The sequence below is a fragment of the Clavelina lepadiformis genome, chromosome 1 (assembly GCF_947623445.1).
Source record: "Clavelina lepadiformis chromosome 1, kaClaLepa1.1, whole genome shotgun sequence".
Lineage (NCBI taxonomy): Eukaryota > Metazoa > Chordata > Ascidiacea > Aplousobranchia > Clavelinidae > Clavelina > Clavelina lepadiformis.
The window spans coordinates 25,921,228-26,194,306 of record NC_135240.1 but is presented as its reverse complement, the minus strand read 5'-3'; the positions used below and the strand labels follow the sequence as shown (position 1 = coordinate 26,194,306).

General features: G+C 37.8%; 38 protein-coding genes, 2 long non-coding RNA genes and 5 other non-coding genes across 69 annotated transcripts; 16 read left to right on the top strand and 29 right to left on the bottom strand.

The window, feature by feature from the left end:
* Positions 1-392: 392 nt before the first annotated feature.
* LOC143467902 (uncharacterized) lies at positions 393-3,601 on the bottom strand. Its single transcript, XM_076965074.1, has 6 exons — positions 3,392-3,601; positions 3,147-3,263; positions 2,733-3,069; positions 2,430-2,628; positions 2,160-2,298; positions 393-2,052 (listed from the first exon to the last, which is right to left on the bottom strand). Exons 1-6 carry the CDS (start codon positions 3,504-3,506, stop codon positions 635-637), a joined length of 2,325 nt encoding a protein of 774 aa, XP_076821189.1. The 5' UTR covers positions 3,507-3,601; the 3' UTR covers positions 393-634.
* Positions 3,602-7,042: 3,441 nt separating this feature from the next.
* On the bottom strand, positions 7,043-11,276 carry LOC143467886 (uncharacterized). Its single transcript, XM_076965073.1, has 7 exons — positions 10,626-11,276; positions 10,406-10,519; positions 10,188-10,295; positions 9,743-9,848; positions 9,233-9,431; positions 8,981-9,119; positions 7,043-8,773 (listed from the first exon to the last, which is right to left on the bottom strand). The coding sequence occupies exons 1-7, from the start codon at positions 10,768-10,770 to the stop codon at positions 7,215-7,217; spliced, it is 2,370 nt and encodes a 789-aa protein (XP_076821188.1). The 5' UTR covers positions 10,771-11,276; the 3' UTR covers positions 7,043-7,214.
* Positions 11,277-11,653: 377 nt separating this feature from the next.
* LOC143467983 (uncharacterized) lies at positions 11,654-15,463 on the bottom strand. Its single transcript, XM_076965079.1, has 6 exons — positions 15,303-15,463; positions 14,946-15,068; positions 14,452-14,722; positions 14,118-14,316; positions 13,614-13,752; positions 11,654-13,450 (listed from the first exon to the last, which is right to left on the bottom strand). The coding sequence occupies exons 1-6, from the start codon at positions 15,418-15,420 to the stop codon at positions 11,979-11,981; spliced, it is 2,322 nt and encodes a 773-aa protein (XP_076821194.1). The 5' UTR covers positions 15,421-15,463; the 3' UTR covers positions 11,654-11,978.
* Positions 15,464-19,002: 3,539 nt separating this feature from the next.
* Positions 19,003-22,437, top strand: LOC143467999 (uncharacterized). The gene is made up of 8 exons (XM_076965080.1): positions 19,003-19,239; positions 19,392-19,516; positions 19,617-19,739; positions 19,868-19,963; positions 20,091-20,214; positions 20,398-20,596; positions 20,702-20,843; positions 20,936-22,437. The coding sequence occupies exons 2-8, from the start codon at positions 19,399-19,401 to the stop codon at positions 22,435-22,437; spliced, it is 2,304 nt and encodes a 767-aa protein (XP_076821195.1). The 5' UTR covers positions 19,003-19,239; positions 19,392-19,398.
* An 82-nt stretch (positions 22,438-22,519) lies between these two features.
* LOC143467606 (enteropeptidase-like) lies at positions 22,520-30,492 on the bottom strand. Its single transcript, XM_076965051.1, has 28 exons — positions 30,310-30,492; positions 29,872-30,177; positions 29,534-29,704; positions 29,243-29,464; positions 28,974-29,105; positions 28,744-28,848; positions 28,312-28,542; positions 28,017-28,148; positions 27,780-27,884; positions 27,457-27,583; positions 27,280-27,374; positions 26,938-27,034; positions 26,723-26,862; positions 26,237-26,418; positions 25,966-26,143; positions 25,725-25,893; positions 25,476-25,644; positions 25,203-25,374; positions 24,926-25,036; positions 24,764-24,861; positions 24,548-24,671; positions 24,200-24,325; positions 23,970-24,062; positions 23,758-23,887; positions 23,448-23,565; positions 23,168-23,318; positions 22,875-23,017; positions 22,520-22,719 (listed from the first exon to the last, which is right to left on the bottom strand). The coding sequence occupies exons 1-28, from the start codon at positions 30,380-30,382 to the stop codon at positions 22,546-22,548; spliced, it is 4,074 nt and encodes a 1,357-aa protein (XP_076821166.1). The 5' UTR covers positions 30,383-30,492; the 3' UTR covers positions 22,520-22,545.
* A 135-nt stretch (positions 30,493-30,627) lies between these two features.
* Positions 30,628-33,525, bottom strand: LOC143449748 (uncharacterized). The gene is made up of 4 exons (XM_076950067.1): positions 31,944-33,525; positions 31,005-31,632; positions 30,873-30,902; positions 30,628-30,758 (listed from the first exon to the last, which is right to left on the bottom strand). Exons 1-4 carry the CDS (start codon positions 32,991-32,993, stop codon positions 30,628-30,630), a joined length of 1,839 nt encoding a protein of 612 aa, XP_076806182.1. The 5' UTR covers positions 32,994-33,525.
* Positions 33,526-34,059: 534 nt separating this feature from the next.
* LOC143460442 (large ribosomal subunit protein uL6-like) lies at positions 34,060-38,210 on the bottom strand. The gene is made up of 4 exons (XM_076957942.1): positions 38,036-38,210; positions 35,019-35,144; positions 34,387-34,600; positions 34,060-34,200 (listed from the first exon to the last, which is right to left on the bottom strand). The coding sequence occupies exons 1-4, from the start codon at positions 38,159-38,161 to the stop codon at positions 34,088-34,090; spliced, it is 579 nt and encodes a 192-aa protein (XP_076814057.1). The 5' UTR covers positions 38,162-38,210; the 3' UTR covers positions 34,060-34,087.
* A 1,559-nt stretch (positions 38,211-39,769) lies between these two features.
* On the bottom strand, positions 39,770-45,943 carry LOC143470428 (inverted formin-2-like). 3 transcript variants are annotated; one of them, XM_076968564.1, is made up of 16 exons: positions 45,640-45,943; positions 45,378-45,493; positions 44,645-44,727; positions 44,345-44,466; positions 44,056-44,215; positions 43,949-43,982; positions 43,721-43,883; positions 42,992-43,608; positions 42,661-42,796; positions 42,471-42,585; positions 42,002-42,238; positions 41,655-41,776; positions 41,300-41,497; positions 40,865-41,062; positions 40,654-40,785; positions 39,770-40,509 (listed from the first exon to the last, which is right to left on the bottom strand). In XM_076968564.1, exons 1-16 carry the CDS (start codon positions 45,841-45,843, stop codon positions 40,435-40,437), a joined length of 2,712 nt encoding a protein of 903 aa, XP_076824679.1. In that variant the 5' UTR covers positions 45,844-45,943; the 3' UTR covers positions 39,770-40,434. The 3 variants fall into 3 exon arrangements, 2 of the variants coding, with proteins under 2 accessions (XP_076824679.1, XP_076824687.1); XM_076968572.1 differs by having other exon boundaries at positions 43,721-43,868; XR_013119367.1 differs by lacking the exons at positions 39,770-40,509; positions 40,654-40,785 and having other exon boundaries at positions 40,923-41,062; positions 41,300-41,433.
* Positions 45,944-49,130: 3,187 nt separating this feature from the next.
* Positions 49,131-63,427, bottom strand: LOC143461808 (inverted formin-2-like). Of its 6 annotated transcripts, none has more exons than XM_076960128.1 (21): positions 63,268-63,427; positions 61,356-61,548; positions 60,902-61,020; positions 60,342-60,424; positions 59,976-60,091; positions 59,327-59,486; positions 59,034-59,067; positions 58,706-58,738; positions 57,180-57,327; positions 56,393-57,090; positions 56,087-56,222; positions 55,858-55,972; positions 55,498-55,734; positions 55,276-55,397; positions 54,911-55,108; positions 54,522-54,719; positions 54,288-54,434; positions 54,015-54,136; positions 52,682-53,772; positions 51,214-51,285; positions 50,214-50,352 (listed from the first exon to the last, which is right to left on the bottom strand). In XM_076960128.1, the coding sequence occupies exons 2-20, from the start codon at positions 61,545-61,547 to the stop codon at positions 51,245-51,247; spliced, it is 3,990 nt and encodes a 1,329-aa protein (XP_076816243.1). In that variant the 5' UTR covers position 61,548; positions 63,268-63,427; the 3' UTR covers positions 50,214-50,352; positions 51,214-51,244. The 6 variants fall into 6 exon arrangements, with proteins under 6 accessions (XP_076815845.1, XP_076815922.1, XP_076816003.1 ...); XM_076960048.1 differs by lacking the exon at positions 51,214-51,285 and adding an exon at positions 52,263-52,343 and having other exon boundaries at positions 50,217-50,352; XM_076959730.1 differs by lacking the exon at positions 51,214-51,285 and having other exon boundaries at positions 49,131-50,352.
* A 9,191-nt stretch (positions 63,428-72,618) lies between these two features.
* Positions 72,619-80,155, top strand: LOC143465721 (chromosome-associated kinesin KIF4A-like). Its single transcript, XM_076964175.1, has 24 exons — positions 72,619-72,779; positions 72,885-72,999; positions 73,091-73,287; positions 73,490-73,583; positions 73,739-73,898; positions 73,990-74,201; positions 74,375-74,550; positions 74,690-74,854; positions 74,989-75,174; positions 75,327-75,423; positions 75,493-75,605; positions 75,726-75,895; positions 76,013-76,147; positions 76,288-76,408; positions 76,585-76,782; positions 76,874-77,014; positions 77,126-77,335; positions 77,520-77,690; positions 77,769-77,870; positions 78,008-78,181; positions 78,381-78,539; positions 78,751-78,867; positions 78,956-79,088; positions 79,499-80,155. The coding sequence occupies exons 1-24, from the start codon at positions 72,657-72,659 to the stop codon at positions 79,735-79,737; spliced, it is 3,708 nt and encodes a 1,235-aa protein (XP_076820290.1). The 5' UTR covers positions 72,619-72,656; the 3' UTR covers positions 79,738-80,155.
* A 303-nt stretch (positions 80,156-80,458) lies between these two features.
* Positions 80,459-82,682, top strand: LOC143465081 (uncharacterized). Of its 4 annotated transcripts, none has more exons than XM_076963244.1 (5): positions 80,459-80,576; positions 80,713-81,038; positions 81,164-81,588; positions 81,700-81,899; positions 82,147-82,682. In XM_076963244.1, exons 2-5 carry the CDS (start codon positions 80,750-80,752, stop codon positions 82,409-82,411), a joined length of 1,179 nt encoding a protein of 392 aa, XP_076819359.1. In that variant the 5' UTR covers positions 80,459-80,576; positions 80,713-80,749; the 3' UTR covers positions 82,412-82,682. The 4 variants fall into 4 exon arrangements, with proteins under 4 accessions (XP_076819359.1, XP_076819376.1, XP_076819367.1 ...); XM_076963261.1 differs by having other exon boundaries at positions 80,460-80,576; positions 80,838-81,038; XM_076963252.1 differs by having other exon boundaries at positions 80,465-81,038; positions 82,168-82,682.
* A 3-nt stretch (positions 82,683-82,685) lies between these two features.
* Positions 82,686-88,502, bottom strand: LOC143465074 (uncharacterized). Its single transcript, XM_076963221.1, has 11 exons — positions 88,235-88,502; positions 87,860-88,026; positions 87,465-87,631; positions 87,253-87,375; positions 85,857-85,916; positions 85,600-85,680; positions 85,372-85,482; positions 85,025-85,141; positions 84,662-84,802; positions 83,951-84,061; positions 82,686-83,738 (listed from the first exon to the last, which is right to left on the bottom strand). Exons 1-11 carry the CDS (start codon positions 88,391-88,393, stop codon positions 83,512-83,514), a joined length of 1,464 nt encoding a protein of 487 aa, XP_076819336.1. The 5' UTR covers positions 88,394-88,502; the 3' UTR covers positions 82,686-83,511.
* LOC143465104 (uncharacterized) lies at positions 83,753-85,157 on the top strand. Its single transcript, XR_013118582.1, has 3 exons — positions 83,753-84,283; positions 84,365-84,484; positions 84,650-85,157. It is a non-coding gene; the product is annotated as an uncharacterized LOC143465104 (long non-coding RNA).
* A 3,716-nt stretch (positions 88,503-92,218) lies between the features above and the next one.
* On the bottom strand, positions 92,219-93,318 carry LOC143464369 (colipase-like). The gene is made up of 3 exons (XM_076962161.1): positions 93,161-93,318; positions 92,908-93,030; positions 92,219-92,406 (listed from the first exon to the last, which is right to left on the bottom strand). Exons 1-3 carry the CDS (start codon positions 93,236-93,238, stop codon positions 92,305-92,307), a joined length of 303 nt encoding a protein of 100 aa, XP_076818276.1. The 5' UTR covers positions 93,239-93,318; the 3' UTR covers positions 92,219-92,304.
* Positions 93,319-94,498: 1,180 nt separating this feature from the next.
* On the bottom strand, positions 94,499-101,750 carry LOC143453170 (bile acid-sensitive ion channel-like). Of its 6 annotated transcripts, XM_076954356.1 has the most exons (12): positions 101,394-101,745; positions 101,214-101,313; positions 101,066-101,156; positions 98,628-100,868; positions 98,326-98,461; positions 97,932-98,144; positions 97,447-97,657; positions 97,009-97,198; positions 96,470-96,606; positions 96,053-96,160; positions 95,557-95,695; positions 94,499-95,173 (listed from the first exon to the last, which is right to left on the bottom strand). In XM_076954356.1, exons 4-12 carry the CDS (start codon positions 98,845-98,847, stop codon positions 94,926-94,928), a joined length of 1,602 nt encoding a protein of 533 aa, XP_076810471.1. In that variant the 5' UTR covers positions 98,848-100,868; positions 101,066-101,156; positions 101,214-101,313; positions 101,394-101,745; the 3' UTR covers positions 94,499-94,925. The 6 variants fall into 6 exon arrangements, with proteins under 6 accessions (XP_076810471.1, XP_076810463.1, XP_076810480.1 ...); XM_076954348.1 differs by having other exon boundaries at positions 101,066-101,313; XM_076954365.1 differs by lacking the exon at positions 101,066-101,156.
* A 330-nt stretch (positions 101,751-102,080) lies between these two features.
* On the top strand, positions 102,081-106,200 carry LOC143453207 (lysocardiolipin acyltransferase 1-like). Its single transcript, XM_076954400.1, has 7 exons — positions 102,081-102,996; positions 103,139-103,148; positions 103,239-103,427; positions 103,562-103,693; positions 103,985-104,116; positions 104,374-104,507; positions 104,661-106,200. Exons 1-7 carry the CDS (start codon positions 102,802-102,804, stop codon positions 105,090-105,092), a joined length of 1,224 nt encoding a protein of 407 aa, XP_076810515.1. The 5' UTR covers positions 102,081-102,801; the 3' UTR covers positions 105,093-106,200.
* Positions 106,201-106,744: 544 nt separating this feature from the next.
* On the top strand, positions 106,745-111,601 carry LOC143459422 (uncharacterized). 2 transcript variants are annotated; one of them, XM_076956579.1, is made up of 11 exons: positions 106,745-107,017; positions 107,089-107,176; positions 107,455-107,633; positions 107,818-107,925; positions 108,066-108,227; positions 108,321-108,440; positions 108,655-108,823; positions 109,014-109,165; positions 109,355-109,528; positions 109,612-109,802; positions 110,608-111,601. In XM_076956579.1, the coding sequence occupies exons 1-11, from the start codon at positions 106,928-106,930 to the stop codon at positions 111,167-111,169; spliced, it is 1,995 nt and encodes a 664-aa protein (XP_076812694.1). In that variant the 5' UTR covers positions 106,745-106,927; the 3' UTR covers positions 111,170-111,601. The 2 variants fall into 2 exon arrangements, with proteins under 2 accessions (XP_076812694.1, XP_076812703.1); XM_076956588.1 differs by lacking the exon at positions 110,608-111,601 and adding an exon at positions 110,070-110,564.
* Positions 111,303-114,908, bottom strand: LOC143459434 (amino acid transporter heavy chain SLC3A2-like). Its single transcript, XM_076956600.1, has 11 exons — positions 114,635-114,908; positions 114,282-114,482; positions 113,969-114,118; positions 113,592-113,743; positions 113,378-113,497; positions 113,129-113,265; positions 112,723-112,924; positions 112,418-112,585; positions 112,203-112,344; positions 111,979-112,127; positions 111,303-111,861 (listed from the first exon to the last, which is right to left on the bottom strand). The coding sequence occupies exons 1-11, from the start codon at positions 114,783-114,785 to the stop codon at positions 111,763-111,765; spliced, it is 1,671 nt and encodes a 556-aa protein (XP_076812715.1). The 5' UTR covers positions 114,786-114,908; the 3' UTR covers positions 111,303-111,762.
* Positions 114,909-116,251: 1,343 nt separating this feature from the next.
* Positions 116,252-120,043, top strand: LOC143457422 (ADP-ribosylation factor-like protein 2). Its single transcript, XM_076955240.1, has 5 exons — positions 116,252-116,495; positions 116,857-116,967; positions 118,568-118,730; positions 118,917-118,997; positions 119,110-120,043. Exons 1-5 carry the CDS (start codon positions 116,431-116,433, stop codon positions 119,242-119,244), a joined length of 555 nt encoding a protein of 184 aa, XP_076811355.1. The 5' UTR covers positions 116,252-116,430; the 3' UTR covers positions 119,245-120,043.
* A 126-nt stretch (positions 120,044-120,169) lies between these two features.
* LOC143457390 (kelch-like protein 38) lies at positions 120,170-128,625 on the top strand. Its single transcript, XM_076955237.1, has 12 exons — positions 120,170-121,568; positions 122,068-122,191; positions 122,364-122,517; positions 122,593-122,810; positions 122,998-123,144; positions 123,552-123,645; positions 123,851-123,966; positions 125,250-125,439; positions 126,448-126,579; positions 126,820-126,981; positions 127,279-127,429; positions 127,902-128,625. The coding sequence occupies exons 1-12, from the start codon at positions 121,471-121,473 to the stop codon at positions 128,005-128,007; spliced, it is 1,692 nt and encodes a 563-aa protein (XP_076811352.1). The 5' UTR covers positions 120,170-121,470; the 3' UTR covers positions 128,008-128,625.
* A 211-nt stretch (positions 128,626-128,836) lies between these two features.
* Positions 128,837-131,153, top strand: LOC143457406 (BTB/POZ domain-containing protein KCTD12-like). The gene is made up of 4 exons (XM_076955239.1): positions 128,837-129,398; positions 129,547-129,614; positions 129,779-129,956; positions 130,732-131,153. The coding sequence occupies exons 1-4, from the start codon at positions 129,048-129,050 to the stop codon at positions 130,966-130,968; spliced, it is 834 nt and encodes a 277-aa protein (XP_076811354.1). The 5' UTR covers positions 128,837-129,047; the 3' UTR covers positions 130,969-131,153.
* Positions 131,154-131,309: 156 nt separating this feature from the next.
* Positions 131,310-135,426, bottom strand: LOC143471233 (asparaginyl-tRNA synthetase-like). Of its 3 annotated transcripts, XM_076969654.1 has the most exons (9): positions 135,259-135,426; positions 134,956-135,181; positions 134,590-134,699; positions 134,316-134,433; positions 134,020-134,160; positions 132,910-133,350; positions 132,419-132,576; positions 132,108-132,309; positions 131,310-131,724 (listed from the first exon to the last, which is right to left on the bottom strand). In XM_076969654.1, exons 3-9 carry the CDS (start codon positions 134,610-134,612, stop codon positions 131,455-131,457), a joined length of 1,353 nt encoding a protein of 450 aa, XP_076825769.1. In that variant the 5' UTR covers positions 134,613-134,699; positions 134,956-135,181; positions 135,259-135,426; the 3' UTR covers positions 131,310-131,454. The 3 variants fall into 3 exon arrangements, with proteins under 3 accessions (XP_076825769.1, XP_076825760.1, XP_076825765.1); XM_076969645.1 differs by lacking the exon at positions 134,956-135,181; XM_076969650.1 differs by lacking the exon at positions 134,956-135,181 and having other exon boundaries at positions 134,364-134,433.
* Positions 135,427-137,012: 1,586 nt separating this feature from the next.
* On the bottom strand, positions 137,013-137,094 carry Trnas-uga (transfer RNA serine (anticodon UGA)). Its single transcript has one exon. It is a non-coding gene; the product is annotated as a tRNA-Ser (tRNA).
* A 76-nt stretch (positions 137,095-137,170) lies between these two features.
* Positions 137,171-137,252, bottom strand: Trnas-uga (transfer RNA serine (anticodon UGA)). The gene has a single exon. It is a non-coding gene; the product is annotated as a tRNA-Ser (tRNA).
* Positions 137,253-137,486: 234 nt separating this feature from the next.
* On the bottom strand, positions 137,487-137,568 carry Trnas-uga (transfer RNA serine (anticodon UGA)). The gene has a single exon. It is a non-coding gene; the product is annotated as a tRNA-Ser (tRNA).
* A 5,045-nt stretch (positions 137,569-142,613) lies between these two features.
* Trnas-uga (transfer RNA serine (anticodon UGA)) lies at positions 142,614-142,695 on the bottom strand. Its single transcript has one exon. It is a non-coding gene; the product is annotated as a tRNA-Ser (tRNA).
* Positions 142,696-146,328: 3,633 nt separating this feature from the next.
* On the bottom strand, positions 146,329-146,410 carry Trnas-uga (transfer RNA serine (anticodon UGA)). The gene has a single exon. It is a non-coding gene; the product is annotated as a tRNA-Ser (tRNA).
* Positions 146,411-151,809: 5,399 nt separating this feature from the next.
* LOC143470961 (uncharacterized) lies at positions 151,810-158,002 on the bottom strand. Its single transcript, XM_076969260.1, has 6 exons — positions 155,997-158,002; positions 155,815-155,882; positions 155,277-155,490; positions 154,222-155,142; positions 153,371-153,498; positions 151,810-152,876 (listed from the first exon to the last, which is right to left on the bottom strand). Exons 1-6 carry the CDS (start codon positions 156,857-156,859, stop codon positions 152,377-152,379), a joined length of 2,694 nt encoding a protein of 897 aa, XP_076825375.1. The 5' UTR covers positions 156,860-158,002; the 3' UTR covers positions 151,810-152,376.
* A 128-nt stretch (positions 158,003-158,130) lies between these two features.
* Positions 158,131-163,324, bottom strand: LOC143470977 (pre-mRNA-splicing factor RBM22-like). The gene is made up of 10 exons (XM_076969284.1): positions 163,175-163,324; positions 163,044-163,097; positions 162,730-162,892; positions 162,508-162,611; positions 162,253-162,425; positions 161,542-161,751; positions 160,785-160,928; positions 160,598-160,707; positions 159,131-159,307; positions 158,131-158,444 (listed from the first exon to the last, which is right to left on the bottom strand). Exons 1-10 carry the CDS (start codon positions 163,226-163,228, stop codon positions 158,374-158,376), a joined length of 1,260 nt encoding a protein of 419 aa, XP_076825399.1. The 5' UTR covers positions 163,229-163,324; the 3' UTR covers positions 158,131-158,373.
* A 3,125-nt stretch (positions 163,325-166,449) lies between these two features.
* On the bottom strand, positions 166,450-168,844 carry LOC143470969 (leucine-rich repeat-containing protein 40-like). Its single transcript, XM_076969270.1, has one exon. The coding sequence runs from the start codon at positions 168,835-168,837 to the stop codon at positions 167,101-167,103; it is 1,737 nt and encodes a 578-aa protein (XP_076825385.1). The 5' UTR covers positions 168,838-168,844; the 3' UTR covers positions 166,450-167,100.
* A 40-nt stretch (positions 168,845-168,884) lies between these two features.
* Positions 168,885-170,129, bottom strand: LOC143470984 (acyltransferase PGAP2-like). Its single transcript, XM_076969295.1, has one exon. It carries the CDS (start codon positions 170,073-170,075, stop codon positions 169,320-169,322), a length of 756 nt encoding a protein of 251 aa, XP_076825410.1. The 5' UTR covers positions 170,076-170,129; the 3' UTR covers positions 168,885-169,319.
* A 232-nt stretch (positions 170,130-170,361) lies between these two features.
* On the top strand, positions 170,362-172,892 carry LOC143471002 (small ribosomal subunit protein eS24-like). Its single transcript, XM_076969319.1, has 2 exons — positions 170,362-170,522; positions 172,480-172,892. The coding sequence occupies exons 1-2, from the start codon at positions 170,466-170,468 to the stop codon at positions 172,819-172,821; spliced, it is 399 nt and encodes a 132-aa protein (XP_076825434.1). The 5' UTR covers positions 170,362-170,465; the 3' UTR covers positions 172,822-172,892.
* On the bottom strand, positions 172,635-174,277 carry LOC143470994 (uncharacterized). Its single transcript, XM_076969307.1, has 4 exons — positions 174,055-174,277; positions 173,794-173,915; positions 173,356-173,714; positions 172,635-173,240 (listed from the first exon to the last, which is right to left on the bottom strand). The coding sequence occupies exons 1-4, from the start codon at positions 174,142-174,144 to the stop codon at positions 173,077-173,079; spliced, it is 735 nt and encodes a 244-aa protein (XP_076825422.1). The 5' UTR covers positions 174,145-174,277; the 3' UTR covers positions 172,635-173,076.
* Positions 174,278-174,978: 701 nt separating this feature from the next.
* Positions 174,979-184,257, top strand: LOC143468860 (protein FAM149B1-like). Of its 3 annotated transcripts, none has more exons than XM_076966331.1 (18): positions 174,979-175,219; positions 176,464-176,590; positions 176,855-176,963; positions 177,661-177,746; positions 177,839-177,994; positions 178,205-178,317; positions 178,585-178,767; positions 178,963-179,143; positions 179,441-179,609; positions 180,223-180,410; positions 180,615-180,727; positions 181,085-181,357; positions 181,650-181,884; positions 182,183-182,290; positions 182,552-182,762; positions 182,980-183,054; positions 183,159-183,242; positions 183,473-184,257. In XM_076966331.1, the coding sequence occupies exons 1-17, from the start codon at positions 175,179-175,181 to the stop codon at positions 183,218-183,220; spliced, it is 2,430 nt and encodes an 809-aa protein (XP_076822446.1). In that variant the 5' UTR covers positions 174,979-175,178; the 3' UTR covers positions 183,221-183,242; positions 183,473-184,257. The 3 variants fall into 3 exon arrangements, with proteins under 3 accessions (XP_076822446.1, XP_076822437.1, XP_076822428.1); XM_076966322.1 differs by having other exon boundaries at positions 180,612-180,727; positions 183,503-184,257; XM_076966313.1 differs by having other exon boundaries at positions 180,612-180,727.
* An 835-nt stretch (positions 184,258-185,092) lies between these two features.
* LOC143464259 (small COPII coat GTPase SAR1B-like) lies at positions 185,093-187,579 on the bottom strand. Its single transcript, XM_076962153.1, has 5 exons — positions 187,205-187,579; positions 186,981-187,046; positions 186,222-186,325; positions 185,975-186,100; positions 185,093-185,864 (listed from the first exon to the last, which is right to left on the bottom strand). Exons 1-5 carry the CDS (start codon positions 187,365-187,367, stop codon positions 185,748-185,750), a joined length of 576 nt encoding a protein of 191 aa, XP_076818268.1. The 5' UTR covers positions 187,368-187,579; the 3' UTR covers positions 185,093-185,747.
* A 1,750-nt stretch (positions 187,580-189,329) lies between these two features.
* Positions 189,330-190,289, bottom strand: LOC143449740 (uncharacterized). Its single transcript, XM_076950055.1, has 4 exons — positions 190,285-190,289; positions 190,087-190,222; positions 189,924-190,026; positions 189,330-189,452 (listed from the first exon to the last, which is right to left on the bottom strand). The coding sequence occupies exons 1-4, from the start codon at positions 190,287-190,289 to the stop codon at positions 189,367-189,369; spliced, it is 330 nt and encodes a 109-aa protein (XP_076806170.1). The 3' UTR covers positions 189,330-189,366.
* Positions 190,290-190,295: 6 nt separating this feature from the next.
* Positions 190,296-203,855, top strand: LOC143444208 (protein transport protein Sec24A-like). 2 transcript variants are annotated; one of them, XM_076943363.1, is made up of 21 exons: positions 190,296-190,470; positions 190,674-191,129; positions 191,302-191,441; positions 191,931-192,522; positions 193,018-193,169; positions 193,528-193,637; positions 193,896-194,020; positions 194,564-194,761; positions 195,037-195,143; positions 195,350-195,491; positions 195,747-195,916; positions 196,238-196,411; positions 197,696-197,750; positions 197,884-198,042; positions 199,528-199,700; positions 200,063-200,174; positions 200,282-200,460; positions 200,760-200,912; positions 201,339-201,536; positions 201,739-201,842; positions 202,043-203,855. In XM_076943363.1, exons 1-21 carry the CDS (start codon positions 190,380-190,382, stop codon positions 202,152-202,154), a joined length of 3,702 nt encoding a protein of 1,233 aa, XP_076799478.1. In that variant the 5' UTR covers positions 190,296-190,379; the 3' UTR covers positions 202,155-203,855. The 2 variants fall into 2 exon arrangements, with proteins under 2 accessions (XP_076799478.1, XP_076799480.1); XM_076943365.1 differs by having other exon boundaries at positions 190,297-190,470; positions 200,760-200,897.
* Positions 196,925-197,668, bottom strand: LOC143444211 (uncharacterized). Its single transcript, XR_013113691.1, has 3 exons — positions 197,466-197,668; positions 197,167-197,350; positions 196,925-197,062 (listed from the first exon to the last, which is right to left on the bottom strand). It is a non-coding gene; the product is annotated as an uncharacterized LOC143444211 (long non-coding RNA).
* A 201-nt stretch (positions 203,856-204,056) lies between the features above and the next one.
* On the top strand, positions 204,057-208,350 carry LOC143444209 (N-lysine methyltransferase setd6-like). Its single transcript, XM_076943366.1, has 7 exons — positions 204,057-204,549; positions 205,363-205,586; positions 205,962-206,104; positions 206,662-206,730; positions 206,971-207,126; positions 207,234-207,375; positions 207,773-208,350. Exons 1-7 carry the CDS (start codon positions 204,314-204,316, stop codon positions 208,171-208,173), a joined length of 1,371 nt encoding a protein of 456 aa, XP_076799481.1. The 5' UTR covers positions 204,057-204,313; the 3' UTR covers positions 208,174-208,350.
* Positions 208,351-209,799: 1,449 nt separating this feature from the next.
* On the bottom strand, positions 209,800-211,920 carry LOC143444210 (histone H2A.V). The gene is made up of 5 exons (XM_076943367.1): positions 211,782-211,920; positions 211,366-211,443; positions 210,767-210,880; positions 210,516-210,645; positions 209,800-210,328 (listed from the first exon to the last, which is right to left on the bottom strand). The coding sequence occupies exons 1-5, from the start codon at positions 211,782-211,784 to the stop codon at positions 210,267-210,269; spliced, it is 387 nt and encodes a 128-aa protein (XP_076799482.1). The 5' UTR covers positions 211,785-211,920; the 3' UTR covers positions 209,800-210,266.
* A 585-nt stretch (positions 211,921-212,505) lies between these two features.
* Positions 212,506-221,620, bottom strand: LOC143468811 (protein maelstrom homolog). Of its 4 annotated transcripts, none has more exons than XM_076966221.1 (16): positions 221,335-221,620; positions 220,800-220,913; positions 220,523-220,607; positions 218,919-219,068; positions 218,588-218,763; positions 218,321-218,375; positions 216,911-217,055; positions 216,614-216,676; positions 215,362-215,488; positions 214,781-214,927; positions 214,421-214,556; positions 214,227-214,285; positions 214,053-214,113; positions 213,584-213,649; positions 213,196-213,290; positions 212,506-212,984 (listed from the first exon to the last, which is right to left on the bottom strand). In XM_076966221.1, exons 1-16 carry the CDS (start codon positions 221,515-221,517, stop codon positions 212,874-212,876), a joined length of 1,773 nt encoding a protein of 590 aa, XP_076822336.1. In that variant the 5' UTR covers positions 221,518-221,620; the 3' UTR covers positions 212,506-212,873. The 4 variants fall into 4 exon arrangements, with proteins under 4 accessions (XP_076822336.1, XP_076822355.1, XP_076822345.1 ...); XM_076966240.1 differs by having other exon boundaries at positions 212,506-212,983; positions 213,210-213,290; XM_076966230.1 differs by having other exon boundaries at positions 213,196-213,281.
* Positions 221,621-225,337: 3,717 nt separating this feature from the next.
* Positions 225,338-227,007, top strand: LOC143453880 (uncharacterized). The gene is made up of 2 exons (XM_076954967.1): positions 225,338-225,958; positions 226,235-227,007. Exons 1-2 carry the CDS (start codon positions 225,469-225,471, stop codon positions 226,453-226,455), a joined length of 711 nt encoding a protein of 236 aa, XP_076811082.1. The 5' UTR covers positions 225,338-225,468; the 3' UTR covers positions 226,456-227,007.
* Positions 227,008-231,836: 4,829 nt separating this feature from the next.
* Positions 231,837-235,116, top strand: LOC143473136 (uncharacterized). The gene is made up of 2 exons (XM_076970049.1): positions 231,837-232,696; positions 234,674-235,116. Exons 1-2 carry the CDS (start codon positions 232,438-232,440, stop codon positions 234,898-234,900), a joined length of 486 nt encoding a protein of 161 aa, XP_076826164.1. The 5' UTR covers positions 231,837-232,437; the 3' UTR covers positions 234,901-235,116.
* Positions 235,117-237,591: 2,475 nt separating this feature from the next.
* Positions 237,592-242,911, top strand: LOC143444122 (uncharacterized). Its single transcript, XM_076943247.1, has 8 exons — positions 237,592-237,720; positions 237,893-238,018; positions 238,462-238,628; positions 238,733-238,894; positions 239,119-239,970; positions 240,548-240,612; positions 240,920-241,076; positions 241,523-242,911. Exons 2-8 carry the CDS (start codon positions 237,954-237,956, stop codon positions 241,780-241,782), a joined length of 1,728 nt encoding a protein of 575 aa, XP_076799362.1. The 5' UTR covers positions 237,592-237,720; positions 237,893-237,953; the 3' UTR covers positions 241,783-242,911.
* Positions 242,912-248,754: 5,843 nt separating this feature from the next.
* LOC143457753 (zinc finger MIZ domain-containing protein 1-like) lies at positions 248,755-268,442 on the bottom strand. Its single transcript, XM_076955264.1, has 21 exons — positions 267,950-268,442; positions 267,304-267,417; positions 260,483-260,588; positions 259,365-259,503; positions 258,929-259,271; positions 258,700-258,840; positions 255,301-255,588; positions 254,850-255,137; positions 254,382-254,514; positions 253,835-253,909; positions 253,357-253,492; positions 253,198-253,276; positions 252,925-253,056; positions 252,678-252,783; positions 252,371-252,537; positions 252,060-252,127; positions 251,226-251,590; positions 251,019-251,123; positions 250,600-250,871; positions 250,084-250,443; positions 248,755-249,899 (listed from the first exon to the last, which is right to left on the bottom strand). Exons 1-21 carry the CDS (start codon positions 268,094-268,096, stop codon positions 249,768-249,770), a joined length of 3,696 nt encoding a protein of 1,231 aa, XP_076811379.1. The 5' UTR covers positions 268,097-268,442; the 3' UTR covers positions 248,755-249,767.
* Between the last annotated feature and the right edge of the window lie 4,637 nt (positions 268,443-273,079).

Here is a 273,079-nt window from a genome sequence, read left to right as displayed (position 1 = left end):
GAAAGTGATCAGATCATTTGCGGTATCGGTGGCTTAAGTTCCGAGGAACCTGCTTGCAGCCGATGAAATAAATAACTTCACTTCAATCTTCATTGATAAATTCATTCATTGATTCATTGGTGGTCACAAAGCTCAAAGTAATCAAGGCACTGCTCTAATGAGGACAGCTTACAGCTTCTGTAGCAAAATTTGACTTTAAGTTCATCTAATAAACTTAAACAATTAAAACTATTATCTTTAAAAACATTGAGAAGCCTAGATGTATGCATTTGAGTAAAATATCATACGTCGATATAAAATAAGGCTTTTTATTGGTATTTAAAGATTTAGCCAAATATTCTAATGCTAACTAACCGCCATCTTGACGAAAGTTTCTTCAAAATTTCAACATATACATAAAACAATGATTTATTCGTGTATGTTGTAAAGGCATTTCGTACAAAAACTTTAAGCCATCTATTAAAAAGTTTCAACCAAACCAAAATAAAGATAATGAAACACAACCACACATTCTCAAAACAATTTATTCAGATAAAAGACGATCGGTATGCAAACAAACTTGAAATTCTTGTTGACATAAACTATTTCAGACAAAGAGGAAAACAGTAAATGCAATATGAGACGAGTTTTTACTTCAAGGAAGATTAAGTGATCTGTTGCAACCAAACGCTGTTGGATAAGCTTTGCAATAACACACCAAGTTGTCGATGCAAGGTACAGATCGAGGCCTCATCTGGGATGGTTCACAGTAGCCTGGAGAACCATTATCTGTAACGCATTGAGGACGCGATGTCTTCATGCAAGTGTTTGGATTGCAAACTCCTGTTTGATGAACAACATTGCCATAGTAAACAGCGCATTCTTCGTATTCGATTCTGTCACCTGGGCATCCGTAAGCTCCTCCGTTGAGACAACTGACGGTTCTTTGCTTTTGACCTTCTCCATATTCAGCGCTGCACGGAGTCCACTCGCCGTAGTTGTAAGTTGGACAAGCACCAGGTTTGCAAGGTGTTGTCTCCGTGGATATACCTTGACACTGACCTGTGACAGAGCAAACACGTGATCTTGTACGGACTCCGCCTCCACATGACACACTGCAGGAGCTAAAGTCGGTCCACTCATGGTAATAAGGACAAGGGTTCTCGTTGCAGTATTTCGTTTGTTCAGTTTGGTGACCTTTGGGACATTTGCCACCAACGCAGGTTCTGGTTCTGGTTTGTTTTCCACCACCGCAGGAGACGGAGCATTGCGACCAAGCGGACCAATATGTGAGATATGACGACACACCAGAAAACGGATGATAAATCTGTGGCCGTGGAATGTAACAGAGAGGCTTTTCACAGCATCCTTCAAAGCTACCACTGAGTGGAGGAAGATTGATATACTTCACTGGTTTGTATGGGCAAGCAGGTTGGTGATGTCCTGGGTAGAAACCATGTGGGAACTGACCTCCGAGATTACCAAAGCCTGGTATCGAACCCTGGCCACCGAGACCACCAAGTAGACTTGAATGGAGATTGGGATTTTGAGCTCCGACGTTTGGAAATTGCAAATGACGGGGTTGAGATGAAGTGAGGTTAAGCGAATAAGCAATCAACGGATCAATACTGCCAACCGGAAATGTGTGTGTTGAGAAGACATTACCGAAACCTGCACTGGCCTTCAGTTGTTCCAAAATTTCTTTAAAGTTGTCGGCTCTAACTTGACCAGAGTAGATCATGTTGAGATATGTTTGCTGAAGATGTAGAGGAAGATCGGTTCCAAGCGAGTAAAGTTGTTGCCAATAAGTGTTCCTGTCGACGTTAATTGCGCACCCAGTGGCCAAACAGGTGTGATAACTTGAAAGAAACTCAGCTCCAGTCGCTGCAGAATTAAACGGCATGCATGACGGAACACCATAAAGTCCTCTCGGATCGGGAAGTTGACTGTCTTCCTCATCATTTCCTGATCTGACAGTAACGTGATTGAGCTCAAGTGGATACACGCAAGTTCCTCCAGTGTTGGTGATCTTCCAACATCCATCAATGAGATAACATTCACTTTCAGTGATTGCTGAGAAAGATCATTGGTAAATTTTAGAGGAAGCAAAAGTGATAAAATTTAGAGATAAGTTTAATGAAAGTGACAAATTTATTAAAGTTAGTCCTGGCATCACTTACTTGACCATCCAGCTCTCTTCGGATAATGACCAAAGTGTTCCAATACATTAATCATGTAGCATCCCGGTGACCCACCAAATATCTCGGATTGATATTCCTTGATGAGGCACTTTGTCAGGAGAGGGTTCCATGATCCATACTAAATGAAACATAACATAAACTTAGTAACAACAATCATTTGGGAATGTAAATGTTCAACATTTAACAGTTTGTTAGGTTACATGTAATAAAAACTAAACGTTTTATCCAAAAACTTGTTCATATTGATACCTGTTGGACGAATTCATTTGCTTTCTGTTGGAAAACGCGATTCCTGACGGCCAGATGACATACTGGGACTCCTGGAAGTACCGCTTGTCTTAAAATGCTCCTGTACTGGAAAAGTTCGTAGTCGAAGGCACATCCAGGTTGACGAATGCACTGATGAAGATCTTGATCCAAAAGTGGGTTGGATTGTGAACAGGGAATTCTAAATTTGCATCATAGCAATGTCAAATAGGTATAAATATTATTTACGTAGCATACGTCATGTAAGTGTAGTAATTTTGTTGATTTCGAGATGACACGGCTTACCTTTGACAATAAGGAACATTGACTGGAGGTCTAAGATCAATTTGAGGGCCATGGTTTACTGGACAGTTGTCGGGGAACTTTGCACAGTGAGACGGAAGACGTGGTGGGTAGAATCCTGGAAATCCTCCTGGTCCGGTTGGTGGAAATCCCCCCGGTCCGGTTGGTGGAAATCCCCCTGGTCCTGATGGCGGTAGGAAGGGTGGCAAAATTGAAAGTCCTCTTTCGGTTACTTTATCGTCTTCAACTGTTTCAATTTTGGCTTGCTGCAATTCTTTCAATAATTGCGCTTGGACATCTGGAAGATCGACTGTGGCCACGGTGACCGCTCTCGGATTCACTGCGAATAGAAAAAATCAATTTACAATTTAAATGTCCTTATGTATGAATATGTAACTTTTAATTTTCTTTACTTACCAATTGTCTTCAGTTTACATTGGTTGTTGATAAAGCAACAATGAGATGCAAGAGTACAATTGACTTCATCTACAATAGGTGTTCCCGTGCATGTGTGAGTGCAGTCCAATGCATCGGCTGCAAAGTCATAATAAAGTAGTTTGTTTGATAGTCATACTCTATGGCAACGAGCTGAAACGTTAGAATATAACTATTTATAAGAGTTATAGTTGCACAATTTTCTTAAATTTTATAGACCCACTAACCTTCCACGCATTGTCCGTAAGTTGCAATGGCAACCTCGTTGTTTCGGTCGCAATCTTCCTGCTGCGCTCTGGTCAAACTCAGCACCAAACACAAAACTACAACGATTCTCTTCATTGTTGTAGGAAACTTGTTTAACTCTTCAGTAGGTTCTTTGACTTGGTTTTGGTTGTTTCTTGGCTGTTCGCTTTCGAAACTGATGCAGATCGAACCATACGCTGTGCTTATATACAGCGGCCAAACAACCGGTACCAAGCGCAGAGGTAACGCGGTACTTTCCCTGCTTTCGAGTGATGACGTTTCAAATTATACGAGGCCAAAAAAGAATTGACATTCGCCGAGGTATACCGACCGAACACGTGCGTTTAAAAATAAACCGAACTAAAAATTAATTAATCCTCCGCTAATACATGAGTCATTTTGACAAGACTGGGATCACGTTTGCCTAAGGTCACTACAACAGCAAACAGATGAAAACTTCCATTGAAAAGTATCCATAATATTAGTTTACTTTTGAACAAGATGAACTCTGTTTAAATTTAGACGCTTAAAATATCGAAACTTTGTTACAGGCAATTTGACGCTAACCGGAGACAAATCTGCCGGCGTCCGCAGTGTTTAAAATTGATATCCTTGGGCAAGTGTGACGTGACGTTTTTAAAAAATACGAATGTTAACGGTGGTTAATTAGATGAGTAATTAATATTTAGAAACGTGATTCCAAACTCAAGGCAGTTACATTTCATAAAAACTATTTTTTATTTGAAAGGAAAATCAAAGATACCCTGGAGTATTATTTTGAAAGTGGTGGATCATTGCCGCGCAAGCTACTCGTGACGTCAAAGTGACGTTTCCAAAAAAGTCTCCTAATTAATTTCTTGTAATTTTTGTTTTACGCAAATAAAAAATTTGTTTGATGTTGCTGGCAAACAATTAAAGAAGTAAATTAAGCGGTAATATTATATATCTTTAACTTTTTGTAACTCAGGTTTTGGCTGGAATATACTGTATCTTACTCTGGAAATTAGAGAAAAAAATTAAAGCATAACAAGGCAACGAATTAACGTATATTACAGAGTGCTTGTGTTATTTTTTTTATGAATGACTGTCGTTCCCAGGGGAATCCGCCATCGATGCTTAATTAAATAATTTCTCATTTGAATACGATAAAGTGAACCTCGGTTCGCATTAGCTTTGAATTTCATATTCAAAACGCCTTTTTTCCTTTAATGTAAACATCTATTCTACTGCTTGACTTTAATGTAATTAAAAATGTCTTATTCTTCTACACAATTGATAAGTTTTCACCAAGATTTTTAAGATTATTTTGTTTTGATTGTTGTGGACAGTAAAAATTGTAGCTTTTTGTTAAAACTTGTGAAAGTAATAATGAAAAAAACTTGTCTAAAGTTAAAGATGAAAAGATGTATTTTTTGTTTGTTTTTGCCTAATAATCAAGTTGTTGAAGTTATAATTTTATGTTGTTTTTCTAGAATAGATTTGAAATAAAACGTCTTCAGGTCAACGTTTTTAATTTGTCCAATCAACTCTAAACTGGTACCGCCGTGAATTATACAGAGTAGTGTCTTACAACATGTGCTTTAGCGACCAACCTATAGGAATAAAAATAGAATGTTTTAAAACGTAACGGTAACGACGTGTGCTTCTACGTAAAACATGACGTATGAAAACGAAATGCTTAAGACGAAGTGCTTGAGACAAAGCGTCGGTATTTGGGGAAATTCCGATACCAGCGATCCAAGTGGAACTGTTTAAAACTGCGTCAAAAACACCTTTAAATATTCCATTCGAACCAGACACTACAACTCGATGCTATTAAATTTAAAAGAGTTTATGTGAAGCCGCGGCCGGTACCTGACATGATTAAGCGGCGCGCATTTGCCCCGAAGCAGTAACATATCGAAATACGATGATGGGAATTTTCTGCAAAATGGAGTTCAACGACCAAAAAACTGAAAAGTGGCTATTCGTAAGAAAGGCATTTCTTCAAACGTTGAAAAATATTGCTTATACATATACCAATACACTAACTAAGATCAAACTACAATGTACCTAGATTCGTTTTTTGTTTTTACGTAACATCGCAATACCTTAATAAACTAATTAGAAATATAAACCTATTACAACAGTATTTGATTTTTAATCTCAATTTACACAGCAACCAAAAAAGTAACACAAAACTACAAGCATAATACCAAAAGCTACTTATATATAGTTTAAAAAAAAATCAATATAAGTTTTGATGTTGGTAAAATTGAATACAACATTTCAAATGACTCATAATTTTCTTTATAAAACAAGTTATTAAGACATATACGTGTGTAAAAAAATCTACCAGGCAAAGCAAGAACGACTAAATAAATGACTAAATAAATGTAAAATAAATGTCCTAAGTTCTTATGATGCTGTTTTGCTGGCTCAAACTTTGTCTTTGTACCTAGGTTAGTTACAGTATTTTTTTAACAGAAACTACTTAGACCAGGTTTTCTTTCATAGAGACTTTAGCAATGGTTACTTTCTCATAATATGCTTTTTCTAAGTTCAGGTTAAGTAAACTGGATTAGTGGTTTTTTGTCAACAAATTTGTAATTGCTTATTTTGCGCCACAATTTGTTCAAGTTTTATGCAGACAATTTATGAGCTTACAATGCTTTAGTTCCGTTTTTAAGCAATAAAAAGTTTTAAAACTAAGCTTTGCTTTGCAAAGACATACCAATCAATAGAAAGACTTTGTACAAATGCTTTAAAAAGTTCCAAGTCATACATTAAATGATTAATGGCTGATTTCGTTTAAAAAATATCAACGAAAGCTTTTTTGATATTGCAACCATGACAAAAATGGAAAACCAATTGCCGTTGGAAGACCCAAGAAACTGTTTCTTCATTTTCTACCCTTCATTTCACTTTACCAGCAATGACTGTGTTTTGCATTGCATTTAAGGCATCTCACTTGACTGACGATTTGACTTTTTTTGCCCCGCGGTACAATGCTTTCAGTTCTAAACCGATCATCAGCATTAACTGTTGAATGATTTTTCTTCAAACTTGGTAGGTGGACAACGATATACGTTTCCGGTTAAACACAAGTTAAAACTCTTATTGCAAGCCAACTACACACCTTGTACTGCCTGGACCAAAAGTTACAGGCTGTTCGATGACGCAGGTCAACGTCTCTGCAAGAGTATAAGCTACCATCTGTAGTAAGTTTTGCCATGATCAAAGTGAAAGTGTTCTCACATGCAAATGTTTTAAAGGTTGGCGACCGCTAAGATATTTTAAGAGACCGCTGAATGAATTAAAAGGCTGGAACTAACTAATTAACTGCTAATTAAAGCTAATCAATTAAGCAAACTGTTAATATTCTGTTGTAGTCGCAGAAGTATATATTTTCAGAGACCAGTTGAGATGTTTAAGAGATCGTTTCGATCCCTAAAACTTCTACAAAACCACTGCTTACAAGCACTTACTTTCATAGTTATCTTCTGATGTTTGCTTTTTTGATAAAATTTTTGTGTATATTCAACATGCGAAACAATTGTTATTGAACTTTATGCTTTCAGTTTGACTTACTAAAAGAATTTCATACTTTTAGGTGCAATATAATTGACATAAAATTCCAAATAAGTGATTACAAGCGTCTAAACAAGTTTTATTTTTCTTGCCGTCTCACCAGAAGCATTTTCCGGTAAACATCAGTTCAGAAACGAAAATTAAAATTATAAACAAAACTAACTTATAGGTATAAGTTTGTTTGACAATTATAAGGTTTTTGAACGAATAAACGATAATAATATAATTAATCGGTCACTGCAAATCAAACAAAGAATTGCGATTCCCCGATCCGGTATTTGGTCGTCGGGGACAAAAGAGAGGGAACCGACGACAGATACAAGAACCTTCAAAACAGTTAGCTCCCGTCTTAACCTTCATATCATCCGGCGGACAATGGCCTGGTCTTCGATTCCGTTGAACGCATCTCGGTGTTTGAGTGTATTTGCACGTCGATGGGTCGCATGTTCTTGGGTTATAAACAACTCTGCCGCAGTATTTGTTGCATTCTTTCTCTTCAAACTTGACAGGTGGACAACCGTATGCACCCGGGTCTACGCACCTAAGGTTTCTTCTCTGCACACCAACCCCGCACGTCGTGCTGCAGCTTGACCAAGAGTTACCTGGACGGGCTCGAAACGTTGGACACCTTCCAGGCTTGCAAGGGCTCTCGTCGTTAAGTTTTCCACTACAAGGACCGTCACCTACACAGGATCTAGTTCTGTTTTTTGTTCCTCCGCCGCAACTAACGCTACAGGGACCATATTGGCTCCATGGAGTGAACGTTGGACAAGGCGTCCCCCTGCAATACTTTATTTGTTCTTCATAACCTCCCCCACAGCCTTCGCCTACGCAGTGACGGTTTCTCTTTGTCTTTCCTTCGCCACATGTTGCGCTGCAAGGGCCCCATGATGACCACATGGTGTCGTACTTTGCCAGGCCCGAATAGGTCTTCCGAATTGCCTGTTTGGGTAAATAGCACAATGGTCTCTTGCAACATCCTTGAAAACTGCCTTCTAACGACGGAAAATTGGGCCAGTGAATCGGTTGGTAAGGGCAGCCGAAGTAATTCCTTCTCTGTATTGTTGACGGAATAGGCGCCCCAAATCCACTAAGTGAGTTATGAAGATTTGGGTCATTGGGATTGACGCTCCCAAAGTTTCCAATACTTACACTGCTGGAAGGAGCTTCCGGACTCTCGCCAAGATTCAACGATCTGCCGGTAATAGTTCCATCACTACTTAAAGGAGAACCGATACCAAACTCACCAAACGAACCATAGTTAACAAACGGCTGACGAATAGACGACTGAGCTGTTATATTCAGAGCGAGCGTGAACGGTAAGGCGCTCATTCCATCTGTACCTACTGAACCTCCGATAATGTTTGAAGGAAGCAGTGAATCAAAGATGCCGGCCAAAGAGTTCTGGTTATCTTTGATAAGCTTATCCGCCACTTGCCTCCAATTGTCAGGTCTAACTTCTCCCAAAAGGACCATGCTCCAGTATTGATGTTGTAGAGCGTATGGAAGGTAGGATTTTGTCACACCGTGCAAGTGCTGCAGCAGTGTTTCCCTGTCCACACTGGAAGCGCATCCCGAGGTCAGACAAGCATGGTAGGCATCCAGGAAGCTTTCGTTCTCCAATGAATCGTCCATTGGTTGACACATTGGTAGTCCTTCTTCTATCAAACTAAACGAAGACGTCGGTATGTGCTCGGAAGGAACAGTTACGTCGCTCTCTGAAAGCGGGTAAATGCAGATGTTGTCGTCCCTCCAACAGCAGTTTATTAAATAGCAATCCGTGGGCGACATGCCTGCATTACCAAGAATTTAAAATATTTCATGCATAAGACTGTAATGACATAAGGTTTTCAAAATCAAGCACAATGCAGGGCAGAGCAAGTTGCCTCAAAGTGATTTGTACCGAAGCGGGTTAATGTTATTTTTTCAGAATATAAAATTAAGTTCTCAACACTTTTGTTTACATTTTGGTTTTAGTTTTAACTTTCACTTTTACTCGCCTTCCCATCCGCATCTCTTTGCTTTATGTCCGAGTTTCTCAAAGGTTTTAATCATATAGCATCCGGGACTTCCTCCGTAGATTTCCTTTTCGTGCTCTTTGATGAGACAATTGCTCAAGATCGGATTCCAAAGTCCCGACTGTTAACATAAACATTTAGTAGTGCAGGTATCTTTGTTTGAAAAGGCTTTCACAGAATTAAAGTGTTGTTCTTTAAATGTTGTCTTCTTTGGTGCACGGTCGGTTGGCTTACCTGCGAGACGTATTCTTTAGCTCGCGTTTGAAAGATTTCATTTCTAACCGCTAGATGGCAAGTGGGAACAGCAGGATAAATTCCTTGGCCAATGGCGTTTCGATAAAGATACAAAGCAAAGTCAAACGCACAGCCTGGAATGGCAAGGCATATGTTGGGATTCAAATCAAGAAATCCATTGTTTTCGGCACAAGAAATCCTACACAAGCACCAAAAAACTATCCTGATGTACGGATAAAAACATAACCCTCCGAACGAAACCGCGTTTTATCCGTTTCGATTCTATAATGTTCTATAACACAATACAGATTATATAACATAACTTAAAACTTGTAACATCTTGTTATATGAGCTTTGAAAAACGAAGTATACCACACATTATGCACGTTGGTGCGGCCTAAAACATGTCAACTTTGAAGCCCTGTGATCGTGCGTCATAGCAGACGTCAATTATTTATCATGGTATTATTTATACGCTAATACAACTGCTATGTTTAGCTTAATTATCACCTCTGGCAGTAAGGAATGTTCACAGGCGGTAGGATTGTGCCAGACGAACCAAGCGATGATAAGCAGGATTGCGGAAACTTAAGGCAAGATCCTTCATACAATCCAGCTGAAGAAAAGAGCGTACCTTTGGCCTATTCTGAACTATTTCTTGGCCACATTGGACCAAAACATTCAAAGGTGTCTACAAATTGTGCGAACCGCAATACTGCAGCTCTTTTGTTACAGAATATACCGATATTGAATTGAATTTCGGAGTCGTTTTTTTATGCATCAAATTCAAAAACTCAATACAAAATGACGACTGCAAAGCTCCAAGCAAACATAGTATATTGGAATTACGTAAATCTTATACGTGTTTCAGCTACTGGTTATATAGTGTCCATGCAAAAAAATGAAGTTACAAACACGGTTAAAGCGGTTATTAAAGTATTTGAACGTTGCTCACGTTGTAAAACCAAAGCCCGTGGCCCCGTGCTTTGTTCTGAAGTAAAAGTCCTCAAAAAGCTATTTGCCAAATCCTCAGCACGGTTTTCTGGTTTTGGCTTGCTAAGAGCTATTAAAATACTGTGCATTAAAACACAATGCTTTATACACGTTCATTAATATCCTGTTGCTGAAATCTGTTTCACTTACATAAAGTCGCCACAGTAGCCTACACCTCACCTGGAAAAACTTTTAACACACAGCGGTCACTTTGCAGACAACAATGATCAGCATTGGTGCAATTTGTCAAAGCACCTGTGCAAGGGTTTGCACAAGGGGCGATTTCCTTTGAGGCTGAAATTAAAAGCTTGAATTAGTTGAGGAACAACACTTTTGTCTTAGAAAACAATGCTAGTGATATTTGCCTCCCATTTTAAAGCACAACAGCTTTACTCCGTACCTTGGGGATCTGGGCATTTTCCTTGCGCGACAAGCATACGCAATTGCTGATTGCACACTGGCTCATCCTCACAGTTTCCTAGCGTTACCAACATAATAACAAATATGAGGCCTAACATCATGTCACGAATGAAACGCTTCGGCATCTACAGCAATGGCAAGTTTGAGATCTTAAGTTTAACAGTCAGCACTCAGCAAATATACGTTAATACTCAAGGCAACAAACACTTGAAGCTGTATACGAAAAATACTCAACCAAAGTTGAAACCTTGTACTTTTGCTGCTATACCTATGTTTTAGTTCCGAGAAAATTTGACTTAGCTTTGCAACATATCAGTAAATATACGTCTCTGCACACTCTATGTAATCTGCAGCAGCCCAACAACTGTACGAAAGACAAGACAGTAACAAACTTACTGGTAAACTTTGTAAGTAAACTTTTACTTCGAAAGGTTTTAAGTGGCGGGAAATCTTATTTTCGTACGAGCGCGTGAATTTAATCAAGTTCCGAAGAACTAAAACATGACTTGACGCCTTCGCAGCTACGAAAGACATCTTCTTTGCCTTCGGCAGTCCGACGCATACACCAACTTAAAATAGAACTGTCAGTGGAGCAGAAAACATTCGTATGTATGGCCTTGCCGCCCATAGTTGATGTAATTGTGGAAAGTAGGGAAATATGTTTACAAACAGTTTGATATATGTGTGACACAGCATTAAGCTGTGTAAAACGTCAGTAATACTGCTTTTTGATCTTTCAGCTTGCAGTATATACACAGTTTATGTCGTATTTGTTAAAAATATGTCTTAAAAAAGCTTTTCAGTTGAAACTAATTACTCTAAATTCTAAAACATCTGGTAATCAATGCCTCAGGTTCCGAAACTTGTTTTGTTCGCTATTCATGCGCACGGCCAACCTTTGAAGACGTTAACGTTGGGCGATTAAGAATGAAATAAGAATAGACCTTTCCATCGCCCCAGGATAACGTTATATTGCTACAGCGCACGTTTCAAGGACCTTTCCAGATATTTCACGTCCGCGTGAGTTGTATTTGAACAGAAATACGTGCAGCTAAGCGCTATAAATATACACACAAACATAGAAAAAAAAGAAATAGCTTACGCAACGTGTATACTGCGTATGAGTGAAACGTAATTTTTCTCTGCTTAACCGTAGCAAGTTAAGAGCTTTCAAATTAAAAGTCAACGTAACTGAACAGTGAGTTCATTGTATACAATCTCTACAAATACTTTTAAGTTAAAATCGGTCTTCGGTGAGATTGACATCACGATAATACAGACAAAAACTTCTGATATATATAACATCGGTGATTTGAAGATAAATTTTGCAAAATTAACAACAACGAACGGTTCTGTCTTGTATAGGCTTACGCCGGCAATAACCTGGTGTACCGTCACCTTTCAGGCAAGCAGACGTTACGTTTCTGGTGCACGTTGTTTTATCACATTCACCGAATTGCGGTCTCATGCCGCCGCAGTAGCGCAGGCATTTCCTTTCTTCGTCCGGATTATCCGGACAACCGCTGGCTCCTCCACTCACACAGATGCGTCTTCTGGTCTGCTTTCCTTCGCCACAATTTACGTTACAGCGGGACCAAGGACTGATTGTTCTAAAGATCGGGCATGCACCGGTCATGCACGACTCCACCTGCCGGGTGGGGCCGACGCACGGTTGTTTGGTGATACAGAAGCGAGATCTGTATCGAGTTCCACCACCACAGGACGCGGTGCAGTTGCTGAACGTGCCCCAAGGGGAAAACACAGCGCATGGGGCCTGATTGCAAATGTGAGTTTGTTCTTCAAATGGACCGCATTTGTCCCCTACACAATGACGTCGCCTGTTACTTTGACCCCAACCGCATGTTGTCGAGCACGGACTCCAGGATGACCAAAGAGTACGGTAGGACGCTATCCCGGAGAACCCGTCCCGAATGGCTTCTTTCGGAAGATAACAGGTTGGTTTCTCGCAGCATCCTTCAAAACTTCCTTTAAGGGGAGGAAAATTGAACCACTGAACTTTCTTGTAGGGACATGGAATTTCAAATCGAGGTTCTACTGGGATCGGGGGTGGGATTCCGATTCCGCTAAGAAGGTTTTGCAAGGTATTGAGACTTTGTGAAGTCTGGTGTCCGCTGCTTAATGCCAGACGGGTATTTCCAAGATTAAAACTGTTCGATGTGGGTTGGGTGTCTGGAACGCCCAATGATCTCGGACTGATATCAGGATTAGAACCAAATGTACCAAATTGTCCGAAGGAACCGAAAGTTGTAAAAGCATTCTGCAAACTTGAGTGACCAGATATGTTAAGCGCGATTGAGAAAGGTAAGCCAGAAAAGTTTGTAGATGATGTGCCTAAGATATTAGACGGCAAAACCTGGTTGAGAATGTGTGCATTCGCGCCTTGCGCCTGGCTACTCTCTATCAAATTGTCTGCCACCTCCTTCCAATTATCCGCTCTGACCTCTCCCAGAAGCGCCATTGCCCAGTACTGGTGCTGCATTGTCAGTGGCAGGTAGGAAAACGATACGCCTCGAAGATGCTTCAAGATTGTTTCACTGTCCACGTCGGCTGCGCAACCGGCTCGTAAGCACGAATGGTAGCTGTCGAGAAATTCGCTATCTTTGGCTGAGTCGTCAAACGGCAGGCAAATCGGTCTTCCGTGGTCTTGACCGAAGAAGATGTTTTGATGAACTGGGACGTCATGACTCGATCTGACTTTGATGTTGGTGAGTGGTAGTGAATAAACGCAGACCCCGTTCCCTCTCCAACACCCGTTAATCAGGCTGCAATCTCGCGACGTAATATCTGCATGAAGAATTTGAAGATTGAAATAAAATAATTAATAGAACTGATTTTGGTGAGAGATAATTATCTGTGCCCTTGACATTCTACAAGGAATATTATTGTATTCAGTGTACTGTAGAATACTGGCTTGACAACCTCACACACGTCTCAAGTTAACACCAACCTTTCCATCCCACTCTCTTTGCCTTAAATCCAACTTCCTCCAAAACATTCACCATGGAGCAACCAGCAGTATCTCCGTAGATTTCGCCTTCGTATTCCCGTATCAAGCAATTGGTCAACAATGGATTCCAGGATCCAGTCTGAAAACGTATTTTGTAAAAGTAAGAGTGGTAAAGCTTTAATCTTGACTTCAGGGGGTTTATTCTAAAATATTGTCATTTGCGATTAATAATGTATAGTAATTGGTGACGGAGAAACGTTCTGCATTTGGTGAGATATTCCTAATATACTGTCGCACTTAACATCCCAGAATGTCTCAATTTAACCTTAATTATACTTTTCAGGAAGACTTTTTTATATGTCTTAAATATAATGTGCAAAATCACATTTAACTATTTATAGGTTATAGTAGGTGTATTTACTTTATATTAACATGTTGTTAGATATATCAGGTGAGACGCTTATCTTAACTAGGTACTTTCATCAGCTCCAGTTTGGTACAAACCTGCTGAACATACTCTGCTGCACGTGTTTGGAAAGCGCGGTTTCTGATTGCAAGATGGCAGACAGGAACTCCGGGCAATATTGCCTGGCTTAAAACACTTCTGTAGAGATACAGCTCGTAATCAAACGCGCAACCTGGAGTCCCGAGACAGCCTGCAAAGTCGAATTCTAAAAGTGGATTTTCTGCCTGGCAGGCAATCCTACACACGGAAATATTGTTTCGATGAAAGCGTAAGGTAATAGTTGTCAGCGAGCAGAAAAAATCCTCATTAAAATACCGCAAGTGGGAGCTGTTAATCTTTCTGTTTGAACTAAAAACATATTTATACGAATACCTTTGGCAGTACGGTACGTTAAGAGTCGGCTGAATGTCGTTCGGGTTATTGTAAAATAGCGGACCACAAGTTGCCGGAAATTTAGGGCACAACACGGCGGGATTTCCTCCACTCGACAAATAAGCCAAAACGTTTTCGTTTAATCCTGATTGGACAAAACCAGTTCTCGAACTAACAGAATCATCGTCTTGGCTACCGCCTAAGTCATCCTGAAAGCCTTTACCAAGTGCGTCAATGTCAAACGTTCTTTTGGGAGCTGAGAGATCTTCAACTGAAAACAGAATTTAACGTTTATTGCAACAAGTGACTGGAGCTTTACGTCACAAATTACAAGGCGCAAAGTTTCTGGCAACAGTTTCGAAATCTACAACTTCCCATAGACAGAATGAAACCTCTTATAACGGTTTAAGACGTTGTCAATTGAAAGAACAAAGAAACAATGACTGCCACAGTTATAAATCACTGTTCTACTGAGCTCTTTATTTCTCGCTCACCCAGTTGCTTTAGGTAACAAAATCCATCTTCGAAGCAGCAGTGGATGTTGGAAGAACAATTTTGTTCTCCGACCACGATAATACCAGTGCAGAGATCGCAGCACGGGAGTCGATTCGCGGGATCTAAAAGACACAAAATTTCTGAAAATTGATATCTCTAAGTTTTTAGATAATGTTAGATCTTGATAATCACCAGTATAGGATGACATCTAAAGTCTCCTAAATATCAGTATATTTTACTTTCTTTAGATACACTTTATATCACACCATCACTACTAGAAATATACTTTAGGTGTGTTATGATATTTATAGCAGAGAACTCTACAAAAAGCACTAAACTCGTAGAAGTCTGTTTACCTGAAACGCAAGTGCCATTCACGATCAAATCTATTTTCTGTTCAAAACATTCGTCGTCTGCATTGCAAAGTTTTGTCGACAAAATTGCGATAAACAAACAGAAGGAAAGCAACTTCATGTTAAGATGTTTATGCTAAACCTGAATTAAAGACAAAAAGATTTCAAATTAAGTACTTCTTGTTTTCACTTATATACAAAGTCGTCCGATTCAATTCAACTCTCTCGGTACACTTAGCCGGCCTGACCAGGATAGATCGCAACTAACACTGAGCAATATCTTTTGCTTTAGTTTAAAATAAACCTCAAAGTATAGTCTTTCTCGGATTATTATGCAGTGGTTTCCTTTTTTCCATTCCTCCATCTTCCGTTAAAAATGCAGACCCCAAAAGGATGACGTAGTGTCAAACTTGAGTGCACAAAAATAGTTCTTTGCATAGAGACAGTGGTACCACGATGACCAACAACAAGATTAAATTTAAATTTTACTTGAACAAGCCTTGAGCGAGAAAACGTCCCTCGAACTCAGAATACCGGCGAGTGGAAAAAGTGCTGAGTTTGATAAACACCTGTTTGACTTTGTATGTGAAATCGCGGTCGTCGCGCTGTTATTCGTGAATAGTTCATCGGTAACGACTGCATCTTGTCACGCAGCAGACGAAAGCGTATACTTTAAGTGCCAACAGCGACTTCCTGCTATAAAAGGTAACTTACCGGCGTTTTTTATGAAAACGTGCTAACAGGTACCTGCTGTACCGGGTGCTAGAGTAAACAGTTGCAACTAGTAAAAGAAAATTAAGATCTTACTCAGCCATTCTAAACAGCAAAAGAGTTCGTTTTTCTCTTCCTTAATTGATGTCCTTTGTTTTGTTCTACCTAAAATCACTGAACTTTCGCCTCCAGTTTGATTGATTTTATTGGGATAAAACGAAAGAAAAATTTTTTCTTTCGATAACAAATAAAACGTTTTCCGAACAAAATTTTTCTTTCCAGCTACGCAGTAAACGATCGTTTATGGACCTAAGTGTAATTTATGACGTATAATCTACAGAATATTGCAATTTCTATGCCAATGTCTGTTTGATGTTTGCATAAGTTACAACTCAATGAGATGTTGTATCTAAAAACAGAATATCATACTTACAATAATACCAAAACGCCAATAATAAAATGTTCATGCGTACTTGGGGGTAAAATGACCAAAATGTGAAAGCTGAACTCATTAGATTTCGCTCATGGAATCATTGATTTCACGATTGAAGTATCTTCAACCGCTCCACATGAATTTTCCTTCATTTTCTTGCTTTCACTTTAAGCTGAAATGTTCCCACGATTTAGCAATTAACTTCCGGTAAGGGAGGAAGTGGCCAAATCACGTGACCAGACATCAATGTACTATACTTTCCCTTCAGTGGAAATCACGTTACTGTGTTTTTGTCACGGCAAAGCTTCACTAAAAGCCAATTGCCTTAATCATATAATCGAAATTAGAAGCAATTTGTTCAGCCCATAAGTGGACGAATTAGTCACAGCAAAACCTGACAAAACGGATCTAAAACCTTCAAAAATTTAATAATATTTTTCAACCAAAGTTTCTACATCTATTCGCTCACACAAACTCTCCTAAAAATTAAATTTGTCGCCTGTGGAAGATTATTACAAAATCTTGAAGATAATCATCAGAAATACTTGTTTTTCTTTTTAATAGTAAGTCCTGATGACGTCATAAGCAATGTGTTTTGCCGCTATTCGCTCCGGGGTTTGTTTTTGTTAGATCATATCAAGTTGAATGGGGAATTCTCTTTAACTACATTAGACAGAAAATGATCACAGAGGAAATCCTTCTTTAAAATAATTTGTTTTTAAACGTTTTCGAGGTGCTAAAAAATAAAACTTATGTTTGTCGAAAAATTCAAGTATGCTTTCAAAAGTATAGGCTATTGTTAGTGTCACGTGCTCAATGTAACAATTATCATCAGGACAACATATCCTCCTACGTATACCTTCATAACAGCTATGTCACAGTGCAAAAGCAACACTTGTTGGAAATCAGATATTCTTGTCACGTTATTTATCGTTACATGAAGCATAAGCCATAGATTGTGTTATTGTGGTATTTGGTGATGTTAACGGCTGGGTTCATCAGTTCAACGTAGCATAAACACTTAATTATCGTCAACAGAACAGTTTATTCTTAAAAATGTAACTCGAGTTATAGTTGAGCAATGCATGTTGTGTTTCCCGCAGTGTGCATCCATTTATTTACGGAAAATTTATCGCAAAACCGTGAATCAGACATGCAATTGCCGAAATTGGTTTCACGCATCAGTTATTACAGAAATGAGGCTTCTGGTGTCCTGTAAAAATGCTTATAACAGGGGCTAATTTTTGCTGTAGGAGAGTCACGCAAACAATTGAGCTTTTCTCAAATGATCTTGAGAAATTGACTTGCCATTGCGTCAATTTGAAATCTTCTCTGTCGAACACAAACAATCTTGTGCATAGGAAACTTTTTCCATCCGATTTCTGTCTCATTATGGTAGTTTGTGAGCCTTTCAATCAATTCCCATGTACTACCAATGGACAAATATGCTGTCGTTTGTTGCGTCCAAATGTGTGTGCATTTATTCATGTTTTTTTTCATTTTTGCTTCCATTCCAGCGTGTCCTTATGATGTAATTTTACCTACATGGTTTGATTATAAGTCAACTTTTCTAAACTCTTTCCGCCCATGTTTGGTTGCATTACATCACTCCTTTAAACGCTATTTCATGCTTTTCGATTTTGTTCATCTAGTTTGCTGATTGAATAAACAAAATCATACGAGGGGGCGATTGCAGCAAAGAATTTCCCGTGGCAGCAGTTACTGCATGATATGACGTCGCAAATATTTGTGAGATATGACATGAGCATTGGCTGCTGCTTCCAGCAGACCGTCTTCTCACATCACGCTTTTAAGTAGTCAGCAACCGAATAGATATCACGACCGAAAACAGTTTCCCAAATATTGCGCGTCAAAACTTACAGCGCTTGGTACAAAATTTTGGTACGATTAGAAAAATTCTCTCTTTTTTCAGAAAAATTCTTCCTTCGAATCCTTCCGTCCATTACAGCTCCGTCACACACGTAACCATTAAGCCCAACTGAAACACTTGAAGTTTGTCTAAAACTCATTGTGACGTATTCATCCATGCACCATGATCCAACACGTGACGTCATATTCAAAAACATGAAAAAGTCAAGCAGCGAAGCACGATTTTGCTTCAGATATTGAAACAAGTTTTAATTGATCAATTGACACGTTTAGAAAATAATGTTTGTGAGACGTCGGCGTCTTTCACGAACATAATTACTAACAACGTTACATAATTAAGTTATGGGAAACTCGGTGACCGGATATTATTTATCATATTCATTAACAGACAATAAAAGTTTAAATACATATCGTCCGATGCTTAGAAATATAAATAAAACACACACACTTTCCATCACAACTTCGAAAACTTATAAGTTTTGTCCCGTGCAAAAGTACAGAACCTACCAAAGTAGGTGCAAACCAGATCTACAATCACGTAGGAACGTAAAGGTCAGGGTGTTTATACGTGACGTCATAAAGATAATAATTATGGTGACGTTGTCTGATGTTTGCTGAACACGTTTTCATCAGTCACGAAAACACGTAGTGCGATTGGATGTTCATTGCGTTTAAGATTAATTTCCTAAACCAGGGTCCCACCACACCCAGCCTGCTGTATATAAAGGTTTTGAGAATTTGGATTGATATCATAGAAATATTATTGAAGTTGTAAGAAAATTGGGTTCATATCGACGGAAAACGACGATTTTTGGATAAAAACGCCAGTGATTTTGTCAAGTAGAACAATTGTTGTATAAGGTGTTATCCTTTCACATGACTGAAAAGTTTTGTGAGGTTCTACAGGTAATGTTTATATTAGTGCATACAGCATACAGGAACTTTATAAAGTACTGTATGTATGAAATTTAATACTATTCAGAATTAAAAAGGAAAATATAAAAATTTGATTGCTATAACCAAACGGTTGCTTAGTAAATAAATTTGTGTTTAAACAGAGCAAACATGCAAATCTTAATCAAATATCTGTGCCTGGCATTGGTACTTGCCACGGCATCGGCTTTGACGTGTAAAGACGCCAGAGAAAGGCTGAGCCGCGCCAGATATCGAGACTACGACAGAAGTAAGTAATCTTTTAGGTTTTAACAAGTATATCGTTCGTTTGGAACTTTTTGCTGAAAAGTGCTTAATTGAAATAATTTATTTGCTTTATATAAACGCAGCTGGCGAACAGTTAGAGTGCGTCGACCCATGCGACGCGAGAGGTTACGTTTATCAGAACCGTTCCGAATGCATCTACCAGAGATATTGTTACTGGAACGGCACTATGTGCTTTCTGAAAAAAGGTGAGGCCAGACCGTATTTGTGGCTGTATCGATCTGTATACTTTTTATCCAGAGCTAGCTCAAAAGCGATTCGTGCGCTACAGATAATAAGAGCTCTGAGTGACAATGGAACATAATTTATTTAACAGTCAGAAGCATAGGAAACCTGCAGCCTTCTTACGCCGTTGCCAGCGCTATAATGGAAAATTCTGGAAGGACCTCTGCTAGAAACTTTAACTTATTCGGTAAATTTTTTATTGTTTACCGCATACCATCAAAAGTGTTTAGTACTTCTTTTTTTGCAAAGACATTAAAAATTTATAATTTCAGCCTCGTCGCTGCGTTGCTATGGTAACAAAACTATTTTTTCAGGAGGAAACCCCAACTTTCCTTTCCCAATTTGTCGGTCTTTTCCCGATAATTGCGACATTGATCCTTTTTCACCAGAACTGCACTTGCTTCTTGAACCTCCAGTCAATATCCCGTACTGCCAAAGGTGATGATTTTCATTCTTTATCACTAATAATAAGCTCATTTACAAATTGCTGTTAACGTTGCGCAACCGGTAAGACAAACAAATAAAAATGTTTGCTTTAAAATGTCCGCTTAAAAATGTTCGCTTAAAAAAAATTGGAAGACGATCGTGACATTAGAAATGCAATTAACAACCATTATTTAGAATCGCTTGCTCAGCTTATAACCCAGCGCTTGAAGATGATAACTTCGCCTGCCTTGCTATTCCCGGCTGCTACTTTGACTCAGAGCTAGCTTACATTCGTGACGTGTACGGCCACTCCATACTGCCGGGTGTTCCTGTGTGCCATCTAGCGGTTCGCAATTCTAAGTTTCAGGATATCGCAAAGAAATACACAGAGAAGGTAATTTGATTTATTGCATTTTCGGTGTTATTTTAATGCTTGAAGATTTTGCAAGACTGCAACACCATTTTGCGCACGTTTTTGCAATAGTTACGTAATATTTAGAACGGAAATACATGGAACGCTTTGTTGACGAAGTGCTTAATCGAACAAAACAGAGACGTCATTCTGACGTCATCACCGGGCTGTTACATGCTTGATGTTCTTGAATACATGGGGATAAAACCGAAAAGAGCTGGATGGACAGGTAATGATTAATGATCTTTTCTAACGATTAATTTATGCATTAAACTCAATCCATATAAAAGATTGCTAATCTATATTTGACTTTAAATGTAGGTATCACAGCCAATGATTGTTACTTGATTGGCGGTTGTTTCAAGTCTCCGAACTTTTGCTATCGTCCTGTTAAACTAAACCATGTGCAAGTTCGGTCCGAAAATGACGAGTATAGAAGCACCTTGCCCACAGGGACAAGCTACTATGGGCAGCCGGAATGCATTGTTTTTAACGCCAGTGCGGATGCAACAGATTACCTGCATAGTTATCATCAGTGTATGCAGTCAGGATGCGTCCCTGACCTATCTGTGACTGATTCAATAAAACAAAAATTATACGAAGTCACAATGTCCAAAGTGCCGGAGCGACTTCGTCCCTTTTTCTGGCAGCTTGTGAACCAAAACGTCGTGGGCGCTGACAATTGGGAAGAAGAAGTTGAGAAACTGGTAAAGAACCAAAAAGACTATGCGAGCAACTATTTTTACGGCTTAGGGAACTCCAATTTCCCGCGTTTTTCTATCCAGAATATAGCCATCATTCTGTCTCAAAATAACCCTAATTCCGCCAACCGAAACCTGGCTCCGTTTGAGCAAGTACAAAATAACGGAGGCATTCCTCCCTTTCCCCTCCCAAGCTCTGGGGAGCTATCAAATGCGGTCCCAATACGACCTTGGCTAAACAAACCTGAACACACGTCATCAGGTGCAACATATTTTCCAGGAGGGGTTCCGCCCTTCCAAAATCCGGTCTACTCATGGCAGGTTCCTACCTGTCCTTTCCGCCAGCATAACTTACCCGGCTTTCCTCTTTTACGTGGTTCTTTCACGGACTGCTGTCGACACAATCCTTGCTACCAGCCAAGGTTTGCTGCTGCTGAGCAATATTCAGGGGTCGCAAATTATTATGCCGGGTGGGAAGACTGGGGCGAATGTTCGACCACTTGTGGTGGGGGAACCAAAACGAGAAAAAGGAGATGCGTGGCTCACAAGAAAAGCAACCGTTGTGACGGCACAGACACGCAGTCGCGACCATGCAACACCGGTAAGTGTCCGACCTGGTTGGACTGGGACGATTGGAGTGAGTGCAGCGCATCGTGCGGCGGTGGAGTGGAGAAAAGAACGAGATTATGTGACGGCGTCGGGTGCGAAGGGGATAAGGAGCAAGCCCGATCTTGCAACTCGGAGCCGTGCCCTGTTTTAGGAGCTTGGAGGATCTTAGCTCCGTGTTCTTCCACCTGTGGCACTGGCGTACAACTCAAAGCGCGAGACTGTAACGATACCAATACAAAACTCTCTTGCCCTGAAGCAAACAGTACTGCTTTGCGAAAAGTGGAACAGTGCACGAGCTATTGCGGTGACGTGGTGATGACGTCAGAAAGCGCTTGTTCGGCGTATCCTGGATGTGCAATCACGCGCAAATACAGGTGCATATACAAAGACGACGATGGCAGGGAATCTGAAGGGCATTGCGAGAAGTTTAAAGCGGAAGAAAAATCGAGGTGTCTGGGAGAACACTTCAGTTGCAGATTCTGCAATCTCTTTCTCCCTTGTGAAACTTTATGAAGATTGTTTCGCAATGTTCTTGACAAAGCAGTTTTGTAACGTCGTTTTCATACTTTTGTACACATTTATAGTTGCCCTTTCAATAAAATTCAGCGCTCTTTAAAAACTTTAAGTGGAATCTTCGGACATAATTTCTTTGAGCCAATGGGACACTTCGGTAACTTTAGTATATACGCCCGGCTTAAAAAGGTTTCCGCACCCGCTGCCCCAGCTGACTATTCCTGCCAAAAACCATCGCCCATTTCCTCGTTCCTGGCACGCCAGTGGTCCACCGCTATCACCCTAAAAAAATAAACCAACGCAATTAACCTGTAAACTTTGAATTCATTCCAGATAATTTTCAGAAACGGCTCGAAAGCTTTAAATAGGCTTATTACGCACAAACGTTATTATCAGAGACTGTTAATGTCATCAAGATGCAAATTTTGCATATATACCTGGCAAGAATCTGCTTTTCCCGTAATGTGCCCGGCGCAAAACATTCTAGGAGTTATTTTTCCGGCGTACCACATGGGTCTGTTGCATATCGATGACGTCATAATGGTAACTTCTACCTCTTGTAGTAAATCAGAACCAGGTCCTGGAATATAAATCAGGGAGCAATATCAAAGGCTATCAAGCACAATAACTTTCCCATTTAATCGAATAGTCGGGCAGTGATTACAAAATATAAAAGCTGACCATTTCTCTATGGTAAAATATCGTTTGGTTTTGAGAGTGCCCCACGTACCGTCTTTGTAGCTGGAACCCCATCCAGTTATCCAACACTTCTGATCGGGGTGAAACATGTGGGTGAAAGGCGGAACGCAAATGGGGCTAATTTCGTCAGAAAAGGTAACGGGGGTTTTCAAGCGTAAAAGGGCAACATCGAAATCATAAGTCTATGCAAAAAATATTACAAGTGTTAAAAAAAGATTAAAGTTAAGAGATTAAAAAAAATTAAAATATAATTGGCAGGAAAAAGCTTAAAGCAATTGTTTTAATCAAGAACAACCCACACATTCCCTTACCTGGTCGTCATAGCGAGGATGCATATAAATCTCCTTCACATCCATGTCCCGCGTAGGTTGGGAATCAGAAACCCTGTAGTGAAGACCAACCTTCGCTTTCACATTTTCTCTCGTTACTCTGCATCATTCAAGGTGAGAAGAAATCAACAAGCCAAGCTTAGGGATTTTAGATGAGTCGGAATTTTTAGTGTTTTTACACGGCGATTGAAATAACGACATCACAACAAAAGAATGATGACAAATAGCAGGAAAGTTTGCTTTACTTCAAGCATAATACAAGTATTTTCAAGTATGATATTTCTATGCGTACCCAACCAAGCAGTGAGCCGCAGTTACCAGCCATTCCCTGCCCACTAACGTAGCCCCACAGAAGTGGGCACCGCCCACTGATCTACGTAACGAGACTTGCCAGGGCCACGAATGAGGTTCTGAAGCAGTTCCTTAAAAGAGAAAGATAGCGGATGTCAATCAAACATTGTTTATCTGTGTTTCATTCATGTAACCACTTAATGTTCATCTCACCACCGACGATCCTTGGTACACGGTGAACCAGTTCCTGGTTTAAACGAGTATTGTTTGATTTTGCTTCATCGCGAGGATCTTTTATTCCACAATCTGTTCCGAAAAAAAAACATTCGCTTGTTAAACAAACTAAAAATTGTTAGACTTTTCCGGCCTTGAGTTAGCTTGGTCTGAAAATAGTTGTGGTCAAAATGTTTGGTTTCTATTAATTAGCAAAGCACTTTCGTTACCGCACAAAGCCTCGTCGGAATGGTCCTGACATTCAGCTACATCATTGCACATGACGTTAATTCCTGACACGCAGCCACCATCGTTACATCGAAAGTTTGAGCTGACATTACACAACCAGCCATGGCCTTGAAACAAAAGATGAAATAAATGTGTTCATTATACGTTACAGGTAAGTGTTAAATATAGATTAATGTAAATCTTTTTTTTAACGTATAGGAATAAATTGGATGAAATGAAATAACACTAAATGGAGGCGTAATGTTAGCTACTTAAAACATTATGCAAAGGCAATGACGGAAATATTTCACACAAATATATAGAATGAGATTAAAAGCATGACGTCTTACCACAGCCTTGCTCATCGGACATGTCAAGACAATCTTTAAACCCATCGCATCTCCACTTCCTGCTGATGCAAGCGCTCTCATCTGCACATAGGAAGTCGTCCTCGCCGCAGGAGGAGCATTGGAACTGAAACAAAGCTAAAAAATTAGGAAATCTAAAATCGCCACTTTACAAGAGCATCTTCAACGATTTTACTGGAGCATCGGTAGTATGGTTACCTCGTCACTACCATCGCGACAGTCGCGGTTGCCATCGCAACGAGCTGCCGAAGGAACGCATTCTCCGGAGAAACATTCGATCTCATTCCATCGACATCCTGGGAAGTAAACTTACGAATTATCGGCAAGAACAATAAACTAGAATCACGACAAGTTCTGAACCTGAACATCTTCTTTCGTCACTTCCGTCGTCACAATCGATGACGCCATCGCAGTAGGCTTCGCGAAGGATGCAAGAGCCATCACTACACTCGAAATTATTTTCAGAGCAGCCTGCAAAGATGTACTCAAATGAAGGTCAGATATGGTTTATTGCTGCTTGGTAGATTTAAAGAAACTACACTACAGCATTACCCTCACTGTATTGCAATAAAAGCCACGGGCTTAACGTTTGTCATCACAGTGTGCCAACGTACAAATCAAACGCAACGAGTTTTACCTTGTTGGGATGGTTTTAGTTGGCCTAGGTCCTCACAGCCGTAGACCTCTGTTCTTAGGACGGTGCAAGAGCCAACCCAAGTCCTTGGTATTATTCGTAGAAACCTCGTAACAAACGGGTGGTCAAAATCGTGATGTTTTATAGAGAATGAACCGTTATTACCAGAGAACACCTGCAAGCGATTTACGAAACGTCAAGTTTATACAAAGAAACAAGCAAGGCAAAGAACCGAAAACCTAAGTTTGAAAACATTTAACAATGTATCTGGCATACCTTTGCGTTCAGGCACAACCGAGATGTGTATTTAACCCAATTCTTTCCATCAACACTGTAGTGAATTACAAACGACGTGACATAAAAATCTCTGCCCGCGCGGAATCCTTGCACTGCAACACCGGTAAGTAAACTGGCCTTTTCAAAATCAATTTGCAGCCACTGCAACCTGCAAAATGGATTTAGTAAGTCAATCTTAGCAATAAAAATCAGTTTTTTTGTGGGTTGTAGGTTCACTATCTGCCATACCTCTTTGGTTGAGTCACGCTACTTGCCCAAGCACTCCTGCTGTTTCTTAAACGAGCGTTGTGCGCCGCCCAGTGGCCGGTTAATACGGACGAGGAGGTGATTTGTCGATTCCTGATTTTTCCAGATTCCATTCCCAAGGGAACTGGAATTGTCTGGTTTCCACCACACGCTGCATGAATACAAAAACATTTTATCGTTTGAGAACTAACAACCCAGCACGCAAACAACGATGAAAATACACCTGGGAGATTTTTTGGGAGAGCCATTTTATAAGAGATGTTAAATCCGGGTCGATTCACCGACTGGTCACTGGTAAATTGAAGAGTAATTTGATGATATCGACTTCTGAACACTGTTGGTGTTCGAGTCCCACTAAACCAACCTGACAAACGCTTCTCGCGTCCAAAACCATTGAAAACCTTTATATTACAAAATCGAGTGAATTGCAAAATTTCCCTGAATGGGAAATTTCCAAAATATGGTTTATTCGAAAGGTTGTTGAATACAATGACCTTCAACAGATCCACGTTTTCCTCTGTATTGAAAAAGTTGAATTTGAGTTGTATAAGCTGATTACTTTCCGCCTTTATTCTCCATAGACATCTTAAGTTATCCGGGTAATACCTGGGATGATACAGGGAGCTTAACTGGCCTTCTGCCACCTTGCGGTCGCGTAAACTTTCGCATCCCGAAGCTTAAAACAAAAATCATAGTTATACAATACATAAAGGTTCATAGCTACCGGTAGTTATCAACAGTTATACTTTTGGTATATTAAATTTATTGAGTTGAGTGATCATGAGCAAGCCATCACAATACACATGTAGAGAAAATCGTTTATCAGCATTGATTTAATAAATAGAATACTGGCTGACTTGCTGGCTGGTTAAAGGCAAAACGAGCAAACCAGGCTAGTTATTTCATGTTGTACGCTTTCCCACTTTTGCACCAACGAACTAGCTAAATGCTGCAAAGAAGCTTTAAATTATTTCACTTACGACAGGAAATCTCGTCTTCACCACCAGGACAATCGTCCGTTTCGTCACAAACCTTCGACCAATCTAGGCAAGATGACTCAGCACAATGGAAGCGTCCTGGGCATGGACCGCCGTCAATCCAAGTCACAGAAAAGTTAAAGCTATTCAGAGACATAACAATAGGTGATTTTTACAATTAAGGCAAAAATGAGTTTTGGAAACAATCAAACGTTTACCCCGGACCGGTAACAGAACCGTCACTTGTGAAGATGATGGTGACATCACTGGTGGTACTGACGTAATCCGGTGGCTTTATAACGCCGCTATATGAGACTATAAAGAAAAAGGGAAACGCAGACAAGTCAAATCAACAAAAACAAGTTGAGAATGGCAGCAGGAGACCTATCGTATTGTATTAATATGCTATGGCTTAAAAGAACTACGGCAAAACTTCTTGAAACTGAATATTAGGTTAAATTACATTAATTGTAGTCTATTTCATGACCATTTACCAATAAGGGACACATAATAATTTTTAATGAAGGATAATAGGATACACTGATGGCAAATCTGGACACCTTTTAAAGTTTTATTCCTTCCCACCCCATCGTAAATTTTCAAGATATCAAATTTTTCTTCTGTTGCGAATCGGTTGAAGGAAATTGACACTAACCTATAGACGAAAGAAAAATTAGATGCTCTTTTTAATATGCTTACATTGCAGTAAATTTGTGAGGATTGGATTTTTTACAAACTTATCGGGATCGGGAGATCGTATCCTCCACACACAATTGCTGTTGTCTTCGTACTTTTCCATAACATCCATGTAACTGGTGACGTAACTTTCATCAACGACCTCTGCAAGTCCGCCACATCCGGAATCTGTAACAAGTCATAACGATGGATGTAAAAATATCATTTTTAAACTATTTCTAACTAATTAATTTTTGAACAATACGTTTCACGGGTAGCATAAAAGGTAACGATCAAATAATTTTGTTACATACTGTATAGTAGTGCTATGGAAATGGATTAAAACGCTCTGGAAAGCTTTCATGTGAAGTAAACTGACGCTTACCACAACTTCTTTCATCGCTTCCGTCTTTACAATCAACGGTACCGTCGCACACCCAGTCCTTCAGGGCGCACTCGCCGCCATCACACGTAAAACGACCGGGACATACTGATGAGGAAACACAAGATCTTGCTCGTTGACAATTATTACAAAAGGTTAGCTAAAGAAAACACTTTTGCCCTATTATAATGAATAAATCTTTGGCAACTCTTGTCCTGGTTAAGGCTGTGGCCTACTTACATCCGGGCCCGCTTGCCGTAATACTGATGTAAAATCCACGTGACTGAACTGTGTCGTCACTTGCAAAGGAGATGGTCAAACGGTTGGATGAAGTCATAATTACTTCTGATGTCCTTTTTCCGTCGAGGGAAGCTAAATAGAAAGTAAGAATATTAAGTATTTTAAAGATCAATTTAGGCACCAGGTTTTACAAACCTTAACGGCTGTGCAAGCAAAAAACACAACCAGTTTTTGAGAGTGACAAAACTGTTGTCGGTAAACAAAACTTTGCAGCCGATAGGTCTACCGTGTATACCTAATAAGGTTTTGTTCCTGCCAATACCATTGTACACCAACAACACGTCATAAAGGGTTTCCGTAGAAAAATCGGTGACGTTAAGTTGAAGAACGAGGTTTGTTGGATACGCACTGATCATCCATCCGCAATTACTTGAAGGCTCGTAGTTGTTGGGATAATTCATAGACGTCAGGACGACTTCAGAATCCGAGCTCACATTTCGTTTTGCAGGTCCAGAGCAATTTGAATCTGAAAAGAAGATCCACGATTAAGAGAAGAGGGCTATGCTTAATCATTGCGAGTTAGGACAACTTTACCATATATAGTCAAGTCGACAACAGGCTCTTATGTCATATAAGCCCAAATACCATCTTTTTGAATGCGTCAATCGCTTAATTTTTATACATCTACTGAAGAAAGATGGTTCGATACTGGCAAATTTATTCTCACCGCATTCCATCTCGTCTGAGCCTTCCGCACAATCGATTGTTCCGTCACAAACATACTGACTCGGAATGCACTTCCCACTTCCGCATTCGTGCTGTTCCCAGCAACCTAGGTTGGAAATAAGATCAAAAAAATAAGAATAAATAATAAAAATAAAATATAATAAGAATAAAATAAGATCAAAATGAAGACATTTTGTAATAAAAGTGATGTTGCGAAGTTGTTATGCTCACGAATTGGTTCTTCGGATGAGTACGTGACGTGAAATCCACGATCACGAAGCTGAGAGTCGCTCACGAAAAGGATAGTCACGCGGTTAGAGTCGGTTATTACGTCACGTCCACTTTGTTCCCCATAGAAAGAGTCTGCCAGAAAAGTGACCGATATTAAGACGGGAATCGAAAAAATAAGTATTTTAGCATTCCAACACCAAACTAAACACCATTTCATTAGAAGCATGATGACCTCCGAAGTGAGAGATTAAAAGATACAACAAACTCACCGAATAAAGTCGTCGTGTTATCCTTGTCTACGAAAATGCGCAGGAAGTCTCTCGAATCTCGTGTTTTGAAGTCAACAAAATGGATTTTTACAACCTTATCTGGGTCAACCATAATCTTCCACTGACAGCGAAGGTTGTTCGGATAAAGCCGAGGATAACCCGATGATGTAAAAGCTCCAGATGGCGAAGAAAAAACCACATTTTCATTATCGCAACCAGTTGCTGCAAGGGAGGTTGACAACCATGAAACTCAGTTGGTGGTTTTCAAGAATATTTTAATAAGCAACTCACATGGGGGAAAATTATTGTTCATGAAATCGTAGGCAAAGACAAAACCCGGTTTTTGCACGACTCCGTCACTGACGAAAGTTATGCTGACGGAACTTGATGGAATCAGGAGAAATTGATCTCGTGGGTATTGTCCGCTTAAACGTGATGTTAGTGAACGATCTGTTTCGACGCCTGTTGGCGGAATATTGAAGTTTATATCACAGCAGACTATGTGCAAGACTGAGTTGATATTCAAGTGTAGTTTAAAGCTAGATCTAGCCTTAAAATGACCAATTGGCCTAGGCCCTAGATCTACAATTTTCACAAATAGTCTTTACAATAATATTAGTCAATAATACCTTCAAAAATCGAAACGGTGTCGAAATCTTTTTCAGTGTTAAACGCGACGACCTTCAACCTTGCTATGGTCCCTTCTTTTCCCAACAGATACCATTCGCAGCGCTGGTGGGGCAAATAGTAACCCACGCCCCAGTTTGCAGACGCTACAACCCCATAAGGGGACGCCAAAGTTGTAGTTTTACCGCAACCGTCGTCGTTTACGTATCGGAGGTTGTTTTGGTCTACCCTGTGGGCACCAATCATATGAACCGAGCAACGAGGCTGGGCTTCGTTGCTTTTTTCGCCACCGCCATGTTCGTCACGATCTGCATAAATTGAATTTGAAATGTAAAATAAAAATCATACCGCAAATTTATGGAGCAAACACATATCGTAACCTCTATACTCTTGGAACTGTTGAATTTACAAAGATAGAAATAAAGTCGAAAGTTATTTACCAGTTACGCAGGTTCCCCGCAACAGCGCTGTTGCAACTTCTTCTTTTGCTGGTAAATGCAGAGTTGAACCCATACGAACTTGAAAAGACAGTCTAAGATTAGCAATTAGGCTTCCATTGGCAAAATTTAACAAGGTGGCGGAACGAAAAGTGGAATTCAATTTGCTACGACTAAAAATTGATGTAATCTGCAGAAAAATGCACGTCTCAACAAGAAATATCGGTATAAGCTCATAAAGAAACTAATCGTCAGAATCGTCATCCACGCTTTGTATGTAATTTAACCTCAACTTTCTGATGTTGTAATAAACCGACTAGCCTAAGGCAAAAAGATACAGACCTGACTTTCAAGCCGTCTCGCTAAAATTTTATGAGAAGGTGCTTCAGGAATGGAGTATTCTTGCAAGTAGTCGATGTCAGTGAAACGAATGGTACTTGTAAAACTGATTGCTGTTTGCGTTGTGTATAACATTACGTATATGTTAAAATATTATCCAAGACTTAGCTATAGTTAAGGGCACAACTCTTACTATTATAAACAAATTAAACACTGACATAATTTACCTTGGTCATAAGTTGGCTTCAAGTTCGTGCCTGTTGAAATGGAAGATTTGCCTTGAAGTTACCCAAAAACAGTATAAAATACTAGCAGAAATTCTTGAATAGCTCACGGTAAAATATGTCAATAACTATAACCTGTTTCAGTGACGAATGTCGTGTTCTTTTCGTCTGATGCAAAGCCGAGAAGTTTTGCAAGATTATATGGATCTCCCAAGACTTGGAAGTAAATCAGAAGCAAAACGGCAAGCAAAAGCAAGATTGTAAACAAAGTGGAAAATACGTTGCACGCACATCTTTTACAGGAGGTGCCAGTTGGCTCCGACCTTTGCTCACGAGTTCTTGTTTTCAAACTCACCCCATCTTTAGTCGGTGACGTGGAGTCTTTACCTGTTTCACAATTCTGTGACTGACGTTGTCTCGTGTAGGTGAAGTGCAACCAATCTTCATCCAAGTCTTCAAAACTTGAGGAAGGAATTTGTGAGATTTCTTCACCTCGCTGTTGGCTTTTCATCGTTGGATCAGTAAGAGATGACACTGCATATGCTTTGTTGATATATGACGTGACGTCTCCCAATTCATTCTCATCGTGTTGCGGGCCACTGCCTTCAGACTTCCTTTTTCCCTTTATGGTAATCTTATCATCACTTACATCAACGTCTGCACGTAGTTTTAACTTGTCACACACAAGTTCAGCAGGGGAAGTTTCACTGCTGAAAAGGGTTGAATCTTTGGGTATAGAATCTTTGCCTTCATTGAATTCAGTCTAAAAAGGTTGCATTTAAATGATATTTAGCTATTTTGCTGTCCATTTCACACAGCTGCATAAACGTTCCACCAGTAAGTTCACCTACTTCAACCGTACCTTGACCGAATGTATACAAAATGCTAAGTTTTAATACAAACGATTCAAGAACTTACAGTACAGCAATCATTTTCACTTTTATAAACATATTTCGTATAGGAGACTAAGGGTTATCCGTCAATCACCTCAAGACAACTTATAAAAAGTTCAATCGGTCAACATTACTGATAACTGGTAAACTATTAATTATAACAATGGTAGTGTTCACAAACCTCTTCAGATGTCCCGGACAAGTCATCAGAAAGATCAGACACTTCAAAATACGGGAAACTTTTCATCTCACGTTTGCCGACAAATTTCTCCTTGCATTCAAGTGTAGGCCTATTTTCGTTCGAAAATTTTGAGTGCGTTGCAGTCGTCAATGAGAAGTGATTGCTCGGTTCCCTTCTGTCTTTGCCTTCTGGAAGTTCCACGTGGTCTTCTGTCAATGACTTTGAACAGTTTTCGTCAGTGTCGACTCTTTTCAGGACTTCACAAATAATTTTGCGTTTGCATATCGCGGCAACCTGAGGTAGTTCGATTTCTGAACTGTCTTTTCGACTGGGGCATGATACACTGGTGGTCCTTTCAGTTGCTACTATGTTTTTATTTCCTCTTTGCTCAGCATCAAAACTATTTTTAGCAGCTACGTCGGGTGGATCAGAAATTGACTGTTGCGAGCTGGTAGTCTTTGTCTGTTTGACAGTTTTGCGAAGTTCTTCATGAACCTTTCGTTTAGTCGTCGCTATTTTGTTCAAATGTTGAAATGAAATCCTGTCGGAATCTTTACATTGTTTATAAACTTTAGTAAACGTTTGTCTATAATTCACATCTTTTTCTGCGCTTTCTCGACGGAAGTTCATGATACCGGTTTGTGTTGCCATGCCTGTGTTTATCTTTGACTTTTCCTTCAACGCAATTTGAGAATCGGAATGAAGCACCCAGGCTTTAGCCCTTACCAAAGACCTCTTTGTTTTAAGCAGCAATGCTGGATCAGAAGGTGGCGTCTTGGGTCGGACTGAGACTAGGTTTTCTCCTCCTGAAAAGGTATCATGTTTGGGACTTGCCCTAAATTTTGCAGATGTGCTTTGAATACTGCACTGGGTAAAAGACGGCTCTTTGCTACTAGAAATTTGGCCGCAAATGTTCTCCCTCGTAAACCTAGATTTTCGCGTCGACGCTTCTGAATTTCTTCCACCGGTATTTGACATCGGCAAAAACTTAAGGGGATACCGTCCGGCGTCTTCAACGTCACTGTCTCCGAAAACACCGTAATTTTGCATAACAGCCACCTATACAGAACGAAGTCACTTTCACGTTAATGACAGTCATGTGGAGGTGACGCACAGTCGTCAGATCGATCAAGTACTTTCTAAACCCAGTGAAGTCCCTCAAAAACTTTCGAGTGAAAATCAATAGCTCAACATGTTGCTATTAGCTTTGAAAGTAAGCTTGAGGTGCAACAACGTGCTGTGTTGTTAAGACAAACGCCGCTGCCGGAATTTCTTTAGCCAAAGCACGCTCTTAAAGCGCCGCATATGCTTGTAAAATGGCCTGATTCATTTGTTTACTTTATTATAAAGTGACATTACAAAAAATCCCGTGTGAGGCTCCCCGCCTCCCTGAAATTTCGTATTTTATTTGAATATGCTTTAGGCCAGGGATGTCCAACCTACGGCCTGCCTGAGATTTTTGTGCGGCCCGCTAGTCATTTTCACTCCAAAAGTATGTACTTTATGTACCCATTTTTCTTGAAATTTAATAGGTTTTGCGGCCTACTATAATAAAAGGTTGGACATCTCTGCTTTAGGCTATTATTTCATGAAATTCTGATAAAATCATACATCTCTTAACTCTTGCAGTAGATTGTTATACTTTAGACCGCAAGTTTGGGCCAAAAAAGTCAAATTTCACATACAATTTAAGCTAAACCTACCTAAACATGTAACCTGCAAGTTTTTAACGCGCCATTTGCTGGGGTAATCGTCGCAGTGATGAACAACACCGCCAGGCTGGCTTCTGATTGGTCTAACACACTTTTTTAACACTACCTAGAGTCAAACAAAATAATGGATATCGCAAAATTTCAGCTTCTTAAACAGGTGAATCTATTTTCGAAGGTTGGCAGAAGACAAGCGGCCACTGTGGTCGGCATTCCTGCATTCTCTAAAAGTAAAACGATAGAAAGGTAGCATCCACCAAGGAAGAAATTCCTTACCCTCGAATTTGGTTACCGTTGATACTTACTGAGTTAATCTGATAATTCCAGCTTTTAATACATCAAAAGCTGATCTTGCTTTTCTAACGTTTAAAAAAATTCCTGCGTAAAAGAAAGTCATACAACCAAGATATGATGAGATTCGTTTATTATAGCGATTTAACTTCCTTCAGTATCTTGCACGATGGTAGTTTTCTGTGACACATAGATACCATCCAAGAACTTACGGATGTCCTTGTTTTTCACAGTTGTAGACTGTTGAATGAGGGCGGCTGTAAAAACAAACTTCATGTGAGCGGGGGTTAAAACGTTGAGTAACTTTACTTGGTAGTTCAAATTTTTAGTAATGGTCTCAGTGTTAGAGATATCTTACTCATTTTTAAATCAGAGTGAGCTGAGAAATATCATCATTGACCAACTAAGATACTTATCATTCTACGACAGCGAAACCTATTTACCTGAAAGAGACACAAGTTCGATGTCGTTGCCATCAATGATGAGCTCGTCCTTCTGTTTGGGAGAAGCAGTGACAGTGACTCCACCTCTCATGTCGACCTTGCGCACAAATTTTTCACCCAAAAAGTTACGAATTTCAATTTTCCTCCCCTCGTCTGTGATGTTGCAGTTGATGGGGAAGTGGGCGTATACAGATCTCATCTTGTAGCGGTAGCCCTGTATGAGAGCATACTTGGTTACTTTAGCTTTGAGTCCATTGGTTCCCAACCTTTCATGATTCGTCGCCCTCCCAATATCGAAAATCTCAACACCCGTGACCCCTGCCCTTCAACAAAAACCATGTTATATTTGGGGTCTAATGTACAGCCACTGGTGCTGCCCTCTGCATGGAGTTTAAGTTACAAGTCTCCCAGGAAAGCCACGAGTCCACTACTCGGCAACTTGTTACGTTCAACCTAGGTTACAATGCAGCTATGCTATTTATTTTATTTTTCGTCTTTAAAGTTGGGAACGAAAAATTGTGCTGGCGCAGGTGGTGGCAAACATATTAGTAGTTAATGACAATAATTTCCACAAATTCAACAGTGATTTGATTTCCTAATTAGCCAGCGCAATAAGACACTAACAAGCTTACCTTTGTTACTCCAGTGGCCATGTTGGTGATATGACTGCAAACAGTTCTTACACAGGCCAAATCTTTGCGAGATCCAAACCACTTTTCAACCTTCAACGAGTTAGGTCCAACTTTGGAGAGTTCGATCTAAAATTTAGAAGCTGATCAGTGAATAGCCTTAGCTAAAACTTCTGCTCCATCACATGTAATCAATGTGGTTAAATAATCAATTTATGAAGCTTAAGTGAATTATGACAATTGCATCGTTTGACACTAGCGGCAAATTTGGTAGCACATGTTAGCACTCACAAAATCACTAATATTGATCAGAATGAGATTTATGTTACTCTAGTTTATGGATTTATGACGTGTAATAAACTTTGCTTTAAAATTAAAGAAAAATTCTGAACATACTATTGATGCAGATTAACCATACACAGCCTACACAAAAAAATCGGCAACTCTGACAATTTTGTCTTATATAGCAATAATAATTAACTAGCTATCACTTCAAGTTTAAACACAGTAGTACATTAGGGAGATAGAATGACAATCATGCAACTTATTTGCAAGATATCTTTTTGTAAGCACATTTGTCAGACTGCAATCCACTTGGATCAGCGCATACAATAATTTTAAGTGAAAAAATACTGGTCAGTGTAAATTTTCCTGTCTGGCACAAAGCCTGTATTACAAACCACCCTGGTTTTGTACCAGTGTGACAGTCAATAATCACTTACACATTAAAAGGAATAAACACAAGAACAAATTTCAAACATTACTTCATAACTTATAATAACCTAACTTGCTCCCTGGATTATTTGAAACGACACCAGAATTGTTACATATCTAAATGCAGATGGAATGCAAAGTTGACAGAACTTTACAACAAAGAACTGTGGCTTTAGTGCCAGCTATAAAGCCAAAATTTCTGTGACATGATTTCTTGTCAAAAGCAATTAGTATTGTAATAGCATCCACAAATGCAAAAATATGAAAAAGCCAAATAGCAAACAACGCGCATGGAAAAATAATGGTAACAACCCATAGTGCCAAGTGTGGCACCTGCATGTAAGGATGGGCCGATACGAACCCAAAACCGAATAGATTCGCCGAATATCGCCTTTATGGAAGATTCGGGCGAACCCGAATACAATATTACTTATCAATTTACTGACTTTCGTAAAAAAAATGTGATCCAGTTTCCCGACAATGCTAAACTAGAGTCAGCAGTACTTACAATGAAGGTCGTTTTCCTAACGATTTTGCTTTTTCGTTCGTTTTTTAAACACTATTTTTCAAAAGAAAGCGATTTGTTTATCGATTACGTCATTTTAGAAGCAAGACTTGACAACTTTTGGAGGAAATTTTATTGTTTGGTTCAAATACGAATAGATTCGGGATTCGTTCGTGTCGACCTTCATGATATTCGGGTTCGCACGAACCCGAATAATCTTCCTCGCGGCACATCCCTACCTACATGCATGAGGTTCATCTATATGTGCGCTGTATTTTTATATTTTCACCCCGATTAATAATGAAGAGCTGGTTGCTTGAATGCCAATTTAGGATAAATAAATGAAGAATTGACGCTTCAGTGTATGCCATCAAGCCAAAATTTTCATCTTTGCACACACAATTACTCGTCAAAAACTGCTGTATTTTTAAGTCTAGCACAGCCACCAACAGTATTCAAAATTTCTCAGGATATGGCAGGCTTTAGCATGACAATCAGTATGTGGATTATACATTAACATTAAATAACAGTCTATCTGCTAGCAAAAATATAACACTAAAACCAATGGAGGTACCTTGTGCATTTTAAAAGTCCACAAACAAGCCAACACAATCACAAAAAAACAACTGGATGTTGAAATATAACGGCAGGTAGTGGAAATAAATTCCAAGATAAAACGTATGAAACTAAATAAGTTAAACCTAGACTTAGCAGCAAATTAGTGAAAGACTTTTTGTTTTTAATTAAACCAAGTGCATTTCATAAACATGTTCAAAACGGCTGAAAGTGTCGATACACCCTACAAGGAAATCTAAGCAACAGTATTATACCATTGCAATGGAAGCACAGAAGTCAACAGTACTCGCAAAAGGTCTACCACACGCACCACAAACTTAGCAGCCTAACCATTTCACTCTGTCTGCTTGCTTGCCTGCCTGTATGAAAAACTTGCATTTTAGCATATATGGAGATTTACACCAAAAAATGTAGTCTATGCTTCATGCCATGCCGACTCTAATTAATTTCTGCCACAACTAATTCTTTACTAAATGAAGCCAATTCTAAGGCTAAGCTAAGCCCTTTGTGTTAGTGCTTTTTTAATTAGTGCCTCTCACACTGTCAAAATACTAAAATGAAAGGGAATTTTAATAAATTTGAATCTTTGTATGCCAGGTTGGAATATTGTGTAATAAATAGATATATAATATATGTAATTATATGATATATGTCATTTGCCAAATATATACTGCAAAATAAGAAACACAATTTTCATGCTGGCAGATTTTGGTGTACGTAGGCCTGCATTTTCTACTAACATATATATTTTTTAGTCAGCGAATATTCTAAATAAAATTACTTTGATGCAATTTGAACTATTTCGAATGCTGTCATAATTCTTTGCCAGCTCTTACTCTGATTTTTATGCGTGTTTTTGTGACACGATTTTATGATGCCACACCACAATGGGGGAAATTGATAAGCTATTTATGCCAGTGGAGTAATAATGTTGGCTCCTTCACCACACCGAATATCTTCAGCATATCATACAAACTTTTCATACATAGGAATGTCTGGAGATCAGAGCAATATTTTAAAATGAACTTTGGGTCTAGTATTCAAGTGCACAACTACAGAATGCCTTTGTATACTATACACCAGCTACTCAAATTGTGATGTCATTTGCTTGTGCACTTCCATACTAGACTCAACTTTTCTCGAAGAACCCAACAAGTTCTCATTTAATGTTTGCGTCACGTCATTGGGTTTATTACATACTTGTCTTACAAACAATGGTACGAACCTTTAAATGACCGAAATTCTTCTTAAGAGCACCCCTGGGTCCACGAACAGTGACGATGCGACCCTTGACCCAAACATTTACATCATCCGGCAAAGTTACCACCTGATCGGAGTGGATAGTCTTCATGCTGTTGCATTAACTTAAAGCATAAAGGTAACTATGATTTTAAAACTAGAAATCAGCTTGAGTTTGGCCAGGTTGGCCTTCAACCTTATTGTAATTTATAGGCAACAATTTCATCATAGGCAATTTTATAGCCAATGAATCGATATACTAATAAACAGGTAGGTAAAGTTTCAACAAAACTAAGGCCAAACATGCAAGAAAAACGGCCGAAAACAACTCTCAAAGTAGGATTTAATCAGATAATTATCCATTCACATACCTGCCCCACACCACAACAGAAAAGGACGGCTAGGATTTTTCTCGCGATGTGGTAACTTGGAACATAGACATCTTATAAACATTTATTGTTTGGTTTGCTGAAGAACATTTACAAATAAATTATAAAATCATATAAGCCTTAATAGTTTACGATCGGGAATTTACTTTGAATTTGAAAGGATTCTAAAACCATCATTTTTCTAATCTATCAAAGTTATCAACTTATTTCAATACTTTTGTTTCTGAATAAAAGAACAATAAGCTGATAATGTAATTATTGTAACAGATAATATGAAAAAATGGGATCTCTGCGCGTAAAGTATTAACGCTCAACTGACAAATTCTGATTTCTAAACGACAAAACAGAAAAGCGCAAACAATAAGAAATAAACGAACTTGATACAGTGAACTCAAACAAAGAGAGAACAAGCTGAATGATTAACATCAAGATTCTGCGAACCCGGTTAATTTCAAACCACAAATTTTAAAAATTGGAACGATTGCTTCATATGTTACCTATTCATGAAATTATTCTTCATGAAAATCCCAAGCAATAAAAACAAGAAATTTACATTCTTGAAACATGCTTAACTTTTTTAAAAGAATTTACGAAACGGAAAAACTTTGGTATATCTGTTTTGGTGAATTCGTTTTGTGTAATTTCGCTTTAGTAAATCCCAGTCTGCTGCGACCGATTCTATTTTGATAGTCTGCAGATAAGAACCCAGTGAACTGTGGATGCTAGCGAAGTGAGCGACGCAAAATTTCTACTTTCGTTTATTAACTATTTGGATTACTCTAGAGTTGACCTATTCTGCATTAGAACTTTTATCCACCTATACTGAACTGCTAACTAAGACCAATTCGATTTGTTCACTTTTCTACAGTACAGTACAGTAGATTATATTTATAAAGAATATTTTCTGGGTGGACATTTTTTGTTTCTAGTTTTCCGACTTCTTTTATCCTGTGATCTACAGTAAGTTAGTGTAACTCTCATAAGAAAGCACTCTATATCTTGTAATGGAAAGTGGGTATATGGCACCTGAACTTGAGAGATTGACCACTTCACTACAATAAGTATACTTGTTGAAATGTTTATTGCGAGTGATAACATATGAGTCTCATGAGGTCGTTGTCTGCTTTTTCACCCACAGATTTAATTGCTAACCTTGACGGCTAATTGTCTGATGACTAGCTTCAATTGGCAGTGATCAATATTATAATGTCTTGTTTTCCACTGCTATATTATAGGACCAAAGTCCTTGTCACCTTGTGAAGATGACAATAAAGTTGTCTATCTTTACATCGAACTTATTAAAATTGAATTCAACAATGGTCACATAGGAATGACAACTGTATGTACTGATTATATTGAAGTTTCTTTGAACAATTACATTTAGACAAAACTTTGGCACAGCAACAGCATAAAAACGTCCATGTTACAGCGTTGATCTTAGTAGAATGAATGCATTGAACAGCTGTGCATAATTCACGCAAAATAGGCATGCGCGATATTTATGTAACGAATTAAAACGGAACACAGAAAGTTATCGGTACGCAATGTTAACTATCATTGAGGTCATGTTTCGTAAAGCAGACGTCTGAAAATAAGAATTCTATATTCTATTCGTTTTGTATATTATAATGTCCTTTTATTATCACAATCTTATAAGATGTTTATAAATCTACTTTTTTTTTCAGGGAAATGAAAAGATTTAAAAGAGGTGAATTTTAGAAACGAATGAAAACAACATGACAATTAAATATTTCAGAAGTAAGTACAGTGCACAGATTTAGTATTTATATAATCAGGCACTAATGAGTCATAATAAAAAAATGTAGCATGAAATGGCATGTTCAAGCTGGAGAAGGTAAAATAATAAAACGAGCAAATACATGAGAACATTTGGTTCATTTGATGAACACCGGCGGTGTAGGCTAATGAAAACACCAAGCAAGTTAATTTTGCTTGAATTGCAACGTCCTTGACGTGTTAAGATCCGATCTTTCATTCATTTCGGCTTCTTCAATCTTCGAAGTCTGAAGCCACTACGGATCTCGCCCAAAAGATTTTCAATAAGATTTTCCTATAAAGAAATCAACAAATTAAAATGCCTACAGCTTTATGCTTTCAAAGTTATAATAAATTATAAGCTAATCTAAATTTTTAAGTCTAAGCTAATTTATTTTTTAACCCAATTTTAAAGTAATCCAAATGTTTGAGTCTTTACTTTAGGCTGAACTGGTTGTGCGGGAGTTGTTCTTATTCCATCAACTTCTGTTATCCCTCTCATCATTTCTCTCTTCTTTCTTTTCTCTTCGAGTTTCGCTCTTTCCTTGTTCTCTTCGCGCGCTTCATCCAACTGAGATAAATATTAGCGTCCTTAGTACTGCAGCCAACAGTTTGTTATTACAAAGTTCAAATTTTTTATAACAATGCACCTGTTCAATGAATTTTGTAAATAGAAAAAAGGTGGCGTCCAGTTGAAATTTATTAACATCCTCGACCAAAAATTCGGCCAGTTTGACTCGAAGTTTCTCTATTTCTTTAAGATCATTCTTAAAGGGACTGATACGAAGCTCAGCGTCTTTCAAAAAGGGCTTGAATTGTTTTTTAACGTCATCAGAAGCTTTCTTTACCTAGAAAGCACATCACAATTAAGATGCAGTTTTCACATAATACGAAGCTTTGTTCACACCACAGTAAAAAGCTTATGTAGTAAAACTTTGGATCTGTCATGAAGAATGCTGCTCAGGAAATCAAAAATCGTTTTACCGGTTTCCTTGAATAACTAAAGTGGCCTAACTAAATTAGCTTTAGCCTAATAGCAAAACTAACTTAGCCTAGCGTGCCTTAAGTTTGAAACAACGGCCCACCTGCTTCTTTAGTTTCGAAATGGTGTCTGTGACGCGATCTGCGTCTTCTTTCACTTGTTGTGCCGAAATAGACTTACATTTCACCACAGACTCCAACTCTTTCGAAAGACCGAGCAAGGCTGGGTACTTTGTCTCTGCTTCCAACACAACGAAATGCATGAGAGTCATCCGTGGCTTATTTGCTTTAGTATCTCCCAGCTTTAACACAAAGATCAATCAAAGTTATAGTGGAAAATACCCTACGTTGCTTCGCGATTACCCTCACAAATCACACAGTCATGGATAGATTACATAATTCGAAAGGTTTAGAGTTTAGACGAAAGAGTTATGTATGCAACGTATTTTTATTTTGTACCTTCGTAAGTGTAGAAATTCGAAAGCCATAAGCATTTCCTGCATAGCTACCATAATTTAAATAATTTCCTGCCTTTAGCATTAAAGAGAAAAATTCTTGTAATTTGGTGCTTGTAAGTAGTTCTGGAAAAAGTAGAAAATACATCAACACAAGCAACTTGCTTCATTAAAGAAAAAATTAAAATATCTACCAAGCATAGATGATTTTCCTATAGTTCAACAATAAAATCCCAACTAAAGCGACAGATACCTTTACCAATAAAACTGCAACTGCACTGCAATAAACTGTAAGATTTGAAATTGTAATGAACAGAAAATCAAGTTTTCCATAAAAATTGACCCGCTCACCTTTGCAAGCTTTCTTTATGCAAGAGATTGCCGGTACCAGACTGCTCATGTCTTCTTCAAATGACTCACGTGACAGCATTGCCTCAATACGGAGCTGGTAATATTGTACGTTGCTGAGGAGGAGGAAAAATCGCTCGGCGTTTCCGAGAGCAGCGCGATCGCCAGAGAAATCCCGAATGAGCTGAATTTCGTTTTTTGTAGGAAGATATTTTTGCAGGTTTCTCAATCTAGTCTCCGCTGAAAGTTGTTTGTTTTTGTTACATAATTTATAGTTATTGTCAGTTTTAAACAATGACTAGAAATACAACGTAGCTTACGGTATAGGCCCATGAGATATACAAAAAGCCAATAAAAACAGCTGTCAAATCATGTCTACGATAAAACGTTTTAGCGATACATCATATAAAATCAAATTAACTAATGTCATTAAATAATACAACAGACAAACAGCAATATTTTATCATCATACTCAGCATAATGCGATCTCCTTCTTTCAAAGCGTTTATAATTTCCTCGTTCGGCTTTCTAAGCTGACGCAGGAAAATGCTGATGTTCATGCTTCGGCGGGAGTCAAGCAAAGAAATCTGGGAAAAATTCAACATTGTTTATTGTTTTGTTTTCTTTTCATTTTGGTAGCTCTTCATTTAACTCGGGATTACTTCTTTTGGTTGTTTTGGTTTCTTTTCTTTGTTCTTCTTTTTTTGTTTCTCTTGCTTTGCAAAGAGATCTTGCATGAGCAAGTAGTCAGGCTTGATGTCGCTGTGTTCTTCCTCTATTGAGTCCCAAACATCGAGCCTGTCAAAACAAGAAGACGTAATAGGATTTTACTTATTCGGTCTAATTAGTAACATTTGATTGTAAAATGTTTAACTTGTGCAAGACTACTTTTGTTTTAGCTCCTGCTACAGTAGCATCTTGCGCATGAAGTTGATCACCTTCCTCGCATCTATAATAAATGATTCATAATAGAGTCTTTAACAAGGACTTTACCTTTTCTTAAGTTTTGATTTGTCCAGTTTCTTCCAGTTCAATTTACGCATTTTTGCTGAAGGTTTCGGAACTTCAGCTGAACGCCTGCGAACAGTTGTTGAAGGATTGGTGCCACCTCGGGGAGGTGCTCCTGGTACAGGAGGAGGTGGAGGGACTCCTCCGATTGGTGGCGGCGGAGGTGGAGGAGGTGGGATTCCTCCAACCGGAGGTGGAGGGGGCGGAGGAGGAGGGGGTGGTGGAGGTGGAGGTGGGGGTGGAGGAGGAGGTTCTTTTCGCACAGGAAGAGAAGAAACAGGAGTTGTTATAAATCCAGTAGATGAAGTCACAGCTTTAGAAGAATCTTTTTCCACCTCACGCATGACAAAATCATCATCATCATCATCAATATCAGTCTGCACGGAACAATCTTTCACGTCATCCAATTTGGACCAGAACTTTGCATCCGATGTGTGATGCTTCAAGTTGATTCCGCCATCTTCTTGAATTTGTTTGAGCAAGTTCTGTGTGAAGGCGTTAAGCATTTCCCATGCTATGTCGGATACCGGATCTTGGGGATCAAGATGAAGCAGACATTGTAGAATGGTGAGAAGTTCATTAGCTTGAGGCGTATTGCTCACCTATATAACAAGGAAATAACCACTAAGTAAAGCATTTTGCAATCACGTGTGAGAATCTGTGGCCCTGCTTCAAAATTGGGGAGTTTATTACACATTTTCCAGTTATTCCAACCTTATTGAAAAGAGCCGAGAAAACCTCCTCGTGGTCTTTAAGATTCACTCCGTTAATCCCGGAAGCTTTTATAAGTTCTTCTTCGTCTTCCAACCGCTCCATTTTGAAGACGTCGATTTGCGTCTTTAGGTCTCTAGACTTGACACGTCTATGAAAACATTTTCTGCTCCAAATTATTTTGAGATTTAGAATACATTCATTTTTGTGAAAGTTACTACACCTACTAACCTTAATTTTGCAAGGACTTCCAATAAACCAAGCCCTGTAAACAAATAAAAACAAGCCATAACTTGAAAATATTTTAAACCAGTTTATAGTTAAGCTTTGATTTTTACCTATAAATTCGTTTCTTATTCGAATCCTTTCCATCAGTGGTTCAGTGGCTAGCACGAGTGCGTTGATAAAGGTCAGCACAGCTGCTTTGTAGGGGAGGTTCACAGAGTTTTCAAGTTCACTTATTACAACACTAAATCGGTACCGTTGAGACTTTTCTCTCTGTAGTATAATAAAAACTGACAATTTAATAATTAACACTTAAAGCGGCTCTTTGCATAAAAGAATTACGATGATCAGAAACCGAAGACTAATTTGAGCAAGATTTTGCAAAACATCATGAATTTAAACCTTGTAGTATTCCATCGCGTCAATCGCTCTTTCTCTGCCTTCTGCTGAGTGGATGCTCATTGCTGCTAGTAGCTCGAAAACCTCTTTTTTGACGATGAGGTTGACGTCGTCCAAAACAAGAACTGAAAATTGCAAACATATTGGTGTTAGGTATCAGTTGTTGTCTTGAACTTTGACGTGGTTTACGTTTGATTAATTTTGAATAATTTGTAATTGTATAACGTTTCTGTACATTTGTTAAAAGTTTAATTACAAAGCTATATTTAGATCATGTCAGCAGTTACAACCGTGAATACTTACTTGCAGAAAGCATCCTGGTGCAGTTCTGCTGTGATATGACGTAATTCAAACCACGACGGCAATTCATAATTGCTCGAATACACCTGAAATGTCATAAATTCATTGGTTTAAATTTTAACATTATAGGTACATAAACCGGTTTGAATCAACAGAAACACGCATTTCATTATTTTCCACGTTTTGCCTGGTGCTATCTTAGCGCTGACGTTGCGTCAAATCAACTTTTCACGCGAAGCTGAATTCAATCCCAAAGATAGAATTCAAATTATTTGGCGTTGACTATTGTTGACTTTTTACGGTCGCCTCAACAATCAACATTAGTTACGCGTTTAGACATATATGAAGCAGCGGACAAACCAACCAATGCTTTCATTTTGCACAAAGTGAAAGCATTTTCTGCGTTAATAACCATACCGTAGTTCCCGATTGATTGACCTTAACGTTTGCTGTTCTAGCTGTTTCATTTTTCAAGGCGCTCACGCATGCTTATGCAAAAGATTAAATAAAATTGTTGGCGGTTTTACCAGGCATATTTTTTCAATTTTAGAAGCTATAAATTGTTTTAGTTTGGCTTTGACCACCTCGAAACCGTACAATCCTGTACTTACAGGCCTACTGTATGATAAGCTGTACGAATGATTTTTCAAATCAAATTAGCGTGAAAATGATAATAAATAATGCTATTTTAGTAAATCATTTTATTGTTTCAAATACAATTCCTATAACTCGTTACCCAACGCAGTGCATTAATTCGAGAGAAGCCACCAGCGCGTTTTTTGTTTCTTTTTCTTCTGATAACCTCTCCAGAGATGCAAACAAAAGTCTGAGTCCATCTTTTTCCAAAAATTCCTAAACATAATTTTTATAATGATTTTAACGCACAACTCCGAAAACTTAACGGAAAATTTAAACTGTTGTACTGTAAAATTGCGCTAGAAAAAGGTCTTATCATAGATTTCTTTTATTCATTAAAGTCAAAAAATTTCGATTTTTACCTCAATCCATTCTGGGGAACCACATTTTATTTTATTTTTCAATCCAGAAAAGTTTTTTACACTCGGAAAGTAGAGCAGCTTTATGCAGAGTTCAGGTTCTGCGTTTTCGAGATTGGACCAGGCGTCAGTGTGACCATTTCTTTCTTCTCGCAGGTTTTCGATGACCCGCACGATGGCGCTGCGCCACCGATCTTTGGTCATCATGGCCAGTGACTAACGACGTCACGATTATACAAACAATAGTAAAGTATCGTATTTCACCGTGTACTAAGTTAGAGTAGTAAGACTCTATTCTTTTGGCTTTGCTACTGAAATAGAATGTACAGCAAACGACAGAGGTTAAGAAGATTCTACGTAGAAAAGGAAACAATCATGTAATCCAACTCATAGCTCTGAGTTTGCGTCAGACATTGTTATGCGTCGTTAATCTTATCAAAACCTGCTCCTTGTTTATCGGTCTATGATAAAGTTTCCTGAATAAAATTTTTAAATTGATTCTTTTACTTTAGTCTAATCTTGTCATTTCTAACGACCCTCGGAAAACCCTAAGACAATCTAACAACTGAGAAACTTGCCTTCGTTCGCAACAAAGTGCGATTTTTTCCAGGAAAATTATACAAAGATGGTAAAGGATTCATATACCTGACCTATATCAAACGTTAAATTCAAATTGATCCTAAATTCAAGTTAAACTGCGATACTCCGACTTGTTCTTATTCAGAAATTATTTACGACCACAAACTCGGTTTGCACAGCGTTTGCCCTCAGGACCAGAATAGGTTGTGCGGAAACAAAACATTCATTGACTGCCGCCGAATCGCAATAAGTGAAGCATGACTAAAGAACCGGTCGCAAATTCTTTCAGTTCTGTGATAGTCACTGCTAGAGCGTAGCGGACGCAGTACTGCGTTACAAAACCGTCGTTAACGTCTTATAATAGCTATAATGTTGTATATCAGGAAGCTTTTTAAAGAGGAAATAAGGGCTACCTTCAATAGGCTATTTTGTGAGTACGCAGGATCAACTTTAGTTTAGAAAGCGACGTAACGGATCATTGTAAGCTTTTCCTATTGCTGACAAAACAAATTCATCAGAAAGCGGTGAAAAATATCTCTATTATCTCGTCTTTAAGTCGTCTACAAGATCTTTGTTCAATAGCATTCCTTTTGTTTATGGCATACTTTCTTCTGGTATGAGCAAACAAAAGTAACAACGCCTTAGTTTAGAAAAGTTAGATCTGTAATAGCCAAGATAATGGCGCCTACGTTGTCGTTCAGCGGTAATGAATATTTTTCGGTCTCTCGATTGTATAGTTACTTTGACATCAGCTTAGTTGGCCTGCAGCTGCATTTCCAAAGATTTTAAAGTATAATGCAGCATATTTTGAAACGAATTTGCGCTTTGTCATTACAAATACTTTATTACCAATATTTATACCACAAGCAACGCATTTCAGGAAGTGCTAGTAGCGAGTTATTATTATGGAAATTTTCTCACAAGGTCTTAGTTGAAATTTTAAAAATGCGCAACAAGAATCTTGCAGCGTAGTTCTACTTTCACATATTCCCTGTTATCAAGTGAAGTCTCGACCTTAGTCAAAAATCTTATGATCGAAACTGTCCCAAGCGCTTGATACCAGAAGGGGAATTTAAACTGTTTTGAGCGTGAAAGTTTCTCGTTTCCTCAAACGTATGTCGTCGCACGGATTGTTGTGAATTCAATCTCTTCCCAAATTGTTTCCTTTATTAGCTTCTACAGCAGTGGTTCTTAAACTGGGGGGCGTGTAACATTCGTAAGGGGGGCGCGAGAGATGACAAACTGTCTATTATATGAGCTATGTCTAAACATGCTTTCTTGACTTTCACTATAGGTTCATTTTTACTAAAATTTTAAAGTGTGTCACCATGGCAATTGTATTTTTGAAATTTGGATTCTGAAATACGTCAATTGTTACGTCATAATATTTGGTGTTTCTCCGCATTGAAGCGTATTGTTTTCGTTTACTCATTCATGCACTCCTAGCTCGACTAACTGTTCTCTTGTGTTCTCTTTTTGCAGTGACCTGTTTTTTCTCACAACGGGGGGGGGGCGGCGTAACAAGAAAAACTTTTACAAATGTATCACTTGTAGAAATACTTAATTTACACTAAATGCATTTTCTTTAGTTTTACAATTATGATGTATACAGAAAGCCAGATGTTTTTGCTACTAACCTGTAAATATCCGATCAGTTTACGACGTATAATTTTCGAGTCATTAACGATTGAAAATTTGTGTGCAGTGTCGGCCACACATAATAAAAATAGTAATGTCGCGCACCCGGTTTAAATAGGGTAAAACCAACGTCAGCCAATATTAAAACCGTAAAATGAAGTAAAATTTAATTTTAGTATTGATTTAATAACCAGGTATTTTAGTAATTAAACTAATTGTATTGACACAAAATGAGTGGAAAAAAGAGAAAGTATGACCAAAATTATCTGAAGTATGGCTTTATAGATACCACAGTGAACGGAAAAGTCGTACCACAATGCGTGATGTGCTTAGAAAAGCTAAGCAACGACGTTTTGAGACCAAGTCGTTTGCAGCGTCATCTTCATGAATATAAAGACAAAACCTAGGAACAAACTTGACTGTGAAGCCGACCTAAGATGGGCATTATCTTCTACAAAGCCTCGAATTAAACGTTTGGTTTCCAAAAAACAACTACATCCTTCACATCAGTTAAAGTTAATTGAAAATAAATTGCTTTTTTGTTTAATGCTTTTTTATTTTGCAATGAGGGGGGGCGCGAAATTTTTAGGTACCGTTAAGGGGGGCGTGTGCCAAAAAGTTTAAGAACCCCTGTTCTACAGCATTGCGCAAAAGTAATGTAACTTCACATGGAACATCAAAAACTGCGTCATATTGCAGAGTTATTTCCCTCACAGGTGATGTCGTGGTTGGTGCCATGCATGTGTATTTTATGCATCTTAAACTTTTGCAACTGTGATTTCCCTGAACAACGTCGAAAAGGGGGAATTCTGATAAAACTACAGTTTGGACATAAACGTTCAAGAGAAGAGGGGAGTAAACCATTACAAGTCGTACGGGTTCATGTTGATACGATCTGGGGTGTACTCAGAAAGAAATAATAGTAACATTCACAAGTTTAAACATCGCTATCTTTACAATGGTTTGTGATGATATTGGGTGTAAAAAGAACATAAGCTTATATTAAAGACATATTTCAGCTTTAGCTGCATAACTTGCTTTAATCATAATTGTATTGGGCGCTCTTAACCGTTAACTTTGAAACACATACACGAGAGGAACAAAGCTATCCATTGCTTCGTTCAAACTTCCCGTCTATTGAAATTAAATGAACATATTTTGAAATTATATATATAGGATATGAATGGTAACTGTCAGCGTTGTTCAGAGGTAAAATTCCATTTAGATTTCGCTTCCTTTGCAAAACGTGTGAGAGTCAAAAGTCCTGCTACTGTTGCTGCAAATGATCGCATTTTGTATTTCAATTAATTTATATCAGGTGAGCTTAAACACAAAAGCACAGGTAAAAGGATGAAAACCTTGGAACTTTAAAAGCACACAGCAAACGAGGGAAGAAATAAACGCGCACAAACAGAAAAAGGAACGTGACACTAAGATTACATTTTAGTCGATGCAAAATTTAAAGCACGTCTATTGAAAAGTTAAAAAAAATATGATTTGAACCAAGCCGCACTGCATTTTCGATTTGCAGCAGCAACAACAATAAAAACAATCCCACTCGCTAAACGACACGACCTCGCTTCATGCATACAACTTAATAAAATTGGCCGGGTAAACACCGAGCCAATTGCCCGACCTACTCATATTATTAAGAACTACTTCCTGGTATCAAATTAGGTGATTCCCGGTGACATCAGTTCCTATTAAAAAGTTTTCTAAAAGAGCTCGACCGTGAACTTTTGCTCTTAGGAGCGAGAGAAGTCTCTTCTTTAACACAATTTTTATAAGAACTTGTACCGCTAGCTTTAGCTACACCAGCGCCTCCCGAAGCGGGTTTCTTAGTTCCGCTTTTGCTTCTCACTACCGACGACAGTGACTTGCGCAAGGATTTTCGATTGCTGTTAGGTGTCTCTGTGGAGTCGTCGATATTGCGTTGGTATTTGGACCCTTTTGTCGAATCAAGTAGAGGTTCTTTGATTGGCTTCACTCTTCCTGTTGAGTTGGATTTATTCAAGTCACTGAAAGGTTTGCTCGAAACCTCGCCGAGTTTCTGCCGCTTTTTGACGGCGTATGATCGGCCGGTCGAAGAAGTTTTCCCGATATCCGAAGTGGGAGGACGGTTCGAGTTTTTCTGTTTGGTAGAAAAGCTAGAATCGGCGTTAGTGAGTCTTGAAGTTTTCTTAGTAGTTGCAGCTGCAGGCTTCGTGAACGAAGGACGGGACAGTGCTGGGTTTGATTTCTTTTCAGAGATCGGTTTCACTTTGGTCGGAAGCTGATGTTTAACCAATGGTTTTGTTCGTTGTCTTGGGATTGTCATGACTACGTCGGGTGGCGTTCTTTTAGAAATAGAAGCACTCTTATTTCCTGATGCACTCGGTTTCTGGGATTTTTTTGTGCGTTGGGCGTTTTTCTTGGTCTTTTGTGATGTGTCTTTTGCATCGTTGGTGAAATTGCCACCAGTCTGACTTCCTTCTGGTGTTATGAGGTCATTCGTTTTCACTACAAATCACAAAACCGAAGTTAGCTCAAAACGTACTCATTTAATCAACTTTGTGCTTATACTTTCTAAAAATATCAAATAAATTTTAAATATCATATTTTTTACGAAACCAAAATGAAAGTGACACATAACAAACATATTTCTTATATTACTCATTGGCTTGACATGCATAGCTAATCTAACATTAATAACTAGCATTGGCAACGACAAAAACAAGCTGGTTTAGTGAGCATATAAGTAATGCAGTGAGTAAGCGGTTGCTACGGAACAAAGCTTTAAGCGTTGAAAAATGAATAACTAGCCGACAGGCCTACAGAGCTATTTGGCTAAAGTGAGCAAATGGTATCCATAACAAGATGATATTACCATGCAACTATGGAGATCAATGTTCTCGAACTAGACGTTGAACTACCGTTCGACACGGTTACATAACAGCTAAGCAATCATTGATAAATCATAGTAATTAATCGATGAAGTTTAAGTAATTTTCGTCGAAATTTGATTTTAACAAGATTTGAATTGATTTATCCTGGAATTATCATGTCTTCTCTGAATTTTTGATATTTAACATGGCGATACTTTTATAATTTTGCTGCAAAATTTGGCAAAGAGAATTTCTCCGCAATTGCGGAATGGGGCAATCCATTCATTTAAAACGATTGCGGGGACAGCATAAGAAAAGTTAAGGTAGAGTACAGAAAAAAAATTGCAGAGAGTAAAAAAAATCTACTCAAATACAGCAATAGTAATTTACTACAAAAAGACCATACAGATGGAGAAAAGTTTTATTTGAAAAGAAACAAAAAGGTGATGAAAGAAAAAATTACAAACATTGCGTGGGATAACACTCTTTTGCAAACCTTAAAAATAACTCTTTTCATACTATCGGAGTTAGAAAACTCGAAAGAACTTCTTCAGCTTTGTCCAGGTTTCTGCGGAAAAAACTTCATTTTTTATCGATTTGATGTGTAAATTATCTTACAAAAGGTCATCCGCGTTTTGTGTGATCAGGTGAGAAAGTGGTAAAGACAGGCCAACGTCGGACAAGTGGGGTTAAGCCATAGATATCTTATATATCAAAGATATCTATGGGGTTAAGTTTCCATAACAGATGTCAAGGTTATCATTGACGTTCCTTACAGTGAAGTCATGCATTGTCTGTGGCGCCGCCACAATCAGACAAAGGTAACCAAAAAACTTGCATAACAATGACCGGTATAAGTAATGGATTCATATAAACATGCAAAACCAAAAAGCGCGTGTACGTGTAATTCACTACTCAGACACCATAATAGGTGTTAACGGCCATGCTTAGGGTAGAGGGCATTATCGTCATCGATAATGGACAAGCAATGAGATTTGATTACGATTCGAACCGTGGTTGAAGACTATTACTGCATGGAGCACAGGGAAGGTTTTCTTTTTCGTTTTCGTAAACTAGTTAACACTTCAGCTGGTGACCCCTCGGACTCTGAATCATCCTGTTCCGGATGGGACTCAGTTTTGCTGTCAGCTTAAGGAAAATGTGGATTAGACAAACAGTTTAACCAGGATTTATCACACAAAACAGTACCAATAAATAATTTCATGTAGTGGACAATCTGGTTTGAGTACATTCTGAGCGTTTGTGGAAACATTCACAGCAGGTGTCGACCGTTAAACAAAACACTGCACATCAGAGCAACAAAAAATGGTGTAAATGAGCTTCGACCAAAAAAAAACCAAACCACTTCAAACATCAAAGCCAGGGAAAGTGAACCAAAGATTTAAAAGTGGAGAAACTTCAAGCGTGAGAAAAGGTTAGTTCCGTGATTGACATTCAGAAACATTGCGACTATGACGTGCTCAATTCTACGAGGTTATTTCCATTCACTATACAAAACTAACTCCCGGAACACACACACTCAACGTTAAATATATTCAAGGGCATCTTCAAATTCATCGTCAGAGCTACAGTCGGATGAATAATTCAAGCTTAGGACAGTTAAATCTGAAGAACAAGAGCTAAACACTGAAGTTAGTATTCCAAGCAAAGTTAATACGTTGAGGAATCATCTTTCATACTTGTGGGGATCTTTCGTATGTTAAAAAGGAGATTTTTCCATTGTTTAGCACAATTACTACACACGTATGCTTAGAATGTAACACACTAAGCACACAAAACATTCGTAAGACTTTGTTATCTGTGTCTAAATCTACAAATAGCAAAACGTTTCCGAATTCTACAAGTCTTAGAAAATCTGAGAAGAAACTTCAAACAAAAAGTATAGCACGACACGCGAAACTGGAATCAAGAAACTTTAGGCACAGTCACATGCTCTCACTTACCAGTTTCCTTAAGTTCTTGATTGTCTTTTGTTTCGAAAACCTCGTCAGTTTCAGAGGCGTGTCCGTTCATCTGCTCGGAAGAAATGGGAGCATCCACACTTGAAGAAGCCTTTCCGTTCTTCAAATTGTACGACTGGGAAGTTCCTTTAAAAACGTTCATGATCTTTTCCAAGACGGGACTGGCAGGTGTACTTCTTGGTTGGTCTGATTTCTTCTCTGCATCCTCTTCATTGTCAACTTCCTGGATCGTTGCGAGATCTGGCAATTCAGGAGCAACATCTACCCCAGCGTCGTGATCAGAGCCTTTTTCTAACTCCACTTCCACATTTTTAGGTGAAAGAGTTTTACCATCTCTGACAGAGTCACGTTTTTCTTCACTTTCATCTGGTTTGGAAGAATCCGCTCCTTTATTATTGGGAAGAGGAGCTGTGGGCGGGTTATCAACAGAGGAGTCATCAAGAGCAGAAAGATGATCAGAAGTAAAATCACTTTCTTCAACCTGACCTTCGTTTGTCACATCTTCCTCACCTTTGCTCTGATCTTCCTTCAGTGGATCTTCCGTGGAGTCTACCGTCGGCGGCTCTTCTTCCTTTGGATCATCTTTTGCAACTACAACATCTTTGGTAGGTTCAGTTAAAGTGACTTCTGTCAGATGCGTGGAGTCTTCTACGTGACAGTTCACCAGTGCATCATCTTTATCATCTTGCACAAGATTAACTTCCTTCGCTATTTCTACATTGCCTAGTACATTTTTTGAGTTGTCGTTTTCTACAAACTCAGACGCATTGTCAGATGCATTGTTGTTATGCTGCTCATTTATTTCTAATTCGTCTGACTTATTGTGTTCTTCGACCACTCCGTTACAAACTGATAGTGTAGTGTCTTCTTTTTGGCTGTTTGAAGTAACTTCTGCAGAATTCTCTTCCTGACTCGTAGAACTTCCTACAGCAAGTTGGGATGATTTACTGTCGGAGTCAGCGTTTGCGGCATCATCATTTTTTGCTGCTTTTTCCTCATCTTTAGATTCTGTTATTTCATCAAGCACTGCCTTTTTATCATCTGCACCGCCGTCAACAACCTCCTGGGATTTCCTAACAAACCAAAAACAAGTGACGTTGCCGCTTCCACTGGCATCAGAAAAATAATTAATCATATACCTACTGCCTTGTCAATGGCAGGCTTAATTAATGTTTCCACACATACTGTACATCGATAACAAGAGCAGAGCGTAACATGTACAACTTCACGAACAGCAGCTCCACGACAAACAGGATCGCCAAAAGATCGTTGTGAGTTTAGAAAAATAACAAGGATGATAGGGATACTCGCTTACGGTTTTGCTCGTTTCACACTGCCCGACTTGGATAGGGTTCTGGGGTGCGAACTGGGAACGCTCGTCCGCCGCAACTTGAATCCTTTCTTGATGTCACTGAGCAGGTTGTCGATGATGCATTCCTGTATTTATTTGGGGTTATTTTCAATTGAAACCTACGTAAGCATCGCATCTTGGACACAAAGCCATTACATCAACATAAACATACTGTACACATATTAGTAATCAGAGCAAGAATGGAAGATTCAATGGCTGGAGGATTCAATTACTCACTCCTTGAGGTGGAGGTATGAATTTTTTCTTTCCCGTTCCTCCTCCGGCAGCAGCCTGCTTTTTCCTCTCGGCCTCCATTGCCGCTCTTTTGCGTTGTTTTTCCTCTAGGATCGCTCTGTCTTTATTGTCTTTAATCGCGGCGATAATCTGAGGATAACGGAACAAGATAAAAAAAAATATCAAGATTGTTTTGAACAAAAGAATTCGGAGATTAATTTATTCAAATGTTTTCACTTGTTCGCAGAACTTGGCGAAGGTGGAAAAACATTCCTCCAATTTAAACTTCCCTTCTTCCTCCACCAGATAGTTGGCGAGATTTTTCTTCAGCTCTTCCACTTCCACAAGCTCCTCCTTGACTGCTTCGACGCGACTCGCAGCATCTTTAAGGAATGGAGCGTATTGTTCCTGAACATCTGACGACGCCTTGCCAACCTGATAAAGGATTTTAGTAATGCTTTCTGTTTTGTCTAAACTCCCAAAGGTTCAAACAACCTACAAGACGGAACAAGGGTTACTTTTAAAGATAAACGTCCCAAAAGTGGTATGTCCCATTACGTAACAGAAGTAACATCAGTAAGCATACAAAGGGTTAGTGACATTGACAAAACATTATCTACTCTTACTTGTTTCTGCAGCTTGTCTACAGCGCCTGAAAGACGACTGACTTCCGAATACAGCTGATCGACCGACACCATCTTGCATTTCACAACAGTCTCCATTTCTTGGGGAAGATCAAGAAGTTGTTTGTGATTTTCTGATGCTTCCATGACGACATAATGTAACAGCGTCATCCTTGGCTTATTGGCTTTTGTTTCAGCTAACTATAGACATGCAAAATATTGTCAATCAAAACAAAAATATAAGCACTAGGTAAATTAGCGGTATAGCGAGTACAGAGTAAAATTAAACGTTTGCTGCTGCCTAAAGTGATTGTTTTATTTTCAAAACATTTATAGGCCTAAAAACATGTCTAACCCGGCAGTTTTACCCTTAATAAAGACGTAATCTTAAATGCGTGAGCATCACCAGAATGTGCTCCGAAATTCATGTAGTTTCCTGTCTTTAAGATTAGAACAAGAAAATCTTCCAGTTTCTTGCAATTTCTAATCTCTAAACACAAAATAAAAATATTTGAAGGTTGTCAAACTCAGAATATGCAGAGAAATAAGAGCTATCCCGACTACTATCTTAGAGGTTCGATATTGCCTACCGCTGCAAGCTTTCTTTACTTTCTTCACCGTTGGAGCAATGTCTTCCATGTCTTCTTCAAACGACTCGCGTGCAACCGCTGCTTCGATGCGGAGCTGAAAATGGGAGAGATTGGAAAGAAGGAGGAAGTATTTCTCGACGTTGGCGAGAGTCGCGGGATCCCCCTGGAAACTTCGGATCATCTCGATCTCGGATTGCTCTGGGAGAAACTTGAGCATACTCTTTAGTTTTTCCTCAGCTGAAAGAAGAAAAAACGTCAATATTTTACAACAGATTGTCACTCCAGGATCTCAACAAATCACATCGTAATTCAAATGCATTGACGTCACTTAGAAATACTGACAAAGGAAGTTTTACTTACTCAGGATTTCGCGGTTTCCTGCTTCCAACGCCTGGATGATTTCTTCATTGGGTTTCTTAAACTGACGCAGGAAGATATGTATGTTCATACTCCGTCTTGAATCGATAAGGGTCACCTGAAAAAATGCAAAATATACCACACAATTCAAGCCCAATACAAAAATTTTATCTATGTATAAAACTTCTAGCTCCTATTTCCACAAACTCCTAAGGTAGTAAGTTGTGTTTACTTCAGTTGAAACAGCTTTCTTTTTTTCTTTTTCTTTCTTCTCAATTACTTTTTGCGAAAATAACTCTTGAATAATTTTATAGTCTGGTTCAACTTCAGGACACGCGTTTTCCAAGGAATCCCAGACACTGTTACTCCTGTAAATTTAAATTAATGTTTTAATCGTTACAATAATTAATGCAGAGCGAGCTATTTGCCAAACCATAGAGCCCAGAATGGTAACGCTACGGTATACGCCCAGTCTAATGTACAATAAATACACGTCTGTTACACACTTGACAATAGAATCCCATGAGAACTTACTGACCTTTTCGTTAAGGTTCCCGCCGGAATTTTCTGCCAATTAAATTTGCGCAGCTTCGCCGTGGGCTTCGGAACTGAAGCCGATCTCCTCGTTAAAAGTCTAGGCGCACCACCAAGACCTCCTGGAGGTGGAGGAACACCAGGTGGTGGCGGAGGAGCACCAGGAGGTGGTGGGATTCCTCCAAGGAGTGGGGGAGGCGGAGGTGGCGGTGGGATTCCCCCTAAGGGAGGAGGTGGTGGTGGTGGAGGAGGAGCGCCTCCCATCACAGGAGGAGGAGGCGGTGGAGGAGGTGGTGGTGGTGGTGGTGGTGGTGCACTTCCTACTGTTGAAGCAGAATTGATTCCATTAAATGGAGGAGGTGGCGGAGGAGGCGGGGGTGGTGGAGGAGGAGGAGGGGCTCCTCCAACTGGAGGTGCTGAAGAGGGCATTGAAGGAACAGTTCTAGGAGAGATGGACTCTGCATCTGAAGTTAGATCCTCAGTCTGAACGCAAGTGTCTTTCGTTTTGCGTTTCGTTGATTCTTTATTGTCTTTGGCCTTCAACATCTTTCTCCCTTCCTCTTCTGTTTCTATGACAACGGCACGCTGCACCAAGGTGTCCAGAACCTCCCACGCTACATCCGAAACTCGATCCTCAGGATTTAATTGCAGCAGACATTGCAGGATTGTAAGGAAGTGGTTAGCTTGCGGACTGTTGCATACCTGCAGAATCACGGTTGAACATCTGATTAGTGTAGGTTATTAAACGAGTGTTAGAATATAGGACATAGGAACCAATTACAATGCAAAACCTTGTTAAAAATGGCAAGGAAAAGATCCTTGTGATCGTTGATGTTGATTCCTTCGACTCCGGTGTAGAGTAAAATCTCTTCCTCATCTTCAAGCTTCTTCTCGTCAAAAACTTCGATCTGTATGAGGAGATCCTCGGATTCAACGTGACTACAAAGAATTACAGAGTCACGTTAACATCTTCTTCCAGCACGTCAAACAACATCAACTGCGCATGCACTAAAGCCACTTTAATCATTAAGCCCAGCATGCCACAATGACGCAGTTTTAGTTGAAAGCTAATTGCAACAAATCGAAGAACTGCCATGAAATGAAAAGTAACCACCAGTTTGGTTCTGGTTGTAAGTGGCCTAACAGCTAACATTTAAGATGAGTGTTGTGAAAATGAATGATATATATACCGTTATATGCGTTTCTAGATGTCATGTATGTAATTTTGTAACGGTTGAGTGATATTATTTGAGTTTTGTTAATAATGGTAAGAAAAATTTTTGCAAAAATTGACAAAAACTTAACAAAACAATACAGACAAAAATTTTTGAGTTTTGATTGCAACTTTAAAATAAGCTTAAAAGTAAAGTCGGATGAAGAATGAGGAAATCAAGGAATAAAATTTACAGCTATTAGCCCCATGAAAACATTACAAGCAACAACTAAGTCATTTGATTCATCATCAGATTTGTACACTTAAAAGAAGGTTGTTTTGATTTTACAATCCAACGTCAATCAGCCTCAAATGACGGATAACAATAATTACATAGCAATATGATAACTATTGCAATTCTAGGTACATACAAGGAAAGCAAATTGGACAAAAAACGCTGCTGCTGTTGATTGCCGACTAAAAGCAATAAAGTTTGCATAGATGCTGCAGTCATTACAGTAAAGACGCTAAATTACCCTTTTCCTAAGTCAACTTTTTCGTCACAGGTTGAACTGTAAAGACAAGTATTTTAGTGACGAAATGGTGCTTTTATATTTTCCCGATGTACTTCTATCACGCGCGACTACAGCGCTATTCTAGGTGCCATACTGCTTCTATGCGGCTAGATTTTATTGCTGTTGTAGATGACATTGTAATATACCGGTAACTACTTTTACACTTTCAACAAACACAAAACATGCATAGATGTAAAAAAAAATTTTGCAAAGTGAAAGCCGACAAGAGTCAAACATATTTTTGGTTGAATTCAGGCGCTTTTTTCAGCAATATGCTCATTTGAAATTTAAAAAGGAAAGTTAAGCATTTGCTGTTATCAGACAATATTTTTGTGGTGACCACAAAAACATAGAAAATCACAACCCAATAGTTAAACGCAAGCAATCAGCAACAGCATCTCATGTTCAAAAAACACTCAAAAAACAAAAATCATACACCAATCTGACAACCACAGCAATGAATTAACAACAAAAATCTGCCCATCACAATACACTCAAAATCAACACAAAGCCAATGATGACTGTCATTTTTGCAAGCATGAAAAATGGCTGCATGTTTGGCAAAAGCAGAACAGTCTTACCAACTTACTAATCAGTATTATCTGCGTTATTGACGCGCACCCTGTTACAAAAGTATCAAAATCTTGAGAAGTTATTTGAGTTAAAAAACCAACATAGCTGTTTGATGAAAGTTAGAAAATCACAGCTCTGCGTTAAAACACATACGTTAATTTTGCTAAATTAGTAACGTGGCGTTCCAGCCACATCGCAATAAAACAGTTATCGTACACATCAGTAAGTAGCCATAAAGGCTGTAAGATTTTAACTACACAACGGAATCGTTTAAGCTTTAAGGCATCAACAAGCATAAAATTCGCTCGCTAGTGGGAGCTCGTGCAACGCATTAGCAAACTCACCCAAGCTCAGAAAGCACATCCAACAACTGCAACCCTGAAATGTTGAAACATATCTTCTATTACACATTTACATTGCTACACTTTTAATAAATTGTCTTTTAACGATAATTAGTTTTGTAAACATATCAAAAAAGTATAACATCAAATATTCCTAAAACAATTGGAACCAACAAAATGAAACGCAGGCAACAAAACTTATCATTTTTTCAATTGCAATGTAATACAGAACACCTTTCGAACATATTAACATTATCCACAATCTATTAACCCACTCATCGATACAATAATATTACCGATAAATTCGTTTCTTAATTGAATCCGTTCGTGAATCGAATCAACGGAGAGGATTGCGGCGTTTATAAACGAGAGGATTGCGGTTTGATACGGAATATTTTCCGCCGCACGGAGCTCATTAACCACAACACTGAAACGGTACCGTTGTGACTTCGCTTGCTGCAAAAATGAAAACAATGAATTCCGGTAACCTCGGTACAGCATGAAAACATTTGTTTGCGTTACTCATCATGGTCAGTTATCAAACGCTTCACTGTGTAATTTTCCTCAAGTATATTTTAACTTGATCTTCCGGGATAGTGGAAACTAATATCTGATTATGATTGATCTCACCATTACAGGATTTAACTTAAGTTGTTTGTAGTGTGAAGGTATAACTGGAAGTTGATGTAGGTTGAAGGAATATTCATGGTGAATAAGAACAAAACATAGGCTAATTCAGAAAGGGGCAAATCCAAATTAACTACACACATGGATCGAATTAACATTTACAAATACTTATACCATGTTTGATTTGTTGGATTATTGACAAAATTTCATCAAGGAATGTCACTGTTTGCACGAATCTAATTAAACAACTGTCAACAAAGACGTTTTAACAATGCCCGTCGTTACGTCACGAATTAATATTATTCTCTCATATTGAACCTTATAATGCTCCATGGCATCAATCGCTCTTGCTTTCCCATCCAGAGTGTAGATGGACATTGCTGCCAATAGCTCGAAGACTTGTTTCTTCACCATCACGTTACTGCTGCCAAGCGCTGTAATGACAAATGTTAATAAAAAGAAAAACTGAAGAAGCGGTGGAACGTACTTGATAAAATTTAAGATTTATTTGGGAGGCTGCAATCGTTGCAAACATTCGTGTAATATTGAAACACCAATAAAGATGGTTCAAATACCACTGAGACACTTTCCATGGCAAAGGGACTCATATATATTAATCGCTTGCAATCAAATTTCTTCAATTTTCTTCAAAGACAAATACAAAAAATAATTTTGACAACTCACTTGTTGACAACATCCGAGTGTATTCGTCACGTGAGATGACGTAATCCAGCCCGGTACGTGAGTTCATGACGGCTTTGACGCAGCTGAAATAAAATGCAAATATGATTTGAGCACATAAGTACCTGTGTCTCAAACGACAATTCTCAACGCTGCTGCGGTTGTCTGATAAAAGACGTACAAGTAAACAAGAACAATCACAATCTCTAGATGCGCGAATGCTTGTACCGTACGACGACCACCAGAAAAATGCCTCAAACCAAGGCGCTTATTTTGACTCAACGGCTTGAAACCATTATCAGCTTTATACGGCAGGTTTAGCTTGCGGTGACGTATTAAGAGGATACGCCACGTTGTGAACCGAGGCATTGCTTGTGGTTAGTTTTATACAAAAAGCGTTTTTTTTTAATGTACACGTGTCAAAATGTAATCATACAATCCACCTTCACGCTTTTATTTACAGTAAAATAAAACATGTCGGACTCTAATATTCCGCGTCTACGGTATTTTTCAGTATTTTTGCAATTTTGAAACTCGATGTACGCTGACAGCATTCAACTCACCCAACACAATGTATCATCTCCATTGACGTAATAATGGCCGCCTTCGACGACCTCGAAGAATCAGAAAGCCTCTCCAGGGTCGTGAGCAAAATGGCGAGGCCGTCTTGCTCTAAAAAGCCCTGTTAAGGATGCACTTGTATGTAAATTATTGTCGTGCAATGTTCTTTGCGCGTCAATTGAAACGAAAACACATTATATGACATGTAAGTGAAAACACAGATGACGCGCATGGCTTAAGTCGAATCTGAAGACAGCAGTTGACGCTAAGGCGTTCTTGCTATGCGATACGAATGTAAACTTACATGAGTTGAATTATTATATTAATCTGACAAATTACAGCTGAAACGCGGTGTTTTCTTTCTTCCAAAGTCACTAACACCTAGCACCCTAGCACCTAGCAACATAACACCCACAACACCTTCTTTAAGAAAACAACTTCCTCATCATCTCTTACCAGCATCCACTCCTCGCTACAGCTCTCAATCTTCTTCTTCAACCCAGAGAAGTTTTGCACGGACGGGAAGTGGAGGAGCTTGATACAGAGTTCCGGTTCCGCGTTTTCCAGGTTTGAGAGCGTCTCCTCCATCTCGTCCTTCTCCTTCTTCTTCGCTACCATCGCCACCTTGCTCCATCTTTTCTTCAACATCCTGGTGAAGACACGATCTTGATGAGAAGAGATAAAAACGAGAGAACGAGAAGCGAAAAAAGCGATTGTTGACTAAGATCGCCTTAGATTAGTGTTTAGAGAAAAAAGAAAGTTCTTGCACATAAAGCAACGAAAAATAATTGACAATTTTTGCATAAAAACTTGTTTTTCGTGTTTTTGAAATCATTATGAATTATATTGATCAACGCTTGCTACAATACATAGAAATCACACGAAAGTTTCGTACCAAAATCTAGGATTTGGTACGGCAAGAATTACGTGGAGTGCCACTTAACATTCTATTCTACAGAGCTTCAGAATTAGCAACGAAAAGAGAAACAATCTCACTAATTGCTTGACCAAGCAAACTGGTTTACTGACAATCAACTCAAGAAGTCTAATTTAATTATCTAAGTTGCTAATTAATCATAATTTAAGCTACGGACAGACAAGTTTCAAAAGCTCACGCGGAAAATCACATGGATGGTAAAAAACAAAGTAAAACTTTGGAACTTCAATTCGGTAATATGCGAAGAATTCAAAGCTCGCAGTTAGAGATGACTGAAACTCAGGACGATGTTAACTGCAAGGTGGTGTAATGTGAAAACCATCTTATCGATGTTCAGAGTTTTTTAAGGTATGGCGACCGCGAAGAGATTTTAAGAGACTGCGACTTTTAAAAACTAACTGCAAATTTCCTGCTGTGGTTGCTAAGGTATAAAACCTTGAGAGACCGTTTTTGTCTCTAAAAGCACCTCAAAAAACACTGTCGATGTTTTGCGAATAACACCCCCGATAGTGCATGGCTTATGATTTGTCAAACAACTGGTATTTGTTTAAAATGTTTGGTTTGAGAAATGCGCGGGAATAGAGCTCAAACCACCGATAAACTGAAAGGTATTTTAACCATTGATCTCAAAACCTTGAAGACAATTGAGAAATGTGTTTTTTACGTACGCTCTGATATCATGCTAGCACACAATAAACAAGGATAAATATTATCGGTCCAGCTTAAAGTTATATGGCGTTAAAATATGTAGAATGCTGTCATTGAACAATGATAGCGCAGCTTCAACCATGCGATTACTTTGCTGAGATACAGATCCCACCATAAATACCGCAATACAAAGCCCTGTTTGCCAATAACTTCCGCTGGGCTTGTCAGACTACTCTTTAAACCGCTTCTAAACTTAAAGGTGTTTTTTTGTTACTTGCAACGTTATATCCTACATTTGTGTTGTTTTCAGTGGTTGGTATCACTGAAAAGTGTCCTTGTTGTCCTTGTCCTTGTTCCTATTCAATAATTATCTCTATCAGTGGTTTTGAGGTTATGTTCGAATATGATCAAAAGCAAGTGTTCTATCTGTGGTGTTTGTTTTTCCATGATGGTTATCTACTTATCGTTGTCCGCGGATGACCTTGCAGCTATTCACGTTTATGCCAAAAAATCTCCCCCATCATTTTATCCAAGCTATAAAAAATCAATTAAGGAATAATTAAGCTCGTAGATAAACAAGAAAATGCCGATTCACGTAACACATTTTAAATATTCCAGGAAGATTGTATGTAAAGCTGGTAATGTAAACAACATTGCAAGCTATACCGGTTGCGAAATTCGTCTTATACCGTAAACAACATAGCCTAAACATATTCCAGGAATAGGACAAAGCGCCAGGAAAAGTTTCCATCAATTGCATTTCATTACAACGAGTATCCTTACCTTTTTCTTGCAACGTTTAATTCTTTCTGTTATCCTTCAGATGTTTAGTTTCAAAAAGAGACTTAAATCTCAGCAAGTCAGTTCGCCAACATTTTCAGCAGATTTCGTAACTCAACACCTATATGATGAACCAAGTTTAAAACGAAGTGCAACCAATGTAAATTGCACAAGTACAATGGAGTCAAAACATGTTAAACAATTCACAGCTGTAACAATTAAATTTAACGGTTTGACAGCGGCACTGGCTTGCTTGTAGTGATACAGGTATTAATCACTCGATTACGCAATTGTTCATATTTGTGACGTCACATCCTCGTTTGCAGAACCTGACCAGGACTGTTCCATTTGGATATAACTGATTGTCTAGAATTGCAAACCACATAATTGTGAAACGCAAACGCTAACGATGTAGTACACATGGTTAGGAGCGAGATTATTCACAGTTTAAGCAGATTGCTTGCAATGTTTTCGATGCTGATGAAATAACAAAAAAATGGTCCTAAGAGCCGAGTAAACTTCTGGCAGAGACCAGCGAGGATACCGCTTTGATGTATTTCAAATCAGTGAATCATGAATGATTAAAAAGGTTATTTCTGACGAAAACCTTTGTCATCTTTTCACAAACTGAACCTTCTTTGCGATAACCTTTGCATCGTGAGGAAGAATCGATTAAATGATTTCATGCTAAAAATTTTAGCCGAATTTAAAAGCGGTAATAAGGAGTTGGCTTTGAGGTCATATGACTGCTAAGCCTGTACACTGGCATGGTACTGATGGTAGTTCTAAAACGTCAAAGATGAAATTTACTACAGCTTGCTTAGGTGTTCGTTAGTATTTATAACAGGCTTAATCTATAAACAAACGTCACCTGGAAAAATTTAAAAACTCACAGACAATGCTTACTCAACTTTTTTCGCCCCTGTAGTTGATTTCTCTGGCGCGTTGTTGTAAGCTCGTCTTCTGTTATAGATCTCACTGTAAACTACCTACATCATGTGTCATGTGTGCCAAAACAACAACGCGCGATCCAGTTATTTAACCAACCATGCATAGCGTCTGTCTGTACTTTGGACGTTCACGGAAGGATACTTTTGAGCTAACTGATGCAAGCAGTGTGGCCAGTACGACGCATGATTTTCAAGAAATCAAGATGACATCACGACATTTACTACGGCGTGCGATCAAGGGAACGTAACGTTGATAAGAAAATCTTATCGCCGACATATGCTACCTAGTAGCAAGGTAAGGTACAACACTGGTAAGCAATAATGACGCCTCATTTGCCCTAAACCCAACTTCATCCTGGTGGTGACATTCAGCCTTTAAACTGACAACGCACAGATTGCGCAATATTGGTCGAAGCCAAGATTAAAAAGAAACGATAAAATGTTGCCTAAATATTAAACGTTTCGAAAATAGCAAACAAACGGATATTTATAAGGAAATATTTGGAAAACATCCTGGAGTTTATATTTGTTTGTGTTCCGCCTCCTGTTCCAATCGATTCATTTTTTTCACTCACAATGCAGTCTGATTTGTTTCCGCAAATTTCTATGTGATCGCTTGACTTCCTAAACCATTTACATTTTTTCGTCTTGCACTAAGTCGTCTACAACACGCTTCAATGAATATAGCACTAAAGTTTTCGCTTGAACCGGTCATTCACTTTTGCAGACATTCACTTTCATTTCTCAAATTATCTAACTGAACTGGCAAAGACATTTCGGTTCACAGAGCGAAATGCTTTGTTCAGGAGCGGATACAATGGGACTAAGTATTGACACTGATTGTTGCTGGTGTCAAGGCCGTGTCTTTCTCAGTAGGACGTGTCATGTCTGCATTTATGATCGGTGGTTATTGGTTAAGTCATGGTGTTCAATACAAGTTTTCAGTCAAGTTTCAAACGGGATAACACCAGTAATGACTGTCACGTCAAAGTAATTACAATGTTTACGCCAACGCAGTAAGTTATTTTAGGTTAATTTAGCTCAACTATAGCCGCTACTTGTGACTCACAGAGAAATTTCAACCTGTGTTTTAAACATAAACTTCCTGTTGCTGATTATTTTAGGTCTATACTTCGCTGATAGTTCATTGACCTGGTCAGATTGCCCGGGATCGCGTGGACGTGATAATAAGCTACTAACTGTTATCAAAGACAGCAAAAGTTACAAAGCGAGTTCGACAATTTATAGTTAAAACTATCATCTCAACTAAAAACCTGTGACACTAGTAATGTATATTATTCGTTAGCAAATACAAGTGAGTGTAACAAGGCTTTCACGACCAAGAAGTCAAACAAAGTATCACCACATCTAAACCTGCATAGTCACAAAACACCTACTTGGTAAACAATAACCATAAAGTTACGAGGTCGCTATACTTTCGTTGGCATTCCTGTAGTAATGTCTGAATCCTTAATTCCCTCATCCAACCACATTAAGCTAAGGTTCTCGCCAGTTTTAGAATGTCGACATGTAATAACAACCTACGTCTGATCAAGCGAGTTGGTATAACTTACAGTTTGACGTAACTTGAAACTCGAATGCCTGTATAGTTTGCTCAGCTCACGTAAAGAGCAAGTTCGTTTGGTCAACAAAAGCGTCCTTTGCCCTGAATAGCGGCCACGCTATATTTTCATTGCAATTACAAGCCTTCAGGCGTGACAATGTGACCGGTACCGCACCTCCTTTTACAAAGAATGAAGTTTTTTATTTACGCTTGGTTACTTTGGAATATAAAACTGAACCAAACCAAATACCAGCACGAGACCAAATAAAATTGACGCACCAAATAAAATTGCAAAATATGTTGCCAATGCGTCAGCCACGCAGAATAATCTAGCTTACGTTGTTTCGATGCGTTGCGGTACTTATACGTCACTCTGAAATCTGACGTTCAATATGAAATGAATTATTCAAGTCCAAATCGCTCCCGTTACAATAATAATTCATCGCTTGCGTACCGATAAAGCCTTGCCGATGTTAACCAAACCACCCTGCAGTATATTCCATCTCTAAATAAATGTGATATCTATAACAATATCAAAAATACTTTAAAGGTGGAGGGCAAAGTACAGCAACTGTGTCACAAACAATCTAATCTTATTGCTTGTGCACTGCGCAGAGAGTGTGGAAACCTTCGATACTGTCCTACTCGATCTCTCTATTTGCAAAATGGTGAAAACCACGCGATCCGCAGCTTTCTGGAACGATACGCGACAAGAATAGCGTGACTCCAAATAAAAACTTTTCGTCAGTGAGACTTGTCATTTGGAAATGATAAATACCCCGTCTGTGGTTATTGAAAGAAATATTGAGCTACAAAAGCTGAGCGTCTCCTTCGAAGGCAATAAATCATTTTAAACACACTATTTTCAAGCTTTTCGTTTGGATAGGCTGTGTAGGTAGCCTAGCTCAAAACTTCTCAAAAGCTTTTGAATATGACATTTTCTTTCTGGCAAAATCTGCATTTTAGCGGTACATGTCATAATAGCCTATCCGTGCGCACCAATAAACATAAAGCAATAAAACCATTAACAGTTGTATACCAACGTGACTTCACCTACTTAACAGAGCAAACAAACTGCGCTAATAGTGCAGCGACTGCGCTGGAAAGCATGCAAGGACACCTAGCTTACTTTTCCCAACTATTAAAAAGACAGTGGCAATTAATCTTGAGCTCGATAGCGTTTAGCGCAAGAAGACTTAATCGATAATATAATTGTCGATCGATTTGTAAATTACTGTTTTTTTGCCTGCACTTTAACCTTTCAGTTGTAGAGTGTTATTTTGTTGTGGTCTTTCACACGCACCTTGCATAGATTGCTGGGAAACATAATGCTAGTGACACCCAGCAGCTACAAACCATTATTTAGGCTGATGATATAACAGAATGTGTCGTGTGTTGCGATAGAAGTTATCATTAGTTAACGATTAACATTTATAACACAAATACCTTTGAAGAAGAGATTGGGCTCCGGTGGTCTCAGTAATTCTTTACTCGATATGATTAATTGGTAGTAAAATAAGCAGAGAGTTTTTCAACATGTTTATCGTTATTTATTTAATCACTGTTTTTGCGATCCTGAGCCAGGCTATACGAAGCCATAATGTTTTAATTTGTTTGTTTTTAGTAGTAACGTACTGATGGGTTACGAGTGGTAGCATAAATATCGAATAACCAATGAAAGCAAAAACTTAACCAACTAAGTATTCACGATCATCGATTAACAATAACCGCTGAATTAACTAACTTATAATGTATATCTTAAATTAACAAGTTTGTAACAATTACGGTAAGTACCACGCAATTAGACAAAGACATTTCTTAGTAAGATAAATGTATATTTTTTCAAAAAAAATTTGAAATTCAAAAGCTGTAAGAATTGTGTACTACTTGAGAATTTACATTGTGCGGTATCAAGAGATAAGAATCGGTATCAATCAAGAGAAATGCAACATGTAAAATTTACTGAACTTTAGCGTCACCACGTGATTATATAGATAGTTCATTAATAAGAGCAATCACTCAAAGTTGTTATAAAATCATGAAAGAAATCAGATCAACTGCCGTAGGGTTAATTTCTAAATCCGTTGATATTTGAAACAAATTGGTATATAATTGATTTCAATCTATTTTTGCAAAAAGCCTGGATATGCTAACTTTATTTTAATTGTACACTATTTCTCCCGTGACTTCTGGACGGCGTAAGGTTGTAGCGGCCTGGGTGGCATTTTTAATACCATTACATCATTCTTGGAAAAGATTTTTCCAGTTATTGATTGGAGTTTTGTTTTTTGATAACACTGCAATTATCGTTGGATATTTGAAAACTTACTCTGAATAACTTCGTGTGAAAACTCCTTTTAGTAACGTTATCAGGTCGTTTCAAAACGCGCCAGTTTTAACTGAATGTAACCTCCATTGCCAACGCATTGTTTTTCTCGTTCACACGTTTTGAAATGTTCGTGCTTTTTTTGTCGAATATTTCCCCTCACATCGCTCCACGTTTTATAAGCTCGAACTTCTACGCGAGAAATCGCCAAAGGGAGAGATACAGAGAGTTGTACGAAAGTACTACGTTAGTCATGGTGATTGCAATTCAATAGACATCTTATTAGCAGTGGTATTACTATGTTTTTGGTTATGCGTAATATTGAGAAAGTGTACAGCACCTACAATAAAAACCTTTTCTGGTAAACTGTATCTGTTATAATATAAAAACTTTCGGCTGACAAGAGGTTAGAGAATTCTAACCGCACGCAACAATAGAGTCAGACAATTAATTCAGCAGGTAAATTAAGTCAAAATAACATAAGTTAAGACCGATAAACTCTGCAGCTGCATAAACCTTGCATTTTGGTGACCCCGACGTGATTTGAACACGCAACCTTCTGATTGTCTGTGTTTCCTGATTCTTCGGCTGACATTCAAATTGACGATATTACTTCTGATACTCCGGCTGTGTCATCGCCATTGGTTGCCTTTATCGATCTCACGGGACCCGATTCACCGTTTCCACAGTCGTCTCTCCCTCCACAACTACCAATTATCAGACCGGGTGAACAAGGCTCTAATTACTTCATGCCCCGGCGCGCTGATCTGGCGGATTGGCAAAGAACGGTGCTTCGGCCAGTACACAAACAATTTCAACTGTATGGAAAAGACATTTCAGTGCCGATTCTTGCATTTCCTGCGCCACCAACCACTTCGGCTGAGGATCTACTACTTTGGTTCCAGCGACTGGAGGAAACGTTCCAGCTGGTCCCACAATTTCATTTAGTGGGAAAAATCTTTACCATGATAGCAGCCACATCTGCTGTCCATTTGGCCCACTTGCTGCAGTTTTTTGATGAAATGGCAGGCGGTATTCCCGATGAAACTCTGCAATATGAACAGTTCAAACAATATTTGCAAAACCTGTTGCTCTTGGAGTTATCCACCAACATGTATTTATTCTGTCATCTGTAAATATTCAGTTTGTTGTTTGTGCATGCTCACCATTGTTATCATCAGTGTGTTCACCATTTTAATCATCAGTGTGTTCACCATCACCATTTTAATTGTCAAATGTTTTCCTTCCGTAGCGGGGGAGGAATGTAGCGGCCTGGGTGGCATTTTTAATACCATTACATCATTCTTGGAAAAGAGTTTTCCAGTTATTGATTGGAGTTTTGTTTTTTGATAACACTGCAATTATCGTTGGATATTTGAAAACTTACTCTGAATAACTTCGTGTGAAAACTCCTTTTAGTACGTTATCAGGTCGTTTCAAAACGCGTCAGTTTTAACTGAATGTAACCTCCATTGCCAACGCATTGTTTTTCTCGTTCACACGTTTTGAAATGTTCGTGCTTTTTTTGTCGAATATTTCCTCTCACATCGCTCCACGTTTTATAAGCTCGAACTTCTACACGAGAAATCGCCAAAGGGAGAGATACAGAGAGTTTTACGATCGTACTACGTTAATCATGGTGATTGCAATTCAATAGACATCTTATTAGCAGTGGTATTACTATGTTTTTGGTTATGCGTAATATTGAAAAAGTGTACAGCACCTACAATAAAAACCTTTTCTGGTAAACTGTATCTGTTATAATATAAACCTAGGTAAATTAAGTCAAAATAACATAAGTTAAGACCGATAAACTCTGCAGCTGCATAAACCCTGCAAGGTTAATACAAATAAATACAATTATGTTTATGCAATAACGACAGTTAAACAAAATGAAAAAACGTACCAAACACTAATCTTGTAATACTTTAACTAGTAATACCAACCTACTCTAGTATTGTAATGCTTATGCAATTTTCACTTGACACATACATTATTATTTTATGAGATGTTAATATCCTTTCATGGTTGACCGGCGTGCGCAGTCATCCAGTTACGCACCATTTTTGAAGAAAATGTTGCGGCTTGAGGTGCTTCACTGCTTTGCCCTAAGCTGAAAACGAAGTTGATTGTTGGGCTATTTTGGTTGTTGTTGGACAGCGTTCTGTAGTTAGGTCAGCAGGAATGCGGAAGATTTTTAGAGTCGGATTTTTCAGGCTTTTTATTGCGTGTAGTGTAGCAGTGTACCTACATTTACACTAGGCCTAGGCTATATTGTACCGTACCAATCTGCTGACCTTTGTACTGGTGCGGCATCATACTTAAACATTGAGAACCTATAGCTTGATAACCAAAACCACAGAAATATGAACTAAAAAATAAACTAGGCCATCCACACAGTTGTCCAGTAGCTTAGGTGCACGCCATCACACGCAAATTTCCATCTTTGCACGCACAATCAGGATTTTTTGTCGAAAACTGCTGTAGTTTCCAGTTGGGCTGGTTGGTTAACTCCAATTTATAATAAATAGACAAAGATTGAAGGCTTTAGTTCACACCATCACACCAAAAATGGTATCTTTTCCCACACAGGTTCTCATCGAAAACTACTCTAGCCTATACTTTCCAGTTAGACTCGCATTCAAAGGTTAACCGTAGTGTTGTTAATTTCATACATTAGTTTAAGCTTAGTTCCAAAGTTTGGCATAGTGGCAAGCACTGAAGCTTCAATGCTTTGTTGGCAAAAACCAGCTTTGCCTTGTTTGCTTAGCTTTTCGTAAACCTGAGAGTTTGTGGTGTGCAAGATAATGAGTGTTGATCTATACGTTTTCCTCACTTCGCCTAACTACTGCTGATAACAGAACTGAGGAGTTTATGGAGAGCCTTAAGTAATTGTAACTACTTTGCAGTGTGTTCAGATTTTCTTCGAATGGAGACAGTCAATGAGATTTCCGCCAGCGTACAACAAAAAAAATTTGTCTGTTTCACATTTAGTCATGTAGCCTACTCGTTCACCGTTTTCTGATTAGTGGTTTTTTAAACATAGATAGGCCTATCAGATCTTTTCAGTATTTAATGTTTGGACGATTTTTTATTAGTAAATTCAGCCTTAATCTGCAAAAACTTACTTCAAACATCACCAGAAAATGTCAGGTAAACTTAACAAATTGTTTCTGTCATGCAGTGGTTGAAGATTGTACGATGTATAACAAACACGAAAACGATTGGTATGACGGGAAGTTGCGAGATACTTTAAATTAGCGAAACAAAATAATTGCGTGTAGCCTAGGCAAAATTCAATTGGAAACAATTTATAACCAACGGTACGAGCATGCTTTTTCTGTCAGCTTCTGTACCGAAAATTAAGATTTATTCTAAATAAAATAGATCATCAATCTGACATCTGGATATGGGAATATCGTCTCAATTATTTCTCAAATGTTTATTTCTTATTTCTTAAATGCAAAGGCAAATAAAAGCAGGGAGGTAAATGTGCTTGTTAAATATTATATTTTAATATATACATATGTGGTTTAAATCGGTATATAAATATCTTTTTTAATGTTAATTTAGTATCGATAACAATGCATTTTGCCATAGTCAATCTTTTTGTACACTGGCTCCGCCACAAAATGCAGGCACAAGCAGAGAAAAGTAGTTAAAATAAAAAACCTACAGAAAAGATAGCTCAACAAAAATTTAAATAAACATAAAGGAGGAATTAACGCCCAAGAGTGCGAGAAAAGAGCTCTCTAACTCATTTTGAAATATCACAGTTTATGCGCAGGACATCAAAATTTCATTTCAGACTTGAAAATCAGGTTTTTCCGATGTGATTGAGTTTGACGCGATGGAACTTAAAAAGACTTGAAATTTGGTGTGCAGTTAGAAGAAGAATCTTTCCTACTACCTGCAAGAACTCCATTAAATTGGACCAAAAGTGAATACTAAAGTAGCAATTTTTTGGTAAAACTTGTGGACATTGGGTACTTTCTCAGACTGACTACCCGATCCTACCTTTTTCATCAAAACTGGAGCACAACTATTGTTTGCTCCACTAAAACCAGTCACCGGTTGCACAGTTATGGATGTGCAGTTTGTGCACATCAATTATTAATATTAACAATTTTACTGTTTGATGCACAGAAATATTACATTCCACACTAGTCAACAGGTCAGGATTTGCTATCTCTGTACGCTGGGTTACTAATAATTTTGCTTAATGCACTAACAATGATCTAGCCCAAGGTTCACCAAACTACGGACAGGATCTGGCCCGAGAGATTCGTTTGTCTGGCCCGCGATAGTCAGTTTTCATGCTTGTTCTGCACTTTGTGAAAAAAGTTTGGTGATGCCTGATCTAGACCGAAAAGAATGTTACTTTTAAATGCAAGCAGCCAAATTTTTCATGTTTAGAAATAGCACATGCAAAAGCAAGTATGATATACATTACATTGATCTGAATCGTTCATGACCTGCACAGTTGACCTTTCATTTGCATTTTGTCTAGTTATTAGTTATGCTGTATATAAGATAAGTGTCACAATTAAAGATGGGACATCCTGGAGAAAAAGTTATTCCTGTTCGTGTGGCTGTAAGGTCACGCCCATTGCTTCAATGGGAATTATCTGAAGGTGCAAAGGAATGCGTTAATTTCATCAATGAGGCACAGCAGGTGTGGATCTTTGTTTGCCTTTTACTTTTTACTTCTGCATACTTTTATAATCTGACATATATATGTAGTTGTTGCTTTCTAAACATTTAAAATGTGTCCTTTTAGGTCATTGTCAATAGCAACAGAGCCTTCACATTCGACTATGTTTTCAACCCACATTCAGAGCAAGAAAAAGTTTATCAGAAGGCCGTCTTACCTCTAATCGATGGAATTTTTAAAGGTCTTTAAGCATAATGTTTTTGGCTAACTTTGAATGTCAAACATTGTATAAACTTTACTATGAATTTTTGGTACGCTGCGTTGTTTAACAGGTTATAATGGAACGGTACTCGCATATGGTCAGACAGGCAGTGGAAAAACATATTCAATGGGTTCGGCCCACTGTGTGTCGCAATGTGAGGTCACTGATCTATCTAGTGGGATTATCCCTAGAGTTATAAAAGACATATTTGACGGCATTGAAAAACGAACGACACATGAATTTCTTGTTAAAGTGTCATATGTAGAAGTAAGAGACTTATAAATAACATAAATGGAAAATAACATTTCCGTTATGTTTGAAAAAAACATAATTAAAAAACTATATATTATATAATGTTTGTTGGAAAGAAAGCTTTGTAGTTTGTAATTTCGTTAAATTACGGTATGTGTGTGTGGTGTATGTGAGTATTGTGCATATAAACACTTACAACACTTCAAATGTTGTGCAGATTTATAAGGAGGAGCTCAAAGATCTTTTAAGCAATTCACGCAAGCAGACTTTAACGATACGAGAAAATATTGATGGCTCAATAAGAATAGCTGGTACCACAGATTTTTATACTGGAGTAAAAAGATATATATACATTGCACATAAAAGATATAAACTGCCAACATGCCCACCTAGCAATCCTATACTTGTAGATGTAGCCATAGGAGTTTATGATGCTGTGAAGTATACTTACTGTTCATAATTGTAGGATTGACCGAGGCATTGGTGGCAAGTGCAGTGGACACGCTTGATTACATGGAGAGAGGAAACGCGCATCGGTCGACCGGATCAACCGCAATGAATGCCACTTCATCCCGATCCCATGCCATATTCACCATTATCCTTGAATCCAGATCCATCAATGACCCGTGAGAATGGGATGAAATCCATCGCAGTTCTGTGTCTTGTAGCAAATGTTTTATAACATGGTATATTCACTGCAATGTCCATAATTTGTAGAGATGAATTGACGTGTTCCAAGTTTCATCTCGTCGATCTGGCCGGTTCTGAACGTGCAAAACGGACCAGAGCAGAAGGAGAACGTTTGCAGGAAGGGATAAAAATTAACGCCGGTTTACTCGCTCTCGGCAATGTCATCAGTGCTCTCGGTGAAGGGCAGCATGGCCAGCACATACCCTACAGAGTATCAAAACTGACTCGCTTGCTTCAAGGTAAAAACATGTGATATAACTATGTACATAAAGTTTGCCGCATTAAATCAATTGAAGTTGGTGTTTGGTTGACTTGTTCAGTTAATGTAGTGCAGTATACTTATCTGTTTTACAATTATGTATTATTCTACTCTGCGTATAAATTAGATATATTACATTTGCCTTAATCTCAGATTCTCTGGGTGGGAACAGCCTTACCGTCATGATTGCATGCATAAGCCCAGCAGACAGTAACGCCGAGGAGACAATAAACACGCTGCGTTACGCTGATCGCGCACGGAAAATCAAAAATAAAGCAGTGGTCAACCGAGATCCTGTTACGGCTGAGCTTGTCTCTCTGCGGAAAGAGGTTTGTGCCCAAGCTCCCACATCAGCTAGATCCGCACTTTGATAGCAGTTGTATAATACATCTTGAATTTCCAATAAACATGTCCACTTTCTATTGCTCTGTCATAAATTTTTTATATAGTGTGCGTGATATTTATCAGGTGCAGCAGTTGCGCCTGAAATTACTTGAAACCAGTGGCACAACTTCGGTGGAAAGGGATTCGCCAAAGACACATGAACAACTGACAAGATTGGAAGGGGAAAATCAACAACTCATGGAAGAAATGCAAAAGCTGTTGGACAGCAACACTGAATTGTGTGAAAAAGTAAGTAAACAATATGGTGACTCTGTGGAAATGTACACACTGTCAGTCATGGCTCGACTGTAGCAAATTAGTGTATTGGTAATTTCCTATCTCATTCTGCTGGTACTTTATGGCACAATTCATTGTTTTTCCAGGCCATCAACAATGACATGGCTTTGGATAACCTCCAGTCATGGATCTCAGATCTGCAGACTGAGGCACGGGATGTTGCTACGAACCCTCACGACCTCTCGCTGGCCGAGGAAGCTGTCGAAGAAACAATTCAACGGGAATGCGTCCAAAAACTTCGTAATTTGAGAACAAAGTTGCTAGAAAAGCAGGTCATGCTCAAAATAACCTAAATTCTGAAAACAATTTCTGTCATGCTGTTACGTTAGTAAAGGAGTAAAAAGAAGGGCTTAAGTTGTAGATCATTTTCATCTGATGATGATGTGTCCATTCATATGATTCACTATTCTACCTGTCGTTATAGATGAATGAACAAACTGATACAACAGAGGACATGGTGACAACCCTGACAAGAACTTTGGAAGCTGAATGCGATGACACCCCAAATACATCAGCAGATGGTACGATAAGACCAGAGTATGTTGTGATTGTAAGCCAGCTCAAACAAGTAGAATATATTTTTTTTTCAGGCACTCTAGCTGCAGAAGGTAAAGACCACAATGCTGTCAAGACAGAACACCTTCTGAAAACAGCGAAACTCACCAATCAGCTGCAAGAACTAACCAAAGCTCTTTCAATGAAGGTGAGCTGCTTATTTTCATTCTTGGAAAATAATTTTGCACTTTTCCAAATTTTTTAGATCGATTTTTATGTTACTGCAATTTCTTATCGGTGGTGCTTCCTCTTAATTTCATGTTTTCAGGAAGAGCTAGCTAAGAAGATGAGCGCAAATGAGGAGAACATTGGAGCGTGGAGGAACCAGTATGAGGAGAGACTGACAAAATTGGACAAGGAGTTATTAGACCTCCAGAACGAAAGGGACAACCTCGCTGTTGCTCTGGAAGCAGCCACTAAAACTAATGAAAGTAAAAAGTCAGTAACAGATAATAAATCTTGTAACTTTCAGTTAAACAGTGCAATATTTATAACTGTTTAAAAGCAATGTAGCTGCTTCAAAACTTAAAAGCTAACCAGACTGTTTATTTTTAGATTGAGTGAACGCCGCAGAGTGAGGCTGACGGAACTGGAAAATCAAATCAAGGAACTCAAACTCGAAAAGAAAGAAAAAGAAAAAATGTCTAAATTAAAAGCGCAAAGTGATCAAAAAATTACTCAACTTAACAGGTGAGTGTTTAGTTCAGCTCTTTCCAAAAATTTTTATACAAACTTTTACTTTACTTTTACAAGCCGACTTTTACCGAGTGTGACAAGGTAAGGTTTTGGACCGTTTTGTGCCTGAAGTTGAAGTTATTTGTGTATTTCAGCGACATCCAGAGCATGAAATCATACCGAGTCAAGCTGATGCGGCAGATCAAAGAAGAAAGCAGCAAATTCCAAACATGGAGAAAGGAAAAGGAAAGGGAGGTGAAACAGCTGAAGGAAAAGGTAAACACAGCACCATGATCATAATGTACCATGCTGTGACGTTCTAGGTCCTTACCCCCACACCTAAGATTTGTGTGTTATGTTTAAAATTTAATCTCTGGGATGTTTCTCATGGTCATTTACACACAATTTTGTAACCAACATGTGTCACGGTAATTTTACTCCTATGAATCTAGAACCGCAAGCGTCAGTTTGAAATCGTGAAACTGGAAAGAGATTTTCAAAAGCAGAAGAATGTTCTTCGTCGCAAAACAGAAGAGGCGGCAGCGTCCAACAGAAGATTGAAAGATGCACTCAGCAAGCAGAAAGCAGCAGCTGCCAAACGACAACAGTCTCAAACAAAAACCCTTGACAGTGCCAATACTCGCATGAAGGTTAGATTAGCAACCAGAAAATAGACCATCTTTTTCCCATAGTAAGTCGTACTTGCAAAATGCATGCATTATAAATATATTTACTTATTAGGTATGGTTGGAAGAGGACATCGAAATAGCGTTAAGGTCTAAAGAAGCAAAAAAGCATTTGGACACTCTCGAAGAAGACTTACGCTCAGTGCAAGGGCAACTGGATGAACTCGCTCGTGAAACGGCTTCACAAAGCAAACGGGTTCGTTTGTGTCGCCTCTGAGTGTAAATGTAAAAACATACGTTATTTGGATTATTCTTGAACTCGTACCCGTAAAATACCGAAAACTACAACACTTCTATCCATTTTTAGAGACGAACTTACGCCATGAGTGATTTGGAAGAAGCACAGAGAAGAAAACGTGAGCTTGGTGACGAATGTGAGCTCAAGGTAGCCCAGATAAAAGATCTTCGAAGTAAACTGGCCGATGCTAGAGACACAAGAACCCGACAACAGGCCAGGTTCATCCAAATAACGAGCATCGCAGAAGCAAGATCAATAATGAAACATCTCTTTTGCCTTGTATGTGATGGCTCCAGAAAACTCAATATGACTAAATTGATTGCTAATTTCACGTTTATTAATTAATAGGTTCTTTTGGAGCATGTAACTACAGCATTGTGATAACCTTTCGGCTTCTAAAGCCACCAGTTAACAAACATTAACGTCATTTCTGTGCATTTGTGTTTTCCCACGTCACGTTTAGATGGTCTCAACCCGTATGTCAGAAGAGGAAATTAAAACTGAAGTAAAGTCACTCAACGACGATTTAAGATGTGCTCAATCACAACTTAAACAACTTGAATCGGAGCTAGCAACAGTGAAACGTGACCGAGATACAGACATAAACACCATTGAGGACCAGCACCAAGAGCAGGTAACCCATGGCTTTGGTAGTTTCCTTTTTTATCAATTTTAACTTTGGAAATTTTTGATAAGGTTTTTGTATTTTCAGCTCGTTTTCCTCGCCCAGCAATTGAACAAATCGGCGTCGGACAATTTACAAAAAAGTATGTCGGAGCGCGAAGCAGACCTTTCAATGCAGATCAAACTCCAGGTCACTGTCATTACTTGGAGGTTTACATTCAATCACAACGCGTTTCAATGAAATTTGTGTAGAAAGTTTTCCAATCATGCCATAAAATTATACTTTGCTTCGTTTAGTTTGTTTCTGATTCCTCTCCTTTTTTGCAGGGAACTGTCATCGAGCAGCTTTTAAGAAAAGGTGACGAATATGAAGCCATGAGGAGGGAACTAGAGGAGAAATTTAAAGACCCCCCTCTCACCAAGCTTCCAGCTCGTCCCAGCCTCTTCCAACCTATAGTTGAGGAGGCTGATACCAAACTGAAGAATCCAAAATCGAAACAGGTAATGAAGTTTTTTTTTAATAGTAATGTAATGGCAGCAATCGGCATATATTTGATCCTTATTAAAATCCAAGTTTTGGCAATGATATGACACGTTTGAAAATGTATTCCAATGCGTAACGCTCCAAAATTTAAATTTTTAAATTTAATTCCAATTCACTGACCATTTAATTCATTGGTCACTGAATTGTACTTTGCAGAAAAAACACAAAAGTGCAGCGTCTGCGCCCATTGAGATGTCTTCCGAGAGTGAAGATGAGGATGAAATTTCAGATTATTATGACTCTGACTACGTTCCAACTCCCATCCTCCGAAAACGTCAAAGGGCAACACTCAAAGCCATAGCCGACAAGTGTAGGGTAAGTGCCTGATGGCAACTGTTGTTTTTTGCTGTGACCTCTGACAATTGTGCAAAGATTTTTTGTAATACAGTAATTGTTAGTTATTTTAACTTTATCCGATAAGACATTCATTTACTGCTGCTAAATGCGAGTTCTTGAATTCACTAAGTAAAACTGTAAGGCCTCGCTTGCTCAATTTTTACCTAATCTTAAAACTGGCATATTTCAGCGAAAGTACTGCTCCTGTGCAAAAACTCACTGCGCAGGGAGATGCGCTTGTAGAAAAGCCGGACTCATTTGCACCGAGCAATGCAAATGTGAGAAGAAGAGTTGTAAAAACACAGAAGTAAGTATCAAATAACTCCAAATAGAATTTGATTCCTACGTCTGGAAAGTGATTATAAAAGCACTTTAACGTCTTGTTTTTTCTGGAGAATTCACTCCTTTCCGAGTCCTCAAGTGCTAGTTTCGAGACAGTTTCGAGCGGGAGCTTGAGAAACTCCACGTTCATTGCAAGCCCCGAAGATGCCCCTTATTACAATCGGATGCCAGCCTTGTTTGACTCAGGTAGCAATTTCAAAGGGGCGCCTCCATATTATGCAAGTTTACTTGACACATTGAAAAGACACATAAGGGTCCACAACTCTTGAAGTAATCGAATTTGCCCTTTTGTAAGCGATCCACGTGGTGCAAGCGGGTTTAGTGACCTTTGCGAATACAACGATGTCATATCTGAACCATACAAGTGAACCTGTATATTTTGGAGGCACCCCTTAAATGACTTGAAACTTTAGCTCCATATTTTGCAAACGTATTGCTTTCTTATGAAACATTATCTTCTTGCTAGTACCGATGAATCTTTTGGAAGCAACAATGAGGTTCTAACTGTTTTCTGAAAGCATACTCTCAAAACATACGAAGCCTTACATTGTACTTTGCAACTTTCAATTGGTGAAACATTATTCATTGCATTGCAGAATCATCTCCACAGGCAAGGTCTTCAATTGAAAGGACGTCAGTCTCTGCAGATAAGAAATACCGGGCCATTTACTTCACTTCACCCTTGCAAAACAGAGACACAAATGTTGATAATGAAGTTCCCAATAGCGCTGTCAGTGCTGAGCTTGCTGTTGAGGAAGTGGCCGCAAAAGTGATAAAGAGCAAGGCAGTAGCAAGAAAACGTAAATTGCTGCCGCAGCCAAACGCGGTGCTTTGAAAGAGAATTTGCGACCAGTCTTTCCATGCTGCCGCTTCGTTTGTTCCAGAATGCGTCTCGTATGAAATCTAGAGATGTGAGGCGCCAATTTACGTTGTCAAACGAATTATTTACTGTGAATTTTGCTTTCGATTCCACTGCCTTAGTTGCAGCAAATTGTCGTTTCACTGCCCGTTATTTTTGTATGTATTATTCAACGTAGTGTCCTATCGATTTAAAATTTGCACTGATTGTAATTGTCTGCCATCGATGCACGATGTCGATCCTTAACTAAAAATGTGAACTCTTTATCTCTGCACAGACCACGGTTTGTCTTTTCAGCTAAAACTATTGTCCTCTGATACCTCTTGTATGTCTGGTGGTGCTTCTTGAGTGTTGCATTAAATCGTCATAATCAAACTAAACAAGCTACTGCATTTGTTTACTAAAGTCTGTTGTCTATGGAAGGCATATAGGAGCGTCAGGTTAGAAGTATGAGATCGTTTTTCTGGTTTAATAATAACAATTGTTCGATTCTCTCAAGAACCAGCGCTGTAAACAAATTAATTATTTCGTTTATGACCGAATAAGCAATTGTCCTTCGGGAGCCGCCATCCTAATTACGTTGTTGATGTAATTGTACCAATCATCGTCAACTCACTCAACCTTAGATTTAAAGAGAAAAACGTGAAGTCGCAAATAATTACACATGCTATCTAAACGAACGCTACTGAGAGGTTTGCGTGAATGCCAGAGTAGCAACTTTCCTACTTCACCGACTACAAAAGTTACTTAAATCATCAGTGCAGGAATGACTTATATAGAGACAAAATCATAAATATTGACACAGGACCAATGAGGTATGGAGTTGACTATACAAAAAGTGTACGCCAGTTTCCACTTTTGACTGTAGTTTTGGGGCAGTTCTTAATTTATTGGAGAAGTGATATTAATATGGTAACTGTTATTAACATAAGTACGCGCACACTGAACTAGATTCTTCAAGCGATAAGTGCACTCTGAAGATAACGACATGAACCGTTGTGAACGAGTGTCCAGTGATCAGATTTTGGGTCTCTGCCTGCTCATTTTAGCCTGGATCTTCGTTCTATTTGCTCTAGTTACACCCGATTGGTCTCGAAGCGTCGTCAAATACACGCAGGAAGATTATGACCAGGCTTACAACGCCTTCAAAAAATATCAAAACGGGCAGTTAGTGCAAAGTAAAATGATGTCATCGAAGTGTCTAGCCTGCCAGTCTGAAACGTCGACGACGACATCACAACAAGGAAAGTTTCGTTCACAGTATGACGCCACCACACGTAAGGACTGTTAACATTCAGTAATTTTGATGAAAATAAGTCGTATGTTATTTGAAATTCAAATGAAATGTATAAAACCTTTTTGTTTCTGGCGACAGATATTTCGTAAATATATTACTTTATAGCGGCCGGCAGTTCAGACGATAAACGAAAACAAGCAGAGATAAATCCAACGAAAGACAACAAAATACGCTCGGGCAGAGCAAACTTCGAAAGGTGGTTACAAGTCGGAATGCGTGGTGTATGGATTGAATGTGCTTACATCCCGGTAAAACCTACGCTAGAAACTGAAAAGGCGACGTCCTTCGATGAACATAAAACAAGCACTGTATCTATGCATGCTGCTGGTCTTCCAGTTTTATCTCAAAACGCGGAAATGGGCAGCCAATTTCCAAAAGAAACAACAACTAAAACAGCTGTTGTTCCGGTTACGTATGTAGCATTTGCGACCGACTTGGGCTACAGCAATCACTTGCTTGCTATGATTCATTTAAACACGAGCAAAGAATGTAGCAATATTTCGATTGAAAGATCGTCTTGTTTGCTCTTGGTAAGTTTTTAACATATCTGCACAATTGCTGTTAAGCTACTTGTAGCTTCTCTTGCATATAAAGTGACATAATAAAACACCTTTTATGAAGTAACATTTTCAAATTTTAAGGGCTTGCAAGCTATGCTCATTTTCAGTGTCTTTTGTGGCACGCTTGCTGTTCTTGTGGCCTCGGTTTCGATTCTTGCTGATCCCCTAATCCGTGGTCGTACCAGAAATCATCCTTTCCGAAAACGATTCAAACGTCGTAATATTTTCTCAGTTTTGTCGGGGGTAATTGCTAGTATGAGTGGAACATTTGTACTGACTGGGTAAATTAGCTAGTGTACCTTTTTATCTTATAAAGCTATATCTTAAGTTATGACACGAAATCCCTTTTATGTGATAGATAGCATTGTTTACAGTTTATCTCATTATCACTAAAACGATACTTTAATTGATTTTTTAACATACTAAACCGCCGTTTTGTCTAGTAAATGGCACGTATCTGTTTTATGACCGCGTTTTACAAAGCTAGGTAAACGAAGGCATGCAATAGCCGCCTTACTTTGTATTAAGTTTTAAATGCTGCTGTGCTAGTTGCTGGTGGTTCACACTGCAGACAAATTCTTCCTACTCCATGCCTGCATATCAACATCACCATGAAAACTACCGGAGTGTGTTTGTCGCCGGATCTTCGCTCTTCACCGCATCGGCGTCCGGCATCATCTATCTGGTTGCAGGATTCCTCCTGGGGGTCGGGATGACGACAAACAGGAGACTCGTTTGCGTCATAACGATTGAGAAGGAAAACTTGCGTTACGTGAAGCATACCAAGTGCTAAGATGACAACTGCGCATGTTCCGTTGATGTTTTATTCCAAAGATAATTTAATTGCTTGATAGTTATCGAACAAAAGGTTTATGTGCAGTGTTTGTGGGACCGAGACAGCCTTTCAAAGCCTATTCTTCTGCAGCTACAGCAGAAAACTAGCAGTTATTTTTCAAAACTCATGATCTCTTAAAATTTCTTAGCGGTTGTCAAAGTCAAACTTAATCTTCCTGTTTGATGCAATTTCACAACGACAGAAATCCTGGTCAATGTTTTCTGCTCCTCCGTGGTATATAAAACGTGTGTATGTATTTCCGCAAGGTTACGCTATAGAGGAACTTCATTAAAAATAATCAGGAAACATACAATGAAGTTTTACTGAAAATACACAAGAAACACATCGCAAGGAAATTTTGTTGAACAGGTACCGACGACATGTAACACGGATGTAAATCATCGATGTCGGAACTACATAAAAAATTGATCTAAACGCTCGTAACAACATGAGGTTATATGAAAAAATACCAACTGCAGTAACCATGTCATCGTACTCCGGTGCATTCCTAACACCAAGCGTATGATCGGGCCCAGGTATAGGACAGCAGTGAGTTATGTGGGAGTGCAAACAGTGAAAAAGTAACCTATTTAATTAAAAGGAAAACACATCAATAATTTCATGCATATAATGAGAAGACCATATTACCTTCAACAAACGGTATGGAAAATGAAACAAATCCATATTAAGCATCATTTCAAGTGTTCATAAGCGCCATACAGGGCTGTAAGTACTCGCACAGGCTAATCCAGTATCGCTTGATTTTCACAGCCCTTGACATCGCGTGCCATTGTTACAAACAATCGCGTCCAGTGTGTTTGTTTTCTTCTCAAACTTGACGTGGGTAGAATTGCCGGGAAAACAGGCGCGTGTGTACTTTGTAATATTTGCTTAACACGGCCCACGACAAAGTTAGATCAACGTCAAGACACCAATTGAAGTAAGTAACTGGCACTTACACTACCCCTTATTGCCCCGTCATCATACCGGCTGCCAATTCTAGCAACGTGCAACTGTTCACAGTGACGTAATTACATAGTGAGGTAATAACCTCGGGGTCAATACGCTTCATCCTCGCCCCAAATGTCATTGGGGGGTTCAATGGGCGGGGCTTGGGGTGGGGTTCGAGTGGCGGGAGACCGCGAACGGGTTTTGTTTGTTTGTTGGAGGTTGGGTTTGCTTGTGACGTATTTCATGGTGGTCGTTGTCTGACTGGGGCGGGGCAAGGAACGACGTTGCGTCATCAGTGGTGACCCAGAACGTGCAACGGGAATTCCCCGACCAGCTGTATAAAATATTAATTCTGCATCAAAATCAAGCGACGGTAAACATCACAGCTTCAGTGCTTGTCATAAAAGCAGCGCTGAATTGTTGCAGTAGCAAGAATTAACAGCAAGAGCTTTCTTCTGTTCATAAACAGAAAAATAAGATAACTAGTATTCAGTCTTAACTACCAGCTTTCTAAAAAAAATTAAGAGTGCTGCAGAAACAACAGACCTGCTGGTAGACTTGGCGATGCGCTTGGAGATGGGATTCCTTTCCTGGGCTGTAATCTGGATAACTTGGATGATGGCGCCACTAGTGATGACTTAATAACAGGTTGATTGCCTGGTGAAAACAGAACCTTGGAGTTTAACCAAATATCTCCTAGAGTGATTCTAAACAAGAATAACTTGGCTTACAAAGTGAGGAATTTAACCTCAGAAGAGGATATTTGTCCAAGAGAGGAAAAGGGAAAGAATTGAAAAAACTGGGAAAGATTTTGAGTTTATTGGTTCTACCTTTATATGGTTCCACTCGTAAATGTCATTTACCCCTAATTCTAAAGCGGTGAGTTAAGCATTGATAGCATTGTTTAATTGGCCAAATCTATTTTCTGTTTGTTTAGTAAAGAAGTTTATATTTATTTAGTGGCTTGAGCGGGTTGTGATTCGTCGACGCTCAACCGAACTAAGTCTGGCATTCCTAATCAACTCACAATTTGTTCACTATTACACTGCTGCAAATACTTGCTGGGAAGGATTTGAAAACGTATGCAATTGGTAAAAAAGGAATACAAAAAAACGTTAAGAACCACTGATCTAGTACAATTACAACTAGAACATTCAATAAAGATCCCGAACAACGGAGTACGAGTCAATTGAAACAAAAACAAAATACTATAACTAAATAACCGAACTATGACTATTTTCTTAGAAAATCACTGACCATTGGCTGGGGACGGAGAAATATTCCTGCCTCGGTGATTGGTGACGTCGCTAGGAAGGGAATTGCCGACAGCAGAAACATTTTGTCGATCTGAAGAACCTTGAGGACGTGACGAATTGGGCAAACTCCTACGAGTTAGCCCTAAAAACACGGTGGTGATAATTAATTTATTCATGTGAAATATGAACACTCATTATGGCACTTAGTTGTTTTCTAACACAAACTACTACCATTACTGCAAAATATCATTGCAAGTATTACCTGCACTTCGAAACAAAAAAATAAATACACCAGCATTATATTCGACCTAAATATCTAATAAGTCATCAACAAGCCCAAGCCTTACTTAAATGCTAAATTTACCGGTGGTTTTCCGAGAAGGACTCCTTGCTCTTGCAGGACTTTTAGCTCTTGGAGAAGGACCGATTGCACTAGGAGATGGTCCGTGCCGAAGATCATTCCTCGTTGGGGTGGAGGATCCTAAAAAATTCATCAGGTATAATCTTGATTTTAATGATAATCTTATGCTTATAATAGGAGTGCTTAGTGTAATAGTGCTTATCTATGCTAGTATGTCGTTTTGAATGCAATTACATTGTCACTAAATAATAATCACATTCACACAACTCTGAATTGTAATAATGCCATATTCATAATATTTCTAATCACATGTTTAATCTACAAACGTCCAAGAAAAATAGCTCCCTCACTTCTTGAAGGTTGTGTGTCATCCTCATCCATACCAGGAGCAGGATAGAGTCCGTGCGATGTCGTCATCGTCTGACTCGGAACCGGCAGATGGTGAACGAGATGCTGAGATCCTAAAAACGATTTTGTTACATCATAATGGCTTTTATAAAGAACCATGAAACAACATGAAAGGTTTGAGTCGTTTATCATTCACTGGTGAATTGATAACAAAGACTATGACAACAAACCAGATGATGATGTTGACGTTCTTTCGTGGGTTTCATCGAAAGAGCCTCGATGTGCTCGTGAATGTGGTGTTGGCGATTTTGCTAATAATGTTCAACAGAAAAAAGTTGGCGAAATTGTTTTACTGATCCAACTCAGACATGACACAAACATATTAGGCATAGCTATGTATTATAATATGTATACATGTACATATAATACTGTTGTATGGTAAAATAAAAAATGGAAACAATTTGGTAAATCAACATTAGTTTCTCACCAGGAGTAGGATATTCCATACCGGCTTTCTCATGATGAGTATCGACATCTCTCCGCAGTTCTGCATAAAACAAACCAAAATATCACATAAATCACGAAGAATGAACATACAGTTGAAAGCAACTCTAAAAATAGAAAATTTTTGACGATAATGAAACTAATTATCAATAGTTCCTTTATAGACACAACACTTCATGTCGCTGCCCTGTTTGTTTGTAAAAATGTAAATAAGTGTTTGTAAAAATGTGGTCAACCACGCCGAAATTTGACCTTTTCGTATAAACAGCCTCAGCATTTCACTTATTTCAAACAAACCAAATTTGTATAGATAGACTGTCTGACAAAAAGTGACAAGGATAATACTAAAATAAGACAACAGTGGTTACATAATGTAACGTTGTCTTTGCGGTCAATTATAGACATAGGTTGCAACCATAACAAGGGATTCTATAGTATCGAATCGCTTACATGCTAATATATAACACAGACTCAATTTAAGACCCAAAAACAGAGTTATGTGATTGATAAACTATCGTAATAAAACACATACATAAAGATTACTTTAGATTTAGTCTCAACACTTGTCAGTTGTGATGGTTTAATCATAATTATGGATAAGATGAATGGCTTATATCAGTTTTAAAATCACTGATCCAATATTTCTAGCTCATTACATTTCACATTATTTAGTAGATAAAACCCATTACTTCAAAGAAACAAAAGTAGTAATCATGACAAAATGATATGCCATTGAAAACACATATATTTTCATGCTTATTGGTACTGACATACCATCTCATACATTATTGAGCCATTATTGTTTTGGTGGATGATAAAAATTGCGCAAGAAATATTATAGCATTACATCATATACAATCTCATGTTTCTATTCCCTTACTTTGCATTCATAACCAGCTCTACATGACGTTCCAGTTTAAAGTAGAACAGGTGAATCGGTAACCAGATATCACAACAACATTGTCAGCTACACTTTGGTGTGTTTCAAACTATAAATGGAGGCATCATTCATGTAGGGTACATTGTTAATTTTGATAACAATGCAATCTCGCTATATTAGCGATAAGCTTGAACTAGCGAAATTGTTCGAATTGAGAGAGGCACAGTAAGTACAATTTGGGTGTTCATTGTCTGGACTGTTAATAGGAATCAGATTAAACAGGATACAAGTTTCGAGAAATAAAAATAAGTAGATCCGTAAAAAATTCAATAAATACCCTTTGTAGTACTTGGTAGCGCTAAATCTATTACAGCACTAGTAATTTATAACAATAGAGCACATTACTTTATTACATAGCGCACATATAAACTATGATACTGCTGACACGTTGAAAGCACTTAGTTCATTGATGTATGACCTATAAAACAATAAACTCTACCTTCTTGCTGTATGCGGGCAACAATTTGTACATCTGTGGCGTCTTGAGGTTTGTATTCATCTGGGGGGAAAACCAACCTTTTCTCAACACACTGAGTTAAATGTTTTATATCCGGTGAACAACCTGTACAACAATTGCAGACGAGACACAATGAGTATTGTTAGTAAACAACAATACACTCTAAATATGTCATGAAGCTGGGTAAAACTTACTGTCGTAAGAAACATTTAGTTTATATAAAATATTTCTCTTGGCTGATGCCAGCTGTGGGGAGCTGGGATTTTCAAGTTCTTGATTTACCCATTCTAGTGGGGAAGAAAAACGACTAGTCGGCGATATTGCCCTTGACTTTTTTTTAGTCAACGGAGATTGGTAAAGCCTGAGTTAAAATAGATCATTACTAGTCTTCTCAGAAAATAATTTAATGCAACAAAGCCTTAATAAAAAGCAAAAAAAACTTGTTACTTCCTCAGCCTGAAAAGTATTCATGCTATAGGAAAAGCAGTCACGCCATACATTTTGTTCAAAAGTATCTCAGATTTTCACAGAAAACAAAACTTTTCAACTTGGAGTACATAAACCTTGAAATAAGCAACTGTCATGTTACCATGTAAACTCATCATTACAGTTTGAATTTCTAATAAATTCATCATCATCTTCTAAAGATTTAATATCATCAAGTGGGTCATGTACGGAATCCAATATTGCGTGGTTGTAATTTCCATCGCCACCGCCATGGGGCACTTCCCCTTTATAACGAGGTAACTTGTTTGCCTGAATATGCATTTACAATTATTTACAAAATTGTGACTTAAAGAAATAAACAACAATTTTAAGTAAATATGTTAATTATAAATATATATATCATACATGTGTTATTTTCAAATATATATATGACAAAAATATATAAATCTATACCATTTATTAAAACAACTGCACAGTATGAGACAACATAACAACATAACATATACATCATACTTACACTGGAATTGAGTCTTCCTGTTCGATGACGAAGATGTTCGTTCTGCTTCTCCAACTTTTTCACTAAATCTTTTAATTTACGAACTTCCACATCATCTGAAGGCCCAATTGAGGAAACTGTTGAAGCTTCTGATGACGAGGAAAGTAATCCGTTTTCCATGAAATTTACTCCACAAACGTAAGTTGTCACCACTGGACTTTATACAATAATCAGCGATTAAGCTTTATCTTTATAAGTCTGAATAAGTACTAAAAGATAATAACATTGACTGCATGGCAATCACACTATTATTCCTTTTTGTTTAGCAATGCTTAACAGCATTTTAAAAGGGAACTTTAACTGTTAGCTTTAAAAACTGCCTTATGTTCTTACGTCCAGTGAAAAAAACCAATGCTAATGACACATCCACACCTAACTGCTATACATCAATAACATTTGTTATCTTTTTAAATGTTACCACGCCAATGGAAATGTTATTTGTTTAAAATATTTACTACAACAACCAAAGAGTTAACCAAACTTCATATTAACTTCTATGCATTCAATGGTGCCTTTATTGTATGTATTATACTTAAGACTGGTATGGTAACAGAACAGAGCACAGGATGCCTTTGTATACTAAACCCCAGCTACTCGAATTGTGATGTCATCTGGTTGCGCACTTGTATACCAAACCCTCATTATCTACGGTCCACAGGATCAAAGAAAAGCATTTCCACAACTTAAAATCAGCAATGATTTCTTATCACTCAAGCCCTGGTTACCGAACTTGTTTGAGGTTATTCTCCGATAAGCTAGATGCATCTTTATTCGCTTTTTTAGTTTTTAGTAGTCTTGTGTGAGTTGTAAACTGATAACGACTATCGATCACGAAATAACAGGAAGCTTATATATTTAATGTGTTGCCCAACAGTATTGCAGCAACAACATAACCCACTAAGCACTGACAGACATACTCTGCGGTCTGGAGCACTGACAGACTAACATACACTGAGAGACCCGTTTGATTTCGATGGGAAGTGTAGCAGTTTTTGGAATAAAAATCATGCATGCAGACATGCTGAGACACACATTTTGACATGACAGTGTCCACTAAAGCCTCAATTCTTTGTTTTTCTTTAATATAACAACGAACTTGGAATTCTAACAACGAACTACACCTCGTCTGTTAATTACCAGTATATATATCTGTAAATCGGCATGAATGTGAAAGGTTCGACATGAATGTGAAAAGGTTCGGCCTGATCACGTAAATGAATGTGGTTTTGGAGTAGAAGAGTGTGTGAGTCGCGTGAGTGTGCCACACACAACTTTCTGGATTTTAGAGACTTTCTACCACTATCACACTTAAACTATCGGTCGGCTCGTTATACAGTGCTGGCCTCGCAACAAATGCAGCTCGTGTTCCGTGTTTAATACCCAGTTGTGCCATACCATAATGCCTTCGAGCAGGGCAGTAACAACACTTCTTCCTGTTCGGTGGACCTGGACCAGGTCCTGGTGGACAACTCTAAACTCGGGCAATACTACATAAAAATCAAAAAACCAAAATAAAAAATGTTTGAACATCGTAACTTGCACAAAGGCTAGCTCGGTAACCGGGGCTCGAGTGATGAGGAACTGTCACCGGGTTTGAGACTCGCAAAGACTTACCTCAGTCCGAGGATAAAGATTATCATAAAATAGGCTATCCTACCATACGTCGCATACGATACCAGCACTACATATGTGAGCTGTGAGCTTTTCTGAAACAAAAACCCCTACTAGAAAGTTTGCAATGGCCCAATGACGGCTTGTTTTTTGACTTAGGCCTATCAGTTATTCAATATAGCCTCCTCGTCCTCGACCCTGTACCGCAGAAGCGATAGCTTAACAAGTTAACCATGTAATGGCACAGAACTAAGTGACAAGTGAAGTCAGCTTGAGTGACAAGTGAAGTCAGAGTGACTGACATCACTTTTTCGAGGAATGGTTAAAAGACAGAGTTCGTACAGATTTTTTTAATGGGTAAAAGACGAAATTTTTAACGAACTGAATATTTTCCATATTCAATAGATTTTTTTTAAATATGCCTACCGTTTCGTCTAAAATTAAGTGGAGCGTGAATTGTCAAGTGCCAAGTGGCGCCTACTCCTTTGTCGTCTGAAAAACCTTTGCTAAGGAGAAGTGTAAAATAAAAAGCGGAGGTAGACCAAAAAATAAACTTATATTTCTCGTTTATGTGAGACTTTCTTCGAATTCTTTTATGCAAAAGGCCGTGGGGGTGGGTGGGTGGATGATGGTCAATAGCTGATTAGCTGACTGGTCCAGATCTGCCCCTGGTTTTGTTTGATGAAAAAAAGATTTTCGGTGCAAAGCAATTGCCCCCGCCATTCCCGTTTTTTGTAAATCTCTGTTGCTTTTTTTTTGCTAACCACTGATTCCCACTTGTCAGTTGAAAACTAAAATTAGGCTAACTATAGGCCTAACATGCAGTCCGCTTTGCCGCCACGTTCTTGGGAGTTATTGTCAGGGAAACCAAACTGAAAATATTGTAATTTTTCTTAATAAGAAGTGTCTTATTTAGGGCTAGCCTTACGAAGAGACTTTGTTTGTTTACTAACGCTTTCTGCATCTGTAAAAACTAATTTTCTAAATTTAAATTCTAACTAGATTACCTTCTCAATTTCTTTCATGATTGCAGCTTGTCACTTGTCTTGTCTTGTCTTGTCACTTGTCACCCACTTGTCGCGACAGCTATATTGGTCCTGCAAAAGAGCTTGGTTACTTCTGAAGACGACCCCATAAACACATGGCTCTTCATATTTTTGAGACGTGAGTCTGCCATATCCCTTGATCCTTTGGTTGTAACTAATCAAAGGTAGGCAAGGAGCATCCTTCTTATATAATCCACTTAGACAGTGCGTTTAGTGTGATATAATGTTAAATAGCTTTAGATCCAAAGTTGTTGATCTCACCGACAAGGCCCTTTGTCAGGTGTAATATGAGGAGGTGTATTTTGTACAAAATATTCGGCAAAAAATCATTGAAGCATTGAAGGGTAAAGTATAAGGCCAATACAAGAGAAGATTTAGAAATCCTTAGTCGTTGGCCATGAACAAACGTTTTCGAGTGTGTTTCAGAATTTCTACTCTACACACTTAGTAAAAACATTTCTAATTGAAACGTTGTATCAAAGCATACCTCCTGGTTTTTTGACCAGCTACCTTTCATTTCCCAAAAATGAGTTTATGAAATAGTTTATATCCGTTTCTCAAAATCCTTGCGACCCCCCAGAACAATGCTAATCACCCATTTGGAGATCGCAATCCCCATCAGGTTGAAAACTTTTATGGGCTACGCAATACCCGTGCATTGTATATACTCGTATAAAACGATTTTTTCATTTTGTGGATTAGGTATCAGCGACGTCATTTACTACATGGAACTGTAACCTACCTGCTTTAAATGCTTATTGTTTTTTTATATTTTCCATTTTATAGTAACTCATTGCTTTGTGTCTTTTTTACTGCAGGGTAGAAGGCAATCATTACCGACGCAGTGTCATACATGGCCAGCACGTTGCACATTTTATGAAAATAATAAAACATTGCAGTGAATGGCAGTACAGTTCACGAAGCAATAAAATTTTTAAGCAATAAATTTTCGGCAACACTTCTATCTTTTTGTCTATTCGCACAATAAGTTAATGTTCTAATAAACGCGGAAGTGAAGCTCAAATTCGTGAGGGCACAATTAATAACGTTATTCATTAGATTTCCAGCTTTCGGGCTAGTATTTGATACTTGTATACTATTTATTAATCGGGTGTGATTATTTTTATGGTTATAAAAATACAGGCCTATGCTTTAATCTTATAAAACGTTGAAGTACTTGAAAACTTTGTTCAATCTCTTAGTAGGCCTAAATACTTGCAAATAAGTCTTTGTATTGACAAATTTTATGAATTGATATAATTTCTTTAAAATGTAAAAGGTCGTATCAGCTAAACCAGTTTAAACACAACAGTTTTAATGATTTTTTCAGTTTATTTTCATGTTAAGGGACTTTATGCCTTTATAACTGTGTTTTCAGCTGTCATTGGGATCCACGCAGTAATATACATCCCAGGAATCTTTCCTGCAATCCAATCCTAACTCACAAGGGCAGTAATCGTAGACATCCCAAATCCCCTAAATTAAAAATTAAGTTATTTTTTACTAGAAAAAATTTACTTAATACTTCTATTTCATAAGCAAATATGTTATAGAAAATTAGGCCTATATAGATATAGACTACTATCGTGAAATCAGTTTTGTCTGATTTTCAAGTCAATTTTTGCCGAAACTGAAATCGGCTGAAATAATTTCATAATTTCAACCCAGGGATGATCTTAATTCTGGAAAGTCATAATGACGTCATAATAAGCGTATTATGTAATAAGTCATAATAATGTCCAATATGCATTTTGATTTTTTTACTCTGTGATGTTTTTGTCTGTGATTTGTTAATTTCTGGCATTGACTTAAATTTCTTTATTATTATTTATCTCAAAATGATTTATGTTTCTATGTAAAAGAAGTGTGGCCAAATGTTACAGAGAAAAAAAATCGACTTTAAAAAGGAAAGATACATTTGTCTTTTATTTTTAAAGTTTTATTCATTAAGTAACCGTATTTATGGCGTTTGCTTACGTCGTTTTGGCAACGTGCTCCTTCTGGATTGTATGCCTGACATCTAGCGATTTCCGTGTAAGAGTCACGTTGACAGCAGTAGCTCTTGCACTGGTCGCCTTCGAAGCATAATTCTCCGTTGTCCTAAATACGTTTGAATCACGGTTTAATATCTTGCCAATTGCAAAGCTTTTTTCTTCTCTCAAGTTTAAAAGGATAAATTAAAAACAAAAAATTGTGACGGATATTTCAGTTTGATTTACGGAAAACTCACCAGATCCGTTAATTCTACCAATTGTGCATCGGCTGCTGTCCACAATAAGACGACAAACAACAGTGTGACAGAACGCATTTTTTATCTTACGGTCTTTTCTGATGCTTTAAACAGTTCAAAGAAACGTAGTCACCGAAGTGGAAATACGCAATTACAAACACATAAAACATTTTCATGTGTACAGCAAGTCTCTATGTAAGAAAACGGCTTGACTCAAATAATATTTATTCTTTTATTCGTACTTTTCAATATTGCTCGAAAATTGTTACTTATGCTAGGAAATCACTAGATAGCTATAACCAATATGCTTGTCGTTAATTGGTTCCTCAGCAGCTATGTGCCTGGTGTTTTAAACCCCAGGGTCATTTACAGTATTTTACAGCTAAGTATAGAGTTTCTTATAATTCGTGCAGGTGCACTTTTCACACGCCTTGCTAAGTGTTGTATGAAATGACAAACCACTTTAGTCGTGTAGCGTAATGCTTATGTGTTGAACGGACATTAATGGGCTTTGATGAATCATGAATACCGCTTCGTATACATTTCTAAGATGTCATGTATTCAACTATAGCGAAAAACATTTAAATTTCGGATTTTCGATGGTGGCGTGAAAATTAAGTATAGCAGCGAGCAATATTCGTAGCCGAATAGTTTACTTACGTATGACGTCATAGCGCCTGAGAAAGCCAACAGATCAATAGAAATTAAATATAGATGAAAAAAAAGAAACATAGCAGTTTAGAAGGATCTTTCATGCAGTAAACCTCAAATGAAATTAAACTAATGCATCCCATCAATTATTTAGCTCCCTACAACGAAAGTGCTGTTTTAATTTTGGCTTCATACTTATATCAGGGGCGGGCAACTTCTTCGGTCGGCGGTCCTGATATGAGAAAATGAAGTACTTGGCGGGCCGGATTCCTGAATAGATTGGAACGCAGCTTTTGTCTTATTAATGTTCATGGTCGAAAATGTTTGCTCATAAATGTATGTAGACCCGAACAGAACAAGTAGATTTATGGCCATCTTTCTCAGGTTGGCAAACTTGGACTTATTCAGTGACGCAATACAGGGATTGCGGCAGAATGTGGCCGCAGGCCACATTATCATGTAAGACCGGAAACTGTCTGCGGGCCGCTCAAAATCCCGTCGCGGGCCGGATCCGGCCCGCGGGCCGTATGTTGCCCACCCCTGACTTATATATATAAAAAGGCTTTCAAAAACTATTTCGGTATTTACTAAAATTGTTCCTCAACAAAGGAAAACAATTAACTCAAGACAATGATCAACTCAGCTGATTGACACGGAAGTTTACAAAATCATTGATTTATACTGGGCATTTCGTATACTTTATTTTATTTTTTAACGCTCTTAAGAAATAATCAAGACTGCATTTGCAAAAGAAGTTTACATTAAAAAAGCAACAGTGCAAAAGACTGACTAACACTTATAATAAAGAATGTACTAAACTGCTTATTTATTTTTATTTTTTTAAAGAAGAAATGGTTTATAACAAACGTACAGAATTAGTTATATGATTTTAAATTTTATTCCACGAACAGCATTGCATGCATATTAGAAAATCAGAATATAATGTAAATATATGTGTCTTAATTAAGTTTAAAAAGCAGCGATTTTGTAGTTGTTTTATTAAAGAAAATTGATATCAGTCGTTATAAGATTTCATATATCTACCTTAATTATAGCTTGCCTGTGATAGTATCTTACGGGATTATTTTATTTCTCTAATATTGTAACATAACGGTTATGTTTGCAAAGTAATTACGTCACTCCCTTTAACCGTTTCCCCATGCAAAATGGTGTCAAAAGTTCTTTCTCTCTCCTCGTTTTTTGTCTTCTCCGCTATTGCACTTCTTCCCATCCGATATTTCTTTCTTCTTTTTCTCTTCTTTTGCGAAAATTTGCACCAGGAGACTACTCTCGTGATGAAATATTGAATGAACTCAGCTACTGTCACGAAACTCATGCCAACCCATAAACCAAGCTGTCCACCTGAAATAAAAGTTATTTGATGTCTTTGAGGAGATTTTGGGCAGAAATCGTGACGTCCTTTTAAGCTTCAGGGTGGAGCTAGACAAATATATTCATTTTATCGTTTTATAAAGGCTGTAGGTATTATTGATTTTCGAAAAGAAATACCGTATATTCTAAATCTGTGCCATCCGAGGCCCTGTATATGTAGAACATGCGAATGTCTCTTCAATATATTTAACATGTGATCATAACTAAGCTTCACAGGCCCACGTTTAAAAGAGATTTCAGAAAAAATAAAAAGGACACACGCTGGACAAAAAGTAAGAATAAAGTGAATTTCTTCCGCAGATATTTAGAAGAATCAGTCGATACAATATCGAAAGATTTTCCAAAAGTCTTACCGATGTCACTCATAAGTCCAATTTCATCAATTTGCTTCGATTGCGTTTCTTTGGTGAACCCAATCTCGGCAAACGTGATATCCAAAGACACGAAATTCTCTTGCACGTAGCGAGAGTTGTTTGTGTAACCCAGCGACTTCTTTTAACAATTTCATTTTTATTTGTAAGGAACGTTGGTCTAGGGCCTAGACTCTAGGCATCACATGATCAAGATGATTTTTTATTACTGAATATTAATTAATGTTATAAAAATAACTTTAAAAAAAATTAAAAAACGCTCTTATGCCAAGTTATTTATCTCGTTTTCAAGACCGTTGCCAGGATTAAATTTTTACGAAAGAAAATATGCTAATTAGTCCCGTAATTAAATCCAGTAACCGAATAGTTAATGAAGTATGTAGTGCAATGCAGTTCCAAACAATTTACAGAGGCAAGTGCCTCAGCACTTATGGATGTTTCATGGAAGAGTATATTTAGTTTTGCTCACAAAACTTACCTCGTAAAATCTTCTGGTCTGGAGACCGGGTGCAGTCGCGTAGGAAGGGATGGTTGTGAACTCGGTAAAGGAACAGGGCATAGTGCATTTGCAGCTTTGCGGCGTAAACTATTTTGATATAAAACAAATTTATTGATTTTTTTTGAAATTTTTATATGTTGCTGAAGCACCGGTATGTTTATGCTGTTTCCTATGCTGTTCCATATATTGGTATCTTTTAATAATAGATTTCACTATTGTTATAAAGCTGCTGAATGTTGTTATGACAGCATTCATTCATTAAACAATGTTGTTGTAACAAAGCAAAAAGAAAAAGTTGTTGTAAGAATTTTTAAATTTAGTTCTGTTGAAATTTTGTTCGTACTTTTGCAAAGATGCGCATTGTGCAACGATGTACTTCACCAAATATATACTTGCCTTATTTTCCATTACAATTGTATAGGAGGTCGCACATGCTTCCATTTGACGTAGGTCGCATTCTGGATGATCCCAGGCCCAGTATTGATCATAGGATCGACATTTACATTTATCGACTAAGCTCTCAGTATAACATTCTAAGTGAAATTTTATGTTGAAACTGTTTACCGCGGAAAGTAGAGTAAGTTTTAGTGCTTATGATATTTGGAAAGAAAAAATTTTAATATTAAAATAATAATAATTTGCAATTCGAAACAGAGATAATTGTAAAGTTTTGGCGGTTCCGTCTCTTACTTCAAAATTGCACAAAGTTATAAATATTTGGTAGAAGTAGAAGTGCATAATACTTAATTTATTTCATAAAATAGCCACTGTAATATAGTGGCCAATATTCACCGTACGTGAAGCTCAAACTATATAAACAATTAACATTTTATACAATTTTAACACAAGACACTTTGGACTATTTCCCTTGTATATTTTACTACGGGTTTTTAGCTTAAAAATTGAACGTGAATAGGTCATACCCTTGGATTTACCTTTCATGCAAGAATTTATAGTGTAAGTGGAGAAATATTTTAGCTTCCTTTGTTCATTTGGTCTGCACTGTCCCCAAGGATGATGTAATATCTCCGAGTCTTTCCTCGATACTACAGCAAACGCTTTGTGGCCGACCGGTACCGCAACTCCGTATTTTTCGACGTTCGGAGCTTCGTACTTTGAATGGACCTGGATAAAAAATGGTGTCGAGTAAAAATCGCTCGAAACCCAACCGTTATCGCTATTAGCGTGAATAATACCCCTCCACTGACGAAAAAAAGTGAAAATCTGCCAAAGGTAAAATGAAATGAAAATAATGAAAGTGAAAAAAGTGAAAAAGTGAAAGTGAAAAATGTGAAAAAAATGTGAAAAAAATGTGAAAAAAATGTGAAAAAAAGTGAAAGTGAAAAATGAAATGAAGTGGAAATAATTTCAACCTGAAATTTAATCCCTGCTTCTTGGTTTCCATAAAACGCCTCCTCTGTGTAATCTTCGTGAAGAACATTGAGAGTTATTTGAAGTCCCTGGCTCGCACCGGCCACCGACTGCACCCTCTTGATGCTCTCGTTCCTATTGAAGGTGTAACATTTTCCAAGTCTCGTGATGACGGGATGAAAGTCTTCTGCACTACAGATAGACGACCGGAATCTGGAGATGGAAATAATATTCTTTTCAGGTAAATTTTGAAAACGTTTTACTCAAAGCAAACTTCATCGTTGCTGCTGGTTTGTTTTTACCTTTACAGGTGGTTTAACATAAAGTGTTGTTCACAAAAGTGTGTGCTGGTTCTAAATTAAAATCATGATGCCAAATACACACTCGGGAGAAAAAGCGGCATTGTTTGGAAATTCGGTTTGTCAGGTACAAATCATCACGATATGCCAATCATATTAATTTTGTTACAAGTTCCAAAACTAATCACCTGCAGAATCTTAGCGTGTTATTATTGAGATGGTAGCCTTTCTTGAAGAGATATCCGGACGTGGTAAAGTTGACTTTTGCGTGGAAGAATCCGTACGCATCTCGATCGATAGGAAGAGAATGTGTGTGAGCATAGGCGAGAAAAAGAGGAGAGGTTATTGTACTTAGAAGATGCATCGCGTGAAGCTCTTCTTTGGAATCCGGGAAAAAATATCTAAAAAAAATGGAGTAAAACCTACTAACAAGCTTGTCCATATAAACGTGTAGAAACATTAAACTTCTCTTCATTAAGAAAAGGAATCAACCGCTTGGGAAGTCATTATCGTGGAGAAACTAGTCAAGGTGCATGAATAACTAGCACAAAATGGACTAATACGCCTACTCCGCCCCAGTACCTGTTATAATTGCAAAATGTGACAGCTGGAAATTCAATTTCCGACTTGAATTCTCGCGACGTATCGGTGCTTGCTTTGTAATCGAAGTAATCTAAGATTCTTGAATACACTTGAAAGAACATGCCGCCAGTAACACCTGAAAAACGACAGCAGTTGAATAGTGCAATTTATAATTAGGCTACTTGAATATAAAATATGCAATAAAAAGATTCCGTAAATAGACTATGAGAGTTAACGAACCCGTCTTCATAATAAATAAGAATTTAAAAGCATTAAAATAACAAGACAATAACTTCCTTCACCTAAGACAAACAAAATCCAGAAAATTCGTTGAAGACAGTGAGTGCTTTCACACCAGTAAGATATCCCGTGACAGGTCGTTTTCGACACAAAATCTCTTTCAATTTTGCAAGAATATTTCGTATCATTGTCAGATGATTCGCTCAAGTATGCATCGCTACAACAGCAGCAGGAAAGCCCGACGTTGTTTGGTCTTGAAATTGGACTTTTCATCTGACTCATCTCTCAGTCATCGTAGAGTCAACCATCACAAAGAATAATCAACGTTTAGGTTTGAGTTTGTTGAGTTTAATATCCTTAATTTTTTTTAACTTTTCGCAATGTTCTACTAAAACACAGAGTTTGCAATCATTGTTTTTCCAAAAGCTTGAACCGTGTGAGAAAAAACTGTCTGACTTATAACTTACTCTGCGAACGTACACACACTAATGTGAATACTGGTCTCAAATCGCTAATCAAATCTTCAGCGGTTTTGCTGTCAATTCCATATGTTGTCTGCTCGACCTTCCATTCGATAAATATTTTTTTATTTTATTATTGAAAAAATAACAGTCGTATTCGAAATGCCAGCTTTCACATTTTAACCATTTCTATCTTCCATCTGCGAATGATTTCAACAGCGATGTGCTTTTGGCATTTTCAAAATTGTTTTTTAATTTGCGAGACATCGCTAATTGCGTGCTGTTGTCTCAACCATTCAAGGCAAGAAGAACTTTTCTCCGTGATCTAGAATAGCAAATGATCAGTCGAATATCCCGAGTCATTTAAAACGGTTTTCGAGTATGACATTTTACTTCAGGGAAGTGATTTCTATGTTCAAAGTATTAGACGCCAGACTTCATAGTGAGTGACGTTTCCTTTGTTTATCTGCTGAGTAACAAACGGCATGATGTGGCAAAAATGTCATTGTTGCTTGTTGTCTTTTGCGCGTCTGCTGTTTCCAGAAGACACTGAATTTCGAATAAAACAGATGCGTTATGTAACAGATAACCACGTCTATACGTCGAATGAAGAAGCCAGCGCGGATGATGTGCTATTTTCAATGCTGACTATACTTTGCTCATAAACTTCGTTATCATGTAACTGAAGGAAACTATGGTAATTTTAGACATAACAACACGTAACATTTATAGTCGGTATTGCAGGCACATTCAGCATTGCCAAAAAAAGTTATTCACAATAAATTTTCTTATTGAAATAGCAATATTGCCAGGTTATTTCGCTGTGTTCAATAAAATAATAACCATTTACGGTCGATATACGCATATCTTTGCTGTACTACGTCATGGCAGAAGTTAAAATTATATGCGATTTCCATACAATGAAACTTGGCGATGATTTATCTGCGTTCAAAACCCGATTCCAGAGGTTATCTATATGTATGTGTTCCGATGGATGCAATTTATTAGGACTTCCATGTTTTGGTATTCCTGAAAATGAACCGTTAACCACAACTGCACTTGTTAACGCCTTGCGAAGCCCAGTGACATTGCATATATAATATATATGCAATAGCGTCGAAAAAATTGGCACAATTATATTTTGCCTATAATTTATAGCGACAGTTGATTCTGCATTGGTGAAGGACGCCCTTTTGAAAATCAGCAAGGGAACATTATATAGTCAAAGTAGTGTTAAAAAATGCTGATTCCTTATCACTGGAAAAAGCTCGAATCGATACCAATTTGACTCAAATATTTACTCATTTGCTTTTTATTCCCACTGCATTTGACTTTACTTCCACATCATTTGGATTAACACAGCATTTGTCAGCTACTTAACAAGCTTGGATTCCTTGTGTTTACCCACTGGAATGCTTTGCGAATGTAAGAATGAGATTGAAATTGTTTAAAGGCCACATAGACTATCTTCTACATATAACACACAGGATACAGAACAGATAAAAAGTTACGGAAAGTCAATATAGTTTAATACAAACTTCTTAATTAAAATTAGAAACCGAGAGTTATAAATGAACAACGAAAGAATAACATTATTCCTAAATTTATTCCACAACACCACAAAATCTCGTGTTTTCTGTTTTCTGTCGTCGTGTTTTCTGTATCGTTCTCGTGCGGTTTTTATAATGATCCTTTTCCTTTTCCTTTTTTACAGAGGCTTTACAGTTTGTACAAACAGCTGCTTCTGTGATAACGACTCAAAGCTTATTCAAGTAAAACTCATTCTAACAAATGTTATATCGTGCTGCTTCGATGTAATGTGTCAGTATACCAATGAAGAAGCTAAAAAATCAGAATGAACTAGTATCAAATTCATTCAAATATATAGTCAAATATACAAACATTGTCAGATCCATGAAATGCTAGATGATGTTTGTGATCAGATATCAATTAAACAGCACATGTTAGCTATAAGACTTTGTGGGTGTGAAAAACATGAGTCATGTAGTTGAGGCTCATACACATTGCCCAGAACTTACAATCAATCACGCGTTGAAACTTGTAACTTGGTGGCACGTTCTAGTGAGTCTACATAAGATCCAATACCACACCACCAACCATTTGCAAAATCTTTGGAAAAGTTGAAGCTGCAAGATTTAAATTTTTAGCAGAGTAAACTATTCCTACCTGTTCAATGAACCTGGTAGGCCTACGCTTTAAGCCCTCAGGGTCTTTCCGCTTTTCCCCGTTCGTTGATGGTTTGTGAGCATATTTTTGATTGACCAGTCTACAACGAGGTTAGTGCCATAAGTTTCGCTCACACAGGCAAAGTCGAAAAATAAATAATACGAAAAGTACTTCCCGTACCTTTATTTTGGTGCATACAGCAGCGCCAATCATCATTCTCTTAACTCCCTTAACTCTTTGACCAAACAGCTAGATGAGTAGAGAATGCCACTGCAAGGGCCTGCAGCACTTTTCAAACTGCGTGTTTACTTCTTTTTTACTACACATATCCTCTTTGCATCAAACACGAAGCGAAAGGATTTAGCGGTTTACACCATTATCAAATTAAAGATATCCAACCATATTAAAGTTAGATGGGTCACTTTACTCTTCAAGATTTGGAAAAAAGGCACAGTGTCTCAATACTTGAATGCGATATATAAAATTACGGACGAAAAGACCATGTCCTTACTACAGTACTACACTTACTAGTTATTAAGTTTACAACATAAGTTTAAATATACGATGTCTATTAGCATTGAGCGTATAAACACCATAGATATATTATCAACATGTTTATAAAATATCTATGATAGATACCCTTACATAAGTGTTGCTAACATTTAATTAAGTAATATATGTGAAAACATACTGCATATATATTTCTACTATTATACTTAAATTATATATTTTTTTCATATATTTATTAATTTATTCAGTAAACTTTCGTTTACTAACTGCAGTTTTATGTAAATATGTCACTCCTGTATTTATATTATGCGATTTTTATAGATTAACGTACTTTCGCTTGCAAGATGATCAGACATGTAGGTCAAATGATGGTCAATGAACAGCATGAACAAGTTCATTGCAAACAAACAAAAAATGTTGGGCTCAAATCATAATTTCCGACTGATTGAAAAGTATAAATGCAGTAGTTTATTTTTACGGCTTAATGTTTTACATTATCATATTAATGGTTGGTTTTTCTGTTGTAGACTAAGCTTGTAGTTGTAGGCCTAGGCCAGGGGTGACGAACCTATTCGATGACGCGGGCCACTTTGTCAGTTACGGCTGAGCAAGCGGGCCGCACAATTTTTTTAACATTTTGCATAATAATTAGCATTCAAGCACAACCGCTTCATTTGGCAGATTTTTAGCTGCTCCCGCGGCCGCAAAAAATACATCGATTGAGTGCGGCAATCTATTGAAGACATACTGCTGCGACTCAATTGTGCTATCAGCTTTTGATATCGCATTGCGCAAAGATTAGAAACAGGTGAAAGAAAGTTCAAGACTGCTGGTCTCCCGGACGCAAAATTTAACCCTAAATTCCGGACATGTCCGGAATTTTCCGGACGGTATGGCAACCCTGCCGGTGTTATAGGAATTTCCTATAAGTCCTATATGCCTTGCATGTATGGGCGTTTGTCAAATCGTTTGGTGGGCCGCAGGTTCGTCACCTCTGGCCTAGGCACATGCTGCTTCTTGGTGACTGGTGGTATTTCTTGCCGTTTAGCGTCCAACAATTAGAAAGCTACATGCAATTATGACAAGCAGCAAGTTGCGGTATGCGCCTTTCGGAATCATTGGGGGAATCCTTTCACTGTCATTTATTTTTATAACGAGTTTCTACGGCGCTGTATTTATTTATGGACCAGTTCTACCGCTCATGTTTGTGTGGCCTTGGCTCTTTAGAAGAGTGGCTGAAGTATTGGCTTCAACCTGGCAAACTGTTTTAGTGGTAAGTAATCATAAATCGTTTTTCATGTGTTTCTTCATGAGTTTAGTGTCCGTTGAAGTTTGGTTTAAGTACTTAAAATCTGAAAATTGTAAATGGGCAAACTTATTTTTTGTTTTTTCATGTGACTTTCAACATCTTCAAGGCTATTTATGGTAAGTTCTGTCTTAAAGTGTTTTGGATTTTTGTGTAAGTCTTCATTTATCTGCCAAACCAACCACATAATTACCTTGCAATTCTTTCAGAGAAGGTTTTCAGGACCAAGATTGTGGTCACCGGTGATTCTATAGAAAGACATGAAAAAACAGTTGTCCTAATGAACCACAGAACACGCATTGATTGGATGTTCTTTTTTCCTGTTGTTTTCCATCTGAAAATCTTGAATCGACAAAAAATTGCCTTAAAGTCGGCGCTCAAACGTGTCCCAGGAATAGGTACTATGCAGTTATTTATTTTGCCCAAATTAATTACAGTTCGTTTAAATACTCTTTTTTCCCAATGTCATTTTTGTTGAAAAAATGTTGCATTTGGTAATATGAATATCACACAAAAAAGATCTTTTTCTTAGGATGGGCGATGCAAGTGGCCGCCTACATATTTCTAGATCGCAATTGGGAAACAGACCAGGATCATATTGACAGAATATTAAGTTACTTTGTGGAGCTCGATTCAAAGCCAAACATTCTCTTCTTTCCTGAAGGTTTGTGCCACAGAAATTAGTTGTCAACTGTGTTTGACATTGCCACATGTTTTTGTGTGCTGTTATGGATAGTTTTCTAGCCTTTTTGTTTATTTCCTTCTATTAGTGCACCAATTACTAATATTGTAGTACCAGCTTGCCGCATGTAAACCTATCATCATTAGGTTAAATCTATTAAACCTTTGAAAAGAAACAAGTGTTTGCATTTATTTATCATAATTACAACGTTAGTTAGGTTAATGTTACGTTAATGTTAGTTAGGTTAATGTTGATACACGTCTTTCATCCAAGGAACTGATCTGAGTGAAGACAATCGAAAAAGAAGTGCAGAATTTGCTAAGAAGAAGGATCTTCCTGTGTTTGATTATGTGTTACATCCACGCACTAAAGGATTCACCTACTTCGTTAACACGCTCAGAGAAAGTGAGTTATTTTCAATTAAACTAGCAGCTCCTTTAAAGGCAACATATGTTTATTTACACAATTTTACATATATATATGTTTGTTATGTTACGTTTATTCAGTGGCATTTTTGCTGATGAAAGTGTATTTTTAATTTATATATTTATTATTTAATGTATTTATTTTACACCCAGTATTTTAATCGAAGTTATAGTGACACATAGTAACACCTTTGAAGTTAACATATATTTTTTTCTGTATTTATTTGGATATTTTAGTAAGTGGTATTCACGCTGTTCATGATGTCACCATTGCATACCCATACAATCTTCCACAAGGAGAAAAGGAGATGCTATTAGGGGAGGTCCCTCGTGAAGTGCATTTTCACATAAAGCGTCACTCCATTTCAGAGGTTTGGAAACTTCAGCATTTTTTTACGAAAATAAATGCAGATAAGAAGTGCAATGTGTAAGATGCAAAGCAATAGTGACTTTTGTCATTTATGCTGATGATTTGCAATATTTTTGTATTTATAAGTTTAAATAGAAAATCTCTTCCTCTGCAGCTGCCTAAAGATGAAGAGAAATTGGCGAATTGGTGCCAAAAGATCTGGGCCAATAAGGAAGAGCTTCTCAAGGAATTCTACTCCGAGCCCAATCACTCGCTGCGTAAGTTCAAGTCAAAGAAGAAGCCCCCATACCACCCCAGGTCATGGATTCTGTGGTTGGCGTTGATTTCATGGGTTCTTATTTCTATTATTTTTACCTACCTACTAATAGTGTCACAGTTTGCTCGCTTCTATGCATTCATGTTGGTTCTTTTCTACCTGACGGAAACTGTACTTTTAGACGGCATTGAAAAAATGGAAATGATTATCCACGAAATGCGTAAACCTAAAAAACTTTGGGGTAAAAAGGGTGGCCGGTTTTTAAATGAGGCAAAGGGTGATGCTAAGCAGCAGAACATATATCAAAAATATTTAAATAATCCATCGTAATAAAACCTTAAACGTTTTGTTTGCATATATTCTGTGTTTTTCTTCTCAATATGCATATTTAGATTGTAATAACCTTACTATACGTTATCGCTATGTGCAGTTAAAGTTCTTTTAGTTCAAGAAACTGATTAAATTACTTTGAGTTATCCCAATCTTGTTAAATAGTCATCAGCACTTGTAGGTTGTAAAATTACTTCGTGTTAATCGAAATTTCGATTTAAGCCAAGTTGAGTTGACGAGCTTTTGCTGCATGTAGCCTTTGTTCATTGCGTACTTAAAGCAGTTGACGTAAAAGGTGGGCATCATGCAATATATGCATTGTGTGAATTTTTCAAGAAAATCTATAATGCTCTTGAGCTGTTAAACAAACGTTTGCCGGCTGTGCTTCAAATTTGTGATTTTATTTTCATTTTTATAGTTTTTTGTTGTCAGTGATTCCTTTTTAATTTTTTTGTATAGTTGTAAAGATGCTGTTTTAGAAATTAATTAACATCCATTGTCAACAGTGAGCCCAGCATAGTGGTGTGCTTTGTTACGGTTGTACTGAAAAAATATTGGATATGTATTTTTTGTTTCAGCTATTGATAATTAATCTACAAATCTGAACTCTGTATTTTTAGCATATTTTTCCTACTATCATGCCACTCTCCTATTTTGTCAACAAAGTTCATTGTTTAACCATCAAACAGAAAGCACAACATATACTGTAGTGACAACATAGGTTTGCAAAACCTCAAAGATGTCTTAAGAATTTACTGAAACTGGGATAAATATTACTACAGTACTACACCGGTCTTACGAGTACTGCATTAGCTCGCAAGCAACTCTACCATTCAGATGTCAGTTGTTTTTCAAGGAAATCTAGAAAGTGTGTAATTCTGCTACTCTCGCAAAAGTCGTTCGTCTTATTCTACTCTTCCTTTCTCTTAGCTGTATCTGCGCTCGGTTACCTTTAAATTAAAACGGGATTTCTGTATCGTTTTGCATGTACCTTATGCATTTGGAAAAGTAGTTTCCAGATTTCCTTGCACGACGCCCGTATATTTGGCCTGTGTAAGCGTACTGTGTTGTAAACGTATCTGAATAAAATTCTCTGCTATAATTCAAATTAAGACGTGTATTGGCTTATGTAACGTATCCGTGGTCGCACAAGTATTTTTGTGTCGTTGCTATGGTGACCGTAAGCTTAACATTACGTTGTAAGGCTAGATCATAAATTATTAGTGTCGGCAGAACTGTTGTGTTACAGGTTCCCATTACAAAAGCAATGGGGCATTTATGGCGACAATATAATTCACATTCCACAACTCATTTCTACAGTATCGCCTTTAAAAGCTAAAGATTTGTATATTAACAAACAGGCTTTAAAGTGATTTGGTATGCGGTTTGCAGGCGTTGTGATGAACATGTTTGCTTTCCCTCCTTGAGAATTTGTTGAATTATTTGAATAGAACCTTATTAATATTTGACTTGATGGCTTCTCTGCGTCATTTAAGTAGTGATAATACAGGCAGTTCTGTTTAGAATGACTCTATTCTGACAGCAAATATTTACCAAAGTGTCTTTTACCTATCTGAGAGAAAGTAACCGGAAAAAGCTTGCCCTGGTATTTTGAAAACATTTAAAACTTAACAGCCTTCACAAGAAGAAAAGCAATTGCACAGGTTTGGCTTAACTGTCAGCTTTAGATAACCGTAAGGTCACCAGCTGATAAGCGTCATGTAAACGATTATGACGTCAAAAAGACCAAATTTCTTGTTGATAAGAAGTGATTGAGTTAATTTTTTTTCTGGTGCGTTTTCATCCTGTAGAAGTGTAGATTAAAATATTAAAACATGGCGCCAAACCCGGAAAACGACGAAAAAAAAGAAAATGAAATGTTGCAGGGAAGTCTAACAGATGTTAATGAAGTCACGGAAAATGAGGTGAAATTATTTTGTAATTGTGGGTTTTTTTAACGCATAGAGTGAGTAGCTCATACTCTTATCATGCCTAGGATGTTGGAAAGAAAGCCTTTAAAGTCCAACTTCAAGCTCCAGTGACAAGCGATGAAGACGAATACGACACCGATTTGGAAATGGAAGGTTCGTTTTTCGATTTTTTATTGGTTCCTAGAAATGAATAAATGATCTGTCTTTTTACATTTACGACTGATTGAATCTTACCTGAGATTGCGTAATCTATTAATTATTATTTACGTTTTTTAAACGTTATGGTGGAAAGTCAAAGGTTAGCCAACAGTACGTATGAAATCCCTTCATTATAACGGTAGACAAGACATAAAAATTACAACTGGGCTAACACACTATTTGTAGTAACTAACACAATAGAACACATATCTTTAAAAATGTCTAAATGCCAGATACATCAGTGAATAAGTACCGCAGCATGACAGCAAAAGACACATACGTCAAATACTGCGAGCAACTCGGCGTGGTACCAGCCTCGTATTTTCTAGCGCATATGAACGACGAAGTGTTGAATATGAGCCACCACAGTCTGGGTCCGAATGGAGCCAAAGCTATTGCAGCACCGTTGGTGGTAAGTTACCGGTGCTTTATTGAACATGAATCAACCAGTAACTGCAGGTCCCCTGCAATCAACAAGTTTTTATGTCTAACATCTTTCTTTAATATGTGCGATTTAATTCCTGTCAACATGCTTATTTTACGATCTACGAATAATTCTAGTAGCATATTTTTATAATATCATTTGCAAACTTTAGGTGAACACGTCCATCTTGGAACTGAATATCGAAGACAATTGGATTACGTCTGAAGGCATGCAGGATATTGCTGAAATGTTGATGGAAAATTGCTACATTTGCTACTTGGTTAGTTAATATACGTGGACCAACCGGTACTTGATGAGTTACAGTTTATTGCGAACAAATAACGTTTATCTAGTCAGCTTTTTATCATGTTGAAGTTGGCTATTCAAAACATTCTACCTGTTGATACCTTGATATTTCAGAATATATCTTGCAACAAACTGGGCACTGAGGGAGCTCGATTTGTGTGCGAGGTGCTGCAAGAAAACACGTCTTTGAAAGAACTCAACGTTTCCAGAAATGACTTCAAAGATTCGGACGCCCAGTATTTTGCGGAAGCGCTCAAACAAAATTTTCGTTTGAAGGTATTTAAGACAATCTGTTGCTAACCCTATAGTTTCGCGTATTGAATCATGGTTGAAAAGTTTGGGCTAAAGTTATATTCTCATTGTTCCAAGGAATTAAATCTGAGTGGCAATGCCTTTTGTGAAGTCGGTGGGGAGTGGCTAGGTCAAGCAATTGCGTCAAACGAAGCCATAAAACGCCTTAATTTAAGCTGGAATCATTTGAGGCGAAAGGTAAAGTTAGGATTTAATTCAACTCCAAATATTGAGACGACTGTAATGTTCATAGGTGCAGCTTTTGACACCTAAAACACCTCAGCACATCAGGGATAGCATTAAATCGCTCTCAGAGATTGTAATGCGATCGAGACACTGTTTTTTATATTCTAACAAGTTCACAAATCTTAACAGAAAACGCAAGCATTTTAGTTATTAACTTTTGCTTTAGGGAGCGTTAGCAATTTGCGCAGGGATGAAGTTAAACATCACAATAAAATCCCTTGATTTATCCTGGAATGGGTTTGCGGATGAGGGCGCTATGGCGATGGGTGAAGCACTGAAGACAAACAACTCCCTCACGTGGCTTGATTTGAGCAACAACAGAATCACGGGAAAAGGTGTGTTTTATATCTACTGGATATGAATATTTAATAAACATTAAGATCACTCACTGCTTGCCAAAGTATTTTTAATAAGTAGTAGGCCTATCACATTCGATATACATTCAGCCTACGTCAGACATAGCGAAGTAGTCATTGTTTCGTATGCATAAGACGTATAAGTTGGTTCAGTCAAACCGTTCTTTAGGTGCCTTTATGCTCGCCAAAGGTCTTGAAATCAACGACACGTTAAAAACACTCAAATTGGGAGAAAACCCGATCGGAGGAGACGGAGCTTTAATATTACTCCGATCTATTGCTAAGAACGAAAAATCTGCTCTGGAGGACCTAGATCTCAGGGTACGAAGGATGGCGTAAGCCATACACGTAGCGAAAGGCTTACTGCTTTTAATGGTTTTGTTGTTAGGGCTCGTGCCAATGACGACGTTTAGTTTTATCACATTATAGCTTAACTAGCTGATCTATGATGTGACAAAGTATAATCTTTGAGCTAACCGAAGCTTAACCCACGGCTACTGATGCACCTAGGGTATCCAAATCAGCAAAGAATTCAAAGATCTGGCGGAGGAATTAAAACAACGAGCAATGGCCGCTAAAGGGAGCAGTACCTCTTTCTCTTTCACAACAAATCGTAGAGAGACATCTGGCGAGGGATTTACAAGGAGAGGTTCGCCGCAAGATGACCCTATGATGCTGCTCCAGGTAGGGCAACTTTCTTAAAATCGAATAAAGTGAGCTTTATGCGGATTGGAATCAATGAATTTAACGAGGACTGTCGCTTTCAGAATTTTCTTCAAGAGAAAAGACTGCGCTTGGTTGACTTGTTCAAAAGCTTTGATAAAGACACAAGCTGGAAAATTTCTCCTCAAGAATTCCAAAGAGGGATCCAGAACGCTGGAATCCCATTCACGAAGAAGCAACTTAAGAATTTAGTCAGCAGCTTGGATGTTGATGTCGACGGGCAGGTCGACTACAAGTAAGTTTTTCGCCTTGCGTTTATAGACAGCTCATTTACGGTGAATGCAGTGGTTATTTACATGGACAGTTCATAGCATATAGGCCTAAAGGTAAATAAGATGATTAATGTGTATTCAGGTAGGAGACGTAGCACAGGTAATTATAAGAGTAAGACAAAGGCCCGTAAGCTTTAGCCTTAAAAGAAGTGTAAGTTTTTATTGCAAGGAAGTTGTACCAAATTGCTGCAAAAGTAATTCTGTAGAAATTTTATTTCAAATCATTTCAGGGTGTTGGAAAGCAAGAGAAACGTATTTGAGAGTCAAATGCAGATGTAAAATTTCATCACCACTGCTTCTGTCATGCTTGAGAGTTGAGGCCAGAAAATAAACAAGCCAATTTATATTTCGCGAGATTGAGCCGCGTAATTTATTTTATAAACTGATCAACCGTTCTGCGTTTTTGTTGTGGTCGTACAAAGTTTGTGCTGAATATATTCAATTAACTTCGTAAAGTAGGCTTTCTTCATCATTAGTTTCATTAAATCAAATCATTAGTTTTCTGGAAGGTTATCGCTAAACCTTTGCTTTGTGAAAAGCTCCTTCATTTTTCAACAAAAATTTATCCGGTGCACGTTTAAGAATGTCTATGATAAGTTAGCCTATATATAAGTACAGATATTTAATCTCTGTCAGATTTAGCTTATATACTGTTCCCGTTAAATTAATATGTTGTTTAAAACAAAAAAGGAAACAATAAGGTTTTATTACTTTTACAATTTAACTCAATCTACATTATTTATTGTTCCTTTGACGAAAATCATTTAGGGAATTACTCAAGGGACGGAAGGAGGCTTTGCTCCGTCAACGTGAGGAAAAGCGAAAATTGGCAAAAACTAAAGCTAGGAAAAAGGAAGAGGAGGAAAAACTCAAATCCGCTTGGAAGCAGGCCGTACTGGCCACGTCATCAACCACAAACAGCCCCAATGCCTCACCTAATCTCACTCCCCTGCGCAGTCGAAGCATGGTTATTTCTGTAGAACAGGAAAAAGCAAAAGTTGACGTGACAGAGGTTACTAGCGCCCTCTTGCGAGTTCATAGCGTGGAGACGGGTGAAAGAAGAAGTCCTACTGGTCTGGCTTCAACAAAGGTGAAGTTTTTAGGCGTTGAGGAGACAAAAACAATTCGATCAAAATCGGCTCTGGGATTCGCTTCAAGAGACGAATCGGAAAGCAATCAAAACAAAAGCTCCAATGATCATATGGTGGATAGCGAGATCTCCATTCCTATCCCAGTTCGATCAAGTAGCAACTATTTTCCATCCAAGACAGTTATCAAAACACAGAAACAAACAACCGCAGGAATTCCCAACTCGCGAAAAGTTATTTAGTTGAGAATCAATCGACCGCTGGCATCAATGTCTCAAAACTTCAAGGTACAGAAGCCATTGTCAAAATCTCAGGTTCAACTTTGCTTGTTGTCCAAAATTCCTCCACAGTAAGACAAATGCATCACATTGAAAACTTGATTATAATTTTTATTATACGACATGCACCGCATCAACGTAATTCATGAAGTTTCACTGTTTCAGCAAATTAAGTAGATTAATTTTCTGCATACTGTGAAGTCTGTATTTGAATTTGCACTTTGTGTAACTTTCCTGTAACATGCTGTTAGAGACAAAACTGGTGTTTACGGATACTTTTGAGCGATGTCAGCACATGCGGAAAAACTTTAAGTAGGAACACAGACGACAGCCAGATACAAACGCAGACACTGAGACGATAATTCAGTTCATAAACGAAGACAATGGGAAGATAAATCAATTCATTATTCAAATTAATTTATTGTTAAACCGAATTATACTATTTGAATATACAGTATAGGCAAAACATTTCGAAAAGTAAAAATTTTGATGGGCAATTCTGAGTTGGGTGGTTTACAATCCACTAATTAGATTTAGATGAAACAAACTGGTGATGCCTAGGCGCCCAAGATCAGAGTTGTGCCAGACGGCAAGTTCACTTTATCCAATTCAACCAGTTTACCATCCCCAAAAGCCGCAGAAGAAGACACTACAACCTGTGAAAAACAAATAGTTATTTACCGGATATAGATTAGTTATACATACGAGGACTGTTAGTCAAAGCAGACGTGCTGCCTTATCTGGAAGGGCGATAAATTTCAAGTTTGACTCACCTTGGCTTTTTTGGCTGGTTTTTTCTTATCCATAAGACCGGATGATGAAACAACGTTCACTGTTTGAGCGCTGGGACTCAAATTGCTCACGACCAAAACAGAGGGTTTAGTGTCCCATTTGCGATGGAATGCGATCACATTGTTGTTGTCTGTTATAAAACGAGGGGCAAGGTTATAACTATTATCTGATGTTCAAGCAAGTTTCACAGTTAAAATGTTTTTACCAGTATCAATAAAGCTGAACTTTGTATCTTCATTGCGTGTATCGTAACGCAGAGACTGCATGGCTTGAATTCCCTCCACTTTTCTTACTGTTGCAGCCGTGACGGTGTTTAGAACAACGTTGGAAGAATTGACAGGTGCACTCTTAAGACAACAGAGAAAACGTTGTCATAAATACGATTAAAGTGAAGAAAAGGCACAAGATGTGAAGACTAACATCTGGATCAGATGCTTCCCATGTCAGGACTGGAGATGAGGCGCCAACCTCATCACCGGACCTAATAACTGGTACACCAGGTATTGAAATTGACAGAAGGTTAAGAGCAGCTCCCATGCTTGTGTTCGAGAATCGAGTCTCCACAAGTGAACCACCCAATGGAGTTAGCTGGAACAAAATGAAAACACACATAAAGTCAACTGCAAAAATTAACATTGCGTGGCTGGCTCAACTTGTTCTCTACGACACACAATAAGCTAAAAACTTAATAAAATACACAATTTAGCAAAGGAAGCAAATTATACCAAGTTTGCTCCAATCTGGCGAGTAGAATTTCTCCATCCTTCAATGGCATCTCTCATCATTTTTCCTGCTGCTTCAAGATTGGCGTGAGATGACAAGTGGTCGCTCAAAATCATGGGACTTTTTCCAGTGTTTGTGTTGTTCACATCAAGCATGACCGGATTAAGTTCTGGATTTGGTGATGATGAGTAGACAAACAGAGCTCTGAAAAAGTTGGGTAAGTTTTTCTTATTTTTAGAAGAACTACGTAAACAAAATAATTACAGAAGCAGCTTTCTAAAAACAAAAAATTTACTAAACCTAATTAGTAATTACTGAATAGTGAATAAATATTGAAAACTGAATATATAAATAATTCAATCGAATGTCAATTAAATAAAAACCCTATACAAACAGAAAGATACTCACTCATTGGAGGTTTCATTTGTGTAGAATTTTTCCCAAATATCTTTGACTAATTTGTTGGGTTCAATGTTTTGAACATGTCCAACGTCCCGTATTTGAATGCCGTCCACTTTCCGATCAAACCAGGACTTGACAAGCATCTGAAATAAAAAATGTCAACTATCAACCAAATTATATTTCCCAAGTTTCAAATGTTAAGTTGTCAATGGCGAGATATCATGAACAGACTAACTAACAGAGAGATTAGTTTACCTTAACAAATTCCCAAGCTTTAGGGCTTTCATAGTTTAGGAATGCACGATTGGGGCTGTCCTTGCTTACTTTGTAGTTGGCCATTCTATCAGGATTGTAAACCCATTCAGCATAATCATCCTGCATCAAGAAAGCAATTAATAATTAATTAACGTACAGTACCGTATTATTTTAATAACTTCCAAAGGGATATTTATCAATGTGTAAGACCTACAGTATTAGAAGTGCTTCCATTTGCTTTCCATACAAAAAAGTTGCAGTACATGCCACTTGCATCTGACGCACAAGCAGCAGTCGCACTCTGAGCAAAATTGTCGTGCATCGTCGACAAGGTGTCAACAGGGATATCAACCATCACCTTCATCTCTGTATTGACAAAGAATTCAAAAACAAAGTCATAAGAAATATCATGATTCGAAATTATTTAACTAATTTCAGCTACAACTGCCATAGCATAAAAAAGTCAAAATCAATATCCAAATGTTCAGAAATCAATCATATCATTTGATCGTTGTTTACATACTGTGCAACTTATTTTTTTGCCAAAATTTAAATTATTAACTTTGTTGGTAACACAATGCTGATACTAACCTTTCTCATTTGCAGTTTTAACCAAACTTTCAAACCCAGCATCATCATTATTGGTAACTGCTGCTGGGTCTGATTCTTTTCCAGCGCCAGCTACCATGACAGCTTTTGAAAAAAGTGACTTGCTTACATAATCCAAATGATCTTCCATTCCTGTATGAAAATATGCATCGCTTTATTTATAGTATAATCCAGACATACACTGCTATGAGTGAAATGTAATAGCCTACACATCGATATGTTTGTTTAAATGGTTTTGTTTTTCTATTAAAACTACCATCACTTTAAAAGTAAGATCTAATTGTTATGGGGCTACCTTTAAAGTTTTGGGCAAATTCATCGACCTTGGCTTCATAAACTACAACGTCTTGATACCACTGTGGAGTTGGTTCCGGTTTACATTTTGGAGCTGTTACCACAATAAAAATGGCACCAGCCAACATGGCGACCCATATTATCCAGAAAATGATGAATAATGCCCACCTAGCACGCACCCAATGAGGCTGGTTAGCAATTTCTGAAAAGGCAAAGTGACGACACATTTAGAACTGTATGTTTGATACCTTAGCAGTTGGCTACATGCAAAAAACATGACACAAATGTCTACTTCGTCATCAATACAATAAATTCGTAGCAGCGGTATGTATGTATAGACATATTACAACTAACCCATAAGCTCTTCTTTCTTGAGGCCAGTGAAACGTTCCTCCTTATCTTCTTCTTTTAGCTCACTGTCAGTTTTAACATCGGGGTTAAGCTGCTTCGTTTCATCGTTCATATCACCCATTTCAACATCTATCGGTTTCTCTGGACTTCCCATGATTATTCAGTAGTTTTAATTTCCAATAATAGAAAATTTTCTTAGCAACAAAGCCTCGCTCAACTAGCGCTACACGAATTGGTGGAATGACAACGCAACAACGCCACAATTCCGACAAGGACAGGAGATGACGCAACGTTACGTGTAAACCGGTTTTAACCGGTAATATCCTGTGTCAGATGAAACCAATATGCTGTGGAGTGAAACAGTAATCATAGACATCGAAAATACAAATACTAGGTATCATGCGGTATTGCGTTGCGAAGAAAAAAAACAAAACGATTAACAAAAACGATTAATAAAAACACCACAGAATGCACGGGCACAAGTGAAAGATTACTTGCTGTAAATCAAGTGTTTTGCAGTGAAATAAAAATTTTCCTACATACTGAATTATAAAGTAAAACGTAAAGGTCATGTAATGGTCATCATCAGTTTGTGAAAATAAATTTAAACAAAATGAATTTACAAACACCGTCATAACCGACAAACATAAGAACCAATAGCGATAAACCAGTAAAAATAAATAAAAACCACAAAATTAAACTACACTAAACTTTGCTGGTAAACTAAAAAGTTGTGTCCTGCTCAAACGATATGGTTAAACGAGTTAAGTTAAGTCCAGAAGCGTGACAAAAAATAAATCGTCCTTCAAGTAGGAAATACAATTCTTTACACTTTTTCTTAACTTTTAAATTATACGAAGCTATAAATCAAAATTAACTGCAGTCTAGGCTAATACCATGACAAATTTTAAAAGCGAGGTTGGTTGAATTGGTAATTGTTTTTCTTCTGACTCGATGAGATGGTTGTCATTTCTCGAACGGTTTGCTTCTGCTGTTTGTTTAATTTCTGTCTATATATATTACTAAATTATAAAGTCTCATTTTGTTTATTATAGGACACAAAGTATATATATGTGGCAAACTAGTTCAAGCGAGGAAATTATCTGACGTCATTAAGGAAAACTCAAGTCTGGTAAACAACTGAATTACAAAATCCCAAATTAAATTCCAAACATCTCAAAAACAACTCGTGAGTCGTGACGTAATCGTCACAATACCTACGGTACAAGAAATTTAAGTGATACTAATTTTTATCTCAATATAAACTTATGTCTTGGTCGTGACTACACCTAAGCCTATTTCTTAAGAACTAGACGGACTTACTAACTTAGGAAACAGTTTTCGTATTTCGATGAATTCAATTATTTTGCAGGGAAATGAATGGTTTCAGGCTATCAATTTATACTCATTTTCAATATAACGTGAATAAGTATCAAAGCTTTAGGGTGCTTTAGAGTTTACATAATATTTATGAAATCAGAGCTTAAATTAAAACAAAATTAATGAGCAGTACTTCTGGACCATAGATATCTTATATATAATAACGTTATTATATATAAGATATCTATGTTCTGGACACTCATTTCTAATTCTATCGGGCAATTTTGATTTCGGGGATTTTTTGCATAGACAATTTGAAACCAGGAATTCATGTGTTGTACGCATGATTAATTCAGGAAAGCGTAATAAAATTGGTTAATTAACAGCCTAAACAGCCTAGTTTTAATAAATTAACCTTATAGGATTGAAGTGGAAAAGTGTGTTATTGGTCCGAAGGTGAATTGTTAAATCAGTTCGTCATGGGTTTACTCACAATTTTGAAGAAAATGAAGCAAAAGGAAAAAGAAGTTAGAATTCTTATGCTGTATCCTTTAGTGATTTTACTTTTTCGTTCCTTAACTCTGTAAAATAACTAGCCTACCGATGTAGCCTAGTTTTCTTCCAGACTTTGCCAGAAAAAATTCAATGTTGTGGTATGGTATTAAAGTTTTTATTCTCAGCCAGACTGGAAAGCATAACATTTTTCGAATATCTTATTATAAATATGGTCAAGCTTCCAATTGGTATAAAACCAGTTGTTTGTAGATTTCAAAAACGCTGGAAGGTCTCAAAGTTCAAAAAATAAAGGACAAAAATTAGTAGACCTCAAATTACTAAAATAGAATGTTAACTTATGTAGGCTATATAATTATTATTTTGGTTGCTTCCTTAAAACTATCTTGCAGTGGACTTGACAATGCAGGAAAAACAACTATTCTGAAGAAGTTTATTGGAGATGACATCAATACTATATCACCAACTTTAGGATTCAACATTAAAACTGTTGAACATCGAGGGTAAGTGATTAAGATTTACAATCTCGGTTTGGAATAACGTTAAATGTTGACTTGATCTTAAATTGTTTGTCTAAGCCTAAGGTATGAGGATTTTGTTCTATGCACGTAACCTTATCAAACACTTGTACACAGAGCTGGGTAACCACTCTTTTAAAAAGAGCATCGCTCGCACTTCTGCTTTTCTATAGAGAAAAGAGCGCTCGTTTTGCTGCTCACCCTCTCGCTCTTTTTACGAATTAAAATGATATTTAATGTTTTAATTCCGGTGCATTTTCGAAAACCAATCGCATTGATATATTGCAAATTTTCATTGTAAATTGTGTGTCTATTTGTAAATTGTGTAAATTCTAGCCTAATATTTGCTTACCATTATTCAAGACAAATGTTAGAAAAGTTCAAGGAACTCGATGCTGAGTCTTTGTTTTAATCACACCTTTCACAAATGATTAATGGACAAGCAGAATATTAAGAACCTTCTAGAATTGTAGATACCGACGTTCAATAATTTATTATTCTTCAGTTTCATAGCTCTTCGGTTAAGTTATAAAAATAACGGCTACGTGAAGCAAATTACGATACTATGGTGGTTTCTCAGTTCATCTGTTTGAGTCCTTTCCATCACCTCATCAGCCACCTGTTTCATTTACCGTTGTTGTCAGCCTAAAAAACAAAGAGTTTCTTTTGAACCACCATCACATGTTTCCAACGTGCTTAGTGCTGCATATTGTTTTGTTTGCTGTAAACTTTATGGAGCAAAAATCGTGTGTGAAACTAGTATTAAAAACAGTCATAATTTATTTGCTACATAAAATTATAGTTTTAAAACAGTTCAGATACTTAATTCATGTTTTTAATCCAAGCATTTGTATCTATTTTGTGTGTTTTCCATTTTGTGAAAAAATATTTCATATATATACTTGTGATGAATTTATTATTGGTCATTGAATACCATGAGGCTGGAGAAGCTTAACTAGGAAATTGTTTGTCCCAGTAACTTGCTTTCACGCGTGTTCTGTTTTATTGTGATATAAGTGTTACCGGTTTGTTATTTTCATCTCTCAGTCAATGGCAAAAAATAAACAATAGCATTGATAAATTTTTGTCATGATTGTTAAACGTAAAAAATGATTTTGTCATCCCATAACCCCACTGTGTTTTGTTTGAATTAGTCTCGACCCCTTTTGCTGCCATTAAACTTTTAAAAATACAAGTCCACTTTCCAGTATCATACTTAAAATGTATATAGTAAATGGTTAAATCCTGCCCAACTTTGTAGGCTTATGTAGTGTAACACACCTATTGAAGCTATACTTTTATAAACAAAATAAAACATCAATAACAACTCATTACCCGAAGCTAAAATGATTTATTAGTTTGCTTTGAGTTATCAAAAGTTAATATGATTGCAATTACTGTATTGAAATTTTGCCAGGACTATTTAAGTGACTTTGAGTTGTATCATAGGTTTGGAATTAAGTAAACATTAACTGTATAGTTTTAAATAAACTATAAATAAATAAATAAATAAACTTTTCTGTATTGTTACAAATGAAGAATTCACCGTCACCAAAATTCACTGTATTCATATCAATTCATGCAGCTTTAAACTAAACATCTGGGACGTAGGTGGGCAAAAGTCTCTGCGATCGTACTGGAGAAACTACTTTGAAAGCACCGATGGGTTGGTTTGGGTTGTCGACAGCGCAGACAAAAGAAGACTTGCAGATTGTGTTCAAGAACTTCACAAACTTTTGGTTGAGGAGGTGATTAATGCGACTATTTGGTGTGTTTACGTATAAAGTCTATCAAATCTTCAGAACTTGCTGATACAGTACTCAGCTTTTTGTCATAAAAATCATGATTATATATATATATAGGTATAAGGCATAGGGGTACATTACACATAACGGTTTTATGACATATATTAACTGATTACATAAACATCTCAGAGATTGGCAGGAGCTACTCTTCTTGTTTTCGCAAATAAACAAGATCTGCCGGGAGCACTTTCTGCCATTGAAATTAAAGAAGTAAGATTTTATTTCACATTCCAATATTCCCACCTGATGCTTTCATAAAAATACAAACGTTGTTAGCTTACAAGTCATCTGTAATATTAGTTAATTGTTTGTCTGCTTGCAGGTGTTAGATTTGGAAAGCATCAAGACTCACCATTGGTCCATTTTACCCTGCAGCGCTGTTACTGGCCAAAATTTACTGGAAGGGATTGATTGGATGCTTGATGACATTTCAAGTCGGATTTTCACTTTAGACTAGTACAGTTAAACCGCTGGTGAAATTTGGAATACGAGTACATTTCCTTTTATAATGCGTACCCAAAGTAGAAGTCATTGTCAGTATTTGATGAAATGTTTACAATCGGCTGCACCTTGTCAGAATGCATAATGATATTTCTTTGTAGTTGTGTGAGTGAAGTCATAACCGTTGCCACCTGAATCATAATGAGTTTATTCTTTTGTCTGGTTTTCTTGTTGACGACCCCTTCTTGGTGTAAGTTTAAAGTGAGGGGCAAGTCCAAATCACTAATCACCTACTTATTATTACGCGTTAGCTAGCCTACGACACCTAATACAAACCCCAGTCATCAAGCATATTGACTGCCCTCTCTGTCCTAATAGGAGGCCAAATGTGCATACAATTTTTGCAATAACTGCTCAACCAGCCCGTATTGTTAAAGATTCTTCCACCAGTATATTCAATGATCATTGCTCGTTGATTTACTTGTTTTTGGACTTGCTCCTCCCTTTAAGCTTCTGCATCTCCCATTCTCAATAATTACCAACTGGTTGTGTACTTCAAGTTAACACTTGTTCAAATTGAAACCCTAATAATACTGACAAGTCTTTGCTACTTGCTGGGAAAAAAACTGAATTGCGGGACAGTTCATATTCCATATTCATGTTATAAAACTTCCTGATGATAGAAACTTCAGTTTTTCTTGAGTATTAGTTATACCATGAATTTTGAAACTTTGAATGTGTTCATATTAAGTTTTCTTCATCTCTTATATGTTGTCTGAATTTAATTTTTGGAAATAAAACACTGTGAAATACCATGTCACGTATATTGAAAGATGTAATTGATGATAACATGATTGATGTTTTTGGCTTTTGGGAGAGCGTAAGAGAGGGAGATACATTTCCATGCTTGCCTATAAATGTGATGTGACAGCTTTGAAATCAAACTTTTTTGTGCAATTCTTTGAAGTTAGGTATCTCAGTTGAATTACAAAGGATTGCCAATAATACATACCTGAATACCTCCATTAAAATAATCTCACTACATTAGAGACAGCACTATAAAATTAACAATATTTGTTAATTATTTCGAAATCATGAGCTAAACTTTAGAGTTTGAGGTAACTTAAGAAATAGTATACATTACATAGAATTTTAAGAAATTGTCACAGTTTTAATTTAGAATTAATTACCTAGTTTGAATTATTCAAGTGTTAGAATTAGGACCCAGTTACAAGCTGCTGTCTGTATTTGTGCTGTTTTGACATGACCTTTGAGGGCTCCAGTTCAGTGTAGTACGGTTATACTTAAGAAACTATTTTTCAATGCCTTCATAACTTTCTACATTTCATCGTCAAACCTTAATGCATGGGATAGACCGATAGAGTTTTTATTAGCTTGAGCAAGAAACTTAAAGCCCTCTTTTTTAATTATAAAGTGTCATGCTTAAATGTTGTAATTTGGAATACGGTAGTTTTTATGCTTGCATGATGACACAAGCTTGAGTGCGATTTAGGTTTTGTTGGTATGCAAATTCAAAATCATATGAAATCAAAATGAATAAGATATTTAGTAAGTTTTGTCGTCCCAGTAATGTCAGTGTAGCACTTTTATAATTTTGGAAATAGAATAGATAAATATATGAATTCTGGTTAGTTCATTGATTCCTGTCTGGTTCATTTATGTCATTTTCTGTGTTATGAAAGGTTTTGGTAACCACTCAAAAGTCCTTTCTTCTAACCTTTGGCTAAACTTAAATTACGATACAGTTGTGTTTAGTTAATTTTGGCAAACAAAAATCCTGAACCATTCAGTCTTTCTAAATGTGGAACAATTGCTAGTACAATCTAGCAAGGTAAGTTTTAATTTTAATCCTGCTGAATTTCCATTCTGGAACTACAACACATTTCTACACATAAGTCTAGTCTTTATCCAACAAACTTAAACAATTTGTATTTCTAGCAAATTATCTAACAGGAGCATAATTAGTTGATAATAACTGTTTAACAAAGTATTATTGTGAACAGTTCAATTAGCGTCAAGCCGTAAGTGTGATATCTGATACGTATATTTATTGTTTGCACACATCTTAAGCATATTTATTTTGGTTCACACAGGTGTAGTTTATGTGAATCCTACAACAACCTCCACAATGTTATTTGTAACATGTGTAAGGCTAAGCATTTGTTTTGGCGCTTTAGCTTAATTAATTTTTGAATGAAGTTTTGATACTTCCTCGTATGATATGAATTCAACAGCAGTAAGACCAGGAATACCTGAGGAAAGTTCTGTCAATGATGTTTACTGTAAACATGCTGTCAGTTTGTTGGAGAAACTAAATAGGTAACTATTTCATTGGGTTACAGTGAACAACTTGAATTTTTTACCATTTGATGTAATCATTGCTAATCGTTATAGTGTGGACTGAAACATCTGCATAACAAATATTGTATCGTTTGCTTTTTGTCATTGCTTTTGGGGGGACATGAAACAAAAATGCCATCATTATAGCTTGCCGGCATAATAACTCGGCAAACAAGCAAAGCAGAACAGCCCAAGAACTTGAAACACGCAGCATTCACAAATCAACTTGATAAAAATAATGATCATCACAACCACTAATCCCAAAGTGTGATTCCTGTTGCTTTGGCTTAAATTGCTTTCAGTCAGTTTAAACAATAAATTGGTTATCATGTGCTAATTTGGCGTATTGTTGGGTTTGATGACAATTACACAATCACACAGGGGTGTTGTAATCAGTGTAAGTGATTTTTTTTACTTTCTTCTGCAATTTTATAAATTTTATGTATATCATGTTGAATCTGTACAATAACCTAAACAGAGACAGGAAGTCTGGCCAAGAACTTTGTGATGTCACTATATGTATCGAGCAACAGGAATGGCTTGTGCACAAATGTGTTATCGGTGTGTTTTCAGATTTTTATAAAAAGGTTTTCACAACTCACGTGAGTCGTCGTTGACTTTGTAATAATTATTTTCTGATAGCTTGTATGATTTTTTTAGGTGAATATGTTTACATGATTAAGTAACATATATTTACTAACAATTTGTTTAATTAACAGAATATTCACAATTTATTAGTCTATCAAAGTTATTGTATTGATTTCGTTTACTTAGATGCAGGAAAAATATGATGGAAAGGCAACCATGAAAGGTGTCAGTATTGCAATAATGGAAGCTGTTATCAACTACTTATACACTGGTGATATTAGTCTGAATGATAACAATGTTTATGACTTTTTGGACACTGCTGAATATCTGCAAATTCCTGGTAAGGTATTCCATCAGTTGGACATCATAAATTATGCACTTTTTCAAGCTTTCTAGCTAATTGAGTGTTTCTCAGACATCAAAGACTGCTGCATCGATTTTCTGTTAAAGAATTTGACTCCTGGAAATTGCTTAAGCATTAGCATGTATGGTTCAAGGTATAACAACGAAGAGCTTATGAAGAAGGCCGAAGATTTCTTTAATGTCAGCTTTGCCTTGATTGTTGAAGGACAGCAATTTAAAGATCTTAATTATGATGACGTTGTTGCAATCTTACAAAGAAACAGTCGGAAAGTGTGTAATTAGGAGCATCATGCAGCATAACAGACACTTCCACAAATAGTAACATTGTTTTCAAATAAAGTTTGTGACATTTGCATTTGCGCCTTGATATGACGCTTTTGGCAGGTCTGTTACGCCCAATACAAAATGATTACATTTTTTTCTGTAAATGAAACATTGTAGTAATTAATTTTTTTAGATATCATCAGAGTTAAAATACAAAGCACTCATTGGCTGGATAAAGCATAAACCTGACCAAAGAGAGAAGTTCTTTCCACAACTCTTCAAATATTGTGACATTGGAGAGATGTCATTTGCATTTTTGCAAAATATATCTGAAAATGAGGTGGGTTTTCTTGTGTTGACAGTTATGGTCACTATTGCACACATTCAAATTTATAAAATCACAAAAATATGGTTCAAGTGGTTTTGGTAAAGGATTAACTGAGTCATATATAATACCGTTATTATATTAGTTAATGACATGATAACTTGGCAACATTTGTAATTTATTCCTCTTCAAATAGCCAGAATAAAAATTTTGTATAATGTAAGAACGAATTTAACACACAACTTTGACAGTGGTGTGTTAAATTTACGCATGCCTTTACTTTAGAGAAATGATGCGTTTACTATATCGATGGTTAATTGAAAAGTGGTCATTTTGTTGTTAGGAATTTATGTAATTTCTGTTGCAATCTAAACCAATATATAAGTAAGTATGCACTTTGTGGTGACCTAAATGTGTTTTAGGACTTTGTGAAAAGGAGCTTAGAATGCACTCAGAATATTTTGCAGCTAACATTCAAGCAACTATCAAAAATTAATATATCCACTGAAAGAAAAGGTAGATAGATAATTAATGGCACTTATACTTGCACTTAAGTTTAATGCTTTTAATAATTGTGTATTGCTGTAAATTGGCAGGTTTATGGTGATTGAGAACCAGTAAAAACACTTTATATTAATTATTTACAATTTTTAAGGATTTTGTGTTGACATCTTTAGCATACATTTCTTTAATCAGTTTAATAAAATATTCTTTCATGCAGAAGCAAAGTATTTATCTAAAAATATGTCAAATGAGATACTGGTGTTGGGTGATTGGAACTCAGGCATAAATGCTACGAAATATAATATTGCCAACGATACATGGACCAAATTTCCAGTGAGTGTATAATTTTCAGTTTACAACTATTATAGTGAGATCATAGCAGTAGAAATAGCACAGGTGTTAACAAAAGTTATTTCAATATTGAATGGTCATGTAAGAATTAAAGTTCATAGTACAGGGATGTCCAACCTGCGGCCCGCCTGAGATTTTTGTGCGGCCCGCTAGTCATTTTCACTCCAAAAGTATGAACTTTATGCACCCATTTTTCTTGAAATTTAATAGGTTCTGTGGCCCATTGAATTATTTCAAGTGACAATGCGGCCCACTATAATAAAAGGTTGGACATCCCTATATAGTACATTAATTATCCAATAACTTTGTGTTAGGTTTTAAGTATGTTAGGTTAGGTTAAGCATTCCTCAATCATGACCTTTCAATTGTTCCTGGAGGTGTATGAAATAAGATCTGAACAAATAAGATTTCTTGGTTTATTTTTAGATTCTTACATAGAGCTGTAAAAAATCTTGCTTAGACCAATCAGAGGGGAGCATGGTTGCTGTTGTTTTTAGCATGGGGTGCAAAATTTAAATTAAATTTGGCATGAAAAAGAGGAAATGTGTGTTTTAGGCCAAAAAATCCACTTTTGACTTTGCGCCAATGTAACGGAAGCTAGAAATATGTGAATTATGTCATTTCTTACATGAGGTAGTTTTAGGCTTAGTTTACATGCAACATTACATTAGGCCTCATGCCGTGGTTTTTGAGTTATTGTATTTTGGGTGATTTTACTACATTCGGGAATAAAAGAAGTTGATCTTTTTTTTTCAAACACACATGCCTTCGTTAGCACCTAAAGTTTAGTAATATTATTTAAAAAAATATTGTCGAAGTCGAATCTAGCAGATGAGAAGTTTGTTTTAAACTGAATTCACACTAAATTAATTATTCATTTTTTATTGTTGGTGAGCAGCTAAGCAACATGATTCTGTTTGTTGCAACTTTTAACTGCAGGTGTCATGTAACACTTGTTTTGCCAATAGCAACACGCTAAGCGTTGCTTTTGTCGAACATTTGTTGGTTTTGGTAAAAATGTCTGAACGTCTAAAAAGTATTTATTTTTAGAGCTTTTGAGAGAAATGAAGTTTGTTTGTCCTAATTGGTCACTCTTCTGGGTTAAAAATCTCGCTAGTTAAGGCAATTATATTATTACCAAAGTTATTGCTGTAATTTAAAAAGTATCACATCAAAATGGTGGCAAAAAGTTTGAACCAAACTTTGTTGATGGATGTGTAATAACCTGCGATTAGTAAATTGAAATAACAGTTTTTTTTTTTAAGAATATGAACTTCAAACATCATAGTGCAACTGCTGTAAAAAAAGACAACACAGTTTATGTTATGGGTGGTGGTGAGTTATTTAGAGGCAGTAGAAAAGTGGAAAAAATAAATTTGAAAAAACCACACAAATGGATTGAATTGTCTGATATGTGCGCAAAACGGTCAGGTGCATCAGCAATAGTCCATGGAGGTTGGTATTTTTACAATTTTACATATGTTAATGTTTTAATTGAAAAATATTTATATTTAAGACAAATAGATATACAGTGATATCTTGGAACTTGAATGTCGCTAAATTGAAATAACTTGAAATCAAATACTGAAATCGATAAGATTTTTCAAGCAAAACCATGTTGCTTGAAAAGTAGAACGTTTTAGAAATCAGAGTTCTGTGGTATGACTGCATTAGCTTTATCAACAAATTAATCAATTAATATATCTGTAGACTCAGAGCTGGGCAACTGTATTTTTACAAAGAAGATCACTTTCCTATAAAAATAGAGGGTCACTCATGCTTACGCTTTTCTATAAAATAGCACACTCGTTTTGTCACTCATGCTCTTGCTCTTTTTGGCAATTAAATAAACTAAATATTTTCACAAAAACGGATTTTGTATGTTGCAAATTTGCATTGTCAGCCTAGAACGTGTGGTCAACTGTAGCCCAATTGATTAATTAATTATTATCATTATTTGTTGTAAATGTTAGACAATTTCAGGAATCTGATGTTAAATAGTTTTATTTTAGTCACACCTGCCACAAATGATTAAAATAAGAGTATGGTTTTTTAGAACCTTCTAGAATTGTAGATACTGTACTTATGTTCGTTAATTTAGTATTGTTCACTTTCAAAGCATATATCGGTTAACTTACAAAAATAAAGGCAAAGGTAAGCAACATGAAGCAAATTACTAGCGCTAATAAAATGTCTGAAGATCGCTGTAATAAACAAAATCCATTTTGTGCGTTCGCAACATTGTTTGTGCCAAAAAAGGAGCAACAAGCAGATAACTTTTAGCAAAGAGCATGCTCATGGTTTCCCAACTGATTTAAAAAAGAGCATCACTTCTAACAAAGGACCCCAGCTCTGTATAGAATAAAAAAAGTCTTTTACTAGAGATACTTTGCACTAACATTTTCTCTTTTTGATATAGTTTACTTAAATTTCACTGTTCTTAATACATACTCTGTTATCTAGATCGAATCTTTGTCGTAGAAGGATATTATGGAGATGGAACTACAGAATATTTCGATATTTCACAAAACAGTTGGACCCTTCTGAAAAATATGAGCTTAACCAGATTTAATTTTGGTCTGGTTAGCTGTCAAGGTTTAATGCTAATTGTACTGTGCAAACTTATTTTAATGTTAATTGCAATTTTTTTACATTACATTAATGCAAGCTTTGTAAAGTGGGTTAGTACACAAATATTTTTATTAAATCTCTGTGTTAATGTCATCTTTAAAAATGTCAAATCTTGTAATGTTTTGTATTAATTACTGGTGATAAGGTTGTTATTATTAATTACTTGCTCTGTAATTGTTACCGGTAAAATCTGTGAGTTTTCAGGATTCCTCTACGCCATGGGTGACTACCATTCTGCCGACATAACATCTATGCAACGCTTTGATCTTGAAAACATTGAAATTGGATGGAAGTATGTCTGTTCTATGGCGCATGGCAGAGGATGTTTAGCAGCTGTTGCTTTAAATAATGAGATTTATGCAATTGGTAATTATAACTATATTACACACTTTCATTCTATTTGAAATAGTTAAGAAGGTACAATGTATCATTGTTTGTAGTAACTTGTTTATAACAACAACTTCAACTTACATATACTTGTGTACAACAAAAATTAATGCTTTTTTATTATTTATGAAAATAATAAAATATCATTAATTAATAAAATAAATATCATTTATTATTTATTAGTGTGCTGGGTTATCACAAAAATTACATAAAATGTCACAGTTTAAAGATATGGACGAATATAAATAGCGATGAAATTTTGGTTACCTTGTGTAGGGGGAAGAGACTGTAAAACTGGTTGCTCGCTTTCAGTTGTCGAAAAATACAGCCCCAAGACTGACACCTGGTGTCAGGTTGCATCAATGAATGAAGCAAGAAAGTATCATTGTGCTTGTGTTGTTGGTTCGAAAATATTTGTCGTTGGCGGGTAAATGGAGATAGTTAAAATTCTTAGAAATTGTTGATCTTTTAAAAAGTTTGCTTTTAGGTAAAAGGTAGGTAGAGGAAATTTGTCACACATTTACCCAATTCTGTCCTAGTATTGCACTTTTTGGCCTCTGTTGTCATTGTTATGCACATGTGATGTGTGTCTACCACATGTACTGACTGAGAACACTCTACAGTACCACTTTTGTAGATGCTTTCATGTTTAACGAAGTGTTGAATGCCTTGCTAAAAGTTAGGTAGTTGCACAAGCTACCCCACAGTATGCCGTTAATGAAGTTAACTTTACTAAATGACCGTGAATACGTTAAGACTTTCTTGATTATAGGAAATTATGAAGAAATGATATCGCATTTCCGATAGCAAAAATAAAAACAAAATTGCGGCAACATGTCCATGAGTTTTCTACAGTTAATTAAAATCGTTAGAGACTGAAACTTGTTTCTTTTTCATAGTGAACATCGTGTGTCGATTGAGTCTAACGATCCAGCAACTGATCAATGGTCGATAGAAGCACGCATGGAAGAGCCCCGAGACCATTGTTGTGTTGTTGCTATTTGACTGGACAGCACTCGCACGAGTGAGCTATATTCTTGGAATGCACAGCATCGTCAATAAGTCGCTATGTTGTAGGCTACATAACTTAAAAAAGTATTTCTGTTACAAAGCGAATACATTAGCTTACAACGGTTGCTTATATCTAGCTGTATTGGTGCGCTGTAACGTTTAGTATATCTGGGCTGAAAGTTCAACAGTGTATATATTCTGTATGTTTCCCTTTTTATATAATCTGTTCGATATTTTAAATCACATATGACGCCGTGAATGTTATAATTGAATTACATAAGTTAAAAGTACTACAAGTATGTGTGATACCGCGTATATAGCTAACGAAAGGTAGCAGCATTTAATGCCCAGTTCCATTAGTTACAACATACGTGTCTGGACGTTTTTTGATCAATCTTGTTTACATACATCATCGTATAAAGGCATAACGTCATTAGACACGAAGATTCGTTTAAATCTCGGTCGATCTTCGTCAAACTTCCAAATACAGATTGTAACATTCGATACTGGTTTATTTATGGTGAACCGCCAATAAAGGCCTAATTTAACCTGGCGAAGACGGATTAGACGCTTGCTTGATCTCCAAATATTAATGAGGTCCAAACCTGACGGTGACATATCACGGGTATATGACCGCACTTGACCTTTTTCGGCGACAACGGATCAATAAATCTTAAGAGATTCACGACTGAAAAAGGCACCTTGCTTGTAAACGCTGTTTAGAAAAAGGCTATCATCGCTTTTATTTGTTACGTACTTCCGGAACTGAAATCAGGCTGAGCGTGCGCGTGTATTCAGGACCTGTATAGGCCTATGCTGTCGCTGTTTTTCTAATCACGTACAGGTTAGCTGGTTGCGTATACATTGCGTTAGTTCTCGCTTTTACCACGTTGAGCAGCGGCGTACATATACAGCAGACTGATCAAGTTTCGTCAGAGCGGTTTGTTTACTTATCACTTATCAGATAGTAGATAGTCGAGCTGCAATTCGAATCACCTAAGCACCATTCAGTTGACTTTGGCTTGCAGAAAACAATGAACAACGTTGATAGCGTTGTGGAAATCAATGTAGGTGGCCACCTGTATTCCACCGCTCTCAGTACTTTGACCGGGAAACACCCCGAATCGAAACTGGCTCGATCTGTTGTTTCGTTTCTACATCAATCTGCCGGCAACGATTCCGACTCGATTCCAATTCTGAAAGATGCAAACAATCGACCATTCTTGGATAGAGATGCCCAGAGTTTTCGTTACATTCTTGACTACCTTCGCCAACCGGAGATCGTCGAACCAACTTGGTTAACGAAGCTTCTACCGCATCCTGCCGACCGTTTCAGGCTGCGATTAGAAGCGGAATTTTACGGTTTACACAATCTCGTTGAATTGGTAAGTAAAAGCCGTTTCAACAAGCTACTTCTGTGAATAAAATCAGATGAAAGCCTCCGGGATACTTATTTAAGATTTTGTACGAACTGTAACTTGCGCTGCAAATAAGTGGTTGAGTCACGTATGTTTTCTTTCTCCGCATGCGCAGTTATTCGAATGCAAAGTACTGGAAGAAGCTCAGCACAAAGCGCCCTTGCGCTTCATGAAACCAATCAGGTGGAAGCTATAGGCTACTTGCAGAAAACTGATTGACTTGGCACAACTTTGAAAATGTTTTTTTTGTAATTGGAAACGTTTAGTATCGTTACACTACAGCCAATACCAAAGTTACTCTCTGAATCATTTAAATATTTATAGTGAGCAATTGTTATTATTAATAGTCGATCAGTCTCAGAACATTCTAATCTTGACCGGCTTTCAAACGGTGGTCCTTATTTCATCACAATCGGTTATCGGGGTGCTGATACTGCGACCAGAGACGGCCCATCCAATGACTTGGCCAAATTTCGCAAAATAACTCGCATCACTGTATCTGGGAGATCCGACGTTGCCAAAGAGGTAATTCCCCTACAATTTGACTTTCAATCTTGTGTTGCCATTAATCGAAAATAGCTGCTTCGTCAAAAAAGGTCTTTTTTACGTAACCCAGAGTCATTGCCTAGCATTATGCAACGTGGAAATATGAGAATGTCATTGGCGCATGAAAACCGAAAAATCGGGTACGGGTTGAAACTGTGAAACTGTGTACGGGTGGTAGAGGCACTCAATTTTTGTCTTTATAGATGCTTTGAATTGAGTGGTCGGTGCCTACAATTTTGATAATAGTGACGTGGTAATACGAGATGTAGGATATCGACCTTACATCCCAACTTTTTCGAGTTAATTGTTCTCTTTTTTGTGGTCACCGATCATGTGGGGCCTAAAATCAAGGCTAACTGCCAGCTTTTAAGTCCGACAACGTTACGTAACATAACATAACATTGAATCGGTACATAACCGACCTTAGCAAGAACTAATGAAAGGCTCACTTGGATCAAATTTCCGTCACGTCACGTCCTTTGTAGCTATGCTAAGGCTTCGGTTGTATCCTGTGACGTCACGTAGACACATCTATTGTCTTAGTAATCGCGCTCGCATAAATATGGCGCATTCACAACTGCTCGAATTCTTGCCAAACACCTTTGAATAATAATATAATTAATCAACGATTTTTGTTTCCTCGAGAGGGCGCACAATTAAGATATTTCACGGTGTAATTGCTATGCGTTGGGCCCACGTACAATCGTCACATTTCACACTTCGTCTTTATCAATTATATTCAATTTCGTTTAAGGTTTTTCAAGAGGATCTCAACGACAGCAGGGACCCGGCCAGATATCCGCTAGATGGCTACACATGTCGCTATTATCTCAAGCACAACTACTTGGAATACGCTTTCGAGACTTTGGCCAAGAAAGGATTCGAACTCGTAAGCTCTTGCTCAAGTGGCGCTAAAACAATGCCGACTCTATCAAAAGAGGAATACAAGCAGTGGACAACTTATATGGAGTACGTATTTTGCAGGCTTTAAAATGAAAAGTTTGTTTTCAATGGGTTATAGAGTTATAAACGGAGTAAACAAAAAATTTGTACTTTTCAAAGTCTTTGTCGTTTTTATGTGTAATAAGTAAATACCGGGACTGCATTATTAGTCACCGCATGCTTGTGTTGTTGATTTGAAAGCGTCCAGTTTTGCAATACACGCTCAGCTATTAATAGCGTTCTCTTCTGTGTCACAGCACAGTCTAGTGCTTTCAGACGTCGGTTACCGATATCAATGGGGGTTAACTTCGTTTCATTTTATATTAAAAATTTTTAAATATGCATTAACATCCCCAAATGAGTTGTCCTCACAAAAGAAGTCGAGAAACGATGGCTGCTTTTGTTTTATTCAGCTCTAAACAGCTTATAAGAGAGTAGGTTGCCTTCAAGGCCATTTCAATCGAAAACTTCCTTGCAAACAAGATTAAATTTTAATAGACTAAACTAGCATAAAAAACATGATCCACTTCGTTTATTATAAAAGACACGACCGTACTGCCCGTGGAAATGGCACCACGTCTCGAATGTTATTGATTCCAAGGACGAAGCGAATCAGTCGGTCAAAACCCAAACCGTAGCCAGCGTGTGGCGCGTTTCCATACCGTCTCAAGTCTAAGTACCAATCGTAGCTGTCGCCCAGGCCCAGGCGGTGTATTTTGTTGCGTAATAATTCTAGTCTGTGCTCACGAACGCTGCCTCCACACAGCTCGCCGCAAAACGGGAAAATCAGGTCCACAGCCGCCACCTGTGAACATATGTTGGTGTTGGTTAAATTCTGCCTTTTTTAATATCGGTCAGAAAACCTACCCTAAAGGGAATGGCCGACGCGTTTGCGTATGTCAAAGAATACGTTTCATCAACGAATCGTTACGAATCATTCAGAGTAACTTCAAAATAGCCTAATTAATCCCAACAACGTAATAAGTTCTCATATCTTTTCCGTGCATAAGTAATTACGCTGCTCTTCTTAGTCCAGCTGGTGATAGACTTGACCCAACATTTTTAACCTTGCTCGATGTTAGTATTATTCTTTTACTGAAACTAATCAGGACGCGCTTTCAAATCGACTTAATTACTAACTGCAGTATAAAGATTAACTATACTCGGATGCACACTACCACAACTTACAGTCATTTCGTCTGGGTTTGCAAACGCATAGAACGGCTTTGATTCCACGGGAAAGTCAGTGACGAAAACCGGAAGTTGCCCACAATGCTTTGTTAGAAAAGATTCATGTTCAGAGTTGATGTCATCCCCCCAATGCGGCGCTGGAGTTTTCAAAACTTTTGAGTTTTGTTGCAACAGATTGATCGCTTCGTGGTAAGTAATCCTGTCAGAGATTCAACGCAAGATCAGCTGAACGATATCCAACCTGGCACTAATAGCGGATTGATGTAATGACACAAAACCATGTGTTATAGCGTTGTAATGCAATAAACCTTTCATATGTTTTGCATGCTGCATCCAAAACTGCTTTCTGATGCTCAGGGGGTAAATTTATGGTGAAGTTTTCAATGTCTCGCGAGCAACTTTCGTAGGTGTCAAGCAAAACCGACCTCGTGCTTTCTTGAATTAAATGAATCACGTCATCAAGACCCTAATTAGGCAACAAGATCATTTAAAAGCTACAAAAGAAATCAGATTATGAATTCTGATTTGTAGCAGTGCGGTTTCCACCGTATCACAAAAGGGTATTATGAATATTACACTATTTACTTTGATGATCACAGAACGTTGTCAACTTCAGTGATATAATAAATAAAGTCAGATGTAAAACAGAAAGCACCTAAGATATTAACTTTGATATATTAACACAGAAGTTTCAAAAGCTTAAACTTTTCGGGTATTTTCTTTTCAAAGGTTTGCGTATGAGCTGGGCCCACTGCACTACAGTGACACAATAACAGTACAGAAGCAATATGTGGCTTACCTTAGTAAATGCCAATTCAACTTCAAGCATTTTGAATTCGCTTAAATGTTTCTTAGATGTGCCAGTTTCAGCTCGAAAAGCCGAATTAAGCGTGTAGACATCTCCTAATGCTAGAGCACAAGCTTCAAGGTGAAATTGACCAGATACAGTTAAATAAATTGGATTACCGAAAAACTCTGATTTTGCTTCTGATTTAGGTTGAGTTTGCAAAGCTTTGCTTTGTGCTATAGGTTTGTCTGAATACTCATTTAAGTCTTGAGTGACATCATTTACAGTGTCTGATTTGCTATTTTGATTGGTTCGATCAACATCACTTTCATTGTGACTGTCCTCATCAAATGTTTCAATTGTTTTGTTTGACGTTACAGAAAACATTTCTCCAGCCCCTTCACAATCGCTTGATGTTAAAACCGGGGTGTGAACATGGAGAAACCCATTATCCTAAAAATAATTTGTTATTAAATACTGTTGCTTTGATTCACTATGAAATATGACAGCAGTAAGTTACTAAATACAAATCATTACTTGGTTGAGTAATAGAATAATCTTAAATTGATACTACAAAATACTTGAAAATATATTCTAGATCATAAATCAATATAGTGAGACCTCGTTAATCCGAAACCCAGAACAACCGGTCCCAGTTATCCGACATAATACTGCCGGGAACGGATTTCTTCCTATGCATTTTACCCCTTTAATCCGGAAACCCCGCTGTCCGACTCCGACACAAAAGTTTTGGAACAAATGTGCTAAACAAATAGCAATAAAATCCGATAAACCGGATTATTAAGAGTGAGGAGAAAAACGATTCACGATTGTCCTAGATACAGTAGTTTGTTGACAAACACAATAACCGATTATCTACGCATAATAATGTTGCAGTTTCACTCTTTAAAGTGTTACGCATACGCATACTTTGAATTGGAGTAAGGTGCTTACTGCTTTCTGAACATGGTGCTACATTTGCAAGATTGATTGATTTTTCGCTTTCCGATAATACGGATACCCCACTAAACCGACATTTTACGACGAAACAAAGTGGTCCGGATTAACGAGGTATGACTTTATAATATTTTGTCCAAGTTGCATTTTATCTCTTCTGACAACCTGAAAGTATCTGTGGAACTGCATTTCAAGTGAGTTTCTCACACGAAGGACACCGGCCATTTCGTCTTCTCTCATTCGAAGATGTGGAAATGTTCTGGTGTACTGTACATCATGTCCAGCATGTTTTAGGAAGGGAAATGTCTGGGGAAATAACACGAAAAACTGAAAATACAGTTATTGTGAGCTGGTTTCATGTTAAAAATGACTTTGTGCTCAAATGTAAGATGGTAAAAATTGAATGAAGTTTAACTCAGCTGACTGTGGCTTGTTAAAACAAAAATAGTCAAAATACACACGTCATCACATGTTCCTATCAACTTAGCTTCAACGCAATGCATCTCAACCTTTGCTTTGTTCAAATTTGTTTCCACAATCTCTCCGACTGCCTTGATCGAAGCACCGTAGCTCATGCCACTGAAAAGAAAAGACTGATGATAATTTTACTTAGATTAATTTTCATGGCTCATAAGCGCTTCTAATCATTCATATGAAAAATCAGAACTAGTCAAACGAAAACAAGTAAAACTATGGACCAAATAACAAACAAAATTTTACATAATATTATATTACTTTTTAAATATTTCTGGCCTCATGACAACTTGTAAACAATCCAATGACGAACCATCATTTATGTCCACAAAACATCTGTTTTTGTGTTTGCGAACTGAACGTATCCAGCCCTGCAGAAAAATGATGATACCCAATACATAACTGTAGATTCTGGTTAATTAAAAATTACTATTTTGTTTGTGGACTGTTAAGTTTATAGTGTACGTGAAAAATTTTCCACACAAACTTTGTTTCCAGCACACAATTCTAATTCTCACGCAGTGTAAAATGCACTGTAACATTTGGTATAGCCGTCTATCAAAAAGTTTGTGTTAGGTCAGAAAACAGCGAAGTTTTTAGTTTGTCATTATCACAAATCATTATTACCGGTCAGCTCGAATGAAACGTAGGGTAGTTTTCGACAAGAAATCGTGCGTGCAAAAACGCAAATTTTGTGGTGATGGCGTGCATTGAAGTTTCAATTCTTTGTTTAATTATTATGAATCGGCGTGAAGATAAAAATCTCGGCGTACACGCTGACAAATCTCGTGCGTTCAAGTGCCTCATTTTCCACTCCGGCCAGTCAGCAGTCTGATTTTGTTCCACTTATTTTCTGCTTGTAATAATGTAACCAGTACTTTTATTTGTATACAAAGGAGATGAAAAACTATTTTTGTTTTCCACCTGTACCTGTACGACAGCAGACGTTTTACTAGGCTTCTCTTTAAAAATGTCCTTCACTTTGTATCGTTTTATCATGTTTTGGGAATAATATCTTCTCAGGCATTTCGTGATCATTTCAGCCAATATCAATTGTTTAATTCCTTGAATCTGCACCTTTGTAACTTTTGTACTAATTTCCAAACAAACCAACCACAAAAAAGCTTTCACTTTTAAGTTATCGGTAATATTTTAGGGGAATACCCTTTTACAGAAATTAACAGCTAAAATTTCGAATTATTTTTAAAGTTTTGTTTATTCTTAACATTTTATTTTGTTTCTGGCACGATAGGGAGAAAAATTTCTAATTGATAATAGCACGTTATAACGCAAAAAAAAGGTAAAAGAACCAGGTAAGCTGAAAACGTGCCTGAAGATGGTGAAAGTGTTGACTAGTAATGTCAAGTCAAGTCAAGTCAAGTAATGACAAGCACGGCCTTAAGTTCTAATATCAAGTTGGCTATACCTCACGCTTATGTTTTCTGCTATTGTTTGGTATTTTGACGCTGTATACATACTGACATAGCCGTTGCTGCAGTAAACTTGTAACTTACACTGACACCGCATTTATAATGGTAGGGCGATATAGTATTCCATATTTACGTATTCCGAAAACATGGCAGCAAAGATTACTAAGAAGCAAATGCAAACATTATAGCGTTATGATCAAACATATTTTGATAAGTTCTTGTGTAACCATTGGACAAAAAACTACGTGTTACTTTGGAAGCCTTTTCTTTGATTCTAATTTTTGAAGTTGTTTTGAAAGTATCATAAGTGTTTTTATTTGTGTAACATGTTTCCTAAAATGGTTTTATTTGAGTTATGTTGGCCTGGCACCAAAAATTGAAACCCACACAAAATTTACAACTTAGCCTAGACCTGGAACCAGCTGTCGTCAAAGCAACGACGAACTACTCCACATCGACGTCCATGCGCATTGGACCGGAAAGTTTTTACTTTTTTTAATATGACGCAATAAGTGCGACACGGTCACAATCTACTCTGGTACCCTGGTACCCTGGTACCCTGGTACCCTGGTACCCTGGTACCCTGGTACCCTGGTACCCTGGTACCCTGGTACCCTGGTACCCTGGTACCCTGGTACCCTGGTACCCTGGTACCCTGGTACCCTGGTACCCTGGTACCCTGGTACCCTGGTACCCTGGTACCCTGGTACCCTGGTACCCTGGTACCCTGGTACCCTGGTACCCTGGTACCCTGGTACCCTGGTACCCTGGTACCCTGGTACCCTGGTACCCTGGTACCCTGGTACCCTGGTACCCTGGTACCCTGGTACCCTGGTACCCTGGTACCCTGGTACCCTGGTACCCTGGTACCCTGGTACCCTGGTACCCTGGTACCCTGGTACCCTGGTACCCTGGTACCCTGGTACCCTGGTACCCTGGTACCCTGGTACCCTGGTACCCTGGTACCCTGGTACCCTGGTACCCTGGTACCCTGGTACCCTGGTACCCTGGTACCCTGGTACCCTGGTACCCTGGTACCCTGGTACCCTGGTACCCTGGTACCCTGGTACCCTGGTACCCTGGTACCCTAGTACTCTAGTACTCTAGAATTACAACATTACCCATTAACATTACCCATTAACATTAACATTACCGCTAGGCCATGAAAACTATGCTTAATGATCTATGTATAAAGGAAATCATTGAAGTGGCACTTTTCTCAATATACTTGTGAATTTGCAAATTTAATATCACCGTTGTCGGCAGGATTCGAACCTACGCGGGCAGAGCCCAACAGATTTCAAGTCTGTCGCCTTAACCACTCGGCCACGACAACTGTGCTTAATGTTCAATGCAAATAAATAAAATAGCACTTTTCTCGAATCTCTTATGAAAACATAATTTCATTTCTGCGTTGTCGGCAGGATTCGAACCTACGCGGGCAGAGCCCAACAGATTTCAAGTCTGTCGCCTTAACCACTCGGCCACGACAACTGTGCTTAATGTTCAATGCAAATAAATAAAATAGCACTTTTCTCGAATCTCTTATGAAAACATAATTTCATTTCTGCGTTGTCGGCATGATTCGAACCTACGCGGGCAGATCCCAACAGATTTCAAGTCTGTTGCCTTAACCACTCGGCCACGACAACTGTGCTTAATGTTCAATGCAAATAAATAAAATCGCACTTTTCTCGAATCTCTTATGAAAACATAATTTCAATTCTGCGTTGTCGGCAGGATTCGAACCTACGCGGGCAGATCCCAACAGATTTCAAGTCTGTCGCCTTAACCACTCGGCCACGACAATTGTGCTTAATGTTCAATGCAAATAAATAAAATCGCACTTTTCTCGAAGCTCTTATGAAAACATAATTTCAATTCCGCGTTGTCGGCAGGATTCGAACCTACGCGGGCAGAGCCCAACAGATTTCAAGTCTGTCGCCTTAACCACTCGGCCACTAGATGAAAATCAAGCTAGCGTAGTCTAGATGAAAATCAAGCCAGCGTAGTCTAGATGAAAATCTAGCTAGCGTAGTCTAGATGAGAATCAAGCTGATTTCGTGACCTAGCTACGCCTACGTCTCCACGGTGAATTGAACCGTTCGCGCGTCACAAGCTTTTGTGGCGGTTAACATGAGCGAACCATTTTGTTGAATCACTCAACCTAACGGTAAGTTATTATCACTAATAGGAATGTCAGTCAACCGTTAAAATCAAGCGTTTTTGATAAACATTGTTTCCTATTCTGTCTTGGCTATTTTTACATGTAGCACTAAACACGTTCACGTATTTAACACGACTGAACGATTGCAGAAATTTGCCACTATGTAATGGGTAAGATGTTAACGTTTGCTGCCATTTTGTTCAGTTCCTTGTTAAACTAGAGCTTCCTAGTTAACTATAAGCTAGTTTCAACTAAATTTTAAGTACTAAAGTAAACTTCTGTTATTTCCTTTAGTTCGACTTACTGTTAACCTAAGCGCTAAGCGTTTTGGGTAAAATCCGTTTAGGTAGAAACAAAAACAAGTGCGAAAGTGTAAACGCTACATTTTCGAAAACGTTGCCGAAAGGCAGACATTTTGAAAACACAATACCTGGTCGATTGCATCTTGCAGTTTTATGCCGAAACAATGGTTTTAGTAGCGGAGTTGCCATGGCTTGCGATGTTTCGGGCATTCCTCTACAAAAAGGGTCCCCAGCAACAAAACGGATGGCGGCGTTGCAAGCGTCTGATATGCAACTTGAACTGAAAAGAAATACTCCAGTGGCTCGTCGAAGACGGAAATTCTGCAAAGGAATGCGGTTTAAACAGCATGAATTAGACGGAACAGTTGTAGAAACTTAAAAAAATAACCCAAAGAACTATTGTACTACCTAATGCTCAAGGCCAGAAAAGGCAGTTCTTAAAAGCACCATGACCAAAACAATATTGATGGTGGTTGCATCGTTTTCTTGCATTGTTCACGTCGGCTGGTTCTAAACTTAAGTGAACTGGATTTACGCAAACCCGGCAATGACACGCATGACTTACTTGCAACTCGCTTGCAAGCGGTAAAATTGATTTTTGTACCAACAACATATATGCCAGCCTATGAGCACCTAGCCGCTGGCCGTCAAAGTTGATGCTACCGTATCCGTTACCCGTTATTGCGCCAATCCAGCAAACACAAGAATCGTTAGGACCCAGCCGAACCATGTCTTTTGTTAAATTTTTTATTAGCTTTTCCATCGTTTGTCTGTGTAGATTTTAATAAAATATTATTGCTTTACATTTGTATTAACTTTAAAACGCATCCATTCTGTCAGAAAATTACGTACACTTCATTATAGCACGCAAACAATAACTGTCCTACCAGTTTTGCAAATAAAATAAATAAACAAAGAATTAAACGCTGTTAAATACAGAAAAGCCAGCCAAAACTATTTCTGGAAAATTTGCCATTAACTTCTAGTTAATAGCCTAGCCCAAAGACAAACTAGCAAGTTGAGAAAGCTTAAAAACTGAAGTCTACATTCATAATAAATTTTTGCTTAAGGGGTCATGTCCCAATTCAAAGAGATAGGCTTTTCAATGCAAAGTACATTAAATCAAGAAGCTACCAACGCAAAACTACATCATAAACCTACCCTGAATTTTGGCTTGCAACGAGACCTAGGTTATGTCTGTCTACAGTCTTAATTTGGACAAAATCCGTGTACTCAGTTTTCGATAACAATTGCCTAAACTTTACAACAAGTTTTTAGCTTAAAATTTTATGACAAATACTCCAAAAAACCAAAAATTCAAACCCACACAAAATTTACAACTTAGCCTAGACCTGGAACCAGCTGTCGTCAAAGCAACGACGAACTACTCCACATCGACGTCACATGCGCATTGGACCGGAAAGTTTTTACTTTTTTTAATATGACGCATTGAGTGCGACACGGTCACAATCTACTCTAGTACTCTAGTACTCTAGTACTCTAGTACTCTAGTACTCTAGTACTCTAGTACTCTAGTACTCTAGTACTCTAGTACTCTAGTACTCTAGTACTCTAGTACTCTAGTACTCTAGTACTCTAGTACTCTAGTACTCTAGTACTCTAGTACTCTAGTACTCTAGTACTCTAGTACTCTAGTACTCTAGTACTCTAGTACTCTAGTACTCTAGTACTCTAGTACTCTAGTACTCTAGTACTCTAGTACTCTAGTACTCTAGTACTCTAGTACTCTAGTACTCTAGTACTCTAGTACTCTAGTACTCTAGTACTCTAGTACTCTAGTACTCTAGTACTCTAGTACTCTAGTACTCTAGTACTCTAGTACTCTAGTACTCTAGTACTCTAGTACTCTAGTACTCTAGTACTCTAGTACTCTAGTACTCTAGTACTCTAGTACTCTAGTACTCTAGTACTCTAGTACTCTAGTACTCTAGTACTCTAGTACTCTAGTACTCTAGTACTCTAGTACTCTAGTACTCTAGTACTCTAGTACTCTAGTACTCTAGTACTCTAGTACTCTAGTACTCTAGTACTCTAGTACTCTAGTACTCTAGTACTCTAGTACTCTAGTACTCTAGTACTCTAGTACTCTAGTACTCTAGTACTCTAGTACTCTAGTACTCTAGTACTCTAGTACTCTAGTACTCTAGTACTCTAGTACTCTAGTACTCTAGTACTCTAGTACTCTAGTACTCTAGTACTCTAGTACTCTAGTACTCTAGTACTCTAGTACTCTAGTACTCTAGTACTCTAGTACTCTAGTACTCTAGTACTCTAGTACTCTAGTACTCTAGTACTCTAGTACTCTAGTACTCTAGTACTCTAGTACTCTAGTACTCTAGTACTCTAGTACTCTAGTACTCTAGTACTCTAGTACTCTAGTACTCTAGTACTCTAGTACTCTAGTACTCTAGTACTCTAGTACTCTAGTACTCTAGTACTCTAGTACTCTAGTACTCTAGTACTCTAGTACTCTAGTACTCTAGTACTCTAGTACTCTAGTACTCTAGTACTCTAGTACTCTAGTACTCTAGTACTCTAGTACTCTAGTACTCTAGTACTCTAGTACTCTAGTACTCTAGTACTCTAGTACTCTAGTACTCTAGTACTCTAGTACTCTAGTACTCTAGTACTCTAGTACTCTAGTACTCTAGTACTCTAGTACTCTAGTACTCTAGTACTCTAGTACTCTAGTACTCTAGTACTCTAGTACTCTAGTACTCTAGTACTCTAGTACTCTAGTACTCTAGTACTCTAGTACTCTAGTACTCTAGTACTCTAGTACTCTAGTACTCTAGTACTCTAGTACTCTAGTACTCTAGTACTCTAGTACTCTAGTACTCTAGTACTCTAGTACTCTAGTACTCTAGTACTCTAGTACTCTAGTACTCTAGTACTCTAGTACTCTAGTACTCTAGTACTCTAGTACTCTAGTACTCTAGTACTCTAGTACTCTAGTACTCTAGTACTCTAGTACTCTAGTACTCTAGTACTCTAGTACTCTAGTACTCTAGTACTCTAGTACTCTAGTACTCTAGTACTCTAGTACTCTAGTACTCTAGTACTCTAGTACTCTAGTACTCTAGTACTCTAGTACTCTAGTACTCTAGTACTCTAGTACTCTAGTACTCTAGTACTCTAGTACTCTAGTACTCTAGTACTCTAGTACTCTAGTACTCTAGTACTCTAGTACTCTAGTACTCTAGTACTCTAGTACTCTAGTACTCTAGTACTCTAGTACTCTAGTACTCTAGTACTCTAGTACTCTAGTACTCTAGTACTCTAGTACTCTAGTACTCTAGTACTCTAGTACTCTAGTACTCTAGTACTCTAGTACTCTAGTACTCTAGTACTCTAGTACTCTAGTACTCTAGTACTCTAGTACTCTAGTACTCTAGTACTCTAGTACTCTAGTACTCTAGTACTCTAGTACTCTAGTACTCTAGTACTCTAGTACTCTAGTACTCTAGTACTCTAGTACTCTAGTACTCTAGTACTCTAGTACTCTAGTACTCTAGTACTCTAGTACTCTAGTACTCTAGTACTCTAGTACTCTAGTACTCTAGTACTCTAGTACTCTAGTACTCTAGTACTCTAGTACTCTAGTACTCTAGTACTCTAGTACTCTAGTACTCTAGTACTCTAGTACTCTAGTACTCTAGTACTCTAGTACTCTAGTACTCTAGTACTCTAGTACTCTAGTACTCTAGTACTCTAGTACTCTAGTACTCTAGTACTCTAGTACTCTAGTACTCTAGTACTCTAGTACTCTAGTACTCTAGTACTCTAGTACTCTAGTACTCTAGTACTCTAGTACTCTAGTACTCTAGTACTCTAGTACTCTAGTACTCTAGTACTCTAGTACTCTAGTACTCTAGTACTCTAGTACTCTAGTACTCTAGTACTCTAGTACTCTAGTACTCTAGTACTCTAGTACTCTAGTACTCTAGTACTCTAGTACTCTAGTACTCTAGTACTCTAGTACTCTAGTACTCTAGTACTCTAGTACTCTAGTACTCTAGTACTCTAGTACTCTAGTACTCTAGTACTCTAGTACTCTAGTACTCTAGTACTCTAGTACTCTAGTACTCTAGTACTCTAGTACTCTAGTACTCTAGTACTCTAGTACTCTAGTACTCTAGTACTCTAGTACTCTAGTACTCTAGTACTCTAGTACTCTAGTACTCTAGTACTCTAGTACTCTAGTACTCTAGTACTCTAGTACTCTAGTACTCTAGTACTCTAGTACTCTAGTACTCTAGTACTCTAGTACTCTAGTACTCTAGTACTCTAGTACTCTAGTACTCTAGTACTCTTTGAAGTGGCACTTTTCTCAATATACTTGTGAATTTGCAAATTTAATATCACCGTTGTCGGCAGGATTCGAACCTACGCGGGCAGAGCCCAACAGATTTCAAGTCTGTCGCCTTAACCACTCGGCCACGACAACTGTGCTTAATGTTCAATGCAAATAAATAAAATAGCACTTTTCTCGAATCTCTTATGAAAACATAATTTCATTTCTGCGTTGTCGGCATGATTCGAACCTACGCGGGCAGATCCCAACAGATTTCAAGTCTGTCGCCTTAACCACTCGGCCACGACAACTGTGCTTAATGTTCAATGCAAATAAATAAAATCGCACTTTTCTCGAATCTCTTATGAAAACATAATTTCAATTCTGCGTTGTCGCCAGGATTCGAACCTACGCGGGCAGATCCCAACAGATTTCAAGTCTGTCGCCTTAACCACTCGGCCACGACAATTGTGCTTAATGTTCAATGCAAATAAATAAAATCGCACTTTTCTCGAAGCTCTTATGAAAACATAATTTCAATTCCGCGTTGTCGGCAGGATTCGAACCTACGCGGGCAGAGCCCAACAGATTTCAAGTCTGTCGCCTTAACCACTCGGCCACTAGATGAAAATCAAGCTAGCGTAGTCTAGATGAAAATCAAGCCAGCGTAGTCTAGATGAAAATCTAGCTAGCGTAGTCTAGATGAGAATCAAGCTGATTTCGTGACCTAGCTACGCCTACGTCTCCACGGTGAATTGAACCGTTCGCGCGTCACAAGCTTTTGTGGCGGTTAACATGAGCGAACCATTTTGTTGAATCACTCAACCTAACGGTAAGTTATTATCACTAATAGGAATGTCAGTCAACCGTTAAAATCAAGCGTTTTTGATAAACATTGTTTCCTATTCTGTCTTGGCTATTTTTACATGTAGCACTAAACACGTTCACGTATTTAACACGACTGAACGATTGCAGAAATTTGCCACTATGTAATGGGTAAGATGTTAACGTTTGCTGCCATTTTGTTCAGTTCCTTGTTAAACTAGAGCTTCCTAGTTAACTATAAGCTAGTTTCAACTAAATTTTAAGTACTAAAGTAAACTTCTGTTATTTCCTTTAGTTCGACTTACTGTTAACCTAAGCGCTAAGCGTTTTGGGTAAAATCCGTTTAGGTAGAAACAAAAACAAGTGCGAAAGTGTAAACGCTACATTTTCGAAAACGTTGCCGAAAGGCAGACATTTTGAAAACACAATACCTGGTCGATTGCATCTTGCAGTTTTATGCCGAAACAATGGTTTTAGTAGCGGAGTTGCCATGGCTTGCGATGTTTCGGGCATTCCTCTACAAAAAGGGTCCCCAGCAACAAAACGGATGGCGGCGTTGCAAGCGTCTGATATGCAACTTGAACTGAAAAGAAATACTCCAGTGGCTCGTCGAAGACGGAAATTCTGCAAAGGAATGCGGTTTAAACAGCATGAATTAGACGGAACAGTTGTAGAAACTTAAAAAAATAACCCAAAGAACTATTGTACTACCTAATGCTCAAGGCCAGAAAAGGCAGTTCTTAAAAGCACCATGACCAAAACAATATTGATGGTGGTTGCATCGTTTTCTTGCATTGTTCACGTCGGCTGGTTCTAAACTTAAGTGAACTGGATTTACGCAAACCCGGCAATGACACGCATGACTTACTTGCAACTCGCTTGCAAGCGGTAAAATTGATTTTTGTACCAACAACATATATGCCAGCCTATGAGCACCTAGCCGCTGGCCGTCAAAGTTGATGCTACCGTATCCGTTACCCGTTATTGCGCCAATCCAGCAAACACAAGAATCGTTAGGACCCAGCCGAACCATGTCTTTTGTTAAATTTTTTATTAGCTTTTCCATCGTTTGTCTGTGTAGATTTTAATAAAATATTATTGCTTTACATTTGTATTAACTTTAAAACGCATCCATTCTGTCAGAAAATTACGTACACTTCATTATAGCACGCAAACAATAACTGTCCTACCAGTTTTGCAAATAAAATAAATAAACAAAGAATTAAACGCTGTTAAATACAGAAAAGCCAGCCAAAACTATTTCTGGAAAATTTGCCATTAACTTCTAGTTAATAGCCTAGCCCAAAGACAAACTAGCAAGTTGAGAAAGCTTAAAAACTGAAGTCTACATTCATAATAAATTTTTGCTTAAGGGGTCATGTCCCAATTCAAAGAGATAGGCTTTTCAATGCAAAGTACATTAAATCAAGAAGCTACCAACGCAAAACTACATCATAAACCTACCCTGAATTTTGGCTTGCAACGAGACCTAGGTTATGTCTGTCTACAGTCTTAATTTGGACAAAATCCGTGTACTCAGTTTTCGATAACAATTGCCTAAACTTTACAACAAGTTTTTAGCTTAAAATTTTATGACAAATACTCCAAAAAACCAAAAATTCAAACCCACACAAAATTTACAACTTAGCCTAGACCTGGAACCAGCTGTCGTCAAAGCAACGACGAACTACTCCACATCTCCACATCGACGTCACATGCGCATTGGACCGGAAAGTTTTTACTTTTTTTAATATGACGCATTGAGTGCGACACGGTCACAATCTACTCTAGTACTCTAGTACTCTAGTACTCTAGTACTCTAGTACTCTAGTACTCTAGTACTCTAGTACTCTAGTACTCTAGTACTCTAGTACTCTAGTACTCTAGTACTCTAGTACTCTAGTACTCTAGTACTCTAGTACTCTAGTACTCTAGTACTCTAGTACTCTAGTACTCTAGTACTCTAGTACTCTAGTACTCTAGTACTCTAGTACTCTAGTACTCTAGTACTCTAGTACTCTAGTACTCTAGTACTCTAGTACTCTAGTACTCTAGTACTCTAGTACTCTAGTACTCTAGTACTCTAGTACTCTAGTACTCTAGTACTCTAGTACTCTAGTACTCTAGTACTCTAGTACTCTAGTACTCTAGTACTCTAGTACTCTAGTACTCTAGTACTCTAGTACTCTAGTACTCTAGTACTCTAGTACTCTAGTACTCTAGTACTCTAGTACTCTAGTACTCTAGTACTCTAGTACTCTAGTACTCTAGTACTCTAGTACTCTAGTACTCTAGTACTCTAGTACTCTAGTACTCTAGTACTCTAGTACTCTAGTACTCTAGTACTCTAGTACTCTAGTACTCTAGTACTCTAGTACTCTAGTACTCTAGTACTCTAGTACTCTAGTACTCTAGTACTCTAGTACTCTAGTACTCTAGTACTCTAGTACTCTAGTACTCTAGTACTCTAGTACTCTAGTACTCTAGTACTCTAGTACTCTAGTACTCTAGTACTCTAGTACTCTAGTACTCTAGTACTCTAGTACTCTAGTACTCTAGTACTCTAGTACTCTAGTACTCTAGTACTCTAGTACTCTAGTACTCTAGTACTCTAGTACTCTAGTACTCTAGTACTCTAGTACTCTAGTACTCTAGTACTCTAGTACTCTAGTACTCTAGTACTCTAGTACTCTAGTACTCTAGTACTCTAGTACTCTAGTACTCTAGTACTCTAGTACTCTAGTACTCTAGTACTCTAGTACTCTAGTACTCTAGTACTCTAGTACTCTAGTACTCTAGTACTCTAGTACTCTAGTACTCTAGTACTCTAGTACTCTAGTACTCTAGTACTCTAGTACTCTAGTACTCTAGTACTCTAGTACTCTAGTACTCTAGTACTCTAGTACTCTTTGAAGTGGCACTTTTCTCAATATACTTGTGAATTTGCAAATTTAATATCACCGTTGTCGGCAGGATTCGAACCTACGCGGGCAGAGCCCAACAGATTTCAAGTCTGTCGCCTTAACCACTCGGCCACGACAACTGTGCTTAATGTTCAATGCAAATAAATAAAATAGCACTTTTCTCGAATCTCTTATGAAAACATAATTTCATTTCTGCGTTGTCGGCATGATTCGAACCTACGCGGGCAGATCCCAACAGATTTCAAGTCTGTCGCCTTAACCACTCGGCCACGACAACTGTGCTTAATGTTCAATGCAAATAAATAAAATCGCACTTTTCTCGAATCTCTTATGAAAACATAATTTCAATTCTGCGTTGTCGCCAGGATTCGAACCTACGCGGGCAGATCCCAACAGATTTCAAGTCTGTCGCCTTAACCACTCGGCCACGACAATTGTGCTTAATGTTCAATGCAAATAAATAAAATCGCACTTTTCTCGAAGCTCTTATGAAAACATAATTTCAATTCCGCGTTGTCGGCAGGATTCGAACCTACGCGGGCAGAGCCCAACAGATTTCAAGTCTGTCGCCTTAACCACTCGGCCACTAGATGAAAATCAAGCTAGCGTAGTCTAGATGAAAATCAAGCCAGCGTAGTCTAGATGAAAATCTAGCTAGCGTAGTCTAGATGAGAATCAAGCTGATTTCGTGACCTAGCTACGCCTACGTCTCCACGGTGAATTGAACCGTTCGCGCGTCACAAGCTTTTGTGGCGGTTAACATGAGCGAACCATTTTGTTGAATCACTCAACCTAACGGTAAGTTATTATCACTAATAGGAATGTCAGTCAACCGTTAAAATCAAGCGTTTTTGATAAACATTGTTTCCTATTCTGTCTTGGCTATTTTTACATGTAGCACTAAACACGTTCACGTATTTAACACGACTGAACGATTGCAGAAATTTGCCACTATGTAATGGGTAAGATGTTAACGTTTGCTGCCATTTTGTTCAGTTCCTTGTTAAACTAGAGCTTCCTAGTTAACTATAAGCTAGTTTCAACTAAATTTTAAGTACTAAAGTAAACTTCTGTTATTTCCTTTAGTTCGACTTACTGTTAACCTAAGCGCTAAGCGTTTTGGGTAAAATCCGTTTAGGTAGAAACAAAAACAAGTGCGAAAGTGTAAACGCTACATTTTCGAAAACGTTGCCGAAAGGCAGACATTTTGAAAACACAATACCTGGTCGATTGCATCTTGCAGTTTTATGCCGAAACAATGGTTTTAGTAGCGGAGTTGCCATGGCTTGCGATGTTTCGGGCATTCCTCTACAAAAAGGGTCCCCAGCAACAAAACGGATGGCGGCGTTGCAAGCGTCTGATATGCAACTTGAACTGAAAAGAAATACTCCAGTGGCTCGTCGAAGACGGAAATTCTGCAAAGGAATGCGGTTTAAACAGCATGAATTAGACGGAACAGTTGTAGAAACTTAAAAAAATAACCCAAAGAACTATTGTACTACCTAATGCTCAAGGCCAGAAAAGGCAGTTCTTAAAAGCACCATGACCAAAACAATATTGATGGTGGTTGCATCGTTTTCTTGCATTGTTCACGTCGGCTGGTTCTAAACTTAAGTGAACTGGATTTACGCAAACCCGGCAATGACACGCATGACTTACTTGCAACTCGCTTGCAAGCGGTAAAATTGATTTTTGTACCAACAACATATATGCCAGCCTATGAGCACCTAGCCGCTGGCCGTCAAAGTTGATGCTACCGTATCCGTTACCCGTTATTGCGCCAATCCAGCAAACACAAGAATCGTTAGGACCCAGCCGAACCATGTCTTTTGTTAAATTTTTTATTAGCTTTTCCATCGTTTGTCTGTGTAGATTTTAATAAAATATTATTGCTTTACATTTGTATTAACTTTAAAACGCATCCATTCTGTCAGAAAATTACGTACACTTCATTATAGCACGCAAACAATAACTGTCCTACCAGTTTTGCAAATAAAATAAATAAACAAAGAATTAAACGCTGTTAAATACAGAAAAGCCAGCCAAAACTATTTCTGGAAAATTTGCCATTAACTTCTAGTTAATAGCCTAGCCCAAAGACAAACTAGCAAGTTGAGAAAGCTTAAAAACTGAAGTCTACATTCATAATAAATTTTTGCTTAAGGGGTCATGTCCCAATTCAAAGAGATAGGCTTTTCAATGCAAAGTACATTAAATCAAGAAGCTACCAACGCAAAACTACATCATAAACCTACCCTGAATTTTGGCTTGCAACGAGACCTAGGTTATGTCTGTCTACAGTCTTAATTTGGACAAAATCCGTGTACTCAGTTTTCGATAACAATTGCCTAAACTTTACAACAAGTTTTTAGCTTAAAATTTTATGACAAATACTCCAAAAAACCAAAAATTCAAACCCACACAAAATTTACAACTTAGCCTAGACCTGGAACCAGCTGTCGTCAAAGCAACGACGAACTACTCCACATCGACGTCACATGCGCATTGGACCGGAAAGTTTTTACTTTTTTTAATATGACGCATTGAGTGCGACACGGTCACAATCACTGTGTTGCCGGCTAAAAATTGTCGTTTTATTGGGAAGTGACCCCTCAAGCTAAATTTGAGCCTACCAAAACGTAACCAATTCATCAGTGTACTGTACTTATACGAATCATTCGACGAACGATCACCATTGAGCCGAGTCTGTATTCCCCGGAATAAAACGGTGTAAATTAAAAATGTAAGTACAAAACGAAGCAATCCTATTCTATACAATACAAATTCTATTCAGTTGTACATTTCAGTGACAGTGATCCACCCCATGAGCAAGCGACGAGATGTTCTCAAAATAGAGAATTAGATCGAGAGCCAGCGACGAACGGTAATTTTCTGTTAAAATGTATATGGTAGCGTAACCACTATATGAACGGTGTGATATGTAGGAATGAAATATCGGAAGAAGATCTAGTAGAATTGGAGAGAAAAATTGGGAAATGCTGACAAAGCATAAGACACAACCGATTAAATAATAATACAAGTTAACACAAGTGGAAAAAAATAGAAACAGATTAGAAAACATCCGCTTTGAGAATTCCTCTGCCCATATTCTGCCACTTTGTTATTTAGAACCAAAAATTGCCAAAATTGCTTCCAAGGTTTTCCATTTGCTTGCATTTGAGGTGCACCACTTTAGAATTGAAGAAAAAATATACAAGCGGTTATGATCGTTGGAGCTGGAGCTAATTTACGATAAAAGAGAGCTCCGGAGCTGGAGCTGGAGCAATTTAACATTTACGCCTGCTCCAAAGCCCTGGTTCACACTTAACTTAAAATCACCCGAGCGCGGCGTTGACTTAAATTTCAAAAGAATCCGTCTGATCCCTCAATAGATTATTGCTAATTACTGTAAAATATAATCCCAAAAGCAGGAAAGCGAATCACAATTTCAAACAAGCACAGAAAATGTATTGCAAAACGTATGTTAATAAGTTCATCATATATAGTCTTATATAATAATAAATTCAGAAATAAAAAAAAGAACTTCTAAAATCGCTCACATTGAAATGTAATTAATAAAGCAAGAGAATAACTTACGAAAGTGGTACTTAAATTTCACAACCTTTTGCTTTAAACAATAAAAGATCGGACTCTTTTTCGAACTCGCAAACGACAAATGGGACAAGTCGATGCGTTTTCAGCGCAACCAACACAACAAGCAATATGTCCGCATGGAATAAGCACAACACTCGCTTGTTCATTGCCACAAACTTTACACATTCTTTCCTCCTGTAAACGACGAAGCTCTTGAAGTCCGGACGTTGTAGATAGGTTGCTGGATGATGTTGAAGGAGTTGCTTTATTTGTTGCGGATGCTGATCCTTCTTCTTCAGATCCATTGGAAGCAGATTCTTCCTCCATCGCAAGAATAGACTCAACGAGAATTTCAAACCTTGAAAATCCATTGCCTGTGGCTTTGTATTTCCTGTAGACAGATTGGTTTTCAAATTTATTAATAAATTTGATCTAATAGAAATTAAAAAAGAAAATAGGACAACTTTCTTGACAGAAACACATATCAGTTACAAAGTTTCACCTTTTGAAAGCAGTTTTTATCATTCTTTCGTCGAATCCCATCAGTTTTGCTTGTTCAACCAGTTCAGATGAAGACATCTCTCGGTCAACTTTCCTGTCTAGAGATCTTACCTCTTCCCTGGGATCGATGATTTCGGGGCCACCATTTCGATGTCGGTTTTGTAAACTAAACAAATAAATAGATGGGCTTGGGCTTTACCAATTTTTCCTGCTCGTTAATTGTTTGTGAGCATGTGGTTTATTGTGCTATAACTACAACGGTTAGTATCTTAACTTTTGCTCCGCACAGTTAATGGTAAAAAATAAATAATACAATATCTTTTGATAGTCCTTCAAACTTTTAGTAGTTTGCAGCGGGCAGGGTGATATTTTTAATACCATTACATCATTTCTTGCAAAAGTGTTTTCTAGTTAGTGATTGAAGTTCATGGATTTGTTTTTTGATAAACACTTCAACTGTCGATTGGTATTTGGAAACTTGTTTATTGTGATATGAAGTCTTTATTGGAAACTTGCTCTGAACTTCCAACCTTGACACTGATTTTATTTGTCCATGTCTCAATGTGTCAGCTTTAGCTATATGTATCTCCCACTGTCTAAACATTGTTTTGCTCGCTGCACCTGCTACGACTCGTTGCGTTTTTCATGTAGAAAATTTTAACTCCCATTGCTTTCACGTTATATTAGCTCGCACTTCTAACAGCGAGCAGAGTTAGCCGAGTGAATCACCGAAATCAACAGATAAGTTGTCTAAGCTAGATCTGGTGATTGTAACTCAATAGACATCTTATAGGCAATTGCTTATGTTTTTGGTTATTCGTAATATTGAAAAAGTGTACATGCCTATAATAAAAAAAATTTCTTGTAAACTATTTCTGTTGTACTATCAAAACCTTTCGACTGACAAAAGGTTTTATATAGAAACCAGCCAAACTCATTAGCCTATTCCGTTTTAAACCCATAAATATGTCTCCCTTCAGAATACTGCAGCTTTAGGCGGATACACTTGTCTGTAAACACGATGCAAACCAGACTGCCTGAGACTACCTCCTAAACCAAGTTCCAGGTTTCATTCCTACGATTTTACTGGTTGTCAAACCTGAAACGATACCCTACTTTTAGTCGTTCACACATACGAAAAACGTGATTCCTGGTCGAGAAATCCGCTCAGTTTGAACGCACATTTTTAGCGAGTGTGAACGCTCAGAGAGCGACCACAAGGAGCAAGACATGCTTGTGATTCCCGTGTGTGAATGCAGCCTTACGTGCACTGCGGCTGTCTCGCTTTTAGCATGCAATCGAGTAAACATTTTTAGCTCCTTAAGCACAGAGCGTTCCAGCAAACGTATGTTGTTAAGACATTAGATACTAATAACCAACTAACAATAGATTCTATGCTTTCTAATCCAATGCAGACACTCAATTCCGTTCGATAATTACTAGATTCTGTAATAATATAACACGGCTGTAAAATTTGGAAATAAGTTAAATGACACCGTCCATTTGATAGGCTACTTGTTTAGACCATAACTACAAACGAATAATAACTGAATATAATTAGTTCGAAATAATGTGCAAAAATAAGGATAACAGTAAATTAGAATGACAGTAGACTAACAACTCAAACATAAAAAAATCAATTCAAGGTAAAGAGTGCATGATATAATGCAAAAATATAAATTAATATCTTACAAACCAGCATCTGCATTGAGAATGTTTTTAGATTGAGAAAAAACGTCTATTCATCCTGTTTAAGGATATTTTTGCTGTTTTATTCATCTTTCAAACTGGAAGCCTCCTCAAAACATTACGCACCGAAATAGCTTTCGACATGTTACTTGGCGACAGGCGCCACATTTCTCAATACAAGTTTCATAGTTACAGTATACTTGAGTACCACGTTGTAAATATTTTGCTGGATACTAGCTGTAGCTGTAGATGTATGTGATGTCACAAAGCTCATCGAGTATTTTAACCGACGTGTGTTTGCTCAAAGTTCAGTGGCCAGAGTAAGACCGTCCTGGGTGTTATTTTGACTGGACGGTGAGTTGGGCAGACTACACATGCCCGTGTCCATCGACCTTTTGTTGGCTCCCAAGCAAGCAAAGTATGGAAATTTTCCTTGGTTGTTCTCGCTGGGAAAAGTCAAATCCGAATGGGACCGACTCTGGCCGATTTTGTTAGGCTGGTGAGTCTTCACCGGGATCACCCTTTTCAAGAATCTTATCTTACTTAAAATGTTCTTCAAAACTGCTGAGTATATCCACGGGTTGAGGGCACTGTTGATCGGAAAAAGAATGATTGCCGTGATCGGATAAAATTCGTCTGGAATCGTCACTCCAGCAAAAGAAAGAAACGACGTGACGCAAATCGGGACCCAGCACACGAGATCAGTCATCACCAAGCGCACGATTTTTCCCCACAAGGCCCTGTTTTCTTTATGACGCAGGTCGACTTCAGAATCTCGATGATTACTGGTGCGAATACCACCTATAGTTAACAAAAGCAAACTGGTGAATTAAGTCACGCTTTGATAAATAATTCCTGAGTGATTGTGCAATACAACTGAAGGAGAGCCCTCATATAAGAATATATGTGATTGACAACATTACGTCATCTCTATCCGTATATACTGTAGAATAGATAATACAACTATGACGGTGTGCGAAAAGAAGCATGAAGTGATTATATGGGTACACCAGTTTTGAGTAACATGTTGAAAACTCACAACCCCATAGCCGATATAGTGTAGCCTATAGCTTATAATACTGTAGAAAATACAAAAATTGATTTTGATATCTGCCAGAAGCGGAAACGGATATATCAAATATTTTAAGTCCAAAGCAAAAGACGCATTGTGACGTATATCTACAGCTGACAAATCTTTAAAAAAATTCTACCGCCAAAATACTGTTGAACCAGATGCATAAAGGAGACGACAAGCGTGATCTAAAAAATGAATTTTAACGGTTTGTGCATTTTACCCTCATCTTTCGAAGTCAGTCTGTATATGACGCAATAGGCGGTGAGCATGTAAAGAAATGCGATAAAGTTGAAAGCCATGATGAAGATCGTAAAGGACGAGGCTGGGTCAGAAGGGTTGCTGTAGAATCTAAAATAGGAAGAAAAAATTGAAAATCAACAAGCATTCTTCGTTTAGTATTACTGGCTTCAATCACAACTGGTATACGAGTACATATATCCAGGTATTAGTTCTATACATAAAACGGTGGTTTCCTTCACTTTGCGGTGGAAGCGTTGGAATCCTACGTTTGCTAATAATAAAAACCAATGAGATCAGTATATGATCATGATGGCTTGTTATGCGGTTAATAACCATAGAAAAAGATTTGGATTTCGTGCCAAGCAATCCTATAGGCATAAAGACAACGGGCGTTATTTTTGGGTGCAATGTCGTTCACCGATCATCAACACATGGTGTCCGGTAATTTCGTCGCAGTAATTTCATCGTGTTGATTGCATCGCATGTTAATCACATCGTGTGAAAGAGATGCAATCACAAATTAACAACATGAACAAATGAACGAGATGTAATTACCATGCGGTAAAGCATAAATTATACATGCTTAGCGCAACAATGTTAGCTATGTTTCACTATCACCAATCTGTAAGGTTTACTTATTAAAAAAACACAGCACCAGTTTTTGATATGCCAAATAACGTAGTATCGCAAAATAAGAGACGTTAGTAAAATAACAGCAGAGGTATTTCACAAATCAATGAACTATTTATTTTGGGTTTAGCTATATATATTTCGTCTAAACGGCATCATTTATATGTTATTTAAATATAATTAATTTTTAATAAAACTCGCCTTGGAATACAAACGCTGTCAAAGGCGTAATAGCCGGCAACCTTCAGGTTTTGAGGGTTTTCGCAAGAAGCAGGAAATAATCCACAGAAAGTGCTCTGCAAATCGGCGGTCGAAGCAATATCGATATCCGCATTGGGCAAACGTTGTGCGTCCGCAAGCATTGTCTTAACGTCAGCAGCATTGACACCGTACTGTCTAGTATAGGGTTCGTTTATATAGAGCTTGACAACAAATAAATTGGGTCGCCAGGGAAAGAGAGGAACCACTGCTAGTAGAAGGGATGTCAGCCATATCACAACAATTGCCGCATTGACCGCTTTGCAACGAACTTTCTCCGCCCGAAAGGGATTCATGACCCCGTACAGTCTGTACGTCGTCATGAGGACCATGATCAACACCGATGTTTGTGCTGATAGCATAGAGAGGGTGCCAAGTAAGCTACACTCTGGACCCGTGACCCATTTTACACGGTTTTGACAAAACTTGTCTCCGAATACCAATGACCTTATCGCGATCCAGAGCAGGTAAATCCCCATCAAGAAGTCGGAGATAGCAAGGTTCAGGATCATGGTCTTGTTGCAGACGCTTACACGATGTGGAGAACAATTGAGTCGTCTGCGAAGCATGCTGGCAAGGTCTTTGGCTGTTTTCCAAATAACAATAGAATTTCCCGTGATAGACAAAATCATCATGATCCAAAGAGCAACATAGAGTGCGATGCTCCCGATCATATGTGTCCTGGAGGAAATTCTCTTCCCGGAGTCTTCGCACTCATCCGTAAAATCTTCAACGCAATCGATATTGCCGTCTCCAACCTGATTCATGCGTAAAATCGTTTGGTTCTGATCGCAGTAAAAGTGCGTGTTAAGTGAACAATTCAACTCGTCTCGTCGATCTTCGCAGTGAAAAATATGGTCACATCTAAACAGAGAACGAAATAAGAATTGACCAAATCTTATCGTTTATCGCAACACACTTGCACTTTATGAAACACAATATCTTGCCATAATAACTTCATTTTTAGCAAAAAATACTAACTGACTACATATACTGACTCGTCCGAGCCCTTGAAGTAGCGAGTCGCGGTTGTATCACTGGCACTACCAGAACCACACAGAAGAACATTGGGGCAATGCCGTTCGTCAAACCCGTCCAGGCAGTCCTGAACTTTGTCGCAAAGTTTGCGAAAGTGGGGCATGCAAGCGCTCTCGTTAGGTCTTCGAACAAACCCGTCCCATGGATTAATGTCATCACAGTAATCCAAAGGATCTGTAAAACAGATAGGATTTACACACAAAACGCTTATGCCCTCGCTTACACGGCATTCTGAAGTTAGGATCTTCCAGTGTGAAATTCAAGGACGAAGTAATTTTTACGTTTGTTTTTTTGAGCTGAAAATGGCGCATTATATAGGACAGCTGTGGTTTTGTTGTAGTGGTAGTACAATATACACTTATTGTTGATATTTACACCATGGAAGACAAAATGTTGTCAATTTATTAGCTGGGTTATTTTGACAATAGCATCTAGCATCAGATTCTTGAACATAATTTTTATTAGTTTATGCCAAACATAAGCTTAAATTATATTAACCTTCGCAAGAACCATCGCATTCGTCTGCCGCTCTGTGTTCCTGAGGCCTGTAGTCACATTTTTCAATCCTTAAAATACAGCAACACCAGTGAGTGAATTTGTTCTTTATAGTAAATTATTTATTAATAGTCGATAGGCTTCATTGTAATAAAGTTCCTAAACATAAACAAATCACTTAATACCTCCCAATGCAATCCTTGCATTCTGCGCAGTGAGCTTCGTCAAAACCATTGGGACATTGAGTTGTTCCATCGCAAACTTGCGATACATTAATGCAAGGACCTTGACCAGAGCACGGTATCTCTGACTTAGAACATTCGTGCGCTTTGGTGATGTTTTCACAAAGTTTTGAATTTTCGCATAAGCATTCATCTGATAGGTCGGGGCAATCAAAAATCTTGTTGTCGCAAAACTGCTCTCTTGCGAGCAAATCGCCGTTAAGACAAGGCCAACACTTTTGAACGTTTAAGGTCCCTGTTACTTGGTCGAAGCAGTGGTCTTGACCATTTGGACATATCCCATAAAAAGCACCTTGCTGCTCGCTTTGCTCGCGCCATTTTGCGATGTATTGCTGTGGTACTACGCAGGGATTTTTTCCAAGGTTTTCGCATCGAAACCCAAACCCGTCGTAAACCTCATCCGATCCGTCATCGCATCCCTTTCTTCCATCACAGAAGGAGTTGCACTCACCACGCGGACATGAACGGTGTCTTGACAGATTCTGAAAACGAACGCAACCGTTTCCGTCTGCGCAGTGAAATAAAAAGGCATTTTCCGAACAATTTTCCTCATCCCTGCAGTTAAGGCAGTGAGAATGACCGTCGCATTCCTCCGATTCTTTGTAGCAGTACGGTGGATACTGTGTTCCGCAAGGTTTCCAAACCTCTCCACCGGTGCAATTGTTCTCATCGCTACAATCGCTGCAATGAGCGTTGTCGTTACAACGATTTTCTTTTTTAATTTCTACGCCATTGTCGCAAACAAAGGCAAAGCCTTTGGCAAGAAATGCAGTTAAAATCAAAAAGATTAATCCACAAAACTTCATGTGTGACGTTCAAGAAACACACTGCACGTCGAAATGAGCCAACAAGAGCTGTTATAGCATGCAACAGGATGTTGAAAGTAGATGATTAATCAGTTGATCCTGGTCCTGGTGTTGGCGACTGGGTTTATATATGGAAACATGTCACAATGATTCAGTTTCATGTACACGGACTAAAAACGATTTCACTGAAATACTGTAGGCCTATAAATACATTGTTTAGGTTGGAATACTGCGAAAGTGAAATTATGAAAAATACGTGAAAGTACTAACTCCCATTCATTTGCATGCAAAGATTTTTAGAATGAACCTCAGTTTCCGGTATCTTTTCACTTTGCTTCGTTTCCACTTGACATCGAACTAAACTTACAAATTGAACAAGGTCTACTGTGGCGCATTCTCTTCGTGCCAGTTGCCGTTTCCTTCATTTTGGCTTTCCATAGCAAGTCGAGGTTTCGCTTTATGTTTCTGAGCAGTCTGGTCTGATTAGACAATTTTCGGGGACCCAGCGGAGATCTCTACCTACTCCGGAATAATCCCACCACCCAAGAGATAGTAAAAAATATAAACTTGATAAAATTTGGCTGAAAATTTTAATCGAGATTCTGATCGCTGGCTTTGATATATTTAGTCGTTAAGGTTGCTGCTTCATTTTCAAAGTATAGCAACTACTGGCCTGGATTGTAACAATATCTGTCTAACCAGGCATTGCTAACGTCACCGTAGGCTTGACACTTCGTTTATTTTTCTTCACTTCATTTTCCTTATTTTTATATAAGGATAGCAGCTGCTGTCACTTAGCGGAAGTCAGCAAAGTACAACTTTATTGTTTACGGTTCCCTGAAGTTAAAATGCATGAAATAACACGCTGTGATAACGATACAACGCTTACATTAGAAGTGCTCTGTGGAGTCGTGCAGAAAATGAACACCATGAGTAAGCTAACGATTGCCACACGTAACGCACGTCTTGCTACGTAATACATAGGCAAATATGAATCAGACTTTGGAATACACCCAACGCTTTAATAGGACATGAGGCCATTGAAAAGATTATTTCCCAATGGAATTTAAATGGATTGCTTTAATATGCCATTATGGTATTGACATTGTTTTTCTTAACCATCATGCAATAGAAATCCCTCAACGCAGAGTGGTCCTGTATTTTGCAAGAAGACGCGATAGCAGCCTTATCACAGCAATGGTTCAAGACTGAATATAACGCTGGCGTTATATTTATTTTAACTATTTGCAAGACAGCTACCAAACAAAAAATACAATGACTTGTATTCCATGTATTAGCGCAAGTTCACTTATCGTTAAACAGTAGAAAACTTCTATTAAAATGGCCGATACATGACAAATATGGAAAACACCAACAGAAAAGGCGGCAATTTGTTGATGCAATGCAGTTGCGTCATCAAACTTTACGCGGGATTTTCCATACATAGACAGTTTTTCTGTTTCGTTGTCTGGTGGTTGCTATGATTTGTCCACAACGGATATGCGATTTAGGATCTAGGAGCCCATTCTATGCGGGTTCTGCGATGGGTAGTGTACTGGCATGTTTGGAGCTGGGCCTGGGTAACCTGAACAATGATCGATTGTAAAATATACGGTAAGAGGAAATTAGATAGATTTTAGATTGCTAAGCAACAATGCACCGACATATGGTTAGCTATTGGTTAGTGTAAATCACTGCTGACCCCTTATGCGTAAGTCAAGACACTTCGTCCACGACACCAACATGATTCATTGTACTCGCAGTGAACAGCAAACCAGTTATGGTATGTGTTTGTCGACACCTACTTATTGGCCATTTTTTGTTTTTAAGACGACGTTTGTTGTATCAGTAAATTATGACATTTTGAGTAATTCATAAATTATGACAAGTTCAACGTGGAATAAAATTGTGACAGTATATTTAAGCAAAATTATGGCAGCAATCCGAGGAAGGTATTGTCGTTCGTGGATTACTGCGATCTTTTGTCCCAAACTCTTTCGTATGTGCACTTTTTTGTCTAACCTAACGGCTAACAAATTCCTTAATCGCTAACAGCTCTAGCCATTAAGCACCTGTTAGCTGGATAAGTTTTTTCCCAGTTTTTTCCTAGCCCTGTTTCAAATATCCCTCAAGCTTTGAATAAATCGTAAACTAATCTAAATGGTCTTATTCACATTTTGTTTTAATCTTCACCCAGACATGATTCACATTTCATATATAGAGCCTGTAACATGTCAAAACCGAGTCAATCACTCAAGCAAAGTAACTTACCAGGTGGCATCATCATAACCGGCGGGGCAATGGTAGGGGGTACCACACCCATCACACCACCATCTTGGCCTGGCATTGGCACCGTGCCAGGGGGTGGGGGCTCCAAGTAGTTCTTTTGTTGCTGGTTGCCATAGTAATGTCCCGGTCCGCCGCCGACAGCGGACGGCATTGGTAAAGCTGCGAGAATACAAAATGCATTTAAACTGAAAAGTTGCTGTTATGTACCAGACATAGCATGTTTTAAGTAATTCATTTCACTACATGAAAGAAATATCATTCCGTTGTTGCTAAGCCAGAGGTTCTTATCCTTTTTATACCGTTACCCCAAGCAAGATTTTTGGCAACCTAAATTAACGCCAGTATAAATGACTTTGATAGGAAACATGGCATGGAGTCCTAAACATGACCCTGGTTCATGCCAGCCTTCTCCTTAATTTGATTAATGACAGAACCATAAATGCTATTTTGTCAAAAAAAAACCTGTGCTCCGATAGATTACCGATAGTGGTTGGTATGACAAGGCAACAATCTCAGTGAAATATTGCAAGGAACAAGCTTAGTAGGGAATTTATCACACTTAACTTCCTGCAAAGCATAATTTTAAAAGTGAATAGGAAGACAAATACCGGACATGACGTGCCAGTGTGCAAATGCTAAAAATTGATAGATCATTGATGGATTGTTTAAGCTTGCAGTCATTTAAGGAAGTTTGTCAAAGCCATAATTGACTGTCGGTTGCATGTAGGAAGCATGTAGTGGTGTAGCCTAAAGAGTATCTTGTGTTTAAATTTGTGAAGTTCAGTATTCATAAAATTGTACAACAAAGTTTGCCTTGTCAAAGGTTTACTGGCTTCCAAAATTGGAATCATATAAATAAATCATTAACTTATGTAGTGAGATCACCTGCAAAAATAATCTTAAGTTGGTCTTTGATCCACCTTTTGTGGTTACTACGAATGCAACCCTAATATTAATACCAAAAACATTACGATTATGATACCTCGCTTATAACGTAACTTCAGATGGTGAATGCTTATGGTTGTATAAATGAGTTATAAAAACTATAATAACATAAATACCTATTGTTCAAAAAAAGTCTTGTCAAAAGCAACATAGGGTATTTGATTCTTAAAGAAATTAATTGCGTAGTGTACATGGTGATCTAAAGACCACTTCATGAAGTGTGTGTAGTTGGACTTCCATTAGCACAGACCAGGACCGAACTTATTCACTGGTTAGTAAATATAAACATGAAAATTGAAACAGCCAATCCTAAGGTCCATATTTTCAGATAAAAAAGAAAAACGAAAACGAGTTAAACATAAATTTATACTATATTTATAATGCACAATTAGTCCATTAACCCTAAAAAACTTCAAATTCCTTTTTATGGAATAAATCACCCACAGAACTGCTGTGCTAGATAATGAAAGATTATTTTTACAAAATGAAAATGACGTATTTCACCTCCTGGGAGACCAGGAACAGGATCAAATTGTTGTCCCTTGGACGATTCACCTTTATCCCCACCATCTTTCCTACCAGACTGCTGGGACTTCCCCCATCTCACAACTAATCTGAAAGATAACATAGACATCAAATAACATGTAAAATACTGGGCTTGGCACTTTGGTAAGTTTAACTTGATCTTTACCTTTTCCCCTTCAGTAACAATCTTCCTGCACTCTTTTGAGCTGCATGCTCTGCCTCACTGCGTTTTGTAAATTGAACGAACGCACAGTTCTGCTTGCCCACTACGTTAATTGAACGGATTTCACCAAATTGGTAGAAGTGATTTCTGTAATAATCGTATTAACGAAACAAAATATAATTCTACAAAGTATATTATACATATAATGATACTAAAAAACAAAACATTCTAAACACAGTGAGACCTCGTTAATCCCCCCCCCCGAACAACCGGAGTCCCCATTATCCGACATAAAACTGCCGGGAACGAATTTCTTCCTATGCATTTTACCCCTTTAATCCGGAAACTCCGCTGTCCGACTCCGACACAAAAGTTTTGGAACAAATGTGCTAAACAAATTGCAATAAAATCCCATAAACCGGATTATTAAGAGTGAAGTGAAAATTATTCACGATTGTCCTAGATACAGTAGTTAGTTAACGAACACAATAGCCGATTATCTACGCACAATAATGTTGCAGGATCTCTCTTTAAACTCCTATGCATAGGCATACTTTGAATTGGAGTAAGTTGCTTACTGCTTTTTGAACACAGTGCTGCATTTGCAAGATTGATTTATTTTTCGCTTTCCGGTAATCTGGATACCCCGCTAAACCGACATTTTATGACGAAACAAAGTGGTCCAGATTAACGAGGTCTGACTGTATGTCGTTAGAATTAAGCACAATAATGTCACTTCAGTGAGCGAATCAGAACACACCTTAAGTCGTCCTCATCAATTGCTTCACCGAGGCCCCCGATATATAGCGTAGAGATCGTTCGGTCTTCCGGAGGTTTAACTGCCTCCTGATCGATCGATTCATTTGCTCTTCGAAGTAACTTATCCGCAACCGGATCATTTATCCCATAATATCGATCTTTGATGTTCTGATCTGAAAGTGGATCATCGGGATCTGTTGGCTTTTCGTGCCTGCACATTGAAGACGGGGTTTGTCATTGTGATGTAATAATAACAGAAGCACTTATGGACAAAAGAGTGGGTAAATATACTTCACTAACTTCACTACATAAAAAATTGCAGGTTAAAAATTAGAGTGTGTCGATCATTCTGATGTTTTTGGATAATTTTAAAAGTTCAGGTAATTTTACTAATACAAGTGAAGAAATGTCGAAAATGTCTCAGCTAGAAATTTTGTCAAACACATATAGCAGCGCTGCATCAATGGGTTGTAAAACGAGAGAAAGTAATTGTAGTGAATTTGTTGGTGTATCAAATGGTCATTTGTTTGTTCATAATTAACCTTGAGTTGCTTGCTAGAGTTTGGACTAGAGTCAGTTGGCAATGCTGCCTAAAAGATTAACCGAACAGGAAAGTCATGCAGCTCTCTCTCATCTTTCATATCATATCTGGCCCGTTTAAAGAAAACTTTGGTGACCCCGACAACAAAGTACTATTGAACCAGTTGCTTACCTGTACGGGCATTCTTCACCACGCTTGCACTCGCCTTTCACCCAGAATGAGCAAATATGGGGGCGATTTCTTTTGTAATAAGGGGTTGTGCGTGCCATACGAACCAAGATATCACTAGGTGCTTGTGCTTTTCCAACCGAACCAACGGCAACAGTTCCATCTGTGTTTGCTATCTGTTTGGTGAAAGCATGGGTGTCAATGGCAGACTGCACTTGGTGGGTTACAGCAAATTGATTTGACAAAAAAGATATTTACTTCTCTCTCCATATTTTGCGTGTAATATTCCTTGTTTACATCAGATCTAGGAATGTCTTGGTTTTGTAGTCCCAATGCGAAGTCTCTTGTCTGGATTGGTAAACCTATGACAATCATAAATACGTTAACACACTACAAAGCCAAATAGATGATTTAATATTTAATAATATTTAATAGATTTTGTAGATAAGTCTGCCATTGTCAAAATTGAAAAATACTTACCATATTCAAGATCAAGCAAGCAAGTTTGACAGATGTTTTTAAGCTTTGCACACGTCTGGCAAACTTCAGTCTTCTTAAATCTCATTCTCGCACCCGGACACCAACGAAAAACTGTGAAAGGACGATCGCAAATCTTGCATTCCTTGCCAAATTTTTCCTTAGTCTGAAGTTTGAAAAGCAAAAGTTAGCAGTAAGTTTTTATCACAATCAACCTGACATTACAGCAAATATATGTAAATGTAAAGCCACAAAAGGCTGGGTGTATACTATATATGTTCATCGGAAGTTTGAAACATAAACGTAGAGGTACACACCATCCTAATATAAGGGTTGTCACCCAAGCAAGTTTGGCAAAGAATAGGGAAGTCCTGGAATACAAGGTTAATAAATTTAAAATTATTTTTAAAAAAACATGAGAAAGAAAACTTCATAATTTCAAACTTACTGATTCTTCCCAATTTTGACGATTGTAACGATTTGCGCCCAAAGACGTTGCCATGATTGAAGTTTCAGTCAACTTGTTAAAGTTATATTTTAATCAATTGTAATTGTGTACAATGTAATCTACTCTAATTCTGACAAAACATATATTTTAAGTCGGATATCATTTAAAAAATTTATTATACTAGATAGAGTAGAATAAAATTGTAGAAAGTCTTTACACAGGACCAGCCTTCATAATATGGCTATTTTCAACAAGATCTTGCACTTGTCAAAAGCAAAACTAAAACGAAAAATGCGCAAAATTCTTTAATGTACTTGAATTGCACAACGACACGATAATATGCCCAGTTTGCATAACTAAACCTCCAAACGATTTGATAATTGAGTACACAAGAGTTTTGTTCAAATCGTTAAGTGCAAAATTATACATCTATCGACTAACGTGAGTTCATAGAAAACAATATTGAGTGTGCCCAGATGCCAAACTTCTGATATTCCTGATCATCTAAAAAAGACATATTAACGAATATCAAAACGCATCAATGTTTTCTTTGCCTGACTGGAAAGCATGGCCGTTTTTGACGAGAAATTTTGTGTCCTAAGATGCAAATTTTGAGTGATGGCATGCACTGAAAGTTATTTCATTTTTTGTTTATTTATTATAAATTATCGTGAAAATAAAGTTTAGCGTGCACATCGATGAATGTCATGTGTGCAGGTGCCACAATTTCCACTGTGTGTTCTTTGTGTTGATCAACCATACAGTGGAATGTTATAAAGCAACTTAATTTAAATACTTTCAAATTTAAAGCAAAACCGAGTTGATTTCTTTAACTTGGCATTTGCCAAAAAGGTGACAAATAAAGAGAAAATTCTCTTGTCCACCAAGTAGGCTATTTTAATTAGGCTTAACTTAACAAGCGCAGTTAACAGATTCATACTAGATATGAATTCACATAAATATCATATCAAAATACAGGCTTTAAGCTTAATATTTGTATTTTTAAGAGGGAAAAAAGAAATTCGTGGGCGTAATGTTTGGCAATTGGGTCCGTATAGGCTGGAGGTTTCAAGTTCCATCCTGCCCTTGTTACATAGATTTTTAAAAATTTATTTTGGAGGTAGGCCAAGGCTAATTTAGTCATGAGAGGTGAGAGTTTGAAGTGGGCTAGTTTCAAATTAATTTAAAGTTTGGAAAAAATAGTAAGTCAGTTCAAGATGAAAATTAGTGTTTATTTTAATTTGCAGCCTGGCTTATTCTTAATGCAATTATGAAACGTGAAAGTTTGAGTCAGAGGGTATTGCCCCGAGTGGAAAGTATGGCAGCTTACAACGAGAAGTTGTGCACTGAAGCTTTAATTCTTTGTTTATTTATTGTAAATTGGCATTTACACCAGGGCTTTGGAGCCGGAGCAGTGCATTTTTAACGGAGTTGGAGCCGGAGCTCTACGTAAAATTGAAATGGAGCTGGAGCCAGTTGATGTATTTCATAAGATGCTAGGCCTAAGCTACTACTATTGGCTGAATTCACATAATTTAACAGCAACCCTTCACAAAATTAAGAATTGTTGGGGATTTGACAGCAGAGCCGTCACATGTTCATAGCTGCAACCGATGGTACTGACTACTGACCGACCCATTGAGCTAGATATTCCAAATTGAGCGTTGATTCTTAAATCTCAGTTTTTGACGTAATGGAGCCGGAGCAGTGGTATCAATGGGCTGAAATTTGCATGCATGTTGATGCATATCCTCTGCACAGCTGCCACACTTTCCACTCTGGGGGATTAAGCCTACCAGTACCCAGTTTTAGGTTAACTTACACTTAGGAAAATTAGTAGGCTAGGCTATGCCATTCTAAATTGAAAATCAGCATACATAAAAGTCACAGACTGGCCTAACTGCCGTTTACCGTAATCGTTTTTTCATACTTTGGAAAACGGCGGCCGGTAAAATAATTGTCTAGGCCTAGTTTACTTCACCAGCTGCCAGTTACCGATATAGGAAAATATCTATTGCGTGACGGACTTGCCGTTTACTGAAATAGGCTAGCTTTTTCCAAATTTGAAAACCGACAGCCGATGAAACAGCCTAGACGCTGCCTTACAGAATTAAAATTATAAACATAGTAGCCAGCAGACAGCCTGATATATAAGCTAAGTTTTCTCCGGCGACAAAGAAATAGCAGCTTTGGGTCACCAGCCCAACAAAGTTTGGCTTGATTTCATAACATGTTAGGTAGACGTACCTATGGTATAGCCTAGGGCTAGGCCAACGTACACCATCACTAACAAATAGGCTAGTATGGATCACAGTTCGAGACTAAAAAGTAATAAGCCTAAGATATTGGGTCTCTTGTACTGTCGCACTCCGATTTGAAGGCCTGAATGGAAAGGATTTATGACGTAGGCTAATAACTACTCAATAATCGAATGACTACTATCTACTCAATAATCAATGACTGCAAAAGTAAAAGAGACCACGATTATGGCAGTTTTCCACAAGAAACCGTTCGGGCAGAAATATTGTGCGGGTAACAGTAATTTACGGAATGAGGAAACAGAGATATAATCAAGGGCGTTGGCGCATTCTTCCAAATTGCATACACTCCTGCCTCTGTGCGTTTTTTCCCCGGTGCACAGAGTCCATGTGCAATAAATTCTTCATTGTTTTCGAAGATGAAGTGTAACGGACATAAAGTATTTCCAAGTTTGTCGCTGGTTGATTCTCTTGAGCCACTTCGTATTTTGTATAAAATTATGATAGAATTTAATTACGGCATATACCTTTTTTCTGTTGCAGTATTAAAGTCGTGAGCCCATGAGGCTATTATTTATTTAACATATGAGCGAGGGCATTAGCAGCTGCCTTTAGAGTCAGATCTACTTCTCCAAATATAACAACACAACCACATTATCTCGCCATAGAACTGGTCTCTACGGCATTTTTTTGGCATACCTAATTACCTGGGCTGTCACTATTTCACCGGAAAAAAATGGTGCGTTCGAAGTTATTTTTCACAGTTTCTTGTTAATCTAACTTATGTTATTTATAACATAGTAACTTGAACCTAACCTCAATCTACCTTCTAATCTAAAACTAATTCAAATAAAACCTTAAATCAACTTTTTGCACGACCTTTATCCTAATCGTCCACCGTATCTTTAACAGCAGGCTGCGTGACCTATATAAGATGAAATAGTCACTTCGAATTGCCTGTACAGTGAACCAGCCCCATTATTTTACCCAGTTGAGTCGAAGATGGCACCACAAATATGCAGTTACAATTCCGCTGGTCTATTTCCGATTGGGGTATACGCAAGGTTTGTAAATAGATGATTCTGTTGTCGAAACAGTATACAGCACACATTGATTCCATGTGCTTCAAAATTTTAGTAGCAAAACTGATTTTGCCAAAAACATTCATATTGCAAGCAAAAAGCTTAACTTTACTAATTTTAAATAGAACGAATTTGAAATAATTATACGAGTCATGCAGACACAGTGACACAATTGTGCATACACCTGACAAAAATGAATTAAGAACAAAAAAATTACAACAGAAACTTGATTGCATACGATCAGAATTTACATTATTTTAAAAATAGCAGCCAAAACTTTATCTCAGTTCAAAAGGACTCTTAGATTTTTGCAAATTCAGTAACAACTCAAAAACATGACAAGCCTATACCAGTTATAAAGATGAAACGCGAAATATCATGCCACAGCAAAACACCCAATCAATGCTACAACCTGCTTGTCAATCTATTTAAAATGTTTTGTCTCAATTAAGAAAAATTTGCTATTTTTATGAAAGAGTTAAAAACTTGGGTAATTTGAACTTGAATGGATAAATCATGCGCATTATTCCTTACAACGTTTATACCCACAAACATGGATAACATAGAACCATCAAGCATTATTATATTAAGGTGGAATTCGTGAGCGAAGATATTCTAGCACAGCTGCTGAACCTTTTGCCATGATATTCTGACGTGGTACACGAAAGGTGTTGCCTTCTAATTTCAAGGTCTGTAATTTTTCAAGTAGACTTAGTTCGGGAGGTACTTGTCCGATGTTGTTATACTGCAATGATAAAGTGGATAGATTTTTCAATTTCTTAAGATTTTCCACATCAATCTTTGTCATTTTGTTGCTGTCAAACAAAAGGTGTTCCAAGCTTTCAAGTTCATATACAGTTGGAGGAACTTCAGTAAATTTATTGCAACAGAGATTGATTTCAATGAGACTTCGAAGACTTCTCACTTCATCAGGTAAAAGTGTAAGTGCATTGGAGCTCAGGTTCAAATGAGTAAGCTTGGACATTAAACCAATGTCAATTTGAATGCATGTCAGCTTGTTCATGGATAAATTTAATGAAACCAACGTGGGGCTAAACATGAACACTGCCATTGGAACTTCAGAGACCATTGATTTGGAAAGATCCAAATCAGTTAATGCTATGCCAGAAGCTTCTTGCAAGCCACTTTCTATGCAAGATACGTTACTTTTACTCAGATTTAATTTTCCAGTATTGGCCATTGCATGTTTCCTTGACAGAGTTTGTTGCTGATCAGACTGTGGCAGTGCTGACTCTTGAGGTTTTCTGTTTGTCGGTGTTTCGGCAACTACAATCCTTGAGCGAAGATAATTCATTACAGCTTGTGTTCCTTGATTTATAACATCGCGTCGGATGCTTCTTAATGGATTTCCATCCAGAACAAGAATTTTTATATTCTGCATGTTTCCTATCTCGGGAGGAAGATTTGAAACATTGTTATTTGCTATGTCCAGCCTTTCTAGACTTGTTATGTTGGTGATGTCTATGCCAACATCGCTAATCTTGTTCTCTCTCAGCTCTAACATTGAAATGGATTCTGGAAGGTTTTTGGGAACGAATTTCAACATATTATTTCCAGCATAAATTTCCTTTAAACAAGCACATTTTTGCAAAGATGGCAATGTAGCAAGGGAGTTATTTCGCAGATAAAGCTGCTCCAAATTGCACAAATTTTCTATGCTATTAGGCATTGACTTTAATCCATTGTCATTAAGATTGACAATTTTTAAGGACCGAATCTCCCCAAAAGAAGCAGGTAAAGTTGCAATGTTATTTTTAGATAAATTTATTGATCTCAAATTCTTCATAGAACTCAATGTAGCTGGTACTGATGTTAACAAATTGTTTGAAGCATCAAGTAATTCACAGCTCTCCATTGCTCCAATACTAGGTGGCAACTCAGATAACTGATTGTAGTGCAATAACATGGCTGAAACGACTTTCAAGTATTCTAGAGATGGCAAAGATTGCAAATTGTTGTGGCTCACATCAAAACGTTTTAAGTTTGGTAAATCAGCCAGATTGGAAGGCAGTGAAGCCAGTTTGTTATCGTGGACATCTAACACTATCAGGCTTTGAAAATTACTCAATTCGTCCGAAAGACTGGTGATCTGGTTTGAGGATAGGTTAAGTTTTGTAAGCTCCACCTGATCCCACCAACGTTCACCTGCATCAAACGAAGCAGCAGATTCACGAGCATCTTTGGCTGCGTTGAGATTGAGGCGCCAAACTTCAGCAGGTACGGCCTCCAGATTTCGGTTGGATAAGTTTAAAACACCGCTCTTCCTGGCTTGTTTAAAGATGGCTTGGGGGATAGATGTCATGATTAAATAAGCTGAAAGGTTGACTTAAGCCTCGAAACCAAAAGAAGTCTATGATAATATAAAAAAATCATACATATCGTCATTCAATAAATATACCGGTACCTGACCAATAACTTCTACCTTCATCTATTTTAAAGTAGGTTAATACAAAATTAAAGAAACTAAAAAAATATAACAATACGCAAACATTATGAGCCTAAAACTGTTTGAGTTCAAATATGAACTGAAAGAAAACTGCAAAAATAGAACCAAAATTACGATTTTTTTAAATGAAGTAAGTTATAGATTCTAGAAACAAGCAACCAAAAAAGGTGCATTACTATAACGGCGGCATGTTCAAATAAAAGTGCATTCAAATTTTTCCTTAGATGTACACATTTAAATACTACAGTTAAATAAGCTTCTTTCGTGAAAGTTACATTTCCTGTTTTCTGACACAAGCACAGTCCAATTAAAAAATTCGATTTAGAATTTCATAATTTTCACATTATTTTACCAGTGTTACTGTCACAAAATAAAAATGCATGATCAGGAAAGTCATAAGCAACAAGATAATGGAATGCCATATTGGATACAATTACAACATATTCACAGAGGGCGGCCAAGGTATAGACTCCAGGTTCACAGTAAGAGTTATGACGAAAAAATAAGTACACAAATGACACAAACGATATGATGTTAATCAGTACAGCCTTAAATTTTAGAGAGGCGTTTCTTTTGTCTTCAATTGAATCCTTATTCTGAATTGAATTGAGAACACATGTTAATATCATACAAACTAATTCACCAACAATAAACAACACAAAACACATTATGTGAATGAAATGGCTTTCTCTTGATGAAATAAAAGATAATCCTATTAAACCAGACACTTCTAGAAAATTCCCAAGGCAAAGTAGAGCAACAAGATATTTTTTAAATGGAAATAGCAGCTTTGTCTCATCCACGGACTGTTTCGAATGAAAAATCCAATACAAACATGTCACTATATACCGTGGTGCAGCATGCAAGGCTATGCATATCCTCCATACATATGCTTGTGGGGTTAAAGCTATTGCTGCGCTAACTGATGGAAGAAAATTTGCAACGTGACAATGCGTTGCTGTTGATCGTTCAAAATCGAAAAGGAGCGACCACAGTACAGCGATTGTTAACCCAAAAAACGGGAGCGACGTTACAAATTTGCTTATGCGTAATAAAGGAGTTACGAATATTACACTGCTTCCCATTTCAGCCATCTGTTTTCGCAGAATGCTCGTAAAAACAAAGCAATCAACAGTTTCACGTCAATATTTAGCTTTTTCTGTACAGATTTAGAAATTTTGTCATGTTTTGTTTTCACTTCAATTCAAGCAGCATGCATTTAACGATATGATAAAAATTGATAAGATAATTTTACAAAAAACAACTAAAAAGTACTAATTAGATTTAAAAAATGTAAAACTAATTTTATTTAATCGGTAATGCAATAGTTCATTTTCGTATTTACAATAATGTCTAGAAAAATTTGGTAGCGAAAAATGCTACTTCTATACGAGTGAATGTAAAGTGCCACAGTCCAACATGCGGCAGCAAATAGGTTAGTGAGCCCTTTTTACTGAATTTGCTGGAGTTAGGCAGGTTTAAATATGTCTGGAGCGGTAACTATTAGAACGCGAAAGTTTATGACCAACCGCCTTCTGCAGGTGAGATTATTGACTATAAAATACTTGTCTACCTACCTACAATAGTTGTAAGTTGCGAAACGTAGATTTACAAGGCCTCCGACCTGATGTCTGGAGGTTCCCAAATTTCGTGACAGTTTACCGAACATGACGTTTTCAGATATGTGTGAAGTATTTTATTTGATATGAATGTCATCCAGATTGAAAAATTTTACTTACTTATAATGCAAGAAGATCAATGGCTGACACAGAGTTCGCGTGCACCTGACAAATTTATGAATGTAGGCCTACCAGTTTCAAAATGATATGACGGTATCACAATCTTTCTCCTCCGACAGAGAACAGTCTTAACACAACTTAAGCTTGACAATGATACTCCATTTCGTCCTTACGCTAACAACTTCTTGTAAATTGCTATTTACATGGTGGGTTTAGTGGTCATGCTAAACATTATTCATCTTTTTCATGTTTTATCGTCATTCTTGCACGTTTTAAGCCCTTGAGCTTTGCTGCTTTTCCCTGTCATTGTCTGCTGGAAGAATTATGATTTTTCTACAATACAATGTTTAACGTTTTACTTTTTGTTCCCCCCCACTAACGATGACGAAAACGATACGATATAATTGCCATACCTTCCAGTCGAGCTGGTTAGTTGCTTACTAAGCTTGTCGTAGTGCAAGGTCCCATAAATGCACATTTTAAGTTTATTTTTTAATTTTCTGTATTTTACTTTCCGAATTTGGAATCTCACTAAATGAGAGCAAAAGTCATTCATGCCTTGCTGAACGGCATTGCAACGGTAGTGCAACTGGATATCAAATCCAGCTTTCATTTTCCGTTCCAGGAGGTTTGGCAACTGAACTGAGTGCGTGTGAGCTATTACAATAAGCCCTATTTGTTATCATTTACTTCTTATGCCAAGCAAGGCAAGTTTTTTACGTAATGTAAAACTTTTCGAAGTGATCGTTCACCAACATTTGTTTACCGAAATTGAAAAATCACAACACGATAACCAGCAGCTTCCCACCAATAGGTTTTTAATTTTGCTTGAGGGAAGAAAGCAGCTCTGTGGTTAGCATTCGTATTTTTAACCTTTAGGTTCAAATTATGCTGATGTCTACTTTTTTTGCGATAGGCTGATAAAAAGAAGTTTATTACCACAATAAGGAAATGTAACTCTAATTAACTTCTGTGGACTTAAAAGATTAAAAATTCAGTGACTTTATTTAAACTTTGAATTATTTTCCTTTGACTGATCAAGCTGATTTTAGGGAAGTGAAGTTTTGGGAGGAATTTTGTCATAAAAGTTAAAATTTTAATTCACGAACTTGCCTAATTGCAGTTTACGAAAGTAATATTTTTCTGCTCTGATAACCAGTGATGAGTAGACGATTAAATGTACGTTACTGTTTCCAAATTCGTTAACTGACAACCGGTGGATTGGAGCTGTCATAACTTTTTATGAGTTGGCAATTCACAGTAACGGCTCAGTGTTTATAACTTTAGAATGCTTGGCAAAAAATGTGGCCTGTGTTCAATACTCGGTGGCGCACTACTGCACTCGGGCAAGGGATTATTGACACTTGCTTCTGTTCCGTAGCCCTGGTGATCAGTTCAAAATTCAGGCAATATGATATAATGAAAAGCCAAATAAAAAATGCGCGACAATCAAAAATTCTTGCACAAAAGCTAGTTTTGGCTTAAGTAATTATTGCTGAGTTTAATTCGTGAAAAAGCTTTCTTCAGTCCGAAAACAAAGATTAGAATACAATATCACAATGTGAAAGCCATGATTGTTGTTTGACTTAGGTTTTTTGCTTAAAGGAGTTGTTGTGTATGATTATAATTGCAAAATTTGTCCTTTCGGGTTGGTGGCAAAAGAAATTTATGTGATCAATCGATCTCGATTACTAAGATTTGTGTGTCTTACAATATTTTTGTCTTCACGTTTCTTACAATTTTGTTTTTATTTTTACAGAGAAAGCAGATGGTGGTTGATGTCCTCCATCCTGGCAAAGCAACAGTAAGCAAAGTTGCTGTTCGCGAGCAGCTCGCCAAGATGTACAAAACCACTCCAGATGTGGTTATCGCATATGGGTTCAAAACCCAGTTTGGTGGTGGCAAGACTACTGGATTTTCGTTGATTTATGATAATTTGGATTACTGTAAAAAGAATGAGCCAACTTTCCGTCTTGTTCGTCACAAACTTGCAGAAAAGAAGGAGAAACCGTCACGCAAACAGCGTAAAGAACGTAAGAACCGACAGAAGAAGGTCAGGGGAACTGCAAAGGCAAAGATTGGCGCTGGCAAGAAGAAGTAAATCAGGAGTTTCCGACTTGCATTTTTTGTGCTTCTTTAGCCACCTTCATGCAATAAAGCAAGTTTATCATTTCTTTTAGTCTTTGAATTTAAAAAAATGCTAGTTGTTAGGTAGAATCATTGCTTTCAACAACAAAGAGCAGGCAGTATTTTCTGAAAACTGAGTTTTAGCTGTAACGAGTTGAGAAAAAACACACCAAATGCATCGTTAAGTGAAAAACACTGATCGAACAACTCAAAATTTAGTTGTAATTTGTTAAAATAACTTATCAATAGTTTTATCGGTCCAATGAAGGCGCTTTAAAATTTGTTTGCATCGGTTTACAATATCAGCAACGTCAGGGCAGTTCAGTAATATCAATTTTGCATCATTCCAGTCCATTACGTCGGTATGGATCTTCTGGTCAGACGATGACTTTCCTACAAAATAAAAAAACATGCAGTTTATCACAAAAGAAAGTGAAATGGCAAATTTCTGAATTAAAAAGTGAGAAAATGTCTTGATAACAAGACTGCTCCAACAGATAAAATTTACCTAAACTAAGATCTTCGTAAGAATTATTTGACGATTGCGACTGCACATTCCCCACACAGCTTTTATCTGGCTCACCACATTTACACAAACGACTTGCTGATGTGACATTAACATCTTCAGATGAGCAAGAATGTTTTGCATTGTCAATGTCCATTGATGATAAATCTCCCAAACTGTCAGTCATCTCTTCTGTAGTGTCACTGCTTTCTTTGTTACCATTTATTGTCATCTTAAAGAAATCATCTGCAACTGAGTCAGTCTCTAAACTTGCTATGTCTTCTAAAAGGTTTTGAGCTTCAAGTATGACATCATCAGGAATAGGATTGCCCTCATAAAAAGCTCGAAAGGCCATCAAGCCACTGAAAAAAGTATTTTTGATTTTTATCTTTTTGCAAACATTTTATAAAAAGAGAAGAAATATATTTCTTGTTGTTTTACTTCAGTATGCCTTTAATCTTTGACAATAAAAATGATGAAAGCAGCCCCTGTTTGAAACCAGTATCAAAACCATTTTGCAATGATGCCTCCTGCCCTGCTGTGACACCATTAACATAGCCATCCTGTAAAAATAGTGACCATAGTCAAGTTATAATACATAATGTTTACATCTCTACCATACACAGTCAGTTTTATCATATAAGGTACACTCTACAGTATGTTAACGTGTTTTCTCAATCGCAAAATGTAATAACTTTTAACCTTTATTCGTTCTTTGCGTATCTTTTCCCAGTCTCTGGTCATGATGGAGAGTTCTGAACAATCTTCATCAAAAATGTCATCATCGTCCATAGCAAGATATGAAGTTGAGAAAACAGACAATACACAATTCTTGATAATGATTACAATATTTAACTTTATTTAGGAGTACGGTACCGATACCTACGTCAAACATAGGTAGGTGCTCAATAAAGTAAGTCAATTCAATCATGACAACACATAACAGTAAGCATACGATAATCAGATAATAAAGACTTGTAGCCTATCTATGTTATAGGAAGAAGCATGAGTAGCGTCACAGACATACAATCATAAATGCACAACAACTTAAGTAAAACAAAGTTTGAATTTCTTAGGCTTACCGGTACTTAAACTTTTTACAAAGTTTATTTATTTTGTTTGTGAACATCTGCCTAGCATACAAAACAAAACAAGACCGGAAGAAAGGTACGTAATTTTTGAAGTTATGAAATATCATCTTTTGTGTGGAGCTGCATCAAAATGCAGCATGAAATAACTTTTGGGTACAATTTAGACCATAAAATTTAAAATATTTCATCAAATACTGTCTCTAGCATATTCTTGTTTAATGTTTGAATCAAAATTAAATGAAAAATTTTCCATATAACAGATCTTTGTAACGTAGTAACCATGCAAACGACTGCACAAAAATCATATAAAGCAAACAAGGTTTGGGAAATAGTGGAAACGAAGCGAACTAGATTCTTGTTGTTACGCACTCCAAGCTTCTGCTTAGAAGTTGAGCTTAGTAATTTATTAAGTGTGTTGGCTGTAGTAAGCTCCTAATGTCATGTTTATTGCAGTTGGTTCATTTATGGTTAAATAACAAGCTTAATATTTTTGATAACCTGGTTTTCTGTGAAGTAATATAGCTGTAGTCTTTTTCTAAGATTTTGCTTTATTATATAGGCTAAACTGCAGGCCAAAACAATTTTAAATGATAGGGCACGGTTAACATGACATAAGGCAAATTTCGGTATTAAAAAAATTCAGTAAGCTTGGTGTAAACTAAATGCATGATATCACAAATTTGCCTTCAAAGTTATGGGGCTTGAGTAAAAGGTCAACATTAACATTGATTGAAGATGGCTGGAAGATTTACAAGGCAGCCCAATGGACTAGAAATGTAAGCGTTTCATGACAATTTATTACAAATTTTAATCTTTTTTTAATTTCAAGTTGTGTAGCCTATGATATAATATTCTGATTTTTGACTGATGTTCTTATCTTCCTTATCAGTTAGGCTATTTTAAATATGCTTTTTTCTATAAGCCGGACTGCAGAGTATGGCCGTTTTCAGCAAGATCTTTCATGCAATAAACAACCATAAATGACAAATTTGGGTGGGCAAAAATGTTTTGATGCTCTTGAAATTCGCTCTTAGGTGCGTAATTACGAAGTGATGCGCACAGTTTGACTAATTCAATCTCTAAATCAGTGTTTCTCAAACTTTTTGCAATCGCGTACCACTCATTCGTTTTTTTACTACACTGCGTACCACCTGGCTCCTGAATGACTTATTTTACTCAAATGTACCGGTATTTATAGTTATTATCGTTATTACTATACCATAACACCAATGAATAGCAAGAAAACACAATTTAATTTGATAGATGCAACTGTTTCTTCTGCACAAGCTTGTCTATCCGGGGCAACACATTACTCACAGCTCATCGAAAATCATGTTCAGCGGTAACACTTAAAAAGCTCTCGCGTACCGCTAGTGGTACGCGTACCACAGGTTGAGAACCACTGCTCTAAATCAACTAAAAATTGAGTTCGCAGAAGTTCTGTCCACGTTAATAAGCCCAAAATTACACATGTAAAGTACATCACTCTAGCACATGGAAAACAGTACATACTGAGTGCCCTATGCCAAGCTCTGCACTTTGGTCTAAGCACTTCATTTTTATGTATGTGCATTTGTGTACTTGAAACAAACAAAGCACTTTTGTCTATAAGCTAATTTACATGCATAGCTAAGCAAGTTGTCTAGGCAACGCAGTTTTCCACACTGAAAAATTGTATGAAATTAAGTCCCACAAAATGGAGATAATACTGTAAATTAAGATTACAAATACATTTTAGTGTGCAAGTACTATAAACATATAACACAATATTATAACATGATATCTTAAAACATAAACTAATGTTTCTGTGTGGATGGATTAAGTTGTCAAGTGATTCTCGCACAGACAAAAATTTACAATAAAGCACACACTTTAATCATTGTCTGGGTCAGCAAACCTGTATTTAAGTTTGTTTGTTTTAAGCAAGTTTGTTTGCACTCACAGCTGAAATCTAGACAAGTGTTGTTTGTGACATGAAACCAAGCCATTAATGTATGTAATAACTCCCAATTTTGATTAGACGAGGCATATCTCGAGGGAGCTTGCTAGACCACCCCCGTGTTGAGCCTGTTGATGAACCCCTGCTTGCCCCACCATCGTCAAGGGGCCTGTATTTTTATGAAACTATTCATGCTGGACAGCACTTGGTATGCATACCTACTGAAATTATTATACGCTACAATGTGTCTTTGAATTTTTAGTTTTATGTATGATACAAGAACTAGGCTGCGCTCATTTAGTTTGTTAAAACTGGCATTTGTGTTTAATGTAACACTTTCTAATTGATTCTGCACATTGTTCTTACTTTGTATTAATATTTCCTGGAGAATTCTTGTTTCTTTTATGTGCAAGCTGTTACATACCCTAATTACCAACTTAAATAAAGTGCATGAAAAATCATATGATTTCAGATGGATGCAGGAGATGATGATGATTCTACAATCACTGGTGGTTCGGATGAAGAAAGAAGAACGATAAATCAGAGTCTGACTCAAAGTGATGATACAATCGCTGAATCTGGTAAGATCTTACTTAAAATCAGACCAAATTATTACAAGAATAACAGCAACTACAGAGAGCTTCATTTTTTATTCGATACTGATGTGTTTTCGACCTTACACTGGTTCTTCCTCAGAGTATAAAGTTACCGAATGCACAAAGTACGGTATATAAACGACAAGGTGTGATAAAAAAGAAAATGTGTTATCCACAGAGATAAGATTGTACCACAGGTAGTGCAACAAGATAATAAACACTGGGTTCCGACTACAACAATGATAAGGTGTCAATCAACGAAATAAGATGGGAATGTGATAAAAGTGAAAAGTAACAGGCAAAACAAACAAGTCAAGCAAAGATTTTCAGTAGGAACGAGGACCCATTTCTTAAGGCTTTTTTTTGATTATTTCAGTACTGCACTTTATAAAAGGTGAAGTTTTCTGTAGTTGTTGTCATTCTTGCAACAATTTGGTTTAATAAAGCAATTTCAACTCTTCCCAAGTTATCTTTCTTAAAAGATTTAAAATTGTTTGTATATATATTGATATGTATTTGTATCTGTGCAATTTGATTTGTCAGATAAGAGAATTGAACAATTTTAATATTTAATTAAATCATGATTCTTTATATTTGTCATGTCTTAAGCGTTCAGGATTAGTCAAATTAGGTTTCTGGAATACTGGTTCTTTACTGTTTATCAAAATGTTTGGTTTCTTAGAAACTTCTCACTACTGGTCTGCTGGTAATAGCTTTACAACGGGCAACACGACTGAAAGAAGTTCGGTGTACTCGTGGGGGGACGATGTGAGTTATGAGCAGACAATTTTCTTTGTATTTGTTTGAAACTCTCGTAAATCATTTTGCTCACGGGATGACCTTGTCTGTTATATTTTTAGGAGTTTGATCACCAGGCAAGCCAGCGCGTGAGGGAAATGTTCCAGGAAATCGAGAGGATGTTGTTTGAGGGTGTGCTCTCCGGAAGCATTTCCTTACAGCAGGAATGCCGGGAATGGATGGTGGCTTTTCCTCATTTAAGGATCATCGGTAAACAGGTACCAGTATAATTTTCCATTCAGTAACTTATTAATAAGGACAATATATATTTGGTACTGTGTAAGTTTTGTCAAATGATTTTGTGTTATATTTTGTAGTAATAACGTATTATGCATACCTTTATGCGTTTACTAGACTACATATTTTACGATGCTGGTTATAAGTTATGTGGCTTTATGCCCAATGTAAACCAGTGGTCAATTTTACAGCTGTTACCACCATGTGATATTGGACAATGGCATCCAGTTGCAGCTCAAAGCAAAAAGTCATCTATACAAGCTCCTCAGCCAACCAATGACTTAGATCCTCTTGATGTTGACAGGTTGCTTGTTTCTTTTCAAATCATCATAGTCTAACACTTCTAAAGACTTTTACACCTCTAACACTTCTAAAAGTTTGATAACTCTGACCTGAACTTTTTAATAGTAATGTTAATTGGTAGCTTCACCCATCAGGTGTTTTAGCTGAATGTAGGTAACAATCTTACTTTGCACCTTTCAATTCCACCATATACAATGCTGGCTCTATTATAGTCTGCATGCCATAACCTCATCCTAAATTCATTTTGTAATTCTATTCACATTTTCAGCCTGGAAGTGCGAGGCTCATCGGTTCCGACTCATGCGGTCCCATCCCAACACTTTCATCCTCCCGATCAGGACAATATTTATGCCCCAACATCCGTTGGCAGCAAGCTACCTCATCTCTATGAGGAGATCTTCGAACAAGATGGGACCGTAGAAGAATACTTGGCATATGACATACGAGAGATGTAGGCTTTGCTCATCATTTCTTCGTATCTATTAGGCATAAGACTGCTTTGATTTTCAAACCAAAGTTGGAACATTAAATGCCCAGAAAACTACTTTTCAGTAAAATAATTATATTTTCAGATCTGCTGCTCATAATTCTTAGTTTTAAATCTAAACTTAACCCACAGAAATTAATCATTGTATGTTGCACGTAGGGATGAGGAGGAAAATACAAAGAGGTATTACATCCCGCGGCGAAGACGACTTGGTTTTCCTCCAATAACGCCTAACGCATGTGTTCGCGATGCTGTCCTCCACCAGGTCTTTGACGTGGTTTGGAATCGTGTGGTTGCATGTCTTTCAAGCGATAAGAGGTCAAAGGCATCTTTACTCAAGGTTACTGTTCTAATCTTTGCAAAAATAAACCTACTGTTAAATTAACTTTGACGATTTTTAAGACAGCATGCCATTGACTTACTTATTTTTTATTTATATAAAAAAAAACGGAAAATTTTTTAATAAAATATATATTTATTTTTTATTTTTATTGAAGATATCATGTAATGCAAATAATATAATAGCATTTATTTAACTGGCTGCGTAATTTTAATCAATTTTACATGGAATTTAGTAGTTAGCATTTAAATGTGATATAATGTTTAATAAATTGTGGTCTCTAATTTCTTTGTCTAGCATCTGGTTCAGAACATATCTCGAGCTCAGGACACGCAGCTTTCCGAGAACTTGTTGCATGCAACTGAAATGAAAGACAATTCACAACTTAGCGTTCCAACGTTAAGATATCCTAACGACCACAGATCGCAGCAGATTGGTCCACAAAATTTCTTCCCTGAAAATTTAGGTTAGTTAATAACTTCACTTGTTTGTGTGTGTGTGTTCAGTGGTTTTTGAGGTTGTTTTTGGGAACTGAAACTGTCTCTAAATTTCTCCAATGGTTTCTTGAAATTTGTATTACAGCAGAAAATTAGCAGTTAGTTTTTGTAAGTCATGGTCTCTTAGAAGTTCCTTTACTGTCCCTCAAAACTTTTTGGCAGACCCCAAAGTCAGACCTGACAACCTGTGTATGTGACATGTGTGCGTTATCATTTACTGGTCCATTGCACTTACATAAGTTTTCTATGTTTCTTTTGTGTTTTGTAACAGTTTTGTTGCTTTACTAATTTACTCTACAAAAGTGCTTGATTTTTCTTCCAAAATTGTCTAAATGTACAAAGCAACTGTAAATCTTATCTTAGAATCGGCCTTACCGTCTAAACTTTGGTTGTACCCATTTTATTGTAATTACCTTTCCACTGCTTTTACTGCATAATTTATGGTTAAAGTAAATGATAGGGAGAGCTATTATTTGAAAAAAAAAATTAATGTTAAACATAACACGCTAATATAAAAAATTTTAAATATAGTCACCAGTGAGGTTCGTAACCAGCAAATAACATTAATTCTGTGCGTTGTAGATTATGAGGAAGGAATCTATCCTCACCAGCTTCCAGGAGATCGTTTCGGAGTACAACCACTCAATCCCGCATCCTCCATGATGATGATGCCGCCTATGTCCAGGCTTCTTAATCCTGATGTTGTTGGACTTCCTTTATCCAGAGGAAGCTATTTTGACCAGGCGAACAGTCGTCATTTACCTTTCTCTGTAAGTTGGAAGGTTTTTGAAAAATTCCAACTCACTATGATTTTGAATGTGTCTTTTCCTCTTTTTCAAACAATAGTCGAAAGCATAATTTTATAGCGAAAAAAGCAGGCGAAATAATTTTAGATGATATGTATGTTTTTGATAAGTACTCGATACTAACTCATTCGTAATCCTAATAAAATTCATGTAACGAAAAAAAAGCAGGGTCGTCTCTCTACTGCCCCCTATTCCAACACTGGTGACATTAATTCTTTAAATGACGTGATGAAGATCAGTCAAAAGAAGCTGCAAGCCCGAAGTGAACGTTTGCCCTTGCCGTGAGTTCTTGTATATTACTGTGTAAAAGCTGCACAGAAATGAAACACTGTTTAGTGTTTACTTGAAGTTGTTGATCTTGACTGTTTTAACTTATAATATCACCTGTTGCTTATATCACTGGTTTGGAGACCATGCTAATTTCACCAAAGGAAAAAAAATCATCATGAGAATAAAGTTGTAGATTTCTGAAAAAGATTTGCAGCATAATTGGGTTACCTATAGGAAAGATATTTGAGCTTCTGTTTTGAATGGAATATGATATACAGGCTTGTTATTTGAAAGATTATTTATCGAAGATTTACGATGATATTTAATTATTTGATTTGATTTAATGATATTTGATAATTTTCATTCAGAAATGACGACTTTTCCGGTGGGCCTCTCCACGACTCTCGATTCTCAGGCCGGCCATTGTCCAGTCATTTTGTGAATGGCTCCAACATCCCTGGATCTGGTAATCCTCTCGGTGCCATGTCTCATCATCTCTCAGCCATCGCTATCAGTGGAACGCCAAGCCCTCTCGCCACCCCCAATCGGCCTTTCAATCGAGACATGTTGGCACGGCAACCAAGCGCAACAACCCGCAAAGGACGTGGGGGTCGACTTGCTAGACTACTCCCATTGGACAGGTACTGATGAAATTTTATGTTGCTGCAACGTTTCGGCGTCTGTCTGTCGTTTGTTTTCTTCTTTTCGTTTGTGTTGCTGTTGTTGTTGTTGTTGAGTTTTTAGTGAAATGGAGAATTTTGTTTTCTGATGTTTTATGTTTGATATTTGTGTGTTTTGTTATTTGTTTTCATTTTAATTTGAAAATTTTCAGCTTTTGGCGAATATTTCAATGAAATATTTGATTGCTCATGTATTTTATTGGTATATTGAGAATGTTAGACTTGCTAAAAGTCTTCCTTCTTTTTTGAACAGAGCTAAGACACCAAACATCGAGTTTGATGGATACGTCAAAGCAACGAAACTTATCCCAGGTCACCTTGAGCCCCAATCAACATCATTTAGCGGCAGGATCAATTCACCCCCACACAGTTTTCAACCTCCCCCCACTGCCCCCAATCTTGGCACGTGGATGAATTCCAGGTTACCTCCCATCAGCTCTGGGTTAGAGTCCCTCCAAGAGAATACGCTGATGGACTTCAAGAGAACGGTGGGTTGAAGGTGTAATTTACGTACAGTTACTTTTACAACTTAAATTTTTTATCACTGTCATGTTCAGCTGTCTGGTTTTTGATGGTCTTGTACTGTTTATCTGTTTGATACTTAAGCCTTAAGTTATCCATCCTTTTTGTCCTTGTCTGAGTTGTCATTGTGCTTGCTATAGTGACCTAGAAAGTGAGTTAGGGGAGTAGCTGAAGGTGTTAGCTGTTGACATAACCATCGTTTTCAAATGTTCATAATATTGTTGTAACTTGTGCAGTTAATTATGATGTTTTTTGTTGTACTAGAGGGGCAAGACAGCTCATACCAGAATAGCCAGTGCGTTAGCAGATGAGAAACCAGTCAACAGAGCACTAGAGAACATGTCCCGCCCAAACACTACCCACACGTTTCGCGTAAGTATTTTGAACTGGTAGAATATTTATGTCCAAAAATTTGTTCTGTTTTCTTTTCAATTAGATTTAATAACTAGGCAGTGGTGCTGTCTACATTTTAATAAAAGAATCTTAATAAACATCTCAGTAAAAGAATATGAACTCTATACCGGTTTGAAACTATGAAACAGTTTAAGTTTTGTAGAAAAAATAAATAAACAGTAGGTCTGTGTTCTTTTACTGGTGTCGTTGTCTTATGTTGCGTCGCTGGGTCAATTTTAGGCAGACAATCTAGTCCAGAAGCGGTCCACATCAGTTACTCCGTCAAACTTTATGTTTGGAGCTCAAGGGAACTCGATCGGAATTCCAACTCTTAAAACATCAAGCCCTGCCGGCGCTGGGTTTCTAGCAACTTCAAGTGGAAGCAACCTACCGTACCCACAGCAATCAGCCACTAGCCCCGACAATGTGACGGGATTGGTTGGTATCACAGGTGCGTGTCAGAATGAAGCAGACGATGTTTGACTGACCACAAATGATAGAAGTTTTTTTTAATACTAAAGAAGCCGTTAAAATTGGTTGGGCTTTATGCACGTTGTACTTGGAAATATAGGCTGTTACTGTCATGAAGGGTACACCTTAAAAAGCGACCATAAGTTGTGCGTAATTGTCGTAATTCTACTTATTAAATCGCTACAAATCATGTACAGGACGAAGCATCAATCTCGGATTGGGCCAGTCCACTTCCCCCGACGAAGAACCCGGTCCCCCTCACTCCTCATGGGGTAAGTTGCAAAATATCAGGCTATAATTTCAGCTCATTTAAGCCCGCCATCAACTCCCTGGTGGGGCACAACTGGTTAAATTTGTTCTAAATCTTCTGCTTTAGGTCTGTCATCACAAAACATGAGCGCTGTTCGTAGGAAACGGGCGGTATTTGGATTAATATGAGTTAAAGAAGTATTCCGCTGTGGTAGGGTTGGCTTCATACATACATTTTAATGACAGTGATTTAATGGTATTGTTTTAATTTTAGAACTTAGTTTGTTAGATGTTGACCCATTTCTGTGCGTAAGATATTCTGGCATACAAAGTTTTCGATATTTCTTTTCGTGTGTTAAGAGATAAATTTAGAATAATAGATTTCATTGTGGTTCGATTTATATTGTTACAACCAATAACCAGCGGCTCTTGAAATTACAGGAAGAATACTCACGTGTTTATTCTGTGCAGTTAACCCAGACATCTTATGGACACAACTTACCATTTCAAACCACGTTACAGCTCTGAATCGGCTTATCAGGGAGAGGCTGTCACTGTTTCATACACACCAATCAAACTATTTTGCCTTATACGTACCTGAACCTCATCGACACCTTTGTACAGCCAAGAACGTATCTTGTTGGTGCGAGTGATCCCATTTGCATTTTAGATATGTTATTTAACTGTGCAATATCTTATTGTTTTTTATGTTTTATATCTTTATGTTTGTATATTGTGTTCGTAACAATCCTTTGTTTTTGTTTGAGTTGTTTCAGTGCTTTGCCAGTGATTCCACTTGTTTTCGTGATGACGTATGAATGTTTTATGAAGTTTTATGTAAGCTCGCAAAATTTTGGCGTAGTCGATCTAGTACCAGGGTTTTAAGCGCAAAAATCCTGGTAAATTCATCATAATGCGATTTAAGTAGTTCTAACAATACAACTGCTTAATTTAACACTGGTATTCCATAACTTTTAACAGTATTAGCACATTTTTCACACAGCACGACAGAGAATCTGTGGTTTTTCGTAGCTATTTCTTGTTTTCGTTTTGCGCAAGGTTTGCGTGACTGTTCTTTCCTGTTACGGTTTATGACACCAGTAAGTATTACTGCATTGTAACACAACAATCTCGCATTTCATTCATAAAACCAGGTTCTCAATCCAGTCACTGTTGTAACACTTTTCTGTGGATGTGTTGACGTTTAATAAAAATACTGTATTGGATGAACATTGTGAATTGCATTAGCGTGATAGTCTACAAACAAATTCAACAGTAAGGTTTCATTTCTTAATGCTTCTAACTTATCCCAGTTTTGTTCCTTAATCAGGTTTAAGACCTGACACCTCTGTGTGCATAAATCTCTTTTCAAGGGTGTTTATTGTTGTTGGCGATAGTCCCAAAAATTTCCAGAGAAGAGAAAATGTTTTCGCGTGACTTTTTGTCTCTTGATCAATACTAATGATATAACTTGCCACATGGTTTGAGCTTGTCTAACCATTAACCAGCTTATTGTTCGTCATAAAACTCATCCCACGAATGTTTCCCGCAGCTGCTTCCAGGACGTGGAACAATCTACCGCAGGACGTGCGCAACGCGGATAGCCTCAATCCTTTCAAGAAATCAGTTCACTTTCGCTATCTTATCAGCCCTGAGCTTTCTTTCTATGCTAACTTTTATCACTGTTTTTACTGACCTTTTATTTAGGTTATAATCTCAGAACTTATCTGTACCGTATATGTTTAGCAGCTTTGAGCGGCTATTTTTTTAACAAAATATAGCGCTATACTAATATTATTATCGCACGAGTTAAGAAGCGTTTCTCTTTTTCGTTTGCATTTCTATTTTATTCCCATCACATGTTAACAGCCATTAGTCATAATATTGCATACAAAAAGGTCATCTGGAAATGCTCGTACGTAAATTAGCGAAAGAAGTTTTTACAGGAACTAGGTGCCGGTTTGTTTTGGTGCAAACGGCACAAATTAAAACAATGGCATACACTATGACAGTAATTCGTTGTTTATCAAAATGCAAAACTACGTTATGATCATGGATAAATTAAACGTAACCATAAAGATATTTTAATTACACTTTTTTTTCTGTTTGACACATATACACATTTGTTTATACAGGCAATCGATGCACCCTAGCCACAAGACATGAAAGAAAATTCAAACAGGAAACTGACAATAAACATTTCTTAATTACTTGTAAATTGACAATTTCATAAAAGCAAAGTTGAAACACTAACTAACGTTATATATTTGTTCTCAAGCCTAAAGCAAATACACTTTGTCTGAAGGCCTGGCTTTGTAAAGAGCAAACTTAGCTTGACTTAAGCTTCACTGCTTGCCAAGGTCACTTGATAGTCTTAATAAATAAAATGCAGATTTTCAAAACAAGTTGTTTGATTGCATTTACTGTTCAGAGTGGTACAAATTGTTCAGAAACATTTTCAAAACTTTAAGTAAATCACTTGACATCTCAAGGATGATTTTCAATTTCCTAACAAATGTTATGAGGCCAGTGGATGCAATTTGACTGATGAGTGATGACAGACCGAGCAATTAATGTTAGATATGGTGTATTCTGGAGTGGTTTTTGTTTAACCCAGTAGTAAAGAGTTTAATTATAACCAAGAATAAGTAGGAAAAAATTCAGTTGCAAGCATCGCAGGTTGCAATATAATGCAAAGTTGCCAAAATATTCAAGTTTAAATGTACTGGCTGAGCCAACGGAAACCTTCGCCATATCCTTGCTTTTTAAGAACAGAACACATGAAAATTTCAACTGGACGCGCTCCTCCCAGGCTAGAAAGTGGTACTTGGCCCTAAAAATTCAAATCAAATTTTAAGTCTAAAATATTTGTAATGGTGTAATCAACAAAGAAAACTTTTATGTGACAGTAGAAGCACTGGTTTGACTTCTCTGATGACTTACTTTTCCGGTTGATCGAATTCTAAAAACACTTCGAAGTTCATCTTCGCTCACGGCTGCTGGGGTGTCAATTTTATTTCCGAGGATTAAAACTGGCGCATTTGCAACCTGTTCGTCCAACAAAAGGCTCTGAAAAATGATCATTTTGTTAACTTAATGTCATAACATCAAAAAAATTTCTTCATGCTTCTTTATATATTTATTGGCTTAATTACTCTGAATCAAAATATAAAATGTTTGATTTCTTTACATTTAATTCTTCTTTTGCTTCCATGAATCTTCCCCTGTCGGCAGCATCAACCAGAAATACGATTCCATTCACAGCTGGAAAATAATCTTTCCATACTCTTCTTGCTGTAAAGACGAAAAAGCATGTGTGGTTGAACTAATAATATTGTTGTTAATCTTTGTATGCAATAACAATGAAAAATACGATCTCAAGGCAAAACATAACAAATCATGCTAATCTGGCCAACATTTCATTGACTCATTGAAGTAAGTTTTATCAAAGCAATTCATTTTTGCATGTATGTTGTCCTTTAGTTAAGTTAAATTTAATTGTGACACTTTCAATGCTTGTCTAACTTGATATTTTATTTTAGAGTATCTGGAAACAAATGAGCTACAACAGCTGATAGATAAACAAGGTTCGCTTGGCATTGACACAAAAGACAGTGGGCAGAATGTGAATTTAAACAGAGAGAGATAAAAGTGGATCAAAGTCCAGGCATTTGCAAACAAAGAAAAGTTTATCTTGAGCAGATTAGCAAGATTGCAGTTAGACAAGTTTAATTGATAAGGGACAACTGCCAAAGGTGGTTTGATGAATAACACAGATGTAAATAAATTATTACATAACGCAAAATCGGCAAGAGGTCAAGTCAAATATAAAATAATTAGACTTTAAATAAAACAAACATTAAAAATAAGAAAAACCTAATCACAAAGTATCACCTATATTGTTGTGTACAAAAAACTATTTTATAAAGTACAAATAAACTCGTTATACCTTGTTCGTGACCGCCAAGATCATATGTTGTGAATGAGATGTTGCCCATTACCAAATTTTCTGATGCTAGAAACGAAAAACAAGTAAAGTAAATAAGAAATGTTTACTTTAAAATGAAATCTAGTTCGCGTAACTAGCACATAATCTAGAACACCAATCAGAGCTAAGTACAACAGCTACAACACAAAAAACATGTGCAGCGGTGCAATTTCAAGCCAACTTACTTGGATGCATTGTGGGTTCATGAACGCTCATTTTGTTATCTTTCAACATATGAAGTAGCGTCGTCTTCCCAGCATTATCGAGGCCAAGAAACATGAGTTTTCCACTTTTGTTGTATAAACCGAGGTAGCTTAGTGCAGACTTGAACCAGTCCCAAAGAAACATTTTTAAATATATACAATGTCTTTTCTTGGAAACTTCAGTGTGATCTTGCCCAACTTAGGGGATTCGAGATTACTGTAGTCGATGGATGTCTTTAGTTTTCAACAAAATGCATTCAGCAAATTGGTGACAAATACACAGCACACACCTCCTGTAGTTTCTACTGTACACAGTTGCTTCTGATGTTTGAAAGAAGTAAATACAAGTTATTCTTAAAATAAGGCTTAACAACTGGTGATCGGTTCATCGAATGTTCATATTACCTCATGTAGAGAATCTGTTTTTGAAATTCATCAAAAATCTATAAATTTTTTCCACTTTAATTTAAAACAAACATAAGCATATATAGGTCAGAATGGGCTATCTCTAATATTTTTCGATTTCGGGCAAAACCTAAACGATGAGTGGCCGGGGACTGCAGCCGAAAAAGAGATGCAAATTCTTGTAAAAAGTATGAAACATAACCATGTTAAAACACAAACATTCCAAGCGCAGCTTAATAGATTCGAGAGTGATTCGAGAAACTACTGAAGCTTTTAAAAATTACCCGTTTAATATTTTGGCTAATCATGATTCACTGCACTGCCACATCCTTCACAGTTTTAACCACAACAAAAATTAAATTAAGTCTAAATATGATACGATAAACGATTACATACTAATTTTCAATTACTGGCCACTTTGTTTGTTTGAACTGGTAATACTGCGGACCGCATTGTGATGTGAACTTAGTATGACATTATGGGCCACCGGTTGGGGACCTACATGTTGAAACAGTCTGTTGGATACATACTTTATACGATACAGCAAGTTAAGCAATGACTGAATGAGTTCCTTGACTTCAGGTGTAACATGCTCTGTAAGAGCTATATTAGCTTGATGAAACACTTCAGCATGAAACACTTCCATTTATTGATTTTGCTGTATTTGAAACTTTAGAAATATTGTTTTACAGTTGCCGAAGAATAATTGAATACCAAAATAAACTCTCACAAATACATCGCAAAAGTTTGTTTAATTAACTAAATAATAAATATATAATCACTTTAAAACAGCAGATATAAAGTATGAGATTCCAAATGAAACTAAATGACATGTGGTTTTCAACTATAGTTAATCTGCACCTTGTTTCTCATTTGCACCACAGGTTTCTACTTGGGATAAGGTTTCTTTTTAAAAGCTAAGAAAGATTGCTAAGTTACTGTTTTACAAAAATTGGAAAAGTTACTTAGTTATATTAACATGGAATTAATATCTTAACATATCGAATGAATGAAATATTAGTAAGTCATTTTGAACATAAATTCTCAGTTGTGTCTACAATATGAAGATTACTTGTCAAAAACTGCTGGTAATTGGTATAGGCCTAGCTGACTTAACATAAAATTTCCTATGTCAGTTACTTGTGGTTGGTTATACTACAACAGATACCGTACTTGTTTTACCGGTTGCTTAAGAAAATACTAATTGCGTAATCAACTCGACGTTTACGCAAGTTGCGTTTTTCAAATCGGTAGAGGAAAAATTAATGCTGCCTTAAATTAAACTCAGCTGAACTGACAGAAATACGTATGGTTTCAAACAGTCGGAGGCCAATAAATTACAAAACATTCAAAAACAGACAGCCCAATGTTTCACAAAATAATCTACGTGATCAGTCCAGTAGCCCCGAACTCAACTTTCAGGTAATATGTGAATCATCTTATAACGCATCACTGATTCCTAAATGTTTTTGATGACGTAATAATACCCTTTGTTACGTTTCAGTGTTTCCAAATCTTATCTGTATATTCACAGCAACTGTTGTACTTAAGCCTGACTAGACAACTTAATACTAATTTATATTACTTTGCTTTATTGTACTTTTTAAGAAACGTACTACTTGTAAAAGTTACGTTTGCCACGTTTGATTTCGAGTAAAATGACCTTTGAACTTCCGACGAGTCATTCTCCAAATGAGTGTACAACATAACGCCATCGCGTGACTGCATTTGGTTTCACCTTACGTTACATTTATAGGCAGAAGCGATGTCATCATCGAAGTCCAAAAGTCAGACATGTGAAGTTTTTGTGCTAGGCAAGGCTGCTCTTTGGACAAAAAGATTGATATTTGTTCTATATTCTTTAACAATTAGTACTGCACATTACAATACCAAGTTGTGGCGTGATTGTAATTTCTTATGTGTGATAGGTTCTCTCACAATCTGACAGTCAGACTGTTGTAGCCAGTTGCAGAAGTACCTGTACTCATGAGTACGAAATGTAAGCCGGCCTAGCCGAAGTTTCTGAGTTATTTAGTTCTTGCTGGGTACCGCACATATTTGCCTGTTTTTGTGGAAAGCTCAGTATAAAGTTATATTTAAACTGTAGAGAACATAGTTGCCACCACCTGCGCCAGTGCAATTTTTCGTTCCCCATATTTCAGTCGAAAAATAAAGTGAATGAATGGATTGTAATATGAAACGCTTTTATTATGCTGTAGCATTGTTGTGTTTGGTGCGTAATTCAATTATTCTAGATGGTTTTACTCAATGGCCATGTCATTAATTTCTAGCCTACCTTCCCAATCATCAAATGCAGACCCACACTCCAGAGTATGGCAAGAGCACACCCGAGATGTTTCGCCAAAATGGCTTTGCACACCGGGAGAAGAGTAATCTTTCTAAAAAAGAAAGCAATAGTTTTTTCCGTTTTTTTTTATAAAAGTTCGCACCTTGCCTACCACAAATGCAGAACATGCTCCGGGCTCCGGCTCCAAAGCCCTGCTTGTGCCACGAGTTGCAGTGCACACTGGTTGCTTCCCTGCACAACAGAATTTTACTTCCACGCCCCGTGACTTCAGCGAAAACTTCCATATTCTGCAGTCAGGTTCACACTGTAGCAAATGTCCCAACTAGATAAAGTGTTAAAAATACCATGCTTCATGATTACGTTTTTGTTTTTTTTGTTAGGATTTTTCTTTCAGTTGCATGTGTTTTTGTTTCTCTGCTTGACATAATCTTGAACCAGATGTAAATGGCATATCATAATCAACATCAACCATATACTTCACAAACTAATTATAATCATGCACCAACGGGAAACTTAGCCGGTCAACAAGTGAATGGTAAGTTCTTATAAAATATTTATAATAAGTTTTTAATGCTTGCCTTTATCTTATTCTTAAAAGAAAGAATAAACAGAATGAGTGATTGAATAAGTTTCAAAGGTTAGTTTTTTTGAAAAAATATGTGAGCATGGTAGATTAATATTTTTTTGCTTCTGTTTAATTGTTTATGCCTTTAATTTTATCAGCTAATTTTCATTTAGATCCATTTCAACCTCCTCAACGTGGCACACCACCTTCCAATCAAAATGAGTTTAGGGAATCCCGACATGGCGATGATCGGCAGCAAGTTTTAAATCCTCAGTTAAATGGGGAGCATGCTCAAGGTCATGTTTTCCCTGGACAGAAAGCTGCGCAACATCCTCATCAAAATCTTCCACCAAGAGAACATTTTGGCAACCCTCATGATAACTTCAAAATTATGTCCCAACCCCCTATGCCAGGACCGCCTTCCGTGTCTGCAGTACAAAGGTCAATGGGTGGGGGAATGCCCCTCCATGGAAGCAATCAAACTCGGATTGACTCCGGCGATCATTCCTCGTCTGTCCGTGGTGTGTTACAGGCTTCCTCGTTAGCTGGTCAACCTCCATTGCAAAAATCTTTCACTCCACCTCCATCTAGTTCTCCAGCGAGGCATTCTCCAGCATCAAACATGCAAGGTGATAACAATAAATATTCTTGCACAATTGCATTGCTTAAATCGTGATGTCGGTTTAGTTGCATTGCATTTTAATGCTTTTTAATGCTTTTTATTTGTTTACATGGCGCATTACACTACTTGTTGTTTTCAATTCAATGTGATTTGTTATCGAGTTGATTTCTTATTTTTAGGTCAAAATGCTTTAAGTTCAAGGTCCACACCTCCATCTATGATCCAGCCTAGTGCAACTCGTACTCAGGGTGCATTTAAACCTGTTTCTTTTGTTGGTGGGGCTGGCATGCCACCACCTCCATTGCTAGGGCAACAGCAGGTGACCATTTGTGCTGCTTACAGTCTTGCCTGTATGATTAAATTTTTTCATAGGAAAGGTTGCAATTGATCAACCAAAACTTGATGATAATGATTTTGTATCGTCTCATTTTAAAACTTGAAACTATTCCACTTTTGAAGGTCATTTAACTTCTTAGAAGTTTGAGTCCCAATATGCAAATTCTATCATTTGAACTTACTAATATGCTTGTTTAGTTAACATGTGCTTTTTAAGGACATGAGTTACATTGAGTGTTAATTACCCTTGAGTTTGAAGGAAAATATTGGCTTTAAGGAGAAAGATTTTTTTAAAAACTGAGTTTTGGGCCATTCGAGTTCTTAGATACCAGTATTATTTCAAATGTAATCATACTTTGTTAAAATATTTGTTAAACCGTTTGCAAACTTGCCTTTTAAGTAGACAAACAATCATAGAAAAGAAAAAAGGTGTGAGTTTTGGTCATTTGTTAAAATTGTAAAAATGATTCAGACGCTGCGTGGATCTTCTACACCATCCACTGGACTTGGGTATGGTCCACCTCTACCTGGGCAAGTGGCCTCTGCGTCACCCACACCTGTCCAAAATAGTGCAATAACCAATCCCCTGTTTCAAGGCGAGCAGTTTAAACCTCCATCGTCGCAGTTTTGTACCCAGCCGGACCCAGCAATGCAGCAATATCCTCCTCCCAACAGCCTGCAATCTCCTCACCAACATCCAACTTCAGTGCAGCCTCCGCCGTTTCCTGAACAAGTTTACCCCCCATCGAGTGGGCCGGCATCTGCAATGGGGCAGCAGATGACTGCTGTGCCACCACCATTGTCTCGCCCAACGTATGTGCCCCAACCTCGACCACAGTTATCACAACCATCTGGAGCTGGACTACCACTACCTCCAATGCCAGGCCAACCATACACTCCATCTAGTAGTGTCCAGGGAATTACTCATTCAGGAGTAGGCGTTGCCCCACCTCCTTTGCCTGGTCAGCCATATCAACCACAAGCTGTTGTTAGACCACCGCCGATGTCTAATGTCGCATCATCTATGAATGCAACTCCACCAAGCTCTTCTGCTGTTCCTCAATGTAAGCGTAAAGTTTTTGAAATATAATAGATTTTATATTTTCGTAGCCTGCATGATATGAAGTTGTCTGTATATACACCGGTATATTTGGTTTATTAGCAGTTGTAAGTTGGGATTTAATATGCATATTCTTAAAGTATATACAACTTCCTAATGTTTTTAAACTATTAACAAAACGACAATCAGGCTGTTGTTGTGACTCTAGTACTGTTATGGCAGTGCTTCCGGATATATTTTTTATTTCAACTTCTGGGTGAATTGAAGGCAATTTTGGAATTAATCTATCTTGAACAAGACTCACACCTCCTGAGTCTTGTTCAAGATAAATTAGGCACCTACAGGTCCCAGCAATAACTTATCACACCCCAAGGCAGTGCATACATGCGCAGTCAGGAAGCGCTGCTATGTGTGAATTTAGAAATAAAATCATTTTGTTTTTTGTCAGAATAATTCAATTAATGTCGGTGCTGATATCTAATCGCCCCTTGCTTTATAGCTGCTGCTTACGCCCCTGTCCTGAACCAGCCAAGTTCTGTTGCAAATCGACAACCTACCCCCGGTCCATATCCCGGTGCCATGTCCAACATCACAAACTCTATGGCAAATATGGACATGAGTGAAGCAAACCGTCCCATTAACCTAATGCAAGTAAGTAAATCATTCTAATTTTAGTTTTTGACAAGTGATAAGCAATTGAAGTTTGTTAGTTACTCAAATCTGAAGAGACCAATTAAGTTAATGTGGGTTATCCAAACTTGATGTAATTAACCTGTAAAATTACTTTGATTTATCCTAGTTTTGAGAAAAAGCAAGTAGGGTAATGACTAATGAGTCTTCCCTGTATTTACATTTTTATTTAATCCTCACCACAATTTTACACACTGTACGTATTTTTACCCAGGGAAATGACAATGCGATATTTTTCATAAATTTGTATCAATACACACTATGCTGAAGACAACATTATCTGTATACATAATTAACTTATATCCACATTATTTTAAAGGAAACTAGAGCATTACCATTTCGCAAACCAGTTGAACAACCACTAAGATTTGAGACTAATACTAACCAAGGAACGCTTATCCCTCCTGACAGGAAGAACTGCAATCCTGAGTAAGCATTTTGATCTTTTCAAGCTTAGCAATCTTGCACTGTTTATTTGTTTCATTTCTTAAACTAATGTATTAGCAAGATTGTTCCAAAGAATATTATGATAACGTTTTGCAAGTTCTTTGTTTTTGTGACCATAAATCATTATCAATTGGCTTTGGGGGATGCTGTTAATATGTCATTAATATCAGGAAGTGAAAAGAAACAATCTTTGAGGTTCCTGATAACACCACCAGTACATAATTGATTTCATTTTTCCAGTGTGCTACGATGTACTTTGAAAACCATGCCACATTCACAGAGCTTGTTGAATAAGGTTAAGTTACCACTTGGCCTTGTAATCCATCCATTTAAAGATCTCAGCTCATTGCCTGTGATATCTGCTGGTATGTTTTTTATATTATGTTTCTGACAGTCAGTTATTATGTATAGCGCTCCATTGTTAGTCATTTATTTTTGTCTTATCAAAGGTTGTGGTCTGTGCCACAATTTCTGTGGCTTTAGAACTGGCTCAACATAAGTAAACTATGCTTTGATCATGTATTTTTATAACTATTACATAAATATGCACAATGGAAGCAGTGGCAGAACGCAGTAATACCTGAAACGTTAGCTTTGTTATCTCAACACAAGCTTTCACATATAGCAAAGCAAGCTCAGCTGTTACTAAGAAAAAGTTCACCTTTGAACTTCTACCACATTCTGCTGTTGATTTTTCTTAGCCTCTGTGACACAAATCTTCCACCAATAACTTTATACATTGACATGTGATGGTAGTAGATGGATAACATGCATTGCACCAATTGTGTCTGTTAAATTTGTGACATGAAGTTTTTACGTTGCTGAAAAAGTGAATAGTTAATTTGCTTTTGAATGACTTGTTGCTTTAAAACCTTGGAACTTTCAAAACAAAAAATATTGATATCCAGGAACAATTGTGAGATGCAAGAGGTGTCGTACCTACATCAACCCATTTGTGAGTTTCCTAGATGAGCGACGGTGGAGGTGCAACATGTGTTTTGCGGTTAATGAGGCACCTGAAGAATTTCTTCATCATCCTGTGAATAAAACCTATGGGCAACCTCATACAAGACCTGAGTGCACAAATTCAACCATCGAATTTATCGGTATTTATTGTTGATAACTTTGTTTCAATGCATGTATATCGCTGTAATAAATAAGATAACTTGTGTTTAGAATAATCAGTTAATTTTTGTGTTGATGGCAGTATTTAGCTTATATGCTTCTCTTTTCTATTGTTGATAAAAATGCTAAGAAGTACATACAGAATGGAAAATTTGGAAATATTTAAGCATGTACAAGTGTTTTGTTGCTTAACTTTATTACTCAGCAAACTTTCATCATTAAACGTAAATTTATATTGTCCTTGTTATGTGAACAGCCCCGCAAGAGTACATGCTACGACCTCCGCAGCCTGCAGTGTATCTTTTCCTGATGGATGTTTCACATTCAGCTATTGAGTCTGGCTATCTGCAAATTGTTTGCGATGTGAGTCTTGGTTACATATTTACCCAAAAAGTTTGTACAATTACCGTACATTAGTGCATCAAAATTTTCAACATAACTATGTTCAAGTCGGTTTACTTGTTTTCGCAACGAAGCATTGTTCCAGACACCAAGCTCAGTTTGTAAAATTTAATTGCTCAAACATGTCTGGTTTATGTGTTTTCTTGATTTTCAATTTTCTTTTGTAGTCTCTGCTTGATCATCTTGACAGTCTGCCCGGTGATGCACGGACTCAAATTGGTTTCTTAACATACAACGGGACAGTTCATTTCTACCGGCTAAGTGAGGGTTTGCCGCAACCACAAATGATAATTGTGTCAGATATTGACGGTGAGAATTCTGAAATTATTGAAATTAATTTGTGCATTGTCAGTATGCCGATACTCTAACTACAATGTACATACTTTGCATGTATATTTCGCTGCTGGGTTTTGCATGCAGCTTTTAAAACTACGGAAATTTCTACTGATTTATTTTAATACAAATATGCCCAACAATTAGTGCAGTGCTCTTAAACTAAACAATAGATTGCAGAACTACACGTAACATTTTGTAAACATGGAAAATTTAAACTTTGTGCTTCAGATGTATTTCTTCCTACGCCGGAGAACCTTCTGGTAAATCTCAGAGAAAGCAGAGATCTAGTCGAGGATTTGCTTCAACAGTTGCCGTTGATTCATAATTTGAACTACGAGGGAGAAGGAGACACATATTCTTCTCTTGGAGCAGCCTTGGAAGTTGCCAAAAAGCTCATGGTAGTTTTCATAGATTTATTTTCAAAATTAAACTTATGAAATGTTTGAGTCTTCCAACAAATTTGACTTTTTCCGAAAGCTGTGGACAATTTTTCACACCACAACATATTGTCAGGAAACGGTCTGAATCCTTTTAACAAACTTAATGTGTTGTGAAAAAGTTTATCAGGTTTCTGTACGTAGACGATAAGAAAGTATAGTTGATTATTATTTTTTTTGTAACATAAAACAGTCACATCATATTTCAGTAATGATTAATTAATTATCGGTTTCTATTTGAAGCTTGACTTTTCTTAATATGACTATTTGTTTCATGTTTAGACGGCAACAGGTGGTAGGGTGACTGTGTTTCAACAATCGATCCCTAATGCTGGACCAGGGTCAGTGAAACCCAGAGAAGACCCCAATAAGAGAGCTGGGGAGACGCCAACTGCGCTTTTGAACCCCGCCACTGATTTCTACAAGAAAATGGCCCTAGATTGCTCAGCACATCAGGTCTGGTTGTTTGAACTTTTTTTCTAGGACCAGCGTAGCAATTGAACAACGTATTTAATAGCTTATTTAATTGAAGGTTTTGACTAGGCCAACCAAATGTAAAAGTTTCAATTAAAGTCGAAATCATAGTTGAAGCTGAAATGATATGTTAGGTCAGAATTTCTTTCTGAGCTTTTTTATTTGAATTTGTTAGTAGATTTTTGTAAAACTTCCCGTTAAAGCTAATGTTTTTAGCTCGTTAACTACCACGCTGTAATTAAATACGACAAAAATGATGTCACATGCCCTATGCATGAAAGTGTAAAGTGAATATGTTTCACCACACTTTTACTTATCATTTCAAAATTCACAATGTTTGTGTTAGTGCAAAGAAGTGCCTTAATTTTAAGAATAAAAATGACAAAGGAAGGAAATCAGCGATGGAAAGACTAATTGAGTCATTGACTTACCTCGAGTCTGATTCGAGTCAGGTTTTTCTAAAAACTCGACATGACTTGTGCTTTTCTGTTTCAACTTTAATCGACCTTTGTTGACTTGAAAATGTCGGCTATCTTGATTCGAGCACCAAATTAATTCAAGTCGGTGTAAAATTGGTTCATTTCCTGTGAAACACTTTCTTCAAAAATCACACTGCAACGTATTCTATTGATCCTACAAAAAACGTCATAAATGGGTAAAATTAAACAATTAATATGCCTATAATAATTACATCACGGGTATTTAGAATATTACCACTTATTATGAACTGAACTTACAGTATAACAAAAGGTAAATAGTTTATTGTGACTTGCTTCAAGATTTGGATTTAACTTGATGAACATGACCGACTTGACTCGGTAACGTAATTAAACTGTCTTAACTTGGGCTTGGTCTTTTGGACTTAGCCGTTAGTGACTTGTCACGTCCAATAATACTTGTGTTTCCATCACTGAAGGAAACCTTAAGAAAGTTCACATTAACAATACTTAATGGTCAAGTATAATTTCAATACCCAATGTTTATATTTGACATTCTTTGCGAATAAACTTGTTATTTACTTGGCTCTTGGTCTTACCTTTCATTCATAACACCGACGTTTCATTTAACTAGTGCTTGATTGTACAATGCATAGTAACTTACTGTGTCATCATTTTGCCTCCTAGTGATACAGGAAGTTTATAGGTCAAATTAAAGTCAAAATTCGCGTAGTTTTAAAGTTAGAATTCTCTATTTTAAGGTCAAAAATTGGTTGCCCTCATCATGGCGTGTTTTAACAGGATTTTAATTGAAATTTCTTATATCCAGATTGCCGTTGATTTCTTCTTCTTCAACTCCCTTTACATCGACATTGCAACTCTATGTAAGTTGATTGAATGCCTTTACAAGATGCTGATATATTTTCGTCCAGATTTTACCATATTCTACACCTGCTATCACCTTTGTGAAGCCGGTAAGAAATATTTTATAGTACTCAACTTATTATGTCATTGAAGCTTGTTCGTCGCGGTTTTCCGCCGGGGACCTGCATTATTACCCGTCACTTCACGTCAAGCATAATCCAATGGAGGCCGAGCGGCTGTCTCATGATCTGCAGCGGTACTTAACTCGGAAAATTGGTTTTGAGTCTGTGATGAGAATACGGTGCACAAAAGGTAGGTTTCTTTAATCAGGTATCAATCAGTCAATTACTTAAAAATCATTACTCAGTTATCATTCACTGGTTCAAAAATGTAGTAGTTATCAGGTCAAGTTTACAAATGTGCACCTATAGTAGGATTGAGTATTGAAGGGTTATTATGTCGTAACTACTTCCAATGCAGGCCTTAATTTGGATGCGATTGTATGATTGACCTCACTCACTTGTGCAAAACATTTAAATGCATCTATATGCGTAGAAAATATTTTAATTTTATTTAAATTTTTAATGTTTTAAGTCAGGCATGCACAACTCAAAACAGTACATGGGCCGTTTTAGCGAAAAAATATTTTTCGCGGGCCGCGTGCTAACGTTGTTGTAACTAACGTGTAGCCTACTTTATATAATGTGACCGATTAACCGTTGAATAAGAGATATCGTTGAGAATATGGTTACTGTCAAGAGACGGTTGCCTCTCGCACTACAGTAAATAGTTGTTTTTAACGCTTAGCGGCGGTAAAGCATCGGATTCGTTGATTATGTAACTGTAACCGTGGAGAAAATGCCTGAATGAGCGAAATCACGGAATATCTCGTGGGCCGCATGAAAAGGTTTCGCGGGCCGCATGCGGCCCGCGGGCCGTATGTTGTGCATGCCTGTTTTAAGTAAAAAATCAAATCATTATCACCGCTAAGGAGTTTACATTTTCTTCCTCCATTGCTTGTTTGTAAACAAGATCACAGCAAAAGCTTCTTCCCTGTTCTGCTTGAATTTTCCCGATAACTCAGCTTTAAAAATAAGAACCAAAGTTTAAGTTTAACTCTGAACAAAACTCAGCAGAGGTCAAACCCATCCCAGACTCCTGACTCCCAGGTCAAACCCTCCCATTTAACCTTCTCCACAAGTGAACTATTAGGAAAACTTCACACTTCGAAAGACAAAAAGAATGCACAGACATGTGAGAGAAATACAAAATGTTGTGTGAAGTGGTCTTCACATTTTGTATTTACCCAAGGAAGCATTGGTCACTTAAAACAATTTTAACATGGGACAAAATGTAATCGTTCTATCTGATTATTTGCTGTTGTGCTAACTTCAGAGTCAAGTGAAAAAAGAACATATAATAGCATTGTTTTTAATTTTGCGTTTATCAGTGTCCTACCCAGCAAACAAACATCAGATATTACAAATATTTTCCAAGTGTATGAAGCTACAGAACAGATAAAAAAAAGAATAAGTTTAAGTTGAATATAAGCAATTTCTATGATCAGGTTTTTATGGTTTGACTTTGGCAATCGCTAAGAAATTTTAAGACACTTCAACTATTAAAGACTAACTGCTAATTTTTATATGTAGTTGCAGAAGTATAAACTATTAGAGACCGTTGAAGGAATTTAAGAAACCTTGCCCATGATAGTTGCAGGAACAAGAAATAATAGAAACCAGCCCAAAGAAATTGCATAAACCCACATCATAACATTGGCAAACTGAAATTTTTCAGGTATTGGCGTCCATACATTTCACGGGAACTTCTTTGTCCGATCAACTGACCTTTTATCACTGGCAAACGTCAATCCAGACTCCGGTTATGCCGTTAACTTGACTATTGAAGATCCACTACAAGACATGAGTTCTGCCTGCTTCCAAGCAGCCCTATTGTACACCACAAGCAAGGTAAGTTGCTCATACAGGGTTTATGGTTGTTTTAATGATTTCTGTTTGTAATATGCTATTTGGCTGACTTATGTGTAACTTCTTTCTGATGTACTGTTTGTAAGAATAACTTTGTGGATGTTAAGATAATGTGCATTGTAGAAAACATTAGCATGTACATGATTCCTTTTGTAGGTATGTTAAATAATAAACAGTTTTTATTGTTGTTGTTTTTCTTTGCTATTTCACTAAAGTATAGAAGTAACGTTGTTTCCAATAACTTTGGATACTCAGTTATTCAGTGTACAATATTACTTACAAATTAGCTTTTATTTCATAAAAATATTGCAAAGTTAATTCCGCAACATATATGTAATCTCTAGGGCGAGAGACGTATTCGTGTCCACACAATGTGCCTACCCGTTGTTAAATCTCCAGCTGAAGTCCTTAATTCGGTCGATTGCATTGCTGTTGTTGCATTACTGTCAAAAATGGGTGAGCGGGCATGGCCCAGCGATTAAAGTGAAGTTTAATTTTTTCTCCACAAGAATCATTTTATAGGTTGTTATCCTCAAAAATAAACATGTTCCATTTTTACATAGGTGTCGATAGGTCAGTCACAGCTTCAGTTGCTGACGCCAGGGATGCTTTGCTCAATGCAGTGATAGACCCACTGAAGGCATACAAAGACACCCTGCCACAAGGAATGACAACTGGCGGTGTTTACGTGCCACGCTGCCTACGTTTGATGCCACTCTACATGCAATGTGTATTAAAACATGTATGCAAGATTTATTTGAAATCTATAATGGATATGGTCTTGTATTTGTACTGCAAATCAGTCATAACTGTCAACATTTTGGTCTCAAGTGGTTATATTTTAAACCTCGATACAACTAAACTTCCACTATTTTTGCAATGACATGTCAGAGATGCCAATGATTGCACTATAACGACGCTTCATTGTACTACATAAGTGCAATTGTGTCTTGGTCTTTCAGTACGAAAGTGCATGTCGCGTTTTGCATTAACCTTTCAACTGATGACCGCTGATAATTTTATAACCAAATATCTTTCCAGCCCGCATTCCGTATGGGTGTTTCCACAAAGTTGGACGACCGAGTCTTCTCAATGGTTAACTTGAAGATGCAGCCTGCGTCTTATCTCCTCCAAGGAGTTCATCCAGATCTTTACAGAGTTGATGATCTTCATGATGAAGTACGAGTCGTACAAGTAATTGAATATATGTGACTGTAACCACATTATTGCACCCATGGGCTTAATTTGTTGTGTGTTAACTCTCTTTTGCTGATTTAGTTGAAAGTATTATCTCTCAATATTACTTATTATCGAAATTAAAAGTTCATCAAGTGAGTATGTATATTACTTTCACATGGGTGCAATTTCAAAGGAACCGTATGTGGCAGCATTTTGATGCTTATTGCAGCTTTGGCAACAGCTTCGTTTGCTGACAGCTGACGTGTTGTTATTCCTATGTCATTGTAACTTAATAGGATGTTTGCACAATAAAATTTCTTTTTGAATAAACCCCGCTAAAGAGTTTCCATCAAAGAATATTGTTGCACAGTAATCTGGTGTAAATGTTTCATTTTGAGAAATTGTCACAATTCCGAGCGATAATGAAAAATTGTCCTCCAGGGAGCCATCACTGTATTCGAAAAGGAAGTCCCTCAGCCAAACATCCTCCCGCTCTCGGCAGAGTCGATCTTGCAGACCGGAGCATTCCTCCTTGATTGTGGGTGGAGGATGTATCTTCTCGTTGGACGCCAAACGAGTCGTTCTTTCATCAACAACGTTCTTGGAGCCCCACAGTTCAGCAATATTGAAGAACCTATGGTGATTATTCGCATGCTTGTTTAAAGCCTCGGTTTTATACTACAAGTAAAGTTTATGGAGCTATTTTCATCTCCAACCTTGAGTGAAATGTTAAACATTGTTTCAGCGCAATTTGAGCATATATTTATTATTTCATAACATCCAATAATATTTAACTACCATCATCACAAAATCATAGGCTTCAAAAATAAAAATTTTTCAGTATTCTATCCCCGAGCTCAAGAACCCACAATCTGAAATGTTTCATACATTTGTGGATTGGCTGCAAGGCAGCAGGCCCCACTACGCCCCTATCCGGGTTATAAGGTAACGGCTGGAATGCATTTTGTTAGTATTGACTGCAAACGTAATTCATGATTATTTGCAGAAATTTTTTTACTGACAAATTATAAATCTAATGATCATTGCTATTTCTGTACACGCATGAATTCTATTTTTTTTATGATCTTATTATTTTCTTGTTAACAATGTTAACAACGCGCATTTATGCCATTATTACATAACAGGGACGATATGAGAGAAAAGATTTTATTCTTTTCCCACCTTTTCCAAGATCGAACTGAGTCAGCTATGTCATACCAAGAATTCATCATGCATGTCCAGAAGCAGTTGAACTGATTCTAGCTTACTGGCAAGTGCTTACAATGGCCCAGGTATGAAAGAAGACTGTAGTTGGATGTTGAATGCCTTGCTTACAATTTCTATTTCGACTGATCAAAGCAATGTTTTATCTACCCTGATGCTTACTGGCCAGGAGCCCAGTCAAAATTGTCCAGATGGTCAACATCAAATGGTATCTTGAACTCAACGTTCGTAATATGTTGCTGGGTGTAAAAGCTATGCGGGACCTAGTATTTAGTATTTTTACATAGTGCTGCTTAATGTATAGATTCATCTGTTTTGCAATGTTTTGTGCTGTTAATTTGAATTTGCCCTGCTTGAAAAGATAAGTGTGGTTGTAGAATACATTGATGATATTTTCTCTTTTAAATGCGAGAAAAGTTCATCGAAATGTGCTGACGTCACTTGTTATAAATTGACACAAATTTTTCCACATTAAAAATGTTTGTAAAAATTTTAAATTCAAAACTTGGAAAGTAATGTAACTACCAGAATTTTATTTTAGTTAAGTTCGTAATTCATTGGTAATAGTAAAGTATTAATAATTTACGCTTCACTATAATTAGTATGTGTTTAAATAAAAATTGTTTTAGTCAGTAGAGTATAAATTCAGACTTTATTTATTTCTTTTTTCTAATCCTTTTAAATGTGTTTCTTAGTAGCTACCCACTTGCATGTTATCTTAACCTAAATGTCCACCTAAAGTAATTCTTGTAAACTATGTGCATAACCTAGAGACTTCTAACATCTGTTTTTCATCTTTTGTCTTAAACAACCATTTGATTGCTGCTTTTTCAAACATTACATTTTTTCGACGTTTCTTCTGCTATTTATTTAGCCTTAATTTTTTCACTTTTTTACCGTACTCACCAACAGAAAGAAATCCTCACTTCTCAAAGAATACCATTGACAAATTTTGTGACTCTTCTGTTAATGTGCAAATTCTATGCTATGCACAAAAACATTATTGGATAAATGATGACACTGAAAAATTGATGCCAAATCAAATGTTGTACCGTATTTTCCAGCAACCTGCAGCTAGTACCATTGGGCTTTTCTCAACTCGTATTTTCCTGGCACTTTGTGTATTATCTGCAAGTTGCAAATTCCTGCTGTTTTGTCTTATTCTTTCTGTCATTAATGTCAATACCTTGTGCTAGACCTGGATCTTCCTATTTATGAAATTTGTGATTGAAAGAATTGATAAGATGCCCACAGCAATGTGTCTAGCCTGGGGCCTTTTTATTCGTGCAAAGTTTTTAGATTTTGAACGAACTTCAATGTTGATTTGATCTGTACAAGTTTAGCGCTTGTACCGAGGTAAAAATGCAACGTTTTGAGGGAAATTTGTTTTCGTTCCCGACGCATTTCCTATGAACCACCATACTACTGAGGTCTAACGTAGTATTCAATGTGCTTCACACCATTATATATCTGTGTGTGTTGAGGTACACCGTAATATGTATTACTGCATACGGGCTTGTGTTTTGCCTAAACTTTTGCAATTGACAGCTCATTAAAGTGGAATCAATAAATAAATTATGCCGATTGTTTTTAATCTCTATGAACAGTGCTATCTGGTGTAGTTTTAAACTAATCGTTGTCATTGTTAAAATTTCGTGTTTATTGCTTTAGGCTATGCGTCTCACACTGTCGTATATGAAGCCTTAAAATGGCAAATAAAGAGACCAAATCAAACGTGTAATTTTGTCCTTTTTAAAACTTAAAAATATGGTGTTTATGAAATGAGCCAGGTGTGACGACGAAAATCAGCTGGCGAAACGTCACAATTTATTGACGCGAAGACACGTGCTTAAAATGAAGGATGAGAGCAATATTGTAGTCTGGAGAAGGTGGTTGATTTTATGCCTGTGGGTTAAGCAACGATGCCAAAAGAACAGGAATAAAACTCCAAATAGGGCACGTCGTGATGTATTGAGTCAATTACCAGTTAACTAGTTTAGCTCTCAGCCGCAGAGACGGTAGGCTCGTGACTCGTATAATCTTAGATTCGGTAGTAGACTAGTACAGGCGCTGCATTAGACGTACAACCTGGACCAAGCTTCAATTCTAAACTTAAAAGTTTGACTTTCCCCGCAATGTTTTCATCGCACGTACGCTTTTTGCAGGTTGTTTGATACTGTTATTGGCGCTTAATGGAAAGCAACGGAGAAGCCGATGCAAAACGACCCAAACATGGAGTTCTTGTAACAGATAGAAACACTGAGCAAAATGACAACAAAATTTTACCACAGTTTATGGAATGGATGAATAAAGAACAGCTTATTATCTCCGACAAAGTGTTGATGACGAAAACGGGCTCTTGTGCAAGGTATGGTTTGCTGGCTAAAGATGATATCAAGAAAGAGGAAGTGCTATTCAGTGTCCCAAGGTAAGTTAATTAATGTGCAGCATGTTTGGTGCATTTTTGTTCAGTTTGGGATTGGCTGTCACTATTTTACTGAAGAAAAATAGTATGTTTAAAGCTCTGTTTTAGAGTTTTTTATTAACCTAATGTTGTTAAAAATGAATGTTGTTATAACAAGATGTTAGAAAGTGAATGTTATAATATACCGTAGTTTAACCTTTAGAAACCTATAACCCTGATTGAAAAGTCTGGCAGTTTTCGAGAAATCGTGTGTGAAAAAAATTTTGGAGTGATGGCGTGCACGGAAGCGTCAGTTCTTTGTTTATTTATTATGAATTTGCATTTAAGGTTTCTTTGCTTAATATCAATCAACGTAAAGATAAAAAATTTGATGTGCGTGCAGCTGCCAAACTTTCCACTATGGCCTATAACCTAAATCTTCCTTCTAATCTAAATCTAACTTGAAATGGACCCCAAACAGCTAAAATTATCTTATTGTATACTGGTACTATTCTCATAACCGTCTTGATTATGTCGAGGATAAAAACCCAGTATACAGACTTTACTCTTCTGATCGGCATTTGTACATAAACCAAACTGTTTAAAATGGTTTTGCACTATATCAAAACATTGTTCTATATGACCACATCTCAACATTTTGCACTTATCATTGCATGTTTGTGTGTGATAAATTTGTATATTTATGCGATAAATCCCACTGAAATAGTTGCTTCTGACATGTTACGGTTTATTTTAGATTAAATAATGGCAGATTTTTGTGTTATAAAAGTGAACCTAATTTCCAAGCATTGTCATTTTCAATTTCTCCTAGTGCAGGACCTCATTACTTTGGGAAGAAAATTGCAGCATATCGACGCATCTTGCATCCCTGCAGCAAAATTTGAATGGCAGTGGTTGGGTAAAATTAATTCTTGCATTAATGTTTGAATACAAAAATCCATCGTCTCGCTGGCGACCTTATATGAACTTTGTTCCACCGACCACCTGCGTGGACCAACCTATGTTTTGGAGCAAGATACAAAAGGATTCTTTGCTGAAAGGTGTGGATAAAAAAGAGTTCCTTTTACTTTTACAGACCCCTTCTAAAATCATGGGTAGGACTGCCCAGTGCAGCTCAAAGCCCATTGGCACCATTCTTAGACCATTCAGCAAAAATATCAAAGATTGTTTTGATGGTGACGTTATTAGTTGTGCATATAATTTAATATGGTTAGTTGTGGTGGTGATGAAACAGTGTTGTTATAAACATTTTATGATTAAAATGCAGAGCTTTAAGAGATGAAAAAAATCTGTTACAAAGTGTTTAAAAATACTTACTAGCAAGTTATAAAGTTTTGCATTTGTTAAAATGTATTGCATTTTCTACGGTTTTGTAAAAGTTTAAAATAGATAAAGTGATATGAAATACTTTCTAGGAACTGGTCTTTCGAAGGCTGTCGATCAGGATCTTTTATCGATTGAAACCGAGTTCAACGAGATTGCATTGCCTTTCATTAAAGAACATACTTGGTTGGGTTTCAATGAGAAAATACATAATCTTGATTTATATAAGCATATGGTAAGACTCGATTAATATACTTTAGTGCTTGCATAATCTGTGAAATATATTTTAATTAGGATTTATGTTGGGTTTTCCAAAATCTAGAGAATTAGGTTGTTAGGTTAAGGCTAACATTTCGCAGGGATGCCAAATCGAAACAGATTTTGGCTTATGAGGGTACAGATGCGTAATTTCTGCTGATTTTGCCCATTGTTTTTAATCTAAATTCCTCCAGGATGAACAAAAGAATCTTATTCAATCATCAATAAATGATGGAAATTAATTTCTTTATTCAAAATTATAAAAAATTCTTGCCCCCATTCCTTGCTTTTAGAATCACTTGTGGACTCATAAGCTTAGGCATTTTGCAATTGTTTGCTAACTCGATGAAAAATAGGTTTGGCCTGAAGCCCCTTGTGAAATTTTAGTTCTTTAGAGTAAGAAAAATGATTAATATGTTTGTGTTTGATATACACATTTAACAAATATACATGTTGTTTTAAAATGTCTAATTTATGTGGAAAAAGTTGGTCATATTTTGTTTCCAAGATTCAATCTATGTACCTGTTGCATAGGTGGCATTTGTCATGGCATACAGCTTCACGGAACCACAGGAAGATGGAAATACTTCCCCACCTGTTATGGTTCGTTACATTTGCATGATAGTTTTCGTATAGCTCATTCGTGCTAATCAACAAGGAATAAAGATAGGGATATGTCACATTTTGCTCAGTATGTTGTGGAACTTGGTGTTACTGCACGAATTGCCAGTAGATATGTATATTATAAAGTGTAAACTTTATTAAGAGTATTGTTTTCATTATATTGGTGTAGTATTATTTGTTAATGCGGTCATTTTGACAAGGCATTTTTGCTAATTTTAGGTACCTCTGGCTGATGTACTGAATCATATTGCTAAGAACAATGCACAACTTGAATTTGAGGAAACTTGCCTTAGCATGATTGCTGTAAAAGATATAAAATGCGGTGAAGAGATTTTTAACACATACGGACAACTTTCAAATAACCAACTGTTACATGTAAGCCCAGTAATTTTGTATTAAACAAAATAAAAGGAGTAAAGCATGTATATGCTTAATTCCAGGCTATATATGTGATCTAGCTTGATTTTTCTATACATTTGCAGATGTACGGTTTTGTAGAAAAGTTTCCCAACAATATTTATGACACTGTAGAAGTCCCTTTGTCAACGATTTACTCCGTAATAAGAAGAGAAACAAATTCCTGGCCATGCTTCGAGGAAAAAGTCAAATGGTTAGCAGATGAGAGTGAGTACACCTGAAACTTATTTGTTGAATAGTAGTGAGCTGCTTACATAACCCAGCATACAGAGGTGGGCAGTCGGTACTTTGTAAGCATCATCGGTACCAGTACTTGGCAGAAAATGTAACAAAGATACCGGTATTTGGTACCGTTTCAAAAAAGTAGTTCAGTACTTTGTTGGTGCTCTGTACCGGTACTTACTGTATAACAGGTCTTGCTGCCACTATAATGGCTCCGTTACAGGTCACGCCAGGTCAAAACTTATGTTATCTCACTCCTTGTGACATCTTTAGACAGTTGTTGAGTAAAAAATAGTAAACGCTAAAATTGGCGTAAAGGTTTAATTAAAATGGACTTTTAAAAACGATTTTTTTTAAAACCTTGAAATAAACACTTTCGTAGGAAACTTGGACAGTTGTTATCCACTTGCGGTTGGTCTGAGCGGAATACTCAGTTACGCAGAATTTAAGCTGCTCTTCAAAATCCTCCCCATGGAGGAAACGCAGTTCATGGATTATAAGGAGAACGACGATGAATGGGACACAGATGACTCAGATGAGAACTCCGACCAGGATGAAAACGAGTTTGACGTGTTGTCATTTTCAAGAATCCCAAAGTTATTGAATCTCAAAGAACGAAGATTATTGGAAAACGTTGCACAACATCTGCTGAATTCCTATCATAGTACAATGCTTGAGAAAGATACTGGAAGCAGAGAAAGTCGTGCCCACACACTTGTTTCCGGTCAATGCAAAATCTTGGAAACCCTTATTATTAACCTTTCATGCACGGATAAGTCTTAAATTCACAATTAGTTACCATCAAATTGTATTAGGCTACTTGCAATTTAACTAATCATTTTTCAAAAGTAATCAACTGTAATTCCTAATTAGACTGCAGTGAAATATTACACCGTCATGAGTTAAGTGTGTGTCAAAGATGTTGCTCCTTGTTTTAAATACACATCAATTTTTGTTGAAGTGTAACGCTGCGCTTCCAGAAAAGAAAATTACACGGTTGAGGAGGTTACAAATTTTACTCAAAATGAGCATTTGCCCACAGACTAGAAAAAATTTACTTTCATTTACGATATAATTAATAAGATTTATGGTCCAGGAGGTGGAAAAGTTCTCAAAGAAAGGCTTGTTTGGTACGTACTAAATGTTTCAACTGCTGTATTGGTGGTATTATTACTTCAACTCGTGATTTTCTAGACAATACTGCAGTGGATCATCGTGTCGTACTATGCTGTCTGCATTAGTGGTCGTTGGAATCAAGCCTATTTAATAATTCCGTGTTTTTTCAAGCTTTCAGGCATAAACTTCGTTTTTCAAAATACTAATATCGTTTTATGTTGCCGTTAACAATAGGCCCTAAATCAATTGCTTGTTATTAAGTATCTGTTAGTCCGCCACATACTCGGAATGATCGAGTGTGTATGAGCTGTTATATTAATAACTTGTATGCTGTCAATCAACGTTTCGAACCCATTTTTGTTATCGGTATCTTTACTCTTTAATGCGTATGTAGTAAACTTCGACACCAATAATGTCATAAGATATGAAACTCCGGGTTAGCTGGGAATAAGACATTTTAATAGAAAAATCAGGAAACTCAACTTCCTGGTTCAAACGGCGAGTGAACACATATTGACCCAGGCCCCACCACAGTGCGAGCGTTACCGCGAGACACACATCGTCGAAAATAATCACCTTTTTGCTGAAAAAAGCTAAAACTTTTTGAAAAACTATATATTTACAAGTTTATCCTTTTTCACTCGGGAAGATATAAGTTCTTTTTATGCATCGCTTTATGTCACTGTGTAAGTCTTCCCCAGTAGTTTGTGTATAATTCGGAACGGACGCCCTCGCTCCACATACCAGATAAGCGAAAGGTGGCTTTGGCTGACTGGTGAAGACCAGCAATTAGTGTAGACGAATAAGTTTGTTAACAAAAGACGTCTAATGTTTAGAACGGCGAAAGGCAATTAATTTAATTTTAACGTATCTAACATTACTGGCCGAAACGATCACCACCCCTAGGCCTGGCATGTTTGTTATGACTTTTACTGAGACCAACGCACAGCGAGAAAATGATTCTCTGGCTAATACTGTACTTACACCAAAATTGCTTAATTATGGTCGTGTGCATGAAAATTGGTATTAGTCATAGCCTGAATCCTACCAACACATGTCACGTTTGCGGTATTTTACCTATTATAAATCTGATTAGTGATTAGACTACACTCGTGCCATACATCAAGAGTTGCAACAACATCAGCTGCTTTTCACCTGTTGAATGAAAAAACTGGTGTAGAGAACACGGTAGATATTGCAAGCAATTATGTGAGATTTTTATTTCAAACCTCAGCTGGTTATATTTAACACGTCTGCAAATGTTACCTGAGGTTAAAAAAAACACATCACCAGTAAAATCGCAAAATTGTATTTTTTGTAAAACACATTCAATGAATGTTCTGTTTCGTTGAGCTGGCGACATTGGCGTTGAGATGTTACACAAAACTTGTACATCTGTCTGGAATACTTCAAAAAGGCAAACTAAAGTACACATTACTTACATGCAATCAAATGAACATAGGACAAGACAACCGTGCTAACCCGGTACAGTATGCTACTATACTACGTAAAGTTATCAACAGAAACAAACAATTAAAAAATCTAGTGGTGAAATGCAAATCGTGAGGCTACAAATTTTATACAGCATCGGCTACAAATACGGAGGTAAGTAGCCCAGTGCAATACGCATCTCCAAAAAAGACAAATGGGGAATGGCAGTGTACTACAAAATAATCGTTCTTTTGCCCATCAATATCACTTTCCCAAACAAAGAAATCATATTCTTATAAAAATGTCTGCTAATGAACAAAGCCAACTTCTCACACTGCCTTTTGTTGACCTTTCTTTCCGATAAGGGATTTGTGGATGTGTGGAATGACACCTAAAAATAAGCACAGTTGTAAACACACTCCAAATTAACTCCACACAGTACAAAAGGTCAAATTTAGCCCCACTTAACAAGTACACAGAATGATCCAGGATGTTAGACTTTATCATATTCAGCGAAATTGCCCAGAAAAACATAACATCAGACGTAGACGATAAAAGTTTGTGTAAATGGCACTTACCTCCACCAGCAATAGTAGCTTTGATGAGAGAATCCAATTCTTCATCTCCTCTAATAGCCAGTTGCAAGTGACGTGGGGTAATTCTTTTCACTTTTAAATCTTTACTTGCGTTACCTGCCAACTCCAAAACCTGAGAAAAATGGTCTAAGTTACAAACCAATCAGGGCCAGCCCTGGCCTTAATAAAGCACCCATGAAAAATCTTGAAAACCACTGTACGGCCGGTAATGGAATGTCATAATGGTTACGTACTTCGGCTGTAAGATATTCAAGGATTGCTGCACTGTAAACAGCAGCAGTTGCTCCAACACGTCCATGTGATGTTGTTCTTGTTTTCAGATGTCTGTGGATACGTCCAACTGGAAACTGAAGATAATATTTTCAAAACTAAGGTATTGCAAACATGCAATTTAAGATACTGTACTCAAAAATCATGTCATAAATGTCACATCAGGGTATGAATACAATAAAATCATTGCTTTTCATGGAACTTTGAAGGCATTTTATCATCATTTGTGACATATAGCATAACAACACGTTTATCTGTTTATGGAATACCGCAATTCAGTCCCGAATTTTACAATGCCAGTAGCCTAACTATCAGGGCCCCTTACTTTTAAACTACCGAATGGTAATGGAATGAGGGCTTTTGAGGTAAAAAAGTAAGAAATTATGACGTGATAATACTTCAATAATTGATCTCGATAAGGGCAGAATTAAAACATATCCACCTACCAAAGATGTAGTATTTAGGCCAAATGGTTTGTAACAAAAAATTGGACATAGCCTAGCGCAAAATCAAGTTAAAATGAAACATACATACGGTACAAAAATAAATGATAAAAGCATACCTGAAGTCCAGCGCGCGCTGAACGCGAAATTGCCTTAGCCTTTGCTTTTCCAGAATCTTTACCAGCTTTTCCACCAGCCTACATCATGAAATACTTGGTCAGAGTAAAATTTACCAAAACACTATGCCAAATACAAATCCTGAGTTAGTAGAAGCCAAGCCCATTTGCCAAAGCTCAATCGCGCTATTGCGCAGTTAAAAATACATACAGGGAGCGCATTTAAACAAACACTCCTAAAAGAGGCTTCGGGCAGTATCTCTCTGAATATTTCAAACTGTATTTACTTGGCCATTTGAAAATTTTAAGCTAAACTAAACACATGCCAGTAATCACAACGATGTGCTGCAACTAATTAGGGCGAGTTTTCCAGTCGATGGCTTCCATTTCCAAACAATATTTTAAGATTAAGAACTTACCATTTTGTCTTTGTCTTCTGCGTTCTTACTGCGAGTACGTCTGACGTAGAATGACGCGTCACCTGACCGGAAAAAAACGTTCCTCTCTCTCGCGCTATACGTCACAGTCTTTTTAGCCAATCAAGTCGTCGGGATTGTTATTCAAACCACCGCGCTCAGATTTTTACGAGGCAAGTTTCCCGCGCTTTCTTAAAATCCCCAAATTTGTTTTGATGTGATAGCCCTCGTAGTATTTATTATATCTTGCTTTTTTCTCCCTCCTTGCTGGCAAGATTTCAAACAAGGAAATTATCGTCCCGCCGCGAGCTTTTTAACGGCTTACAGCTTTTTTAGGCCTACTCGGAAGACCAAAGACGACACACAGCCAATAGAGGATTAAAACATGTTCCAACTGGATTTAATCTATACCGATTTGACACATTTAACAGCGGTTTTGGCTTTACCACTGCGGCAGACCGTCTCATTCTTACTTTGAATTAGTTGCAACCTAAGTGCTCGATTGTTTACTTGGGTGTTAAAGACGCAACTACAGCAACAGGCAATTAACTTCCTTTGTTCAAGCCTCGAACCAAATCAACAGGTTTTATCATAAATCATCACTTTAGACATGTCTAGCCCAGCGCATTTGAATACAGAATGGGTCATTATTAAAATAGACAGAGACCAGAAAGCGCGTTGTTAAAGAGACGGTGCTTAGAAAATAACAGCGCATTGTTCCCAAACATTTTCATGTTGTCTGAAAGAAATATTTATTGTGAAAAAAATTGGCAATGTTTTGTTGGCAAAAGCTGAAAACGGCAGTAACACAAATTTCGTACAAAATACTGAGAAGGAAACTAGGTACAGAGCGACACAACTGTCAGCAACTATTCACTTCACTAAAACACTGAACACTTTTACGAAATACAAGAAGCGCGAAAAACCCAGCCCATCTTACAACACAAACAAATCACCACGAAACTGGAAAGGGTGCATTTACAAAATCTGGCGCTGAATTTCAGTAAACTTTTATGCTGCTGGGAGGTAATGCTGTACACGAAAACGCTTTGCTATGTATGAAGCATCAAACAACTACAAAAACCCACATTGCCATCAAGGATTTAAGAAATTGAGGTATGAACCACAACCACGGCCACGACCAATTGCAACGGAACCTCTTACTTCGGTCGAAGAATCACGTTCTCCCGGAAGGACAGTGGAACCTGTTCGAATAAACATCGGTGAAAAATTTGACCATAATAAGGTCTGCAACCTTAACATACATGTACGTTACAGACTAAACTTGCTTTACGCGGTTTGAGCAATTTACGACCACTACTTTGGTAACGGCAGAAATTATACAGCTAATTAGCAGTATTATCGGTATGGCTGACAACATCAAACTGAATGTATTGTGAATACGAAATTACGTATCAGCAGGTGTACAACCTCTTGCAATTCCAGTCGTGTTGCTTGAGAAACGTTGTCGGGATGACGTAAGTTGAACGCTGCTGTATGGTTCTAAATCACCTTTCAGAAATTAATGTAAGAATTTAAAAGTGTCTTATATATACTTACTGTATATCCAGACAAAACAAGCCTAAAATATGTTTGTGTACTACATCGTACACTTCGTATGCTATGATTACACCACACAATATGACAATACTATCTACTAATACCCAGCACTGCAATGCATTATTCAGGCCATAGAGATACACAGTGCGTAATAAAAGCATGCAACGGGTGTGGGGTGCATTTCGCGCACAAGAATTTTTGCAATAACCGCATACACAGTGCATTAAACAAAACAATTTACCTACCATCAACGCTCACTTTGTCCTGGAAAGTTGTTGTCAAGTCATTAAGATCACCACCTGCCGCAAGTCCTGGCATATTTCAAATTGAAGTTGTTTATAAAATTTTAACTAAACCGTTTCTTTTTGTACATTTGGCCAGTCAAAACCTTCTTGACTAACTGGGTGAAGTAAATGACTATATCGACTATACTAATCGAAGCAGTCCTGTGCAAATTTAATTGTGTAACTGTACGAGCATAGAAAAGCTGTCAGTACAGCATATGCAGCATTAAATCCCGAACTTACAGGTGTAGCGAAAGCAAAAAAGTAACAATATTTGTGTAAACTGTGAAGCATAGTGGCGGGTTTTTCTTTTTCACCAAGAGTAGGGAACAGCTACTGCCTTCATAAACAAGCTGTCCTTCTGACCCTACCACTTAATCTTGTCCAAAGACATACTGAAGTTGCAGCAATGTGTTAAATGCATAATTACCTCCAATTTTTTCGGGTTTCCTTTTGTTCTGAAAATTTGCTGCCAGAGTCCTTCCGGCTTTCTATGGGACAAACAATAAGAGCAAAAAGAAAATCAGCGAAAAATGTCCACCTTTGTCAAATAGTTTTACACAACTCAACACCGTGGCGCAGAAACATTAAAAATGATTTAAACCTGAGCGTAAGTGGGTATTCCCATCGGTCGACGACTAATGGCTGTTTTTGGTTGCATATCTATTATAAAAACAATACAGTTTTAGATGAAAACGATCACAAACCATGACACAACAAAGAAAACTCCAAATGCAAGTGAGCATTACATTTTAAATTATCAAATGCAAACAAACTGGAACAAAAAATCAAACCTACTTGAACCCGCTACGATGCTTGGTATTATGGGACCAATCTCAACATTGAGCAACGTTGAATCCGATGACACAGATGAGCTGTCGTCTTCACTTGGCTCTGGTTGAGGACGTCGCAAAACACTGTCTTGGGATTTTGTCTGGTGAGAAAAATTTGAGATTTGAAATCAATGTAGAATCTAGAAAGGTTTTTGAAGAGGAAGATTTTTATTTGCTGTACATGCTGTTTCTTAAAGGGAATGAAACGCAATATTCTGTATTTTTAAAATCGCCTGAGCTGCTACACAGAGCTATTTTTGAAAAATACAACCTGACTGTTGTACAAAAATACAACAACATTCCTTACTTAAGCTTTAAAACTTACAATACTAAATTGGGGACGGTAGCGAATATCCCTCGAACGAAAGGTGCTACTGTTGCTGTCGCTTTCATCCTCGCTGATGCGGACCTCCATATTTGAACTGGCCTTAGATGAGAGTGGGTTTAGATGCCAGCTATCTTGGTCTTTTTTCTTTGAAAGAAAAACACAAATGTCGTTAAAAGGATTAAAATCTAATTGCTACATTGACCTATTAAGCAAACACGAACAAATTAGTATTGCAGGCAAAACTTTAAGCAAAGGACATTTATATGATTTAGAGCAGGACTGCCCGATGTGTTGATCGCGTGGAATTCAACCTTTGTCTGGATATCTACCTTCTGTCAGTTTTCTCTTTATTTTACAAACAAAGAAGCCGTTATACTGCAGCTTTTCCTTAAATTTCAAGTGAAAATCATCAAATAATTTATTTGTGAAACAAATTCAGTAGAAAATTAAATATGTTACAGAATTTGCTGTAAGACCTCTTTTATTAGTGCTTGACCTAAAAATCGAAAACGTAGCTCACAAACTCAAAAGGTTTGGACATCTCTGGCTGAAATATGGTGAAGTTCTAGGACAGGTACCTGTTTTCCTTTGAGTTCCACAAATTTCGGTTGAACGATGCGATAAGTAGGTGTACTGCGCACTGGCACATGCTGATCGGTTATCTTGTAGTCATACAACTCCGATAAAGTGTCTCCAATCGAAAAGCTGCAAAATCACATACGTAACATTTTATGTAGAGTATAAGTTGCTAATATTCTTAACATGGTGACAAAGTTATTTATGGCCCTAGGTGAGCAGTACCGCGGCTCTACAGTACTGAATTACTGTAGCGCGGTATTTTTTCAGTACTGATACCGGTACTGGTACCATCAGTACTTTTGAGAATCTCTCAACCGAAACACTTTTTTAAAGAAATATTTGGTACTCAGTACTTTTCACATGATAATTTCAAATTTTTAACAAGTATGTTTTCAAAAATACACGTTAATTAATCCTTGATACTTAATTTTAGCATCTGTTGATATTTTTTAACCTAGAAATATCAAGTAAAATTGCAAGCGTTTAACGTCACATTTGTTTTGACCTGGAGTAACCTTCACCGGTGGCATAACAGTAGCAAACAATGCATTGTAACAGCATCTTTTACACAAAAAGTACCGAGTACCAACAAAGTACCGATTTACTTTTTTAAAAGTGCCGAATACCGGAAACGTCGATACATTTTTTGCCAAGTACCGGCACCGTTACTGACGGTACTTTCAAAGTACCGACTGCCACTTCTGTTTATGGCACACATACTGCAAAATATCGTTTGCTTGAACTTTCTCTACTGCTGTGAGTTATATCTTTTAAAATCAAATATTGACTTCTGCTTCTATATTTAACACATATCGTAAAAATTACAATCTGTAATGAAGATCAAGAGTAAAACGATACACAGTACAATAAACTAGTATAAATAATCAGTTAATTAGAGTATTATTACATAAGTTTACAAAGAAACATATCAAAGAAAACAGTTTTTTTACTAAAATATTTAGAACCTGGGCAATTTGTCTGAAGAATTAACTCTGTAGTGATGAAGTGTTACATAAATTTCAAGGTAAAATTTAACCTATCCTATCTAATAAGTATTTGGCTTATTTAACAAAACTACAAATAGGATTTTCATCTTTTGAAAACATGCACGGGAGTAAAAAAATATTTAAGAGACACTGCTAGCAATTATTTTCACTGTAGATATGTCACTCTGGTATTAATTGTTCCCATTGATAGCAAGTTCTAGGTACCTGGTAACAAGATCTTACTTTTAAGATTAGATGAACTCACCAGCATTTTTTAATTATGAGCAAGGAGCAGAAAGTACACTCCAATTCATCATGATAATCACAGCTGAAAAAAAATCATTAGATGCAGAAGAATTCATTAATAGGAAGTTAAGTGAGCAGCACCGACAAGAGAAATACATGTAAGATTACATGACAAATAAATCATTTAGGCTTATAACTGTGCCTATCTCATACAGTATATTATTATGACTGGTGCACAGTATCAACATTGCCTGAAGCTTACTAACTGTATGATACATTAAAACATATTCCCAAAATACACAGCAGTCATTGCTACCTCGTGTTTGGCTCGTAGTCATACATGTGGCTGTTACAACGATCCTCGATTAATCCATAAGATGGTCGCATATATCCTGCGTAAACGTAAAGTTCGGACGTAAGATCTTCGATCTCGTACACAGTGACTAACTGATTTGCAACACCTGTAAAAGGAAACAATTGTAAAAGTTTTACTCAAATCAAAAACCAAGATTGCATTAGGTGGCAATAACTGTTAGTCTATGAATTTTTCAACGTGTTTGTAAGTGTGTTATGGCCATGATGTCTAAACTGAATCAATCTCAGCACACAACCTCAGTTTGGAAAAGTGGTTTGGTTTGAAGCTGTCATGAACCAAAAAATTGTAAACCATTAGCTGGAAACATTAATTTACTTCAATCTATTTATTTATTGATTTATTTCAAACTCAGGAGTGTTGGAAAAAACCCTTCCTCATTGAAACACAACAAAATATGATTTATCGATTTAATGTTAAGACATGTGTAACTTATGCAATTTTGCTTGCAGCATGGTTAACTCTGAAGACTAGTATGACATACTTTACCAATGCAACAAAATCTATAGTGATTATTGAGACAATAAAAAGATTTTACCGCAATAAACAATGAATGATAATTTTGCTTACTGCAAAGAAAGGTTAACATCTAGCAACAATGGCAGCAAGCCGGCAGTTCACCACCAAAGAAAATTCATTTTAGTTCTTGTCCAACACAAAATGGATGAAAGTGCAAGTATCAAAGTTTTACTATAATTTTGTTTTGGCAATATTGTTGATTATTTGTTTTCTTTGCATCAAAGTAATGACAGAGTTTCTGAGGAAATTGCACAAAATACAGACTTTTACATCACATTGTAAATATATTTATTTATTATTGTTTGAGTTTGCCATTATAAAACCCTTAACTGCACTAACCAGTCTGTAACACTGAACACATATTTCACTGATGAGTGCAGAAATAGAAATGGAAGTAATATGTTAAATTTGAATACTTAGTTATGATGCCACTAACCAACAGGAAAATGGCAGCTGATATTGTTGATGAAGTTAAAGAAATTTCATAAATTATGTGATCGGCATAAAGTGCATATCTATAACCTAGTGCATATTCTATAACCAGTAGAACTTTGCAACCTTTCGCTTTGATCTTGTATGCATGGAATATTGCCTACTGAATTGTTTACAAATGATGCCAAAATAGTAAAAGTGCAAAAGTTAACCCGAAAAGGACAACAGGCAACACACAGCTACTTCAATACATTGAAGTATTATAAATAAGGCAATTAGTAGGAAGTAAAAATAAGCTGGGTTAGACTCAGACACGGCTTAAATACCAAATTTTTCCACTGTTGTAAAGTCACAACGAAAAGTTGGAATTTCGCAACCTCTAATTTTGTATGAAATACTTACCAGCTTGAGCTGACAACCAACTCAAGCAAAAAGATGTTTTCCTCAGCTCAGACATCTGTAAACATAAACAAACCATCAAAATACATCTAAGAAGAAATTGATACTTTATTGACAATGCTGATAGCCAGGCAAAATACGCTACACACCGGTACAGTAGTTCAACACTAACCCACTACATACTGCACAAAAGTTTGACCATTTATTGGAGACAAAACACAAATTTATTGTCATAGTTGTGCATACTACATGGCACACTTAGTCACGTACCTTGGTGTAGAGAGGAGGAAACATGCCGGCCTTCCTATTTGGATTCACAAATTCGAGGAGAGTGTTCCAAATCTCTCGATAATCATTTGATGCCTGCTCAAAATTCTCTTCTGGAATTTGGTGAGTTTTTTCACGAAAAATTTTCACTACAGCTCTCAATCCAACCTTAATTGGTCCTTAGAAATAAATTGAGGCAGTTTGAGAAATCCACAGAGTAGTGGACTCTACAATCATGGTCATGAAACTTGCATACTTACACACATTTAGAAATTTGCATCTTTTTACCTATTCTACTCGAAAAAATATGTAATTAAGCTTCGTGGCTTCTCACCTGGGTCAATGAAGCAATGCCAAGCCCTCACAATCCCATCGTTAAGAGTGAATTCAAGTATAGCGACCTCTACAGGCTGGTAGCCCTCCTCATCAGGAAGTTCAAACAGTGATTGGAAAGAGATGAAATAAAATGGAACATGGGTTACATCTACACAAAAAAAGAAGAATTATATACAGGTGGTTTGTAAAAGTATAGTAACGGCTTTGTTTTTCACTTCAGCAAAGTCTCATTCTCAATCACACCATGGATAACTAAATAGATGTGACATGTGGCAGAAAAGAAACAAGACAGTATCAGCTACACTCTTGGCTCAGTATTATTTGATAACTAAGCCTGTTCGTTCTGTACCACAACTTCTCAGCACTATTCTGTTGTTGTAATCTTGATTCATTTTATTCTGTTTTTCTATAGAGTTATATACGTTTCATGTAATGTTGTTAGACCAGTTGTCAAAGCATTGTTGCTCTGTGTCCCTTTATTTGCAAAACAGTGAATTGATAGTTGTCGTGCAATCCATGGTAGCACAAAGAGAGCAACCAGTCAACTTGAAACTCTTTGTGAAGCCAAAGAAAAGTTCAACTTATGTTTTAGACTTCAAAAGATGATCATGAGTCTTCAAACGCTTAAATGTAAAATGCTTCGCACAAATGCTTAAAGTTCGGTCAAAAGAAAATGGAGAAAGACCCCAAGTCTGAACAGCTTTCCTCAACAAAGATGGCAGAAAACAAAGCTGGAGTGAAGCAGCTGATGCAAGAAAGAATCTGCACAAACCTTCTTGACTCACAGGAGTGGGCCTAAATAGTTTCAAAGATTTCATTAGATCACCAAATAACCAGAAACAGCATCCGATAAAATTTTGTAAAAATATGTCAATAGAGGTCAGAAAGAATAGACATCTGTGGTCAGATCATCGCAGAAGGTGAAACGTGGATCTTCCAAAATGACGCTGAGTCAAAGACTGCAGCTGAAGACTGTTATAGAAGCATTCAGATCCCAAGAAGGCATGCATGTCAAAATCGAAGCCATGCTGTTTGCCAGTAAACCGGTACTTCTTTCGGTGTATCTATCAACATCATGACTGATCTAGGCAAAGCAGGGTAGGTAGGTACTGTGGAGAAATACGTTATGGCTCCTTAATTATTAAATATCAGTGTGTAGTAGCTCTCAAGCAATATGCGCAATCCCAAGATCTTAAACCATGCAACTTGGCTTATTCAGGCTGAAGAGTGTGTTAAAAAAAAACTCATTTTGTCTTTTCCGAATAAATCTAAGCAACATTGATAAATTAAGGATCTCCAGAAAATATATTTCGCAAGTACTTCTGTAGGTGGCAGGATCACAGAAGTGCATTAAATTCATGACACATTACTTTGAAGGAAAAAAACAACAGTTTTCAAGTGTTGTGATAAAATTAATACGAAAGCAGTTTCATTTGTTTATTGCGACACTTGTTGATATTACACTGGCATAATCAGGGTTGACAATTCAGCCCGAGTCGTTAAACAAAAGGCAAACAACCTAAAGTAAATGAACGATTGTCACCTTTACATAGGCCAGCTGCAAATAGGTCAACATACAAACCAACGAAAAGTAATTATTACCTTCTTTTGAGTGCCATTGCCTCCTCATAACTTTGTGAGCTTCTTTTCTTCGAAGATCATTTTCCTCCTCCATGTTAATGCGACTCTAAGCAAAAACATCAAGGCCAGATATAAACTTAAATAAATTCATAAATATAATTGTATTGATGTAAGAAAAAATATTATTGACAATCCATATTAAAGGAATTCTAGAATAGCAGAAATAATTTCATTAATATATCACTAAACCTAAACAAACAAAAAAGTCTAAACTTTACGGAAATTATCGGAAACTTACATCAATTGGAAGTCCAGTGCAGTCCAGTCTTCCAGACCTCGGCTGTTGTCTGTTCATCAACTTCCATTCCTTTGCTTTCTGTTCATACGGGGCTTTCTCTTCCTTGGTCATGTTCTAAAAATACGTGAATCTACCAGTGTTAAAACACTATATATATATGTGCATTTAGTTGAAAACTAACGAGGATGTAACTAAAAAACAGGATTTATTGACAGAGGCTAAAGTGATAGTCATCAACTAAAAACTATTTTAAAAGATGGGCCGAGTAATTATGCAAAGTTGTACTAAACCTGTATGCAACTAACATTGACCATTGTACTGCACCTATCAGCAGAATTTCTCTTCTGATAACCATTTTTAACTGGTTTATTGGTACTAATTATTATCTTATATATAAAGCTTATTATTATTCATATAGGCCTATAGTAAAAATATTTTTTTGTAATTGATTAGACCCATGGATATACATTTTGTATTGGTGCAATTCCAAAGAACTGTATATACGATTAGCAACAAAAGATCGTACAGCACCAACCTTCCATTTATCATTCACAAGAGGAACAGCTTCACTTTTATTTGCCACGCTTTTGCCACTTCGTCGCAATTCTATTACGACATCATCCAAATAAAAGCTGAAAGCATTCTTAGGTGCTTTCTTCTTCTTTGACTTAGGTTTCTGTGCTGCAATAGATTGACCTCCAGGAACACATGGATTCATGGTTAATACTATATTTTATGAAATGTGTTGATGTGTCAGAAATCTTTTCAGGCTATACTCTTTTAAAAACAAATTCTGCTAAATGTAAACCTATAAAAACCTTTTCCTTAAAAATAAAACAAAAAACATAATTTTGAAAGGTATTAAATCACCAAAAATAGACCACGCAACAAGCTGTTTCAGACTGCAGAGTATAGCAGGAGCACACCTGTGAAGGTTTTAACGGAAATCAGATTTAGTTCAAAAAGTTTTAGCTTACTAGCCTATGTTAAGATGCTCAAATTTTTTCAATTTTACATTAACGACAAACTGTGCAAAAAAATTAGCAATTTGTGAAAGCAAAAAATTTTGCACAAACTCAAGCAGTTAGTCTGAGTGAGCTGCTAAATTCCTAAATCCTGCGTCTCTTACTTTTTAGCTACCGTTTGGTACACAAAATGAATTTGACCTTAAGTACAAATAAAACAAAACTACACAGGGAAAATAACAGTACCGTACTCCTAAAGAGGCATTGGTATCATTTTGTCATTAAGCAATGAATGAAAGATGTACAATGCAAGTGTACCTGAAGCACTGTTGTTGTCTACTAAATCTCAAAAATGTTCGTTAAACTGGTAACTGTACCAGTATTCTATCCTAGCCTGCTTAAATGACAAACAAAAAGTTTTTTCGAAATCTTCCGACCTTCTTATTAGCTATGCTCAAGCTATTTTCGCAATTTGCAGGGGAACCTGAAGCAACAACCCCGTTGTCTGCTGCACCACATGTGGTGTAGTGTTACCAAATCAAAAATACTGAAATATTTATTTTCCAAATAAAAAAATCTTGGCACGACTTAAATTAAGCAATAATATGTACGCTCATCATACATCACCCATACCTCCGTCGATAAAGCTGCCGACATACATTTTTCAACGGGTGCATATTATATTTTATTTCTATATTTTAGGTCTAAATTTGGCAATGTTCACCGGAAATGCTGAACAGCAGCTATTTGTTGCTACCGCGTTGCCCAAGGGCCAATTAGAGTCACGATATATCACTGCCCGGTGTCAAATCTTGGTTGATTAAAAGTGCTGTGTTTGTCACCAGCGTGTATTCTTGATCGCTTAATTTTGAACTAACAATTTGCTTCCACTACACCACAGAACAAACTCATAACAAAATGATCACATTTGAATCGAACAAATTGCTTTTTACAAGGTAAGAAGAGATACAGTACTTGTTTTCAACTACTACGCAGTACCAATGACTGTGACATATGCGGCTAAAACACGATATATTAACATTACTAACTATAGTTTTGACAAATCTATCATCAAATCATAGTTAATTTGAGCAAAGATATTTAAACATGTTTAAATGTCTTTGATAAGAGTATGGGTCATGTAAATGAGAACCAAATTATTAATTATAAAAATCTGCTCAGTTTTAACAATTTGAAAGGTAATCAGTGCAGAAGACACGATTCATGTCACAGAATAATTAGTAGTCTACATAAAACATGTGGGCTAAGTAAATCCCGAAATGAAATAGTTCATACTCATGCATGCTGCCCATAGCCTATAATCAGCTAATTGAAATTGTTAAAACAACGATGCGTTATTTTTAGAAGAATACTAAGAAGAACCCTGATGGTAAGTCGATCATCCACCGGTAGTGAAACAGAATGCTATACATAAAATCGAAAATGTTTCGGACCCAGTGTAAGTGATCAGTGATCACGATAATGGTGTGGTGGTGTTATCGGGGTGACCTTTAACCGAGGTTCTAATGTATTCTCCAGATAGGCCGATTGTTAGTGTTATGGGCCATGTATAGCCTATTATATCTTATATGGTTAAAGAGAAGCCTTGTTTCATTAGGATATTCTAAGCCGTAGCTATAATGTTTAGCACTGGTGACCAGACCATATATCCTGAGTAGCAAGCAGTTGCCGAGAACACTCTGGTTGGTGGAAATTGACCAAAACAAATCATCTTTACTCATCAGAACAACGTTGCAATTGGGCTCGCCTGACATACAGCAATGACACATAATAGGATGTGGTGATTTTTCACCTGTGAGTGAAATAGGCTTATCTTGAAAGGCGGCGTAGACTTTTCGTTTGCGGTACTTTTCGAAAATGTAGATGCAACGGGATCGATAAAACAATATGCCCAAATATTGCACAAATTATTCAAAATTGCTTTAATTTAAAGCCTTGATTTCTTTCACTTAAATTTTTTGCTAAACCTAATTAAGTGTGGGTTAATTACTACTAAGTTGTACAACATGCTGCCCGCACTTAAAAATGTCGTCACGTTTGACTCAACAAAGCGTTTCGGTTGGACTTAGGTTATAGCTGGCGAAAAAATTTGCTGTTTTCTGTTCCTGCGTAGGCAAAGGCCTATCGTTCGTATTTCCAATTACCTCACCTACATCATGGTGTTCATTGGATGTTGATGTTAGTGTTTTTTTGTAAATAAACGTATTAAAGCAAACGAAAACTTATGAAAAGTGTTACGAAACCAAAGTGTTTAAAATAAATGCATATACGTTTCCATAATAATTGCAAGTTTGCAATAAATTTTAGCTTTTTGTTGCTTCCATTTCTAGCATTGCACGTGCGGTGTAATGTAGGCCTGTTGCCGCACAGAAAAGTCAACATTCTAGCTAGAATTTAGGAGAGTTTCACAACATTCATTCACGAATTAAATTCCACTTTCATGAACAAAATGAATGTATATAGACCTAACCGTATACGCGTTTTCACAGAGGACCTGCTTTGGCAGGTCAATTGCGGACAACTGGTTTAAAGTCTTAATTTGAAAGCAAAAAGACTGAATGTGCACATAGTTGTGCAATGACGTGCATTGTATAGCGGCCAAGAGCTATATTTAAATTAATGTAAATCATAACAATTAGTCACACTTAGCTGTGTACGGGTATAGTTACTTCCTTGATGTGATACAGCATAATGTTAATATCGAAACGGCATCGTACATGATTGTTATGGCAGTTTGCATTGTTCTAAATAGGCAGTGACATGGGTTAGCGGTTAGCAGAAAAGTCAAGCAAATTGTACAATTTCGTCAACAGCGGTTTGACTAATATTTTATTCAGTTCACTTGAGGTGATGGATTAAGCATAGGTAAAAGTTAGTGTGTGATAAAATTTTCTCTCAAATTAGGTTAAAATTCAAGCAAAATAAATGCTTTATTGCTGTAACAGGCGCTTTATTGTACCTGAATATTTGAATTTGATATTGAGAATGAGAATTTTGCGATAATGTCGTCAGATTTGACACAGAGAATCACACTTATTCAACTGGCTCTAACTGCAAAAATGATGTTAGGTTGTGCATACTCGTTGCTTTACACAATCGTTGCAGTTCCTTGTCTTGCAACTGGCAGGAATTGAGTTGTCAATTAATTACCCTCGGTTTTATTGATGTAATAACTAACGACCGCTTGCATTATTGTTTTGGAAACCTCTTAGCGGGATTTCACCACAAACAGCCTGAGTTTCTTCATTCTCACGTAAATATAGGCCTGATGTAATACTGATACTATAGGCCTAATGCTAACTTCGTCACTGAGTCGGTTTTCTTAATAACCATAGCTCGCAGCTACCGAAACCCAGTAAACGAACTAATTGAAAAATTTCGTGAAGAACATTTCTTGGTCTTCCCAAATGTTAAATAAATACAGATAAGGCAAATGCACAAGTTTTACTGCTGAAACAAAATAGAAAAAGATCTTATATAACAGAATCACAAACTTCATGCGTACGCCGCCGCAACCAAGTGTTTCGCCATCGTGATGGTCATAACTGAGCATTTTTTCTCTCTGTCTTAGATTCATTTCGGTTGTATTTTTCATTTGTAAGCAAGTCTTTTAACGCTGGAGCTTATCTTGTCGAAAGCTGTACAGTAGTTTTATAGTTAGCGAGAAGACGTAAATAACGAAAATGGAGAACTCCGATCGCTTTTACGAACCATTCCTTCCTCCACCGCTTCCACCAAATAGATCGAATACAACGCTTTCTAAAATCTACGACACCGTCCGTCCACAGCTTTTGAGACCAGATGCCTTGCCTGCAGCAACAGCGGATCTAAAAAAAGGAGCCACTCTACCTAGAAATACTGCTTTCTCGCCAGATAGTCAGCCCATCAAGGCTGTAACAAGTCCTACCTTCAAAAAGGACAACAAACCAGCGGAACTACCGGTGCCACCCGCTTTATCACCATCACCTCCAGCCCTCCCCAAACGTGACATACCGTATGTCAATGGCAGCAATTCTAGACCTCATACAAACGTCGATACTTTGAGCAGCCAGAAACTGGATTCTATTTATCGAATGGTGAGCTGTATTGACCAGCGTTTGAAGAATCACTTCAATCCACCGCAACCACCACCAAGAGATGATGAACCACTTAGTCCTAAACTTAAATCATCAGGTATCAATAATGTGGGTTCAAGAATTGTAAAATTAGTTGTAGGCATATTTTTTTGGTTTAAGAGAGCTATTGTTGTTACTAATCTTCATTCTGGGTATATATATAGCTTTAATTGCCATTTGATTGCCATCACGGACAAATTGAAAATAGTGCTTAGCACAATGCATCCCACATATTTCCGTGTATATTAGCCGCCGTAAACACGTCAGTTGTTGAATGTAAAGTCAACTGAGCCCACCCGCAAGCTGGCAATAACCTGCAGCTTAAATATTGCAGTTCCGCCCCCGCGACCCGTCAAGACAACAGCAGCTACAAAAGTCGGACCAGTCAAATCTGACCACAAAGGGAAAAAGACGCTCTCAAGACAACAATGCCAGACTATGGTTACGCAGATGATGTGTATTCGTGAATTCATCGACGAAAACTTTGATCCTGCCTACGTGGACAAGATCGAAAACATGGCGTACATTGACGAGATAATAGAAACATTATCATAGCACTTGCATCATTGACATCTTATAAGCACAAATTGTTTCATACAATGTTTCATCTTCTTCACATGACATGGCACAATTTTAAGGCATGACGTGACAGATAAGCTTGCTGTTGAAGACATTGTTCTGTTAGAAATTACTCTCTTTTGCATTATTTAAATTTTTTGTATCATTACCGTAATGCTGCTTGTCCAAGGGAAAGCAACTAAACAAAACTATAGGCCTACAGGTAATGACCGTTGAAGTAACCAATTGACCTCTTGTGACGTTGAAGGTTGCTTGGTTAAAGCGTTGATCATGTGTCATGACATCTATCAGCATTTTAAGTTTACAGATGTCTACGTATATGTGCCAGTCTGCCAGAGCGTGGTTTTAGTTGAAGAAGCCTCTATTAGCTTATGCCATAAGCCTTATGGCGATACATGTGTAACTTGAGAATCCCATCTCAATAGCAAACGCTTTGTATAAATTCGGTATACTTTGAGAAACTGACGACACAAGAGACATGTACGTAATATGGATTAATAAATTTGTTGGAAAGTTCGCCAAACATGACCTATTACGTTTCCATTGCATATTGATTCATAATTGGACAGTTAATCGGCTTTTGTTGTCGTTTTATGCGAAACTGGTTTGTAAATTATAAGGATCTTAAAGAACAATGTTATATTATTTAAATCAACAGTCGCAACATTCAAAACGAAACATTCATTTACATTTCAAGACAGCCCAAAAAAGAAAGCGAAAACAAAATTAACTTAGTGTATTCAATCTCGTTTTCTTGCAATAGAAAAACAAATTTGACTTGGTTAAACAGTTGTAAGAACTGAGTATGCGTGATTAACGATGCGAAAACTTAGTGCCGTTAACACAGTTAAGAAAATGTTTTTGTTGTAACTAAGTCAAAATATGGGGCAAACGAGTTACAAAACAATGAAATAATCAAATACCTTATATGGTAGTATTTTTGAGTGCGGTAAACAAGAAAAAGTTTATCATGATTTTGATAGGAAATCACCTAGTCCTAAAGGAATTATCAACACGGTATACATGGACGAAGATATTAGATAAAATCCGGTTATTAATAGGGATGTGCCGCGAGGAAGATTATTCGGGTTCGTGCGAACCAGAATATCATGAAAGTTGACACGAACGAATCCCGAATCTATTCGCATTAGAACCAAACAATAAAATTTCCTCGAAAATTTGTCAAGTCTTGCTTCTAAAATGACGTATCGATAAACAAATCGCTTTCTTTCGAAAAATAGCGTTTAAAAACGATCGAAAAAGCAAAATCATTAGGAAAACGACCTTCATTGTAAGTACTGCTGAGTTTAGTTTAGCATTGTTGGGAAAATAGATCATCATTTTTTACGAAAGTCAGTAAATTTCTAAGTAATATTGTATTCGGGTTCGCCATTGTTGATATTCGTGTTCGCCCGAATCTTCCATAAAGGCGATATTCGGCGAATCTATTCGGGTTTGGGTTCGTATCGGCCCATCCCTAGTTATTATAGGTTCCATGACAATTAACCGTGGGAAATTGACCGCGAACAAACTCACCGGGAACAACTGACCGGGGGACAACTGACCGTGACGTAAATTTACCTAGAACCAACTGACCTTAAATCATATTATCACTTAAATCATATAATTTGAATAAACAACAATGCTAATTTGCGTAAAAAATAAAAATAAAATGCGTAGCGGTTGATTTGTGTCGCCGGCCAATTTGTTGCCGGTCAGTTGACCACGACCAATTGTCGCCGGTGAATTTGTTCACGGTCAATTGACGTGATCCCGTTATTATACTGCTGCAGTTTACTACATTTCACCAGGTTTTAAGTAAACATTTTCGCTTCCATTGATCACTTAAACCAGGGGTGTCAAACTCAATCGCACCAGGCCGGGGCCAAAACTCAAAACCTATCTAACGCCTCGGGCCGTAAGGATAAAACTTGATTGAACGTTTTGTGACACGAGTACATAAATTGGAACAAACAGCAAAACAACACCAAATTTTTGATGATTTTTGACTGGGCTATTTTTGATTATTCTTCTCTTACATCGTTATATTTCATTCATCTCCTTGCAAAAGCATTAAAGAATTAACAAACAATAAAGGAAAAAGCAGCCCAGATTACAAGCGTTAGAATAAATCGATTTATTCTATCCTATGATGGGGCAACTGCTGTGCTGCTGTATTGTGCGATTTGTTATAATCTTGTTTCTTGCTTGAAAAAAGGAAGTTATACTGTACAATGATCTCGCGGGCCGGAAATAGTTCAATGTATGAAATAGCATTGTGGGCCAAGTTTTATTGTAAAGCGGGCCGGATGTGGCCCGCGGGCCGGGAGTTTGACACCTATGTCTTAAACAATGGCAACTTCACATTTATGCTTGGTTACATCTCAGTTATAGTCCTGGGAGGTAAAAACCAGCTTGAAACCCAGCGGAGCGTTGAAGCATGAAGTCACTAACCGTAAGTGAATACAGCTATGACCCTCGTTTAAGCTGAGTCACAGAAAAAAAGAAATTTTGCGTTTTACTGACTTACAGATGACCAGACCATGTTGTAATTCAGACCATAACTTGCAAACTACTTGCTGATACTATTAGATGTAAGATAATAGGAAAAAGTGTTTCGTTCGACAAAGCATGCTGATTTTCAAGTTACAGTAATACGAGGTGAAAAGTTTATGGAGCAGGTTCTTCACGAACTTTCAGCAATTTCGGAAAAGCTAGACTCAGTCGAAAATCGACTTGAGAGGCTAGAACAAAGACCCACGCCAAAACCGAGAAATGTCTGTGGTAATGACGACAAACCACCTCGACCACCACCACCTCAAGTTGTATTTCGTCAAACGTCGGAAGAAATTATTTCATCCAATGACGGAAAAGGTCAAAAAGCAGGAAAATTTTTCGACAAGCAGCAGTGCCTGTTTCTAACGGTTCAACTTGAGGAAATAAAACTATTTGTTAAGTCAGTTCCTAGTGTGGACAAGCATTTGAAGAAAGATCAATTAAAAAGTCTGGAATCGGTCATTGATGCTCTGACTATCAAATCCGAATTGTAAAATCTGATATTTTTCACTGAGTTTTGCTGCAACAATTGAAAGCTGACTTTCCTATCTGTTCTTTGATAACTTCGATGTAATAGGAAATGTGATGCAATCATAAGTTCATGTTTGTTGTAGGCTAACATTGTGACGTCATATTGGTAATCATTTTTTCCCATTGTCTGGCTAGCACTCGCATGCTTCAGTGTTGCCAGAAAGTTGATTTGGAACAAGTGAAATCAAGAGTTGTTTTTACGTGGAGTAAACTAATCTTATGATCTCAAAACAGGGTCTTTCAGGCACTATTGTAAAGATCAACAACGTCATAAACGCTGCGCGTGACGAGGTTTAAGTTTAAACGCTCACAGCATACCTTGATCTTAATAAGTTTGCGTCGTATTGCGACTGTGACAAACTTATCTTGCTATTTGTGATTCAGAAGGAACAGTAAGCACGAAAGGCGAGAAAACCAAATGGAGAAGAGGCATTCTGATGTAGACCTTCGGTCTACGAAAAGATCAGACACGTTACCCCAGTTACTGGACAGGCTTGCTGCTTTGGAACAGCGAGTAGCGATATTGGAAGACAAAGAAATCGCCCCAGAAGTTCGGCCAAGGCTGCCTAACGTTAAGCCATTACCGCCAGCGTTGAAAAAATCAACAGAGACAATTTACGAAGCAATTGACGGGAGACAAAAGAAGCCGGAAAAGAGCGGAAAGTTCTTCGACGACCAGAATTGCATGTTCCTCGCACTTCAACTCGAAGAAGTGGAAGATTTTTTAAAGGAGCAACCATGCGTGGATAGAGAAGAGAAGAAAGCGAAACTATGCATCATCAGATCAGTGATTAGCGCACTGAAAGTGAAGCCGCTGTCAACCAGTTCTGCCTAACACTACTAAACTTTGCTAATGCTTATTTCAGCTTTGGGCAGTGCTGGAAAAGTGTTCTTATAACCGGGCTATTGGTTATATCAAAATTTTATTGTAATATATGCAGTGTTGCACCATGTGAAAGCGTTGAAATATTTGCCGTTATTTTACCAAGTTCTGACAACATTTTAAAACGCTTTGATTGTGTTACTACATTTGCTTACTTTTATAACATTATAAGAAACTGGTACTAAAAAAGTTTCTAGGGGTGGTTGCAGTACGGTTTTGATACTAGTTGGTAGACTGTTTGACGTTAGCTAATCTACTATGTTTTCCACACTAAGTTTCGATTTTGCTTTAATAGTTTTTGCTTATGTAGCCTTTCATATTCGTGCACAACAACTACCACTCTTACATGTGCAATAATTTATTAACTTGTCGAATCTGTGTTTGAATAGTAAATCAAACAAAACCATTTGTAGCAAATAACTCAAAGCGCTACTAGGGAAGTATAACAACCTTCTTCCCAAAAACTAATGATTTGGGCAATAATCGCTGAGTCTTCGTCAAATATCGGTTCTTCTAAGCTGACAGGTATGACAAACTTTAACGACGGGATAAATAGATATAGGCCAGACTACCTGAACGACAGACCGGCATACAGTGTGATATCTGGTTAAACCAATCCCGCAGAAAATCATCAGAACAAACAATAGAAAACCTTATACGTATAGATATTAAACCATTAACGAAAGTTTCTCCATTATGCCCAAGTCTCTCCCAGTTGCTATAAATTTTTGTGTGAGCACGAGGCTATGTGTCTATTAATTTGGATGTGCGGTACGACTATAAAAACACATCATTACACATCAATATCAAACTGTCTGTAACACCATTTTGCCAACTGTACTGTGTCTTTGACTACCTCGCTGAGTACTAATTGTATAAAGCAATCGCTGTTCAAACGGAGTTCTTTGTGAAGCGAAGCTTTGCCACTGAACTGAGTTGCAAATACGTCAAAAAGCCAACCGGCAATACTTTATTGTTTGTATGCAGTGGAATGTCGAACTACTGTGGTACAGGAAATTTGCGAATAGGACAACAACCTTCCAGCAGCCATAACATTGGCAACCTACAAACATTGACAGCTTCACAGTCCCACAGCTGATTAAGCTTTTTGAAGCATTAATATTTCAGCCATCTGTTACCCATATTATTCATAATTACACAAAATTTAATTTCTTTGAAAATGTGCCGATCCCAAATGTACCAGCCTTAAGATTTACATTGTATTTGTCCCCAACTGAACAAAAAACATAATCCACAACACATGTTCAAATAAGGAAAAAAATGTTTCGTGTAAGAGTGGTATGTCACGACTCACGAGACCTGCTGCACCATCTTTTGGCCCAGCCAATAGCCAAGTGTAGGTGAGAGACGCCTCTACGCAAAGCTGTTTTACGCTTTATTGATTTCAGGCCTGGTTAAATCTAATGTGTAACGTCATAATGGGCTCATGAAACTTTATTGCATTAGATTAGATAATATGGCCAGCGAAACTGAACAAGAGTGAAAATCTTTCCGTGACTGATTGCAGACTGGGTTTAGGCTATAAGTTGTAACTTATATAACCCATTGTGTAAAGTGCAGCACATGCACGCACGAGATTCATCAACGTGCCCGGCGAACTTTTTTATCCTAATCGTCCGTGATGTTTCTGTCCACTTTGGACAACAACGATCCCAACCGACTATTCCACTCTCTATTAACGCACTATCGTCAGCGATTGACGCGTTTTTCGTTCGACTTGGCCAAACCAATACGTTACAGGCTTACATGTAACAGTTTTCACTTTTGTTATCTAACGTCATCGAATTTCATGAGCCCATTATGACGTCACGCATAGCAAAAGAGAAACACGATCAGGCCTGAAATCAATGAAGCGTAAAGTAGCTTTGGATTGAGACGTCTCTCACCTGTGCTGGGCTATTGGCTACCTCGCATTCACTTCGGTATTTTGCATTGGAAGTTAGCTTCGTTAGCTTAAATTTGGAAATATGGATGCGAGCAGACCGTATGCGGTGATAGAGGACAACTCATACTGTGACTTAAGATCAATAGACCAAGGAAAGGGCGAAGTTCTAGAAGAAAAGATCAACGAAATCTTGAGCAGAGTCAGACGAATAGATAATTCATTGATATGTCAACCGAACCAGGTACCAACATCACCAAAACCGATTGTTCCTCCGAAACCGGGAAGCAGGACTTTAAACAGCCAAGAACAGAGCCCACAAACGCTGGGACGGGAAAGGTTGGGTGGGTTCAACTACGCACAGCTGTAATTTTAAATTTAGAAATGATTTTTATTTATTGTTAATAGTTTGCCTTGATCTTATTTGTAATTACTTGACGCAATCCGGTCTTAGTCGTATTCCATGCATCCATTTTGCAAGCTGGAATGCGGCAGTTTGGAATGGTGTTGTATAAGTGCCAGCAAAAAATATACCTATACGATTACATCAACCAAACTTAATCTTCGGTCTCGACCAAGCGCTTAACAATCAATTTTATTACAATGGAAATTGATCAGTTAACATGGTTTTGTGTTTAGCAAAGCGTAGCCAACTGAGCCTATTAATCTACATTCATTTTCAAGTCATTAGAAACACTGGGTTGGCTTTAAATTTTGGCAAAAACTTCATTGTATAAGTTTTTTGCCAAGTTTTTGATTTATCAAGACATGAAGATACTTCAAATTCAAAGTCACTGAGAAAAAGACTAGTTAGCCATTTTCTGATAAAAAAAAACAATAAAACTGAAGTTTTACAGTTTGAAAATTCTGTAGTCGTAAAATGTTTATACACATCGCGTTCAATACTGTACCTGCACAACAAACAACCCATTGTGGATGTAACAAACGAGAAAGTTTCCTTTATCTGACTTGGTCCAGTACAAGAAATTCTTAGCTTTTGATTACTTTGGTTTATCTTAGTTTCTAGAAAGAAACCTTTACAGTTTGTCATAAAGAATGTAATCTAATGCAAAAAAGTTAAGATTTATCAGCTCTTGGCGCGCGTACCTTAATGAACTGGTACCGAAGCGTAGTTTCTGCGAGGGCAGATGCTGAAGTAATTGTGTTCCCAGTAACTTGAGCCATGAAAGACAAATGTTTCCGTGTTAGGTATGTTGGAAAGCTATAATAGAATGGACTCATGTCTTGCTGCTATATACTCTAACGTACAATACGTGCATTTTGCCCGACGAACAAAGTCAATGCGTGTTTCACGCCTGATTACAAGCTACGTCCAAACCAGCATATCGTGTTGTGTGGGAGGTACTGGGCCTACGGAAGTCGGGGCAGTGTGGTTATGTTATATAGTGCTGTTGTACACTGGTGTCACCTTGAAGGAATTCAACTAAGCTCAAAAACACGAAACCTAGATACAGTTTTCATTCTAGAAATCCGACATCGAATCTTAAAGCTTCGTTCATGTGAAAGAAAAGTCAATATTTGGCGAATGATACTAAATTGTGGTTGCCAATGCGAACGACACGTAAATCGCTTAACTAGTCCAACAATTTTGTACATTTGGAAGACATATCTGTTTGCACAGCAACTGACGTACATGAGTTTGCTGTTTATAATCGGGTCCTATGCAGATAATTTGCAAAGCAATTTAAAACAGGCCAAGTTTGATTTTCAACAAGTTAGCGAACAAGTTTTAAAAAGAGCCCGCAGTCCTGTAACAAATGGAAACCCTTGCGTATGAACGCTGCATTGACAGAATCAGAGGTTAGCTAAAATTATATTGTGCTTGCATGCATGCAATTTTTTTTTGACAACATGTATTTTTAAAAAAGCTTTAAGCAAAAGTAGAAACACACGCTACATGAAAAGCCTTGGCAAAACGTCGCTATAGATTACTGGACTGTGTTCTGTTAAATGAATTTATCAAAACACCACTATAGCGACAAAGATTGAAATACGAAATAATTTGCCACAAATTGTTTATTTTATCTCGTTATTTCATTTTCGTCTTTGGTCAAATTTGTTTTCTTTTGCCTAAAAGTTTATGATATTTGCAAAGCACCTCGCCGAATACACAATTGAATGGGAAATGTCAATATGTTGGGCTCAAAATTTAACATTTTTTCCTGGGATGTGTACGGCGTGATCGATTCCCAGCCAATTGTCGCCTTTGGGCAGCGCGCAGAATAACAGAAAAACTTTAACCGTTTCAGGTAGTAAATAAAAAAATTAGAGAACGAAAACTTGAAACGGAAAATTTGTAGTTTCAGGTTCGGATTCTTATCTCCCGCCTATCCCGCCCAAAGGCGCCATGCAGCGGGGAAACATGGAGAAAACGTTTTCGAAGACGCAGTGTGACTATCTGGTCGTACAGCTACACCATGTGCGCGAATACTTTGACGAAATGGTCGACGATGACTTTGAAGAGAAGCACGAAAAAATGCAATGTCTGAACGACGTCATTAGAGTCCTGACCTTCAGCAAAAGATAGAGTTTTCAAACCAAATGAAATTCTTTTAAAAAACAAAACACTGTCCTGTTCACGCTGTGTAACGCTTTCCGACCAGGGACTGTAACTGTGCTTTATTGTTTTGAGAGCTTCTATGCGCCGTTATTGCTTCTAGCGCATTGTGTTGTGATTACGCGTCGTGTAGTTTCACTTTCCGATTGCAATTAGGTGTGCAAATAAAATGACATCGTATTCTTACTGACGCTACCAATTCTTGCGTTTAAGGTGAGTGTGAGTCTGTACACTTTTTAACATGTTCCTTTTGCATTAATGCGCTTCAAGCAGCCATGCCAGCAACCACTTACACAAAACGTGAAGGCATTTCCATATGTTTGATCAAACAAAATAACACTTTTATTGCCATAAAAGCGGATGCCTTTGTCAATCTAAGCAAAAGCATGCTGATCGGCACTCAGGCTATACGTGTGCTTTGTTAATCTTATTGGATCAGCAAACAATTTTAAAATTTTGCTTGGTTAAAAGTGGCAGATGGTAAACTGAACTGACTGAAACAGTCTACACTAATAAACTGGGTGATAAAAATGTCTTTATTCTTTTCTTGTTCAACTGAATTATAAAATCTTTAATTCCAAGCCACTTTCCGGCGCCACAATAAAATCAGACTCGTATATTTTGGTAGAATGTTGCTCCATATACAGTAATGTATCTTTTAGCAGCTGGTCGCTGTATAACCAGCTCTTAAGAGACACAACCTACCGTAATTCATCAAAGAGTTAGATATCTTTGCCTTTGTTACAAACGGGTTAAAAAGTGACAGAACCAATGTTCCCTCTAATTTTTCACGAGTCTGAGCAAACACACTAAATCCCTGAGCGGTCCCTTGGACCACTGTGAGCAACATCAGACGTGCCACGTGCGCACTGTGGTCATTATTATGCGTTTATCTTATTTTCAATTCAGGTTGGATTTTCTTGTGCGCGGCACAGATTTTCTGCGCGCGGAGACCGTCTCAGCAGTGCGCATTTGCGCACGCGCGCAGTTTAGAGGGAACATTGGACAGAACTGTAGCATCGAGTTAGCTTTCAAGCAATGAGTCAGAGTATATGAGAGATGGTATTTTTTAGGTCCAGATAAGTCTCAACTTTAAACATTGCAAAATTTTGCCGCTTATTAACCTAAACGCTTGGTTTTTACTGATGTTTTATTTGCAGGAAAAAGTTTTGTTTCCCCAACACACGCTGAATTTAGCAGTGACACAAAGTCTCATATACTTTGTGGCCTGAGCCTCCTGTTGTATGTATATCTTTAACAAATAAAGAAAACACTTAATACTTTTTTGGAATATGTCTCTATTTGGAGAGAAACTTGCTTCAAAAGTTGAACACTTTTGAACAAAAGTCTTGGACAACATAGGATGATATCGTTGTATTAAAGGTTCTAGTAAATGATACGAATATAATCCTAATTATCTTAGCAACGTTTCAGATTTTTGATACTTGCGAGAAAATTATAAATTTGTGAGAAAATGTTTCATTGCCAAGGTTTCATCTGCTGGGGCGACCTTGATTCACATAGAAAAATGTTAGGGACGACTGAACACAATTCGTTTTCTGTTCAAAGCAAATATTTGGATGAACTTACAATGAAGCAACGTTAGGGACAAGACCGGTGTGACTGCAACCCAAAACCTTGCTGGAGATCCTTTGTCCAAAAAAATATGAAACATCTTAAGAACGTCACACACCTTTTTTTCACATGTATTTTTTCTCTGATTTATTGGAAAAGTGTGAAATTGTACGAAATGAAAACGAGATTCAATTTAACCTTTTGTGTTAATAGCATTCAGGTAAAATATAGAACACGGCTAGGTGGCGGTAGTAAACCAAGACAACGGCTGAAAATCAAGACACTGTGATCGGTGGTCTACCAGGCAATGCACAAAACATCAATTCATCATCGTAAGCTGAGTAATTTTCAACAGGCTTTATTCTTTAGGCCTCTCAGATGCGCTTTTTAAAATTTTTAGAGAAGTTCTGCTTTTTTTGTACTTTTATTTACTCAGAGTTTCTTGGTTTGGGGAGAAAAACCTTTCTACAAGTGGGTACATCGTCTTTCGATATTTCTAAGGAGAAGCTAATTAGGAGTTATTACTTAGGTGCATCCCCTGTTTTGGTACCTTTTTCATTTTTTAGAAATTCTATTTGCTTTTTACAATTGCAGAAGTAATTATATATCTGGAAATACCCCAATAAAGAAATTACTCAAAACAATTTCGGCTTTTCTTGTCCGCGTTACGATTAAGCTTATTCAAATTTACGTTAGCCAACATCGCAAACACAAAATTTGAAAAACTATCGCACATTTTCATACGTTGCTATGAAAGTATCCCATAACGGGGTTTCAGGCAATCAGCAACCATATAAGTCAATAAGGCCCAATTTACTTAAGAAATTGTTTTTTAGATGAAGAAAATGCTGCGGTAGAGATGATTAATGTTCTATTTTAACACTGGATCTTATATATGGCCAATACATTAGAACCAAATATCTCTCTCTCTCTCTCTCTCTTGCAACGTTTTGTTTGCGTTGCATACGTCACTAAACAATTATTTCTTCTGTTAACAAAGAAAATAGTGTTGTCATATAAAGCCCGCTTTACGGTCTCCATGGTTAGTAGAAGGCCTCAACTGGCGGCGAGCGACCAAGACTGTATCTTGGAGAGAATTTTGTGAGATTGCATCCACATTTCTCATTTGTCTATGGTCAAGGTAGAATGCCTTTTGAGACTTTTAAAATTTGGCTGCAGAAATAGTTCTGTCCTGGAATGAGACACCATTAATAGGTAGAAATTTTTTGAATGTTTGAGATTCTTTTCAAATGACGTTTATCTTATAAAGAAGTCGAAATACCACGAACAAAAATAATCAAACTAAAACAAAAGCTTCATGTTTTAGGAATTTAAGCAAGAAATCCGCTGCTTTCAATAATTAAGTAAAATATTTTGCATGTTGCAGATTTTAGGGGCAGGAAAAAATTGTCACATGCTGAAATACCACACAAAATCGATGCGAAAATATGACTGTTAACAAACAGAGTCGTCAAAAACAGAAGAACGTTTTGATGGAGTCTCGACGCTTAAGGTGAGTGAGTTGTTGACCATACACTAAAAATTCCATTGCCGCAGATATAGCAAATTTTCAACTGATAAAGAGTAATGGCTGTGGGTATCTTGCGCATAATAAACATCTACTCCCGTCGATATAAGCTTATCGCTACGTCAAAGTAATAAAAGGGCCGTAAACGTTGAAACTGGTAATTTAAATATTGCGCTTAAGCCGCTGAAGGATAGACTCAAAGCAAACAAGTTGACCCGAACAACGATCACTAATTGTAAAATAAAACCTAAAATTTTAAAGTAATCAATTGTTAATTACTCTTTGTAACGATGGTGGACTTCCGTTGTTAGATCTGACGTTATTTAAAATGGCATAGACTGCACGAGCAGAGAAAGCCTCTACCCTAGTTTACTCTAGTTTACCCTCTCGAGAAGATTACGCGGTAACTAATGACGAGCTTTTTACAGGTTAAGGGATTGGCTTGAGATGAGAATCGACGATCCAAATTATCCGGGACTAGAGTGGGTGAACAAGTCGAAACGGATCTTCCGAATCCCGTGGAAACACGGAGCACGCCACGGGTGGAGTGAAGACAAGGACGCCAGGCTCTTCCGGGAATGGTCGGATCACACAGGTATTTTAAGGCATTCTTCTAGTCGGAAATAAAATGATAGTGACGGCATAATCGCATGATGCCCTTGTTGAAAGGTTTCATGACAAGCCAAGTTTTTGTCGCAGGTGCATCCCCGAGAGATGTGAAGCAACACAAAGCGAATTTTCGTTGCGCTCTCAACTCGCTCCGAGACGTAAGTCAAGTGCAAAACCTAAACAAGAGCAAGGGAGACGACGCTTATCGTGTTTATCAAATGATGCCAAAACGAAACAACAAGCGTTCAAATAGTAAGTTGGCTACGTGCCTTGAATGCTTGTAATCAGAGACGAATTTGACCGTGGTACAGTCGTTATTCTGAAATTCACCTATTTAGTGTTTCAGAATTTTGAAATTCAGGTCAAAACCTAGTCCTGAGACATTAAAATATTCTCGAAGGTTGTAGCCTACGTACATGCAGCATAGATAATTTTAAGCCTTGTACTAACTGTTTTCGATTTAAACTAATTTACAGAATGGATAAAAAGAAGGAACTCTCAGTTCCCCAAAAACTCAAAGTCCCCAGTGGTAGCGGCCCCAATCCCGACCGATGGACACGGAGTTGGTCTTAATCATTTGAACTCCATCCCGAATAGGCAAGGGGCTTGTAGATCTCTACCGGTCCAGCTCCCGTTTACAAACTGCAACCCCGCCACCTTGTACCCTCCTACCCCTTTCTGCCAATCCACAAGCGGTTTTAACATGGGGAATCGACCAGAAAACAGCTCCAGCAAACACCCTATGAACTACGAATCTTATTACCAAACTCAAAGCCCAATGTCTTCGTACACTTCCGGATATTCTACCGATAACACGTGGCCTGGGTCTCCTTACGAAACCAATTCGATTTCACCCAACCCATATGCGCAATGTTCACCCTTTCAAGAACATTCACCCGGTCCGACGGGCCCGTCGTCACACCACGGTCTGGTATACCTCTCTGACACCGGCATCACGGATCAAAGTTTGTCAACGTTCTTGCATGGGTCAACTTTGTCAACAAACGAGATGGGGCCAGCGAGAGCAGCGGAGTCAGGTACAGACGGGTGTCTACAAATTTGCAAGAACCAGTCATTTTCTGAGGCCTTCGTAAAAGACCCGGAAACTCCAGAAATCTTTTCACCGAGTTGGAAAGAGAGATCAAACGGTTTCTTCCCCGGCGAAACTTCGAGGGGAGCCAACGTCGAAATTTCTCATTTGTTGCGGTACGAGAGCGAGCTGTCATTCCACGCGCAGCATCCATCATTAACCTACCAACAAGATGTCACCACCAGTTTGAACACCGAACCTGGAACTGGAGAATTCGGAATTGCTAATTCAACAACAGGTAAAGCTGTACTTTAATTAATGGTTAACAAAGTAACACCGCCAAGTATTTTAAGCAATGATTAAATGTAGCAAACATGCTAAGCGAAGTGGTAGTAAACGGCTATAGTCAAAAAAACTATAGCAAGACGCAGCGGCAACCAAACACTGCTGTCGTTAGCCAACGTTTGGGTTTAAATTTGACTTCAGGCGTGTTAGAACGAAATGGGTTGTCAAAATTATATCTTTGCAAACAAGTTCAGCGTTTCTCGTTAAAGCTTTCTTCTCTTCCAATAGGAATAACGGAGTAAAGATAATGTGTGGTCGGATGCTTTAAAGTTTATGGGTTGACCAAATAGCGATTCCTCTTTTCAATTCTGTACAGATATAAAGGCTTTGATTCCTTTGCAAGTTGGCATGACTCCTCTCATGTAGTAACCAGCACACTTTCTTTTGCATGGGGAACTATTTTAGATTTTTGCTTTTACGCGGTCTGCGCACGTGCCATGTGCACATATCCTAACATGCAAACCGAAAATATTCAATTTTACGGAGATTGTAAACGACGCTCTAACCAACTCATTTTTTATCATTTTCAGCCGCATTAGATTTACACAGCGACACCACAACAACATTGCAAAGACATTCCACGCTCGGAAAATTGGTAAGTTTAGCAAATTTTGTCAATATTCTTTAAAACGAAAGTTGTAAAAACAGTATAGACAGCTATGTATAAACAGCTGTGTTACCGCTAAATGCAAGTACACTGACATCTATATGGCCCAGGCCGTACCAAATACAAATCGTATAGGCCTAAGTGTGGAAAACGTAGAAGAAATACATTACAACATTGTTCTATTCTGAAAGTTTCTTTTTGACCCCTAGGCTTGCACTGGCACAAAGTAGTTTCATAACCAATAAAATAAATTCGAAAAAGCCTCATATTAACTCTGAAAGTTGCAAATTTGCAGCACGATTTTAGGGGATTCACGGAAACCATTACTTGGGCAGGATGCGAGCCCAGCTTCCCAGGTTTGGGTGAAACTCCTCCAAACGACGATTTCTGCGCTTACGGCACGGGAATGAGCAGCTACCAAGAACCGGTACACGCTGGTGTACAGTTTCCAGGTGAGAACGCTGTTTTCTGTTTGAAGAAAAAAGTTAAGAGACAAATGACGTAAGATATGCTGTGTTACTAAAAACTGAAAACCAAAAACTGAAATATGCAGTCTGTATCTAATCAATAAAAGGGCTATAAGTTCTACATAAACTAAATAAACTCACAGAATTCTGAATAAGCTGTTGTAAATTGGTCAACAACAAAATCAAAAATATTTGCCAATTCCTTTAGTTAACTACAACGTTCAGTATCTTCAGCACGTATATCTGTACTTGATGTTGATGAAAAACAAATTCATCAATTAGGGATTTGTTAACAATTGGCGCAGTGCATACACAGCGGTATTGTTTCGCATTATCGGCAAAAACTTTTTTGTTGAAGTGATTGTTTACAAGTGCATGATATATTGCGCGTAGACAAACTGCCATTTTAGCTTCGGCCTTTCTTGTTCTAGAACTAGAATACGAGGAAAACTTTCTGAATTCCGCTCCGGAACCAAACCGGCCTTCTTCCGCGGAGACGTGCCAGGATATCCCCATCGAAATATCTTATTATCCGCTGTCGGTTGAAAGGGTTCCGGATCAGGAGGAAAATCTAAGCCCCTCCTTCACCGGCAAAGGAAATCGACTTCCTTCAGCCCACACTTTACTTCCATCTCTGGCGGATAACAACGAACCCCGATCCAATCTTGGTGCCTTGCTCTGTCATGCATGAGACTTTGTGAACGAGTGACGTCAAATCTGGCGACACAATCACCGACGTTTCTTTTTCGTCAACGTAGGAAATCAGGTGTAACCGTAACTTATTTTATGAGCGTTTATTTCAGAAGGACAGCTATGCGGTCACGGTGCGGTCGTCTTCTATCGCTTGCAGTATCTCTGTTTTGTTTACACGCTTTTTGTGGCACATGTTTTTACTATATCTAGTAACAAAATATTATTCTTTACATGTATTTCTTAAAATGACGATCTTCACTCAAAAGGAACGAAAACACAATCAGCATATCTGTGCGCCTACGCTCTACCGTGTTATTTGTGGAAATTGTTTAATTGCAAGACCTTCCACGTGTTTTCGTAGCTTTGTATCAATTGAAAATAATGAAAAAGCGAGCGTTTTTTTAATTGGGAATTTAAATCATTGATTATATTGACATTATTTTCGCAAGAGAAATTAGAGAAAAATACAAAAAAAATTTGCACAAGACATTTTGCACATTTCTGCAAAAAGATGGCGACATTTCGTTTTAAAATATGTGATCAATATTGTTACTCGTTTTTCGATTTTTAAAACGTGCCTTATCGTCTTCGGCAAATATTATACTTGTGACGTCTCCAAAAAATTACCGTCGGCTTCCATTCTATACGGTATAGACCCTGTTTGTTAGGCTGAGTCTATTTTTAGGTGCTAGCTTCGACACCGAAACCGGTTGTGTGTGGTCGTGGTCCTGTTGCAAAAAATGAATTGATTTTTAGTTGCGTGTGCCTTGCGTATTGACCATAACCCTTGTGCCAGTATACACAGACATCGAATGTCCCCTGGGTCGTTTGCTTTTTAGACCTGTTCTATATTTTCACCTGTTTTTGTTTTCAGTTGCATTGCTGCTCCATTATTGTCACTTGTGCGATTGTTTTGTCACAATTTAGCCTAATCCTAATAATCCTCATAGCTCCTGCTGGGCAACTGTGTGACAAATCTGCGTTGTATGATCGTCATTTTTTTCGTGCAATATTTTTTAACTTATGATGACGTCTCATTATCGTGTATCTAGTTTCCCCCTAACGACATCTCATTACTCATCTTTATTAATCAAGCTTTTGAAATTTGTGTTGGTTTGCGCAGGGAAATAAACGATTAAATCGACTGTTTTTCTATAACTTAATCCTTGAAATGTAGTTTTCGAAAAGAAGACTTTAACCAGGTGTTTAGTTTTAAATCTATCAAATGCAAACAGCTTACAAGTTTAGTGCAGATAAAAGCAACGTCATAAGTGCAAAAAGTTGCTTTTCTGGGGACAAGAAATCCTCGTAACGTTTTCAGTAGTAGCGACATTCGATTTTCTAGTAAAAAATATTTTACACTCAATGTTGAATGTTGAAAGCAAACAAACTTAGTTACCGCCAGCAGCAGAAACATCCAGAATGACTCCTAAATATGACAGAGCTGGTATTATAGCACCACGCATTACCTTGTGGGTATGAAATTCTGCAAGATAGGATATTTCGGGTTTGACCATGTTTGTCAAAAAGTGACTCGGCCGCTGTTTAATTAAACGACGCATCGACATTATCGAAAACAGTCGTCGTTAATCAACATTGTCGTAGCGGTGGTGATTGACCGATTTGCAAACAGGTGTTGCAAGTTTTATTGGATCATATTTGAAACAACAATTGCAATAACATATTCAAAGCTTGGAATTTTTACGTTGCGGCTTGCAAGCGCGTTTAGTTTCGTTTAAAAGTTTGCATTGGCTTTAAATTTATCACATCTTTCAAATTGAAAGCGCTCCAACACGGCGACCAAAAGCAGTCCATTGTTTGATGATTTATTTATACCGCATCACCCTTTTGCACTTTGGTTTTATAGTTTATTTAGCGTTTTAATTTTCGACAAACTGCATATTTGGACAAGCAGTGAAATTTATGCGGTTGGCGAGAGTTATTTTCTAAAACCGACAAGATCAAACCACGCGATGCATTCTTGCTGCATGTGGTAGCTCTCGGTAACTTTCCAAAAATATTGCGGCGACGTTATAATTTACAGCGAAATTGTTGCTAGTTTGGACGCTTTAAATTATGAGAGTTTGCGTACAAGACAGATCATGACCCCCTTTGAGGGTTTTATGCAAAGGGTCGTTATTTTAAAAATTCTACAAATTGCTTAAATTGATAAAAAGCTCGATTTTTACGGCGCTTGTTCTAGATAATTTATTGGCGAACGTGAAATACAGCGTTCAAACAAAAGTTCACGAGACGTAAAGCTATCAAAGCTTTTTATCAACAAGCATTATGACGTTTTAAAACAAATGTGAAAATAGAAGATTTCAATGTTATGGCCTCGAATGGGCTTCTACGATTCTCAGTATTCGTTAACGTTTAACTAATGGACTATAGTTACTTAGTCAACAAAAATCTTTCATGAAAAAAACAGTGGTGCTACAAAGACTATTGTCCGTTTGCTGAAAGGTCTTCAGACTTGGTGTTGAAAGCTGAGTACTGTTTACTTAAAGCATTCAGCAACACCAAAAAAAGACACAAAGGTGCAACAGCTCGTGCCTCTGCGGTTTTACGAAGGCAGCCGCAAGTCTGGCGATCGCCAGCTTCTTGAGATAAAGTGGAAAATCATTCTTTTGAACAAAAGAATGTGGACTATAATACATTTATGACGCCATTATCATGTGACTTTATAGCAGCAATCGTCAGAGATCGTCTGTAAACGAAAATTTTGGAAATAGCGGACATTAACAACATTGCAAACAATTCTGCTACCAGTTTCCGCTTACTACCGGAGCGACAGGAAACATTATGACGTCATGTCCGTTTTATGCCCGATAATGGATCGGATCGTAAACAATATTTTAGTAGTGTATTGATTTAAGAAACGGATTTTTTTGCAAACCGGCTGCGGCGGTCAATCAATCGTTAACTGTGATTCGGTATTTCTTTCTTAGACCGAAGCAATACATTCGATTTGCAAAAATAGATAAAACCATTTTATCGTCTCGTTAAATTTCTTTCCACTTCTGATAAATACTGACAAGATTTCTTATTTAAAATTAAACAATCTTCAAACATTCGTTTCGGAAGCAATCAATATCGCATTTATATATGGATGGGTATTGTGGGGCGAATTCAACATATTTTTGGGTTTCTCAACAAACATTGGCATTATGACGTAGTCAAGCACACCGCAACAAACGCACAGATTGTGGAGTTCCTGCATTCTCACTCTTTTGATCGTGTTTATATATATCTTGTAAGGATTTATAAATACCGAAAGTTTTATTTAGTACCGCCGCCTAAAAGAAGTATAGTTTTTATTTGACGAAATTGTTTAATTAAAATACGGATAAATTCCCCAGCGGTGGAAAGATCGATAAAACTTTCCATTTTCATATTGCAAGGACATCTGTGATAAACAATCCTTCGATTTATTCTTTTATATTAATTATTATCATTTGATTACGAAAGAATAAACATTAACAAACGATCTTCATTGTTTCAAAACTAAGTTCGATTGTTAGTAAACAGAGAACCCTAATTTCGGGGTCTTCTCCTACATCAAACTTAAGCCACTTGAAATTTTTTAATGAAAGTTTTTCCTCATCTGGGTGAATTTCAATATAGAACAATATTTACTTTCCCGACCACCGTGATATCATAATAAAATACCACAATTATCGTGAGAACGAACCAGTGCGCATGTGCAAACAGACACCTAAACATGGAGAAACACCTGTTTTACAAATTAGAATTGAAGTTGTAAATCTTATATTAAAAAAAGTTTAATTTTATGCCGAAAAAAATGTTTATTTTTCTCATTATTTGCCCAAAGCTTAGAAACGATGAAAATAAATTTTTGCTTGGTTTTATCTAAAACTTATCAATAAACAATAAGCAAAATAATAATATGCTCTGAGCTTCGGTTTCGTTTCATCGCAAAAATACACCGTCAGACTTCATAGAACTGACAAATATTGGATTTGTGTTTGCAGCACCCACGTTCTTATCACAACACTAAATGATTTGCACTATGCAGCCTATTCTGACGTAACAAGGGCGATTGTGACTGAAGTATGGAATTTAGCCTTCGACCTTTACTGTATATTTTACTGCAGTTTCGACAAACAAGGCTTCTGCAGATGAAATAGGGTTTGCAAATAAACGTAATGTTTGTAATGCCGTAATACCACATGCAATAAATCACCAAATGCTTTATTTCATGCCTTACCGTAGCTTTGCTGTTGACACACTTGCAACATGGAGGCATGCGGCCTAGACGTCGGTAGTTTTAATACACAAGCTTTATGGTTTGAAATTACCATAAATTCCCGATAAAACGAAATGAAACTTTTACTTCAATCGCAAAGTTATTATCGTATTGTTTTTCATTACACCAGTGGTTTTCAATTAGCTTTGCAGCTTGCATCCCCAACAGAAGGAAAAATCCTTTTTGCCCACTTGCTTCATTTAGTTTCAAAGGCATTTTTAACATGACCATCTGCATAAAAGTTGTAGAACGATTTTGCAAGTTTTCACGAAATTTTTTTATATGCTTGTGTCGCGTAAAAACATCAGAGCGACCCGATCGTTATCAAAGGCATTTGAAAACAACCTTTTTAATATTCACTTCCCAATAAATCAGTGGTTCCCAACCTTTTTTGCTGCTCGTACCCCTTTATCAGGTCAGAGCATTCTTCGTACCCCCAAAAAAATTCTGATGGAATTTTTCATATATATATTGCTAAATTAAATTGCTTTTATGGCTCAATTCGTATATAGCTCAAGGATCTTCGTACCCCTTGATGTTCAATCTCGTACCCCCAAGGGGTACGAGTACCCCCAGTTGGGAACCACTGCAATAAATGATTCCAACAACGGAACAAAAGTCACGACAAACAAAAAATAAAATAGTTTACACAACATGCATGGCACACCCAAGTATGACTTAAACAATAACTTAAATTTAAAGTTAAACTGAAACTTGAGACAGACCAAATCGAACGGCACAAACAGTAGAAGTTGTGACAGGCTGCAAGATGTCCAGGTAGGAATAGGCGGTCATGTCGTGAAAGTAAACCATGAGTTTTTATGACTTGAAATATTTAAAACATTATAGAAAATGCAAACGATAAGTGCACAAGAAATCATAACTTTCACCTTATTGCACATAAACCTTGAAATAGGTAAATCCAGTAACAATTTAGTGGAATCGTTCGACGAAATTACAATCTAGCACCCCCTTGAAGTGCAAGCAACTACAATTGAAATCTTATGCATTCGACATAGCCCGCCTTTGCAGTGAATTCATATGGAGACATAGTTTCATCCATTTATTTATTACGTATGAATATAACTTCAAAAGTAACAATTTTAAGTGTTGCTTAAACCGAATCCCTTTACAAGAACTCACTAGCGCCATCTGGCGGTCAGTACATCTCACGAAACAAGAACATACCCGACAACGAGCTCGACCACGCCAACCACAACGAGCTTAATACAAATCATATGTAGCACCCACTGACATATTTTCATATGTTACATCAAACACACAATACTGTATAATCAAGCCGACCTCATTCAGTCAATATCGGGCGTAGTAAGCACGGAGCCCAACGCAAGAACTGATAGCGGGGACCCAGCTGATTTTAAATAACTTAATGCATTAGTAATAATGTTGATAATAACGTTAGATATAAATATCAACTCTTTGCAAATCAGCTCCCATCAAAGCTCCGCGATATATTTTCCACAAAACATTCTCTTTCGAGAACAAATTGAAAAATAACACAAGGATTTGTGCAAAATAAAGACTAAAGTGTTATCTTTGTTTTGGTGCTAAGCAGCCCGGGGCCCTCGCTTTTCGCCAGCGCAGTCGCATCGCTCCCATTGGCCTATAAGGCAGGCCCTATATTTAGGACATACAGCACTGGAGACTTGGATCTCAATATTGTGAACTGACCATAAAAATCAAGTAGCCTACTTGTAGAAAAGGTTTCCAAGTATCATTTTTCGACCTGGCACAAATACGTTTATTAAAATAGATTCGTGTAGTCCAACTACTTCTTCTTTGCCGACCACTTAACATATCGTCAAGAACAGCAAATCGTTTTTATTATTATGCATACATGCACGATACAGTACTAAATTAAAGAAGCTTGCGGGATGCAAAAAATGTCTAAGTCTAAATGTCTTATAAATGGGCCGCTTGCGACATCCGAGCCTGTAGCTGGTCCATTGAAGCGAGCTGAAGCACTTGGAGACTTGAAGTGGACCAATGTCACCACTTCCAAGTTTCGAGCACGAATCATTGGGAACGCGCGAGTCTTATTCCAGAATTACTTACAGTGAGGTAAAACGTTTACATCGAAAGCGTGTTAAGAACGCATTTGAGGTTTGCTGATATGTGTCGTCTACTCCAAGTCTGCCGTCTGAAAGGTCAGGTTTTGCAATTTAAATGCCCTTTTCAGGGTTACTCATTGCATCAAACAACGGTTGAGTATCGTATCACTATTGAATGGAACCGGCACTTTTCACACATTCGACTATAGTAAGTTGTGTCATATGCTATTAAGGAGAAAATAGTCAGGATATAATTAATCACTTCCATAATCCAACGATGTGTACAACGACATTATCTGACGTTTGACTGACATGTCTTAATGTAGACTTACAAATGTTCACTCGCTTAATGACTAATAATTACGGCATGATTACACCACAAATATACCTTTAAAGGTAATAAGCTTATGAGACAAAACTCTTTGATGCAGCTCATATAAAGAAACGAGAACAGTTAAAGCAAAAACTTGTTCAAAACCTCTGTTACGGTGTCATTTGCAGAATTTCATCGACAAATACGATTTTGGAAACCTCAAATGTTATTCAAACAACATTAAATTCTAGTCTTTACCAAAAATTTTGCTCCTGCTTATTCTGATCACGCAAATAGCGGAAAATAACTGCTTGCTCTTTTACCATTTTAATGGTTTATTGCGGCCAAGACAATACGTCATAACTCAATAATAATATAAAATGAAGTCAGCTTGAAATGTAAACAGGGGTGCTGGTAGAAAATGTATAATTGGCTGTCTAGGCGGGCAGAGGTTTGGTGTAAATTGACTGGGTTTGTGGAAACACTTTGGTGCAAAAACGAACGACTACGAAGTACGACTGTCCGTGTGTAGAAAAAAACGCTCGGTATAAAATTTGCAAAAGTTTGTGGAATTTGCGTTCCATTAACGGCAATGCTATACATGTCTCAACAAAACTGAAAACAAAATTTTTAAATCTTTTTTTCATTCATAAAAACTTTGATCAAATACTCTGATTAAGAGATTATTGCAGATCTATAAAACGCAGAAACAAATGATAAAATAACATCACAATTGTTGTAAAAAGCAGTTCACTGTAGCTACTAAACACTATTTTTTTGCTAATAATCAGCAAACCGAACACATAGAATTTTAAAACTTTAGGGGCCGGGCCACGAAACTGCGCCGAAAAAACACTGGTGACCCCCAAAAATATGGCACTTTCCACTCAGCACCAATCACAAGCGACACAAACATGAAAGCAAATGAGATAGATTAAATAAGCTCAAATAAATAGGCGCTGTTGACAAAGCTAGGAATGTATGACGTCATGTATAATATGACACCTTCGAAATATTTTGATTTTCACGCTTCACTGCACTCGGCTTTGTGTTAAAAATAGGTCAAAGGTCGTTCCGGGTAAATATTGGAAGTTCAGAGGTCAAGACGGTAAGATAAAATTCGCTAAAACGTAACCACGATACAAAGAATAAGGAACAATCTGGAAAGAAGTTCAACACGTCAAGTGCAAGTTTAGAGTTCAAAGGTCAGACCAGAGACGGTCATGAAAATGTTTTCTGTCGCAAAATACAAGAATAGGTGAGAAATGGACCAAAGATTGCTAAAATATCTTTAAAAGTCGTAAAAATGAACAGATGAAAAGTCAGACTTAGTCAAACAAGGATAGAATATCATCGTCGTTCGTGTTACTGCTGCTCATAGTGGTTGGGTTGGCGCCGCTAGTGACGGGTGAGGTTATTTCGTTTAAAGGGAACATGTCCATAAGATCATTGTCAGGAATCTGCACAGAAGCAGAAGGTGATATTAAAACGTGTTATTCTAGTTGTCGCAATAAGTTATTAAACCTAGCAACTAAATTAACTACAAGAGAAAATTAAGTTTTTGCCACAGAACTCGCACAGCATGCAGTCGAGGAAACACATTTAAACGTTTATTTCACGGTATGGTATAAAATTTCTTCCTACCTCTAAATTGTCCGTCTTCATCCCGCCAGCAGTGTCAAAGGTTAAAGTGGACGCGTCGAGATCCCCCCCACAATTAGCATCGTCGCCGTTTAAGAGCGAATCCAAAGCGCTCAAGCCCCCATCCGGATCCAGGGTGTCACAACTGTGGGGTAAGGTGACCACCGGGGTAGCGGGGTTAGTTAAACTACCGTGGGTTGACGTGGGGTTGTTCGACGACGGGGCCGAGATGTGGCCCCCGGAAGACGGGGTTGAACAGTTGTTGCTTATCCCTATTGACTGAGGAGTCAAAACGTTGCTGCTTGGAGGTCTCATTGGGGTTCCCGGACCCTGTGGGGTTTTGGGATTCCCCATACAACGCCGCTGCAAGAAGAAACAAAACATTATTCAAGCAGCGATAAAAGATAAACAACTAAAACTCAGTCCTGAGTAGAGTTACTCAAGTCAGGAGATAAGTCAGTATAATTGAGTGTGCCACGCATGCGTCTGAGTGAACAGAAGAATCACTAGAACACTTACTCCGGGTGAGTTGCTGCTCATCATTATGTTGGGGTTTCCAGCACCAGGCATGGGGTTATTAGCACCAGGAACGTTGGCCCCCACGGACATGGCCGGGTTTAATCTCTTCTCGATGGGGACCAAGTCGTTCATCGCGACCCCGCCACCCATGTCTTGGCTGAAGGGCATTGCTGGTCCGCCCTTGAGAAAACCGTTACCCGGATGTGCAGCGGAAACAGATGTCGTCATATTCCCACCGGGGCATCTAGTGACGTCATAGGACAGTGGAAAACCTACACAAGGTGGAAGATAAAGTGCATGAGAGCAACGGAATCCTCATGTGTTTGATGACGTTTAGAAATGTTTACCCAATGTGCTTTCACTCCACAATGTTTTATCAAAATTAACTGATTAAATCAATCCATAACAATTTTGTTTACCCGATGAATTGTCGGGGGTCATTTTATTATAACCCATCGAATTTCCGGGACTGGGGGCCGGAAAACTTGACCCTGGCGAAGTAGCATTACCCCTGGCTCTTTTACCTGAAACGAGAAAAAACTGTTTTAAAGTTTTGTTGAAAAGCGGAGTCAAATTTCGAAGCATATCATCCACTAAAATGTTTATCACCCAGGCGAGTTACTTACTTGGGGGTCCGTCCGGGTCTGGTTTGATAGGAAAGTCGGCCCTGTGCTTGTGGGGCTCCTGCTTTATACTGAGGGCACTGATCAGGGGTTCCTGCTTAAAACCGAACCCGGTGTGGTTGGCCGTCGGTTCTTGTTTGATGTTGCCCGGATTAAAACCGTCCCCTTTGATCACACCGTTATGTTCCCGGTGATCAATCGGACCGTACGAGTTACGCGATAATGGCTCATGCTGTGACGTCATAGGCAACGGCGTCCAATTACAATTGGCGTCGATGCACACTTGGTGGCAGTCTCGGTCCTGTAAGCTCTTGAGAATGTTCTGGATGAATTCGTCAATTTGTAGGACTTCCAAAAGGGCATTTTTGCTAAAAAAGGAAGATTTCGATGAAGCGCTTCATCATGTACGAGAGATTAATCCATTCCTAATGACTTGACCGTTTTAAGACCGGAAAATAGATAGCGGTTACTGCTGCTGTTTTATTTTGAGCATACGGAGCTATTTTCGGATTAATTGGACAGAGTTCGTGCAAAATGTCGGAATCGGAATCTCGCGAAAAATAAACAAAATCACAGTTTGCGGTCACGTTCGTAAGAAGTCTGTCCGCTGTGCCGCCGTGTTCAGGCAATTACGATTTCACGCTTTCGAACCGGAATGCCAACTCGCGCAAAACAACAACATGATTTAGTAATACACAAGCCGTTCTCCTTAGCGAAAAATATTTCATATAACCGCAGTAACGCGAGTTATCACACGAGTTTTGTTTACTGATCAAAGTGTTGGGTTAACTTCGGTTAAGAACAGTTATGTTTGTGTAAAGCTGGGTTGACACTTACTGGCATATCGGGCACCTCCAGGTCGCATTGTCGCTGTTCATCTGTAAGTAGGACTCAAGGTCGAAACACTGCGATGCAAATAAGACAAGGTGTTAGGATGGGATCTCACCTTTGAGAATAACCAATCAATCAATTGGATGAAAATTTTCACGTGCGCGTAACTAACGTTAATGAGGAAAAAATGGAAGTGTAACGGAAGTTCACTTTAATGCTTTTATGGCAAGCCATCATCGACCATGTAAAACAACCGATATAAGGGTTATTAAAAAATGACAATAGCAGACCAGTGAAAAACTTAAACACCAACAGACCTGTATGTGTTTGCAATCCTGACCACGCGCTGGGATCTGTATGCGCCGGTACGTGATTGGACAGCGCAATGACACCCTGACTGACGTAGGACACTGCTCATTGGACGAGCCATTGATGATCAGCGCGTTATTGGACGCGATTGCACCACTGGCAAAATGGCGGCTTACTGCAAGCAGAAACATATAAGGCTTAAGTGACGATTATAATGACGCATTTAAGAGCGTGGCGCCTGTACTGGCATCCAATAAAAATCGGGCAAGCTGTTAGGAGTCTGGAGGAGAAAGATTTAAAGATTTATGCTCTCACTTTTCGTTTTGCAATTGATCTCTGGCAGCTTCCTCTTATACATCAGGCCTTCCCGAACAAATCTGATCCCGGGACGATGGACAAGTTGTAAGACGAAAAAGTGAGACTGAAAAATGAAAAGTTCTCAATTTGACAAAACAAGTGAAAACCACGAACGGGCAAAAATCCAAAACAATCGATATTTCGACGTATGACAAAAAATTAGCCAGATGTTCACACTGGTAACTTTAATGACGTCATAACTTACGCAACAGCACGCGGACACCGTGATTTCAATGGAGTTCCTGCCGTGTTGGCAAACTTTCTTCAAATAAAGGGGTTTGTGGGAGGTTCGGTCCATGCCACGGGGTATTGAGAGAGAGTTGGCGTTAACACTGACCTACGGATCGAAAATTGTCGAAAAGTTTTTAAAAGTCGTCAGAAACCGGTTAAACAGGTAAACGTCCCGCAAAATATATTAACTCGGATCACTAAATTGACAAATTTTTGCAATATTTTAAGGAAAAACGTTCAAACTAACCTTGACCGAGTGAGGCCAGTTGGTGTGTTTCATGACGTCATCGTGATGATAACACTTGAACTGGAGATCTAAGTCCGGTCTAAATAAAAATATAAACGTATTAGAAACTGTGAGATTATTAGTCACATAAGTTGCAAAGTAACGTCACAAGCAGCTTACCGCTCAGATAAAGTCCTGAAGACGTTTTCCCGTAGATGAAACGCATGAGTGCTTACCGCCAGGTTGTGTTCTAACCGGAAGGGTCCAAGAACGATTCCATCACGGACCGGAAACGTCAACCGCATTTCGTCGGTGCCTACGTCATAAGTAATGACGTGTTAGTCAACACGCCCATTATAAAATAACCAAGTCGTTGCTCAAAATACCAAACTGATGAAATAGATAGCCCTAAAGTATGAATTATAATCTAACGATTCTAATTATTTTATGTGCTTTTTGTTAAAATTTCAAATTTTTGTGTGAAAATATGCGTTTCGACTCAAACGTATTCATTACAATTTTTGGAATCTGCCATAACAGTGTTTCTAATTGTAACCATCTCCATTGTTCAAAGTTGCGAAAATATTGTAAACAAGTCAACATCGACATAGGTGTGACGAAACAATGGTTATTTATTGGAAAACAAACAGACACTTACCGGGTGGCTGTGAGGGCGACTGGGCGGAACCAAATCCGGGTTGGTAGGGTGGAAAAAAAGGCTCACAAGTCGCTCCTGTAAAAGATGAGGCAAATGATACGAAGTGCGACGAGGAATGGTTTAACAGTGGAACGAAACTTTATGCCCTTACGGGCGCGTTCGCCACTGCGCCAACTCGAACCTTTTAGAAGGTTAAATTCCGAACGCTGTCGGCGAAATAGATGGATCTGCGCCAAAGTGAGCCGCAAAACTTCCAAGTCAGGATGTTAGGCGGACGGTTATATCTCGGGTTAACATCTAACACAACTTTTCTGAACACGTTCAATTAAAAATTCATCGACGAACTAAAGCGGGGATAGATTTAACAGAAGTGCGACCTTGATACGTCCAACTTGCGGAATGTTAAACCAAACACACAAAGCGCAAACAAGTTGCTTACTGTAACCGATATTACGATATTGCTAATCACATTTATAACCATATCAAACTGCTAAGTTTTTTAATTATCATTTGTAATACTGTGACTGCAAGTAGTGAAAACGCTAACCGTTTTTCCCATCGTTCATGCCAACACTTGGTATACTGGAGGGGTAAGGAGGGACGTTGTGGGCACTACCCGGTGTAAGCGGGGGTGTCGGATTCCCCGGAATTGGGGGCTGACAATTGGAGAATCTTGTCGCCTAAACAAAGGAAGGAAAAAACTAAAAACACCGGAAAATAGAACTAAATCCACAAATTTGGCAACCGTCAGCGCTTTTGAAGTACACAACACGTTCGAAAGATTAACACATGGATAAAATTTCAGTAAACACGCTTAAAAAACGTGCAGCGCTTATATCATCACAATCAGGAATTATGACGTAAATAAAACCCTGAAGCTATTACGAATATTTTCCAAGACAAACTGGACAAAAATGACGATGATCAGTGAACTAATAAACACGGGCGAGGTGCGGGGCATAATTACCAGGCAACAATAAACCAACGCCACAGAAGTATATTAAATAACTCTCACCTCCGGGTAATGTGGTGGAAATTGGGGCCTGGCACTTTGAGAAGTGGGGAAACTGTTCATTTGCTCGGGGTGAGGGGGACGTCCAGTTTGGGGGTAAAACTGATGCTGGGGTAGGTTAGGATGGATAGGAGAAGGACCACTTCCCGGCAGTCTGGGACTGTACCCAGGGGCGGTGGGGGTACCAGATGCTTGCCTGTGCAGGTTCATGTGATTGGGTGAGTCGGCAGTCTTGTTAAAGTGGGTGCTGGGTAAGTTGGGGCTTCCGTTGAACGGGGGCTGTCCGTGAGGCTGGAAACAAAAAGATTCTAACATGTTGATAAATTGACAAAGCACAAATAGCAAAGTCGTTTTAACTGAATTGCAAATGTTGTTAATCGGTTTGTCGCCGTTAAGTCCAATGTTCTAAACAAGAACTCGGTTTTAAAACCCTTTTCAAGTCGATATCACCCACCTGTTGTGGACGACATGCTTTGTTGTACATGGGGTCACCGCTGTTGTACATGGGAGGCCCGTTGTGGGTCAGGGGTCGCGGTGATGGACCCATCTGAAAAGTGGTTGGGGCCGACTGCGCCCTCCCAAAGTTATGGGGCATCTGTCCCCTTACCCGATTGGCTTGCGGCACCATTGGGTGCATACCGTTGCGATTTGAATTCGGGGGCATGTGGTGTTGAGATGGGGGGATTCCCGGATGCATCATGTGGTCTGTCATGTGGTTGTGGGGCATGGCATTTGAAGGCATCTGGAAAAAACATAAATAATAAACTAAAAATCACAACCGCATTTGTCTTTTTATTCGTTTTTAGTCTGTTCCGTAGAAATATGACAACAATGTTAGGCGTGGGCAGAAAATGAGTTCCCAGAAGAGAGCACAAAGGCCCCGAACGTGTTGAGAAAGGCTGGATAAAATTTAAATAAAGGAAGATTGTAAAAAGCTTCGTCTTAATCCCTTCCCACAATGGCAACCTGTACCGAGCCCGACCAAACCTTTTGGCGCCATTTTGGCTCCACTACCTTCGACTTACTAAAGTAATAAGTAATAAGCAAAAAAAAAAAACGAAAAAAAACTGTTGCGGGATTTACAGGAAACAGCAAAATTGTGTACGTGTGTCAAAATCTTAACGCCGCATTGTGCTCTTTGTATGATGAATGATGCTCTATGTTTGTTTTGAGATTTGTGCCTTTTGATAGGAAGAGTTATTCACAAAAAAGCTGGTTAATGTGAAAAAGTTCCCGAAGTAGACGTTGTTTGATGGCTGTTTTGGGCGGTTTTGAGACGCGAGAGCGTGCCCAAATATGGTAGTGGGGTAATTAGTTATCTGGGGACAGGTCTTTGAAGTAAGAAACTTGTTTGCTACCAAAATCGAGGCAAGTGCAAACGCGTGCGGTAAAGTTAGCGGCTTGCCTGGGGCTATACCGGCTACGCTCACCAGAAACCAATCGCTTCGGCCATATAACCAATAACTTAATGTCTTGTTATCCGGCTTTTTTACTACAGTATATTATACCCGTACTTTAAGCTGGTGTGATCTTACTTAATGGTGTTATGTTCGTTTACTTTGATCTGATGTTGCAAGCAGAACATCCGTTAAACGCTACACATGCCGTGCCTTCGCGACCCTTGTCGATAAAATATTGTTACCCGAGCGTCGGCGAACTATCTCAGACGTCATCAAGCCAACCGTAAATATTTGAACACAAAATTGGACGCATATATGCAGGAACATTTCTTTGCACACGCGCCACGCCACGCCTCTGTTACGGACGATACAAAAACGAGCAGCGACTTATTCTACTCTTTGACGGTTTTATTTGCTGTGTAAATTGTCAGACGTCTGCGAAACAAAAGCTTCCAACTTCAGCGAAACGTTATTGAGGGTAATTTTGTTAAAACAATTTTAACCAGTTTCCAAATCGGCTTCTCGACACGAGAAGTTGTAAATAGCAAGCACCATGCAAAAGCATTGTGCTTTAGCTGGGTACAACGGCCTCCATGTTCTTAAAACGTCTAATCCAAACCCTGTGAAACCGCAACATTCTTTCGTATCGTTGAACGTGTTATTAAGCGAGATTGATTTGTTTCAACGATTAACGGCACCGTTGAACACTTCCAGCTTTCTACCGCAATGTTAAAGTGAGATGAGCGGAGAGGTCTTTTTTTCGTTCAACTTTCGGGAAGTTTTTCTCTCAACAATTTTCAGAACTACTGTCAAGGCGGCAATTATCATGTCAGACCAAACAAGTGTGACGTTGTAGATTGATAAATGCAAACTGCAATACCACGCCCGATATTTGACGTCATAATAAACCTTATTACGTCATTTTTATTTCAACGATATTTCTCCAAATTAGCATTTTGGTCGCATCAAGCCTGTAAACGTGGCCTCCGTGACGAAATAATTGCTATTTCGACGCAATAATGGAGCGATTTTGTTTACAGAAGGTTTCCTATCTCGTCCACGTAATGAATCGAATTGTCAACTGAGTCAGACGAGTCTAAGCTGAGAAGAATGCGCTAAATGCGCTCTAACTGTGAAAGAAAAAATCTTTTAGCAGACTGGAAAAAACTCTCACACAGGTGTACTGGCGGTTGGCTTCCTACGAAAGGAACTTTTTTCAAATTGTCCATCAAGTTTTAATGGAAATGCCGCCGGTGTAACAGTAATAAAAATACGAATTTCACGCTAAATTTGAGCGAGCCGTTCAATTACAGGTGTTCGTCGTGGTCGAAAAATAATTACCTTCGTCCTACGATAGGTCAAGTTTGCTCTGCAAAAGGAATTTACTCAAGTCTTTAAATGAAAATAACCAATTGCACTTTTCGCACAACCAATAGAATTCTTTCCAAATTTATCACAATTTTAAAAATATCTTTTTGTCATAAGCGTCATAAAGATTGTGGCGTGGACGTCATAACAACAAATACAAACATCTTAAAAGATGGTATGTTTTCCCATTTTTGACAATTTGTGACATGATTACGCTACTACCCTGATGTCTTTTTAACCTTCCGCGAATACATTTTCGCATTCCTGTTACGTCGTAATGACAATTGTACGGAGCACTTGGCCCAATTTTCGACCGCGTAAAATAAACCGAACACTACCTACGCTACCCCACTGTTGTTATATGCGGGCTTATAAGTGGCGTTTAAAGCCGACATGTGTTAATTGAACTGTCAAGAAAGACTGATATGTTTTTGACAATTCAAGTTTTTGGTTCGCGTTTTGGAATTTTTCGTGCATGCTCCGACGCTAACAGAGAGCTTTCTGATGACAACTAAGCAATAAAATAATCAAGTGGAATGTCATTGCCTATTACAAGTGCGCCGTGTAATGGCCTAGGGCGCTAGTAGCTTAATTCTTAGTCGGTCAGTCTAGGGCAGAAAAAAACTGTCAGTGTATTGCTGCTTGCGATTCCACTGATGGTTGATTAAAGCGGTTTAAGCCAGTTTTGTCGTAACACCTTTGCTTGCTACGGTTCAAGCCATTTGTTTAATGTTTTTAGGACGAGTTGAGTTAATAATTCGATTAATCGTTCAATTGCGACTTTAAACGTTCTTTAAAATTTATTGCTTTTACAAAGTTTATTGTGACGAGAACAAGGATTTTGCGAAATGCTTCCAGAAACTTCTTTTCGGGTCGTGTAACTTTTCGTTGCGATTATGAACATGGGAATAGAAAACATGACGCCTGGTCTCTGTCAGTTCGTGAAAGATAAGATTGATGACGTCATAAAAGCGACCGCACCAGTCGTGTAAACAGAGTGTGCACGAGCGAGAACAATATTTTCTTCTTGATAATCTAGACAGCGATCTATGAGAAGGAAAAGGCTCTCGGGTCTCCAAGCATACCTGCTCGTAGGAATTCATCTGGTTTTGGTCCTGGTGTTCCTTTAGGAAGGTCGCTGTGGCAGTGGCAGTGGCGGTAGCGGCCGCCGCAGCCGCAGCCACTGCCGCGGCGGCAGCAGCAGCAGCGGGCTGAGGATGATGAGACTGAAATAAAATTAAGTGAAGTTACAATGATAAGCTTGTGAGGTAGTTTAAGGGGATTCATTTCAAATGCTTTCGTTTTTCTTTTTACCTGATCTGGGTTAATATGGGGGCCCTGGTGTCCCATTCGAACCGGTCCCATACCACGATGCCCGGGGGGAAACACCGAGGAATTGTGGTAAGAGTCGCAGGAATTGGGTTTTGGATGGGGCGCTCCATAGTTGTTATTAAAATTCGACTGCATGTTGCTGGGGACAGGATGGGGGCGGGGATAGGCTGAGGAGGACTGACTGTGAACGGGCACCGGGGGCGTCTGGGTCGTTGATACTCCCCAGACGGTCGCCGTGGTGATGACAGACAGCGATGGGTGCTGATTAGGCATGTGGGGACCCCCCTGCTGCGCTGATTGATTCCAACCGGGGTGGTCGTGGGTCCTAGGAAAGAAATTGTTCATAAAAGCCCAAGTCTAACAAACACAGACAACATATTGACAAAGAGCCATAGAAATCAAATTAATAGCAACATACCTTTGCGACATGTGGGGCTGTGGGTAACCACCCATTTTGTGATTCATCATGTGACCACCAGCCGGGGAAGTACCGGAAAGATTTTGTGACGCCATGTTCATTAATTTCTGGACTCTGTTGCACCAGGAGCCAAGTGCACCTAAAAATAGATGAAATCATAACAACAACAACGTTTCGTAACAACAAACAAACCCGATTGTTAGAGTAAAAAACTAGCCCCATTTTTGTGGGGCTGAAATGTGGCAAACCCACAGCGAAAGTTGGGCAATATCAACGTGAACGACCGTGAAGACGTAATAGCTAAACAATCGCTCTCATTGTAGCGGCAAAGTGAAATCAAGGTTTCAAAGTGAAACCGAGTCGTTGGTTTTCGTCAAATTCGACATTGATCGAGTCGTGAGCAGGAAGCAGGCGTGTCAGGACTCTGCCCTTCCTTCAAACTCGGTAAGATTTTATACCCGGGGCAGCCCGACCAAGACGTGCTGTCGGTCAGAAGCCAAAATCTTATCGCACTTCCGAAAAGCGGAGATTGCAGCAACATTTTTCCACGCTTGACAGCGCACTAAGCCCCTTGTTACGTCATAAAAACTTGAACACGACGATGGTGTGATTATCCTGGCGCAGGTGGGGGTTAAAAGTGGGGCAATGATGGGTTTTAAACGTTACCCACCTGGGCAAGCATAGAACGAGGTAACAACAAAAACAGCCAACCTTGTAGCGCGTGTTAAAATGTTATTGTCACGTCGTAATAATAAGATTATGACACCTCTGAACAACGATCTCAAAACGTTCGAACACTTGATTACAAGTAGTTTGGAGCTGATATGCTACGTCACCTATTCTTTCGTCATATGCTGGGTGTTTCGTCAAGTATGACGTCACCAAAGAAGCAAAATGTGTCATCTGGGAGGAAAATTTTACTCGCACGCGTTTTAGAATTAATGACAAGGTCTATATGAGACATGACCATGAACTTGCGTTAGGGCGAAAGTAAACGTGACGTTGCTCGGAAAAGAAAGTATTTTTAGATAAAATCTCCGTAACTCGGTTGAAGTCAATCAAAACGAGTGCAAAAATGATCAAAGATTTCGTAGACATCAAACAAAAAGTTTACTCACCGACTGCAGCGGAAGGAAGCTTGTCTCTCTGCTCGTAGCAAAGAGAGAGGAGTCGCCAGCAGAGGTCAAGATCAAATCCTGGATTGCCTACTACGTCATTAACCACCTGTGAGAAAACACTTAAGTTCATTGTTACGTAATAATAAACAGGTGATGAATTGTTATATAGTGTACGAATGAACTGAATTCACCGGAAAAATACGTGCGTTTAAACACGCGGTATATTTTGCAGAAAATGTGAAAAAATTAACGACGTATTGATCAGTCGAGAAAGTTAGTTAAAACACTTAATTTAAAAGTATGGCGACCATGAAAGAAATAGGGGAATTTGCTGATGATTAAGCCGAGGAATAACCAATTTCCAATCGTTAGTCACTCTAGATTTTGATACAAATCGGTGTTACTTTTCGGGCGTTGTCTCAGATGAACAAAGAGTGTTAAAAATCAGATTCTTCGTAAACACAAAAAATCTCTTCCGCGATATAAAGACTGGGCCGAGATGAAAAGATGATAAACTTGTTACAAGATTTTGACACGATAGAAACAAGAGAAATATTTCTGGTTGCAAGACTGAACATGTAACAGAGTGCGGGCTGGCCAAACGTATTTTTCCCGTCGCGCGTGTTGTATTGCACTGTTCTTTAACCTATAAATAAGCCTTGACGCTATTTGTAGCTTGAATGTATGCAAAATACGCGCTGTAAATTTTTTTAACAAAACAGTAATTAAATAAATCTTTTTTTCACCCAAATGTCTCAAGAAAAATGTGTGCATTTTGGAAATATCAGTTTAATCCTTCCAATGTGACTAATACTAAAACTAATGGAGTTCATTTTCTCTCTACAACAAACACCGCGACACTTTATATTGACAAACGACCATTATGACGTTATCATGGAAGAAGATAACGACAACGCGCTGTCAATGTAGCGGCATTCACTGAGTTAATTGCAACTGCTGCTTTATGCCTAAATAAATCGATAAGACATTTGCAAGTTGCCGTACAGAACATTTCATGTTGAATGAGGAAAATTCATAGAACCGATCAATAAGATTCTATGATCTATCAACGCATGAGATATTAAGCTAGAATTATGTCGGCGCGTTATATTAATATAGAACAACGGTCAATCTTCCGTTCCCAACAACACATCGTCACAAATTTCACAGTGAAATTATTTTTAAAGGTCAGAATTATGAAAAGCGATTACACTGAACTCTAAATGCAGTAGTGACGTTTGGAACACGGAAGCAAATCAATCAACGATATTTCGAAAATATTTTTCTTAATCCTCCCAACACGACGTTTGCTCTTTCGCGCCATATGTGCATTACGTCAGAATGGAACACTTTGACGTACGTGCGAAGACGATAGCGAAAAGTTATTAAATTTTGACGCGTGCGCATAAATAGGTTTAGTTTTTCTAAAAAATCAAAATATGTATTTATGACGAATCGAAAATCGGACACGAATAGGCCGATGATAAATCGACATTTAATCCGGCAGATGATTCATTATTTGGCAAAAGAAATTATCGATACAACTTATTTTTATTACTTGAAAAAATGAAAGGCAAAACAAAGCCAAAAGGCCAAAAGCTCCAGAACGACGGGTACCGAAGCACTGCTGTTTTAATTCGAATTTTTCTATATTATAAGGCATCAACACTTTTGTGCGCTTGCCAGGTATTCCTCAAGGACCCAACATCCAGTATCGATTGAGCCAAACTATGTTCTAGGACGAAATGATAAAAACACTGGTCTAAAACATCTGGTCACGTGACCCTGACCCATATCGATCGACCAATCTCAATTATTAATGCGTGGAGTACGAGGAGGTTTTCGAGCAAGCTTCGGAAATGGAATTGCGCGCAATATGCGGCACTTTTCGTCTTTCCAATGTCCGCGCAAAATTGATACACAATATTGTGTTCCGTTCACGCCAACATAGGGCGCCGGTCGTAAGTATTTAGGGGTAAATTTACTGCGGTTTTTATGGTGGTTCCAACCTTTTGCTTTGCCCTTCGCCTCACCTTCGCCCCATAAATGAGTTAACCCAAGACACCATACCACTGTTGCATAATATATTAATTTTTGCATTTTGTTGTTTGTTTATTCACAATAAACTGGTTATGACGATTGAACTTTAATTGAACTCAAGTAACAAATCAGTAATTTTTTTTAAATTTTAGTTGGCCCGATACCAGAAGGTTCTCAATTAAAAAACCATTTTTAGTTTCTTATAAAAAAACCAGCGTATTCCTGGTTGTTTTTACAATCGTCGTTCTCAGCATATTCCGCTACTTTCTAGAAACTGATATGAAAATTAAACAAAAACGTGTTAACTTTAAACATCAAACACACGTAACCGTAAATAAACAACGAATAGAAAAGCACTAACAAAGCCTTATCAAGCCGAACGAAGAAAGAAATCAATGTGGCGACGTTTTTGCCGCAAAAATTGAGAAAAAACTTGAACTTCGTGCCTGAACAGTGCAAGCAGTTTGGCCGCAGGTCACAAACAACCGATTAACATTAATTGCTGACATCGGCTATCAATGAAATTTCTTGGTGACCCGTCAGTTACATTTATGACATCAAGATACATAATAAACGTATAGCGGTGCACGAGCACAATGCGGTCATCTTTCCGCGCAAGTTGCCCGGGCAAAAATGCAAGAGTATGTGACATTTTGAAGGACGGCGACAGAACCATTAACTGATAGTGTTATTTTTAAGACGACAAGGCGTTTGCAAAACAGCATCTTAAAACAGATAAGCGCTTATATTATTGCGTCAGTGTCTCTCGCTACGTCATGACGTCAACACGTCTGCTGTGGACCTGGTGCGAAAAATAATTTTTTAAGTAACTTTCCACATCTAGAAACAGCACTGAACATCGCGCGAAGGAACAGCATAATTCACCCGAAGTAGTTCCAACGAGACCTGTAATTGTGTATTTGCGTGTTATGGTGGTACCTCTTCGCGATGACGTCTCCCATTTGAGAGGGAAATATTAATGAGCCGTTACAACTTGGCTGCGAAATTTTGCACAAAAACTGCGCAGAACAAAAAAAGGTTTTGCTTTTTAATCATATGGCGTCTGTGGCTAGCTTGTGGAAAGAATAAAAGAAACGCAAAAAATTTTTTTTAGCCGGTTTATCAGAGAATAAAATCAACCTTCTGCTATTGCAACTCGATATACAGAGATTCTCACCTTACTGATGACGATGAGAGCTACATACAGGGAGTCTGGCTTGGAAGCCACGCGGGCCACCCAGGCCGATAAGTTGAATACTCACAAAACAACTTTCAGCTCGAGAAGCCAACTTTCTACCAGAGCACAACACGCAGCGCACAAAGCATCTGGCGACCAAACAAATTATTACAAAAAGATATCGGCTTGGCTTTCCAGGCCGATGAACTCGTGGAATTTCCACTGGTTCTCGCCACTGACAAAATCCGCTACTGCTAGTCAGAAAACTACAAAGACCCTGCAACAGTTGACATCCTGATAATCTCAATCGTTAACCTTGGTGTAAAAATCCTCTTACACAAAAGGATATTGCAAATCGACTAAGCCTAAACCACAAGCGGTTGTCAAAAGCCTGTAAGTGGGAATGGTTACGACGCGTTTAGTGTTTGTATAACGTTATTAGGAAATAGCCAAAGTGTTATCAGGTTGTAACAAAAGCCATGTCAGTCGGCCGGTTGCAGCCTTATACATTAGAACGAGTTAACCAATTGAGCTAAACCAAACAACGGCTTTAAATCAACAGAGATTACCGGATAGAAAAGACAAACCAACGTCAGAGGAGGAAGATTACTGTTCAAGTAGCAAGCGGGAGTCCTTAGTAACCAGTTGCCGAGATTTTGGGCAACGGGGGGGGGGGAGGGGGAAGTTGAAATATGATACCATATTCCTGGCATAAAGCGTGTTTTCGTCGACACAGGAAATACTGGTACATTTGGTGTCTGCCTTTATCGAAAAGTACACTCACACTGGACCGACGAGCAGAAGAATTTACTCATTGGCTGAACAAATAAAACAACCCGGCGAGGCCCTGAGTTTGCACAGGATAACAACACGACCCCAGTTTATTAGCTGTCAGTAGGTTGCCTTTTACTCTGTTTACTTTGTTCCAAACCGCTAGGCAAAGAGCGACCGCGAGGGCCAGGGCTAAGAACTTAAATTGCGACGATTTTGTCCGGAATAAAGAAATTTGGCGACACAGGGCGCCAAAGCTTAGTCCAAAATAACGCCTACGAGTACACAGAGCATCGTTATTGCCTAATTATTTTCAATTATCGCGTCATAATTGGCATAACAAATACACCAATCACAAGATTGCCAGTTTAAAGCAAAACAATGTTCCGTATGACGTCACAAAAGAATAAATATCTATTTCATTTTATATTACAAAGTGTGGATGACACGGCATTATATTGTCATGTAAACGACATTAACGTTTTCATTTTAGAAAAATCAAAAAAAGGGCATGGCCGGATTTGAGTGACGTCACATGCCGCGACGTCAAAAGTTCAAGGTTAAAAAGCAAATTTCGATCGAAAATCGGTCACAAGTCACGAACTGAAGGAAAAAGTCAGAAAGAGTCAAGCACACACCGCTCACCGTGAAACAACGGTACAGAAAACGGTGGTTCTGGTGTATGGCGGTTCAACTACTTGGCAAAACAAAATGTTTCAAATATTTATTCGATGTCTAAATACCAGAGGGGGGTAGCTGTAACAAAACGAGGTAATAGTTTTTCCCGAGAAAAAATCCGCTCAACCATAGCGTATGGGAGGCGACGCGAAAGAACATAGACACAAACCCATCATCGCGGTATTCGGTGCACCATCAAACGCCAATACGCCGACCGCGCTTTCATTCGAGTTAATAGATATCAAATAACTGGAAACGGGTAAAACACAACTGGATTAGAAGGTTGGGCATTTTCCGCTGACGTAAGTGTAAAACATATCCTGACGCATTCTACGTTGGGTCACCTGTTGTCTAATTGAATTAAGTACTCGTATTTGTACTTGCGGAAATCGACTTATGTCTCTATTGGCAGTGGCTCGTTCCATAGACGTTAAAGCGACTTAAACTTTTACATCGAAAGAGACGCTACTCGACATCAGCGCCATACCCAACACTCCTGATATCAATTTTAAATTGAAATGTCTGAACTGGCGGTTATAAATACAAACGTATTGTGTTATTCTAGCAGGGAGAACCACGCCTAAGCCGCAAAATGAGACTCGGAAATACCGCAGCGAAAATGACCTGCTTAGATTTGCGTTGAACGACTCAGTGTGATGGGAACGGTTGTTTTGGTGAAAAAAAAACAATCTCTTGCGTGATGACGGGAAACAACTTCAACCAATAGATCGCATGCGGATAATATTTTGGGTGGAGTTTTAGGCATATTTTACTAAAAAAAAATCCAGCGAACTGAAGCAGCTGGCCTGAGAGCCACTTAAGTATTTAATAATATCGAGGGCGCGGATTTCGGGGTAGCAATGGGGTTAACGTACAATCAAGAAAGGTTACAACCGAGGGTAACGTGCAATTTAAGGGCAAATCTGACACTCCGCATAGCAGGGTGATCTCAAGCCCCTTAAAATTCCGACATCGCTTCATAACCTCGAAAAACATTAAGGTGTGGAAAGCCGGGCCGCGTTTAAAAGATTCTCTGACTTTATCGGGGTCAAATTTCCCATTCCGTGCGCCGTTGACACGCTTCGATGACCCTGGTATGCCCCGGAAGGACCCGGTCCCATCTTAACCTACCACCTTCACTGGGCGTGCGGGTTCTGACAAACACCCAATCCCTCCTAAATACTTATCGACTCGAATAGCAATGACGACGTCCTAACGAACGCAGCAAGTTATGCAAGAAGTGATTATGTAACAATGACACATTGTGACAGATCATCACCTTGCAAGTAACTAAGTGGATCGATCTCACGCACACGCCGAAAGAAGTCAAGCATGCAGGTTTGACGTCATAGGTAGGTAGAGAGTTGCCGCGTTTCAATATGCAACAATCTGCAGTCGATACAACTTGCTACATGACTATGAATGCTTGTAGTAATATATTGGAGGTAATTGTTTAATAACCGGGTACGAATAGAGCTAACCAACTCGATTTAAAACCGCAAGTCGATTTTGGCCTTGAGTTATGTAGCAAGGTTAATTTACGAGGAAGCCGTATTAACATTAAAAACTTTCTACCCAGAAATTGTTGAATATCGTCGAAGCTGTCCGAAAACCAATTTACCACGACTGTGTTAAAATCCATCGATATTTATAACCTTCATTAACTACAGCTTATAGAGAAAAAGCGATCATAAAAGTTAACGAACTTGTTAAACACAAACAGTGTTAATTCAGCGGTTTAAAGCCAACAGAAGTGATGCCGGTAGCACACTAGCGAAGAGACAGCCGACAAAAGACGCTTCAAGTGCAATGAATAGCCTTAAAGTGGATTATATCTGCTTTAAAAGTGCCAAAAGATAGCAAATCCAATTTGCGTGGACGCTTGAAATTCGTAGGACTTTGGACAAAATGTAGAAAATCGTTCCGCTCTGAAATTCTCACTAGCATCGATACTTGTAGCAAGTCTAAGGTGAGGGTTAAAATCACCGCAAAAACTTATCACCGTTTAAATCTTAATGGCATTTTGCTCCGCCGCCCGGCCCTCCTAAGCACGCCCTAAAGTAGCGAAGAACGTTGTTAAAGACGTCCGAAGTAGAAGGTTCATGACGAAATCACAAAGCGTTTCGGCGAAAATATTTTTCAACCAAACACTTACCTTCAAACAGTTCATGAGGCAAGAATGAAACTGGGGTTGGAACGCTCTTGCGTCGGAGCACCATTCAATAAGTTCGTATGTTGTCCTTTCGAAAGTTGTAGGATTCTTTAAATGCTGCATATTACAAATGAAAAACTGTCATGAAATGCCGTTTCCAAACAACAAAAACAAACCAGTAATTACATTAGCGACGAATTGTTTCCGGTAAACCCTTTATCAGATCACGATAAACTAAGGACAGACAAAAAATATTTCGATTCCGCAATAAAACTTGACACAAGAAAAAGGACAAAAGCCGCCAATCATCTTTATAGGATAGTTAGAAGTCAAACGAGAGAAGGTAAATGGCTCATAAAGTCATGCGACATACTTAAACACGATTGGCCGTGCTCGTTGTTTACACAAAGCACTGTCTGTCAATTGTGACGGCGTACTCTCACCGCCTAACTTAAATAAAAAACATCAATTATCTCGTTTGTGTTCGCATAATGCCCAATTATGACGTCACAATTTTAATTACACGACTCAAAAAATTCCAAAAGCGGAAATTCTTCAGGAAAACAGCGAGTTCAAGCGAAATGACACGCAGGTCAATTCCACGAAGGTCAAGTACACGAACAAAGGTCAAAGAGGTCAAAATACTTACCCTCTGTAAGCATTGGAGACGATCGATTGTTTGTTTGTTGTGTAAGTCTTGATTAATTGGGCTGGACATAGACCCCGGCGGTACAGATCCGGGCATGGGACCCAATGTCATGGGTCTCATCGTCTGACTAACAGCTGCAGAGTTCATGAGACACGTTTTCCTTTTCAAGGTAGCCTGCAGGTAAAGGGTCGTGAAAATTTTTCTGATGCTGACTCCGTTGCGCAAAGTCGCCAACCGCTAGGCGTCATTGGCACAAGTTTGAGTAAAAACCCTTCTCTCTTTCGTTTTGTGTCGTCTTTTGTGCACTTCTGTTACGTCATAAACCAATCGTTTATTGTACATCAAAATCCGCTTGTTGCTTGTCTAGGTTTCACGCTTACGATGTGTGATTATCTTATGCAAAGCAGCTTCGACAGATATTGGCTTTGTTGGTAGTAGCAGTAGGGCCTATACCACTTGCGGACACTTAAATAAATAATTAATTGGTCTAATTCGATCTGAAAATAAAAGCATCGTTATACACAACACACTTTCACAGGCACGTAAAGGCACCTTTCCTATTTAAATGACTGTACTTCTTTCAGAATAAACCTTGTTTCCACTGCAACAACGGTTTTTATTGCATAATACATGTTTATGAAACAGCAGCTTTTTAATGACATCATAATTGATTCTAAATATGACCTAACAAGTGTCTACACGAAGCACTAACACTTGTCCAAGCGACAACCAACTAAATACACCTTCGCTGCTCAGCGACTTTCAACAAAAGAAACAGCAGTTACACTGTCTATTGGGCAAAATCACTTTTCAATCGTCTAATTGTTTAGCATAGCGAGCTACTAGACACACACTCCGCGTTAGGCCATGCCTAATAGTGAATCGGAATTCTACAGTTTGCTGGTCGTGGATTACTCAACACTCTTTTTCGTAGCTATCTGTCTCCATAAGCGGGGAGCTGAAAAGAAAAAAGAAAGAGAATAAAAAGAGGAGCGGGGAGCGAGAAAGAGAAAAGTCAACTATGCCGTCATAAATAACAGTAGACACGGCGAGTAGCAAGCATACAGAGCTAACAGCGGTTTTCGCTCTTTTCTATCAATTAAGTCAGGTCGGTCGCGGTCCGCTCAACACTGGCGGTTCGGAAAGTGAGAGAAGAAAAAAATCGATTTGATATCGCTGAACCCGCTACATCTTTTAACTTGTTTCGTGTAATTATGAACAAACTGTACCGCTTGAAGCGCTGTAAGCCTTGTTACATCATGTGTTGTCATTAAAGTGAGGAAAAAATTTGATAACAACAGCGCGAGAGAGTAAAAGGTACAGGCCACTTTACTTACCGGCGCATCGTATTTCAAGTCGTGTTGCAGTTATAAAAATAACTTTCTTAAAACAATTCTTATATTTTTTGTTATTTTTTTTATATTATTATTCTGATATTTCTTTACAAGCTACCTTTACTCTTAAAATATTTTAAAAGCCTCACAAACAGGACAAACAATTTTACTAAGACAGTAATAAATCTTCATGTAATCACTCAAAGTTAATAAATTAACCAAAACAAATATATGTCGTTTATAAAGACATGTAACATCTATGTTGTATGCATAGAACGTTCTGAGACATAAAACCACTGGAACCGATTTGTTAATCATATGGATTAATAAAGTTTATGTTATTGTTAACAGTAACAATCGTCATAAACGAATTTTGTGACGCAATAAAACTAGATTTACAACCACGTAACAAACGTATCGATTGTTACGTAAGCACGCAATCCGGTTCCTTTAAGTTTTCTATTAAAATCGTCATTAATAATACATTATTGGGAACGGGTGGCAGAGGATTGTGACGTCATAGTGACATTAAATAGACGAAAACGAGTATTTTTACGGCAGCGAAAGCGAATACGAAATCCCGCGACGCAATGAGGTTACGTAAAAATGCTTTGCTAATAATACGTTTTCATGACGTTTGTAGGAAATGTGCGGTTGGTCTTATTCAAACTCAAACTATTTTTGGTTACATAGAAACAAAATACCAGTATTGTTCATTTAGAGCACACAGGAAAAAGTGATGCAAAGCTAACGACCTAATATTCCGGACTACACAGTACACTCGCTTACTTTGTATAAGAAAATTTACAGGTCTTTTCCGGAAAGACAACTCAAGTGTTGGGAAAAATTCGTGTAAACTGTAAAGAAACTTTTCTCCTTTGTTACATTCACAATCGGTTGTTGGTTGCGCTACTTTTAAATGCAACGTGTTTAAAATTGTATACAACTATTTTCAAAACAATGCAGTAAACTTCAGTTTCATTGTTTTCTTTTAACTGAAAAAAGCTAACTCGTCCTTCGTTCAGTGACTTTAAATTTAAAACAAGTTCACGCCTGATGGACTCTGTAGGAAAACTATTACTATCAGAAATGTTAGGAACCTAAAGGTTAAGTTACTTGAAGCTCCAATCCAAAGTAATTTTAAAAAGATAAATGTAGGCCGCATCTCATGTGTAACTTCAGTCTATACACTCTCTGAACATTAAGCAAGATTCTGTTTTTGCTTCCACAGATTTATATAGTTGAAGCGTATTTCTGATCGTACGAAAACAAACGAACTGAAGTATTAGTAAACAATGCGATTGTAGGTGACGTCATAATTGTTAAGTGCGCACCGAGTATTCAACTTTAAAGAGAAAGTATCTCACAGAAGGTACCGCGAATTACCAAAGAAAACGCGTCGTTTGTACAAGCTCGTTGTCACCAGGACCACCAACGAATATCGGAGAATTTTCTCAATTTTTTTAGCTAATCCGTGTTCTTGATTGGTGGATAAGATTGAAAACACGACTAACATACGGATCTTGACAGCATTTAAATTCCTTTGGATACCTCTATAGCTTAAGCAAAAGACTTAATCGCTGGCTTAATTAATACATCTATCGCTCACTCTCAGTTGTCAAACCCAGTGCAAATTGTTGCTGCCAGAACTTAACACATCAGCGATAACTGGGCACTGAAGCTCCAGTGTGGCCAACAGAACTAAAATTGTTGTGATTAAATGCCACAAAAACTAAAGCCTAGCAGGTTTAGATATTTAACAACAACAACAACAGCCCACACTGTTTCTGCTTTACCCATATCAGCATATTCGACGTACTAAGATCTCGTATTCGAAATACTACGATCAACATTACATAACTTTCTTCATATATACACTACAGTGTCACTTTCCTACTATTGCGTAGGCGCGGTTGACTGTGACGTCACTTCATTAAAATTCAAATTTGTCGCAATGGGCGGTGGTCGATACTTATGTGTCGTCATAAACATTTGTGTTTCGTACTCGGCTGAGCTTTCGACGGAGCCAATTGAAATGTAGCGACGGTCTATGACGTAACAATCAGATATTTACTACGTAGATAGATAAATTATTTTTATTCGAGAAACGGATGAACAGGTTCCCGGCTAAAGAACGCGAAAATTGTTCGACACACAAAACGCAATTCATGCTGAAGATAAAAAACCATATCGCCCTAAAATATTTCTGACGAAGCATCTCCACTGTAGTTGGTGGCTGGTTGGCTACTTTGCTATTCCTGTCCCATGTTGTAGCTAACCGACAAGTTACAACGCGGTTAAATCACGTAGATGCGATTTTTCCCTGTTTTATAAAATACCACATCAGTATGTTCCTTGCGAAAACGTCTATTTGTAGCGTTTAGCGGCGAAAGAACGCGTGAATACCTTAGTCTAAATTTGTCGAAGCAAACCCTCCAACCCCAATTAGAAACACGTAGCCTTGCAACAACAAATCCAACTCAATTGCTACTTATAGACATACCTAACTGCGCCACGACGTCAGAAGGGGTTTTCCCAAGACTTCCGGTGAATTTAGTGGAGATATTTAATTTACAAGATGTAGTGACAGCAATTTGCCTAGAAGAGCAGTGAATAATAGAAATTTAATAAAGTGCTAAAAGCGTGACTTGACCCCATAATATTATTTCAACATTTAATGAAAAACTTTATGAAGATGGTCACAAGACCATAGCGTATGTAAGGGTAACTTTATTAATTGTTATCGTACTTAGTAATTGTAATTACTGTAGTACAACTGGTTACCTTGGTTACGCGACAGATATATAGTATGACTAAGCAAATTTGAAAAGAAACAAAAAAGTGAGTCAGCAGAAAATAAGATTAATGAGTCAGCAAAATTTATCTTCCGTCAACCTTGATGTAACAATGATGTTGTGTAGTCCCAAGTGTCCATTTAAAGCCCTGAGGCCTTGCATAGATACGCGATAACGAACTGCGTTGTTCAATGCATACAGAGATTGCCAACCAGGAGCAAAACGTCACTAATTTGGTCGTGCACCTGTCGCTGTTAAATGCTTGTTTTTTTGTTCTAATGCATTGAAATAATTAGACGTTATACACTACTCCGTACAAATAATTGCAATGCTAATTATTTTAGCTGCTTAATCCCTTGTCACAACATATTACTGATGAAAAATACTGTTGCTATGTTACTTGACTAGGCTTGGTTACATAACGTAAATATCAACAATTCAACCTGTCATTATCACCAGTTTAACGGAACGAGTGTCTCGAATGGTTTCATCTCGTTAATATGCAACACAAGGCTTAGTACGAGTGGAATGAACAACTGACTGGCATAACGTGAGACATCCTTTTTGGAAAAGTGTCGATACAATAATTAAACGCGCGAATCACTTTGAAAATTAAGGAAAACGGATATCAGATGTCAGGATGCGACTGTAGCACATTGCATGTTGTACCAGGCTTGCAAAAATATCCTATTTCTGCCACATCTCAATCAAAAGGTTCTAGATTTTAAAGAGGTCAAATTGCGACATTCATCCCACAAGCCACAGCTTTTCTTCAGTCGAACGGTTATCGATGGTTTGTGTAAACAAAGCGCTATATATGTTTAACCGTTAAAGCTCATAGACGTGTTTCAGTTGTGACGCATCGCTTTCATATTATGATATCACAAAGAAAAAAAACTTAAAAATGTCGATATTTTTATTTGTTAGCACGCGATAAGCGATCTCGAATCAACAACACCTGGTCAAACACAGCGAATATCAACTGGTAACCAAAGTTTGGG

What these genes read in the sequence shown, in the direction of transcription:
- LOC143467902 (XM_076965074.1), bottom strand. Translation starts at nt 3,506, where the DNA reads ATGAAGAGAATCGTTGTAGTTTTGTGTTTGGTGCTGAGTTTGACCAGA. An exon ending in CAAATGAATTCGTCCAACAG is followed by an intron (nt 2,299 to 2,429) that starts GTATCAATATGA and finishes TGTTTCATTTAG; the next exon opens with TATGGATCATGGAACCCTCT. An exon ending in GAAGAGAGCTGGATGGTCAA is followed by an intron (nt 2,053 to 2,159) that starts GTAAGTGATGCC and finishes GATCTTTCTCAG; the next exon opens with CAATCACTGAAAGTGAATGT.
- LOC143467886 (XM_076965073.1), bottom strand. Translation starts at nt 10,770, where the DNA reads ATGCCGAAGCGTTTCATTCGTGACATGATGTTAGGCCTCATATTTGTT. An exon ending in AAAATGCCCAGATCCCCAAG is followed by an intron (nt 10,520 to 10,625) that starts GTACGGAGTAAA and finishes TTTTAATTTCAG; the next exon opens with CCTCAAAGGAAATCGCCCCT. An exon ending in AAAGAGATGCGGATGGGAAG is followed by an intron (nt 8,774 to 8,980) that starts GCGAGTAAAAGT and finishes TTGGTAATGCAG; the next exon opens with GCATGTCGCCCACGGATTGC.
- LOC143467983 (XM_076965079.1), bottom strand. Translation starts at nt 15,420, where the DNA reads ATGAAGTTGCTTTCCTTCTGTTTGTTTATCGCAATTTTGTCGACAAAA. An exon ending in GAATGGCACTTGCGTTTCAG is followed by an intron (nt 15,069 to 15,302) that starts GTAAACAGACTT and finishes TGTGTCTTTTAG; the next exon opens with ATCCCGCGAATCGACTCCCG. An exon ending in TTGTTACCTAAAGCAACTGG is followed by an intron (nt 14,723 to 14,945) that starts GTGAGCGAGAAA and finishes TTCTGTTTTCAG; the next exon opens with TTGAAGATCTCTCAGCTCCC.
- LOC143467999 (XM_076965080.1), top strand. Translation starts at nt 19,399, where the DNA reads ATGCAAATCTTAATCAAATATCTGTGCCTGGCATTGGTACTTGCCACG. An exon ending in TATGTGCTTTCTGAAAAAAG is followed by an intron (nt 19,740 to 19,867) that starts GTGAGGCCAGAC and finishes TTTATTTAACAG; the next exon opens with TCAGAAGCATAGGAAACCTG. An exon ending in TAGAAACTTTAACTTATTCG is followed by an intron (nt 19,964 to 20,090) that starts GTAAATTTTTTA and finishes CTATTTTTTCAG; the next exon opens with GAGGAAACCCCAACTTTCCT.
- LOC143467606 (XM_076965051.1), bottom strand. Translation starts at nt 30,382, where the DNA reads ATGGGTTCAACTCTGCATTTACCAGCAAAAGAAGAAGTTGCAACAGCG. An exon ending in CACCGTTTCGATTTTTGAAG is followed by an intron (nt 29,705 to 29,871) that starts GTATTATTGACT and finishes TTCCGCCAACAG; the next exon opens with GCGTCGAAACAGATCGTTCA. An exon ending in ATCCTCGCTATGACGACCAG is followed by an intron (nt 23,319 to 23,447) that starts GTAAGGGAATGT and finishes TTTTTTGCATAG; the next exon opens with ACTTATGATTTCGATGTTGC.
- LOC143449748 (XM_076950067.1), bottom strand. Translation starts at nt 32,993, where the DNA reads ATGCAAAATTACGGTGTTTTCGGAGACAGTGACGTTGAAGACGCCGGA. An exon ending in TGTCCGGGACATCTGAAGAG is followed by an intron (nt 31,633 to 31,943) that starts GTTTGTGAACAC and finishes CAACCTTTTTAG; the next exon opens with ACTGAATTCAATGAAGGCAA. An exon ending in GACATTCGTCACTGAAACAG is followed by an intron (nt 30,903 to 31,004) that starts GTTATAGTTATT and finishes CCATTTCAACAG; the next exon opens with GCACGAACTTGAAGCCAACT.
- LOC143460442 (XM_076957942.1), bottom strand. Translation starts at nt 38,161, where the DNA reads ATGAAGACTATCCACTCCGATCAGGTGGTAACTTTGCCGGATGATGTA. An exon ending in AGAATTTCGGTCATTTAAAG is followed by an intron (nt 35,145 to 38,035) that starts GTTCGTACCATT and finishes TCTAAATTTTAG; the next exon opens with ATCGAACTCTCCAAAGTTGG. An exon ending in CGAACTTGTGTCTCTTTCAG is followed by an intron (nt 34,201 to 34,386) that starts GTAAATAGGTTT and finishes TTGTTTTTACAG; the next exon opens with CCGCCCTCATTCAACAGTCT.
- LOC143470428 (XM_076968564.1), bottom strand. Translation starts at nt 45,843, where the DNA reads ATGATGACCAAAGATCGGTGGCGCAGCGCCATCGTGCGGGTCATCGAA. An exon ending in AATAAGAAACGAATTTATAG is followed by an intron (nt 43,983 to 44,055) that starts GTAAAAATCAAA and finishes ATTTGTTTACAG; the next exon opens with GGCTTGGTTTATTGGAAGTC. An exon ending in AAATCAAAACTTAAGAAAAG is followed by an intron (nt 42,797 to 42,991) that starts GTAAAGTCCTTG and finishes TTGTTTTGACAG; the next exon opens with GCTCGATGTTTGGGACTCAA.
- LOC143461808 (XM_076959730.1), bottom strand. Translation starts at nt 61,547, where the DNA reads ATGTTGAAGAAAAGATGGAGCAAGGTGGCGATGGTAGCGAAGAAGAAG. An exon ending in AACGCAGATAATACTGATTA is followed by an intron (nt 57,328 to 58,705) that starts GTAAGTTGGTAA and finishes AATTCTTTGTAG; the next exon opens with TCACGTTGAATCCGAGGATC. An exon ending in TCATACCTCCACCTCAAGGA is followed by an intron (nt 54,137 to 54,287) that starts GTGAGTAATTGA and finishes AAATAAATACAG; the next exon opens with GAATGCATCATCGACAACCT.
- LOC143465721 (XM_076964175.1), top strand. Translation starts at nt 72,657, where the DNA reads ATGGGACATCCTGGAGAAAAAGTTATTCCTGTTCGTGTGGCTGTAAGG. An exon ending in CAATGCAGATCAAACTCCAG is followed by an intron (nt 77,871 to 78,007) that starts GTCACTGTCATT and finishes CCTTTTTTGCAG; the next exon opens with GGAACTGTCATCGAGCAGCT. An exon ending in AGAGTTGTAAAAACACAGAA is followed by an intron (nt 78,868 to 78,955) that starts GTAAGTATCAAA and finishes TTTTTTCTGGAG; the next exon opens with AATTCACTCCTTTCCGAGTC.
- LOC143465081 (XM_076963244.1), top strand. Translation starts at nt 80,750, where the DNA reads ATGAACCGTTGTGAACGAGTGTCCAGTGATCAGATTTTGGGTCTCTGC. An exon ending in ACAGTATGACGCCACCACAC is followed by an intron (nt 81,039 to 81,163) that starts GTAAGGACTGTT and finishes ATTACTTTATAG; the next exon opens with CGGCCGGCAGTTCAGACGAT. An exon ending in GGAACATTTGTACTGACTGG is followed by an intron (nt 81,900 to 82,146) that starts GTAAATTAGCTA and finishes CTTTGTATTAAG; the next exon opens with TTTTAAATGCTGCTGTGCTA.
- LOC143465074 (XM_076963221.1), bottom strand. Translation starts at nt 88,393, where the DNA reads ATGGAAAACGGATTACTTTCCTCGTCATCAGAAGCTTCAACAGTTTCC. An exon ending in TGTAATGATGAGTTTACATG is followed by an intron (nt 87,632 to 87,859) that starts GTAACATGACAG and finishes ATTTTAACTCAG; the next exon opens with GCTTTACCAATCTCCGTTGA. An exon ending in AACGTCAACATCATCATCTG is followed by an intron (nt 85,483 to 85,599) that starts GTTTGTTGTCAT and finishes AATCGTTTTTAG; the next exon opens with GATCTCAGCATCTCGTTCAC.
- LOC143464369 (XM_076962161.1), bottom strand. Translation starts at nt 93,238, where the DNA reads ATGCGTTCTGTCACACTGTTGTTTGTCGTCTTATTGTGGACAGCAGCC. An exon ending in TGGTAGAATTAACGGATCTG is followed by an intron (nt 93,031 to 93,160) that starts GTGAGTTTTCCG and finishes AAACGTATTTAG; the next exon opens with GACAACGGAGAATTATGCTT. An exon ending in GAGCACGTTGCCAAAACGAC is followed by an intron (nt 92,407 to 92,907) that starts GTAAGCAAACGC and finishes TTTTTAATTTAG; the next exon opens with GGGATTTGGGATGTCTACGA.
- LOC143453170 (XM_076954348.1), bottom strand. Translation starts at nt 98,847, where the DNA reads ATGAGTCAGATGAAAAGTCCAATTTCAAGACCAAACAACGTCGGGCTT. An exon ending in AACACGCTAAGATTCTGCAG is followed by an intron (nt 97,658 to 97,931) that starts GTGATTAGTTTT and finishes TTCCATCTCCAG; the next exon opens with ATTCCGGTCGTCTATCTGTA. An exon ending in TATAAATTCTTGCATGAAAG is followed by an intron (nt 96,607 to 97,008) that starts GTAAATCCAAGG and finishes AATTTCACTTAG; the next exon opens with AATGTTATACTGAGAGCTTA.
- LOC143453207 (XM_076954400.1), top strand. Translation starts at nt 102,802, where the DNA reads ATGACAAGCAGCAAGTTGCGGTATGCGCCTTTCGGAATCATTGGGGGA. An exon ending in CATTCTCTTCTTTCCTGAAG is followed by an intron (nt 103,694 to 103,984) that starts GTTTGTGCCACA and finishes CTTTCATCCAAG; the next exon opens with GAACTGATCTGAGTGAAGAC. An exon ending in CGTTAACACGCTCAGAGAAA is followed by an intron (nt 104,117 to 104,373) that starts GTGAGTTATTTT and finishes TGGATATTTTAG; the next exon opens with TAAGTGGTATTCACGCTGTT.
- LOC143459422 (XM_076956579.1), top strand. Translation starts at nt 106,928, where the DNA reads ATGGCGCCAAACCCGGAAAACGACGAAAAAAAAGAAAATGAAATGTTG. An exon ending in CTATTGCAGCACCGTTGGTG is followed by an intron (nt 107,634 to 107,817) that starts GTAAGTTACCGG and finishes TGCAAACTTTAG; the next exon opens with GTGAACACGTCCATCTTGGA. An exon ending in CAACAGAATCACGGGAAAAG is followed by an intron (nt 108,824 to 109,013) that starts GTGTGTTTTATA and finishes ACCGTTCTTTAG; the next exon opens with GTGCCTTTATGCTCGCCAAA.
- LOC143459434 (XM_076956600.1), bottom strand. Translation starts at nt 114,785, where the DNA reads ATGGGAAGTCCAGAGAAACCGATAGATGTTGAAATGGGTGATATGAAC. An exon ending in GCCAGATTGGAGCAAACTTG is followed by an intron (nt 112,586 to 112,722) that starts GTATAATTTGCT and finishes ATTTTGTTCCAG; the next exon opens with CTAACTCCATTGGGTGGTTC. An exon ending in AACCAGCCAAAAAAGCCAAG is followed by an intron (nt 111,862 to 111,978) that starts GTGAGTCAAACT and finishes TGTTTTTCACAG; the next exon opens with GTTGTAGTGTCTTCTTCTGC.
- LOC143457422 (XM_076955240.1), top strand. Translation starts at nt 116,431, where the DNA reads ATGGGTTTACTCACAATTTTGAAGAAAATGAAGCAAAAGGAAAAAGAA. An exon ending in AAAACTGTTGAACATCGAGG is followed by an intron (nt 116,968 to 118,567) that starts GTAAGTGATTAA and finishes CAATTCATGCAG; the next exon opens with CTTTAAACTAAACATCTGGG. An exon ending in CTGCCATTGAAATTAAAGAA is followed by an intron (nt 118,998 to 119,109) that starts GTAAGATTTTAT and finishes GTCTGCTTGCAG; the next exon opens with GTGTTAGATTTGGAAAGCAT.
- LOC143457390 (XM_076955237.1), top strand. Translation starts at nt 121,471, where the DNA reads ATGAATTCAACAGCAGTAAGACCAGGAATACCTGAGGAAAGTTCTGTC. An exon ending in TACAAAGAAACAGTCGGAAA is followed by an intron (nt 122,811 to 122,997) that starts GTGTGTAATTAG and finishes TAATTTTTTTAG; the next exon opens with ATATCATCAGAGTTAAAATA. An exon ending in ATACATGGACCAAATTTCCA is followed by an intron (nt 123,967 to 125,249) that starts GTGAGTGTATAA and finishes TTTTTTTTTAAG; the next exon opens with AATATGAACTTCAAACATCA.
- LOC143457406 (XM_076955239.1), top strand. Translation starts at nt 129,048, where the DNA reads ATGAACAACGTTGATAGCGTTGTGGAAATCAATGTAGGTGGCCACCTG. An exon ending in TACACAATCTCGTTGAATTG is followed by an intron (nt 129,399 to 129,546) that starts GTAAGTAAAAGC and finishes CCGCATGCGCAG; the next exon opens with TTATTCGAATGCAAAGTACT. An exon ending in CGCTTCATGAAACCAATCAG is followed by an intron (nt 129,615 to 129,778) that starts GTGGAAGCTATA and finishes TATTATTAATAG; the next exon opens with TCGATCAGTCTCAGAACATT.
- LOC143471233 (XM_076969645.1), bottom strand. Translation starts at nt 135,366, where the DNA reads ATGATCACGAAATGCCTGAGAAGATATTATTCCCAAAACATGATAAAA. An exon ending in TGATAGGAACATGTGATGAC is followed by an intron (nt 134,161 to 134,315) that starts GTGTGTATTTTG and finishes TTATTTCCCCAG; the next exon opens with ACATTTCCCTTCCTAAAACA. An exon ending in AGTTCCACAGATACTTTCAG is followed by an intron (nt 133,351 to 134,019) that starts GTTGTCAGAAGA and finishes AATTATTTTTAG; the next exon opens with GATAATGGGTTTCTCCATGT.
- LOC143470961 (XM_076969260.1), bottom strand. Translation starts at nt 156,859, where the DNA reads ATGAAGTTTTGTGGATTAATCTTTTTGATTTTAACTGCATTTCTTGCC. An exon ending in ATGCGATGGTTCTTGCGAAG is followed by an intron (nt 155,491 to 155,814) that starts GTTAATATAATT and finishes TCTGTTTTACAG; the next exon opens with ATCCTTTGGATTACTGTGAT. An exon ending in ACTGACTTCGAAAGATGAGG is followed by an intron (nt 152,877 to 153,370) that starts GTAAAATGCACA and finishes TGTTAACTATAG; the next exon opens with GTGGTATTCGCACCAGTAAT.
- LOC143470977 (XM_076969284.1), bottom strand. Translation starts at nt 163,228, where the DNA reads ATGGCAACGTCTTTGGGCGCAAATCGTTACAATCGTCAAAATTGGGAA. An exon ending in GGTGAAGAATGCCCGTACAG is followed by an intron (nt 161,752 to 162,252) that starts GTAAGCAACTGG and finishes TTCAATGTGCAG; the next exon opens with GCACGAAAAGCCAACAGATC. An exon ending in GGTTATGATGATGCCACCTG is followed by an intron (nt 158,445 to 159,130) that starts GTAAGTTACTTT and finishes ATCATTGTTCAG; the next exon opens with GTTACCCAGGCCCAGCTCCA.
- LOC143470969 (XM_076969270.1), bottom strand. Translation starts at nt 168,837, where the DNA reads ATGACATCTATCCCCCAAGCCATCTTTAAACAAGCCAGGAAGAGCGGT.
- LOC143470984 (XM_076969295.1), bottom strand. Translation starts at nt 170,075, where the DNA reads ATGGCTGAAATGGGAAGCAGTGTAATATTCGTAACTCCTTTATTACGC.
- LOC143471002 (XM_076969319.1), top strand. Translation starts at nt 170,466, where the DNA reads ATGTCTGGAGCGGTAACTATTAGAACGCGAAAGTTTATGACCAACCGC. An exon ending in TGACCAACCGCCTTCTGCAG is followed by an intron (nt 170,523 to 172,479) that starts GTGAGATTATTG and finishes TTATTTTTACAG; the next exon opens with AGAAAGCAGATGGTGGTTGA.
- LOC143470994 (XM_076969307.1), bottom strand. Translation starts at nt 174,144, where the DNA reads ATGGACGATGATGACATTTTTGATGAAGATTGTTCAGAACTCTCCATC. An exon ending in TACGCAAAGAACGAATAAAG is followed by an intron (nt 173,916 to 174,054) that starts GTTAAAAGTTAT and finishes CTATTTTTACAG; the next exon opens with GATGGCTATGTTAATGGTGT. An exon ending in TTACGAAGATCTTAGTTTAG is followed by an intron (nt 173,241 to 173,355) that starts GTAAATTTTATC and finishes TTTATTTTGTAG; the next exon opens with GAAAGTCATCGTCTGACCAG.
- LOC143468860 (XM_076966322.1), top strand. Translation starts at nt 175,179, where the DNA reads ATGGCTGGAAGATTTACAAGGCAGCCCAATGGACTAGAAAT. An exon ending in GTCGTCATTTACCTTTCTCT is followed by an intron (nt 180,411 to 180,611) that starts GTAAGTTGGAAG and finishes ACGAAAAAAAAG; the next exon opens with CAGGGTCGTCTCTCTACTGC. An exon ending in TCCCCCTCACTCCTCATGGG is followed by an intron (nt 183,055 to 183,158) that starts GTAAGTTGCAAA and finishes CTTCTGCTTTAG; the next exon opens with GTCTGTCATCACAAAACATG.
- LOC143464259 (XM_076962153.1), bottom strand. Translation starts at nt 187,367, where the DNA reads ATGTTTCTTTGGGACTGGTTCAAGTCTGCACTAAGCTACCTCGGTTTA. An exon ending in TCTTGGCGGTCACGAACAAG is followed by an intron (nt 186,326 to 186,980) that starts GTATAACGAGTT and finishes TCGTCTTTACAG; the next exon opens with CAAGAAGAGTATGGAAAGAT. An exon ending in GAATTCGATCAACCGGAAAA is followed by an intron (nt 185,865 to 185,974) that starts GTAAGTCATCAG and finishes TTGAATTTTTAG; the next exon opens with GGCCAAGTACCACTTTCTAG.
- LOC143449740 (XM_076950055.1), bottom strand. An exon ending in GAGCATGTTCTGCATTTGTG is followed by an intron (nt 190,027 to 190,086) that starts GTAGGCAAGGTG and finishes TTTCTTTTTTAG; the next exon opens with AAAGATTACTCTTCTCCCGG. An exon ending in TGCATTTGATGATTGGGAAG is followed by an intron (nt 189,453 to 189,923) that starts GTAGGCTAGAAA and finishes TTTTGTCCAAAG; the next exon opens with AGCAGCCTTGCCTAGCACAA.
- LOC143444208 (XM_076943363.1), top strand. Translation starts at nt 190,380, where the DNA reads ATGGCATATCATAATCAACATCAACCATATACTTCACAAACTAATTAT. An exon ending in AGCCGGTCAACAAGTGAATG is followed by an intron (nt 190,471 to 190,673) that starts GTAAGTTCTTAT and finishes ATTTTCATTTAG; the next exon opens with ATCCATTTCAACCTCCTCAA. An exon ending in AAGTTGCCAAAAAGCTCATG is followed by an intron (nt 195,917 to 196,237) that starts GTAGTTTTCATA and finishes TTTCATGTTTAG; the next exon opens with ACGGCAACAGGTGGTAGGGT.
- LOC143444209 (XM_076943366.1), top strand. Translation starts at nt 204,314, where the DNA reads ATGGAAAGCAACGGAGAAGCCGATGCAAAACGACCCAAACATGGAGTT. An exon ending in TTGATTTATATAAGCATATG is followed by an intron (nt 206,105 to 206,661) that starts GTAAGACTCGAT and finishes CCTGTTGCATAG; the next exon opens with GTGGCATTTGTCATGGCATA. An exon ending in CAAATAACCAACTGTTACAT is followed by an intron (nt 207,127 to 207,233) that starts GTAAGCCCAGTA and finishes ATACATTTGCAG; the next exon opens with ATGTACGGTTTTGTAGAAAA.
- LOC143444210 (XM_076943367.1), bottom strand. An exon ending in CAGCGCGCGCTGGACTTCAG is followed by an intron (nt 210,881 to 211,365) that starts GTATGCTTTTAT and finishes TATTATCTTCAG; the next exon opens with TTTCCAGTTGGACGTATCCA. An exon ending in TTGAATATCTTACAGCCGAA is followed by an intron (nt 210,646 to 210,766) that starts GTACGTAACCAT and finishes CATTTTTCTCAG; the next exon opens with GTTTTGGAGTTGGCAGGTAA.
- LOC143468811 (XM_076966221.1), bottom strand. Translation starts at nt 221,517, where the DNA reads ATGAATCCATGTGTTCCTGGAGGTCAATCTATTGCAGCACAGAAACCT. An exon ending in GCAATGGCACTCAAAAGAAG is followed by an intron (nt 219,069 to 220,522) that starts GTAATAATTACT and finishes TTTTTTGTGTAG; the next exon opens with ATGTAACCCATGTTCCATTT. An exon ending in TGGAACTCAAAGGAAAACAG is followed by an intron (nt 214,928 to 215,361) that starts GTACCTGTCCTA and finishes TTTCTTTCAAAG; the next exon opens with AAAAAAGACCAAGATAGCTG.
- LOC143453880 (XM_076954967.1), top strand. Translation starts at nt 225,469, where the DNA reads ATGGAGAACTCCGATCGCTTTTACGAACCATTCCTTCCTCCACCGCTT. An exon ending in TCCTAAACTTAAATCATCAG is followed by an intron (nt 225,959 to 226,234) that starts GTATCAATAATG and finishes TAAATATTGCAG; the next exon opens with TTCCGCCCCCGCGACCCGTC.
- LOC143473136 (XM_076970049.1), top strand. Translation starts at nt 232,438, where the DNA reads ATGGATGCGAGCAGACCGTATGCGGTGATAGAGGACAACTCATACTGT. An exon ending in GCTGGGACGGGAAAGGTTGG is followed by an intron (nt 232,697 to 234,673) that starts GTGGGTTCAACT and finishes GAAAATTTGTAG; the next exon opens with TTTCAGGTTCGGATTCTTAT.
- LOC143444122 (XM_076943247.1), top strand. Translation starts at nt 237,954, where the DNA reads ATGACTGTTAACAAACAGAGTCGTCAAAAACAGAAGAACGTTTTGATG. An exon ending in AATTGCTAATTCAACAACAG is followed by an intron (nt 239,971 to 240,547) that starts GTAAAGCTGTAC and finishes TATCATTTTCAG; the next exon opens with CCGCATTAGATTTACACAGC. An exon ending in CGCTGGTGTACAGTTTCCAG is followed by an intron (nt 241,077 to 241,522) that starts GTGAGAACGCTG and finishes TTCTTGTTCTAG; the next exon opens with AACTAGAATACGAGGAAAAC.
- LOC143457753 (XM_076955264.1), bottom strand. Translation starts at nt 268,096, where the DNA reads ATGAACTCTGCAGCTGTTAGTCAGACGATGAGACCCATGACATTGGGT. An exon ending in GTCTCCAATGCTTACAGAGG is followed by an intron (nt 267,418 to 267,949) that starts GTAAGTATTTTG and finishes TGTAATATGCAG; the next exon opens with CATTTAAAGAATCCTACAAC. An exon ending in AGACCCGGACGGACCCCCAA is followed by an intron (nt 251,124 to 251,225) that starts GTAAGTAACTCG and finishes TTCTCGTTTCAG; the next exon opens with GTAAAAGAGCCAGGGGTAAT.